Genomic DNA, 275,145 nt, shown 5'->3' on the forward strand with positions numbered 1-275,145 from the left:
TCCGGGGCACGCGGCGCCAGGGACACGTCGGCAAAGGGGGGCCCCGCGCTCCCACGTGGCCTCCGCCGCGCCGGGGGCGGGGCTTCTGCGGCGCACGCCCCCTCGTCGTGACGTCACCGTCGCGCCCCGGCTGCGCGCCGGCGGGACGGGACCGGGACGGGGGGAGACGGGGGGGGGCGGGGGGAGGGGTCCGGGACCCCCGGGGGGGCTCGGGACCGGCGGGGGGGTCCCCGTGGTGCCCCCCCCGCTCCCCACCCCCACCCCGGGGGTCCCGGTGCGGGGGGTGCCGCCGGTGCCAGACCCCCCGGGACCTCCTGGACCCCCCCCGAGCCCCCCCCAGCCCCTCCGGGACCCCCCGGAGCCCCCCCGAGCCCCCCCCAGCCCCCCCGGGACCCCTCGGACCCCCCCCGGGACCCCCTCAACCCCCCGCCCCCATCCGCCGCCTCCCGGTTTTGGGGGGGGGTCGGGGAACGGGACCCCCGCACCCCCGCTGTAGCCCCCTCCCCACCGGCGGGGGGCACCGGGGCCGTGCAGGGGGGGTTCTGCCCGGTGGCCTCGTCCCCCCCCTGCCCGGTCCTGAGCCCCGGGGGGGCTGCGGTGCTCCGGGCGCTGCCCCTAGCCCCAGCCGGTGCCGTTCGGGGGTGGCTGGAAATCGGTGTCCTCGTGCTCGTGGTGGGCGCACCGAGCCCCCGGGGCACCTGGAGGTGCGCTGTGTGCATCGCTCCCAGGGCACGCACGGGTCCTGGGCACACAGAGACCCCAGGGCATGCAGTGATCCCAGGGCATGCACAGACCCCAGGACACACACGGGTCCCAGGACATGCAGAGATCCCAAATCATGCAGAGACCCCAGGTCATGCACAAACCCCGGCTCACACACAGACCCCAGGCACACAGACATCCCAGGGTGTGCACAGACCCCAGGGGCATGCACAGACCCCAGGGCACGCAGCGATCCCAGGGCACACAGACCCCAGGCACAAAGAGACCCCAAACACACACAGACCGCAATCATGCACTGACCCCAATCACACAGAGACCCCAGGGCACACACAGGTCCCAGGGCACGCTGACCCCAGGGCATGCACAGATCCCAGGCACGCAGTGATCCCAGGGCACGCAGAGATCCCAGATCATGCAGCGATCCCAGGTCATGCACAGATCCCAGATCACACACAGATCCCAGGGCACATGCAGGTCCTAGGGCATGCAGAGATCCCAGGGCACACAGCAATCCCCAAGCATGCAGCGATCCCAGGGCACACACAGACCCCAAATCACAAACCCGAGGGCACGCACAGACCCCAGATTCCACACAGACCCCAGGGCACGCAGCAATCCCAGATCACAGACCCCAGTCACATACAGACCCCAGAATACACAGCAATCCCAGGGCACACACAGACCCCAGGCACACACAGACCCCAACCACACACAGACCCCAATCACGCACAGACCCCAATCACACACAGACCCCAATCACAGACCCCAATCACACACAGACCCCAACCACACACAGACCCCAATCACACACAGACCCCAATCACGCACAGACCCCAATCACGCACAGACCCCAATCACAGACCCCAATCACACACAGACCCCAATCACACACAGACCCCAATCATGCACAGACCCCAAGCACACACAAACCCCAATCACACACAGCCCCCAAGCTCTCACAGCCCCGTGCAGCCCCCAGCACCGACCCATCCCAACCCGCCCCACACCCCAGCCGCTCCCCAAACCCCAAGAGCGGGCACAGCACGGCAAGGTCCCCATGGGGCACCACGCACCCTGCGCCCTCGGGACAGACCAGCCCCTGGCGGTGTCCTCCAGCCGCCCCGGGTGGCGTTTGGCAGCCTGGCTGCTCCCAGCGGGGGGGCTCATCCCCTTCCCAGTGGGTGCCGGTGGTCCCGGTGCCCGGTGCTGTGCCCTGCCCGAAATTTCAGGTCCCTGGGGCAGGCTGGTGCCCCGCCGCAGGGTGCCCGCCCGTCCCTGCCCTCGGCGGGGTTTAATTTCCTCGCTCCCGTCCCGTTTGGCGGTGATGGATGGGTGTGTTTGTTTTCTCCCCCTTTTTCCTTTTTAATATTTCGTGCCGTGATTCACGAGCGCCAGGATGAGCGATGGTGTGTGAAGGGCAGGAAATCATCCCCCTGCCAGCCAGCCCGGCACGGCCGCTCCCGTACTGGGATTTATGGTGTGCCTGCACCCAGCCTCCCCGTGCTGCCTTCCCAGAGCCCCGTCCCACAGTCCCAAGCTCCATCCCACAGCCCCAAACCCCTTCCCACAGCCTCGAGCCCCTTCCCACAGCCCCAAACCCCTTCCCACAGCTCCAAGCCCTGTCCTGCAACCCCAAGCCCCATCCCAATCCCAAACCCCATCCCAGTCCCAAGCCTGATCCCACTGCCCCAAGCCTGGTCCCACAGCCCCAAGCCCTGTCCCGAGCCCAGTCCCACAGCCTTGAGCCCCTTCCCACAGCCCCAAGCCTGGTCCCATAGCCCCAAGCCCCTTCCCACAGCCCCAAGCCTGGTCCCACAGCCCCGAGCCCCTTCCCACAGCCCCTAAGCCCCATCTTAGTCCCAAGCCCCATCCCACAGCCTTGAGCCCCGTCCCACAGCTCCAAGCCCTGTCCCACAGCCCCAATCCCTGTCCCACAACCTGGAACTCCATCCCATAGCCCTAAGTCCCATCCCACAGCTCCAAGCCCAGTCCCACAGCCCTGAGCCCCTTCCCACAGCCCCAAGCCTGGTCCCACAGCCCCAAGCCCCTTCCCACAGCCCCAAGCCTGGTCCCACAGCCCCGAGCCCCTTCCCACTGCCCCGAGCCCCATCCCAGTCCCAAGCTCCATCCCACAGCCCCAAGCCTGGTCCCACAGCCCGGAGCCCCGTCCCACAGCCCCAAGCCCTGTCCCACAACCCCAAGCCCTGTCCCAGTCCTGAACCCCATCCCACAGCCCCAGTCCCTGTCCCACAGCCCCGACCTCCATCCCATAGCCCCAAGCCTTGTCCCACAGCCCTGAGCCCCATCCCACAGCCCCAAGCCCTGTCCCAAGCCCAGACCCACAGCCCTGAGCCCCATCCCACAGCCCCGAGCCCTGTCCCAGTCCCAAACCCCATCCCACAGCCCCAAGCCCCATCCCACAGCCCCATCCCACAGCCTGGAGCCCCATCCCACAGCCCCGATCCCAGTCCCACAGCCAAGTCCCCTGGCACAACCCCACACCAGCCCCCACTGCAGCTCCCCCCAGCCCCAGGGCTGCCAGTTTCAGCCCGAATCTTTAATAATCACTTTTTTTTGACTGAAGAAAGAAAGTCGGGGTGTAGGTGGGAGCCCTTTGATGAAATAGGTTCCCTCGGCTGCTGACTCACACGGGCTTTTAACTCCGAAGCGCGCTCCCCGTAGGAGAAAACCACCCCCCCGTGAGGAGTGGGAGCCACCCCCTTGGGAGAGCCCCAAAAAGCCCCAAGCAGCCCCCGCAGGCAGAGGAGCCCCAAGGAGGAAGGGACTGGCTTGTAGGGGCACGGAGCTGACCCCCCTCCGCCGTGCGCACCCCAGCTGAGCCCCCCGTGCCCAAAAGGATGGGGACGGTGCGACTGTATAGGGCTGGGGGCACGGGGCAGGAGCTCCCCACGAAGCCCCCGGGGGTTGCAGCCACCTCGGTGAGGTGTGAGGGGGTGTGAAACGCACCCATGGGACGAGGCACGGCCCCATGGAGGAAGAGGAGGAGGAGGCGAAGGCTGCCCTGCTCTCGGCTCCACGGGGGTGTCCGTGCCCCCGGCGGTGCCGCAGGACCCCGCGCTGCACCAGGACCACCCTGAATCCTGAACCCTGAGCTCGGTCCTGTTGAAATGCTGCCAAAAAAAAGGGCCAAGGCGTGGTGTCGAGGCTGGGGAGCCAGAGCCAGGGGACAGGGAAAGCCACCGCTGGATGCCCAAACTCCTGAACACCCTGCTCTCCTTTCGGCAGGGCAGGTAAGGAAATCCCAGAAGTGCTCCAAGAGCCAGCCCCCGTCTCACCACCCCAAATAGCTCCAGGACCTCCCCGCACCCATGGGTGCAGGCAGGTGGGGACAGCACCTGAACCCCTCTGAGCAGAGGGAGGCAGAAACGCTCTGCCCCCTGCCCCCTGCCCCTGCTCCCTGCTCGGGGGGACTGGGAGATGGAGCCTGAAAAAGCTCCGGGCACCAGCTGGGACCGTCAGGGAGCTTCTGGCTGCAAAAAGCCTCCGGCCAGGATCATTTCTGACCCAGCTCCTGGTGCCGCGGAGCTGCTGATGGCATCACCTGGATAAATGAACGTGAGCCGTGCCTCTTCTCGGGAGGCAGGGGGAAGAGGGGCAGCTGCCCCCAGCCCCCCAGTTTGGCATCGCTGGTGCCCAGGGAGCCAACACCAGTGCGCACCTGGCACGAGGGGGCCGGGATCCGGGGCTGCTCCCCGCTCCAGCTCGTTAGTGCTGGCAATCATCACGCCCTGGTGGGGAAGCTACACATCACCGTGGGCAGAGGCTGGATCCCAGAGGAGGAAAAACCCTTCTGGGCATCTCCAGGGGGATGGAGGAGAGGTATCTGGGAGGGGAAGAGGCCCCCAGCACCCACCAGCACGGCACGAGCTGCTCCGCTCAGCGCAGGCTCTCGAAGCCCGTGGGGACAATGGGGACAGCTCCACAGCGCCCAGCCACCCGCTGAAGCCTGGGGCTGATCACAGCGAGGGGTTAATTAAGGCTCAGCAGAGCTCACTCACATCTGCCCTCAGAGCTCAGGGCTGGGGGTGACCCCCGGGGGCTCCCCCCTTCCCCAACCGCCCCCCGGCCCGTGGTGGTCCCCGGCCACCCCGCTCCCAGGTCCCACTGTCCTGTCCTGTCCCTGTGCCACGGGGACACCGCTGGCACTGGGAGATGCCACCAGCCCAAGGCGTTGCTCGGGAATTCCGTGGGGCTCTCAACCTGCCTGTCGGGGGCTCTGCTCGTTTTGCTTAACGAGCGGTTTTTAATTAAACTGTCCTGCTGCACTAAGTCAAACGCCCTGCAGACATCCAATCACCCTACATCAACGCAGGTGCCGTTAGCAGCCAGACCCACGAGGCACCTAAACAAGGAGCTGAGGACAAGGACGGATCCCTCATGCACCAACAGCACCCCGCTGCTGAGCGGGTCCCAAACAGCATCCCAGCTCCTTCCCTGGGCTTTGCCCTCTCCTTAGGACTTCTACACCAACATCCACAGCCCCCCGCACCCTGGAAGTCCCCCGTTGGTGCCAGGGGTGGCGGGGGGCACCTGGCTGCTGGTGGGTGCCCTCGGGGGGTAGCAGAGCCAGGCACTGACTTGCTCCAGCCCTGGGTAGCCAAGGCTGGGAACCAAACCTCCCCGCAGCTCCCTGCCCTGCCGGAGGGGCATGGCTGTGAGGAAGCTGAGATTACGCCTCCTCCTCTTCCTCCCCCTGATATCCTTGCTGGAGCTGCCCCCGGTGGCATCCGAGCCAGGGCTGTGTGGGCTCCCTGCCCTCCAGTCCCTGCCAGGGGGAGGGAGAAGGGAGCAGATCCGGAGAGCCCCATGTGGGGGGCATGCCCCAGGGCCCCCAGCCCCAAGGGATGGGCGCTGCCCCAGTGGCAGAAGGCTGACATCCACATTCAGCTCCGTGCCAGGGGTTAGGATGTCCCAAAAGGGACAAAGGGATGGGTGCGCCCGGCTCCTCCTGCCCTGCTCGCAGCCCCGTGCCCCATCCACCTCTGGGCATCATCACGAACCCACAGCCGTGCTGCACAAAACTCTGCTCTGGGACCTCAAAACCTCAAAAGCTGCAGCTGGAACTGGCCAGTTATCAGGAGAGCATCTCCCCATGGCAAAGCAGAGTTTTCCTGGGGTCAGGAACCTAACTTGCTGATTTTTTTTATGTGTGTTCAGATCCATTCCTTCCTGCTGGGCCCCCTCGGGCTGCCCAGCCACCCAGCACGATGCCAGGAAAGGCATTTTCAGGGCCAGCTGCGGGGATGCCACAAAGGCTCCACATGGGATTTTGGAGGCTGCAGCTGCACTTCTTACAGCTGATTTCCTTCTGTCCATCCACCCTTCCTTCCAGCACATCCCCCCTTTGTCTTGCCTTGCCTTGCTTTGCCTTTCCTTCCCAATCCCTCCCTCTTCTGCACGAAGGGGAATGGCTCACCCTAAATACCTGCCACGTGTTTATGAGGGGCAGGGAGCTCCCCGGGTGTGCAGGGAGCCTCACCATGCTCATGCCATGCTCTCACTGAGCTCACACCACGCTCACACCAAGCTCACCTGTGGTGAGAAGCAGCAGCGAATCCCCCCCAGTTCCCCTCTCTCCCCCCCAGCCCCTCAGCACCTCTCAGCCCTGCACACAGACCCTGGGCAGCCCCCGCACACCCAGGGAGGGACCCAGGGAGGGACCTGGGGAGGGGGACACTCGGTGCCCACCAGCCACCATGCGCAGGGACTGGGGGCAGGCGATCAGCCAGCAGCATCCCAGGTCACTGGGCTGCCAGCTGCTGGAATCCCAGGCAGCACGGCATCCCTGTCCCTCCAGCAGGAAGGACAGCATCCTCATCCTTTCCCTGGGATGCACAGCACCCCCACCAGGCAGCTCCCTGGCTTCCAGTGCTCAGAACCCCGGCTCCTCCACAGCCAGAGCACCGCCTGCACCAGGACTGGAGCGTCTCCCCCATGGTGCTGGTCTCCCAGGGAAGGACGTGGAACACAAGAGAATCGTGGCTGTGTTGGGGCAGGGGAGGGAGGAGCTGCAGACACCACCTCTGAGCCCCCTCCGGCAGCACCATTAAACCCTCTCCGTCCCCAGGAGCTCCCTGCCCACCCCTTAGGGGTAAATTTGTGAAAGTGGATCTGAAGCGGAGATCCTGGGATTGATGTTCATGGCCAGGCTGAAGCGAGCTGTGTTCTGCTTTGAAATGAAGTACCGGGTTGGAGAAACAGTAATTATGCCATGATGATAAACAGCAGCGCCTGTGACACGGCCAAGTTCACCAGAAATAGCAATCTGTCATCCCAGCACACAGTGGAAGTTGTTAAGGTGCAAAAACCCTCCCTGGTTTTCTGGGCTGTGTTCTGAGGCACGCTGCAGTGCTGGGTATTTGCAAGGCACGGTCTGAGCTCCAGGCACAGCAGGAGAAGCAGAGACCTGTGTGGTCCTGGAGCACAGGGTGTGGAGACCCCAACCCAGGACCACACACTCCTCAGGTGACAGTGGCACAGGAGGTGCAGGCTCAGGGCCAGGGGAACACCAGAGAGGACAGGGAGCGAGGTGCCAGCACCCAGCGCTGCTTCTGGGGGGACTGCAGGCTGCCCCGCTGCGTGCCCCCCACTCTGTGACTGCCAGGATTGCCCTCCTGTCAGCACCTGCCTGGCACCATCCCACTGTGCCCTGTCCCTGCCCCAAAACTCTCCCAGTGTGCTGCACACCAGAGCTGCCGTGCTTCTGGCCATGAAGGAAATGCAGCAAAGAGCTCTTCCCTGAGACACAGAGGCAGATGGACAGGAGACAAACAAGCACAAACTGCAGGCAGCACGGCAGGGCCTCGAGGATGTCTCCACTCCTCCAACTCCCTCTCTCCCTATCTCTCCGTCTCTCCTTCTCTCCATCTGCCTACCTGTCCACCTCTCCATCTCTTCACTTCTCCATCTCTCATGTTTGTCTCCATCTCTCCCTGTATCCACATCTCCACATCTCCATGTCTCCACATCTCTGACTATTTCACCATCTGTCCATGTCTCCATCCCATCATCTTTCCATCTCTCCACCTCTCTCTCTCTCCACCTCTCCACCTCTCCACCTCTCCACCTCTCCATCTCTCCACCTTTCCATCTCTCCACCTCACCACCTCTCCATTTCTTCACCTCACCACCTCTCCATTTCTTCACCTCTCCACCTCTCCATTTCTCCACCTCACCACCTCTCCATCTCTGCACCTCTCCACCTCTCTTTCCCTCGCCTCCCCTCGCCTCTCCGGACGTCTCCTCCCCTCCGTGCCCTCCCTCGCCCCGTCCCCGCCGCTGTTCACGCTCCCGCCGCTGCGCCCAGGACGCACGGCCCGGCGCCCCGCGCTCCCGCTTTCCCCAGCCCTGCCCCGGCCTGGAGGGCTCCGAGGGCCGCCCCGAGCTGGGGGGGGACCCTCCGGGCTCCATCGGCCGCCGGGGGAGCGGCGGGCACCGCTCGCCTCCGCCGCGCCGGCCCGTGCCCCGCGCCGCACCCCCGGCAGCCGCCTGCGCGCTCGGCCCCCGGTGCGCACAGCCCGGGGACGCGCCCCGCCGCTCCCGGCCCGGCTCGACCTCGCGTGGCCGGGGCCCCCGCGGCTCCCCGCCGCCTCCCGCCCGCAGCCGCCGCCCGGTTCGGCACGGCCCGGCGCGGGGCGCAGCGGCGAGGCCCGGGGCGGCGGCGGCGGCCGCTTGGAGAGGCCGCGCCGTGCGCCCTGGCCGGTGCGCGGCGGCGGCGGCCGCGGCACGGCGGGGGGCCGGGCTGGCGGGGTGCCGCCGGGGACCGGAGGCGGCCGGCGCCGGGGGGGAGCGGCGGGGCCATCCCGGAGCCGCCGGGGCCCCCGCGCCCCGCCGCGCCCCGCGCCGCGCTCCCCGGCGGCGCGTTACGCACGGGGCTCCCCCGGTTCCGCGGCTCCGCCGGGGCTCCCCGGTGCCCGGAGCGGAGCGGGAGGCCCGGCCCCGGGTGCCAGCGCTCCCCGAGCCGCTCGGCCCCGGCTCCGGCTCCCGCGGGCGGCCAGGGGGAGAGGGGGACCGGGGCGCCCCGGGGCCGTCGGGGGGGCTGCGCCGCGGCTCCCCGGGGGCTGGGTCCGGGCCCGGGCCCGTGCCCCGGAGGGCTGTGGTTAATGTGTAATTCGGAGCATATGGCATTTTCAAAGGCGGCCTCTCGTGCGGGGAGAGTGGGGGCCGGGAGCGGGGTGCTAATAATGGCCAATTACTCCCGGGGCTGGGCGAAGAGGGCCGCGTCGCAGGGCTCCTCGCTTGCTAATATTTGCTCTTCAAATATTTTACTTGAAAGGTTTACAACGTGTTTTTATCTGCGGGCCGGGCGAGGGGGGCCATCTGTGCCGGGCCTCGGGCTGCACACCGGGGCAGTCCCCGCAGTGCCCATCCACCCCGGGCCGCCTTCTATTTGTTCAACGCAGGAAAAAAAAACTATATCTACGTAATAAAACAGAATCTGGCCTCGATTTATGATTGAATCCGAAGCACTCTACCATATGGCAGGTGTGTCTGCAACACAGCCTGTCCCTGTTTGCTTTGCGGGGGACGCGGGAGCGCAGCCCCCGGGGCTCGCGGGGCACCGGCCGGGCTCCGGGGAGGCTCCGCCGGGGGCTGCGGGGATGCTCGGGGCGGGATGCGGCGGGGCACCTGCTGTCCGCCGCCCGCTGGTGCTGAAATACCGGCGGCACCACCGGCACCGGCCCCGCTGCCCGGCTCGGGGGGCTCCGCCGGGGCTCGGGGCCGGCCGCGTGGGCTGGGCGCGGCTGCTCGGTCCCCATCGGGGCCGCCCCTTCCTCCCCTTCCTCCTCTTCCTCCTGCCCCGTGACATCACGGCCCCGCTCCCTCTCGAGCAGCCCCGCACGGCAGCAGCACGGCAGCACCGGCTGGCTCCGAGGACGGCCCGGTTCGGCTCCACAGGTACCGACCCCCCCGGGAGCCCCCATGCGCGGGGACGCGCTCGCATGGGCACGCGTGCGTGTACGAGAGGCCGTGGACACACGGGCACAGGCACAGGTGCATGCACGAGCACTTGCACACGTGTAGGTGTGCACGGGCACATGTGCACAGCCTTGCACCGAGGAAGGGACGTGTGCGTGCATAAATGTGCGTCCAGGCACAAAAGTGCACTCGGGTGCACAGATCTGCACCAAGGAAGGAACGTGTGGCTGTGTAAATGTGCACCCACGCCCAAAAGTGCACTCCGATGTGTGTGTGCGTGCACTCATGTACAGGTGTGCACACCTCCACGCACGGCTGCACACACAGAATTTAGGGCAGGACGCGGGAGGGCTGCGTGGGAAGTGTGGGGTTGTGATTTCTGGTCAGGGCAGGTTCACCTGTGCAGCCACAGCGAGCGATTCCTGGTGGCAGTGGGGTGGTGAGGATGCTTTAACACTGGGAAGGTTTGGAGCTTCCTCTGGGAACGGGCTGCTCTGCTCTTTTCTAGTCTATTCCTGTCCCATTTAACTCCTTTCCTTTCCTCTCCTCGCCTCTGCACAAAGCCCACGCTCACCACGCCTCTGGCTACAGCTGAGGTCCCCCAACAGCCCCCAAGGAGCTCACACCTCTGAGCCGTTTTTGGCTTTCTCAATGCACCCATGGGGAAAGAAGTCCCTGGGTGTCCCGCTGGAGCACTGGCCAAGCCCTCGGGTGGCACAAAGCTGGGGAATGCCAGCGGGGCTACGCTGACCCCCATGGGGAAACACTCCTGGTGGGAAAGGTTTGTTCTCTGCCACCATGCACAGCCTCGGGAGCTTTGCACAGGGGCAATCCGTCCCCTTCCTAGCGGAGAGGGAGACTGGGTGCACTGCTTGTTGGCATTTCAGGGAGATCTCTGAGTTCCCCCTCTTGTTGAGTTACTTGGATTTATTTTGCTTTTGTTGAACTTCATAATCACAGTCAGTGTCTCCAAACAACATCCCCAGGCTGTGCGGGGAGGCATTGGAAAGATGCTGTGGGATTAGGAGACTCCAGCAGAGAGACCCTTGTGCTGGGGACAGGCAGGAGTTTTCTGGGGTATTTTGGGTTAAACTCCAGGTTTAGCAGGCGTGCAGGAGGCTGCCTGTGACTTCATGAAGGCAGCAGTTGCAGCAGCAGCCACAGGTCTGTGTGGCACCTCCGTGGCTCAGCACGCTGCTCAGGAACTGCCACGACTGCTACTGCCTGAGCAGGGAGGGGACTGGGATTTTCCTTGTGAGAGGGGCTGGCACCAGTGCCCTCACTGGAACCATCCCCAATCCCCTCTGCACTGTGAGATGTGGGGCTGCGCTGTGGGGCTGCCCCCCTGGCCCCAGTGAAAGCTGTTTTGTGGAGCACGTGGGGCAGTGCTTGCTCCAGAGGGGTTTGGTGCCATGGGGCTGTCCCCACAGGGGTTTGCCTCGGTTTGCTGTGCCGGAGGAAGGAGGCTGTGGCTTTGGTGTCTCAGTCCATGGGAATGCCTGAGGTCGGGATCTGGGGTGAGGGAAGGTGCAGCAGGCAAACAGAAGCACTCAGGGACTTGGGAAAGTTCTCAGGGACTCTGGAAGTGTGCGTGTGCATGGGGAAACCCAGCCACGGTCTGCTGAGCTGCCAGAGGTGATGGCAGAGCGCTGGCGCGGCTCCGGCTGGAGGAGGAGAGGCTCCTTGTCAGCGGGTTGTCCCTCGCAAATATCCCTTGGCTGGGCGACACAGGGCTGTAAATCCAGCCCCACGCCATTGTCTGCAGCTGAGCAACCCTGGATTTATGGCAGGGCAATCAGAGCACGGAGCCAGACCACGGCCCTGGGATAAATGCGCTGCGAGACGGTGACGCTGCCTGCGCGGAAGCAGGGGAAGCGGTGAGCTCACGCACTTGTGCCCGGAGCTGCTGGGCAGGCAGCAGAGAGGGGTTCAAGTGGGTGATAAACGGCTTGCGAATCAGCACGGAGCTGTTGTGCATGAAAACAGAGCTCCCAATCCTGCTTTTTCTCGGGCTGGTGTAAAGCAGCAGCGGCTCTGCAGAGCCCGCGGCACCGCGCTCCTGCGGCTGCCAGGTCCCTGCTCCCACGGCATGGACCTGGAGGGATTTCGGGGAGGCTGGTGCGCTTCTGATTCACGTGGGAAAGAGCAGCTGGGTTCAAAATAAATCGAGGGGAGGCTGGAGGAGGCTCAGAGGAGGGCAGTGCCACCGGAGGCCGTGCAGTGAGGGCAGCGTTCACCCCTGGGGGCAGCCACCCTGCGGGCACACAGCGCTGCACCGGGAGGTTGGGGACACTCAGTGCTGACAGCAGCCCCTTGCAGGGGTAGTGGCCCAGGCATAGGGGACCCGTGGCACCCCTGCTTCCCATCCCTGCTCTGTGCTTTGTGCTGCAAACCTCCTCTTCCCTCACTTGGCTGCAGCTGTGTTTCCCCCATGCCCAAGCCCCAGCCCCAGGAAAGCACCACGCGTGTGGCAGCTTCTCACAGCAGAAGAGGTGATGAGAGAGAGGCAGAAGTCTGTGACGTCCTGGTAGGATGCGGGGGAAGAAGAGGGAAGCATTGCTCCCTGTCCCTGAAGTGATAGGACTGGGGGAATGGAAGGGAAGCAGCAGCAGGGCTGTCAGGAGGTAGCGCTCCCGGCTGCATGGAGATGGGCTGGCACGGGATAAAAGGGAGCCTGATGCTGTGTGCCTTCAAAAAAAGAACAGGGCTAATTTGGAGATGCAGAACCCCCACGGGGTTACGAACAGGAGGACCCCCCCTGGCAGGGGAAGCTCCTGAGCTGTGGCTTGCTGCAGCCAGGGAGGTTTGGAGATGTCACCCGGTGCTGGCCTGGAGGTCACCAGCTCCCCAAAGTGTGCGCATCCCCTGGCTGCTGGCAGAGCCAGGCTGTGGGCTGCAGACACACTCAGACCATGTCCCTGTGAGTCTCCCATCAGCTCCTCTGCCCCCAGAACCTCCTGTCCTGAGCCCGGCTCTGGGGTGGGCACAGGGATCCCCCCACCAGTCTCAGCTCATCCCCAGGAGCGCACGCAGGCACCAGGACGTGGCTCTGCCAAGCCAGCTGTGCTGCACGCCCTGGGCACAGGCAGTGCTGGAGCAGTGCAGGCAGTGCAGGCAGCGTCCCCTGCACCTCCCCAGGCACCTCTGAGCCCGAGGGCCTCTTCCAGCTCTGTGAGCACTTTAAAGCCCGAGCTCCGTTGGAGCTCCCCTGGAGTGCAATGATTTTCCAAACGGTGTGATGCCCTCGAACATTTCCATCCTCCTCTGGGTACTTCTGCTCTTGCTCCCTTTTCTTCTTGCAGGGGACGTGGCCGAGCCCTGGACACTGGCACTGATTTATCCCCCCTCCCAAAAACCACCTGAAAGTTCCCCGGCACGGGAAGCCCCGTGAGGCCTCGCCATGCAGCATCAAGGTGAGCACCGGGGGGGCTGCGGGGAGCAGAGTCCCTGTCCCTACATCCGTGGTACTGGGGACATCGGGGAGGTGCTGCTGGCCCCAGCTCTGTGACAAGGAGGCTGCCGTTCCCTGCCACTGTGTGTTTAGTGCTGATGGCTGACGTGTGGCTCTGCGGGGTCCTCCTGGTCCCCAGCTGATGTTCGGTGCCCCCCCGCCTGCCCCTGCTGCTGGGACCCCCATTTGTGCAGCCCCAGCTCTCCGCTGCTGCCACCAGGATCACCCTCCTCCCTGTGCCCCTTCATGGGGTGTTTTTTTTCTGCTGGTACCACCTGGGTTCGTGCCCCTGTCCCTGCCCGGTGCCCCTGCACCCTGCGCACACCCACACACGGGATCACCCCAGCACCCCCCACCCCAACAAGCGAGCAGCACCGAGCTCAATCCCACTGCCTGACCCCACCAAAGCTCCCCCCAGCACACAGGGGATGGACCCCCCCCCAAACCCCATTCCTTCACCCTGCAAAGCCCTCCCTGTCCCCTGTCCTCTCCCCAGGCCCCAGCGCTGTGAACCAGCTGGGGGGGCTCTTTGTGAACGGCCGCCCCCTCCCCTCCTGCAAGAGGAAGCGGATCATCGAGCTGGCCTCCTGCGGCGTGCGCACCTCCGACATCTCCCGCAGCCTCAAGGTGCGCCGGGGCCGGGGGTTGGGGTCCCGGTTCTCCCCCCCCCAAACCTTTCCACCGAGCACCCCCCAGCCTCTCCGTGCCGCAGGTGTCCAACGGCTGCGTCAGCAAGATCCTGGGACGTTTCTACCGGACAGGGGCCGTGGAGCCCAAAGCCATCGGGGGCAGCAAGCCCCGCACGGCCACCCCCGAGGTGGTGGCACGGATCGCGCAGCTAAAACGGGAGCAGCCGGCACTCTTCGCCTGGGAGATCCGGCAGCAGCTGCACGCTGAGGGCGTCTGTGCCAGCGACAGGACCCCCAGCGTGAGTACCAGCCTGGGGGGACGTGGGGGTGCCGGGGTCAGGCACCACGCAGGGTCCGAACCCATGGCTGGGGGCTGGTGGGTGGGGGTCCCGTATTGGGGAGGTGGGATGGGGCAGGCAGGGATGCTCGGAGGGACAGCAAGAGCCAAGCAGGGGTGAAGTCTGGATTGTGGGGATGAGCAGGGGAGCCAGGACCACCGCCTGCAGTAGGAAACACAGCACGGCCACCCTGCGGGGACAGCGCCTGCCTGTCCCGGGGACCCGTCCCCATCCGCACCCAGCCGCCGAGCCCCGTGCCACCCCAAGAGGGATACGCAGCAGAAGCCAAATCCTGAGGAGGGCAGGGTGCTGCCCAGGGCTGGGGGTTGCCCCTGGGGCTTCCTGGCGAGAGGAGAAAAGCCTTGGGCAGGGAGGGGAGGGGAGGAAAAGAGCTGCCTCTGAGCTAAATCAGCGCGCACAAGCCTGGTGTCGGCTCTGGTGTTTGGCTGCTGTAGCGATGGGTCTGCCACAAGTGTCCCGGCAGGGAGAGGGGACAGAGTGCAGCCCGCACAGCTGAGAGCCGTGTGCTGTAACCACAGACCCCCCACGATAACCCCACGGACCCCAGCTCCTCTGCAGATTGCCCCGTTAGGAGCAGACGGGCACGTCCCCAGCACGGACAACCCTTGGCACGTGCTCAGGTGCTTGGTGACCCTGGCACGGCCACAGGAAAGCCCTTCAGGGACAAACATTGGGGAATCAGCTTCGATTCCTCCCTGCCTCGGTGCTGGCTCAGGCTGCCCCCACCACCCCAAAGCTTCTCCTGGACCCCGCTCCCACCTTCGCAGCACCCCGTGGCCGTGGTGCCGTGCGCCCTGCTGGCGGCACAGCCAAATTTCTCCCCCCCCCCAGGTCTCCTCCATCAACCGGGTGCTGAGGAGCCTGCAGAGGGACCCGTGCCCTGCAGCCGGCCGGGCTTCGGCGAGGGACCCACTGCCACAGGGTGAGGCTGGCTGGGGGTGAGGCCCCAGGGAGAGGGGCTGGGGGGGCTGCACCCCACGGCAGGGACTGGTTTGGGGAGCACGGAGAGCTCCTGCCACTGCCCTCCAAGCTTCACAGCCACGTGCAAATGGATGCACACACACATGTGCACACACACATGCATGCACATTGCTCCTCCGCACACTCCTGCACTGCCCCCGAGCCCCCAAATCAAAGGGGCTTTTGTCCCTCATTGCCCTCTCCCTGCCCCTCCCGGGCATCCCCACGGGCACAGTCCCAGGCTCCTTCTCCATTTCTGTCCCCGCAGCCCCCCCGCTCACCCCCACCTCCATCCCGCACCCCCTGGGCTGCTGCTCGCCCCCCGAAGCCGGCACAGCCGCTGCTCCGGGGACCCAGCGCCCTCCCCGGGGCTCCACGTCCAGCCGGCAGCTCCCCCCAGGCACCCAGCAGCGCAGCAGGACGGTCTTCTCCAGCCAGCAGTCGGAGGCTCTGGAGGAAGGTGCGGGCTCCCCCGGGGCAGCAGCTGAGCAATCAGCCCCTCAGGGCACTGGGGGGGTCACCCCAAGGCAGGGGCTGATTGCACCTTGTCCCCCTTGCAGAATTTCAGAGGGGGCAGTACCCGGACACCGCCACCCGGGAGAGACTGGCTGCGGCCACCCAGCTGCCAGACACAACCATCAGGGTAGGAGCAGAGCCTGGTGGCCGGGGGGGGTCCCCAGCCTGGGCCCCCTCCTGGTCTGATGTCCCCCAACATGCGGGGACGTCTCCAAACAGGCTGAGGCAGGGCAGCGCGCGTGTGCCAGAATGGAGAGGGGGGGACCCCCACGAGCAGGTTTTGTCTCCAGGAGAGGGGCAGGGCTGCTCCATCGGTACCTGCCTGCTTCTCCTGCCCTCTCCTGTCTGACGGGGGTGAGGATGGGGTGCTGGGGGGGGGGACCCCCAGGCTGCTCCGTGGCAGCAGCCCCCGTGCCCTGGAGGGGCTCCCACCACCCGGCCGGCCCCGGGCAGAGCCCCAGGTCCCCAGCCCAGCGTGACTGAGGGAGGGGGCTCTGCCCAGAACCCACCCTGAGGGGGGGGCACAGCCTCACCCCCTCCCTCCTCTCCCAGGTCTGGTTCTCAAACAGAAGGGCCAAGTGGCGGCGGGAGGCCAAGCAGAGGCTGGAGGCTGGCGGTGCAGGTGACAGCCCCCGGGTGGAGGGGACGGGGATGGGACCCACTCCCAAAACCCCAGGCAGGGGCTGGGGGCTGCCCTGGGGGGGAGCACGGCTGCATCCAGGGCTGGGGAGGGGGCACGGCTGCTCGCTGTGCCCCCCAGGAACGGGAGACCCCAGCCCCAAAGCAGGGTCTCCACGCTGCCCTCCCGCTCTCCCCACGCAGGCTCCTGGTGCGACTGGATCCTGCCCCCCCCCGCCGTGACAGCCCCCATCTCTGCGCAGGTAGGAGGGGGTCCGGGCCTCTTCCTGCACCCCAGGGGGGCTGGGACGTGTGGGAGATGGGGGTCTCCAATGTGCCCCCCCCCCCAGGGTGGATGCTCCAGGAGCTGCCCCCGAGGGCGCGAGCCCCCCGCAGCGTGCCGTGCCCCCGCTGCAACCCAGAGCATCTCGGTGATGCCCCCCTCCCTGCTCCCCTCGCAGCACCTCCTGCCCGGCCCCCCCAGCTCGCTGGAGACCCTCCACGGCCACAGCCACCGCCTCAGCACCCCCCCGGCCCCCCCGGCCCCGCTGCACCTCTGCGCCTCCAGCCCCTGGGACGACGCTCGCTGCGGTAAAAGGGCCACGGGGCAGGGGGTGCCGGGGGCTGGGACCCCCGGGCACGGCCAGGGAGGGAGCCCCCGGTGCCCTGCGGGGTCCCAGGGGCTGCAGGAGGGTGGGGGGAGCTGCTCCCCCTCCCTGCCTGGCCCCGGCCCCGTGGGGGGGTTGCAGTGGGGTGGGTGCCCCTGGCCCCACTGCCGGAGCCCCGTGTGCCGTCCCGCAGGCCTGGCCCCCCGTGGAAGCCCCCCTCCGGCTCCCTGGCAGCCCCTGGAGGGCCCCCCCTTCGCCCTGCTGCCCCCCCGAGCCCCCCTGCACCCCGCTGCTGCCTGCTGCGTGCCCGAGCCCCTCGCCCACCTCCACGCACCGCGGTGCCCCTGGCTCTGAGGGCGCACAGCGAGGTGAGGGGGGGGTCCGGCACGTGGCCCCCCCAGGCAGGGTCACCGCTGTGTCCCCAGCTACATCCCTCGCTCCGTTTCAAGCCTCTTGTCCCCTCCTGTCTGCAACATCCCCAAATTATGGTCAGAAAACCTGATTGCCCACACGTGGGGAGGGGGCGCCAGGTGCCCAAGCGCCCATCCCACCACCGGGGAGACCCCAGCCCTGCCTGGGGGGCACCGGCCCCAACACCCCCCTGCCCCCCTCACAGGACACCACAGAGCCGGGGACGTCATCCCCACAGCAGGGCCTTGACCACAAAAAAAAAAAAAAAAAAAAAAAAAAAAAGGACCAAAATGTGCTAATTTGCATTGATTTGAAGAAGAGCTTGCACCAAAAATCCGTCCCAGAAAGCCCCGCGCTTCTGTCCCTTGTTCTAAATAAAAAGTTTGGGGGTTGTTTGTTTAAAAATTGAATTTAAAACAGCAGAGCCGGGATGATCCCCAGCACAGGGCATCGTTTTATTTGAAGGAAGCAGCTCAGGGGTGGCCGCACAGGGACACTGCCCCGCTGTCACTGTCCCCAAGCCCCCCACAGCCCCTGGCCTGGGCAGGGTAAGGGCCCCTCTCTCCTGGGACACGTCTCAGCTCCAGCTTAGTGCTTGATGAACAGGAAAAAATGATTTTTGTAAGCAAAAATAAATGTTCAGCTGGGGGAGAGGTGGGGACAGGGATGGGGGAGACGTGGGGACGGGGATGGGAGTGACGTTGGGACAGGGATGTGAACTGCATTTTCACACCCAGGCCTCCAAAAACATTAAAAACCAAAACTGACTGAAATATGCATGACGTGAAAACAAACATTTAGCAGTTGCAGGTGGGGATTTTATGGTCCAGGCCTCAGGGTTGGCACTGCAGCTGCAGAACCCACCCGCAACGAGCCCCACAGGGGGCTGTGCGTGGTGCAGGACGCTGCCACCACTGGGATCCATCTGCCTGGGGTCAGAGCATGTTTGTAGGGGCTGGGTGCCCTCTGGGGCACCCAAAATGCTGCGGGGTGCTGGGAGCCAGCTGGGGGGAGCACCCTGCTTGCTCTCCTTCCCCCGGGGTCCTGGAGCTGATGGGGACCTCGGTGTGGCCACGGGGACGCATCCTGTCCCCTCCGGCCACCACGTCCCAGCACCTCCAGCCGCGCTGCTGGAGGAGAGGGGGCTCCGGAGGAGCCAGACACCCTCCTGCAAGGGGGGACGTGGGGACAGCAGCACCCAAAGGGACCGAGGCAGGGCGATGGAAAGGGCACGGAGGCTCCCAGGCTAGGAGGTGGCAGCGGCTGGGTGCCAAAGTGACACCCGCAGCCACCCCACTGCCACGGGAAGGCACCGCTCAGCTCAGCCTGAGGCTGCTGGCCAGGCCAGGCGGGAGGAGCTGCTGGTAAATGGGGCATTAAATTCATTAAATCACTCACAGGGTTGTTTTTTTTTTTTGTTTGTTTTTTTATTTCCCAGCTCTCTGAGAGCAGGCTGGCTGCGCCACGCCACTGGGAGAGGGGTAGCACAGGTTGAAGCCCCTCTCCCCTGTGCCACTGCTCCAGGGCGATGGGGACAGCGCTGTCCCCAGTGCCAGCGGGACCGTGCACGAGGCTGGGGGAAGCCCAGCACCAGGAGCTGATGGGCAGGGCTGAGCCAGCTGGGTCCTGGCTTCTCCTGACCCCTTCTTAGCCCCGTGGGGCAGGGTGGGTGCGAGCCGTGAGACCCTGCCAAGCTGCTGGAGATGCTGTGAGATGTGTTGTGCATGGCTGGATGCCTGCAGTGAAAGCTGGAATCGGGCTGCACGTGCAGGGCAGGACCAAGGCGTGGGGAACAGGCTGAGGAAAGGACCCCACCGTCTCGGGACAGCAGCACCGAGCCCTGGGAACCTGAGCGATGGGGACCCAGTGCAGAACAAACCTGAATAAATGGTGGCACACAGCTGTAAGCCAGCCTGCAACGGGAGCCCACGCTGCAAAAACCAAACACAAGGGGTAAAAACCTGGGGAATCTGGAGAGCCTGGGACTGCTGTGGGAGCCGGTGGTGCCGTGGGAACCCGCAGCCCCCAGCCCCAAGTGTGCTGCCCTATTGTCACCCCGCAGGGACAGCGTGTCCCCAAAGGGACCGGCAGCACATGGCTCGGCTCGGCACGGGGAGCACCTTTCTGCAAGGCACACGGATAGGACACACATCCATCCCCCTGGCAGGGGGACACGCACACCCCTACAGACGTGTGGCAGTGCTGCTGGCAGTCCCCAGGGTGCTCTGTGCCCGTCGTCCTTCCCCTGGCAGCGGGGACGCAGCAGCTGAGCGCACGCGGCTCCGCTTCTGCCATCAGGCTTTGTGCAGCCCCACTAATTGCAACCCAATTAGCAGCCCTGCAGCACATGCCCCGAGGTGACCCCGCGTGCCAGCAGGAGGGTTTCCCTCCCAGCACAGCCCCAGCAGCAGGGCTGGCCACGAGCAAACCACCAAACCTCTCCTGGTTTGGAGCACCCAGGCACCGGGGCGGCTATAGGATGGCTCAGGGGACAGCGGGACAGACCTGCAGAGCCTGGGCCCACCTCCTCTGTGTCCCAACACGGTGCAGGTGAGGTTGAATTGAAGCCCAAATCCCCTTGCCCCAAGATGCTCATTGAAGACACGCGTGGAGAGCGGGGCTCCAAGGTGTCCCCGGAGGCAGCAGGGACGCGCCGGGCACAGGGTACGAAGTGGTGGTGTTTAATTACTCCACGTACAACAGCACGTTACGCAGCCATACGCCCCCTCCCCGAGAGAACTATGCGGTTTGTGGAAGGACAAAAAGCAGGATCCCTCCTTTCCTGCAGCATCCATGCAGCCCGAGCCCCTCGCCCGGCCCCGCAGGCTCCCGGGGAGCCGCTCGCAGGCAGGGCACGGCCGGCACAGAGGCAGAGCTGCCTGAAGAGTCCTTGAGGCTCAAGTCCTGAACAGATAAACACACAGAGACGAGGCCACGCTGGGGGCAAAGGAAAAACACCCCCCAAAAAAAAGAAAATAAGTAAAGGAACCCAAAGAGAACAGCAGCTGGGAGACGTCCCCGGCCCGTCCGCGCCCCACGCTGCGGCTAGCGCTTGGAGAGCTCGTGCGACAGCCAGTCCAGCCCGTCGTAGAGGCCCGTGCCCTGGGTGGCACACGTCGCCTGCACGTACCACTGCAAAACAGAGGGAGAAGGAGAGGTGGCAGGCGGCCAGGCGGGGAAGGGGCTCCTGGCCGCACGCCCCGGGGTGGCCCCGAGGTCCCCCCGAGGTCCCCGCGCACTCACGGTCCTGCTGCGCAGCGCCTGCAGGCCCAGCTTGTCGGTCAGCTCGCTCACAGCCATGGCGTTGGGCATGTCCTGCTTGTTGGCAAACACCAGCAGCACGGCGTCCCGCAGCTCGTCCTCCTGCAGCTGCAGGGAGGTGGGGGCGGCTGAGCCAGGCACGGGGCCAGGAGGGCTCTGGATCCTCTGTCCCCCCCCCTCCCCGCGTGCCCCCATCGCTGCCCGTTGGGCTCGGGGACCGCCGAGCTTCCAGCCCTGCGTCCCTGCACCCTGTGGCCTCCACGGGATCCCTGCAGCGTGGAAAACCCCAGGGTTTCTGCAGCCTGGGGGCATCGGTGTCCCCGCAGGGGGGGCTCCCAAGCCCTGCGCCCACGTCGTGCCCGCACAGGACGGCCCCGCGGCACGGCCCCAGGTGACAGAGGGCACTGCTCTGCTCCCAAACGAGCAGCACTGCTGCAAACACGCTAGGTTTTCCCAACAAAAGCAGAGCAAAGATCTGCCTCAAACAGAACGGGGCTCTGCAGACGAGGGGGAGCAGCCGGGGGGCACCGGGCTGTCCTCACACCCCGCTCCCAGGCTGCTGCGTGCTCACTCTGCGCCCTCTTCCCACCCCAAGGATGCTCTGTGCCCAGAGAGACAAGGAGTGTGCGATCCCTGCCACCCTGACCAGCTTTTGGATGTCATCCCTGACAGCTGCCTGCCCTCCCCGTGCGCACCAGGCTTCACCGTGCCCCGCTCAGCGAGCCGGTGCTGGTGCTGCCGTGGCACGAGGGGTGCTGGACACGGGCTCCTGCACCACTGGTCCCAGTGCCTCAGCCAGCAGAGCCCTGGTTAATTATAATTATAACACAACCCAGCATCTCCTTGGCCATCTTCCCCTCTCCAAGTGGGAAAATGGTCCCTGTGCTTTGTCACCGCCATCGGACCCATCCCCAGGGAGCACGCCCTGAGCCGGCAGCAGCCCCGATTTGGGGAGAGCTCTCTTGGGGAGCAGCACCCCCCCAATGCCACTCACCATCTTCTGCAGCTCATCCGCAGACTCCTGCACCCTCTCCCGGTCGTTGCTGTCCACCACGAAGATGAGGCCCTGCAGGGGAGGCCGGGGGGCAGCGGGCAGCGGAGAGGACAGGGCCCCCCCACCCCCTGGCCACGCGGAGCACCGTGGGGGTCAGCACTGCCACATTTCCCCCATACCTGCTCCCCCCAGGGGTTTCTCCACCTCAGACCCTCCCTTCCCATGGGGAATGCCCCCGTGGGCCCATCCCGATGACCGGGACCGTGGGGTCCCCGTGCCGTGCCCACGGCCACGCCGCGTACCTGCGTGTTCTGGAAGTAGTGCCGCCACAGGGGCCGGATCTTATCCTGCCCGCCCACGTCCCAGACCGTGAAGCAGATGTTCTTGTACTCCACCGTCTCCACGTTGAACCCTGCAGAGGTTGGGTCGGGGGCATGGTGGGGAGGAGAGCAAGGGGGCACGGCCACGCGCCCCCCAGGGAGCATCTCCACCCACAGCCAGTGCTGGTGCTGCGGGCTGGCTGGCTCCAAGAGGCACCCACAAAGCCCTCAGCCGAGCACCCCCGTCCCCTAAAGCACCCCCCAGCATGCTCACCTGGGCCCTGCTGGCTGCCCAGCACCAGCAACACGCGATTGTCCCAGCCGTTTCCCAAAAGCATCCCCTGGAGAACCCGTGTGGCACGGCGCAGCGCGGCGCAGCGGGTGCTCACCCCCCCAAACCACGGCCAGCGGGGGCTGGGGGCACCCCAGGAGCCCGAGCCGTCAGCCCAGCACCACGTCCAGGTGGGTTTTGAAGACCCCCACGGGGGAGACCCCACGGGGGAGACCCCACAACCTCCCTGCGGCAGGGCTCCGTCCCCCACCCGGCACAGGAGTGGTCAGCGGGAGCCTCCCGGCCCCAGTTTGTGCCCAGTGCTCCTGGTCCTGGCGCTGGGCTCCCCCCAAAAAAGGGATCCCTACACACCGATGAGATGCCCCCGAGCCACCCCAGCTCTCCTCCCGTGGGAGATGTCCCAGCCCCTCAGCGCCGTGACCCCTCCCTGGGCTCATTCCCCTTTCCCCTTGTCCTGGGGGGCCCAGCAGCAGAGCCAGCACCCAGAGGTGTCTCAGCGGGGCCGGGCAGAGGGCAGGGGCACCTCTCCAGACCCGCTGCCCAGGGGTGCTGCTCTTCCCCCGTGTGCCTCCCCCTTGCCCCCCACACCCCCAGGGTCTCCGTGGAGCTGCTCTCCAGCAGGACCTGGTGCCTGGGGTCGCTCCTCCCCAGGGGCAGGACTTGGCACTGTCCTCGTTGAGCTTCTGGGGTTTCCCCTGCCCTATTCTCCCTGCCCAGCTCCCCCAAAGGGCAGCGTGACCCTCTGGTGAGTTCTCCCAGCTCCACACCACCAGCAGGATCACCATGGGTGCTCCCTGCCCCATTACCCCGACCACCACCATAGGACACCCCATCGGGGCACCCCACGGCACCAGCCCCAGCCTCCCGGCCCCAATGGCTCAGACAGGTCCCGATGCTCTCCACCAGCCTGGACGGGCAGGGACGGGCCACTGGGATCCCCGTACTGGTGGCCACTGGTGGTATATTGGGGTGAGAGCCAAGATCCCACCCGCACAGCCTGTGGGGGATACTGGGAGGGCAGTGGTGGAGCACTGGGGTGGCCGGGGGCACGTCCTGCTCCTCGCCACCCTGGGGACACGGGGTGACGGTGCCTGGGGACACGGGGTGATGGTGCCTGGGGACACGGGGTGACGGTGCCGGGTGCTCACCGATGGTGGGGATGGTGGTGACGATCTCGCCCAGTTTCAGCTTGTAGAGGATGGTGGTCTTACCGGCAGCGTCCAGCCCCACTGCAACGGAGAGGAGGCATCACCGGCACCGGCACCACTCCGTGCCCCATCCACATCCCCATCCCATCCCCATCCCATCCCCATCCCACCCCATTCCCATCCTGTCCCTATCCCATTGCCAACCCCATCCCATCCTGCCCCATCCCAATCCCAATCCCATCCCATCCCCATCCTTGTCCCCATCCCATCCCCATCCCACCCTGTCCCCCTCCCAATCCCAATACCACCCCATTCCCATCCCATCCCTACCCTGTTGCCATTCCCATCCCACCCTGTCCCCATCCCAATCCCAATCCCACCCCATCCCCATCCTTGTCCCCATCCCATCCCCATCCTGTCCCTATCCCGTTGCCATCCCCATCCCATCCCTGTCTCCATCCCAATCCCACCTCATCTCATCCCTGTCCCATTGCCCTCCCAATCCAAATCCCAATCCCAATCCCACCCCATCCCCATCCCATCCCTGTCTCCATCCCAATCCCAATCCCATCCCCATCCTTGTCCCCATCCCATCCCTGTCTCCATCCCAATCCCAATCCCATCCCCATCCTTGTCCCCATCCCATCCCTGTCTCCATCCCAATCCCAATCCCATCCCCATCCTTGTCCCCATCCCATCCCTGTCTCCATCCCAATCCCAATCCCATCCCCATCCTTGTCCCCATCCCATCCCTGTCTCCATCCCATCCCTGTCTCCATCCCAATCCCACCTCATCTCATCCCTGTCCCATTGCCCTCCCAATCCAAATCCCAATCCCAATCCCACCCCATCCCCATCCCATCCCTGTCTCCATCCCAATCCCAATCCCATCCCCATCCTTGTCCCCATCCCATCCCTGTCTCCATCCCAATCCCAATCCCATCCCCATCCTTGTCCCCATCCCATCCCTGTCTCCATCCCAATCCCAATCCCATCCCCATCCTTGTCCCCATCCCATCCCTGTCTCCATCCTACCCTGTCCCCATCCCAATCCCAACCCCAGTCCCACCCCATCCCCACCCTTGTCCCCATCCCATCCCCATCCCATCCCTGTCTCCATCCCAATCCCAATCCCACCTCATCTCATCCCTATCCCATTGCCATCCCAATCCAAATCCCAATCCCAATCCCACCCCATCCCCATCCCCATCCTATCCCTGCCTCCATCCCAATCCCACCCCATCCTCATCCTTGTCCCCATCCCATCCCCATCCCTATCCCCATCCCCATCCCATCCCTGTCCCCACCCCAACCCCAATCCCACCCCATCCCCATCCCCATCCCAATCCCACCCCCTCCCCGCCCCCGCGGCCGCTCCGGGCGCTGACCCATGAGGATGCGCATCTGCTTCTTGCCGAAGATGCGGGAGAAGATGGCGGACACCGTCAGCCCCATGGCGGCGGCGGGGCCGGGCCGGGCCGGGCCGGGTGGGGGCGGCCGCGCTGCGACCCCGCTGCCGGAGCTGCGCCGCGCCCCAGGCCCCGCCCCCGCGCTCCAAGCCCCGCCCCCCTCCTCGCAGACCACACCCACTCACACCAGGCCCCGCCCACTCCCTACCCCTCCGCCTACTGCGCCCGTAGCGTTGCGCCCCGCCCCCTTAACCCAGACCGCGCCCCTTTCGCGATTAGCCCCGCCCATATTATTTTAGCCCCGCCTCCCCGTGCCGGCCGCTGCCGACTCCGTCCCGCACGGCTCCAGCAGCGCATGCGCAGCGTGCAGCCCGGCCCGGCCGTCCAGCCGTGCGCATGCGCGGTGAGCGCCGGTGGTGGGAGGGGGGGAGTCCTGCGCATGCGCTGTGGGCGGCGGCCCCGCGGCCCGGTGTGAGGTGAGGCCGGGGGGGCGCTGAGGGGCTGGGGGGGACCGGGGGGTCCGGGGGGGCCTCACGGGGGGCCGGGCGCTGAGCTCTGCCCCCGGGGGGCAGCGGAGGGGCCCGAGGGGGCGGCGTGGAGCTGGACCGGGAGGGTTCCGGGGGGTGTGAGGGGGTTGGGGAGGGGGCACCGGGCCTGTCAAGGGGGGCCCTGAGGGAAGGGCCTGGGCTTGGGGGGGGTTTGGGGGGGTCTCTGGGGCCCTAGGGGCTGGGGGCAGGGAGCCCCGAGGGCCCCTTCCAGACTGGGACGTTCCGGGAGCCCGGCTCAGGAGCCTGAGGAGCCGGGGCTGTGGCAGGGCTGCACTGAGCTCCCTCCCCCCGGCAGGGCTCCGGCACCCGCAGCCCCTTCGGGCCCTTTGCAGGGGGTTTAAAAATGCCCTGCAGGCGCTCGCTGTGCTGCTCTGGGGGGTGTGGGCACCGTGGTCCCAATCGGCCGCGTGCTGCTGGCCACAAAAGTGCTGTTTGTTCAGTCTTTGTGCTGTGTTTTTCCTTCCAGGTCGCGTGAAGAGTCATGGAGAAGTTTGGCATGAATTTCGGGGGCGGCCCGAGTAAGAAGGATCTTCTGGAGACCATCGAGTCGCAGAAGAAGCAGCTCCTTAATTACCAGGCGCGGCTGAAGGATGTCGTGATCGCCTACAAGAGCCTGATCAATGAGAAGGAAGCCTTGGAAGCCAGCTTGAAGGTGTTGTCCGCGTCTCACGAGGCAGATGTCGGCTTGAGCAGCGCTCAGCCCGCGTCCGTGGCTAGCTCCAGCTCTTCCTTTGCCGATTCTGCCGATGACAAGAGCTCGGTTCACAGCGAGGACAGCGTGGGGACAGCTACCAGCGCAGACACAGCCACCAGTTTGGCCAGTACCAAGGGCGAGCAAGGGGCTGAGGATGAGAAGCCCGCAGCGGCAGCCTCCTCCCTTAAATCAGAGGAGACAAACGGTTCGGAGAGCGGCGTCAGCACGAGCAGCGGGGATGTTCCCTCTGCTGCTGCCGAGGCTGACAAAAGAGTGCTCCAGCTGAAGACCCAGCTGGCCACCCTGACCAGCGCGCTGTCAACGGTCACGCAGGAGAAGTCCCGCATGGAAGCCTCGTACCAAGCGGACAAGAAGAAGATGAAGCAGGACCTGGATGACGCCATGAAGAAGGCGGAGGACGAGACCGACAAGCTGGAGACGGAGCTGAGGTCCGTCCAGGAGCAGCTGGCCGAGACCAAAGCCCGTCTGATCACGCAGCAGCACGACCGGGCCCAGGAGCAGAGCGACCACGCCGTCATGCTGCGGGAGCTGCAGAAGCTGCTGCAGAGCGAGCGGGCGCTGCGCCAGGACGCGGAGCTGAAGCTGGAGGAGACGAGGGAGGCGCTGGCCGGGAGGGTGAGCATGGCCGACCGAGCGGAGGGCTACGAGCTGCAGATCAGGCAGCTGAGCCAGGAGGTGGAAGACCTGAAGAGAGAGCTGCAGGCCGTGCAGGAGGAGAGGAAGAAGCCGGACCCGCGGGTGCAGGATCTGCAGGAGGAGATGGCCAGCCTGAAGAACCACTTCCAGTCCCAGCTGCTGCAGGAGATGCGGAAGGTAATTCCTGCTGCCCCTGTGGGCAGCACCGGGAGCAGGCTCTGAGGCTGGAAAAGCTCACATTCTCCTCCCCTGCCTTGTCCTGCAAAGTCCAGGAGGTTGGCAGCAGGGGAATGTCGCTGCTGTGTTTGCAGGATGAGGTTCCGTGAGGAAAATGAAAGGTGTTGGTGACTCGGTGCGTGAGTCAGGTGGTGGCTGCTGGGTCTGGTTACACAGTGACTGTCCTCAGCAGCCTCGTTCAGCTCTGGTGTGGCCAAGCTGGGAGGAGAGAGACCTTTGCTCTGGCCTGCCGTGACAATGAGCACGGTCTTGTCTCTGTAAAGTACTTCAGTGCAGTGCAAGGCACCCTTAAAATAGCTCACAGAGGGAAATAACTGCTCAGTAACCCTCCCTAAATCAGGAGGATTAGGGAGAGAGCCAAGGGAATCGGCTTTCCCCTCGTTTATGGTGCTGATGAGGGATTTCGGTGGGCTTCACAGCTTCTCTGACAAAGCCTGTCGGACCGCAGGGGTGCGGACGGGGCCGTGTGGAAGGAGCTGTGCAGCTGGTGGATCTGCACGGGTGGGACCAGCACGGAGAGGTTTGGCCCAGGGGCTCCCCAGACCTGCACTGCTGAAGGCCCAGGGCTTTGGTGGAGTTTGGAGAGCTGAAGGGAAAGGAAAAAAGGCAAAGACAGGGAGCGCTGTGTTTGGAACCGAGCAGTGAGGTGCATTAAAGCTTTAGGGCACGGGCACATTTCAAAAAACCCTGCAGCAGCTTGCGGCACGAGCCTGCTGCTTCCCACCCCCCGCACACCTACAGCAGCGCAGCTAATGCTGCTAACAGCCGTTCTGCAGAGCAGGGAACAGAACCAAGTGTATTTTATCATTTTATTTTGTCCTTCAATCTCCGTTTTAAAGGCGGGCACGGCAGGGTGGGGGGTCACATAGGGAGTTAGGGCACGGGATGGCCCCACGCCTGCTTGGAGGTCAGCAGGGCAGAACCGAGGCCGTGTATGGCTGCAGCCCTCGTCCTAGAGCTCCGAGATAACTTCCCCTGCCCTGTCTCTTTGCTCCCAGACAGCACAGGCCGAGGAGCAGCTCCGGCAGCACGCCCAGATGGAGGAGCAGCGAGTGGCCGACCTGGAGGGGCAGGTGTCCGAGGTGTCGGGACTGCTCGGCACCTACGAGAAGGCCAAGCAGAAGGACCAGCTGGTCATTCAGAAGCTGAAGGACCGCATCGTGCAGCTGGACCAGGAGAACAAAACCCTGGCCATCGCGGCTTCCAGCCGCTCCCCGGTGGACGTCAGCGTAGAGGAAGCCAACCTGGATGTGAACGTCCTCAAGGACAAGATGGAGAAGCTGAAGAAGCTCCTGCAGGCGGCGGCGAAGAGGAGCCAGCCCGCCCTGGACATCGAGAAGCTGTGCGAGCTGGAGCCGCCGAAGGGCACCGAGGCTGCGGACGGCGAGAAGGCCACCGCCCTGTACTACCAGCAGGAGCTGAAGCAGCTGAAGGAGGAGTTTGAAAGGTACAAGATGAGGGCGCAGGTGGTTCTCAAGAACAAGTCCGTCAAAGACGTCAATCTGGCTAAAGAACTGGAGGAAGCTCAAGAGCAGCTGGCGGACCTGAAGGAGAAGTACGTCGTGCTTCAGCTGTCCGCGGAGGAGACGGAGAAGCAGCACCAGCTGGACGTGGAGGCCAGGAGGCAGGAGTTGTCCCACCTGCAGCAGCTTCACAGGCAGGAACTGGAGCGCTGCCAGCTGGACTACAGGGAACGGGCGCTGAAGCTGGAGGAGGAGATGCACAAGCAGCGGGACCGGGCGCTGGCGGTGCTGGCGGAAAAGGACCAAGAGCTGGAGCAGCTGAGAGCCATCGTGCTGCCTTACGCCGGGCTTCAGGGCTCCAAATCCTACGGGGCGCCGGGCGCTGACGTTGCCGGTGCTGATTCACCAGCTGAGGATTCCTCTGAGGTCCTCCCCCAGGCTCTGCACCTCTCTGCCACCAGCGAGCCCACCTTCTTCTTGTACGCGGAGCAGCTGGCTCGCAAGGAGGTGGAAATCGCAGCGCTGAGGAAGCAGAAGCACAAGCTGGAGATGGAAGTGCACCAGCTGCAGGAGAAAGTCCTGGCTGAGGAGGAGAAGCACCGGGAAGAGGTGTCGGCGCTTCAGAACGAGATCCAGAAGAACTTCAGAGACAAGAGCAGGGAGGGGGCCAACCTGGAGTACCTCAAGAACATCGTCTACAGGTTTCTGACGCTGCCGGACTCCCTCGGGCGCCAGCAGACTCTAACTGCCATACTGACCATTCTGCATTTCAGCCCAGAAGAGAAGCAAACGATCAGGAAACAGTCGGCGTACAGCAGCTGGTGGCCCTCTGGGAAGAGATGAGGTGGTCGGTGCTACCCCCACCAGCTCTTGCCCAGTAACACGCTTCTGATTCCCAGTTAGGACTGGGGGCAGCCTCTCCCCAGCTGTGCGAAGGAGCAGGGAGCTTCCAGCAAAGACCTGTGCTTAGCTGGTGCTGTTAGCACTGGTTTACACGAATTGTGCCAACTGCTCTGGTGGGATCACAGTGCTCTCTGCTGTGAGGATTTGCTCTGAGTTAGAATTTGACTAAAAAAAAAAAAAAAGATACGGATGCTTTTATTTTTTTAACAAAAAAAATCTCTACTTGTCAGGCGTAGGGTGAGGAGCTCTGTTAGGGTGGAACTCGCTTGGGTCTTGAAATGCTGTGCAGGCTCGTGACTCAAATTTAAAAAGGGAAAAAAAAAAAAAAGCACTTAACGTGGTGTTAAAAATCAAGGAAGCCAAGCTGAAAGCCTGCAGGAAGGATGAGTCTTAATTACCAGCAGCATCCAAACGCAGCAAATCTTGAGCAATTTCTCAAAACGTCTCACGACCTAGCACCAAATCTGTACCAGTGGCTGCAGCAGCCCCTCGTAGCGCTGGGGACCACCAGAGGACACTGCATTAAGCTGTTCTCTCGTTTCTGACCAGGAATCCTCTCTGTGCTGGTAGCTGTGTTTCCCAGCAGGATTTTCTAAGGACGCCTCATGACTGTGGGGGGCACACGGTGCCAGCAGAAGGTGCTGTGCCGGGGCTGTTGGAGCTGAGAGCTCAGCCTGCTGACCCTGCCGGGGATGGGAACCAAGCAAGAGGCCAAAACAGGCAACGAGAAACCTTCAGCAGCCTCCTTTGAACCCGTGGGAGTTTCACTGAGCTGCTGGGGCTCCGCGGTTCTGTTTGGGGGCGAGGCGTCGCTCCTGCTGCGATGGGAGAAGCCCGAGGAAGCGAGGGGCAGAAGGTGGCAGCTCTGGGAGCGGTGAGGCTGTGCTTTGCTGCCTGGCCCTGGAGGTTCTTGCTTAACTTCCCCGTGAACTGCTGAGCTTGCCAGGAAGGAAGCCGAAGCGTTTTGAAACACCTCAGGTCCTGGTATGCCGCTGTAAGGCCGGGGCTGGTGTTCCTGCTCTTTGCAGCTCTGCTCGGGAGCTGCTGGCTCCTGGCTGCTCAGACCCAAGCTGCGAGCCCTGGGTCGGTGGGGGGGTGTCTGCTGTGTGCCTTTTACAGCTGGCTGCAAAGGCCCTTTGGAGGGGGGGGTCACATCAGCCCCTCTGCCCTCCCTGCTGGGCTGGTTGGGAGCAGAGGGAGCAGCCGCCCTCCTCCAGGGGCAGGCTCTGTTCCCGGGGCTCTGCCCACCCCGTGGGGGGCTCGATGGATCCCTTGGGTGCTGCATCCACTAGAGGGCACCCCCCGGTCACCCAGGGCCCTGGGATGGGGATGGGGCCCCAAAAAGCCAGACAAAAACCAAGTCCGGGTGACATTTCGGCTGGAGCTGTGTCCCAGGGGGCCACAACCTCTGCCTGCAGCTCGCGTGGGGCTTTGTGGAGGGGATCGCTGTGCAAAGCACCGCTGCTGCAGCGAGCTGCTCCTGGGGCACAGCGCCTGGGCTTCGTGTCAGGGAGGTGAAGCAGGGCCAGGAGGGCAAAACGAGGGTGCCAGGTACCGTGCTGGCAGTGCCGCCTGCTGGCACCAAGTCACCACCTCCAAGAGGTTGGAGGAGCTGTGCTGGGTGGGAGGAGCCCCTCGGGAAGTGTTTGTGCTGGAGTTTAATCGGTCAGAGCTGGGCAGGGACGTTCTGCTTTCAGAAAGAGACGTGGGGGGCCTGGGAGCAGGGCTCTGGATGGGCTCTCGCTGCAGCTCCTGGAGCTGCCTCTCCTGCGGGGGCAAAATCACGCTGGAGGCTTGTTGGGGTGCACTTGCTTTGTTTTAATGAAAGCCTGGGTGCTGAAGCACAACTTCCCTGTCTTGGAGCATAGGGGATGTTTGTAATCACGGGCACCAAGCCTTGTTTAACAGTCCCCAGCCCGCTGGGAGCTGTAGCAGCTCGCCAGGGCAGAGCCCTTTTTCCTTTCAGAGCCGTGCCAGCAGTCCTCATCTCAGTAGCCAAATTCCTGGAGCCCTCTCCACAGCTCCTGCCTCGCTGCTGGCGAGGAGCAGAGCTCCGCGGGCACCTCTCTGCCAACAACCCCCGGTGCTAATTTCTCCTCTAAAATTCCTCAGGGAAAACTGCCCCAGGCAGAATCCGCAGCTGACCAAGGAGGTCTTGGAAGGGGGCACCCAAGCCAAGCAGGGAACAGCTCCTGCTGCAGGAAGGTGCCTCCGTGCCGGGGCCGGGCTGAGGCTGCATCCACGTGCTGCTCCGGTGGAGACGGTGGGGTCGAAATCGGAGAGCTTGCTCCAGGGGTCTCAGGCTTTGAAGCAGTCGTTGGCCCTGCTGAGAGATGTCCCTTCTCCGGTCCCCGTTTGGTGAGCTGGAAGCAGGAGGTGCCTGTGGGGCTCTGTTCCCCCGTAGCCCCTCTCCTTCCCTCACACCTTCCCGCACATCCTTCCCTCTTTCCTCTCCGTTCAGCCAATGCCCTCCCAAATAAACCTGAAATCTCTATATTTGAAGCAGGACTTGGCGTGCTGTTTGGTGAGCTGGGTGGGGGCGCACACCTCGCGGCACCGCAGCCTCCCTGTCAGCACCGGGCACCGCGGGGCTCGGCCGGGGCTGCTGAGGTGGCACCAAGGTGCTGGGTGCACCCACAGGGTCTTGCACACGCTTCTTTCCTGCTTCTTTCCTGCGCCTCCAGTCCCATCTCAGGCTGTGCATGGACACGGAGGAGTTCGCTCTGTGCACCCCGTACCTGAACATCCCTTGTCACAGGGGGAAGTGGCTGCAATCACCACTCCCGATGCGGTGGCCGCCCGCAGGGAGCCTGTCGCGTTTTGCTCGTCCCTCCCCACCTCCAGCAGCCTTTTTGCTGCGCTCAGCAGCGCCCGTCCTGCTCGTGGGGGCTTCCCCTGCCAGAGCTTCCTGCTTTGAGCTGCAGCATCCTGCAGCAAGTGGCTGCGCTGAGCCTGCCCGGCTCCCTGTCCCCACTCACCCCCGGTGCTTGCGGAGCAAAGGGGCTCACTTCCAGGGCCCGCTGGCACCATCGGGCCGGGCAGCCAGGCTGTGGGCTCACCTTGCACAGGGATGCCGTGCCTCAGTTTCCCCTTCTCCAGAAGCCATCCTGTGCCTGTAGCAGCAGCTGCGGGGATGCCCACACGGCCTTGTTCGCAGCAGGCCGAGCTGCGGGGATGTGCAGGGACAGAACGGGGCCGCGCTCACGCCTGCGCCCGCGGGAGCTGCTTCTCCTGCTCTGTTCATGCCCCAGGTGCGCGAGGGGAGGCGCGAAGGCTCTGCCGCACGCCCGCCCGGGCTCCACGAGGGGCCGGTCCCCTCCCTGCTCGCAGGGCTTGCACGCAGCAGCCTGCACGGCGCCGGGGAAGTGCCCGGCTGGGCAGGTTCCTCCGGCCGCGCCGCGCAGCCAGAGCCGCGGCCAGGTCCCACAGCCGGGCGCAGGAGCGAGCCCAGGCGGCTGCGGGAGAGGCTCTGCTGCCAGCGCCACCCCCCCGGCTCCCAGCCTGTCCCCAGGCTGTGCCCGGTGGCAGAGAGGAGACTGGAGGACCTGGCTCGGAGCTGCCCGGCCATGGCCAACGAAGAGGAGCATCCGTCAGCGCTCTCAGACAAGCAGGTAAAGGCGTGCGGAAAGCTGCTGCCAAGCGCTGCAGCCCCTGCTCAGGCCTCGACACCTCCCTGCCTGGTGCTTTTCCTCACACCAAAGATCTTGGGGGGGTTGGAGATGCATTGTGGGGCGCTGCAAAGGGTGATGGCAGCTCGGGCTCCCCTGCAGCAAGGGGGCCAAGCCCGTGCAGCCGAGGCCGGGCAGGTTGGCGCTCGCTGGAGCCAGCGTTTCCCGGAGCTGCCGCTCGGCTCCTTGCCGTGACTCAGCCGTCGTCCTGCCGGTTCCTCCGCGGCAGCCCCACACCACGCAGCCTGGGAGCTGCTCTCAGCAGCACAGCCCCGAGCGGGACGCGGCTCCGCGGCGCTCCCCAGCCCTGGGCAAGGGAAAGCGGGCGCCGCCGCGTCGCGCTCCGCCGGCTGCGGGGTTTGTCCCTTGTGGGGCTGGCGGGGCACCAGCCACGGGCCGGCAATGACCGAGGGGCTCCAGCCCCGGGCATGGCCATGAACCATGGTGTGGGGAAGGTGCTGGTTTTGCCTCGCTCCTGGCTGCTCCCCAGTGGTGATGGTACCAGGTGGGGATGCCCGTGGGAGCGGGTCCGGCTGTGCCTGGGGCTCTGCGTCCTGCGCCTGGCCCTGTGTTCCTCTCTCTCTGTCCTCTCGCAGGTCTTTGTGCTGACGTGCATCTACCTGCCGGCCCTGCTGCTCAGGTGGGTGCTGACCCCCCCAGCCCCTGTGGACATCACTGGGGGGGGCAGCATGCAGTGGCCCTGGCCTCACACAACCTGCACATGGTCCCTTAGGGTGGGTTTGGGGGATGGCACCATGCTCAGGCACCTGCAGCTGCCTCGACCCCTGCACAAAAAGCTTCTGGCAATGGGGGGGGTGGGCAGGGGGTGCAGCCTGAGCTCCTCCTGTCCTGGGTGTCACGGCTGGGACTCGCGGAGCTCTCCCACACGTGGCTGCTCCGTGGGGACGTTCACCACCAGCCCCGTCTCTTCCAGCCTCGTGGGCAGTGCCTCAGTCCTCGCTGTCACCTCCCGGCGCAGGCGGTGCTGCCACATCCAGGTGTGTGCTGCGGGCCCGGGGATGCGTTTTGGCCCCCTCTAAGCCAAAGCAGAGCTGGGACAGCACCGCTGCTGCTGGGCTTCAGGCACAGCAGGGCTGGAAGGGGCAGGGATGCAGGACACCAGCAGCAGGCAGGAGCTGCTCCCAGCTCTGCTCAACACAGCCCCGGGAGGGACGTGGCTGCAGCCGCTCTTCACAGCCCAGGGAGAGGCTGTGGCTGGCCAGGGCGGCGCTGCCAGCCAGATCTAACGCCGTGTCCTGGCTCCCAGCTTCGCCCCCTGTTCCTGCTGGCCCTGGCAGATTTCCTGGCTGCCGCCGTGCTGCTGAGCACAGCCACCATCCAGCTGCTGCCAGCCCCGCTCTTCATCCCGGCGTACGCTGCCTGCCCCTACGGACTGATGCTGGCCACGGTGAGTGGGGCACCTCGCACCATGACCGGGGCTAACGGGACCTGTGCACCTCCTCCTGTACTGCTGGGAACAGAACAAGATTCCTCTGTGGGCTGGAGCATCCCTGGGGAAGTCCCGTGCGGGGAGGCATTGCTCCTACCAAGAGCTGTCTCCTCTTCCCCTTTGTCAGTCCTGAGCCACCACGACAGCTTCCTTGGGGAAGCACGGCCGGCAGCCCCGGGGAGATCAGCGCTGCAGCCCCTCCACTTCCCTCTCATCGTCCCCATGCCCTTCCTCCAGCCTGGGGTGGCAAACCCGGCACAGCCGTGCCTCGTGGGTACACACGGGGACAGGACCAGGAGGGGCTCAGCACCCTGGGGGCAGCTCTGCTCCTCGTGTGGGGACGGGGCATCGCCACGCAGAGCAAGAGGAGGGATGGGGGCCGGTGCTTTCGGGGCTCTGGGCTCAGCAGGAGCCTGTTTTCCTCTCTCAGACCTTCTATGCAGTCTCATTCCTGATGGTTGTGGTCTATGCGTACGAAGCCTACCGCGCCATCCACGGCTGGAGAGCGTGGCACGTGGCAGCTCTGCAGGTCAGTGTCCCCCAGATGTGGCACAGCCGGGCTGCGCCCTCCCTGTACACGGCTTCTCTGGCCCCACGATGTCCTGGGAAGCAGCCACGGGCAGCCCCATTCCCTGGGGCATCGCTGGCATCCCCCGCACCCTGCGGTCCTGCCCGGTCCCAGCAGAGCAGCGCTGGAGCCTCGAGCTGCTGTGGGTCCAGCAGGGCCGGGTCACGGCAGTTTCCTCCTTGCAGGAGAGGAGTGGGTGCCTGGAGAGCGCGTGGCGGGGTCTGCCCTACATCCTGGCCTGGTAGGTGCCAGCCACCGGCCCCATCCCTGTGGCACTGATCCTGCTCTGGGTGCCCAGCACGCCTTCACCTCCGCCTCTCCCTGCCAAGGCTGCTGCCGGCGCTGACGCTGCTGGGACAGCTGATTGCCCGCGGCACCTCCCTGACTGACATCGCTCCCAAACCCATCCAGCCCGGCGTGCCGTCCAACCGCTCCAACGAGACCTACAGCCTGTACTGCTCCAGGTGCAGCACCAGCCTCGCCGCCCGGCCCCGAGAAGGGGCCAGGAGCAGGCACCACGCAGGCACCACGTGCTTTCCCAGCCGGGTTGGGTGGGAAGGCTCCCCACAGGGCAAACCTCAGGGTGGTGAAGGGTTTGGGGGTGGGAGACGGAATCAGAAAGTGCCACGGGGACGGGGCTGTGGCATCGGGGGCCCACCACCCGCACCCTCTGCCGTTTCAGCTGCCTGCTCCTCATTCGCCGTTCCCAGGATATCTGCTACCAGGTGAGCGCTGCTGGTCCCATCCCTTCCCCACCTGCAAGGGGGGCTGGAAGGGTGGCTGGGAAGGCAGCGGGTTCATGGTACATGGGAAAATGCTGGAGGAGGGTTGGGGACAGAGCTGTCCCCACCAGAGCAGAGGCACAGCTCCCAGCTCCAGCACTGCCCCTGTGCCGAGGGCTTGCAGCACGTGGGGCTGCCCCACGGCCCCACTGTTTTCCCGTTGCCTCTCAGTACGTAGGTAGGAAGGACGTGGGCCTGGAGGGGAAAATCATCTTCTTCCTGTACCTGCTGCTGGTGCTCAGCTGCTGCACGGTGAGCCGCGGGGCGAGCACGGGGCCCCTGCATCCAGCACACCCCGGCTGACGCCACTGCCCCGCGCCCAGCTCCTGTACCGCAGGGTGAAGCTCTGGAGCCGCAGGAACGCCGCCGCTCCCCTGCTGGCCCTGGAGAAGGACGGCTTCGCAGGCAGGAGCATCCGCAGCGTCAGCAGAGTCTCGCACTACTTCCAGCTGGTTTTCCTGCTCTGCTGGGCGCCAGGCAAGTCAAGGGGGGGTCAGGCAGCCCCCCAGAACTGGCAGGCAAAAGCCACCGCAGCGCCTGCTCCAGCCCTGCTGGTCCCGGGCTGAGGCAGCGCCCAGGGCCAAGAGAAGAGGCTGGGACTGAATGCGAGCACACAGCTCGAGGGTGTCCACAAGGGTCCGTGGCTGGATAAACCCCACAAACCCCACAAGAGGACCCCCCACACAGCATTAAGGCAGCCAGGAGGCTGACGTAGCCCCCCCCGGCCTTTCAGGCAGTGTTTCTGAGCTGGAGGCTGGATGGCGTTTCTTGGTCCTGTTTTTATAAATGCCTCATCCCTTTCTGGGCCTGTTTCTCCTTCCAGTCTTACAGAACCCTGAGGCAATGGGGCTGGGGTAGCGTGCTGGGAAGGACTTTGTTTTACACGTAGGAGCTTGTCCTGCACAGAGCCCTGTGCCATGGGCAACAGGCGGTGCTAAAGGACGAGCATTGCCACTTGGCACGGGAAGCTCATGATGAGGAGGGGACCAAAAACCATCTTTTTTTTTCCCACCTGCAGCCTTCCTCCTCACCATCCTCTCCTTCACCAGCGTCAAACCTGCCTCGGTCTTTGTCCTCTATGTTGCTACAGTAAGTAGAGCCCTTCCCTGGGCTGTGCACTGGGACTTTTGGCCCTGTTGGTGGTGTAAGCGGAGGGGATGCGGGGTCCCAGTGGGGTGGCACAGCCACAAGCTGCCGCAGGGAGCTGGGAGAGGGGCTGCAGTGATGCGCCCCCAGGGCAGGGCGAGCTCCATGGGTGCTGCCACCCCCCTGGTGCCACCAGGATGGACACAAGGCAAAAGCCCCAGCTCACTGGTGGCTGCCCAAGGCCCAGCTCAGCTTTTTGGGCACCTCAGCCACACAAGGAAGCGCCGTGGCCATGGGGCTGCCTCTGGTCTCCCCATGTTTTGCTGGGCGATGTCTGGGTCCTCAGCTCCTGCCGGGTGCTTTGGTTCATGTGGCCTCACCATGAGGAAGGCCACCTCCTCCCACCACATCGCCCTGCGTGCTGCTGAGCCCCGTTCCCCTCTGTCCTCTCCTCCCTCGCAGGCCCTGACCACGTCCCTGCAGGGCTTCCTGCACAGCCTGGCCTACGGGTGGCTGAGACGAAATTTCCGCCGGGAGGCAGTGGGCCCGCGGCCCTCCCTGCAGCACCCCCGGGGCCTCCAGGGCTTCTACGACGAGTCCCTGGGGGCTCTCCCCTAGGCTGCCACCCCCGGTCCCGCTGCGCCGAAGCCTCAGCCCGATTTGCACATCCCCAGCAGCTCCCCGCAGCGGGGCAGGATCTCGTGGACCCCTCCGTGCCTGGAGATGTTTGTGCAGCGAGCCACTGGCACGGGACAGGGTCCCCTGGGCAGGTTTCCGACCACGGTGGTGGCAGTGACGCTGCTGTGGTGGGACATCTGCCCAGAGACCCTGCCGGAGGCGGCTGCAGCGTGCAGACATCGAACCCAGGCGCTGCACGAGAGCACGACCGCGGCTTCCTTCCTTCAGACACAAACCCCCAGGCACGGCACTGCGCCGGGGCCGCGGCTCCGCAGCCATTTCCTCCGCCTGCGCTGCTGCTGCCCCCGTCCCAAGGCAGCACCGAGCTGCTCCTGGCACTCACAGCCCACTGCAGAGCCAAATGCTCCGAGCAGCAAGGGCTCAGCCCCACGGCTCAGCCCCACGGCACAGCACAGAAGCTCCAGCAGTTTGCTATGGGGGGCTCGTGGGGAGAGGAAGCACCCCGGTGCTGGGGGAAGGCTGGCAGCGTGCGGGTGATTTGGCAGCCCCCAGCCCTGCCACCAACAGCGACTAAACCGAGGAAGGTGGCGGGGCTTTCTTCTGTCTGTTCTCTTTGGGCTTGTCTCGGTGTTGCTCTTCCTGCCAGCAAGAAATCCCAAGTCCTCTGCAGGGCTCGAGAGAGGGTGCTTGTAAATAAACGTGTTACAGCTGAGGTGCTGCTGGGCTCTGCTGCTGCTAGATAAGCAACTAAAGCAGGCAGAGCCGGGCAGCTCGCGCCTCCTTCCTGCCCCCATGGAAGGCTCTTGGCCAAGGTCACGTCCACAGAGATGGAGGAGCCACAGCTGGGGCAGGTTCTGACTCCAAAGCCCAAAAAACGCCTGCCAGGGCCAGGTCCCTCTGCTCCACAATCAGGTTGGCAGCTCGCCCTCTGCTAATTCTGGGGCTGACACTGCTCAGCCACACTCACCCCCATGGCTACAGGGCTCAGCTAGCACAAAGACCAGCCTGGGGGCATCAGGCCCAGGGAAAATTGCTAAGGAAAGAAGAAGGGGATGGGGGCTGCCAAAACCTGCTGAGGCTGGGAATGGAGATGGTGCTCAGTGGGGTGTGAGTGCCACGAGCAGAGGGGTGCAGCAACCCGCAGGGCCATGGTGTGGGGATGAGGATGGGGGAAGCTGCTGCAAGGGGGAGGTGGGAGAAGAGATGGGGCAGCAGCTCCTGGAAGCATCCTGTCTGCTGCTCAGTGACCACTGGGACCCCTCCAGCAGGAACGAAAGCAAGGATTTCGGGTCATTAAAAATTGATTCCAGCATCACAACACAGATGGTGCTGGGGGAGGACGGGGGATGAGGTTGCAGGCTCATACAGGAGGTGCACGAGCCAGAGCAGAGCAGAAAGACCTGTTAGATGTAGCCCTGGTAGGACAGAGAATGTGGTACTAATGTGTGTTTGTTGCAGGATATCTGACCTCCCTGGGAGGAGCACAAAGCTAAACACACACAGGTGAGGGGAATAACGCCTGTGAAGCTGCAGGGGGATGTTTGGGCTGTTGAGGACCGGGTACAAGCTGACTGACGATGAGCCAGCAGCTGCTGAGCACGGCACAATGTGAGCACATCGATACGGAGCAGGGTGCAGGAAGGAAGGCAAATGGCTTGTGTGGTGGCAGGGCAGGATGGGACGGTGCACACATTTAGGATGTGTTGACCCATAGCCACAACACATGGAGCGGGTCACAAGTGAACAGCAGCTAGCCAGGATGACAAAAAAAAAAAAAAAAAAAATCAATAAACAAATAATCAATAAGAGGCGAAAAGCAGCGTCCAGGAGTGCTGCTCTCTCTGGAAAGGAAAGCACGGCAGGGGCACCTCTGTGGAGAAACTGGATTCCGACACAAAAACATCTGAGACCCCAAAACAGGAGACAGCTTGGCGCAGGGTTTGGTTTTGTTTTTTTACTATTATTTATTATTTCCTACTATACATTAGTGCTTCGGTCCACCACAGTCACTGCAGAGCTATCGCACAGACACACGCACAACCTATGTACAGAATGTACACTGTACAGGCAGGGCTGCCACCAGAACTCTACAGAGCCCGGTACCGGGGGGCAGCACGGCCGAGGCTCCTCACTTGGCTGCTCCAGGCAGGAAAAGGAGCAGCTGCCACTGATCCTGCACTGCCCAGGCCGTGCTCCGCAGTGGGGAAATGCAGGAAGGATTCAGCCACCTCCAGGACCTACTAACAGCTCCCCAACCCTGAATTTGGGCTAGGAGGCAGTGCAGCAATGGGCAGGGATTGCTCGTGGAACAAAAACCCAGCTTCCTCCCCAGAAGCACTCGGCACTGCCTACGGGGTCCTGTGGCAGCTTGGGGCAGGTCTCGGCTGAAGTGCTGGATGCCCCTATGGTGTGGAAAGGTGTGCTCCAGAGCCTCCTACACAACACGAGTGCTTCAGGCTGCCAGCCCCATCCTAAAACCCATTCCTTAGGCAAACATTCAGGCACTGGCCAAACTGGCAGATGGTGAAACGCAATTGCAGCAGCAGCAGTTATGGGACCGCCCTGGGGTTACGGTAAATCCATTTCCAAGGTAGCTGGCAGAAAGGCTGCTCTTGCAGGCAGGGGGCAACTACCTCCAAAACTCGCAGAGGAGCCTCAAAGCTTTCCTATATTCAGCCCAGAAGCACGTACCTGTGTCTCTCTTCCCCAGGAGGTGAAAGCGAACAGAATGACCGAGTTGGAAGCTGGGCTGAAGCAAGAACAGACACAGCCAAGGAGGATGCTCCTCACCGCCCTAAGCACAGGGCAGGCACACGCTTCTCACAGCCAGCCCTGCACGCTCACACGAGCACCACTCCACGAGCTTCCACTTGGCAAGGGTGCCACAGGCTGTAAAGATCAGATTCTCCACCAGGTTTTATCAGCAAGTGGGCTGACCGCATCAGATAAAGCTCAGTGTTGAAGGCAGAGCTCCAGCACTTGTACCTTACCACAGCACACAAACGTGACGCTTCCAAGCAGAATAAATTACGTTTGGAGGCCAGCTCCCCTCCGTGGAGCTGCAGCAGCTATCCCATTCACACAGCACACATCCGCCACCTCCAGAGAGCTCTGTTCCTTGCAGATGCACCAGACCTTCATCTCTGCCTTGGGGGAAAAGCAGCAGCGTTCCACGTCCAGCAGTTCAGCCTCCCACTCCTATCACAGCCGAAGCTCTTGCTGGCTTGAGTCAGGCTGCTGAATGGGCAGCAAGGTTTTTTTTTCCATGTCATTTACACGTGGGGGACTAGCATCTCTCATTATCCACAGGAGCTGTCCTGAAAACAACTCCCCCACACAGGGCTGGTCCTGCTTCTCCCAGGCTGGATGACGGCACTGAAATTTTGAGAGCCCAAGCCCTAGACAAAGCTGGATGTGTATATATGGGCAAAACATGTTCTGCACAGCCTATCACATGCTGCTGAAAGCCTGACTGTCACTTTCTGACCTACTACCAGCCACACAGGGAACAGTTTTTCATCTACAGGCCCCTACATCCAGCTCCAGGAGGCAGGATTAGACAGAATGGTGCACACAGTTCCCCAGTGCTGCTACAGCTCTGATCCACATGCTCGAAATCATACAGGTTTGCGAGCAAGGTCCAGATCTGGTGATGTTGGCTGGATCAGGGAGGAATTTTCCTTTCCAAGTGCAACTGCAGCTGCCCGCAGCATGGGAGGGCCCTTCCTTCTCCAACAGTCCCTTCGCCGTGCTCAGTGGTGGTGCAGCACTGCCTGGAGGTCCTCTGGCAAGGAGTCAATGACGGTGTCAATATAAAGGCCCACCCGCTGCAGAGTCTCCTCCTTCACAGGAAGGTGCTGGCACCTGGCTCTTACCTGCAGGAAGAGAGGGGAGAGAAACTGAGGATTTCTAAAACAGCTTCAGGTCCTCCTTCTGCCTTGCCACTGGCCAAGCAAACCTCCCACTATCTCTTTAGCTGGGGTAAGAGAAAACAGACAGGAAACTGTCACCTGAATCTTAGGCTGATGAAAAGAAAAAGCTTTGAATCCTCTACTGCGTAACCACTAAGGTTTCATAACTGTCCCGTTTGCCAGTTCTCCAAATCAGGGAGCAAAGCAACAACCATGATCTATGTCCCTGGTCACTCCCTGACACAGAGACACAGAAAGGAACGAGCACAGGAGGAAAACCTACCAGCTTCTCCCGAAGTTTTAGCACCAGGTCTACAATCTCCACCTCGGACTTGTCCTTCATCCAGGCCACGATGTTCTAAAGAAAGAGAAGAACAGTTTCTTCAGGGACTTATCTTCTTTACAGGTTTTTTTCAAAGAGATACCCCTAAGCAAAACCTGAAATAAAAGCGAGGAGGAGGTTTCTCATCCTCTCTCACAACTCTGCTCGCAGCACTTAAGCCTAAGTGAGCAAGACAGAGCTCTCCCCACTTTTCTGCCCACGACAGCATCAAGCTCTTGCCTGCAAGAGAAGAACCAAGGAAAGATGCAGCAATACGTAGACGGTGCTGGTTCCCCTCCTCCAGTCAGCACCACGAATCTTGTGCTGTGCTCAGAATTTACATCTATTTGCAAGAGTCAGGCCTGTTAAAAAAGGAGACAGCTTTGGCATCGCCACACCGTGCTTGAGGACCTGCACTGCTGAACAGTGAAGCGAGCTGCTGCAGCTGGAGATGCACCTGGGTGGGATGCCAGAGCTCCTGGGGCCATCCCAGCAGCTGCTCAGTTTAAGAGATTGCACCAGCAGTCACTGCTAAAATTCCTACCTATCTTCAACAGGCATTAAGGAAGCCAGCAACAGATGACGTTTCCAGTCTGGGACTCTGTTGGCTTGGGAAGGGCCTGATGAATGAAAAAATACTTGACAGAAGCAGCCAGGGCAGGATTTGCACTGGCTAACGAAGCAAGGGAGCTGGGCTGCTCATATCCTTGTCCCCCACAAGTGCTGTTATTCCTCTGCTCTGAGGAACACGAGGCAGAACTGTGTTTCCCTCGGGCACAAAGCACTTGTCCCCACTCTGTCAGTGCAGAAGCATCAATAAACACCCAAGGAGTGCTCTCATCTCCCAGGTTTCAGGCCTGAGCAGTCTGGCACTGGTTTTAATACCTGCAGCTGGGACATACCGCTTCACAGATTGCCTCCAAATGAAGGGCTTCCAGCTTCTGGGTCATTTCCTTATGCCTCTGACGGTACCAGCCATCAAAGTTGGGAGACTTGAAGAAACGCCTGCAGAAAGGGAGGTGACATTGAGAAGAGGGACAAGGAGGGATCCAGAGAAGTATGCTGGGCGCAGATTCCCCTTCTTGCTGCAGCAGACACAGATGTGAGAGGAAAAGACATTTTGATACACAGCGTCTTTAAGGATGTCAACCAATTATGAGCTGTTTCACCCTTTTCCTATCTCTTCCTTTCTTCTGTCACACATTAACATGATACAACTGAGCACCTTTAGCAGATTGTCACCAACAAGGGACAATCCTGCCAGTCTCAAACTCTCCTTTGCATCAGCTCAAGCCTGAGTGATCCGAGAAGTGGCGCTCTCTTCTGTAGACTCAGCTAGGACCACTTTTCCTGGGGAATTATGCTAACTAGGATGGTTCAACCACGGGAAGGAATTCACATTCCTCTGCAGTGCCTTGCTGAATTCCTCTCCTTTCCTGATATTTAAAAGGTGTCAAACGCTCGCTGGCACAGACCTGAGTCCCATATAATTAGCAATTAATGTCTCTCCCACATAAATAAGGTATCATCGAGGCTGTGTCAATGGATGTGTAATTTCTACCCCTCCAGTGCAGACCAGTAATAAACCTCTGTTTTTACTGATCTACACGGGAAAGCGAACAGGGGGCAGCATAATACCTGTTTTCATCTCGGAGTGTTATAGATTTTTAGATCAAATTCAAAGTGGGATTGAAAAGCTGCTAACAAAAACCCAAGGGTTGCGGCAGCAGAGAAAGAAAGTTTGAGATGCCAGAAGTGAGCTGGGCAACCAGCACTTTGTCAGCACATTCTTTGTAATTCTTTCAAAAACAGTGGGGATATCTTAGGTGTGGTATTTTAGCATTTCCCCCTATTAAGACTGGCACGTGTAGGATCTTCCTTCATGCTACTTCCTCAGGCTACCTCCAGAGAGCACTTTGTCAGCAGAACTCAGGTGTTGTTTGTTTCTTTTTGCAACTACAGGGACTCCTTTGCTCGTTGCACTCTCTCTCCCCAGCACAATGGAGTCCTAAACCGAGCCAAGATCTCAAGATGCTGCTGTGGTACTGACAGATGTTTCTGTAATTAAGGGTTTGACTTAGGAACACAACAAATGCTGCACGCACAAAATCTCACACAGTTAGGAGCCCAGGAATAAATAAGCTTCTGCATGTACATCAGTTCCCAGCAAATCTCAACCAATTTACTGAAGCAGCTTGTTGTTTGTTACTATTTTTCAAAATATTAGATATCCAAGATTAAATTTTACTGTCTGCCACTCCCACGCCGTAAGGAGTGGAAATGTTTGTTTCCTGCTGAATACATTAAAGCACAAAACGACAAAGACAAAACACATTAATCCATGGTTCTCGTCCTCTGCTCACTTTCTGGGCTTTTTTCCCATCTTCCAAACCCTTCTTGAACTCCAGCAGGCTCGATGCTGTGCCCACTGCCCTGGGGAGCCTGTACCAGTGCTCGACCACCTCCTGGTAAGGAGCCTTTTCCTAACCCCCAGCCTGACCCTCCTCTGTCACAGCTCCACGCCATTCCCTCGGGTCCTGTTGCTGTCACCTACTGTGGACACCCTGGTAGTTTTATGCCCTTCTTATACTGTGGTGCCCAAAACTGCACGCATGTACTCAAGATGAGACCACAGCAGGCAGAGCAGAGCAGGACAGTCCCTTCCCTCGACCAGCTAGCTGTGCTGGGTCTGATGCACCTCAGGATTTGGTTGGCCCTCCTGGCTGCCAGGGCACACTGATGGCTCGTGTTCAACTTGTTATCAACCAGAACCCCCAGATACAAGATTTCTGAATTTTTCGTACTCAAATTGTAACCAACTATCCTTTATGAAAACAAAGGGTATAATCTACTGCATGCTCTTCTAAATTATACCCTGAAAAAAAGTATTTTAATGTTCTAACAGCATTGCCAGCTCGCAGTAAGAATGAAGTGGCCACTGTACTGAATGCTGTACAAAAGCTTACGACAACTGCTGGGTGAGGACCTACAAGTCTTCCTACCCCATCTGCCAAGGACCAGACACTTCAAAAAGATGTATTCCCTGGAGGGCAGTAAGTGACGTAGCTGCTATCAGAGACGAGTCCCCTTCTTCCCCTTCAGTGAGGACCTCAGCGTTCTTAGGTTCTTGAAGGTGAAGAGTATTAGCTTCTAAACCTGCATCTACTCATTTAATAGATGATTTGAAACACAGAACTGATTCTGTCTTGCCTTTGCTCTTCCTGACCACTATTAATCAATTCTTTATGTGCATGAGTTTCTTAGGTGACCAGTTTCTGTCCTGAAATTTCCTTTTTGCTCCCAGTTCTAATTCAGGATTTGATGTTCATTATCATCTACACCAGCTGTTAAGGAGATAAGATAAGGACCTCCTAAACTCTTACCTGTAGAGGCCTAACCAGTCACCCTTAAGTACACAGGTAAGTTGGGGACCAGCATGTTCAAGGGTCTTCATGAAATCATCTTGTCGGAAAGGGCGAATTTGTGGAGGATTCTGCACAATGGAAAGACAATAATACATGCACCCAAAAGAAAACGGGAAAATAAGGTCTATATTCGCAATAGAAGAGACTGCACAAGGCAGATTCAAAACTATGAGAACTAAAGACGCGTGAACATCTTAACCAGCCTCGCTAGCAAAATTTAAATTAGACTCACAATAGCTGAGCTTACTGCAAAACAGGAAGCATCTGTCCCAATGTTTGTTTCACTTTTTTTTTTTTTTTTTAAAGGAGTAATAACCCTCTTCCTTCAATGAGGGAAGTTCACACAGTATATCAGACTATGTGATCAGCATATGGCATAATTCTTCCCAATCCCTGCAGTCAAAAGAAAGCAGAAGAGACTGGAAAATTGAACTTACTTTCCATGGAGTAATGGCTCTCTGCAGGGGCATCAGACTTGCAATGTAGTGCTCCTAAGAAATACCAAAAAAACCAACCCGATGTCACAACATTGCCTCTTGCATTGTCACTGGCCATTATGGTCTTCTGCAGTGCATCATAGGCACAATCACCAGCCTCTTACTCCATTTTTGCTTTAGATCAGGTCGGATGGGGCCCTGGGCAATGATCTGGTGGGTGGCATCTCTGCTCCTGGCAGGGGGGTCAATGATGATCTTTAAGGTCCCTTCCAACCCAAACCATTCTATAATTCTGTGACTTATGCTTGCATTTTACATGAGCCTACGTATTCCAGCTTGTTTCCCAACAAGGGTCGGGTCACAAAACTACATGCTGCCAGAATCCTAAACATGATGTGAGGAAAGGTCAGGTGGGAAGAAGCTGGCAGGAAGGACTGGAATCCTAGAAGATATTCTGTCATCTCATTTACTGCCTCCTAGGGTGATGTAGAAAAGAAAGTGAAGGAGCCAGACGTGCACCTGAATGGTCACCAAAAAAATATTAATGGCTTTCTAATGAGAAAAGACAGGGAAAGCTCTGAAATAAAACATCTGTTAAAATCTGCCTTAGGACAGCAATGGCCTCCTAAGCCGTGTAGCAGAGCTTTGTGGAAGGGAGATTTTCACACAGGCACTAGGTTTGACTCCAGTATTATAGGGCAAGAGCAATGTTTTGGGCTCCTGCCTCTTCACTACGTGTCTGCTTTGACTACCAAATCACGGGGAAGGACTATGCCTGTATGGCAGGAAAAAACATCCTGTCTTCACACATAATGTGCAGCACATCCAACCTGCAGACTTGTACACTAATTACTGAAATTTGCAATCGAGAGAAACTTAATTTCTTACTACGAAGTGACACATCTCTAGAGTGCCACATCCTGAATCTATTACAGGTGCTCAAATATAGGTGAATAAAAAAGGGCAAGTGCAAACTTGTCACTTAAGCAAGCATCTCCTGTTCACCCCCCCACACCTTTACACCACTCTGACAAGTCTCTGCTCAACTCACCAGGGGAATAATGAAGCTCTGGGTGAGCTCCAGGAGGTGACGCCTCAGAAGAGCACTTTGGACTTCAGACGGGCGTTTTCGCTGAATCCCCTGCAAGCACAAGCAGGGCGTTCACAAGGATGCTATTCTCTATTATGCAGATAGATGCAGAATTTGCAAACTCTGCAGCTATGAGCAACCAGTCCAGAGCAGCCTGGAAAGCGTAGTGCCCAAAATACATACTCCACTCCCTGGTTAAAGGTACCACTTGTGTTTCACTAGATGAATCTGTTTCTCCAGACTCTTTGCCAATAAGGATTGTCCTCTCTTAGGTTATCATTTGTGCCAGCATTTATTCCATGATATCAAGTGAAAAAAATTAAAACTGGCCTGAGAAATCTGTTCAAGTATACTTGACTAAATCGTTACAAACTTAAATCAAACTGAAAAAAAGCAGTCTGTTCCTTGCAGGATTTTGTCTGTTTAAACTGAGCTATTAGCACAGTTTTCCCACAATGCCATAAAGAATTTGGAACTGGTTGAATTGCTTACCTTTAGTAATCTTTTTATCAGAGTTTTATCTTTGTGGAGAAATGTTTTATAAGAAGTGTAGATTCCTAGATTGAAAGAAACAAAAACCACCATGTATGTAGAGAAGGCACCATTATACAGTGCAGGGATAACAGAACTGAATGTCCTAGCACAAACCATGGCAGCTGTGTCAGGGGGCTAATTACAAATATCATAAAAAATTAATTACAAAAATTTTAAATTTGCTAATGCAGCTAGCACTTGCAGCAGGATTAAAGGACACTACACTACCTCAAGGACCTTCTTACGCTAAACTTATGGTGAGATAACTCACTGGAGCCAGCTTATGGCTAGGCCTGACCTGAACAGCTAGTAAACTGACAGATCTGCATTTAAGTAAGCAAGTTCCTTTGACTTCCACTGCATCTAAAAGGCAAATCTGATATATAAAATAAAACCAAGAAAATTCAAACCTGTTCTCTAAAACTAAACTAATTTGTTCAATTATTTTATATTGGCTTTTTCAATCTCAAAGGTGCACGGTTTTTCTCTATTAGGTGGGGGATGCCATTGCAGAGGGCTGTGTGGCAGATCAAGTGTAAGAACATCAAAGTGTCCATTTATTGCAATACAAAGAATAATGTGTGCATTGTTCACATGCCTGCAAAGCCACTGAAATCCCTCATGTGGAAGCGTAAACAGAATTAAACCATGCCTGACAAGAGGACCTACCTGGTTTTGTGTCTAGAGTTTTTAGTTTAGTTAGCTTCTTCACCTTAACTTGCTTGGGCAGGTCTCCTGTGGAAGGACATTAAATAATTAGTTCAGGTTCTGAATCTCCCCTCACAGCACAGCACGCATGAGACTTCACACTTGAGAACATTCGGTGCTACACTTAGGCATCTGAAGTCACAACCTCCCTTAACTCCATCCTCAGACAAGCCTTCCTGTTTGCTAACTTTGGTGCTAAAAGTTTGGACCAGGAACATGTTAAGGACACACAGCAAAAAAATAAAAAATAAGTGGAAACCAACAAAAAAAAAATAACCTCCCCATCTCCCTCCCCCCCAAAAACAAAACAAAACAGCTTCTCAGCCTAGAGTGAAGCAGTTTTCTTGGCTTCGTAGACTCTACTTGTCTATGCAATTTTACTTCTCCTGACTAGAAAGACTCATTTTGTTAGTGCTTCAGAAAAAAAGGAAAAAAAAGCAAGTTATCATCTCAACAATTTGTCTTCACCATTGTTCATGCTCATCTTGCATGTCAACTGACTCAGAGTTCAGCCTGGCCTTTGGTTTCTCAGCTCTCACAGCAATGAGGACGTGTAAAATGTCTCACACTACAGCTGCCAGCTCCCTGCTAGCCCCTCACGAGGTACAGCAGCACAACGAGACCTGGGTTCCACCCCTACCTGACATTCTGAGCTCCCCGACCCGAAGGATGTGTGGCCAGTGCTGGAGTGTTTTGATGAAGAAAGGGTTTGTGACTCCCACGACGATGTTTGGCCTAGAAAGAAAGAAAAAAGTGCAGAACAATGCTACCCTCGGGTATCTTCCACCTCCACCCAGACAGCGGTGAGTGGGCAGCAAGCACCTCCTGGCTACTTACGGAGCTTGAGTCCTGGTGGTGTACTCTTTAAATTCACTGTCGTGGATGGTAAAATAGGGACGGTAGTCACAACAGTACCTCAGAGGGGCAAGACAGCTGTAACAACAGACAGAATAGTTGCCATATAAGCTTCACAGAGAAGGAATGTGTGTTTATATCAGGTTAATATCTTACAGCAGTGTTTTGTCCTGCTAGAGGTAACACTGTGGAGGAGTTCCAGGCCTTTTTTTTTTTCTTTCTTCTAAAGAAGAGCTCAAAGCCGGGTAGAGAAAGCTACTCAGGGCTATAAACCATCAAGTCTCTCAACACAGTAGACTCACTTTTAGTCTTTGCCATTAGTGGAATGTGAGTGAGGCTGTCTTACCGTGCTACTTCTTGCCTTACTACGCTACTTCTTGTCATACAAACTTTCACAGACAAACTAAACTTACTGACTTGCCAGAAGAGCATATGTGAAAGAGAAAAACTGTCAGAACCTATTATTATAGTTATCTGTATCTCAGAACGAGCGCATTACCTGGTAAGAGCCATAACCATCTCTGAAGAAACTGTAGGGGATGGTGCCATTACAACAATTGGCTCTCCCAGTAACACCAGTTCCCATAACATCTGGATGTGAATTAGCACTGGCTGGAAACACCTGTTAGTGAAAGGAAGAATGACAAACTCAGGTTAGAAAAGCAGTTCAGAAAAGACCAGGTGCTATTATTGCATGTAAGTGTAACCAGATGTGTCTCTGGGGCATGTGAAATCTAGGACTGATTTCTAGTGTCCCACAACAGAATGTTTTGTGTCTTCACACCTGCTACAGCTCAACCATCTTACTCATGTTTAGGGAAACACTTTAAGCAATGTAAAGCAACTTGCAGCAGTATGTCCTTTGATCTAAGCAAAATAAAATGCATGCTGATTACAGCAGATGTCTGTCTATTAGAGCAGTACCTACAGTGCTGAAAGGTTTGTTTCAGATGCACAATGTGTATGCTTCAGGGCTTAAGCTGATCAGCATTTGAGGTCAAGAAAAGAAACCCTGCTCTAACCAGGACGCTGGGTGATGTGTTAAAGGCCATGCATACTGGCTTAGACACCGCACAGGTTCTGCAAGTCCAGCATTCTAAATGACACTCTGCAAAGCAATAATTTTTGATTCTTCATTCGATATCTTCATTATCCATATGACTTATAGGATACTCTGAGCAGGGAGTATGTAAAGCAGATGAAGAGAAGAGGGTTGTAGAGATAGTGACTCTCACCTGAAGAGATCCAGTTCATGAATGCTTGGCAGAACCATTGGGGCTGGCAAGAGATTCTAAATGAGAAAGGAAAAAATCCAAAATTGTTAGTAAGTGGAAGCACTCTGACTGAAATGCCATCTAATTTGACACATCAATCAAAGTAGCTCCTTCTACAATAAGCATAAGAAGAAGGGAAGAAGATTAATGCTTGGAGATATGAGTCAGGAATAGATCTGGATTAGGCAGTCAAGCTCCAAGTGAATTTCCTTTCTTAGAAGAGAGCCAAGAATCCCTTCTTTGCAAGACGTTAAAGACTTCCCATGGCTGTGCCTTTGTTTTCTGGAGCTTCCTCTGGCTGAAGACAGAGCTCAAGATACAGATATGGGCAACAAGGGTTGGAAATATAAGTACCAAAAGTTCAGAAGTGTGTAAAAGACAATAACATTATTAAATGGATAAAAGAAAGGAAAAGCTGAGATAAACAGGAAACAAAACCAAAGCTGAATCAAAGCAGTAAAGATGTTCTGAACGCAAAGACTACGAAATAACAAGGAAGACTAAGGCAGAGTCTCATGAAAGCATGAGACCCATGCATTAATTCCAAGTGGGACTAGGTCCAAGGAGCCCCATCTTTCTACATCCTCATTTTGTACTAGTCTAGATTCTGCCCATCAGTGGCTTGTGTCATGCCACTCTTTGTCTTACCTCTTGATTGAACTGCTTCACTGGACTTGTTCCTGGCTTATCCACCCTGGATGGGATCCTCACCTAGATTACAGTTAGGAACAGACAGGTGAACCAGGAGATGGAATCAGTTAGCCGTGTTGCTTTCTTCCCTAACAACCACTCATGAAAAGCTTTCTCAATTTTCAATTGCACTGAGGTTAGGCATAAAGGGAAAGAATCTAGAGTCAGCAGCAACTTTAACACCCAGAAGAAAAAGGAGTGTGCGCTCCCCTTCCTAGTTTGTCTCATTCTGCTGCTGAGTATCATCAGCAACACATACCTGAATGACAACTCCCATCACTGGAAGGTTCAGAGTCTGTCCTGGCACAGGGGGCGGCCACTGATCAATCTCATTGCACACTGCAGGGACACAGACAAAGGAAACAGTTGGAACTGAACGTCAGTACAGCTAATTCAGCTGGTCCTACGAGTTCTGCCAATTTACTTATCGCTCACTCCTAGTTCACGTGTCCCCTTGGCTACTTGCAGACAAACACTACATCAAATAATCGTGCAAGTTTAGGTCAGACACCAGACTTACGTCTGCACCACTGCTTCCAGTGCAGACCCAGCAGCACTACAGTGTTGACAAATCATGATTAAGTTGCACAGTGCAATAAAGGCCCAGACAGAGATGTAGCGTTAGCAGTTTTTTCCCTCCTCGGGAATACATTGTACACAAAACTGACAGCATCATCCATTAGGTTTGTCAGACATTTCCCATTAATGCATCCTTTACAGCTGTTTATAATTTTGACAAGCCAGCCATTTGGATGAAAGTTTTTCCCTGCTGGAATTTGTTTCAGAACAAGCTAATTGGGAACATTTCAGCTGTCTTTCAGGAACCTCCTGATAAAACCTCTGAAAGATTTCAATATGCAAACCATCCCTCCTAGATCTGACTGCTCACCTGCCTCCAGGCATGGCTCCAGCTTGTCAAAGTATTCTGGAGCAATCAACTGCAGCAATGACTGGAACAAGTTCACATACGGAAGGCGTGACACCAGCACCAGAGACTGAAAAAGCAGTACATTTAGGAGTCAGAGACCCCCTGTTGAGATAATTTCTAGCACTGCATATACCTATACTGCTTACTAGAGGACTACACTTAAAAAACAACATCAACGACATGAAAGAACTCAAAAGCAGCACTTTTACTGGTAAAATTTTTGCTTGCTGAGCCAGCAGGCTTAGGGAGATGATAGATATCAAGGAGTTTCTTAACAAGTGATCACAGCTGGCAGCTTCTAGAATGGAGCCGTTGCAACTAAGATGGATGAGTTTGTGATCTAGCAAAAGATCAACTGTAGGAAAAATAGATTCAAAGAGATTTTAATAGATTAATTAAAATTAAAAATAAAAATAAATTGGCAATAGGTTCAAAGCTATGAAAACAACCATAGCAGACAGAGGAGTATCAAGGAGCAGGCAGCTGAAACTTAAATTATATATACAAATGAAACAAAGGGATGCTGGGGAAGAAGAAACAAAGTAATTCAAAATAATGCTAATTTGTCTCAAGCAATGACATTTGGGTTGTTACTTTGGCTTCTATTACTTTTTATAAAATATATATTTTGTTAAAAAAAACACTTTTCAATTCAGTCTCGTTGGGGGAATTAATTACTCCACTGATAATTCTCCTCCTCTAATCATTAATGAATAACATTATTTAGGATCCAGTGAATATATTTGCAACACTCAGCCAAACCCCTCCTTTCCAAGCCAAAACTTTCCCATTTGAAATTAAAAAAGCCATCCAAGCATGGCAGTATACTTCACTGAAGAATTCTGTGTGCCCCTTACTTTTGCAGCTCTACAAAAGAGCACATTTGCTCAAGTTATCAAATTTTCCCCATCCACCAATGTTTTGAGCAATCAGTCACAGAACGGCTTGGGTTGGAAGGGACCTTAGAGATCATCTAGCTCCAACCCCTCCCATAGAAAGGGATGCCACCCACTAGATCAGGTTGCCCAAGGCCTTGAACACCTCCAGGGATGGGGCAGCCACAGCTTCTCTGGGCAGCCTGTGCCAGTGCCTCACTACCTTTACAGTGAAGAATTTCTTCCTAATGTCTAAACTAAACCTATCCTCTTTTAAAGACCATTCCCCCTTGTCCTATCATTACCTACCCAAGCAAAGAGTCCTTCTCCATCTTTTTTATAAGACCCCTTTAAGCAATGAAAGGATTGAGATCTCCCCAGAGCCTTCTCTTCTCCAGGCTGAACATCCCCAGCCCTCTCAGCCTTTCTTCATGGTAGAGGTGCTCCAGCCCTCTGAGCATCCTCGTGGCCTTCCTCTGGACCTGCTCTGACAAGTGCACATCTTTCTTGTGCTGGGGGCCTGGATTCAGACCTCCAGGTGGGGCCTCACAAGAGCAGATCAAATGGGGACAATCACCTCCCTCTACCTGCTGGCTCACGTTGAGCTTTTTGTCCACCAGAACCCCCAAGTCCTTCCTACAGGGCTGCTCTCAGTGAGTTCTTCTCCCAGTCTGTGCTCACGTCTGGGATTGCAGCACCTTGCACTTGGACTTGTTGAACCTCATTTGGTTCACGTGGGCCCACTTCTCCAGCCTGCTTCAGGAGACATGAAGAAACTCACTTTTGTATTAATAAGTCTGTTTGAAAGAAACTCCTTGCCACTGCCTACATGTGGATGAAAGAAAGCACAGCAGGCCAAAGTCACCACTGGAGCAGGATGGAGCCCCATTTTCCAACAAGGTACCAGACAGATCTACTATGAAGCACTGCTCTTTGAAAAGCAAGTCTTCAAAGTTTATCTGTTCAAGAGGATGCCCTTTTATTTTGTGAGGCAGAAAATCACTACCAAAAGAGTATGTATCTATGGAGAAAAATGAATCTTAAGATCAAAGTAAAGTATTTTCCTTCTCTGGAAGGAGTCTGAAATTCCACCCTGTCTCAGGTAGTTACCATACCTATCTGCCTGAGTAATACTAAGCACTTTGCTTGTTTACACTGAAATAAGCATGCTGGTTCTTATTAGTTTTTCCAGTGTCTGTGTTAAAGGAAATTGTGATATGAGGCAAGGTTCGTGAGGTAATAGCAGTGTCATTGCTGCTAGTTAGAAGCAATCCACCCAGCAGGCAATTCATTCCCAGATGGCTTCTAGGAAGATTAACGAAATAAGAGCAATAATAAGAGCAGGACTGAGGCATAACTGGCACAGACTGCAACAGCGAAGTGCATCCCCTCACTGTCCGTAACACTAGAGCACATACTGAAGGAAACGCTCGAGGACTTCGGGATCTCATGATTCAGGCAGCAGGTCACCACTCATGTGACTAACACACCATGGCAACCCCATCCAGGTTTGTTTGGAATTACACTTTCCACATATTCCTGCCCCCCGCGACCTTTGCTGCTTCCTGCAGAAACCCAGTGGGTGTCACGTAGGAAGTGGTGCTATTTTACAGCTACGGATGGGTGCTGCTTTACAGCGACGTACCAGCTGAGAGTAGCGAGCTATCTGGTTTCAGCACTCACCTTCTGAAAATAACCTCTCTTCATCGAGCTGTCCTTGACTTGCCTGAAGTATACGTAACCAAAGTAATGAGCCGACTCCCGCTGCAAGAGACCAACAGTGCTGTTATGTTCCTGCTAACAGCAGGAGGGGAGCCAGCCCCCCCGGAGCTCATCCTGGCACACCCCAAGCTACCTCAGCTCTGCTCCCACTGTTTCCTTCGGCAGGCAGAGGACAGCGTATTGCTGGACACGACACACCGTCTCCTGTGAGGAAATGTTCCCTACCAGACCCACTGCGCTCCTCTCTAGCCAGGCATTTAAGAACAAACTTTGCTTCAGATGGAGGCTGCAGCTCAAAGCCAGATGATGCCCCATTGCATCCATGAAAACTATCAGATTGAACACAAATCCCAACGTTTCAAGCACTTTCTGTCTTCTGGGTTCCCAAAGACATCAAGAAGGAAGAATAATTATCAGTGCAAACACAAAGATCTTCCTTAATACAATTTTCCGACACACCACAGACATCATGGTTTAAGGCACCTTTCTCTTTCCAAATGTTATTTTTCCACATCAGAATCCAGGGCTTTGGAAGTTTTGCTTTCCGTCTTAAAAGGCAGGTGAATTTGTAAGTGTCTGACAATCAACTGCTACAAAGCAGGAAAGATGTACACAAGCTGAACAATCTCTAAACCAGAGTTTCTGAAAAGAAACCCTCCTACTCCCCTCTCAGAGCAGCAATCCATTTCTTATCACGTATCACAAAAGGATCGTGTTAAAAGGCACATGCACAGGAAGAATCATCTCACTTGACAGAAAGTAGAAAGCAGAAGAGGACAATTTGATCTGATGGCCATCTGCTCTACAAAAAGAAGCAGCAGTGCTGAGCACATCCCTCCTCCTGCATGAAGGGGGCAGATAACTCACTGCTGGAAAAACCACAGCTAACAGACACCCCTGCTATTGATGCTTGGGTATGGTTAAACCAGCAAGCACACAAAGCCAAAGCACACATATGTGCCATGACAGCTACACTGGCTGTTTTTACATCCATCCATCCTGCAATAAATGCAAAGAAGTGTCCTCCCTCAACAAAACAGGTAAACATCTCTTACCACGGACAAGGACATTCTTGTCTTGCCTCATGATAACATGCAGAGGTAGCTGTGAACTGGTGGATGTCACCTGGGTCCCTCTAGCTCGACAGGGCCACTGCTCTAATCTGGGCTCCTCCCGGCTCAGCTCCATCGCTCAGAGCAGCTGCAATTCTCAGCACGGCCCTCTACACTTATTAATGTGAAAAGAAATCCCTGTGCTGAAAGCTTTCTTCTTTTCTGACTATTCCCATGGCTCGGGAAAACAACCAGAGACGGGGAGTAATTTAGGCACAGAAAACAAATCAAAAGCGTATTTGGATTTTAAACCCCAAAGCACAGCTGTTTGCTTTGTGTAAGTAGAGCACATGAAATGCAACTGACCTGCAGGGTGAGGGGTGCTTCTCTGTTGTACTCGCCATCATCCTCATAATGAGCAGTCCTCTGTCCCCCCGACTGGCGAAGACGGAAGCTAAACTGAGTGTCCCCCAGGCCACCTGAGACAGGAGATCACAGACGTTCAGGAAGAAGTTTCAGTAAGGGGAAAGCTGGAAATTGCTTAAGTCAGAAGCGCTGACAAAAACAGAGACAAGAAACCCAGACACAGAACAAAGTGGAGAGTAACGGGACTCTCAGGACACCAATCCCACTGCAAGACAGGGAGAACCCGTCACTGGACACAAGAACTGGTACCATTAAGTTACACCTCAGCAGGTCATTGCCGGAAAACTTACAGACATCAGCCAGAATCATCTACCCCGAGTAGCTGCAGCTACCACCTCTTATCTTACGTTGAAAAAAACCTACAAACAGCATTACCCCAAGACCACACAAATGCTGATTTAAGCAACAACCCCCTGCAATGGTTCTAGCAAGTAAGCTGCACAAGCACCACAGGCAGGAACCTCCCAGGTTATACAATATTGCTCTCCCCTGCACCAAGAAAACAGCAGGGAAAAAAAAAGGGCATTAAATCCTCTGGAGGGGACAGGATGGGCAGGAGAATTTGGAGAACTGGGTTGAGTACTTACAAATAGGTGAGTTACGAGGAGAGCTAAATGTGCCAGAGCTCATTGAACAACCAAGGCTAAACACCCTACAACACTACCAAGGGGCAAGGGATGTGTTCCCTTCCCACCACGAAGAGTACAGACTGTCATGCCCGTTATAAAGATGTTACCAACAGTAAGGAATTGACTTTAATAAAAGAAACGTTTAGTCCGGGTGTTCACTAAGCTCTGAGAAACTAGCAAAAGTCCATCCTTAAAAACATTTAAACTAAGCTGGGAAAAACTGTAGAAAACTAAGAGTCAGGAGTCAGTCTTTAAAAAAAGAGGTATTTGTGTGAATTAACATATGTCCTATTGCCACCTTTCTGATCTATAAACACAAGCTTTGGGACTACTTCTGCAGTGAAAGCATCCTCTCCCCATTTATTTGTCTTCAGTGAACGCTTCAGTCAAACACAGAAATGCTGACAGAGTCGACAGCTGCAAACCTCAGGAAGCTTACCCTTCGTGACTGCTTTTTAATCTTTCCTATGCATGGGTGAAGCATGAGCGTGTGGGATTATCACGAAAATATCCTGTCACCCACGAGATCGCAGGTTCTGCACTGGGAGCAATCGGAATGACACTGAGCTCTGTGCTCAGGCTGCAGGGCTGGGCGCTGGGAGATGCAGCCCGTCAGGCTCTGCTCCATTAGCTGATGACTCACTCTCTCCATGAGAACCCATTTCTTTCACAACAGCGACGAGCCGCCCGCAGGCGAGGCCAGCAGATGCCACCTACCTGAGTAGGAGTCCGGGAAGGACAAGTAGCAGATACTGGTCTTCTGCAACAAACAGGAAAACACGGTGAGAAAACCTACCACTGCTGCCCAGCGCCTTTAAAAACAGGAAGGAAGGAGCTGTTACCTCTTTCTCTGTCAGTCGGAAGTCATAGGGGTACACCAGCTGCAAAAGGGATGAGAGGCAGTAAGTCAGGCACGCTGCTCCCCCACGCCAACAAACATTGCTGGTGTACAGCAAGTCACTCGTTCTCCCCAAGGGAACAGACCCTGGAAGCAGCTACCCCTCCACATTCCAACCTGACCGTCCACACCCAGTGCTCTGAGCCTTTCACCGTCCGTATTTATCACAGCGGATTTGGAGACAGACTGCAGAGCTTGGGTTTTATTTCGATTTTAACTTGAGAGTGCACAAACTGGTGAGGGCTCAGTGCTTTTGAGGGATAGCTCAGAGCACAAACAGCCTCACGACCTCGCTGCTAACTCCTCTGCGCTGATTACTGATATGCAAACACCGGCTGTCTCTGGAGCAGGCAGGACAGGACTGCTTCAACACCACTTGAAATTACATTCACGTGCATTCACTCCCCGAGCCTGGGAAGCATTAACCATAGGATCACAGAATAGTCACTATTAATATTCACTTCTGACCTAAACATAAGCTCACAAATTGCCCCAAATCATGTCCTAAACAGAAAGCTTTGAACTTTGTACATTCCTAGTTGTTTGCAGAAAGGTCACTTTTTGTTTTGATCCTTTGAATCCTGCTAGAAAGTCACTTACAATACGCTAGAAATACCAAATATCCTGAAGGAGCGAGGAAAGCTGGCCTGATGAGCTTCTGAGAGGTAAAAAAAAGATTTCACAATAAAGAAATGAGAAGACAGACAGTGGGCACAGAGTAAGAACGGCTTTGAAAGCCAAGTTCTGCATACACGTGGTGAGAGGAGGACAGCAGACCAGCACGGGCACGGCACAGCGAGCTCGCTGTCCTCAAGGGCAGGGGAAGGGACGCGGCGATAATCGAGAGGGAGCCGATGACACCGGACAAAGGTTCTTGCTGCATGGCAAGATTAGGAAGCGACGTACCCTGCATATATTAAGCAACACCAAGCCTGGTGGTAGGCACGGTTTGTATCCCAGCCTCCGGGGTGCAAACATTTATTTATTTATATGAGAGTGGTCAGCTCGAGACGCTGTGCACAGCAACCAAGAACCAGCAAGTGCTCAGCAGAAGCTGGGAGGGATCCAGAGCTCTGCTTTAGCCTCATTGATCTGGGATCTGTTGTTAGAAAGACAAGCCGAGGTTTATTTTGTATGGCAAGAGGTAGGTCTGGCACAGACCTCAGGATTCATGCTTTGTCAGCATACCAGTGACAGCTGATCGGAGTAACACCCAATTTATCACCCAGCACTGCAGATAAAGAGATCTTCAAGAAGTTTAAAGTATCTAGTTCAGGATCCTGGCTTTGCATCTGAGCTGTGTGCATGCTGCTCATGCTGCTTCTGCATTTACTGTAACCCATAAAAGAGAACTCAATGCAAGACTTCTCGGGTCAGGGTCGAGCACGGAGCTGCCCTCCATCCCCAGCGAGATCCACCACCAGGAAGTCTCAGTGAGGAGCAGGAGAGGTGAAAATGACGCAGCCACGGCCGTAGTGAGTTGCACGAGCCACTTGGCAGAGGATGGGAACTGAAGTACGTACTTACAAATCTGCAAAAGTAAACCACGCAGCGCTCACAGCACTTGGGGATGGGAAGTGCCGAAACTGCAGGTGGCTTTAAGTAAGAAAAAAAGAGAAAAAGAGAAAGAAACTAGCGCTGAATGACTTGAAAAACGGAGATCTGCTATCAGGCTTCCGCAGCTCCCAGGCAGTAACTGTTTGAGGTCAGCACCAGTCACCCAGCGCTCAGATCAGCAGCTCTGCCCCGTGCCCGGCCGCTCGCGGGGCTGGAAATACCCAGGGCCCCCCGCCAGAGCACAGCGAGCTCACCAGCTGCCTCACTCAGCTCTCGGTGTTCCCCTCAGATTCTCGGGCAAAGGCAGCTAACCAGCTTCAGAGAGAGCACCAAATTAACGATTAAAAATTGTGCTGATCAGCCTTCGGTTAAAGCTTCATAGGAAGAAGAGAGCTGCAAGGAGGCAGGAGCAAAATGATCACGTACGTGCCAAAGCACAGCGGGTCTGGAGGAAGGGGTGCACTACAGCTACGCCACGGGAGCCGACACCTCTCCGCTGCTGTGTTTTTGCATTCGACCAAATTCTTGTGGTTGTGACTAATTTGATGATCATATGTTTATTTTGTTCATTCCCCTATAGTAACAACCACACGAGACCTGCACGTCTGACCCCAACGCATCAAGGAGCGCAGGATCTTGCAGCATCCTCCTGAACTCCAGCTGAAGAGCCAGGGCAGACTTCTGATTCTCACACTGCCTTTTCTGGGACGCCTTTCTGCAACTCGATCAGACCAGGTGGATGCTGATGGCTCCATGCTGCTTTGTTAGGATATTTTGGGCCCAAGCTTGAGATTTGCTGAGCGCGTGTTTCACTCAGATGTGTGCTCAGCGTTATGGAAAAAACTAACTCAGGTCCAAATGCTGTCTGAGCACAGAGACACTGATGGATCCAAACATTCACATACTGTGTTTCTGAAAACTAGGCTTCATCTTCTGCATTTCTGCTTCCCCTTCAGGTCAACTGTCTGATGTGTGCCCTCTGTTTGGTGTGGGGGAAATCACTCAACAATGACAAGGCTAAAGAAACAATCTAAAATATTAAGTATCGTAGTCACTAGAAGTTTTCAAAAGCAAGAAGACAGCAAACAAAAACACTTTTATTTGTGTTAGTCACTGGATATTACAGAAGTAGCCCAAAAGGGCTAAAATTACATCGTTTTTTGGTGATGTGGCTCCCTCCCATCAATAGTGAGTTAACGAGCGTGGAGGTGCCACACGCTGTTGAACAGAGCCTGAGCACTAAAGCGTTGCTGTTGGTGCCTGCAGCTGTCATAGCAACGAGGAGAATATCCCAGAAAATGACTTCTGGTGACTGAAGCAACACAGCTTCAGAGCAACAAAGTGCCTGTGTCTGGAAAAGCTGGGGAGGGAGGAGTCAGCGCTGCCGTGCTGGGGATGTTTTGGGAGCAGGGGATGTGTTTTTAGCGTGACACAGCCCGTTCTGAGGGATCCCCTCAGAAACACACCCTCTCTCCCACCGCTGCTTTCACTGCCTGGAACTGACTGCTTGAAGAAAGGTAAACTGGTGGATGAGTCAGGACCAGTAATTACACCCCATTTCTGCATTAACCTATGCTTTTTGTGACACCTGTGCTGCCGTGTAAATATAGAGCAGAAGAGTCGGGACCCGCTGGATCTCAGGGTGATGTATCTACACTTGCACGAGTCGGGCGATGTTTGGAAACCTGGGCAGACCCCAAAGGAGCTCCTGGAGCAGGGGCAGCTCTGCTGCTGAAGGACACACAGCACACACACAGCGGGCTCCAGCAGCCTGGCTTCCACTTCGATTTGGGCAGCGAAGGAAGAAGAGATCCTTTATCTGGAAACAATGCTGTACTCAGGGAAAAATAACCTCCCGAAAGATGACAAAACCCAGTTTGTTTGGGTCCCGGTCGGGTTTCTTCCGGTGAGGTTTCCAGCAGATGCGTTTTATGAATTTACAAAGGCTTCTTTGCAGAATAATTAAATATGATTGTACCACAACGAGCAGCTAAGAAATCCCAACGCCTGGAATTAACACACCCAGGGCACCCACAGGGTACTGAAAAGAACAATCCTGGTAACACTTTATACAGAGGGAGAAGCACCAGAGACCCCGGGGGGGGAACAAGGCCTGCACCAATTTCCATTCCAGCAGGCCGAGGAGAAGGAAAGCAAAACCATGCGTTACGAAGTCTCCAGCTCTGCCCAATTTTTGGCAGGAAAGGGGCACTGCCACCTCACTGCACACATCGGAAGGGGGTGCTCCTCAGCTGTGCCCCCCTGGGGCGCAGACAGAATCACAGAATCACAGAATTTCTAGGATGGAAGAGACCTCAAGATCATCGAGTCCAACCTCTGACCTAACACTAACAGTCCCCACTAAACCATATCCCTAAGCTCTACATCTAAACGTCTTTTAAAGACCTCCAGGGATGGTGACTCCACCGCTTCCCTGGGCAGCCTGTTCCAGTGCCTCACAACCCTTTCAGTGAAGAAGTTCTTCCTAACATCCAACCTAAACCTCCCCTGGCTCAACTTAAGCCCATTCCCCCTCGTCCTGTCACCAGGCACGTGGGAGAACAGGCCAACCCCCACCTCGCTACAGCCTCCCTTGAGGTACCTTTAGAGAGCGATAAGGTCACCCCTGAGCCTCCTCTTTTCCAGGCTGAACAAGCCCAGCTCCCTCAGCCGCTCCTCGTAGGACTTGTTCTCCAGGCCCCTCACCAGCTTCGTCGCCCTTCTCTGCACCCGCTCAAGCACCTCGATGTCCTTCTTGTAGCGAGGGGCCTGCAGGTCTCAGCAGACCCTGACCAGGACAGTGTGCTCTCACAGCCGTCCCCTGACCCCAGGACACCCCAGTCCCCTCAGCACCCTTCCACGCGTGCCTCTTCCCACACAGATTTACTGAGGATGCAAGCCTGTGCTGCCACTCCAGAAGGTGAGGCTGCCCTTCCTTCCCACTCACTTTGCCACGAGCACGTTAGGCACTGCGAGTTACCCCAAGTACCCACAGCTGTCACTGCAGGGTGCTCTGTGAGCAGCCCCTGTCTATAAACCACTCCTCGTCGGGCCGTACCTGCACCCCAAACCACACAGCGCTCTGCCACGATCTCATCTCAGCCAGCTGAGCTGAGCTGCTAACACCCATGGCAAGGCTCCCTGCAGCCTCCACCAGGACTGAAGTCCCACGGGGCAGGGTGCCACAAGCCTTGTTCCAACTCTTTTTTTTTTTTTTTAAGCCAAAAACTTGCAGTCAAAAGCCTGACTCGTGACACGGCCTCTTCACAGCTGCAGGGGTCGGCACGCCTGAGGACAGGGCACAGCATCTGGACCTTATCTAAAACAACCAAAGCCACGGAGAGAAATAGGGAACAGGCAGAGGGATGATGACATTGCCTGGTGGCAACTGTCCCCTCCCTGTGATGGGTGAGAAAATGGGGAAGAAAGCACCGTTATGGTAAGTGTCACAGCACACCTATGGAGCAGCAAGCTGCAAATGCTCGTTAATATCCCAAAATTCACATCCTTTGCAGGGTGTATCAGCTCTGGCCCCCCAGGAAAGCGCGTAGGGGTCGTGAATTGGGTCTGCACCTCGTGAATTGGGTCTGCACCAGGTATTTTTGTTTTCACCAGGTATTTTCATTTTTCACCAGGTATTTTTGTTTTTCACCAGGTATTTTCGTTTTTTCACCAGGTATTTTCGTTTTTTCACCAGGTATTTTCGTTTTTTCACCAGGTATTTTTGTTTTTCACCAGGTATTTCTGTTTTCTTTTCTTCCGTGTGGGTATTTTGAAGGAACCTGAGCCCCCCCCGTGCTGCCCGCCGCCGGCCCTGCCCCCCCCTTACATAACGGGACCCGGGGCCTTCACCCACACCGGGGGCCCGGCACCCCCAAGCCCCCGCCTCAGCTCCCCCGGAGCCCTTCCCAGACGCGATCCCCATTCCGGGGCAAATCTCCCCAAAAACCGGCTCCCGGTTCTACCCTCCCCTTTTCCCCGCAGCCTCCCGGAGCCGCCCCCACGGCACCTCCATGGCCTGTCCCAGCTCCAGGTCGAAGGTGACGACGCACACGCACTCGAGCCAGGCGGAGAAGCGGGCCCAGGGCAGCGGCGAGGCGGCGGCGGCGGCGGCGGAGCGGGGCCGGGGCTGGGCCCGGCTCAGCGCGTCCATGGCAGCGCCCGCTCCGCCGCCACGCCCACTACCGGCCAGGCCACGCCCACTACCGGCCAGGCCACGCCCACTACCGACCAGACCACGCCTCCTACCGGGGAGGCCACGCCCATCGGCCCCGCCCCGCCCCGCCGCGCCCCCCGGTGGTGCGGAGGCCTCCCCCCCCCCCCCAGTGTCATGGCGGCCGTTGCCATGGAGCCGGGCGGAGCCGCGCCTCAGCCCCGGGCCCTGCCAGGCCGCGGAGGGCGGCAGGGGGAGACCGGGGGCGGCCCGGAGCCGTAGCGGGGCTCGCTTGGGTCGGGCTGAGGGCACGGAGCTGCTCCCCGCCGCCTCAGGGGTGGCAGGAGGGTGATTTGTAGGAGCTGGTGGAGCAGCGGCAGTGAGGAACGGCTCCCTGGCGGCTGTCCTGAGGGGCGGCGGAGCGCTGCTGGCTCTCTGCTGGTTGTTGGTGCATTGCTAGGCTGCTGCTGCCGCCACCGAGCTGATAAGCGCGAGGGCTGCTCCCGAAGGAGGTGCGGGAGGAGCAGGGCCTTGGGCTGCCTCACTCACACCCAGGGGTTCGGCCGCTGGGCTGCGTGGGGCAGGAGCTGCTGCCCAGGAGCTGGTGGCCTCTTCCCCCAGTGTCACAGAATCACAAAACATCTGGGTTGGAAGAAATCTCCAAGATCACCCAGTCCAACCTCTGACCTAACACTGACCAGTCCGCCACTAACCCACACCACTGAGCTCTACACCTAAATATCTTGTGAAGACCTCCAGGGACGGGGACTCCACCACCTCCCTGGGCAGCCCATCCCAGTGGCTAACAACCTTTTGGGAACAAGTTCTTCCAAATATCCAACCTATAGGTAATATTCTGTGATGAATAACCCAATATCCAACCTATAGGTGTATAGGTTGTATAGGTGTATAGGTTGTATAGATGTATAGGTGTATAGGTGTACTCCTGTGGTGTATAACCTAATATCCAACCGAGGTAGCAGTAACCTCAGTCCTAACATGATCCATGTGTGCTTGACAGTAAAGCCTCTTTATTGGGCTTTTGTTTAATTTTTGGAAAAAAAGATGTGCACATTCCTGGCTGCTTTCTTGACAAAATGCATCATGACCAAAAGGTGCATTGGGGTAATTCTGTAAAAAAACAATCGACTTTTCAGATTTACCTGGTTTCAGAGGAGAACCAGGCCTATTCACCACAGCTTTGAATAAAGTGGGGGTATCCTCTTGCCCATACAGATGAATTTGTGTCCTTTCTTTTGGTTGTGCCCAGTATACACATAAATTCATAACTTGTCTTAGGACTCCAATACCTGCCTGTCTTGCAATACAACTCCTGGAAATTCCAGCTGTGAAGGGATGACTAGAGATCTTGGATTTGTCCTGGCTCGGGGCCTCTCATTGATTCCTGTTTGGATTAAAGGTGTGTCTTTCAATATTAATTTAAGTCTTTCAGCTATTGTTTTCACACTTCTCAGATGTTATAAGTACTTTCATTACCATTTTTATTCACAGTAAATTTCCTTATGCTTGGCAAGCCAGGAGTAATGCGTGTGCAGCTGCAGTGAAGTCAGCTGTATAGGACCTCTTGGTAATAAGATCAAAGGTGATTTTTATTATGGGACAAAGGATAACAAGCCAAAAACATGTCCAGTATTTTTTATAATGGCTATTATTTATTTATTTATTTATTTATTTTGTATTCTCATCATGCCTCCTTTCTGGCAAGAATCAGCTGCAAGGTTGTTTTGTCTCTGCTTTTCTTTGATAATTTATCCTACATATTAAGCAAGGAAGAAAAATGTAATGGGGTTTTCTGAGATTGTAAATAGGACCTGGCTCTTGTGCTGGACTTCTGTGGAGACCTCAGCAACACTTCATATGATTGTGCTGATGAAATTGGCTGATCAGGGAAGCCTTCAACAATAGGAAGACCAAAGAGCTTGTACGCCTTGTGACAGTTAGAGGACTACATGACACTACACTTTAGGGCTACGAAGTTGGTGAAGGTCCTGGAACACAAGTCTTAGAAGTGGCTGAGGGAACTGGAGCTGTTTAGTCTGGAGCAGAGGCAGCTCAGGAGAGAGCTCTCTCCTTAATAGCTCTCTCCTTAATAGCTCTCTCCTTAATTGCTCTCTCCAACTACCTGTAAGGAAGCTGTGGGGAGCTGGGGGTCAGCCTCTTCTCACAGATAACTAGTGACAGGACCAGAGGGAATGGCCTCAAGTTGCGCCAGGGGAGGTTCAGGTTGGAAATGAGGAGACATTTCTGCTCAGAGTAGTCAGGCATTGGGACGGGTTGCCCAGGGAGGTGGTGGAATCACAGTCCCTGGGGGTGTTCAAGGAGAGGTTGGACGTGGTGCTTGGGGACAGGGTTTAGTGGGTGATATTGGTGGTAGAGGGATGGTTGGACCAGATGATCTTGAAGGTCTTTTCCAACCTTAATGATTCCATGATTCTATGATACACATAACATTACTATCAAACAAGTAATGCAGCATATCATAACATACATTCTTTAGGTACAGTATGCTGAAAGCCTATAATAAATAATATTACTAACAGGTAATATGAAAATCCATTTTTTGTATTGGTTTAGCACTTCTGCACCCAAGTAATGGGCCATAGCTACATTTAGCAAGGTGCAATGCAAACTGGACAGAGAGATTATAGGGTTTAAGCGTGAAGAAGCAGCACGTCAAGGTAATCAAAGAAGTGCAAGGGGAAAAAAAAAAAAAACAAACAACAATAGGATGATGCTGGTTAGCACAATATGTGATGGTCCTACCACATCATTAGCCTAACCACAGTATTACTGCATTGCATTATGTTATGGTTTGGAAAACAGTTTATGACCACGTGTAGCTGCTGTGTCATAGCACACACAGGATATCTGAGGGAAGGCCTGGCGTTTGATCTTTACTTTGATATCTCATGACAATTTACACAAACTGAGGACGTGCCCCAGAGTACTTTAGGCTTTATGTTGTCTAAACACGGAGCTTTTACAATTAATTTCCTCGGCTTGACGTGAAACAAAAACACAGAAGACTTAAAACAATGACGTGTATCTGGCTCTGTAGCCCTTTGCAAGGAGTAGGGAGAGTGCTGGTCCTGTGCTCCTCAGGACTCCTGCAGAGAAAGCTACAAAGTGGTATTTTCTCAGCAAAAATTTGATCTATTCAGCCTTTGAGGGCTGGGCCTTTTGAGCTTTCGGTCTCCACAAAACATCTAATCACAGGCCCATAATTTCTAGCCTTTTAAGCACCTATATGCTGCTGGACCATATTTGGGCAATAAAGGTTCTGCAGAACTTGAGAACACTGCAGATCCGATCCTCCCCAAAGCTCTGGCCTCGCTGGAGATACCGTGCTGCGCAGAGCCAGCATGTAGTTTTTGCACGGCTCCTAAGCAACCTGAGTAAATAGAACATTTCGCAACCTAAACCACAGCGGTTGCTACACTTTCATCTATAATTATCTTTTGCATCAGAGCTCTCAGGAGCACCGGCCTACCAGATTTTTGCAGGATATTTTGCATTCTGCTTCAATTTGTCTGCCTTTTCTCTTGCATTGCCAGTCAGGATAATATTCCCCAGACAAAAGAAGAAACATAAATACCCTGCAGACTAGAGGAACGTGCAATATGCTGTAAGCCAAGAAATGTTAGCTCGCCAGTCTCACTTCTGATTGCTGTTTATATTCTGTGCACTTCAGAGCTTTGTTATTTGAACGAGGCCTTATAACTTGCCCCAAAAGGCAGCCAGATATAATTCTCGGTGTTTGGAAAGTCTAACACACAAATTATGTTTAGGAAAAGAACTTATGACTCCAGTAGAACGTAGCTAAGACTTCTCCCCTCCTCCCTTCAGTGTTTTTCAGAATTCGTGTCAGAACTGTAGCTTGGCAATCCTGATCCAATGTCTGTTCTAACCACTACATCACACTTCCTTTCACAGCCAGGAACGGAGCCCAGCATTCCTGATCGTCGACCTCCTGTTGCTGGTTGTGCAGCATCCTAGCAAAATGCGTGCGGAATCGCGCTCCAGGTGTGAACCGTCAGTGAGGCCCCGGCTCATCCTCCAGCTCCAGACTGGGGAACTGTGCTGAGGGTCTGGAGCCCATAATACTCACTACGCTGTGGGTCTGAAGACAAAAGTATCCATAGTCTGCCAAAGTCTCTGTGGCCATGATCTTTGGATTTCTGACAAAAATTCTGTGTCTTTTACACTTTTTTATTAAGCCTCAAATTCCCAAATAAAACTCACTTAGAACAAGGTTCAGCGCTTCAAAGAAAGAACCAAACAAGCCATGCTATCCAGTAGTACAGCGAGTCACACCACAAAACAACGTGTAATATGTCCTGGCGGCTTGATGTGCAAATCAGTTATTTGAGTTAACCAGTGGCAGCTTTTCAAGTTCGGGGGTGAAAGCTAACAACATAGTTTTAGCTGATTTTGTACAGATGTGGAATACATCCTCAATGCGTCGCTAAAAAAGTGAGGCAGTATTCACCAGACTTGTCAATGGACTACAAGTTTGCATACGGGACGAAAGTGCAATTATGCATGCTAATTCTGGGGGTGCGAGCCCAACGAGGGCAGGGCTAACCACCAGGACAGGACATGGTGGCAGAGCCTGCGGCCGTGGCTCCAGGGTGCAGTTCTGCAGCAGTGCAGGCAACGAAGCAGCAGCAACCGACGGTCCTCGTTGGGGCCAGTGGGATGAATTCTTGTACCCGCAGAGTGCTTTCTTGGCCACCTGCTAGAATGAGTTCTGTTTGTTGCGTGCTTACACAATTCGGATTGTTTAGAAATGGTCTGTATCCATTATTGTTAGCGTCAACAGAATGCCGAGTGACATACAAATTGGCACCGGGACAACTTTGCTATCTCAGAGAGCTTGCAGCTGAGCTACTCTTCCGCGAGACTTTTTGACACAGCGCAATGGCAGACAGAATTCAGCTTCTTAATCTTTCTCTAAGACAGGGAGAGCTGAGGTCACCGGCCAGAATAGTGGCTGCATCCCATTGCTTGAGTTACTGTTAATTTAAGCAGAGCTGGCACTGTTGTACCTTGCTCTTTCTTTCTCTTCGTTCTATGTGAGATGAGCAGTGGTGAAACCAGGCGGATATAAAACACTACGTAAACAGCAAAGCTGTTTCTTTCTCTTATCCACAGCCTTAGGATTTAAAAGTAAATTCACACTTTTGTAACCTGGTGAAATTACTGTTCTAGTTTAAAAAGAAATGGTAAAAAATCCTTAGGATTTTTTCCTATAAAACCGTGAAAGAGACACTCCTTTTCTGAATATATTTTTGCTGGATTGGGCACTGACTAATCACAAGATCATTCAAGTGCACGTTGGACTGAATATGGCCAGCATGAATTTCAATAAACAATTGTCTGGAAATGCTAACACCATTGGAGCGAGGACACCAAATCATCAGCTCCTTCCTGTTTAGGAAGGCTGAGACATTGCTGAAAGGAGAGTGACAGGATAATATTTTTAATTATTTATATCCTGGCGTGGATTTTAATGACAGTGAGGGATGTGAAACTTGAAATTGCCAAATTTAAATATGTGCACAAGTGGACAGACATGATTTTTGTATCTGTTTGAACAGGAAAGAGGTCATACCAGTATTCAGCACCTGCGTGTCAGCACGAGTAGCCCCAGAAGAAACCCATGGCTGTTTGCAGCAGAATATAGCTGGCCTTGTAAAACACCCAGGGGCTCGGTCCCGTGGGCCATTCTGCTGGCTCCAGTAGCGCTCCCGGTTCCTGTGCCTGCCTGCGTGCCGGGTTGGGAGAGGTGAGCTGGCAGCCCGAGTCCGTCCTCGCTGCCAAGCCTGTGCAGTTAAGCAGTGTTTTAGTGTATTTTGTAGATCTGGAGGAGAAAAGAAGGAAGCTGTTCCAAGACCTATATTCTAGAAATCAGCTGGGGCAGGCAGGGTCTCCAGCCCTGGCCCTCTGGCTCTGAGTGGGGAGACAGCAAACGAAAACCCTCTGGGCACGGCTGGAAGAATCGAGGATTTCCTTGGATTGCCATTGCTCCATTCCCAGAAGCCACAACATGCCATAAAAAGTGCTTTATAAGCTCATTACCCTCCAACAGACAAAACAGAGAAATGAAACTTAAGGAGTTGTACTAATATTTTCTTTTTTTCCTTGTTAATGGCCAACAAAGTGTTAATTACCATACTGGCTGCTGTTAACAGTCCTGGAGCCTTTGCCTTCAAGCCCTTATGATGACAAAACCAAACGTTGATGAGAATCGTTGCCAATTTGGTATGCTCAGTGACGGTGGAGATTTTTTATGGTATTTCTGCGGGGGAAAAAAACCCACCCCTATGGTGCAAACAGGGCGGTTTTAAGGCAGCTCTCTCACCCGCCGTGCTGGCCCCATCTCCCCTGTGTGCTTCCATCCAGGGGGGCCTGGTTGCCACCGAGACCCTCTCAGCAGGGTTTCCTCCTTAGGTCTGTCCATAGGTGCTGGAGCAAACACCAATACGTGACATTATGAACGTGTGACATTATAAATGTGTGACATTGTAAACGTGTGACATTATAAACGTGCGTTAATAGAGGCAGGCCGAGGGCTGAAGGCCGAGGACTGGCAGAGAAGACGAGACGCGGTGGCAAACCCAATGGCAAGAATTGGCTTTGGAATTCAGAATTAACTCAGTTCCTGCTCGGTTCCTGCATGGTGCTGGCAGGGAGGAAGCAGTTTATGAGCACACCGAGACAAATCTGGGCAAGGCAGCAGCGAAGCCGACTTAATCCAGCACGGCAGCGTGACTCAGAGGAGCCTTGCTGCCCAGCGCCGCTCCGCTCCATCTCTCGGATCGTCCCTTTTCCTTTTCCTTCCCCTCCCGTTCCCCCCAGCCCCATACCCTCCATCCTCAATCCCAGTGTCCCCAGCAGGGCCCAGTCCCCCCGTTCCCAGTGAGCCCAGCAGGGCCCTGCCCGGTGCTCGCAGCTCGGCCTCTGCATCCCCGTGCCGGAGCTGTGCCCCCCAAGGGCTCTTGCTGTCCCCTGGCATTAAATGCCACCCCAAAGGCCGTGAGCTGCCCCACAGCGGCCCCCCCCGGTGCCAACCCAGAGCCCCCAGCCTGCACCCCCGAGGCCCTGGGGCCTGTCCCAGCAGTGATGGGGCTTCCTCCAGACCTGGCCCCTTCCCCTGGGCCCTGGCCCCTTCCCCTGGCTCCGTTCCCCTTCCCCTGGGCCCTGGCCCCTTTCCCCAGTGTCCATAGGGCCGGGACCAAACCACTGTGCCCTGTCCCCTTCTCCTCATGACCCCCCTGGCCCCTCATGTCCCCCCCCCCAATCCCCTCACGTCCCCCTCAGGCACCCCTGATGCTCCCCATCATGCCGTGACCCCCCCATCCCCTCACCCTGTGTCCCCCCATCCCCTGACCCCCCCCCTCACCCCGTGCACCCCCCCATCATGCCGTAACCCCCCCATCCTCCCACCCCCTCACCCTGTGACCCCCTTCATGGCTGTGACCCCCCCCATCCCCTCACTCCCCCTCACCCCGTGCCCCCCCCATCCCCTGACTCCCCCCTAAGGCCGTGCCCCCCCACTGTCACACCCCCTCACCCCCATGTCCCCCCATCATGCCGTGACCCCCCCCATCCCCTCACCCCTCACCCTGTGCCCCCCCTCATGCTGTGCCCCCCCTCACACCCCCTTCATGCTGTGACCCCTCATCATGCCGTGCCCCCCCCCATCCCCTCACCCTGTTCCCTCCCCATCCCCTCTCCCTGTGCCCCCCCCCCCATCAGGCTGTGCCTCCCCCATCCCCTCTCGCCCCCCCCCTCCCATTTCTCCCCCTCCCCTCCCCTCCCCCCCTCCCTCCCCCCCCCCTCCCTCCCCGCCCCTCTCCCGGCCCCGCCCCCTCTCCCTCCCCGCCCCTCCCTCCCTCCCCGCCCCTCCCCTCCCCTCCCCCTTTGGCCCCGCCCCCCGCCCCCCGCCCTCCCGCCCTCTCCCCCCCCCCCTCTCTGGGCGCTGGGCAGCAGCGGGGCCGCCGCCATTTTGGAGGCCGCCGGAGCGCCCGCGCCCGCCGCCCGCTGTCAGCGCAGCCCCGGCCGCCGCCGCGCCCCCGCCTCGGCCGCGGCCCATGCCCGCCTCGCCGCGGGGCCTCGCAGCCAGGCAGCGCCACAGCGGCCCCGCCAGGGGCTGGACGGCAGGGCCGGACCCCAGCAGGTGAGACCCGCGGCCGGGCCCACCGCCGAGCTGTCACCGACACCGGGGCCGGGCCGCGCCCCCCCCCCCTCCGCACCCCCCTCACGTCCCTCCACCTCCGCCGCCTTCACGGAGGCTCCCGTGGAGGGCTCGGGCCCGCTGGGCCCGGTGGGGGCGGTGCGCGGCCTGCCCCTCACCCGCCTACACCGCGACCCCCGCCCGGGCCCCGCGACACCGCCGGGAGCCCCCCCTACACCGTGCCGCGACCCCCGGGGACCCCCCCGGGGCTGCCCCGTTGCAGGCCCAGGCCCGGGCCCTCCCCGCCGGCCCTGCCCGCGGCCGAGCACAGCGGGGTCTGAGGGGGACAAGGGGGGATTTGGGGGGTTGCTGTGGGGTCAGGGGTGTGCTGTGGGGTCGGGGGGAGCGTCCCGGTGCTGCCCCGGTGCCGCCGTCCGGTTGCGGGGTCCCGCAGGGAGGGGGGCCGCTGCCCTCAGGGGGTCCCTTCGGAAAGCCAGGGCCTTGTTTTGCAGCGCTTCAAAAAAAAAAAAAAAAAAAGAAAAAAAGGAAAAAAAACAGCACCACAAAAAAAAAAAAAAAAAACAACAACAACTAGGAAGTGAAAAACAGGCGCAGAGAACTTGGGAGGGCCCGAGGTGCTTTTCGGCTCTTGATCTCCCCGTCAAGAACAGTGATTCGCAAAGCCGAGGCCTTGTTCCCGATGTAATCTATTTTCTCTGCAAAGCGAAAGGAGAAAGTTGCTATTTCGGGCCTGTCCAGGGCCCAGCGTGTAGCTGCCGACCGGCAGGTTTTGCTTTTTAATAACGCACGGCTTTAAGGGTGACGGGAGAACAAACATTTATGATTTTCCTTGTTATCCTGACACTTAGAGGCAAACAGCCTGCCAAAATATTTCGGTGGTTTAAAAAAAAAAACAACCCTAGTGCATGGTAGTATAGCAATTTCCATAGCAACGGCTGGTGATATCATGGTAAGCAAAGTTACATTTTGGGCCGCGCAGGAGGAGCGTAAAACGATCCGCAGGGCCCTGAGCGAGCCCATAAACGCCTGCTCGGGGGATGACCCAGGGCTGGGCAAGAACACAACCCTTGGAAACTGGAGGCCTGCTTTGATTTTCGTCTCTCTGTCGTGCAGACGTTTCTGGGGCCTTTGGCACGTTCTGGGTGTTACGTTGCAAATCTGGGGACAGCGTCCCGGTGAGAAATGGGGTGGAAGTTGTGGTGTGGCAGCTCCTGGGAGGAGCTGAGGTGGTGGCACAGCGGGGTCGGGCAGGGGGGCAGGGGGCAGATTTGAGGTGCTGGGGGGCTCCTGCCCGCTTCAGCCCCCTGGGAGGCAGCTGCTGTGCATGGGGTGTTTGCTCGGGGGTGGTGGGGAGCAGCAAATTGCCCTCGTTCTGAGCATGGTGCTCGATGGAACCATAACACTGCCATAGGGACGGGCTGGAGTTTTAAGTTCATAGTTCAGAAATCGGAGTGTCACATTCAAATGGACGATAAAGTGAGCTATCTGCAGCCCCGTATCTTGTTACCCTAGTAATATTTGAGCACCCTCAGACCGTGGGTTTGAGTTGCCTGTAGGACGTGGCAGGGTACTGTCAGCAGTGTCACAGCCCTTCTGCCCTGCTCCCTTGTGAGGGGATGGTGGAAAGCAGGGGGTGCCTGCGGGGCTGCTGGGGACAGGGGGTGCTTTGGGGTCTCCCCGGCTCAGGGCTTGCTGCTCAGGACTCAGCTGGGATGAGCTGGGGCCTCGCTGTCCCCAGGTTGTGCGGTCCTGAGCTCCAGGAGGAAGCAGCTCGATGGACGGGCTTCTCCTCCTCTTCGCAGGGCTGTGCTGGCTGGAAGGAGCCCTTCCTCCCATGCCTGCTCCTTGCTTTTATCGGCTGCCAGCTGAGGTGCCAAAGAGAAACCAAAAGCGCTGCTCTGTCCTGAGCACCACAGAGCTTGGGCGACCGAAGGTGCTGTGTTTGGGGAGAGGGAGGACGGGCTTTCATGTTCCCTGCTGCTGCTAACGAGGTCTGTAGAGGTGTAAGGGTAAAAGCTGCAGATTATACGTTGGAGAGAGTGACTCCACATGCATAATCAAGCAGTGTGTTTTCTTAACACAGTGGCTTGGAGTCTGAAGTGTCAGTGCCTGAAGGGCAGCAGCTAGAGCAGCCTTATAAGCTCGGCTGTAAAAACGGGTGAACTGGAATGCCGAGAAAGAGGAGAGAGCCTCGTTAGAGTAAATGCTGCTGAAACAATAGTAGAATGACGAGAATAACAGGGAAACTTGGGTGTAAGTGACACGGGAAGAACAGTTGAGGTCAGGGAGTGGGGAGCGAAGCAGGAGCCGAGTGTTGGCAGCCCGGGAGCTTTGCAGGGAGGAGCACCTGGGGGAGGTCTTGTTGCTGGTGGTGGGAGCTTGGTGGAGCACTAATTGCGGGGAGCAGAGGTAAGAGGCCGCGCTCCGGAGCGATGTCGGCTCCCATCTAGGCAGTCAAATATGGAGCTGCAGTGCAGAGGAGCAGTCGTGTGCTCCCGGCCCTATTTATAGGGTAAGGCAGTTCTGTTCTTAATTATCTTTTATGGGCCGGGGGATCGCTTTGGCTGTTTGTTACCTCCTTCTCACGGGAGATCTACAGACGTGAGCGGGTTTACGTGAGGATCAGGGAAGAATGTGGCCTCTCCGTGACCAGTAGTAGCAACAAAGGAGCTGAGGTGTCCTCTCTGATTCAATATTATGAGAAGCAGAAGCGTGTTGGCTTTTCTGGCCGCGGCTGTGTTCCTGGGCCGCTTGTTCCTTTCATTGCGCTTTGCTCCTTCCCTCCCCGTGCCCTCCCCTCCCCCTGGGCCTTGTTTTGGTCCTAAGGCAGGCAGCAGAGCAATAACCAATATTGACTTTATCCTGACGTGCCTGGGCTATTTTTACCTGCGTGTTAACTCGGGCAGGGGGGAAATCCAGGCAGAGAAATGTTGAAGTTATCTCAGGGAAGGAAGCTTTTACAGCCAGCGACTCTGCAGTGCCCTGTGTGTGCCTGGGGCTCGAGCCCACTCTGCGAGCTGCAGGTCGACAGCTCTGGCTGGATCTGGACAGCACCATTTTGGCTTTTTGTTTTTTAATGCCACTTGGTCCGAGGGAAACCCGAGGGGCTGCCGGTGGCCGCGGCTGCGCAGCCGTCCCCGGCGTGCAGCCGACAGCGTGCTTTGGCAGGGGTCGGGAAGGGGCTGTCAGCAGGAGCGGGATGAGCTCGCTCAGAAGAACGTCGTGGCAGGAGGAGGAAGTCGAAAGCATCGGCCTGAGCCTGGAAGCTCTGCAGCTGTTGTGCTGGGGCTGCTGCCTGCTGCCAGGTTTTTTTCTGTTTCTCTTTCTTGGTGCCTGCCGGACTTCTCGTCCTGCGTGGGGCGGCCGCTGGCCCTGTTGGGAGCGAGGTGCCAGCTGCCCTGCTCCCCTGGGCCCTGTCCCCGGCGTGGCAAACACCGAATTTCTCACCGCTGCGTCCTGACACGGCTCTGACACAATCTTATCTGTACAGAAGGGAAGCCGGAAGGCACGAGAAAATAACATTATGGGTAAATGGCAAAGTTCAGGGAGCTCCTGAAGGCAGCCAGGCCGCGCTGGGGCCATTTCATTACCTCGGCAAAATAAAACTTCCACCAAGCTCGGCTTTGGTGGGGGTGGTTGGCCATCTACAGGATTTGCAAAAACTTTCCCAAGGTACTGATTCCTGATTCCTTGAATTCAAGGTTTTTGTTGGGTTGGCAAACGACTCTGCTGCTCTTCCTCTCGTGCCTGTTGTAGGCTTTTTTCCTCTTTTCAGTTCTGCAGTTTGCTGCTGTTCAGAACGCCGTGGCTCGCAGTGACACTGGTAAACATTTTGTCACTTTGATTTTGATTTTCTTTGGCAGAATTGGGAGCAGCAGCAGCAGAGCAGGCATCAGCACTGCTCGCTGAGGGGAAAGCACAAAAAGGGTACAAAGACTGCGGCGGTGGAGGTGGCCGTTCCTGCTGCAGCCTGTGGCAGGAAGAAGGCAACACAACACGTTTCAGTTTCAATTTTGTCTTTAATTTTTCCCTGGTAGACTTATGCTAACAGACAGCGCATGTGATGGGTATGCCCTCACGTTTCCTGATGATGCCGTGCATTCCCTGCCATGTTCTCCCTTCCTTTCTCCCCCTTGCTCTTCGTTCCCGATGGTCTGGTGGAACCTGGGGCTGTTCTAGCTTCCCAGCTCCATGTGCACAGGGCGGGGTGGCACGAGGCAGGCCGTGTTTCTGCAGCCATTTACCGTTTCATTTTGTTCCTTTGGAGGATCCTCTGGCATCCCATTTACTGTGATCCTTCTCTTTTAAGACCGATTCCCACTTTTTAGAAGGATAACAGAGACTGCAAGCGGTCAGGTTGACAACTCTCTGCCTCCCCAAGCCAAAGGACAAGGGTGCAGCTCTGAGGCCCTGCGAGCTGGCCCCGGCCCAGGCTGCCATGTGTTGGCATTAACACTTGTGCTGCCACTGAACGCCAGCGCTGCTCCAAGTGAGGAACTTTCAGCTGGATCAGCTCCTGTGACCAGCTCGATGTGCAGTTGCACAAGCAGTGCTGACACACGGGAGGATGCGGGAAGCCGACCCGGGAGGGAGAGGAGGGCAGAGCAGGTCTCTGTCTGCATTTGAATAAGGTGTGGTTCCCATTTAACTGATCTGAGTTTGCAGCGTGGCTGCTCCTGCTTTGTCCCGTGCTTCCAGGGAGCCGCGCTGTCAGGACTGCTCCTCCTGCTCAATTTCTGCTCCCTTATTGTACTCCGGGTACTCAGCACCATAGGGACTGAGCGCTGCTGCCCTGCTGGCAGACTGCTAAATGGGAAGGGGCTGTGGCGGTGTGAGGGGAGGCTGGGATTAAATCAGACTGAGCATAGCAGGTGCTATATTGGGTCATCCGCACAGAGTCCTGAGACTTCAGCTCCTGAGCTATAGAGCATCCAGGTGCTGGCCAACAGATGCCCAGCCAGCTCTCTGTTTATCAAATGAGAAGATCCTAAATACCAGATTTCAGCTTGGTTCTATTGCACGTTACCCTTTTCTAGTTCTTTTAGCGTGGGTGATTGCTTTCCGTAGGGCTCAGTTGGTTTTTGTTACTTAGGCCTCCTCGCAGTCCTTTATTATATCACTTTTTAATGTTGCATTGTCCATGGTGTGTGCTACATCCTGTTGGTGGCTTTTGTTTTCTCCCGTGGCTTTCTAAGCTGCTTTTCTATAACGTTGTGTTTCAGACTCTGCCTTCGTTTTCAGGGGATTGGAGACTTGTCCCTGAAGCTCAGATCTCTCTGATGTAAATGCCTACATCTGAGGTAACCGTTTAGGGTTCCTTTTTTTAGTCAATGGAGAGAAACAGATGCTTATTTTCTTCTGATGCAAAAGTCTGAAATAGTTTTGCTGTAGAAGCGCTCGTTTCTCTCCTACAGCAGCGGGAGTTTGGGTGACTAATTCAGATTAGTCATCGATAGCATAAATATCTACAAGCTAGGTGAGGCAGATCCAATTCCAGAAGAGCAGACTCGCTGGGCAGAGGTCCTGACGGGGCTCTCCTCGTCTCACCGAGGTTGCCTCCTTGCCCGTGATGGATTGTAAGGTTAATGTGGCCTTGGGTATGTTTTGCAACGTGCTGTGCCCTTAGCTCTGCTTGGTGAGTCTTCTTCCTCTTTCACAGCTGGCTGATGAGTTTGAGGTGGAAAGCCGAGTCTTTAAATGATTCGGAGCACCTGGTCACCTGCTTGAGACCAGTGCAAGCTGAAGTTTTTGTCATCTGCACGACCAGCACAGTTGGATTTCAAGGTTCTGGCTGAGACCTACAGGTGCTAACCAGCACAGTAGCTATATCCTGTGGTTGTCTGCTGGGTTGGGGTCATAAACAAACAGTGAGCTCCGTGCTGCAGAAGGCAGCACTTCTCCACGCCTCTGCATTGGTAGCGGGGAGAGGACCCTGAGACGTACAGAAGTTTGGCGTTGCTGTTCCAGTAAACATAAACAGGAATCTTGCTCCTTTTCTAAAGACCATTTAAGTGTGACCAGTCATGGGACTGTTACACGCATCTGGGTTTTGTACAGACTTGGGGCTGAGGTGGCAGAGTTGTTTACAAAAATAAGTCATCTGAGGATGCCGAATTTTGCAGAGAAGTGCTTAATGTTTTAGGGATGCAGCGCCAGGAATAAATGCGTGTTTGCTTTCCATCCATGTTACGCTGTACCCACTGTTTCCTCTTACAAAACAGGCAGCTAATTTCATTACTTCTGCTTTTCCTGATGCTTCTGTCATCTTTGTTTTTAGTTAATCGTAGTCACTGTAAAGTCACCCTTTCAAATAATCAGTGCTAATATCTGCAGTTCTTTCAGCGTGGCGGCTTTTATCCAGTACCAAGTGTGTGCGTGACCCCCAGGTCTGCCTTTCCCCTCTGCTGCAGAGAGCAGTGCTGCTGAGGAATGTTTTGTCTTTTCCGTCTTGCAGAAAAGACCTCACCACTTTGACTTCTGTTTTCTTGAGTAAAGTTTTAACTCTGTTGAAGTGAGCTTACCAGTGCTGGTTTTTAAAATACCTGGAAGAAAACGCTGGGATGAATTGGTACAGTTCCCAAGGACAAAACTATTTAATTTTAGTCTGAGAAGAGCAAATACAAATATTTAGTGTATACCTGGGTTTTTACCAAGGATCTGTGAAATGAAACCAAATCACTTGGCAGTCACGGCAGAAATTTGTCATGCGAGGAAAAAATGGTTGTGTAGCCAAAGTTGGTAGGCTCTGCCATAGTCATGAGGGTACTATTTTGGAAAAGCAGGAATTTTACCAAGCTGCTAACAAACTGATGGCAGACCGAGTGTTTGGAGAAACAGGAGAGTCTCAAAAGCCCGTGATAAAAAAAAATTGTCTTCCATCGGCCCGTGTGTTGAAGTTTTGGGACATGAAAGGCACTTCTTGCTGTTAGGAAATGACTGCAATTGGTGCACGTGGGCCTGTCGAAACTCCGGCTGCCTGATGGGAAGAGATGGGAGAAGAGCAGGCAGCGCTGTTGGAAGGTCTCTGGAAATTCAGCTCCGTGTGTGAACAACAAGCCAAATAAGAGTGTAGTTGTTGGAATGGGTGCTGTGCCTGGAGATGGTGAAACGTTGTGTGTGGTAGCAGTACAGACAATATTGAAGTGTCTTTAAAGAAAACAGCACGGCAGAGAAGACTGAAAAATAAGACCAGGTTATCTGCTATATATAAAAAAAAAATGGCAAGGGGAGCTGATAGGGTGTGTGGAAGCCCAGATGTATTTCTGGTGTGCAGACAGCTTGTGAAGCTTGGTGTTGGTTATTAATTAGGCCAAGAGTTTGTAGGCTTGACTTCATGTGTGGGTGTTCCACCTGTGTAAGGAAGAGGAGGAAACGTTTGTGTGTGACGTTCGATGACACCTTCGTGTACTGGGAGCAGCACAGATAAACATGCAAGTTACTGGTGGGATTGAGAGGTGCCCCCAGCACCTTGTTCTGCCCTGGTCCCCTCGTGGCTTCCCTTTACCTAATCCCGAGCCAGCTGACTGTGCCTGCTTTTGGGGCCGACTGCCCCAGGCTGTCTCTGTGATGCCGATTCCCATTCGAAACCAAGGATGTTCCCCTGGCCCGCACCAAAGCAGCAGGAACGTTACCTAATGTGGCACCATAAGGTAAGGCTTCGGTCCAACCACTTGTAGAACACAAAATGTGCTCTCGAAGGCATCTCCAGCCGTGTGCCTCCCGCTGGTACAGCCCCGTGGTGCCGGGTGCCTGTGTGGCTGCAGCTCCTGGTGCTCAGGGCTCTCGGCATGGGGGGAATGCAGCAGGGCAGTGGTTTTGCTGCCTGTAGCCTGCTTTGCTGGACGTGGAGTTGGTATTCCAACAAGCTTGGTGTCATGTAAATGAATCTCAAAGATGACTTCTAACTGTGTAGTCAGGTGCAGCACCGAGCAGTCTTGAATGCGAGGCTTTACTGCAGCTGGGATGGTCACTGAGCTGCTGCCCTGTTCCTGCAGCTACCCCAGTCTGTGTTCTCTGAGGGATTTTACAGACTGAGCGTGTTTACTGCTGATCTTCTGCGCAAGGCCGATGTATAAACTGTGGGAAAAGAAAACAAACCCTAGAATTTATTAAACTTGGAAAAATAGATATCGCTCTTTAAAGCCACTTGAAGTTATCACCCTTCCTGTTGCAGAACCTGTGCTTTTCGTTAGTGTTTTTGGTTATGTTTAAGGCTGTTGAGTTGCAACGTGAACTGCTTGAAACTGGAGCTTAAAGCCACAGTTTGACGTGCATTGAAGCTGGCAGCAGCGCTGGAAGGCTGTCCCTTTCTTGCTGCTCATCCCCATTCTTCGCTTCTCTGCCCTCACGCCTTGCTGGCGCAAGCATTTGTGCAGCCGTGCTGTGAGCCAGTCGGAGAACGATCCAGCTGAGTTATCTTTCTGCTAGTAGTGCATGGAAAAGGAAAATGACTTTTTTCATCAGTGCAGCCTTGAATACATGGCAAACTGCAGCAGAATTGCCAGCGCATGATTCCGGTTTGCCATTTGACGAGCAAGCTGAGCTCCAAAGCTTGTTTGTCCGAGTAAACGCCAGAAGGGTGGGTCTGAAACTTCCAAACGATCGTTTTCCTTTCAAGATGTCTCATGACATAAAGCTCGTAAATACACTGAAGTGGTGCTGTGCAATGGGAAAACAGATTGGTGGTCTGTTATCGTATGGAAGATTTTTAAGTGTTGTAATATTTATTGTAACTGCAGAGATGCTTGGATTGAGTTCCTTGTGCGGACGGTGCCCATGTGATACCCCGAGCGATTAAGGAAATGAAGATGCACGTTTAATGACTTGTTTTAGGGCACTGAGTAGTTACAGTTCTGAAAAGCAGTGTGGTGCCTTGTTTGTGTGGTTTGGTAGAACAGCCGGACATGGGAATATTCTGGGAAAGCTGCAGCAGAGGCACGAGTGTGGCTGTGCCGCTTTGGACTTGTGTGGGGGACCAGCAGAGTAACGCGGGCAGTGGTTTGTCTCGCTTGGTTGAGGACATCGTGGTCCTGATGAAATAGGTGCGTCTGAAACCTACAGCTCTTGATCTTCTTGAAAAGCACAACAGGAAATCTTTTATTTGCAAATGCTGCTGTTTCACTGTCAGCAGTCTGAACGGCGTGCTGTGCTGCTGGCTTGTTCTGGGGGTGCAGCGAGGAGAAAATGCCCAGGGTCCGGATCTGTGCGGGATGTGGCTCTGAACAGCAGATTGTCTGTAAAATGCTCCTGGCTGGAGAACACCAGCATCTCCTTTTTGAGATAATCTAGCCAACGACTTCTGAAGGTGATCAGGAAGAACTCTGTTGCTTAGAAGTCTGAGTGGCATCCAAGTCTCGTTCACTCAGGTAAGCAGGCAAGGGAGCGCGGGGTGGAGTGGCTGCAGAGTCCTGCAAGAGATGCAAAGTGGCATTTAAAACCCCCGTGGTTTTGTTGTGCTTGTTTAACAGCGATTGAGTGCTGGCTTTGTAATATTCAAATTGAATTGCAAATCTTACACGTAAAGGGTAATCTTTAAAGTGAAGCACTGAAATCCCTGCAGGAGGGTGACTTGGAAAGGCTGCCCCTGCTCGCTGACTTCACGGGGGGCCAGGCTCCAGGATGACTCGGTCCTGTAAGAGTGTGAAATGGTCAGGGATGGAGAGCAGTGGGGGCTGGCAGCTCCGAGCTGGCCGTGCCCTTACAGATGGAGGGACGCTGTTAGGCTGGGGAGCCCCATACTTGGTGTGCTCAGTTCCACAGGCTTTCGACTGACCTAGAAAAAAAAGCCTTTTTTTCTGTGCAATTATGTTCACACTGACTTTGGTGTATTTTTGTGGCTAGTTTTTCTGCATTTTTTGGAAGCATAGCAGTTTCTTCAGTGTCTGGGTGTGTTGAATTTCATTAAAAATGCAACATTTAAAAAAGCTGTGCAAACTTTGTCCTTAGCATGGGGTAGGGCAACGATTTGGCTAGATGCTGGGCTGTTTAGCTAGATGCTAGGTGGGGATAAAGCTGATCTTCAAAACAAAGTACTTCTTGATAGCATCTTTTTATTAGGAACTTCAGAAGCGTAAAATAATTAGAAGTAACTCTTAATTTCGGGTGCATATTTGTTCAACAGACAGCCTTCATCATGTTTTGCCTGCAGCAGTTTTTTATTTAAAGGAATAGAAATGCCTCGCTGTGCTGGTACACCAGGCTGCTGCAGCTTGGCATTTACTGCTTGTGTCCGAGGAGTGTAGGCACGGCCTCTTTCATCCCCCAGTTAGGTGCTACGAAAAAAAGAAGGAATTCCTATCGCTAACTCAGAGGAAAGCAGAGGCAGGCTCCTGGCTTGCTGCTGAGCTGCTGCTCTGCTTGGGAGTGTTTTTTATCTGATAGCTCCACGCGTGTCTTCGTGTTTGCACATCAGCAGCTGGGGCTGGGCGGTCCCGCGGGAAGGCAGCCGCCTCCTGGGTCAGGGCGAAGTCGTGGCCTCGTGGGGCTGAAGGAGGCAGCACCTCGGGGCCCTGGGCTGGGGATGGGTCCCGGGTGGAGGATGTCTGAAAAATGCTCTGCTGGGAGACGTGGCTGTGGTGCCCAGGAGGTGCTGGGTGCGCTCAGCAGGACGCTGACCTGTCCTGTCCCTCCCGGAGCAGCTGAACCCTGCGGATAGAAGCAGAGGGGTGTGCTCACTGCAGGAATGTGATCCCACTCCCCAGGACCCCGGCCGGCCTTCCAGCAAAGCTTCGCTGCCTTTCTGCTGGGGAAGGGGCCCACAGCCACAGTCCGTGGGGTGTTTAACCAGAGACGCATCCTTCACCTGAACGGAACAGAAACTGCTGACTGTTCACCTTTGGAGATCATCTGACTTGGAGGGAGTGGAAGGAAGATGAAGCAATAAATCAGTGATAAACTAATAAACTAAGTGCTTCTTAAACAACAACAACAACTGCCTGGTGAGCACATGGCATGAGATGCAAGGTTTTAAGTGCTAATTATCCCAGCACTGAGTCAATGGCTAACTGCAGAGCTAACCCGGTACAACAGAGTCGATCAATAATGCTGTGTGCTCAGTTGTAGGAGGTGACAAAGGTTACAATGCCTGAGTGCTTTCTGGTGGTGAGACTTCGCTGGGTACAGGCTCAGCCAGAGCTTGGCAGAATTACAGTGGCTGGTGCCTTCGTCAGCTCCGAGGGCTCTCGTTCCTCCTGCTTTGCCTCCTGATCGCTGCCTGTCAGCGGGGTTGGGAAAATGGGTGAGAGTAGGGGACAAGGAGAAGAGTGCTGGGTGAGAAATGTGCTTATGGAGATTTCTGATGTTAAAAGAGAGGTTTTATTCGCGTTCTGCAGCCACAAGGAGCCCTGGAGGTGCAGTCATGACTCTTGCAGGGTTTCACAGAGAACCTTCATGGATAACGTCCCTTATCACCGCTGTCACTAAAACTGCAGCTGGCTGTTCTAGCAGGGATGGGCTGATGGCACGGTGCTAACATGGGAGCAGAGAAGGCTGCTTTGGACTCATCCAGACTCCCCTATTAGGGACAGCTGCTCATTTCATCTTAATTCCTTAATTTATTGCAGCTGTTGCTTACAAAAGCTGTGTTCTTGCACCTGAGGCCTACCTCAGGTTGCTGAGTGAGCTGCGTGTGTCTCACAGGCTGTAACCAACCCTCGCTTTCTGTTTTTCTCAGGGCTTTGTGCTCAGTCTTCCACTGTAGTAGGAAGCTTCAGTTTCAGTGTAGCACTAGGGTAAGTACAGATTTGCCTAAATGTTTTTGATCTTGGGAGATTAAGGCTCTGCATACCTGTAGAAGACAGATTTCTATCTTGCTCTTATGCCTAGTGCCTTACTGCTTGCAACATGCCGTACGTAAAATAATGCCTGCCCGTGTTAGCATCAGGCGTGAGAGCACATGGAGTACGTCAGGTAACCTGCCATAACGGCTGTACTGGGTTGGTGTGACACAGGAGATCTGCTGCTTGTGGGGGGGCCAAAATGAAGCCTGCCAAGGCTCGGTTTTCAGAGGGCATCTGCAACGGTGTCCCGAAAGAGAACAAACACCATGTATCGGGTAGGAAAGGCTCCTCCATCAGAAGGGTGGATTTCCTCTCCCTGCTGAAGATAGCGAGATTACGAAGGGCAGGCATGCCACCGGTTTGAATTTGGAGCATATTTATGAAGACTGAGGTTTTCCAAGTTACAGACTAGATGGGAAGGAGGAGGCTGGTGAGGAGGCCTTAGGTATTTCTTGCCTTTAATTTTCTCTCTTTCACGTTGCCTTCTTGTGGCTCCGTGGACAGCTGCAGCACAGAAGTGCAGCTGGTGGCAAGGCGGGAGGTGGCTGCCTGAGAGGAATTTGCTTGGTTTCCACGTAGCGGTGGGCTTCAGCAGCTCCAGTACTTGCTGGGTACGGCAGGAAACCATCAGTGCCAGCTCAGTTTATCACAGACCTCTCAGGGATAAAATCACACTAATCCGAAAAACTCCCTTCAGGTGCTGTAACGTTTGTTTACTTAGCAAACTTTTCATTTTCTGTTTTTTTTCACTTTTCTTCATGCCTGGTATGAATGCAGTCGGGGCAAGCAGTGCAGATCACGGATGTAATCTTCACTATATTATAACGTGAATAAGGAAACGTTTCTATCAGCGCTGTTTCATCCTGGAGATGAGCACTGAGAGAGCAGGGAAGGACCAGTCAGACCCAGCTAAAATCCTTCCATACAGCTGGTGGTTGGGAGTAGCTGCTCGCTGGGTCTGGGCTCTGTTCCTTAGGTGGTTTTGAAAAATTGCACTAACAACTGGTTCCTTGTCCTGCTCTTAAGCAAGTAACTCCCTTCTGGTCACCTCCCGCGCAGCGCTGCATTGTGCAGTCCCAGGAAGACCGCAAGCATCTTCTCAAGCTGGATTCTTTAGAAAAGCAAACGTCCAGCTGCTCAGAGAGTTGGTGGATGAGATCCCGTGGGACACGGTCCTTAGGGGGGACACAGGATCTGGTCAGAGCTGTCAGCTCTTTAAGGACATTTTTCTTAGGGCACAGGAGCTCTCTGTTCCCATATGTGGTAAATCAGGCAGGGAGGGTAGGAAGCAGGCATGGCTGAACGAGGATCTACTGCTCAAATTTAGGCAGAAGGAACTGCACAGGTGGTGGAAGCAGGGCTGTGTGCCCTGGGAAGAGGGCAGAAGTGCTGTCCGGATGGGCAGGGATGGGGTCAGGAAGGCCAAGGCACAGAGGGAACTAAATGTGAGGGAGGCAAAGAATAACAAGAAGGGTTCTGCAGGTCACAAAAGAAAGACCAAGGAGAGCGTATTGCCTCTGACAAACGAAGACAGGACTGGTAACAGACATGGAGAAGGCAGCAGGACTTAACAACAGCTTCACTGGTGGCCAGGCTTCCCACGTCTCTTGAGACCCCAAACCTCTTGGCAGGGCTGGAGGGAGCAGAGCCCCTCGTGCTGTAAGCAAGGAGCAGGTCCGGGACCTCCTGACACAACTGAACAGCTACAAGTCCATGGGACCCGATGCTGTGCCTCCCAGGGGCCTGAGGGAACTGGCTGATGTAGTCCCCAAGCCTCTCTCCATCGTGTTTGAAAAATCCTGGCAGCCAGTTGAAGTCCCCAGTGACTGGAAAAAGGGAAACATCGCTCCCATTTCTAAAAAGGGTGGGAAGAGAACCCAAGGAACTACAGGCTGGTGAGCCTCACCTCTGCGCCTGGCAAGATCCTCCTGGGGGCAATGTCAAGGCACGTGCAGGACAAGGAGGTGATCTGAGACAGCCAGCAGGGCTTCCCCAGGGGCAAATCATTCCTGATCCATCTGGTGGCCTTCTGTGATGGAGCGATTTCGCTGTGAGGGTGGTGAGAACCCGTGGCTGCCCCATCCCAGAGAAGCTGTGGCTGCCCCATCCCTGGAGGTGCTCAAGGCCAGGCTGGACGGGGCTTTGGGCAGCCTGATCTAGTGGGTGGCATCCCTGCCCGTGGCAGGGGGTTGGAGCTAGATGAGCTCTAAGGTCCCTTCCAACCCAAGCCATTCTGTGATTCTTCCCTTTTTCCACGATGCGCTCACCCACCCCTTGGCCAGTAACACAGCGTATCTGTGGAAAGGATGAGCAGAAGCGTGTTTGGGACAGCTGGGGGATGCTGTTAGCAGACCCGCTGGTTGTGCAGCAGGACCTCAGCAGGTGGGAGGAAGCTGAGCCATGGGACGTGTCCCGAGGACAACAGAGTCGTGTTCATGGCTGGGAGAGTCCAGCAGAGAGCCACGGAGATGCTGAAATGGAACATGTGCGATGTGAGTGTTACTGGGACTGATCCCGGAGAAGAGGTGCCCTGGGGGCTTCTCAGCAGTGCAACAAATCCCGCGTGGGGGGCAGTAAAATGGGCCCAGGGGAACTCAGCGACAGGATGAGAGGTCCCCAGGAGTGGATGCACATGTGTGAGCCCTGGCACCCGCTGCCAGTCGCCTGTGACCCTGTTGGTGTGCCTGTCACAGGCATGGTGCAGCCCCCGAAGCGATGTGCCTGGTGCGGTGGCAGCGCGGTGAGGGCTGGCCATGCTGCTTGCTGATGGCCTCAGTCATTCCTGGTGTGCATCCCTGGTGCTGTGTGCCCCTTCCAGAGATCAGCATCAGCTCTGGGGACTGAGCTTGGTGGTTTTTTTTTGTTTTGTTTTGTATCTCCTGGCTGCTGGAGCCAGCTCTAGCTGTGCTGGAGCTCGCCAGTTAACTGTGCATCAGTCTGGAGCTTTGGAAGGTATTGAATCAGCTGCTTCTATGGCAGCCCGTGTGCTTGCTGGCTTTATTTAAAGTTTGTCTGAATAGGAAATGCTCTTCCCAGAAAAGGGGGGAGTTGTGATTTCTGCCTGAATGGACCCTGACCTGACTGCCAAAGGGAAACTGAGGAAAACGGGTGTTGGAACAGGGAGCAGGCAGGGACCGATCCTTCCACCAGGCACAGTGGCTTCTTGTTGGTGTGCCGCTGCTGTGGGGTGCTGAGGGACGCTTTTGCATCCGTGGGTGGCACTGGTGGTGTTTGGCCTTTGTGCCAGCCCCGTTGTGCAGTGCCGGAGGCTGCTGTGTGGTGCTGGCCAAGGTCTGGGCTCAGCACCTCAGTGACTGTGCGGGTCGCTGCCCTCCTGAGGCTCACTGCTGTGCCTGGTGCCACAGGCTGGCGGAGATGTTCCAAAATTGTTCTAGAGACGTTAGAAAAATTTCTAAATAGGACTTGTTTCCAGCAGGAGGATGCGGTTTAAAATACTGCTGGAAGCAGGCGGCACGGGGAGCTGAGGGTGGCTGCGAGTGCTCGAGGAGAAACGCCAAACTTCTGCGCTGACCTGGGGAGTGCTGGAGACCCTGGGGCGGGCTGCAGTGAAACTCTGCATTGTGCTTGTTGGCAGCTCTGGCCCAGCTTCAGCTGCAAGCAAAATGCCAGGTCCCCCTTCCCCTGTCCCCCCTAGGCTGGCGTGCCCCTTGGGGCAGCTCCGAGGCAGCCTGGCTTCGGGGGGCTCTCTGGGCACCAGGCAGCCGCTCTTCAGGGCTGTTACTCGGTGTGGGGGCGATGTTTTCCAGATTGGAAAGGGCTTCTCTCTTAGTGACAGCAGAAGAATGGGGCAGAGCAAAAGTGAGAGCAGGCATCTCTTTACTAACCAAACTTATTTATTGCTGAGTCTTTCTGGCGAGTTAGGCTGACGTGGAAGACTGCCCAGGAGCTCTGCAGCCTTTTTGTTGGTGCAAAACATGTTACTGTAGGAGCTCGCCAGACGCATTTCTTCTGGCTGGTTAGCCAGTAAGTCTGTTAATAGGTACCAAACAGCTTAGCAGTGCTATTTTTTTCCTCCTCCAAGCTTCCAATGGACCCGAAGACTTGGAGCGTGCTACTTGTCAGCAGCGGGCTGCCAAAGCTGCCTTGGAGGGTTTGGAACTAGACACTTTTTCCATTTACTCTGCAAAGTTGTTTCTCTGGTAGTACAAAAAGAAATGTTCTTGGAGCTCTTGTTATGCAAGCTGGATTTCAGAGAAGGTGGCACGCAAATAATGGGCTGTGTACCTGGGAATCTCCTCCTGAGCGCCCGGCGAGGTGATGGGAAACGAGCACACCGGGAGCAGCAACTGCAGGTTCAGTAATTCCAGGAGTGATGCTTTTGCCACACGTGCAGCTGATGTATGTCAAAAGTAAGACTTCAGAAAGAGGTGTCCTGCTTGTCTGCACCATGCTTTGGGTGTGTTCTCCGTGGGCTTTCTGTAATTGCCGCGCTGTGCCTGTACTGTCGTGCTCTGATGGCACGGGATCATCGGTTCCAACGGCATCTTAAAATGCCTGTGTAGAAGCAAGTAAGACGTTCTTACATCTTTCTGTTTAATTCTTAGATGCAACGCCAAGCCCAAGATGAGGAGTGCTATTCTGGAGGTGTAAGCTATGCAGGGTATTTTTACTGGGGACATTTTCACTTTCTTTTGTTTGGCGGAGGGGTGTGCGGCAGTTGGTGTGGCGGCGTGAAGCACCTCTCGAGGCGCTCAGCGCTCTGCAGTGTGAGGCTCACTTCCTTTCAGCTGCAGATCTGATGAGTAAGTTGGTGCTCTACCTGTAAAAGCACTTGTGGGGAGAAGCGAAGAGCCTTGAAAATGAAAAATACGCCCTGGGTTCCCAGATGTAAACGCAGCAGTAGCACGCTGAGCTGCCGGGAAGTCCGGCTTAGGAACCGTGTGCTCTTGTAAGTCCTGCCGTGAGTCTTCTAAGACTGGAGCAGTTCAGTCGAGCAGTCCTCACGGCTGTTCAGTTGCTGTGTGTGAAAAGGATGCTGAATTACAACGTTCAGGTTTTGTTCCCTTTGGATGAGGACAGACAAACGCCGTGACTGTAGCTTGGAACCCATGCGCGGTTGGAATCGGTGCGGGTGCAGAGCAGTTTGCACCTTTCTGGCACAGGCTTTTGTGTGACCGCTTGCTGAGGTCCTGGACACTAAATTGGTCGAAATGGCCCCGGCCCTGCTGCTTGCTCCCTCACCACACGTTTCCTGCCTGCTCAGCACCCAGCCTGGGACCAGCACCGCTCGTGCAGGGCAGGAGGCGCGGCAGCGCGGGCTGGGAGGCTGGTGCTGAGCTCAGCGTGGTCAGGGCAAATAACTCATACAAGATCAAATTATTTCTTAGGTGTTTTTCTCTCTTGCTCTGGCCAACGTAAGTTGTTACTTGTGTTGTTGAACACATAAATAGAAACTGTTGACAACCCTGTTTTTTTTCCAAAGACAGGGAAGAGGAAAATTGAGGAGAAGAGGCTCTGACCTCTCCTAGCAGCAAGGCCTGAGTGTGGGAGATGCATGATAACATGGTGAAAATAAAATGGTGAAAAAGCACAGGAGTCGCAGTGCTTCCAGGTTCTATCAGAATTGCTTCTGGGCTGCCTGCTGTGTGGTTCTCTTATAGCTCTTTCATTAAAGTTGCTTCTTTTGTGCCTTGAGTCAGGAGCAGGCTAAGTAGTGAGGGTCTTCGTTTGGGGGTCTTCCAGAAATAGCTGTTGTCAGCTCTGGGCTCAGAGGGATTTTCTTTCTAGTGAGGGATTTTCTAGTTGCTCTGCTGACATTTTTCATTCTGTCCATGTGCCCTGTTCCCACGGGCCTGTGCGTCGGTGCTGTGGTACCTACAGCATTTAGCAAGCCTGCTTTTTGGCATGGCAGCACCAGGGGTTTTGTGCACTTAAGCTAAAAACTTGAATTCTGTTTGAGCAGAGCAAGTTTAGCCTGCCTGCTTTGTGTCAGCAGGTTCAGTGCTGTGCATCTCCCTGATGGAGTGCCCGTGGCTGTGCTGAGCCCCTGCAGAGGCTTCTTCCACTGGAGGCTGCTGGGGCTGTTGCTGAAGAGCGCTGGTCGCTTGCTCCATTGCTTTATCTCCTGGTTGAGCTTTAGTCCACGTCTGTTCTGCACAGAACAGTTTGGGTTGGAGACCTAGGGTTTTCTGGAGGGAGAGCTCCGGTAGGCAGGGGTGACCCGAGAGCATCTCGTGCCTTTTCGCAGCGACGCGGCTCCAGGGTGGCGGTGGCTTTGCCTGCCTTCTGCAGCAGTCACGGCACAAAGACTTCGGATCTGTCTGAGGGCTTCATCGGAGATGACCTGGGACTTCACAGCACACTGGGTTTTGGAGACTCACCTCTGTGGGGAAGCTGTGACTCTTCTAGGCAACTTAAGCGGCGCAGTCAAAAACTTGGGATAACCCAAATTATCAAGTATCTGGGGAAAATCTTGGAGATAAAAATACCGAGAAATAAATTCCTGTGAGGTAACAGTGGTGTTATGTATGAAACTGGCAACTCTCTGCAGCTTGTTGAGTTACTGAGTGGCTTGACAGCTTCTTAAAATGGATTAGAGCTGACTTAAAGCATCAGCTGGGGAGTGTGAATGAGCAGGGCGTTACGTTGGCAGGAGGAGAAGAATTGGTTGCAGTGACTGTCCCCTGCCTTGTAATCGTTGGGCTTCCTTGTGACACTTCTGGTGTTACTGATGCGAGGTAAGAAAGACCAGAACAGTATTTGAGGCCTTCCAGATGACTGCAAGGCATTTTTTTGGTAGGTTTTAGCTTCTTTTTAGCCAGTGCTTTTGACAGTAAAACGCTGTCCTTGATTTTCTTCCGTGCCACAGTTCAGTGCTGTTGGGCAGTTTACTGCCATGAATAACTGCCCTGCAGAGTCCCCGGCTGGCCTTCGTTGTCTGGCCGTGCCTGACCTTGTGGACGGGACTTCTGAAGTCTTTAACTCAGAAAAAAGTGATGACTTCACATTCGGCCTGTGTTGTACTTAACAGTTTAGAAAATATTTCCTGCGAGCTCTGCTGCCATAACGTGCTGGTTTTGTTAGGGGTCAGCTTCTGAGAGATTGCACGGTGCCTGGCCAGAAGGCTAAAATAGCAAGCGGGCTCGGTTACGTCTATAATTACCAGTCTCACTTCATGTATCTCATGATTTGCATATCGTTTTGCAAACGTCCAGATGGAGAGGAAAATAAGCTCTGAGCCTGAATTTACAAGGGATGTGCTCTGAGCTCCTGGGGGCTGTTAAGGCTGTGCTGGAGGTGGGCCGGGGGGAGCAGGGGGCTCCCTGGCCTGGGAGGCAGAACCAGAATGGAAACGGGAGGGCCTGTGCTGCTCAGAGGAACGCTGTTATCACAAAAGTGCAAGAATATTACAAAGTTAATCAAAGATTAAACCGAGTGCTGGCCGCAGGACTGCGGTGACGTAGCTGTCCCTGGACCCTGGGCAGTCCCATTGCTGCAGAAATGCTGCCGATGCTGCCAGTTACCCTCTGGGCTGAAAGAGATGTGAAATGTCCAGTTTGCTGTCCGGGGGAGGTGTTGAAACCAAGCGGGCCGTGGGTTAAGGCAGCGGGCAGCCTTCGGTCTCGTTTGGGAGCAGCGCAAAGGCCATGCCGAGAGGGCTGACGTGCAGCTGGCCGCGGGGTCTTGTCCGTGGCTCCTTGGGCTCAGTCGTCGCTGAGACAGCAATCTTCTGCTCCTGAACATGTGCTGTTAACGGGGGGGGGCAGGCAGTTCGCTTTGGTTTTTGAGTTCTGCAACTTCTGTCAAGCTTCAGGCACTCTGAAAATCTGCGGGGAGTGAAATCTGCTTCTGAAAGTGGCACGAGGAGGCAGTGGGAGTTTGAGGAGGGGGCACCCTTTGATTTTAACACAGCTCCTGAAAACGCAGCACCACTGACGTTAAGCACGTGCTGGTAACTACCTGAAGTATCCCTTAATTGTGCGGTGGTTTGTTGGTGTAAGCTGCTCTCTTTGTTTTCTGCTAGGACCAGCGACAATGAGAGTATTGAACTTCTTGAGTTGGGGTTGAGTCTCAAGGATCGTTGGGTATTTTTTTTTTTTTTATTCTCAGTGACAATTTTATACTCATCACACCCTTTTATCCCTGAATTCCTGCTGTTACTGTCTTTGCAGAGGTACAATTAGGGAAGAGTTGATTTTGAAAAACAAAACGTCAGGGATTTGCTGCAAATGCATAGCAGTATAAAAATGCCCTGAATGGGGACTGGTGTTAAAGAGTGCTTGTACTGCTCACTTGGTGCATCCCACGGGAAAGATGGGAAGGCTGACTGCTATGTACTGTCCTTCCCTCTTTTTTTTCCCCTTTGATCACCAGAAAAAAAAATCATAATCCCATCTTAAAGCAGGTGGGAAGGAGCTGAATGAATTCCAAAATGCATGCAAGTGGTGGTGAAGCGGATCAGAGCCTCAGGTTGCTGGTGGCTGTTGCTGCTTTTGTTAAGCTACCCGACTGCCTGTCCCCCTGTTTACCTCTTTATGGACATACCCTGCAGAAATGCCGTTTTTCTTAGTTTGGGTAGCTAAAATCTGAACTTTAATAACAAAGTCATGAGGAACGTGGCAGGTTATACAAAAGGCTGAATTTAGTGAATCTTGTTTGGTATTCCTGATCAACTACATGACTGTTACCAACACAGAACAGTGGTAAGACTTTAATTTCTTTGAAAATAACTGTTTTTGTACAGCATTAGCACGATGTGCCTGTCCTTCCATGGGCTCACACCTTGCTGCTGCCAGGTGCCACCAGAACACGCGGGGCAGGCAGGAGTCTCCTCTTGCTCTTCCTCTGCCAAAGCCATGAGAATGGCTGGTGGGGATGCTCCTTTGCCTTCATGTTATCTTTTAAGAGTTAATTTTATTATTTTTACCTAGGGATTCAAATTCTCCTCAGTGTTTTCCTCTTCCAATGCCTCTTGCAGATAAAGTGCCCTCCAGTGCTGGTAGTTACTTAGGAGGAGCCGCGGTGCGGATTCGCTGCGGGGAGGGCGCGCTGCAGGTGCCTGGGTGAGGTCTGATCACTTTTTCCAGCTTCCACAGTAGCAGGGGAGCCCGGGGAGAGTTCTCTGCTTAATTACGGCTCCCTCGCCCTGCCTGCTCTGAGCAGAGGAGCCCTGCGAGAAGCGTCAGAGCTGCAAGAGGAGCTCTGGCCTTCTGCTTCTCCGCTGGGTTTCAGTGATGCCAAGAGGAGAGTGATGAAAAAAAAATAAAAACTCCCATTCTGGGTGGACGTTGGTGGCTGGAGAGAGCAGAGAGTGTAACCTCTGCAGCCTCAGAGGCTCTCTCAGTGCTGAGCAGCAGGCCTGCTTCCGCTTTAGTTGCATTCAGTCACGGGGCTGGGACTGAGCTGTGCTTCCCCGCAGTTTTTGGGATGTCCGCTGGCCTGTGCCAGGCTCCCCCAGAGGCACTGAGCCATGCGTGGGCAGCGCTGGGCCTCGTGCTGTGGCACCTGTGCCTCTGGTCCTGCACCATCCCACAAAACAAGGGTGGGCGCAGCACGTCCTGCAGGCCCCTCGGCGAGTTGTCCCCATGCAGGAACTCATGGGGAGGGCTTAGGGTGGCAGTCCAGGAGCTGGGCTGCTCGTGGCTTCTTTCTCCCCTTGCTGAAGCAGAAATGCTCTTTCAGGTGCCCGTACGGCTCTGCTTGCTGAGGTGCTTTTGGGGCTGTCTGCGTGGATCCCAGCAGGAGCTGGGGGATCTGTCAGGAGCCTGCTGCTGCCTTAGAGACCGCAGGGAGCAGCGCTGGGGAGGCGGCCGTGCTCGTGGGATATTCGGGGAGAATTGCACAGAGCTGCACCGCTGTGAGCTTGTGCTGGCTTAGAACAAAGCTTTGCACAAACGGGACTTTCGCTCTTGACTGATTATTTTAATTTGCGTCTTTCATGTAGGGATGCGTGCCTCCAAATGCATTAACTTAAAGATATTTTTAGCAGTTCCGTATATTTGGAAACACACTGGCTAATGAAAAGCTGTAAATCTGCAGTCTCTTGAATTCCTTTAGATTTTGCTCACACCAAACTTTGGGCAAGTTCCTCGGGCGTTTTGCCAGCGCTCTTTCATAAAGTGAAAGTGTTTCAATTTTTTCTGCCTTGTTCTTTCTAATGACTATTTGAAAGGTTTGGCTCGTGTGTGACTACTTTGAAGCTGGAAATCATTAAGTAATGACGAGCGGTACATTTATCAGCCTCTCATTCTTTCTATAACAACTTCATTATTCGCTTGCATAACCCAGAGTATTCCTTTTTCCAGGGGCTCCAAGACAGGCAGCGATGACGAGGTGCTGGTGCCGCGTGGTGGCACGGAGTGCTCAGGGCGGTGGGGGCCCTGTGCCAGTGCTGGTTCCTGCTGCTCGCTCCCCGCAGGACTTCGGGAGCTGAGCAGTGGCATTCCTGGGGTGGAATTTGAAAGCAGCTTCTGTGCCGTGTTTGCAGATGAGGATGAGAGGAGCATAGGGGTTACGAGGATTGCTCTGACCAGGGCTCATCCACGTCCCTGTGAACCCACAGGGAGCTGCATGAGGCCAGGGCCGGGCTCTGCGTGGCGCTGCCCAGGACAGGAGTGGAGGCCCCGGGTGCAGCCTGCAGCCAGGAGGCTCCCCCTGGCCCCCAGCAGCACTTCACCCCTCTGGGGGTCTCCAAACCCACCTGGGAGTGAGGCCGGGGGGTCTGTGAGGATGCTGGGTGCCCCCAGCCTCAGCCAGGCTGCGGTTCTGTGCTGAGCTGCTTACATCCCTTACATCCCATCCCTGGTAGCGACGTGAAGCCCCTGACAACTTTTGGTTGTGGAATTCAAGAGCTAATGTAAGAGGACACTGCAGCCCCTCCCAACCCCACAGCCCCTCATGAACCCCTCTTCTTAATGCCAGCCTCTGGGCAGCTGCCTTGTTCTGTACCTCTGAGGATTTTAATTTTTTTCCCCAAAATGTTTGTCTGCATCCTTGAGCTGTCCAAACCTTCATTATCCATTCAAACCCGAGATCTGTAGAATTTTACAAAAACTCTTGGCTTCAGTGGCCGGGCAGAGAATTGTGTTGATTAGCTCGGCCTTCAGAGTAATCAGTTCCCTATTGATCGTCCTCAGGCACGCTGCCTTGCCGGCGAGGACTTCCACTGTGAGCCTTGGGATGTGCACGCTGGAGGTTTTTAGGCTTGGAGCAGGTTTGGCACAGCAGCACCTACAGACACTTGATTTCCAAACCCCAAAATGCACTGTTGGAATGACGAAGGCAGGGCAGCTCACATGGAAAAATTGGGAGAGTGTAAAAAGATGACAGCCATGAGCGTGAGGCTGATGTCAGGCAAGCGGTGTTGGAGATCAAAATTAAGGTTAAATTTGGAGGTTAAATACTCCTTTTCAGGCTAGGACAGCGCCATGTGGGCTCGCTTCCTTCACACCAGGATGTGGGAAGGCTGTCCCAGTAGGACGGGGCTCTAAAATATGAATAGGTCCCCGAGGCCCTAAAACATGAAGATCCTTGAAATGCTTTTCCAGGGAGAGCGGGATGGGTCCTGGTCCCCCCTCTGTGCACTCGGTGGTACAGGAGGCTTGTGGGGCCTGCTGGGGCTGTCCCTGAAGCCTCAGCTCCCTGTGGGCTGTGTGGAGGTGTGAATGTCTGCGTGGCTCTGGGGCTCAGGAAGATCCACGGGGCGCTGCGTGTGCCAGGACTCAAATACAGGTGTGAGAACCGGGGCTGGAATCCCACGGGTTGTGCAGAAATATGGTTTATCTGGACAGGCACAGCAAGCAAATGCCCAAATGGTAGAGATGTTTTGGATTTCCATAACAAAGCAGCTTTTAAGTACTAATTATGCTCTGTTAAACTTGTGCTGAAGTTGTTACTCAGAGCTTTTCTTCTCACCCTTTTAAGTAGAAATACAGCAAATATCAAACTACAGATGAATTTCCAAAGCAGTTTGATTTGGAAGGGCTGTGTAGGAGCAGCAGGCTGAGCTTTCTCTGCAGTTCTGTGTCAGGAGGCTCATGTGGTCCTGAGCATCCAGCTAAGGAGCTGCTCCGATGTGATGAGGGCGCAGTGCCCTGCGAGCACCCTGCTGTGCTGGGGGGGCCTCCCCTGGCAGCAGTGTGCAGGGCTGGGGGCGCGGGGAACGCCTGCCCTGGTGTTCCCTGGGCTAACCCCGCTGTGTGTGGGTCGGGGCTGTCCTTGGGATGGGCACTGACAGACACTTTCTGCACGGTGACGTGCCCGGGGTGAGGGGGGTCCTGGCCTCCAGCAAGGCAGGGGATGGGGTAGGTGAAGCCGAGCTGGTCCCACCATGGATCCTCAGCTGCAGCCGCTGGGGGCTGGCTCCTGGCCCCTGCGCCCTCCTGAAGGCCGGAGGGCCCCTGGCTGAAGGTGAAGCGTGGGGATTGTTGCTGCCTGCAGTCTTGGAAGGAGTGAAAATGACCTTTGGGTTTCCCTGACAACCTCAAACTTTCTTTCGAAGTGATGTCAGGAGGAGCAGTGTGCTCTTGGAGGAGCTACAGCTCTCGCAGCAGAAGCGAAGGGGCGGTTCAGCCCTGTGCTCACGGCCTGATGGAAAGGTTCGTGCTCCTCCTGTGCTACAGGAGGGGAGGGGTGATTAAAAGGGGTAATTAAAAGGACTCATCTGACATGCTGCTGGCTTTGCACACCTACAGTACTATCATGGATTTTGAGTAAAGGGCCGTGGGGAAGTTTGTTCAGGCAGAAGTCTTTGACTGTCAGTTACCCTTGGTTAACAACCACTTTCTAAAATTTTTTTCCAGGATAGGAAGCTCGAGAGAGAATTCACACTGGATGAAAATAATTTCTTGAAGCTGGATATATTCCAGGAACCATAACCCAAATGTTTCTCTGTCCGTGGAGAAGATTTCACATTTGAAATAACTTCTACTGAAGGTACGCACGTCTACCTTTTCTTTTGAAGCTCAGTAATGTCAGCACGTTTCGTACTTCTGTAGTGTGTGTGCTGGTGGTCGCTGCTGAGGTTGGTGTTGATATTTCATACCTGGAGGCGTTTCAGAAGGAACTGTAACGTCGCTCGGAGGGTCCTGCTGGTGATTTGGGGCTGGTTGTGTCCAGCTGGGGAGCTCTGCTGCTGTTGGATCTGCAGACTGGGCCTGGTGTGCTGGGCGGGATACTCCCTAAAAGCAGGCTGAACTGCCAACTGCTTCCCAAAACATGAATGTGAGTTTAATGCCCATAGTTAATGGGAAGAAGACAGATTTTTTTTATTTTTTTTTTTTTAACTTTCCGGTGGCTATCTATAATTCTGGAAGCTGCTTGTGGCTCTTCTAAGAAGTGGCAATATGGAAATGACACACAGAAAAGAAGCTTGGTCACTGGGGTAGTGAAAGTGAATAGGCGTGACGTGAGAGTGAAAGGTTTTCATCGGGTGAAACTGGAAGCGTGCACCAAAGTGATCAAGCAGGCAGTTTAAAGCAAGTGGAAGTGCCCTTCCATGCAGCCTGTAATTACCCAGGGGACTCGGTACCCCAGGGTTATTTGGAGATGTCCTGGCTCTGTGAGGCAGGATGCTGGGCTGGCTGCTCGTGGGAGCAGGCAGTCCTTGCTGGATCCATGCACGTGGTGGAGCCGATGGACTTGGTCATGTTCCTGTGCATATTGCAGTTAGGAAAAGCTTTCTTAATGCTACAAAGGTAAGAGACTGTGTGTGAAGAAAGGTTTCTCTGGGGGAGTAGGCTGTGAAGGAGCCACCTTTCCTCTAGAGAAGTACTAGAAAAGTCTGCTGAACCCTTGGATGGAGTGAAGGCGTTCTCAAAGCTCCTGAGAGAATTCAGGAGATCCCAAGGGTTGTTACAGGTGAGCTGCAGAAAGAGGTGCTGCTGCTGCTGGAGCTGGTTATGGTTATGTAGCCTGTTGGACCCGATGGTTTGGAACTGGTGAAAATGGTTCTAGAAGCCGTTTGAGCTGCAGCACGTGGATGGTAACAAGGCGGTTGTCTGTGCCGGCAAAATAGATAGAAATAGAAAATAGTTGGAAATAAGCGTAGCCCACTGACAAATTGCAGTCATTCTCGAGACCCAGCTGGCTCAGGACGCTGATAGCTGCTCCTGTGAAGGATGTGCTGGGGGAGCTGAGAGCAGGGTTTGGGGAGGGCGGGCACTGCAGCTTGCTGACAGCCTCCAGGTTAGTGGTTTATTCTGAACTTGCACAGCTGTGAAACGTTTGAGGATCCTTCATAAACCTGGTTGCTGTCAGCTGGGCTAATGAACTCGGTGTGAAGAGAATTGAGCTTTTGGACACCGTGACCTTCTATGCCAGTGAACTCCCCAGGGTTTCTTCTTGCTGTGTGGAACATAATTAGTACTTCATTCTGCCTGCTCTTAAATTGGCTGCTTGATAGCTTTGAGGTGTCGCCATTCTGAGGTTTGTAGGAAGCTGTAAATGACTGACTGCCTATCCTCCTCCTCAGCGCCATTCACGGCTCTTTGTATCTGCTGGGTTCCTGAGCTGCAGCCATACATCAAGTCGAGTTTCATGCGGCTTGGGAAGCCGCGCTTGCTCTAGTTCTGCTCAGTCCCGTAGGGGAGCTGATCAGACCAGCTGTGCTTGTTCTAGCTCTGCTCTCTTCGCAGAGAAGCTAACCAGACCAGTGCTTGAGATGCAAACACACGATAGTCAAAACGAAGTCACGCCTTCTGTTTACTTGCTTATTCCTACTCGTAATAAATCCTGGTGCTGCTTTTACGCCCTTGGCTGCTGCTCCGTATGGAGATCCTTGAGCAGGGGCTCCCTGATCTTCTCCTAGTGGCTGTAACGAGCAGCAGCTGTTTAATTTGTGTTAAGGTGCCACATTGCTTCCGAGGAGGGCTGCCTGTTTGCTCCATGCTGGCTGCAGTACTCGGGCCCAGTGGAAGCCAGGGAGGTGGCTCCATCCTGAGACAGCTCCGCGAGCCCGCGGGAGGAAGGAAGGAGGTCCTGAGCATGGGGTGGGCAGGCAGAGGAGTGCGAGCGTGTGGAAGTTCAGAGGAAAGAAACAGGACAGCGTGGGGTACACCTCGGATCAGCGTGGTGCTGGCACTCCCATCTGGGCACCGGGCGGCTGCAGGGCCCTGCTCAGAGGGGCACTGACGGCTCGCAGCTGGGTGCTGGGTTTCCTGCCATGGGCTGAGCACGGAGTTCGAGCTGCCCTTTTCTTGTCCAGTTGCTTATTACCATGCAATCGTTCTGCAGCTGCTTGTCAGCTTTGAGGTTTAAGCTAAATGTTTTCTGTGGCTAATAAATGCTGCTACCTTGCTGCTCGTCTTTCTTCTGATAATTACTTACAAATACGTCGAGGAGTTCTGGTTCTTTTGGGGCCTTACCTGCTGCATTTTTCTCTTTATGTTTATACCAGCTGCTGATTGACAAGAAGCTGAACTTTTCCTTAGGATTATTTGGAGCAGTCTATGCAAAATGCTTCTTTGGGGCTTCAGGTGAACCACTGATCTTACTGTTCCTGGCCATCTGTTTGTTTTTGTTGTGTTTTTAACAAATTGCATAACAATTTGCTTCAAGCAGACTTTTTGAAAGTAAGTTTCAGACCTCAAGTTCACCAGGTTAAATAATGTGATACTTTATTTCCTGCACTGGTTGTTCAGCAACAGTGTTTTAAAGCTGTCAAGTGTTTGGGTGAGTACCACTAGTCCTGGTGATCCGCTGTCATCTCACAGCTGTGTTCTGAAGCCGTCTCTGTTCGTGCTGCAGTTGGAGATAATTCTCCACGTGGTTTTCTTTTTCCCCGTGTAGAAAAGTTTGGTCACTTATGCTTATAGGGGAAATAAAGGAAATTTCATATTAAAATTGAGCAAAAAAAATCATAGAATTCATTTCAGGAATCCACGTCTGGTAAGACTAAGGAGACACGTCGCAGTGAGTAAGACCTAGCGAGACTCTTCACCCCTGACTTAGCTGCTGAAGCGGTTGGCCTTTCATGTTTTCACTACAGACAGGATGTTACAGGAGAGTCAGAGGGATTCAAAAACGCTTTCATTTTGGAAACAAGAAGGCTAATACACTACTCAGCATTTCCATGTGTTTCCACTTAGTTACTAAGTGGAAAATGTTCAATGTTTTATCAGGAATGGGCTTAAATAGGCTTAAATAAAAAGTCCGTAAATCTTGGTAATTTCCTCCCAGTTTCCAGGAGGAGTTGCCTGTGGTGATTTCTGGCCCTCCAATGTTCGTTTTTACTGGTCTTGGAGTACTGAATGCTCCGAGAGCATTCTAGAAGGTAGGAAAATGGTGTGGGATTTTGGTGCGTGCACGCCCATATTCGGTAAAGCTCAGGGTAGCCTTTGGTAACTATGGAAATAGCTACGGGAATGATCCTGGACAAAATGCAAATGCAGTAATTAAGACATAAATTCATCCGAAGTTTTAGGGAAAGTAGGAAATGTGTGCATTTATGGCAGCCAGAGAACTGCAAGGTGCTGTAGGTGTTACGGTAACACAAGGATCGGGCTGCCTGTCGATGAATTTTAACCACGTGTTATTTCTGCAGGCTTTTTTCTGGTGAATGTGGAGGCCTCTGTCAAACCTAATGACACTTGGTGAAGGCTTTAAAAAAGGCCCTCCCTCCACCCCAGCACAACTGTTAACTGAAATAAAGGCCTGACCACAGAGCGGAAATCGCTGCTAGGCGGAAGGCTGAGACAAAGTGAGGCAGGAGGGGCAAAGCAGTCGCTGAAGGCCCTCCAAAAGAGAAAGTAGGCTTTTGATGCTACTTGGGTAAGCAATGAGACAAAAACGTGGTGCTGACTGAACCACGCGGTGAGAGAACTCCTTTATGTTGTGTAGCTCTCTGCCCCAGCATCTGTGCTCAGTCACGAATGGCTCTGCGTGTTCTGCTGGTTCCTGATTGAAGCCTGTGCATACCTTGTAAATATTAAAACATTCCTGGAGTGTAGTGTTGGCAAATAGCAAGTGTTTGAATGACAGCTTAATTCTACGTCTATGAAATTCAGAAACGTTCTCCACAAAGCAGTTAATCTCCAAAAATGGCGTTATGCAGTCACAGGAAGCTTGTTTCCTGAAGTCGTCGTGGTTCTCCCTTCAGTGCTCCAGCTGAAATGCACAACCAGCAGCTTTAAAGGGCTTCGGTTGTCTGACTGAAAAAGCAAAAGCTGTTGCTAGTTTGCAGCTGACGCAGATGATCCAGACTGAGTCCTGATACCCGAGGTGTGGCAGGTGCCAGGAAAAAGGTGTGTTTTTGGGGACGTGTTAGGGCCTCATCTGATTTGGTGCCCGAGCATAGCAGGGCTTAGTGCAGCTGTGCAAGTGTCTGACATGCACAGTTCATTCATTTCATTAACAAACTGGAAGGGTGGTGATACCTGACTTGTTCAGAAGCATGTAGGAAATGTTTGTCTTTCTGTTCCGGTACTGAATTACAAGACTAACAAGCCCTGCCTCCTCAGAGCTCTGCATCTGGTATTTCTTGCCCACAAAACGTGGGGAGGAGGTGGGGTTGTGTTACTGACAGGCAGGCACTGAGGAGCAAAACCTTGCTGCAACAAACCCGTGTCCTTCCCTGCTCACACAGGTGAGCACAGCTATGGACCACGTTTAAAGATGAGTTTACAGAAAACTGCGACAGCTAAGCCACTTAGCATTTAAAAATACAAGAAACACCTTTTGGGCACCTTAGTTTTATTTTTTTTCCTGTCCTCCATCTCCTCAGTAACCTACGTTTTTTATCTGCCTCCTCCCTGTGTCTGGAAAGCACCTGCCTGCCTTCAAGGCTGTGAATTGTCATACAGGCATCAAGGCAGTCATCTATACAAAATGTTCTGAACCTGACCTGGTTCTTGCTGTCAGTTGCAATATGAAATATTTCCTGTTACCTCTTCTAATGGTGTGATTTGTCAGAGCTTCCTGCTGGTGGCAGCCTTCAGCGATGCGCTGGTTGTTCCTCCACCTGGCTTACAAGGAGCCTACTTTGTCAACTCCACACAAGAACAGAAGAAAACTAACAGATCAGAGGACTAAACTGACTTTATTTTGACACCAAAGACGATTGTCATAGGACAGCAAAGCACATTACAAGTTGCATTTAAGACCGTTTCTTTCTACTTGGTTTGCAGTTTGTATTGCCTCAGCCAATACAGGGTTGCCAGAGCCTCCTCTCTTAGTAGCTCTCTAGCAATAAAGGTTTTCTATTACCCTGTGATATTAAAGATGCAGAGGATGGGGAAAGTGCACTTACTCATAGGGATTACAAATATACCTACGTTATTTTAGGTATAAATGAAAATAAGGTCTTAAGGAAACTCCTCAGTAAACTTTTTGCCCAGGTAAAATCCCTTGCAACTGGGTGTCAAGTGCACCGATGTGGTTGAAATAACTCCCTGAAAATAAGTTACCCAGGTCCGTTTACGTCTCTGTAAAAAGCTGGACTCCAAAGCTGTGTGAACAGCCCTGGTTCGTTGGGATGTACTTTGGCGACACTCAGAAGGTGTTACAGGTCGGTACCAATAATTGCTCCAGATCTGATTAAAGCAGTTGGGGAAAATTAAGTCCTCAAGTCCCTTACAAATTGTTGAGAACAGCATGTCTTGGCCGAATCGGAGGCAGAATTGCTTGGTAGCCTTCTGTCACCTTCCACGTTGCTCTGACCTGGGCTGCCGTGCAGACACCACCAGCACAGCCCGAGCAGTCCCTGCAAACCCTGCTGGGCCTCCAGGCTCCCAGTGGAACGGGGAGAGCTCCGGCTTCTGCCTCTGCTGCCTGGAAGCAGTGTGGTGCTCCTCGTTGCCTTTAACACTGCTGAAGGCAACCTGCAGGTCGGACAGGTGTCATTCTGACAGCTGTAGTGAGTCCCTTGCAATTTTTTTCTCAAACAAGAGGGCTGGAAAGAGCTTTAAAAGAAAAAATTATCAAGAGTTATCTTGAGTAGCAAGAATGTGAACCTTGACCCAAACATGTTTATCTTCGTGTTCTCATGTTCTGATTTAACTTTCTTTTTTTTTTCTTGTTGTCTGAGGAAGGAAAGTGAAACTCGAGGAGCGGTGTAGCAGGGATTGTTTTGAATACCTCCATGTCTGTAAGCAGCCTGTTGGTATCTCAAACGAACTTTGCCTCTACTACAAATAAAGACAGGCTGGTGGTGGAGGATAACAGCTTGGTGAAGAAATACCCGGTTAAGGAAAGCTTATTTTAAGCTGTTCACAGCTGCGAATCTCTACAACATCCCTGCACTGCTGAGGATGTGCCAGTTCTATAAAATTGGAAACTTGAACATGGGGACAATAAGTGAACCGTGGTACAGAGGGGTTTTTGGTGCGTCGGGTAGGTATAGGCACATAGGGGGTTTTGTCGTATGAGGCAGGTGGAAGAATGACAATTAATAGTTGGAAAGGAACGCTGTTAGTAAAATTTAGAGAAGTCGAGTTCATTTTGAGCAGTAACTATTTAGGCTTAATGGTTAATGCTGCTTAGTTCTGTGTTTGGGTAACTGAACCCACAAGATGGTGTCACATCAATAATCTTAAGGCCAAGAGACAAAACTGAGTAAAAGCTTGTATTTGGGGGTAGAGCTGCATTTTTTGGCCTTTCTCCAGGTGTATGTATTAAAGTGCACCTGGCTAAACTGATCTGTTGGAGCTCTGAGCACCACAACTCGCTGACAGGTCCTGGGAGGCACGGGGGGAGCTGGGTGCTGTGCTGAGGTTAAAGCACCCATGGGGGCTCCCCTCTGGTGTGGGTCCCTTTCCTCGGGGATGCCAGGAAGCCTCTGAGGGCCTCCGGTCTGAGGACTGGGACCTCCTCAAGGGGAACGGCTGTGTGGGAAGCGGTGCAGCTCACTTCAAAGGCACAGGGACCACGCCGAGCTCCATCAGAAGATTCAGCAGTTCTGCAAGAGGAAACAGGGCAGACCACAGAATTACTCGGTGTAGGTGGGATGTTCCTTGTCCTGCTCTGAGCAGAAAATAGTGTCCGTGCCTCTGAGGAAGAGGCACAGCCCCCGAGGGGGCCACTTCTGCTTCTGTCCTCATTCAGACACAAGCTTCAGCTTCGATAGTGACCGCGTAGCTTGCAGTGAGCAGAGTGTGCTTCGTTTCCTAACCTCTTGACTTCCCTACGTGGCTCTGGGTAGTGCTGCTGTTCCCAAACCCAGCTTTTGCAGCAGAGTGAAACCTGCCTTTCAGCTACCGAGAGCTGGGTGGAAAGGCCCCAGAGTGCCCTGCGTTGTGCGATGGCTCAGATTGCATCAGCACCCCAGCAAAACCTGCAGCTCGAGCACAGAACTCGCAATGCTTAATAGTTGGGAGCACTTTAAAACTGGCAGGCAGCATCCACTCCTTTGTGGTCATCCGTCCTGGAAATCTGCAACCTTTTAGTTTTGTTTTTTTTTTGTTTGTTTGTTTTTTGTTTTTTCCCCATTAGGTGTGTAAGATGCCCCTGGCTTGATTTAATTTCCTAGCTTTTCTTTTCTTGAGCTGTGCAATGCCACGTGCTGCTAGAGGAAGGATGCTCTGTAGCATTCCTGTTTCTTAGCAGCTCCTCGTCTTCATCCATCTCTCATGATGTGCTGTTTTGTATTCCTTAACTTTATAAGTGGCTTCTAGTGCTCGTAGTGTAGTGTTTAGAAGTTCCTTACCTTTAGCTTTCTGTTATGTCATCCTTCAGACACTGCAGTGACTCCTTGTAAGCCGTGCATCACAATAAGAAATTGTGAATGCAATTTATTGCTCTTGTAGTACTCAGACTCTCTAGCTGTTTTCAGTTCCTCTGATATTCAGTGGGCTTTTTTTTTTTTTTTTTTTTTTCTTATCAACTGTTTGGCAGGAGGAGAAGATGCACTTTTTTGGTTTATAGAAAAAATGTGGATGCATTTCTTAGTACCAAAACCAGACTTTCTCATTCTACCTCCTGTCTCTGAGACTCTGTGGTGGGTCCTGTTGATGGGCTGGAGTGTGCTAATTAATGCTGAGGTTTCTCACTGTAGCTCAGGTACCTTATGGGGACATCCCATTTCTTAAGGTCCTTCTGTTCTGACTCCTCAGTTTGTGGAGAATGAGTGCCCCATTAGTGGTAACTTAGCCGCAGTGAAACACATGAAAGAAATTCATTACCTAATCACTGCAGAATGGGGCAGTTACTTTAGAAGATTACATTTTTTAGGTAATAATGAATGTATTGGATTGCTGTAGGAGTAATTGTTTCCTGACGACTCAAAATGAAGCATTCACAGACAAACACCTTTCTCATCAAACAGATCTTTTCTCCCCACCCTTGGTCCTGTTTTCAGGGTGTTTTCATGTGCATCAGCAGCTCAGTAGCGTACTGCAGAAGGCTGCACGAAAGCACACTGAACTCGTGTTGTACACACTCACCTGTACAGATGTGTGCTCCGGCTGTGTGGATGCTGGGTGGGAAGCTCCTCGGACCATGCAGGGCTGCTGGTGTCGAGGAACACCCTGGCGCCTGAGCTGCTCGTTCAGCCTCAGCCACGTGTCTGCGTCCAGAGGCTGCGGGGCTCAGGCCACTGCTCATCAGCCTCTCCTTCGCACAGACAGCTGCTGTAGAACCACGACAAGGTGTGGGGAGAAACCTGCAGCTGCTGGCTTCCTGACGGGTTGGTCTCCAAAGGTAAGTTCTGTGTGTCGGCCACGCACGCCTATGGGATATGTATGTATTTAGGTTAGCTGTGCACCCAAACATTCTTAATTTAAGGCCTTTTATGTCAGCTTTTCCCTCGGTGAATTTATAGCTAAGCGTAGTTCGTTAAAAATATCTGAAGAACAGTTTGTGATGAACACGCTATGCGGGCAAACAGCGTTACTGCCACAGAAATGTCACGTAGGTTGAAAATTCAGATGTCTGTTCCCAGCTCAGAAATTCGTGGAAGCGCATTGCCATAGCTGCACGGACAGATGCAGAAGCTCTTGCTTCTTGCTGCAACGCTGAAATTGAACTTTTTTATTTCAAGAACATTGGGAGCTCAGATTAGAAACCACTTCTTTCTGCCACATGTTTTGCTATTTGTGGTGGGGGAGCTGCTCCCAGAAGATTGGGATCGGCCTAAACTGGTCAGTTTGGGGACATTACTAGGGAGCGGCGGTGTCGGGCCCCGTGGGACGTTCAGACCCGTTGTACCCCTCCCCAGCCCCACGCCTGGGCCTGTCCTGAGCAAAGCCTGGGTGCTGGTAGGTAGCTGCAGAAGCTGCATGGTGCTGAGGGTTTGGCTAAAACCATCGATACTGGGCGTTTAAGAGGAACTGGATGTGAAGTGCTTTTTTAGCTGTGAGGCCTGATCGGGATCTCGGTCCTGTGTCCCCTGGGATCTAGGCTGTACACATCCCCATAAGGTTATGGGATCTCTGCCCGAAGCCGAGGGCCAGCTGGTAAGCGTGCTGTGGGGAGGATGGAGGGAAGGTGGAGGTGGTTACGAGGATGCTGAGCTCTGTGGGTTCGTATTGGAGCTGTTCCCTTTGTGATCTGCTCTTGTGCCACCGCTGAGTTCACTTTGTCACCTCAGCGCTGCGAAGGACAGGTTTGCAATCGCTGTCTCAATTTCCAAGTCTCTGAGATGAAGAAGGAGATTAAAATAAGAGAGAGTGATGATGTGGGAAAAAGCTCTCCAAACCAAACTCCCTGTGATGAAGGCTGAAGCACTGAGGGGAGCTCCAGAGAGCCGTTATCAAATATCATGGGTAACGGAGCTATTCCAAGAAAAAGAGATGCCTTAATTTCATAAGGTAACGATCCTTCTGTTAGGGATCCTTTGACGCACACGCACACAGAGAAGAATTCTTAAACTGTAAAATAATAAAAGAAATCGACGTTTCTTTTAATGTGCTTCATGTAATGGTTACTGTAAGGCCTTCAGTTGCAGGTTTAGTGTTAATGTTACACTGAAAGGGACCCAGGTATTTAAACAAAGGTAATTAGAAAATTAGCCTCAGCAGTATCAGAGGCCCCCTTCTTCAGTAAACCTCCCTGCAGGAAAAACAGGGTTGGTTTCTGCTCCTTTTTTTAAAAAGGATCATTTCAAGAATCTGTGATAGAGGCAGTTATGCAAGCGATGGAGCTAGCAAAGGATGGGGTGTGGGAACGTGCTGGGTGCTGGAGAACGCAAAACTGAATGATTGGAGCAAGTGTTCTGCTGCTCCAGAAATAGTAATGTGGGTTAGGTTAAAAAAGGCATTGCAATGCTGCTGTACGATCTCGTACATCTCCAGACAATCTGCAGTGTAGTGCTTTGACATCTTGCATCCGATTTGCTTCATTTTTTAAACGTGTTGTGGCTTAATAGCGTTATTACGCAGAACATTTATCTTGTTTGAGCTACATTTATCACCTTTGTCAATGGGGAATGACAGTTACTCTCATTTCTGTAGTATTAATGATCGTTTATTTCTTGCAAGTCTCTGCTCCCCACAGCCTACACCACGACACTCACCCACTCCCCTGTGTGGCATTGCCCCTCGCTGTGCTCCGTGTCCTTCAGGAGCTGGCTCTTCCTTGCGTTAGGCTTCTGCGCCGTGGGCTCTGAGCGAGGATGGGGCAGTGCCTGGGGAAGGATTTGATCTGAAACACAAAGTGGGAGCCAGGAACGAGAGGCTGTACGTGAATCCTCAGGTAGTTACCTGACCGAGCTGCTTTTTGAAGTGCAGATGCCTACAGGTGAGGGCTTGAAATTACCTTGTACTTACTGAAGGTGCTGGAAGTGTCACTGGGGAAGAGGGAAGAGGTGGGTTACTGCCTTCTGCTCCTTGTAGGGAATGGTAACAGACCCAACGATGAGAAATGAAGTGAAGCTCAGTAATGTAGGTTGTGCCAAACTGCTCTGAGCTCTTTCTTTGGCAGCTGATATTCTAAACAAAAGAAATTCAGTAAGTTGTCTTTCTTTGTGGAGGTCATTAAAATATTTTGTACAATAGAATGAGATTGGGAAAGGTTGTGGTTGGTTTAAGAGTCAAAGTGAGTTAGCCAGGTCCTGAGTGAGATGTCCAAGGGCAGAACTGTTAGAGAAAATATTAAGCTGGAGGAGGAGCACTGGACGTTTCTTAAGGATTGGGCTGGGCATTGTCTTGTTTGGTATAAATAACGACTCTTCTGAAGATGTATTGGGGAAACGAATGAATTAGTAGAGCTCATGTAGAGAAAAGTCAGGATAACTGGAAAGGAAGTGTTAGAGGTAGGAATGGGATGAAAATTAATAACATAATGTGCAGTGCTCTGTATTTATATTTGTTTGGAGGGGAATTTCTTACTGATCTACATGGCAATAGTGTAATATCTGCAGAAATGCAGCGTTCAGTTCACGTCACTCACTGCAGGGTGCTGCAGAGTGCAGTGGGTGCAGGGGGGGACGCAAGAGGTGATCCCAAAAGCTGCGAGAGGGCTCGAGGGAGCCCTGGGCAGGGCGGTTCTGTGACCATGGCTGGGTGGGCTCGGAGGGGGCAGGACGTGCTGCTGGGGCTGGCTTTGTTCAGCACCAGACACTGTGCCATGGTTGTGTGGGACCAGACTGAGGCCGGGGTGCTTTTCGGAAACTTGCCTTTTTTTTTTATTTTTTGTTACATGCAGCCTCACTTTTACCACTTTTGCAAAGGACTGTATCAAAATCTGTTGAATTTTGTTGGGATTGATGAAAAACGTCTATGCAGAGCTTCCTGTGAAGGAGGGTGATGGTGAGGAGGGTTTTCTTTCACCAAATGCCTACAAAGGCTTCAGACCCAGAGCGTGCACAAAAGGAGAGCCTTGCTCGAGTTCCAGTTTCAGGCTTTGATTTGTAGTTTCCTTTCGCCACTCTTGTTGCTGGTGATCACCTTTAAGCCCCAACCTGAGCTCGCAGCACAACGTGTGAGCCCAGCCTGGCTGCCAGGTGGCTGCGTGCAGACTGTTAGTGTCGGCTTTGGGATGGGCAGGAGCAAACTTTGGCTGCCCAGTCTCACGTCCTTTAGGTAACAGGAACCACCAGTCTCCAAGCTGTGCTTTTCCCCCAGGAGGAGGAGGGTTCAGGACTGCTGCAGGGGCACGGTGCCACAGGCTGCCTCGTGCACCACTGTCATCTGTGGGCACCCAGGTGGGCTCTGTGTGTACCAGCAAAGCGTGCTCGCCTGCCCTGCCAGGGACCACTTGGCTGTGATGTCTGTGAGCTTAGCGGCTTGTAGTCTAGTGTTCATCTTTCTTTACTTCTCTCTTGCCTCTGTTGATACACTGAAGGCCTTTCTTCCTCTTATGTAAATAATTAATTGCTGAAGTTTTGGCCAGTGAGCACAGTTCTGGAAACTGTAGTAGGAGTACAAAGAGGCAAACTGGGGGCAGTGTGGTTTCCTTATCTGTGAATGGCCTCTGTGTGCTGGATCATCACCCTTCCCATCGCAGCATCTGCTCTCCTAGCAGGCCCTGCACAGGCTGCTCCTAGAAGAAGATCCAGTGCCATCATCTGATGCTTTGCTTTTACAGATCTTCCCATTTGTGTGTACAAACAAATAGTTTGTGGTTTTAGTTCATTACTTGCACTTAAAGCCAGACCATGCATATATCACCTCCGCTGTTGGTATCATACAGCTATAACCCGACTTCTCACACCAGGAATCAAACAGGACTTAATAATTTTGTGTAAAGAACTTATCCAATTCTTAAAAGCTGGCTAGAAGCTATATTGAGCTATTCTGTTTGGAAAATATAAAGGAGGAATAAATAGTGAAGACTGAAGGGTAACCCCTGTTCTTCTGTGTTACAGCTAGGTGTGTCCCATCATCATGTTCTGGAAGTTTGATTTGAACACAACATCGCATGTGGATAAGCTGCTGGATAAAGAAGATGTGACACTTCACGAGCTGATGGATGAAGATGACATCTTACAGGAGTGCAAGGCTCAGAACCGCAAGCTGCTGGACTTCCTTTGCCAGCAGCACTGCATGGAGGAGCTGGTCAACCTCATCACACATGAGCCCCCTGTGGATATGGATGAGAAGGTCCGCTTCAAGTAGGTATTTGTTTTCTGTCCTATATGAGGAAAACTGAATGGGAGATCTCGATGTTAGAAATGCTCTGGTGCACAATGATGCAATATTTTTGGTCGTGCAAAAATCCTTCAAATACTGAAAAATATTTCACAGCATTCTCATATTTGTGGTGAATTTTCAGAAGCTTGTTTCTTTATTATTGATGTTTTTTATTGAGATTGTCTAAAAAAAAACCCATGTCTTGCTGTTTCTTCAAAAACTTTGCAAGCAGAATGATCGGTATCCCAGTAGTTTCTTTAGTACATTTTTATCAAAATTAATCATAAAATATCTGAGTTGGAAGGGACCCACAAGGAACATGGAGTCCAACTCAAATTGCAAGCAAATAATGAGCGTTATGCTCAGAGTTATAAATTTCCTAACTTGATTGGTTTTCAGTAGTCAACCCACAAAAGAAATTGATCTGTACAGTGAATAAAACATGTAATGTTTTCCATGTGCTGCATATACAAAATCTGTAGGTTTTATTGCACATGCAGTGAGGGAGAGCACCTGTGTAAACAACCTCTTCTTATGATGGTGAACTCCTTAGATGTGCCTGATTCTCTCATCAAGTTGTATTTATGCATCTTATTTAAGTGTATACTTGAAAATATTTGCATTTCGAATTTGGGAAGTTTGTTTTTCTTTGCGAAGTTTATGTAAAAATAAAAGGCTGCTCCATGTATAAATAAATTAATAAAAGCGTACGAGTTTGTCGCTGTGGGAACGGGTCAGTGTTGGTTATTGCTGTTGTTGCTAGAAATCCACAGAAGGATGGGATTGTTTAGGTTTAGTATTCCGTGAGCCAGTCAGCCTGTTTAGGTGACTTTCCAGATAAGGAAATGCCAGGAAATGCACAATGTAGTAACTTGGCATACTGTATGGCTGATCTGCAAGGCTTCTGCTATCAAGGCTGAATTACCAGAAGGAGCCAGGAGTATTATTTTTATCCTCTTGTCCTACAAGTGCGAATTTCATACAGGTACTCCTCAGCCAAGAGCACAGCACACAGCCCTTGCCCAGAGGCTGGGGGGTCTCCTCCTCGGGGGTCTCCAAACCCACCTGGATGTGGGGCTGGCCAGGGGGGAAGCAGGTGGCCCCAGAGGTCCCTTCCCAGTTCCACCAGTCTGGGATTCTGGGATTCTTTGGCCTTGCTGCCTTTCCTGCAGTGTGTCAGGGTAACTGGCTTTCCCAGGGGTAGCTGGCCTGGAGCTTCACGCAGCTCTTTACCCATGTTGTTTTCACATCTCACCTGAAACAAGCTCAAACCCCAAATCTCTTATTGAAGATGCTGGGTAATACCATTCCTTAATGAAGGAAAACTGATTAAAAGTTAATGAGCTAAGAAAATGCTGAACAATGTGAGACTTGTGCACACCTTCTGGTAAAGGGCCACGATGAGGTACCAGGTACCAAGGGCCGTGCCAGCACTAATTCATACACTTCCCATTGCACTGCAGAATGCTCTAGTACTTCATAAGCCAGGCCATATTTTTATTTCCTGTATTTTAAGGTTGTGATACAGTTCATATCTCTGCTCCTGTGTGCTACAGGGTGAGGTAGAACAGCCTCTCCTAGCCAAACAGATAATGCAGTAGGAGAGGGGAGCTGAACAGATTGCTCAAGAAGCAAAATCCAGAAAGGAAGCTCTTCCATGAAGAGGGAAGCTCAGTTTGAGAGCGCTTACTTCCAGGTGCCCTTGTCTTTCACAGGCAGGATGACGTGCCTCTGCAGGGTTTGAGGATACGCATGTGGTTTAGGGAGCCCCAGGTCACAGGGGCAGCCATGGGCTGGAAGCAGCCTGCCTCCAGATGCCTCCAGAACTGTGGTGCCTGTGCTGGAGAGCTGGAGGAGCATCTGCTGTTGGGGAGGCCCTAAGTGCACAATTTAACTTACACCACCATCTGACACACACCTGTATATTCCTCTACGAGCAGTGTGTGCAGTGCCTGCTGGACAAGCGGGTGCAGTGATGGGCAGGGTGACCTCCAGCGTGGAGCAGGGAGTGCTCAGCTCCTGAGAGCTGCGTGGTGCCCTGCTTGCTGGGACACAGCTGCTCTCATGAAGCATTTCTCTGGAAGTGTGTCCAGCACTACACACAGGTGGGGCAGAGGAGCATTTCCAAAGCAGGGTGAGGCACTGGAGAGAGGATTGGGAGTCTAAGAGTATTAAAAACCAGGGATCCTTTTGGAATAGATAAAACCTACGTGAGAAGAATAGGCTAAGTCCAAGCAGAACCCAATTTTTGGCTCTTAAGAAAAGGTGTTCAAAGTTTTTAGACAGGAACAGGGAAGAGAGAAACTTGTGGAAGGCTGCGCAGCTCAGAAGGATGTGTGCTGTAGAACCGGGATCGGCAGGGTGCTGTGTTCATGAGGTGTCAGTAGGATGGAAACGTGTGGAGTTCAGAAAGGAAACTGCATGGGACAGCTCAGCCATAAATCCCCTTCTAACCACAGCATGCGAAACCAAACAACCCAATGAAGGCCTGTAGCAATCAAAGTAGTGTTAAACGATTTGAGTTGTGATGTCCACTTATAATGAACCTGACCTACTAAGGGGTCTCAGAACTGGTGAGATCGTGCAGCTTCAGGACAGGTCGTAACTGCTCAACGAGCTGCGTGTCGAGTGAGATGAAGTGAGCAGCAGCGTGGAGACCTTACAGGTTGGGATGCAGCGCCTGAATGGAAGGGGTGAAGAAAAGGCTGCAAGAGTTGGATGCTCTGTAATCTATAATAGCGAGAGATTTCATTTATTCACCTGGTGCCAGGACACGTGTCACAGGGAGGCACGTTGCGTGAGTTCTTAGGAATCAGGAATGCCTTTTGCATGGAGAAATGAGTCAGAAAATTGAAAAAAAAAAAACTCTTCATATAACCTTGAGAGTTGTAAGAAACATAACTTGTAAAATCATTTTGTAACAGTAACCATAACGTACTCAAATTTGCCTTCCTTGTAGGAGCAAAAAAGATGAACAGCGTTGTTGTGGGCTTGGGCTTTGCTTTTCGTAACGTTAAGGCACAGAACTGCACACGTGAGGAGACTGGTCAGGAGCTGAACGGTGCTGTAAATGGATAAAAAGCTCATGGTGCGTGCAGAGGTTGTATTGAAAACATTTAAATAGCAGGAGCCTGGCTTTGTTAAAGACATACAATGCAGCACAGGTAGAGCTACATCCTAAAAAAGGACGGCTGTGTCCAGATGTGGAGAAAGGTTACAGTGGCTGGGCTGTGCGACTGGACAGGGGCATTCTGAGAAAGCTTGCTGAAGGCAAAGCCCCTGATGCTCCAAAGCCATCAAACCAAGACAACCCATCAAACGTAGGGTGGAGAGATGATCGGAGTGTGAAGCAGACAGGAGCATTGCAGAAAACCTAATTAAATGGTGTGTGGTGGTGCTCACTTCAGAGACTTCTCAGGGGATTCCCAAATGGTTTCTGCCTGTGAGGAACTGTCTCAAACTGCAGCACCTGAGGAAGTACCTCTGGAAGAGAATCACTGGAATAACTGCCAGCATTCGCTGCTATTTCCCTGAGTGATTTGAGGAGTTTGAATACGGAGCAGGTCACCAGCAGAGCAGAAGTGGGAGATGAGACCCAAGTTCTTCAGGGCACTCCAGGGTGATGCAGGTCTGTGAGCCAGAAGAGCTGGCTTGTGCAAATGGAAGGAGAGAAATGGTTATAAAGTTGTGCTTCTGAGACACCTTTCCACATGCTGTCTCCTTGCCGTTGCCCAGTCCAGCTCCTCTAGAGGGAAGTCAGGCTTCACAGGTCTCCAGGAGCTGAGTGATGGGGACGGTGAGGGCCGTGGGCCTCGTGTGGCGTGAGCGCTTCCCTCAGAAGTCTCCTTCAGATACTAAGGAAAGCCTGGAGAAAACAAGCTGTCAGGGGAGAGCAAAGAAGGGCTCTGTTATCAGCTATTAACTGTTTAAAGAGAGGAAATGCATGCGAAGGAGAAACGGGCAGTTCCAGCTTCCTGGATTTGCACTAATCCGAGCCCCAACCTGTTTGGTGTATTCCTGCCTGAAACAAGCAGGAGGGTGAATTGTAAATGTGGGGTGGTGACCTGTAAAATCAGTCAGGTTGGTTAAATGAAATGGTAGAAAGGTTTCATGGTATTTTATGGCCAAGTAGAAGTAAAGTAAGTGTAGTCACTGCTGGTTGTGTACCGGCTGATGACCCAAGCTACGTGTGCACGTTGGTGGGCGTCAGAGGGGCTTTTACATCCTGGAAATCCTCAGTCTGGGTGTCCTGGAAGTCCTGCACAGACAGTGAACACCAGCTGTGCTCGGGGCTGAAGGCAGTCTTGGCTCTTCACCTGCTGCCAGGACACGAAGAGTTTTCCTTGCTGAGAAGCGAATGGGACTGGGATGGATAAAGCCAAGCCTACACCGAGAAGGCTGAGGTGTGGGATCTTCCAGGGTAAAAATCTATTGAGTGAGTGTAAGAAAAGCAAACCAGGGGCTGTTCAGAGGGTAAAGGTGGGTGTGAGGTTGGTGTGCTGGAATCGTGGAAGCCCCAGCACAAACTGAGGGTGGGCAGGAGCTGTGTGTGCACGGTGCCTGGGCAGAGCTGCAGGCAAGCAGGCAGCCACCTGGAGAAGGAGAAGGAGCCACAGATGCCAAGAGCTGCGTCAGACCCAGACCTGCCTCTCCTGGTGTCCTGCCCCTGGCCATGGTCCTGGCAGCTCCGTTTTAGGGTGGTGTGATTGTTCAGTGCTTGAGAAGTGAGCGTGCCATCTCCTCGCCCAGCGACAGCGATCCTCCTGCCTGCCCCAAAATTTCTGAGTGCCTGCAGTAATTGCACGGTTCCCTTTCTGCCAGGGGTTGGCAGGTTAGGAAGCACCACGGGGCTGGGCTTGGGGAGGTGGGACATCGGGGCTGGGAGCAGGGCACCCGGTTTCAGGTTCAGGCAGTGCCGTTAGGGTTTCCTTGTGGCTTTCTGTTGCAGGTGCTGAGGGCAGGAGCCTGACTCCAGCTAAGAGAAAGGCACAGCAGATAAGTGCTGCAACCCGGGCTCTGTAGGGCAGTCACAGGTCTTACTGCAAGGGAATTGGCAGACACGAGCATTTCCCGGTTCTTTACACAGCTCTTTTTTGCATTTTTCTTTAATTTGAAATTAAGGTTAAAAGAAATCTGTTTATTGAGGTTGCGTCAGTTCGCTTGTTCTGCAGAAGTCAAGGTATTCTCTGTGTTGTAGTGACGGCCATGGTATTGCAGAAGGGTTTCGTATTGATTTTGGAGTCAGCTCGTTTCTAAAGTTACAAAAAGCACACCTTACAGGATTGCTAAAATGGGAAAAATGTGTTGGACTTGTGTCTCATGGAATGGCACAGTTGTTATTTGGAAAGTGACTAACAAAGGAATGAATGCGCACTTGCAACAAGACTATTCGGTAGGATTTTTTAATGTTATTAATTTAATTGGCTGATTTTTAAATATGTAGCATATTTGCCTTTTGTTTTTGAAAAAAACAAACAACCACCAACAGATTACCAGCTCTGCCTGCAGAGAGGAAATGACTCAGGCTGAAACAGATAGGTTCAGGTTTTGTATTTCTCTGTACCACTTGGTAACAATCAGAACTGCTTTAGGAATCAAGGGCCAGAACTCCACTCAGTTTGGGAAGTTCGGGCTTCAGAAACGCTTCTTCGTGCTTAGAACCTGAAGCACTCGAGCAGACTGGGTCTTTATCTGCTGTCAGTAATATGGATCTTCATTTTTAATTCACCTCCAGTAGTGGAAAGAACAACTTTTCAGAAACATCACAGAAACCTGCTAAATATTCATTCTTCAAATCAGCCCTCAAATTTTAGGTTAATTTTACTTGTGCAAATGGATTTATGTTAAAAGACTTCAAGAGATTTTAAGCGTACTGAAACTGATTAAACCCCACTTTTAATGATCAGAACTAACTGTAATTTGCAGGGAGCTGAAATGTGCAATTCTGTGGTAAAAACCCCCAGGTGATGTGCAAAGGAAGCAGTTTTTCCTTAAATGTGCCATTAATGGAGATGACCCTCGTTTCTCCTGTTATTTTCTGCTCCCCCCATCTCCAAGAGGGGTGATCCCCCTGCTCTTTACTTTGTAACTTTCAGAAGTGAAGATTTTCTTGAGAGTTTTCATTTCACCTTTAGTTGCTCTTGTTCCATCCTAGATACCCAAACACGGCCTGTGAACTGCTGACCTCGGACGTGCCCCAGATCAACGACAAGCTAGGAGGGGATGAAACTCTACTGAATATCCTCTATGACTTCTTGGATCATGAGCCTCCACTGAACCCGTTGCTTGCCAGTTTCTTCAGTAAGACGATTGGGAATCTCATTGCAAGAAAAACGGAACAGGTAGAGATGAGATTTGTCCTGATACGTATGCACAAATTAATTCACTATCACGGTTGGTGTTGCACAGCAGGGTCCTTTCTGTCCTCATGCTCTCACTATATTCTTAGAGCTGAAAAACAGCTTTACTCTTGAAGGGTGGAATTGCAATGTAGGCTTTGAAACGTTCTTCAAACTTTCTTGGTTGGGGGAATTGCTGACTCGTTTGGACACCTTTATGTAATTTTTGTTTTGGAATTACAATAATAGGGATATTCCTGTGCTAAAGCTTTATTTTTGTACTAAAAGATATTGATACAGCCTTTTATCATTGCCCAGAACCTTCTTGTTATAAAAATCATGCCTAAGTCTCCTATAAAAGAGGTGCTGGAAACATGTGCTGTATAGTGTTTTAGAGAAAGACGTGTTTCAGCTCAGAGGTATTATTTTAAATGGAGATTGTTGGAAAGCCATAGTGCAATGAAAAATTTTCCAGCTTCACTAATTCCTTGATACTCTTACTTCAGTGGGGCATAGAGGAAAAAAAAGATAGCAAAAAAGATCTGATTTACTACTGCCTTGAAATGAGAATGTTATTCTGTCTGCTGTCTGGAGAGTTTCTCAACCTTGTAGCTGTTCTGCATCAAGGCTGGGTGGTTGAGACAAGAACACGAAGTATAGGAAGTCTGTTTGTTGTGCTGGCAGCTGATGGTGATGTTTTTATTTTTAGGTGATTGCATTCTTGAGGAAAAAAGACAAATTTATTAGCCTGGTGCTAAAGCATATAGATACATCAGCAATGATGGACCTCCTGCTTCGTCTCATCAGCTGCGTGGAGCCCGCGACTCTACGGCAGGAAGTGCTGAATGTGAGAATTTGCTTCTTTTTTCTTTACAAGATGAGAACAAGGCTTTGTGTTTGTTTGTTAAGGAATATAATTCTGTTTGTCATTTGTGTTGAGAGTGGATCCGCTCTTCTGAGAGCCGCTTTTGTTAGTGCTGGAGTCTGCACATCGGTCCCGTTGGGTACGTCAGCCTGTTTGCTTGCGCAGAGCGCGCCTGGGTCAGTCGCTGGCAGTAAAGGATTTTCGACTCGTTTTTCCATGTAGCAACCAGTGTTTACTCTAGCTGTTTTTGCTCTGACAAAGGAAATTCGTAATCTTTCCCAGTGTTCAGAATTTCATACTAATCATTTGGGACACTAATTTGTTTAATTCCTCACCGTTTTCAAGGATGTATGAGATTTTTGGAGATGATATCCTGTGTCTCCTCTTCCCCCTTCCTCTTTAATATGCACCCTTATAAAATACCTCACCGAGACACTTGGTTTGCTGTACAGGTAGGGCGAGTTTTTCTCCCCTCATAGCCCAGTCTGGGTGAGGCTGCCTCGTCCCCCCGTCTGTGAGCAGTCATGTAGGACTGCAGGAAGAAAGCCTACCTTGGCTCCTGCTCACTAACCCACAAGAACAGTGTGCCATATGGAAAACTGTACTCATGTCACTGAAACCCCAACCAGTATTTACACGTTTGGCAGGCTTTGCTGTCCAAGTCTTCTGTGTCCAGAGCACTGAGCACACCAGTGGTTCGCAGAGCAAGCGGACGCTCTTTGCAGAGCCTTGCGATAGATCATGACATCGCTCAGTTCCCCCTCCCGGCCTTGCAGGGCGTAGTGCAGTACTCCTGCTGCTTCAGGGAAGGAGAAAGTCCAGGTGTAAATCAATCCTCAGACTGGTATGGGCATTCACCCATGAAAGGAAGTCATTTTTTTTTTTTTAACAGGAAAGTCAGCAATTCAAACTGGTTAGAAATCACATAGTAATGCCAAGAAAAGAACTGGGAGGAAAAAGTCTTCAAGAGATGGACTGATGTGGGAAAGTGATGATGGAGGATGCCAGATGCAGGCAGGGATGCAGGCAGGGATGGCCCGAGGGCTGAGGGCTGGGGTTGCTCGCCACTGCTGGCACCCAAGATACTGGGGCCAAGCAGAGGGCTCACTAATGCAGGACAGGCATTGCAATAGTGCAGCAAAGTAATTACCAGCATAAATGCAGTTATTTTTCCTTCTGATGTTAAATGACATTTTAACTGAGTAGCTTTTTCCCTGGTGGATGGCTTCCATCCAGGAAACTTCCAAATATCCAGGCTTCCAAAAAGCAACCAGCCATAAACTGTCAAATCTGGATGGGATATATTTTAACCCCATCCTGTTACCTGAATTCCACCTGTTAAAGATTTCACACAGTCCAAAAAAGAAACAAAAAACAAATTGAAGATACCATGTGGCACTGGAGGTGTGCATGACTTTTTTTTCCAAGTAGTCTTAATGTAAATATTATCCTGGAGAAGTTTAAAATCTGGTGGCATGGGGACTCTCTTCAGAAGGACAGAAAGTAGCAGCAATATTGAAATGTGGGTTTGAATGGGTAGAGCGGCCTTATATCTGTAATTATGGTGATATATTCAGAAAATCAGAAAAGTTAATTTGCAATCTTGATTTTTGGCAGCAATTGGAAATTAAATGCCATGGTCAGGTGTTGTTCCCCATCTGCACATATTCCTCTCTGCAGTAGATGGTGTTCGGCATGGACATCCTGTGCCTTAGCTCTTTACCCATTATTTTTGTAACACTGACAGCAATTACACTTGATGTTTTAAGGTCTGCATGGTACCGATGTACATTTCTACTGGATGATATTTTAGGAGGTCTAATGTATCAGGGTTATGCTCCAGCTACTTCCCAAGTAGAGCATGAGTGCCATCTGAGCAGCAAAACGCCTTCTATTGTGCATTTGTGTGACTTAGCAAAAGCTAAAACTTTGTCCCAGAAGAGTTTGAGAAGTGCTGTTGTTCACTAGAAGGTGCTGCTGTCGAGGGAGCCCCAGCAGGGCTGGGAAAAGCCCACGTTTCCATCTGACACAGCTGTGCTGGCAAAATCCTGCTGCAAACTTTTGTTGGTTTGTTACGTTCCTTGCTGCCTGGAAAGGTGCTGCTCTACCATGTCAGATTTATGAAGAGGATACCTTAACCTTTAAGTTAAGTAAAATTATACTCTGCATACCAAGTCTCACAGCATCTCTCGTTCGGGTTTGATGTCCACATTGTCCCTTTGACTTGGTAAGTCAGAGACTCCCTGATAACTGCACAAGAGCCTGTAGTTCTCCGTTTTATAGATTCCGAGACTGCTAGGTGGTACTGGTGGCTCTGTTCTTTGTTCTGTTTCCTGCTGAATGGACCTTTTTTCAGCGTGTTTGAAGTTTCCTTGGCTGCTCCTTGCTGGGATGACGTTAGCCTCGATGGAGGTGCTCACTGTGTTAGTGCAGTGTCTGACATCCAGAGCCGAGTGAAGCAGGGCCAACAATTCCATGAGCACTTGAAGCTGGCATTGCCACAGAAAGCAGCAGTCTTGCTTCCACTGTCTCTTGCTGCCTGTTCTGCCCATCCAGCTCCTCTTGAATCTTTGCCAGCTGGAGTGTTCGTGTGGCTGTAGAGAGACATGGATTGGGGAATCGATACAACTGTGAAAACACCTCTCTTATTTGTGTTCATTGCCAGGATTGTTTTCAGCTGGATCAATTCCTTGTTTATTTTTTAATTATTATTATTTATTTATTTTTCTTATTATTTTTTTGCATGGCCTTGTACAATGTTAAGGGAGTTGAAAAGGAGGAGAAGATAAGTGGGAGCAGAGAGAAGGTTGGCAGTGCCATTTTGTGTTCTTAAAGTGTCTGCAGAGTTACAGTCTGTGGTGGTTTTTCCCTTTCTCTTCCCTAATCTGCAATTGAGGGCATACAGTTTACATGACAGTATGATAATTCTTTATTCATTTCCTTCTTTTAATGCATGATAGAGGAATGCTTTGTTTGTGTAGTTCAGATTTTGTTGCTTTGAAGAGCAGTGCCATCACAAATAAAACCTTGCTGGCACATGCTGTTCCTACATACTTCTGTCCTGGGTTTGATAGAAGCACCACTGCATGAGGAAGCCTCCAGGTTGAGCAGCCCATGGGTAGGTGCACTGTAGGTGAAATAATTTGTTGTCTACATTGCATCTTTACAGAGCTATCTCCTTCCTGCTTTGGACTTTCACAGTTGGAAATATTGGAAAGGTCTTTGGGAGAAGCCTCTAAGGAGGTCCTTCCAGGTAGCTTGTCTTTCAGGCCCTTACCTTTTAATATCCTTGGACAAAACCTACATTGTATAGGTGGATGACAGCATATTTTCTTTGATCACTTTCATTTGATCCTGAAATGTCTCTGTAAATTTGTAAAAGAAATGATATTGACTTTAAATAATTTACTTCTTGTGCAGCAGGAAGGCTCAAATGTAGGTTACTTCTTGAAGCATTTTAATATCAGAACAGATAAATGGCATCAAAGAAGTCTGTCCTCTGTCTGCATGTTATCACTGTACAGTCTTACCCAGAAAAACAGAGAGACACAGTCACTATGAGAGGGCTCCACGTCTGATTTTGGTGGCATATACTTGGAATTCACGTGAGGCAGATCCAGTTATTCTGGATGTCTCTTGTGCACTTCACGTTCTCCTGCTTGCAGGAGTGTAGAAAGTCCAGCTCCTGCTTTATAATCTTCACTGAGAAGAATTAGTCTGTCTTCCCCGACTCGGGTCTGAAGGAGAAACCTGGCGTGACTCAGCGGGAGCAGTGAGTCACTGGGCTCTCGCTGCAAAACTCCACCTGTGGGTTGCAGATTTGGTTACACCAGTCCACACAGCTGATAAGGTTTCCTTAGTAACTGGGAGGATGTGATCGGTGGTATTCTGATGAGAAATCTGCTTGTCCTGGATGGATCAGTTTCTTCTCCCTGGTGCTGGTGAAGAGCGACGAGGCCCTGCAGCTTCCCAGGCTGTCTGACTGCACAGAAACCCCTTGCTAGTTCTGCACCGCTTTGGTCGATCTGATGTTCCAGTTCCCACCTCTGGCACCTGGAGTATCGTGGAGCCTTTTCATCAGAGCCTAATGTGGGTGATGATCAGAGCACAAAAACTGCACGTTGACCTGCTTTTCTCTATTGCTTTTGCAGGTTACAAAACACAAGAAAAAAAAGGCGTACTTTTTATTCTATTTGTACCCTAAAGAAACAGAGCTTCTAGGGCTGGATTAGACTAATGAAGATACCTTTCTGTGCTAACAAAGGTTGTTTCCCTGTGAGATCAGTCCTCAGCTGAGGGAAGTTTGACGTGAGTACTTTGGTTGAGTGTCTGTTGATGTTTTGATTCTCAAAAGAATCAGACAGCTTAGGCTGTTGATTGCTGCAGTCCCTTGTTTGACGGCCGCCTTCAATAATGAAGCCTGAACTTTTTTTCTGGGGCTGATGCGGAATATCCAAGCCAAAGTCGCACTGCTATTAGGTATATTTTCAGCAAGTTTTAGAAGAAGGAGTTTTGTTGATGTCCTAATAACGGACTCTTTCAAGCATTGACCTGCAACACCTGCAAAATCCATTTGTGGCACAGTGCAGGTTGGAAGACCCCTATGGAGGTTCAGTTGCCACCTCAGAGCAGGTCCCACCTCTGCAGATTGCTCAGGGCCTTATCCAGCCTGGTTTCCGTATCTCCAAGTGGGGAGACCTGTCTGAGCCCTCATCCGGTGTTTGACCACCCTCACGTAGAGGTTTGGTTTCCCAAAAACTTCTTGGAATTTCCCTTGGGCAGCTTGGGCCTCTTGTCCCATCGTGGCACTCCCAGAGGAGCCCAGCTCTGTCGCCTCTCCCCACCCTGTTAGGCACTCACAGATGGCAGTAAGGTTTCCTTTTCTCTCTGATCTAAGAAAATCCCACTCTCAGCCTCTCCTCCTACCTCCTGCACCTCATGATGGTTGGGTTCCTCTGAATGACACTGCTCCCTCCTGCATATCCACTGCTGCCCCCCGAATTGCTATTGCCCATGAACTTGCTAAGGGTGCATTTTTTCCCATTTTCAAGTCTTTAATGAAAACATTTAGTAGTGTTGGACCCTAGTGTGGATTCTTCTTTCTACTGGTAACGTCTCCTGCGAGGCCTGCCCAGCTGCTGAGCCTAGTAGCAGGTTCTGTGGGAGGGCAGTCATCGCAGAGGAGGGCAAGAGTTAGAGCACAGCAGCAGAATGGGACGACCCCATGGGCAGAACGTGAGGCAGGCGCGGGAGGTGAGCAGGGAACTGTGGCCTGGGCTCACAGAAAGAGCTCCCAAGGTGGAGCAGGGCTGAGGTGGCCAGCAGCAGCTGCCAGAGGCTTCCCGAACCAGCAGGAAAGGTGATGAAAGTGCTTTTCTCATGGTGCCAGCTTCCAGCCATTCATGGTTTGGGAGCCTCCATCCTCTTAATTTCTGCATAGTCTCCAGCTGTCCCTTCTTCCATGCACAAAGAGGGCCCAGGAAACCCCGAACATTTCCACACTGCAAAGAAGCTGTTCAAATTCCGTACATCCATGCTGCTCTTACGTTGTCTTCTCAACTCCCCGCCTCATAACTCGGTCACTTGGCAGCACAGTGCCTCAGTGAGAGCATGTGAGCACCATTATTTCCACCAGGGGGAAGCTCCGGGCCCTTAGGGGCTCTGGTGGCTCGAGGCCTCCCCTGCGCCAGATGTGGCTGCCCCAGCCGACGGTTGCGGCCATCTTGTGTGCCTCACTGTGGTTGCACTGATCTTGGAGTCCCTGTGGTCTCAGGCCCCTTCTGTGGCAGCCCCTTGCTACCTGCGGTACCTGCCACACATAAACACGAGTTTCTGTCCATCCATTCCCTGCAGCTGCATCATTTATCGGTGAGAATAAACGCTGCTGGGCTGCACGGAGTCAGAAAGTTTGTGTCAGGCGTGAGTCTCGTCCCAGGGGAGGTGCTGAGGGTGGTGGTGCTGTGCTGCAGCCCGCAGAGCAGAGTCCTGCCAGCACCACAGCTTCTGCGTGAGGAGTGAACAGAGGAGTATTCCTCCTCCTGTCGTGTCAGAGCCCATCTCTTCGACCACAGCCTCGAGACAGAGAAGTCGGTCTCTTCCAGATATGCTGGGGGCCTGTTAATTCACCAAAATTTGGTATTGCTCTTCTGATCTTAACGGATTATTGCAGTTTATTTTGCTTTTGGATTTCATTTTCTGTGTCTCTCAGGAGCAGTGACTCCTCTGTGTGGATGAATGATCGTGGTTCCCTCTCCTCAGTACCCCTCTCTGGCCGTCTGCCTTCCCCAGAGCCCATGATCATGACAGTCCAGGCAAAAAGAGCAAACCCACTTGTCCTTGCTTAACACTAATTCTTTGTTTAATGAGGGCCGGAGGTGCAGCCGGTCTGGGGCCTGGGGAGGGTGTTGATGAAGCTGAAACTACAGAATACAAAATAAAGTCAAACTGCAGTGAGGGGCTGGGATTTCACTTACTGTGCTCTGCAAGGGGAAGAAAAAATAATGTGGGAGTGCCAATAAGTAGCTTTCTGCTGGGCTGCAGAAGTCGTAAGGAGAGGGGGAGCTTTGGCAGGTAGCAGTTCCTCTGCCGATGGGGGCTGGCAGGTCGGTTCTGCATGGGGTAAGAAACGGGCAGAAACACCCACTGTGCTGTGTCTGGAGTTTGTTGTGTGAACAGAGGAAACTTGCAGGTATCAATGAATATAAGGCTTTGCTATCGGAGTTGGGCAATTTGTTTATGCTGTGGGGATACCCAGAGATCGCAGTCAAAATCGGGGCTCGTGGTCGTGCTGTGTAAACGTGTGGCGTGTAACTGATGATGAAGAATGAAGCATGTAAACATCCCACAGCGACAGGTAATGTTATTGTTACAGATAATTTACCAGGGATGGGTAATTTTATTGTTACAGAGGCTGCCAGTAGGCATAACGGATAGATTCCTGCGGGGGGTGGGGAGGGTTGTCTGCTTGGTTTTGAAGATATAAATTAGGAGATTTTCATTCATCTTGATGAAGCTGTTTCAGTAAATTACCAGAAGGCCGGGGTTTAGGATTTGAAAGAAGGATTTCAGCTATCATATCCGAGATGCTTATCCAAGAGAAAAGATGCGTGTTGGCCAGGTGAGCACATGAGGACAGACAGGTGTTGTTAGTGGAACGGAGATGGCAAGGCAAGCAGCAAGACATGCAAGGGGTCAGCTCTGCTGCGGTGGGCTTGAGAAGGGTCAGGGGTTTAATTCTGGTGCTGGGAAACTAGAAACCAGTGGAAGCATCTGAAAAGAGAGGTTTTTAGGAAGAGTGGTGAGGAGAATTGTCTTAGGAACCCATTTTTTTGAACTTTGGGGTAAACTGGGTGTCAGGAAGAAGAAATTCCAGAAACCAGATCTGAAAATACAGCCTTGAATGAAATACTTGGATTCATATCTGTGTGCTAGAAGGATTTTGGGGACTCCAGAAAGGAGGCAAAGTGAGATGTTTCAGGCTTAGTGGGAAAAAAGCAGTATTATTAATGGGAAAAGACACTGAAAATAGTGATCTTGGATTTTTGTTCTAAATCAGATATACATCACACTCAACATGGCATTGGAGAGGGCAGGATGGGGTCTGTAGGAAGGCTGCTAGAACAAAACTGGTAAAGAATCAAGATAAGGATTTGCCATAGTTGAAGTCATGTGAATAGATACCAAAAATTAGCGTTTGAGGGGAGAAGAGATGCACAGAGCTTTCTTACAAAGCAGTGGAAGGCAGGAGACTTCATTTTCTCCATGACTCATCTGAGGGGTGATGGAAGATTATATCATTGCAGAAACCTCCAGAGTAATTTTCCTTTTAATTAGGGTTTGGTCAGTCATTTCAGAAGCGACCGAGAATGCACTAGTTTGGCTGATTTGGCTGATTAGTTTGGTCGATGTTACAGATCTAGCCATTTGCCTGGAATGAAGACCACAGGAAGGTGGGTGAAGGTGGTTGGGTTGGAGGGTGAAGTTGAGCTTATAGGTGAAGCTGGAAAGAGGGAAACTGGAATGCGTTATTTGCAGATGGTGTACTTAGCTTACATGTGGTCAGGGAAGGGAGATAAAGCTTGCCCTAAGAAAAGGAAGTGGTCTGAAGTGTGGAACAGGGCAATGAGGTGAGGTCCAGGGGTGGCACTGCCGGGTCATGGCAAAGTCTGAGCAATGGTTTAGGGTAAGCAGTAGTCTGACCGTAAGGATGGGAAGTGGCAGGAGAAAAATGTGGTGGTAGTTACGCCACTGCTGCTTCAGGTGAGACAGCATTTATGGCTGACCTGCTGCATGTTTTCCAAAGTATTTAGGTTTTTAGTTCCCTGGGCAGGGTATACATACTGATGCAAATTAAAATATGTCTGTATCTGTGCCTTGGGAGATCATGTATTGCCTGTATCTTTGATTCTAAAATAAAAGAAAAGGGCTCTCCCTTATCAAAAAGCCAATACAATTTAAAGCTTCCCAAAGATCCTCTTGTTTTGAATGCTGTGATACCAAACAAGGATTTTCTTTTTTTTTTCTTCCTTTCCCTCTAGTGGCTTAATGAAGCAAAAATTATTCAGAGACTTGTGGAACTGATCCATTCAAGCCAGGATGAGGATGTGAGTATGACAAGACTTAAGTTTTGTGTTTATGGATAGTGGGTCCCGTAAGGTTCAGAAGAACCTCTCTGTATTTCCTTGAATGGTGCCCAAGTGCCTTATAGAAGGAGATAATGAGGGATGATCTTCATGGATGGACACCCCGTCCCTTCATTGCAGAGTGCAATACTGAAATGATTTCCTCTATTTTTGATCTGGTTTTGACTTTAATTTTACTACATTTCTCAGTTCATCCTAGTGTTACATCAGTTTGTCTCAGTATTTACAGTCACCAGCAACTTACCTGATTTTAAGTAGGAACAAGCTATTTGAAATAGACAGTTGAAAACTTTCAAATTAACTGCTTCACTGTAGCCTTCAGGTCTTTTTAAACCATAAGTAAGTAAACATCCAGTTAAAATATACAAGATGCAGTTCTCTGAGCTCATGAGAACGACATGGTGAGTATTAAATCACATTAGTGCTTTTTTTTTTCTTTCTATAATTTTCACAAAACATCCAGGCCAGCTGTTCTTGTTCTGGATTTTGGTTTGCTACGCTATCAGCTGGGTGCTGACTGCCACCCCCGATGCTGAGCAGAAGGAACAGGAGCACATTGGTCTCTGGCTGCAGCTTTGTGTTAGGCGGGGATGGGGCAGTTGTTAACAGATGCCTGCGAGTGCCAGCAGTCAGCACTGACAGTGTGATTCCCTCCACATACTGCAGCAAAAATTGTCCCCTCTGAGAGAACGAATAGGAAGTAACATGCTGATTTGTACGTCTTCAGCAGCACTGTCTTATGGATGAATGCTAAATTACAGCATAAGATGTTACACATACAGCAGCTAGAGACAGTCTTTGATTGATAGCCAGAATGAGACTATTAATTTACCAAAATACTACTTTAAAGCCTTTTAATACATAGTGATTAAATTGTAAAGGGTTTTATCAAATCATTTATTTTTCCTCACGCAAAAGAAGCCTCCTGAGTAGTGAGAAGTAAGAATGAAAGACTCGTATTTGAAATTTGCAAGTTAACACACTTGGTCAGAAAGTTTAAAAACAATTCTCACTTTCTGGAATCTTTAAGTTCGGGAAAACCTTCTCTTTGATTTTAAAATCTGTTAATGCTTCTAATAATTCACATAAACATTATATTTAACAGATAAACAATCTAGAGCATAGTAGCACTGGTACTGAAAAGTTCTGATTTATTTAGCTTCTTGCATTCCCAGCTATGTTAAAGTTTCTCTGACAGCCAGAAAGAGCCAAGCTGACGAATTAGCACTGAAGTGTGCTCTTTGTTGTTGTTTACAGAGGCAATCAAATGCTTCCCAGACCCTGTGTGATATCATAAGACTGAGCAGAGACCAGAGCAATCAACTCCAGGATATACCTGAGCCTGATCCACTTCTCACAGCACTGGAATCGTAAGTACTTGTCAGGGGATTGTTGCTAAACTAGTTGTTAAAAATATTGTCACTTCCTGATAGCTCTGTGGAGACACAAACCATGCAGGAAATAGTCTTACACCTGGGCTTAACTCTTGACAATTATCCCAAGCATTTAATATTGCTTCTAAGTTGTAGCCTCCCTTAACCACCTCTGTTGAGATTTCTGTTTTTTGTAGCTCTCCATGAGTGTGGGAGGTTGGGGTTAATGATTCTCAAAGCTCACAGTCTAGTTCAAGGCAAGGCAACGCTGGGGAGTGTGTTCAAATCTCACGGTGAATTTGGAGAAAGGTGAACTGTGATGGCAGTAGTTGAGGGAAAACCCACAAAGACAAATCCTAACATTCCTGTATTCACTATATTCTTCAGTGCCGAGTGTGACTTGATGTGAAAGGCTTCAGTCCTATTTGTCCAGTCAGTGATTTTTCCTCCCCATCAGTAAATGTATTGCACCGTACAGACAGGTTTCAGGTCGTCAAATTATTGTCCTTCCAAATGGGGAAGAAAATGCTGTGACAACAGAAAGAGTTCTCTCACCACAGTAGCTTGCACGTCACTGTGCACTTGGTTTTGTACTGGGCATTTTCAGCTTGCCTTCCAAATATTTCTGAAGCCTGCTTACACGCTCTGAATGTCCTCTGGCATGCTATTTTTGGCTTCTGAGCCAAGTATTAGTTGAAGATTTCTTAACTTATGTAGACCTTGGGTTGTATGCACTTCTGCATAGATAAGGTGCTGCCAAGATGCTTCTTGATTCTTCTCACCAAAGGTTGTCTGCTTAGCTTTTACTTAGACTGAATCATTAATCTGTTTTTATTCTCCAAATTTTGTTGAACCCTGAAGGAAGGAACCCTGCACAATTTAATCGCCTCCCTAGGCCTCCCATTCCATTTATTTGTGATGTTAGGGCTAGGCTGAAAGTTCAAATCTCTGTATGCCATCCCAGTGGGTACCTCAGTACATTAGAGGTGCTGCCAGGTAGTCCTTTTTCCTCAGAGCCCTGATGCCTTTGACCCTCATGAGCTGTCACTGGGTCTCAGAAACATGGTGCACTGCTTTCATTAGAGGTGGCATGTCACAGTGCAGATACAGAATTGGTTTTTATCATTTTCTGACTTCTGGTTTGCAGACAAGATGTGTAAATAGAGATGTCATCTCTTATTAGGCCTGGTAGTTTGGCTGGAAAGAGCAGTAAAGCTGCTTTGGTTTGCAAGCTGTTTTGTCATGTTTCTACATCATCTTGTATAAATTAAGCAAAGGTATCACTTGTAATCGTGGGGAGTGGAATCTAGTGAATTCCACCATTTGGGAACTGTTGGTGAGTGCAGGTTGTTTTAAAGACTTAATCTAGTAGTACAGTGGTACTCTAGTATTATTTTTTTTCCATCTGAAGTGGTTTAAGCTAACTTCTGTAATATTACTGAGGGAATACAGTGCTGATGAACTTTCGAAGAGTATTTTTGTTAGGAGTTATTTCCCAAATAATGTTAATTGAACAGCAAGGGCAGCTCTTAGGAAAGGATCTGGAGCATACAGGTGAAAACAGGATGGGAGTTGTGCTGCACACAAACTCGGAAGAGCCACGTTCTCTGGAGGTACGTGCTGGGTCTTCCACGGGCTTGAAGGATAAGCCTGCCCCTCTGAGGAAATGCTCTTTCTTAAATCATCTCCTTGATTGCACCTGCAGAAATACGGCAGATCTGGCCTTGTGTCCAATGGCCTGCTGTGTTTTTTTTAATCAAGTAAGCACAATGTTGGATTTTCAGCATAGATTGCATCCCTGATCCAGCATCTCATCAAAACTGAATCAATTTTGAGCCCTTCTACTGTTTGATGAGCCTCCTGCTTGGCTGCTTCACCTGGAAAGCCTGGCACCTGTAACAGGTGTCAGCGCTCATAGCAGCATCAGGGATGGGCAGCCTGGAGAACTCGGCTTTTCAACTTTCAACTTTCTCACTAGTTCAGCAGAGGGATGCGGAGCCCTGCTGTGCTCAGGGCAGAAGATTGCTGCCCCATGGTCTTTGGTGAGAGCCTCTGTGGTAGAATTCAAGCAAACTTCCCAGGTTGCCCAAAGAATTGTACAAAGCTGCAGTTTGAGGTTTGGCTCATACATCATGGGATGGTCTTCAGCTGCTGCTTCGTCTTCTTTCCCTCTCCCTCCCAGCTGCCTTCTCTTGTGTGGTTTTCTTTGTCTGTGCCATGCTTTGCATGTTTTCAAGCACTACCTGCAACTTCCATGAGATAAATAAACATGCTTTTGCACTTTCAAAGAGCGTTTCTAAAATCGTTATACCACTTCACTATTTAGAAGAAAAAATACTTTCAACAAAAGTGACTTTTTGCACCGCTGACGTTTCTGCTGGTGGCACACAGCTGTCACACATCTTGTTCCTGTCACATATCTCATTTCATTTCTTTTCTCTGGTAATTTTTCCAGGCATTTCTGGTCACCTTTTTTGATCTTTGGATAACATTTTTTAATCTAGGAATCAGGAATTAATGACCAAGTATTGCTGCAAGAAGGAGCCATGATTAGGGTTACAGAATAAAAATCAAATCTAGATTGTCAATAACTATTTTCTAAACTGTCTGCAGCAGTTTGTTTCGTAGATTACCTGGATGCAACAAAAGTGAATTCGGGTAATCACAGTACACGGTTACTTTTTCCTTACTCTGCCACTTGAGCTTGTGCTGATAAAGTGTATTTAGATGCTATTTATTAAAATAGTTTTATCTCATACATTATTCATGTATTTTTACACTTTTATCTCATCATATGTGTACAAATGTAAATGAGATTTTTTCAAATGTTAGGAAATAGTAAAAATTAGACTGTGAACTTGAGTAGTACTGATTTTAGCTGGATATGTGATTTAGTAACTCAAGAAGGGCACTTGCTGAGTACTGGATTTTGGAGAAATTTCATTAACATCTGCAGAATTAGCATGGGGAGAGAATCTCAGCCCAGAGGTAGAAGCAGGCACTGCTCTAGTCACTAGCTACAGATGGGTAACAGTGCCAGCCAAAACCTCGTGTTCCTCATATCTTTTATTCATTTAACATAGTAGATAGCAGAGAGAAAAACATGTTGTTACCTTTGTGATGATTGTTTTTCAATTCTGAGGTTGTTTTTGAGTTTCAAAATCATTTTAAAGACTATAAAGGAATGTCACGATTCATTTTGACTCCAGGAGTCTTCAAGACTTCACTTGGTGATCCTTCCACCTGGCCCCAAATCTGTCAGGATTTGGAAGGTATCTTGATTTAAGGGCTCAAAGAGATAGTGAATGGATGAAAATATTTCAAGTATATAATAGCTAAGACTATTACAAATGTGCATATTATTTACAATTTTGTTGGCCTCTCTTTCCTGGATCTTACTATGCCAGTGGCAAATGATAAGGGTCAGCTTCCAATGTTTGTTTTCTTTCTTCTGGGATTCTGATGGATAGTTTTAGACTATGAGCTCATAGCTTCATATTGTCTTTAATGAATTGACCAAGTTAACACTTTGATTGTTTTCCAGTGTATAATTAAGAGGTGTATCTTGTTGATACAGGAGAACCAGCTTTATTTGGGAGTCTGGGTGTTGGTAACTAGGTCTTACCTAGTGATGCGTAAGCAACTTTGGAACCTAATGCAGAAGCATTCTTGTCTTTGCGTGGAATGTCTCTATTTTTTCTCAAAAACAAACAAACAAACAACTTTTTCTTTTGGAAAAAACAGAAGTGGGTTTTTCTGGTGACTAAAGCAGCTGCCAAACATTTCTGATTCTAATACTGCTGATGTGTGTGTGTTGATCAACAGGCAGGAATGTGTGGAGCAACTCCTGAAGAATATGTTCGATGGAGAACAGACTGAAAATTGCATAGTGAATGGAACACAAGTTCTTCTAACATTGCTGGAAACAAGGCGCTCTGGGTAAGTCAGCACACTTCCTTCCCTAGCAAGAACAGTTTTAAGAATTCTGGTCTAGTTTTAATTAAGAAAAAAATTGAGGGTTGGGAGGGGGAATTTTTTTTTGACCTAACTTGAAATACTGCGTAGAAATGGGTACAAGAAAAGCTGGTGTTTTTCTGTTTGTTTGATGCAGTGCCTGTACTTCATGACAGCCAAAAAAGGGCACCTTGGCTTTTTTAGGGGCTCTTCCAGTTCTCTTGCACGTGTGTAGCAGAGTTGTGTCTGTTATATCAGAGATCTCACAGCAGAATATACACAGAATGGGGGACAATGGTATAGCAGGCCTAATCTGTGTGATAGTGTGTATATGGCTATGTAGTTTTAATGTTGTTTCTCAAAACTATATCATGTTTTTATTTCTTTTTATGGAGATAGAGGAGAGGTGGCAAAAGAGGGTTCTGGGGAAGAGAGACACTGGAGGTCTCACTTTTTAAAAAAGAAGAAAATAATGAACAGTGGCAAATATAATGGGAGATTAGGAAGAGTTAGTGAAGAGAGAAGCAGACAGATGATGGCACTGGGCAAACAACTTGTTACTCAGAGAGTCATGTACCGTTAAAACTGAGAAGTTGAGATACTGACTCTGCTGCGTCTTGTGCTTGGGATCTCTGAAGATTTATGAGTTAGAGACTTAAGTGTTCCAATCTAGAACATGCCTGCCTTGCTGAAATGAAAGCATTTATTTTATTCCAATATGAGACTTTGCTGTTGGAAGGGGCTATTAATAGTTGTTACGATTTACTGCTTACCAGCGAAGAGGTCTGACTATGAGCATAGCTACGTGTCTGCTCTAGCATTTCACTAGATAGGATACTTAGGTACATCTTTTGGAACACTTGCAGAAATTTTTTTCTAGTTTTTAACAAATGTTTATAGATACAAACATCTGCTGATGCATTTTACTCCTCAAATATTTGTGAAGTTTTAAAACCAGGAAGCACTTCAGTAATTTGTCTTTGTCAGCTCCACAGACAGCTTGTTCTCTGTCTTCCCACTCATCTCATTCACAGCTTTGATTATGTGAATATCATCTTGCAAATAATATAATAACATAGTTACGTAAATACCTTCAGTAGCTGTCTGTTATTATTCTTCATGTTCATAGTTGCTTTTCAAGAGAAAATAACCAACATGGACAGCATGCCTAGAGGCCATTTTAAGATTTTGTCAAATCTTGACTGTTGTGCTTTTTGTTTTTTACAGGGTGGAAGGACTGATGGATTCATACACTCAGGGATTTGAAAGGTCTTACACTGTCAATAGCAGCATCTTACATGGTATTGAACCAAGGCTAAAAGATTTCCACCAGCTGCTGCTCAGCCCTCCCAAGGTAAGGCATCTCATCTTTCTCAGGAGCAAATTGCTGCTGACTTGGATTTCGGGGTTTCCTCTTACTTATTCATGGGATTCCTGGGTATTTCTGAAAGTTGAGACAGGCAAACTCTACCTTGTATCTTTTGAAGAAAAATTCACACTTAATGTTCATAATTCACGTTCTTAGGAAATAGGCAGTAGGAATTGAAAGCCGGTGCGTTGTACTGGAGGAAAACTAAGAAGCACAGAGATGTGACCGATGGTTTATGTAAGGGTGGCTAGGGAGAGAAAGAGACTTCTAGTTAGTGGATATTTTGATCTCACTCTTCAGTGCTGGAAGTACAAATCTAATAGTAGTTACAGGACACTGTTCCTGTGTGGGAAGGTAATTTAGGTTTACCTGCAGAGAATATTTATGTAAGAAAAAGAAGTAGTTATATTTAGGCAAATCGATGTGCATATATACTAAAGGGAATGTTGATCTCTGTTGAGGTTCTCAATATCTGTTTCTCTGATAGAAAACAGCAATCCTAACTACAATTGGTGTCTTGGAAGAGCCACTGGGGAATGCTCGTCTTCACGGATCTCGTCTAATAGCTGCTCTGCTTCACACAAACACTCCCAGTATTAATCAGGAACTATGCAGACTCAGTACCATGAATTTATTACTTGTGAGTAATACAGTATGACACCGCAAACGGGGGGGGGGGGGGGGAAACGGCTTCAAACTGAGAGCGTTTTTACTTTCCCTTTCATCTGTTTAGTGCAAGGTAGTTTGTTTCATGTGTGCCAGTCACATTATTTCCCTAATCTGCCGAAAGAAGGAGCTTTTGTAATACAATTACGGTTGCTTAATATGTTGAACCAAACATCTTGCTTCAAGTTTATTGTTACAAGAGTTCAGTAGTGCGTACGCCAAATAGTCTGGTTATTGAGAAAGCTCGGGGACGTTGTGGAGACAGGCCTCATAATGCTGAGAGCTGACTGCCATTATAAGCAGGACAGTCCTTCAGAAAATTATTTTTATACTTATAAATTTTGTTAATATTTTTCACTCACAGAATAGCTAACATTATTTTCAGTGTTCCTGTGTTATGAGAGCCCTAGCTGTCGATGAGGTCGTTTCCGTTGTGCTCCGTTCGTAGCTAATTGTGCATCAGAGCAGAGAGCACTGAGCACACTCAGATATAAGTGGATCCTAAATTCTTTTTAGTGTAATTGCTGAGTAAACAATTACTTGAGCAGTGTTCTAATATCAGTTGATTGTTAAAAATGGGAAAGTGTATTTAGAATGATTTTTAGTTTGTTTGTTTCTCGTTTTATTCCAGGACTTATTTTTTAAATACACATGGAATAACTTTTTGCATTTCCAAGTGGAATTGTCCATAGCAGCTATTCTCTCACACTCTGTGCAAGAGGGAAAAACAACTACTAATGACCTAGAAAGCAAAGAAGAGGTGCTGAATGGAAACGTGGCCACAGAGAACTTAGAGGCTCCAGAAAACAATACCGAGAATATCATGGTTACTCATGTAAGTCTGGTCATGTCACCTGAGAATTTTAGACTGATTGATTCAGTCTGAATATGCATTAGCAGGGGAATGATGTGATGAACTGTCCGAGAGCACGGAGTTTATTTAAAAGTGTTTGGATGTAACTTGGTTCTGCCGGTTCTGGTTGGAACTGTATTTGCTTTTGTAAATTTGTTTTTAGCATTCGGTTACTAGGAAACATACCACCCATCACATTTAATGGGCTTGTGAATTCCTTCTAATTTTTTTATAAAGATGCATATAAACTTTGGACAAAAAAAAGAACCGTTATAGTAACTACAACTAACTAACCACATTTTAGCTTCTCTATTTTGGCCCTAATGATGGAAACATTTTGTTGTATTTGTAAAGTGACAACAATTATTCCTACTTCGGGGCTTACAAAGCTCAAAACCAGACTGAAGATGTTTATATGTTTTGCTGTTTTCCATGGATCCTCTGAGAAAAAAAAAAATGAGAAAGAAGAAACTTGAGCTTTTAAGAAAGATAAGTGGTGAACTTTAAGTTCTTGTTCAGTAGGAGTGAAGGAATGAGTGAAAGTAACTCTAGTTCAGTACAGGCTTCCTAAGGCATGAGTATTTCTTTGGCAAACTTTTGAAATGTTCTTCCTCTCTCTCTTTTTTTTTTTTTTTTTTTTCTCTAGTTGTTCCAGAAATGCTGCCTAGTGCAAAGGATATTGGATGCCTGGGAAGCCAATGACAAAATACAGTAAGGGATTTGGGGTTCAGAAGGCCTTGTTCCAGGGCTGCAGATGTTGAATATTAACTTGAAATATACTTTCAATTATTTGGATTATTTACAATTTAATGGTGTATGGATTTTGATTATGATTTGGGATTTCAACTATTTGCATGTTAAAAACCAAATTCACCAGATAGGTGTATAATGTGAAAGCATGAATGTTTTTATTGTTTACGACATTTCAACCCAAATACACAATGTGCTTCTTTCCTGCTTTGTCAGGAAATGTTACATAGCATTTTAACTTTTTCTTCCTTTTTTTTTTCTTTTCATAAGTGCATAATTATATTTCTCTAGAGTGAGCAGCTGTGTAGAAACTGAGATGGGCAAGCTTATTTGCCCTAGATTGCACATTTAATATTCTAAGTGTATAAAATGCTTAGATTCAGACACCTCCCACCAGACCCTAAACATTTCCAGAGATGGGGCACCCCCAGCTCCTCTGGGCAGCCAGCACCAGGGTCTCACTGCCCTCATAGTAAAGAATTCCTTCCTATATCCAACCTAAATCTCCTCTCTGTTAGTTTAAAGCCATCCCCCTGCCCTTCCCCTCACACACAGTCCCTCCCCAGCCCTCCTGCAGCCCCTTCAGCCCCTGGCAGCCCACTGGGAGCTCTCCCTGGAGCCTGCTCCTCTCCAGGCTGAGCACCCCCAGCTCCCTCAGCCCCCCAGCAGAGGGGCTCCAGCCCCTGCAGCACCCTCCTGGCCTCCTCTGGCCTCACTCTGCCACGTCCCTGTCCTGCTGCTGGGGCCCGGAGCTGAACGCAGGCTCCAGGTGGGGTCTCAGGAGGGCAGAGCAGAGGGGACAATCCCCTCCCTGCCCTGCTGCCCACGCGGTGCTGGTGCAGCCCAGGGTACGGGTGTTTTGGGGGCTGTAGGCACACATTGCTGGCTCTTGCTGAGCTTCTTGTCAACCACCACCCCCAGGCCCTTCTCCTCTAATGCTGATTTCATGCTGATTGGTGTAACAACTAAATAATTAAAAACAAGCAAACAAAATACCACCACACAGATTGAAGTGAAAGTATTACCTATACTCCGGTTTCTTAGCCCATCTGAATGTTTTGGTCCCTCCTCCTTGTTTTTCTCTCTTTATAGCTTCAAAGTTCACTGTAGTCCCACTCTATTTTAGGCTCGCTATCAGGCCTGCAACCCCTTGGGCAGTTGATAACAAATTTTGCTGATGGTTTTATTGCACAGCTGTCATAGTACACAGCTTTGGAGGCAGCAGAAATATCTGTGGTTCCTGCTTAAGAGTTTTCCTCATTAAATTAGATGGGGACTAGGACTCATCCATATTTCATGGCAAACAGTTCCAGTCACCACGCTGCAAAGAATCTTAGTGGTGAAAATAAATACTGGGCTAACAGAGAGGTGTCTCAGATGGTGTCCCTTCAGAAGTTTGAGTTCATACAAAGATAATTTTATGTGCTTGATCAGGGGATGGGATGAAGCCCTAGGACCCCCAGGGGCAGAGGTTCCAAGCTGAGAGCTTGGGAGCTAATTCTTAAAAATCAGCAGAGGGAATGGTGGTAATGTGTTCTCCTGTTGGAACATGGCATTTCTCTTGGGGTTCTCCTGGTTTTAGGTGTTCCCTGCATTTTTGACTTTGTAACTGCTAGAACTTAACTTCTACATGCGGCACGTAATTATTTTACTGCAGTACATTTGCCTCAGTAGTTAGAATTTAAAATAGGTAAATTCTGGTCATCAATACGAATTTATAGGAAACAGCAGCTTACTGCAGCACTTTTCTTTTTTCCTTCTTATTCCTGTAAGCGTAGAAACCACCAAGCGTGGTGTGGTTGATAGCAGTTTATGACGGTGTTGAAATAAAAGTTAATTTTACGTGCTTGCTGTGTGCATTCCAGCAGTGAGTTAAGGACTGCTCAACTCAGAAAGAAAAAAGCTCGGTTGGTCCTCCCAGAGCACAGCACCTGAGACAGACACAGCATTGCTGCAGGCTGCTTCTGTCACCACTTACTTTAAATTTTTGAGAAAGCCAAGCTTGCAAGCTGGCTGAAAAAAAACCATGCATTTTTACAGAGAGAAACAGGAGAGTGCTGCTGTTCCTGGAAGGGCTGCATGCCTTCGCCCCGTCTGCCAGCAGGCTTTGTCCTCCAGAGCTCTCATGGGGGTGTTTGGCACAGCCTTTAGGAGGTGCAGGGGGGTTTGCAGCTAGGTGTGCCCGCGTGCCCCTCCGCGTGTTGCACCCACCACCTGCAGCTGCCCTGGTGCAAGGGGGCTCGGGGCTGAGGGATCGGCGCTGGGGCTGGGGCTGCCTCCTGCTGGGCTGGGTGCAGAAGAAATGGCCTTTTGCGTCCAAAAGTCTGTAGCTTAGCACTGAAAACTCATTTGCAGGTGTTAACTTTTATTTGAATAGTTCTAAACCCTGAATTCGGGGTGCAGGTTAGAGGGCTGTCCTTGGTGCAGGAACCTACACACCATGACAGTTGGTACTGGGGGTACTGGGTTTGGGGACTGGTGTTTGGTGTGGGTACATGCAGACAGGTGTTTGTTTGTTTTCTTCCCAAAAGATCTAATCTCCTCACCTGCTATGTTCAGCTCTAGCACTAGGGGAAAGACCGAGATGATTTCAGTAGAAACTTTTCAGATGTTGAGGAGGTGATGACTGCACTTTCCAAGAGGGGCAGGGGTCATAAAGAAAACCAAAAGTTTGAAAATGTTGCTGTAACTGCATGTTGTCACAAGGAGCTGATGCTGGCTGATGGCTTTGCTCTGTTCTGTCAGCTTTGGTGCTACACACAAATCCCCAGAGCAAGGACAGAGAAGAACTGACATGAGCACAGGATACCAGCTCAGAATTAATTCCCATGTATTTAGTGCCTTCCCTCTCCCAAGGAAAAATGGAATTCCTTGTTATGTGCTGGCTCTATTAACATCTAGGAAAGAAAGCTTAGTTGTACAGCTGGAGACCTAGTTAACATTAGCTGGAAACTTCCTGTCATGCTATTCGTGAGGGTTTTATTTTATTTACTTTATTTCCGACCCACCAATTTTATTCGTGGTTGCTTGAGTCAACCTTGCATACAGCTGTGCTACGTAGAGAAATGATCATTTCTGAACTTAGCTTCAGTATCTGGCATACTTTAATGTATGTAATGCTGCAGCCGAGTAGCAGCGTTGTGTCTAAGAGCTTTGTCTGAGCTTATTTTCAGCACCTGCCAGTTTAAAACCAGAAATGCTGCTCTAAACACGGTGCTGTGAAATTCCTTGCCAGTGGTCTACCACTGGTGTTTCCATGTTTCTTCCCAAATAGTTTGCATACTGTGGAAAGTGGAATTATTGCAGGCCCTTCGTGCTCAGATTTTTGGATTCCTTCTTTGCTATCCAGTGAAGGAGAAGCAGTGCTAACTCAGAGTGGCTTAAAGACTGCCTGGGCTTAGTGTTGGCTTCTTAGGGCTTTGGTAAGGGAGAAACGCGTGGCTGCAGATAAGTCTCTTCTGTTCTCTTGAATTCATCTGCTAAATACTTCAATTGCAAGTAAAGCTCTAAAGCTTTTTTAGTAGGAGGGATGTAAATTCTTACTGCTGCGTTTCCATTATTGAAAATTATAACCAGAATATTGAACTCTGCATTCATCTCTAAAGGTACTGCGTTACCTTAAAGTTTAAGCCACTTACAAAGAGTGTGCAGTGCATTCAGAAATGGACGAATCATCTCTTCCCTCTCAATACATGCAAAAATGCAGAAGGGTTCATTTGTTCTGAGTAAACTCATGCTGTGCCCTGCCTGCATGAATGCAGGGTGCTCCTGCTGCTTCGGAGCTGCAGCGTCTTTTATGTTAACGCTGCTTGTAGTAACGCTTGCATATGTCAAACTACTGCAGCAGTGGGAGCTCGCAGCATTTCTGGGTTATGAAATGGGTTATGACTGTGACCATCTGACTCTCGGTGTCTGGTTATGTTGCTACTGGCTGTTCTCTCCTTGCAGGGCAGAAGGTGGAATGAGGCGAGGCAATATGGGCCACCTCACCCGGATAGCCAATGCTGTGGTACAGAACATGGAGAAGGGCCCCATGCAGACTCAGATTAGCGAGTTCATTAAAGGTATAATCTCCTTTCTCCATTCCATTGTTTTTTCCTTAATTAAATAATCTTTGCAGGCCTTTTGGGAAAGTTTTACTGTATTGTATTACATGAGGGTCCCTTTTGTAATGAAAAGGATTGCTAATTAAATATCACAAATCCCCATAATTTAAAAAAAAAAAAAAGACCAAATTCAGTTGCTCCTTGTTTTTATACACTCATGTCAAAGCTGTTGGAACTTTGGTTTTGTAACCAGAGGCTGGAGGTAATCTTTTTGTGCTAAAGAATGCTTCTTTTCATGTGAATTTTTACATACTTCCTATGAGTGCTGGTTTACAGCATTCTAGGGTGATGTTTATAGCTGGAGTTTATATACTTAATTATTGTTAGACCTGTCTGAGAGGAGGAGAGAGACAAGAGTAAGTGATCACACAGGCCCTACCCCTCTGCTGTGTCAGAGATACTCATCTTTCCATCATATCTTCACTGGACTTTTTTTTTGAGAACTAATTTTATCTGAGAGCTTTTGTGTGAGAGAAAATAAGATTTTCCATCTGCATCTATTAACAGAAACAGTGACTACAAACATGACTTGAATTTCCATTTTTGACTTCTCATGAGCATATCAAACAGTGTAGTGACTTGGTTTGTTGTCATATCTACATTAAAATTGATAACTTCAAAATATTTCAGTAAAGGCTGAAAGTTTCACAAGTCATTGTTATTTCTTTCCACTGTTTTGCTGTGCTGAGTCTGGCTGGGATGAAGTTGACTGTCTTCATAGCCCATACAATGCTGTGTTTTGGGTTTGCACTTACACAGTGCATCACTTAGCTCACCTGCAGATTTATGTGTCACTGGCTTTGAGCCTTTCTCTTTGAGTTGTGGTAATCTTTTTGGTGACCTTTGTTTTACAGAGCTGCCTGAAGACTGCAGAGGGAGATGGGAGAGTTTTGTAGAAGAGACGCTGATGGAAACAAACAGGAGGAATACAGTGGATTTGGTGAGAACAGTGATGTTGTGCATACTTCAGATAGGCCTGCTCTCTTCTGGAGTTTTTTTAATAAAAAAGAAGTGATAGTGCTGGTTTTTTTCTTCTTGATTAAATGCAGTATGCTTTCAAGGACAGAGTGTCTGTAAACATATATGTACATTTATACGTATACATGTATATATATACTCCATAATAGTTCAACTAGCAGCAGCTCTCATTTGTGTTGGTAAACTCCAGTCCATGCTTCTGTGTCATTCACTGGGACAGTTTCTGCCCTCTGGGGAGTTTTGTCTTTATGTGTTTTCTGATAAAAGTATTTGAGCTTTCTTAGCTTTTCCTTGTCTTTATTTTTTCTTCTTTCAGGTGAGCACTCACCATCTGCACTCTTCCAGTGAGGATGAAGATATTGAGAGTGCTTTTCCCAATGAACTTTCTCTCCAACAGGTGAGTTCACAACGTGTTTTCACTGTTGCCAGGGAGTTTCCTTCTCTGATTCTTCTTAAATCCTTCCTGCTATAGAGCAGCTTTGTAAATTTTACTCTCCGTGTGTTCAGCTCTTAAGTGTTTTTCCAGTATTGTTACTTAAGTGGCCGGCTTCAATCTAGACTCCAGTTGGGAATAAATTTGGCTCAGACTGCATCCAAGTCCCAGAAACATGATGTCTCTTAAATTCCTGTGAGACATTGTATATTTCTTTCTCTTTCCTGGTTCTCTGCACAGTAGTGGGTTGAGTCATCCTGGTGTAGGAGGCAAACTGTGGCATAGTGGTGTAGTTCCCAGCCAACAAGGTAGTTTGCATCACCCACCTGCATTAGAATTGGAGCTGGTAGGGGGGTTCTGCTTCCTCTTGAGCTATACTGACTTCAGTTAAAGATTGGAAGAGCCATACTAAAATGTTAGCAAGTAAAGATCATTAAACAGTAGCAGTAAGAGCAGTAAAAAGTCTCAACTTAAGGAGAAATGGAGGAAATCAAAGCTATTTAGCAAAGACGTCAGTTAGGATCCTCAAAATTTGGTGAAGGGTCATCAAATATTTGCAAGCTGCTTTTCAGGATGAAGAATTTAGGCAATCTCCTCCCCACCATTTTTGATGCTAAAAACATGAAGAGCAGTAACAGAAAATAGAAGTTTCAACATGTTCAATCTGAAATCTAGTTAAGGGTTAAAAAGAGCTGAAAAAGTTCTGTCCGAATACTCCAACTGATTACACTGACATTACAAATACTTTTCTTTTCCTGTGCTGATATTTATAATGCTCATTAAAAAAAGGAAATTGCATCGTTTTTATGAAAAAATTGTCTTTTATTGTGAGAAGTATTAATAAAAGTATTGACAGGAGCTGGCAGAACTCCTCAGACAGGAATGTGGGTACTTCACATCACCTGCGGTGGAGTCATGGCAAAGTCCTGCTGTGTTTGAATTTCTTAGCTGTAGCTGGAGTGGGCCAACTACAGAATTCAGAATTATCCTCCAAATAGGAGGAGTGATCTGACAAATATACAATGCATATGAGCAAGCATAAGATTCTGTTTAGAGGCAGAATCAATCCTTTTCATACGTAGAGAATGAGACATGGATGAGTAGGCAAGAATGTGACCAGAAGAATATCTGGGCAATTATCCTGCATGCAGGCTGAAGAGCAGAGGACCCAAGCTGCAGTGGGAAACCAGAAATACCTTCTCGATGTCCATTATGGGTTTAAGTTGCTGCAAGGTAAATTTCATGTTCATCAGGGGAAAACAAACAAATGAATAAAAACCAGTACAATGTTCTATGTGCAACACAGAGAATAATGAAGCCAACAAATGATTTCCTAGAAAAAAAGTCATAACTCTCTTTGGAAGAAGTTAAGAGTAGATCAGAGAAGCATCTCTCCAGGCCTTGTAGACGTTTGTTTGGTCTTGCTTTGACAAAGGGGATTGGAGTAAGTGATTCCTCAAAGTTCATCAGTTTGCTGTTATTTTAGTGCTTTCTTAGAAAATGTGTTTTCAGCCAGCTTAACTGAATATCTCTGGACACCTATCTGATAGCTCTTTTTGGGTTCCATTGCTCAGGCCTTCTCTGAGTACCAGATCCAGCAGATGACAGCCAACTTCGTGGATCAGTTTGGCTTTAACGATGAGGAGTTTGCAGACCAGGATGATAATATAAAGTAAGTTTATAAAACTTCAAGAGGCTTATGTTGAGCATTTAAGCCTCTTTGCGTCTAAGCTTTCTTCGTGTGGTTCAGGTTTTAAAATGAAGCTCACTGTACACCTTCTTTGGTTTGAAACAAACAGAAGACTGGTCAATGGCCTGGAAACATCTGACAATTTACTCACAGTTGTTCTTTTTTATATATCTTAATAGATATTTATTGATTTATTTTTTTCTGATCTACAACATCAGTTGTAGATTCAAGGAAAAATACTTATTCATTTTCGTGAGTATCACTTTAATAAAACATGCAATTATTACCCAGACATATCGTAGAATAAATTTAGCTGCACAAAAAGCAAAGCATTAGAGTTAACTCTAGGGAATTATACAGATATTTGCCAGTGGCATTAAGTCTTTATTGAAAGTAGGAGTAAAAGAATGGTGTTCTGATAAAGTCCACAGAACAATTAGCCACTTTTCACTTATGAATATGGAAATGTTTCTAAGGCAGGAAAAAATAATTGTTAAAAGAAGGAAGATTTGTGGATTTAGTGTTACATGACTTGCTGAATTCAGTGTTTAAAAGTCATGCTACTTTTATAGAAGAACTGCTGTAACACAATTAAAAATGCAACTTGTCTTCTCACCTCAAAAATCCAAGCTAAGGAAGTTACTGGGACTGCAGTTATCCTGATTGTCCATACTGGAGAGCTGTAACCATTTAGTATTACATTTATTGTCAGAACGGTGCTCCAGGAGGATACCCAGCATGGCATTCAGCTTCTCAGCTTTGCCCATTCACTTTCATCTCGTGCAGTGTTTGTTTCAATCACAGGAAGTATTTGTCCAAGGTGTCAGGGAGGGATTATGTGGTAGTACCTGCTGTACGTAATGTCCTGAGGGTTGATACTCATAGGCCAGCAAATGTTGGGGTCTGCTGTGCAAAACCTGCAGGATCCTGGTGTGCTGGAATTCTGACTGAAGCAGGAAGCTTTTAGCACAGAACGCTCTGGGCACACCTTATTGCTCTGTGGCTGCTCCAGATTTGTTTTATTGAGGATTCTTTTGCTGGTCCTGCAAGACCATATATTTAGCAATTACTGGGCTCTGTGAAATACCTTAAATGAAATGACAATGTAGAAATAGTTTAGCTGCTACCGAGTTGCTTTCAAGCATGAATCAAAGTAGCTTGTCCTGATGGCCTTCCATTTTTGTTAGCTCTGAGAGTCTGAGGGCATTGCAGTCTCAGGAACTCCATCATTGTGTTTGCCAGACAGTTGGAAGCTGTAATTCTAATCTGGAGGAAGGTTTTAGAGCCCATCTTTCCTTTCTGAGAACTGTAGATGTCAAGATGTTCAATAAGTCTAATAAGTTCCAGACTAGAATGAGAGATTTCTTTGAATATGGATTACTTGGTTCTGTACATTAAAAATAAAAAGTCTTAACAGACAACATCAAATATTGAACTTGTGTGTAAGTGGAAAGGAAGGGTTAAATTACATGAATAGCTGCTGAAGGAAACTAATGTACTTACAGAACGTGAAACTGAACAAAGTCTGTAACAGATGTGCGAGACTTCTCTGTATTTGCAATTGGAAAGGAGAATATACTACAAAACTGCTCTGGTGCTGAGCCTTCCGTGAATGGTGCTCTGCGTCATTTGTTTTTCCAGCTGTTGAAAACTTTGATAGTTAACTTTAATATTTTGAGAAGTATTAATCATGCTTCCATGTCCTGGTGATTTGCAGAACAATGGTTTTTACTAATCAGTCTTCTTTAAAGGAAAATAACACTGTCCGAACGTAGAGATAACTAGATGCAGTGGAAAAACATTGCATGGGCCCAAATTGTGGTGGTAGGTTGGAGTTTTTTGACCTGTAGCACCCTCTGCTGTTCTTATAATACACACACAGGTCCAGATCGGAAATTGGGTTATTTAATGATTTTTTGCTTGATTTTTTTTGACTTTGCTTGTCTTAGTAATGCATCAGAGGTGTTGAGCCACTGTGTACTCTAAGATTCCCTGAGGTTCTTGTAATTATGTTAAAAACAGTCAGGTGTAGTCCTTTGAGGATATTTCTGGATATATGCCCACCGTGCAGCATTCAGTCCCATCTTTGGGTCTTGCCTCATGCTGAGGAACCTAATGAAATTCTTGGTGAATGTAGTACAGGCATCCGGAGCAGTTGGATGCAGCTCTTTCTGTTTTTAATTAATTATTACTTTAGTTGTTTTGTTTTGTTTCTTTTTGTATAAGCTTTGATTCAGCTGGAGCGATTCAGTGAAAAATCTGAAGATGGCCTTTACACTGCATAAGTAATATAAGAGCTGCAAAATAACAGCCAGACATTGCTGTGGTAGCCATGAAAACTCAAAATACCTTATCAGCAAGATAATGTCAAAGGTTCCACTCAGGTATTGGATCAGACCTAGGAATGAATATCATACATTTTAAAAAAATATATTCAAAAATATGAAATGTTATTTTATCTCAAGGAAAGGAAACTATTGCATTTAATACAGCAGAGAATATTGAGGGAACAAGCACAGAAGGCAGTGAGTGTTATATGAAGTGTCTCTGTGGTTAGATGTCTCCTGGACTTGTGCTGGGGCTGGAAAAATGCTGTTTGTTATTCTGTGCTGTCACTGAAGCTTCTTTCCCTTCTTTTTGCAGTGCTCCTTTTGACAGGATTGCAGAGATAAACTTCAATATAGATGCAGATGATGACAGTGTAAGTGGGTATTTGGGGATATTTATTTAACAGGATGAATTCTGGCAAGTTAATTCATGCTTGAATCAGCTGTTGTTATTTTGAAATTGAAATAATCGTTAGGTTGTTTTGGTAAAAGGTGCCCTGGTAGCTGAGTCCAGTTAAGGAACTCGGGGCATTAAATGCACCCTTGTAGAATTTCCCTATGTTTTATTGCTTTGATGAGGATCCCCAGAAGTAGCATCCTTTACATTGGAGGGATCTTACCCTATCTGCGGTGTGATTCTGTTGTCCCTATTTTCACTTTGATAATCTTTCCATACACCAATCAAGAAAAGATATAAATAGAGAACTGGGTTTCTTACGGGTCTAAATATTGCCATGCTGTATCTTGCCTTTTGTGTTTTATTGACCAAAATCAGTACTTACTGAAGAATCTGAGTAGTGGCTTAAAAGAGGTGATTCGAGGCTCATCTGTCCTGACTGAAGCTTATTTTAGTCAATACTGAGACTTAGGTTTCCTTGGTTTTAACATACTTTCTTTTTCACTCAAATGGTAGTATGAAGAGTTTTTCTTCCCCCTTCTGGCTGCGATAGGCAGTGCTCTATAGATAGAGAAAGTTTGAGTTCTTCATGAAACTGCCAGCTAAGTCTGCAGCCACCAGTTGTTATTGATAGGCTTATCTTAGCTTGGGTGAGGGTTTTTTTGTTTTGTTTTGGTTTTGGTTTTCCCCTAGTAGACTGTGTGTGTGATGGAATTCTAATACAGCTGTTGATGTGCACTGTGCACCATCTGGAAGACAGCGTTATCCCTTAACTCAGAGATCCCAGAAAGCTCAAATGGGCAGATCATTTGTGTATTTAGAGGGAAACCTCACTTTACCAGTGTCTGAAAAACTGCCATTTCCAGACTGGAGGGTTATGTGCTTTGAAGGGTGTGTGTGTGTGCATGAGTTCATTATCATCATACTTAGAACTTCCCTGTAATTCTGTCAAGAAGAATGCACTCACTGAAACAAATTGTGTTTCAGTGAGTTCAGTGAGAAACAAATCGTTTCAGTGGATTTTTAGCCCAAGTGGGACAGATTGCATCGCTTTAATCTCTCAGTTCCAAGGTGGTCAGTTTGTGAATCTATTCTTAAGGAAATTCTTTCCAGCCCCCATACTACCACGACTTTATATCCCTACCACAGTGAGGGATGCAAAGAGATTCATATAATAGAACAGCTGTGAAGCAATGTGCAGGAGTTCCTCCTACTTTGGAAGTATTGTAGGTGAGACTGTTCTGTTCCTTTCTTGACGTATCATGGGCTTGCTGCTTCTGAGTGTACCGTGCTATTATTACTCTTGCACATCAGAGCATTGCTTACACAGCTTGGGATGTAAAATCAAATAAGCACCAACACCTTCATGGTACTAGTTGTGTACAAATGCTGGTTTATGGACTTGCTTATAATCTAAGTTCTTGTTTCTGTCTCCAAAGAGTGAGTGGAATTTGATTTCTTTATAATACTGTTTCAGCCCAATGCTTCCCTCTTTGAAGCCTGCTGCAATGAACGAATCCAGCAATTTGATGACAATGAGGAGGAAGAAGATATCTGGGAAGAGAAGGAGATAACCTATGCAACACAAGTTAAATCAAGAACACGGTAAGGTGAAAATGAAAGATAAATTTTTTTTCCAAATGCTATGAAACTGTACATTTCAGTTAAGTATATGCTTAATTGTTTGTTATTTATGTGCTGTGAAACCTTTTTCTGGAATAAAACAGTGCTTTACATGCTACACTTCTGAAAAAAGAGCTGATGATTTGAATGTGAAAAGATAAAATTTGAGGGAATGCGATGACAGAAGCACCTAATTAGTGATTCCACTATCAAAGGTTTAAAAAAATAAAAACTCAGTTTGAAATACTTAGAACCCACTCCTTCCTCATGTTGGGACAATGCTGAAAGCATTGTAAGACTGAGGATAATAGACAGAATATTCTTTTTCAAAATGCCAAATAAAGAAAAATAATGTTTTGCGTAATGAGTGACGTCCCATGGTGCATCTCTGTCACTGCAAATCATTTACAAATGTTAATCCTTTGATATAGTCGGTTACTAAATAAAGTCACGTCTCTAATTGCAAGTCTGAAAATATAATCAAATGAGACAGAAAAAGTGGTCAAGACCTTGATGTCTGTTTGCCTAGCATTAAAAAATGGGCTGTCTTGCTAATACACACAGTTGATACCAAACCAGTATTCCTCTCATTTGCTACTGTTTTGTCTGTTCATATCAGTCTCCAGCCCAAATATGTTGCTGCAGTTTATTTCTGATTACAGCTCTGCAGATGCATTTTGACAAGCAAAGCCCTTAGGGTCTTCAGTGGAAATATCTAAGAAGTGCCCACTATGAGTTGACAGTTTTTGCTTTCTGCCTGGGGCAGGGAGGAAGCAGCTGAAAGATGAACTGGATGATGTCAGGGTTTTTCTAATTCTGAGTTCTGTGATACAGGTTTGGAGCATCTCAGACCTCAGAGAGCTCATCAAAAAGTGATCTTGAGAATGGAGATCATGATGGTAGTGTGGACTCAGAAGAAGAAGAGGAAACAGAACAGCAGGTGCCTCCTTCCTCAGCAAACAGCAACAAGAATAATGTTTCTGAGCAGAAAGATTCAGACTCTTCTGAAGGTAAAGAGTTCAAAACAGCATCATCCCATTTGAAAAATTCCATTTAAAAACCGGGATGAGATCTGTATCACCTCATATGAGATCTGTAATCATCTCTGTGGAATAGCACTTTGCAGACTGCCTAGTTTCAGTGGCTGTTCTGTATTTCCACCTGCATAGGTGAGAAGTGTGAATTTCAGTCTTCATTTTTTGCCTTTAAAACATCAGTGAGATTGAGCCCTGTCCAGCTTCTCCAGAGTAGCAGTGTGCTGCTTCAGTTACGCTAGGACAACCACAAAGGTACAAAAGCAATAATAATACTAGGTGCTTTAGTGTGAAAACTAATGAATAAAGTATTAGTAGAGGAGCATGTCCTCCTTACAATATATTAGGAGAGTTTTGTACAAAGCCTTGCTGAGTATCTCCACAACCCATGTATCTTCCTTTTCTGCCACATTGCTCTTCTAGTTTCAGTTTGCGTGTTGTAAAACCGTTCTTAGTGCCTCATGGAAGACTGTAGGTAGACAGATTTTTCTCATGCCACGATACAAGTGATGCTGTGTAACTTCATGAGGCACACAGTGTTGTCAGCAGAACAAATTCAGCCAACAGAAGTAAAGGGACACAAATGTTTTCCCAGAAGTTCCTTGTTCTCTGCCTGTGGTGCAGTACCTGCTGTTGGTGCAAATCTTTTCTGTTTAAAAAATGTTTATTTTTCTAGATGATATCTTTGTATTAGTAGCTATAACCCATTTTTATTCCTGTAATCAGTTTTATACAGCCATTTAGTAGTATCAGATATTTTCCATTTGTATTAGAAAGAAACAGTATAAACGACACAAATGGCAACCCTGTGCCTGATGTACATCAGAGTAGCTACCCATTTAGAGACTTTGGTTCAAATTTTGTTTCTAATTTTGAGTGAGTGTAGGTTAGAATAATCTCTCCCTCTCTGAGTTTTGTTACATGCAGATCAGTTTGTATGACAGTCTTCTGCAATCTGTTCTTTTTCTTAAGAATAGATAATGAGAAATGCTTATTCAAAAATTATTATCTGTAGGAATAAAAGATATTCTAATGAATAGTGAGCGGACTAGGATCTTAGAAACAATATTATACTCTTAGTTTTACTCCAGATCACTTTTATGATATTAAATGTTTTAATCCATGTATCACTTCCTTACCTGTAATTCCAGAATTAAACAGTTAGTGATTGAAATGGGTGAAAATCTTGCCACTTAGGTTTTGACAAGAAATGAAGGTACTTGCACAGAGTTTGTTTGAAAAGCACCAGTTCAAATAGTGAAGAAATTCATAAAGTCATTTTTCTTAATTAATGCTTCTCTCTTGTGGATAACATTAAGATTTATCAGAAAAGGAATTTGGGAGCTAATTGTCTGTAACCTGTGAGACAGACAGCTTCCTGAAGGTATTGAAGGAGTGCCATTGGGTGGACTCTTTTTTTATTTGTCTCTGGGATCTCGTTGGAGTGATCCAAATCACTTTGGAATGCTTTTAGGATGGCTGAAGATTCTGAAAATTCAGCTGAGTCCCAGTGGGTTGTTTTGTGTGTGCAGGGTCTGGATGGACAGCTGTGTTTGAGCCCGTGAACTCAAAGCCCCCCACCCCCTGTGTTGCCATGGATGTTGGATCAAGTGTATGGGATTCAGCAGCCCCGGAGAACACCACGCCGGAGGAGAAAGGATGGGCAAAGTTTACAGACTTCCAGCCTTTCTGTTGGTAAAAGAGGCATAAATTCTTTGCATTTCTTTCTAACTTCTGAATAAAAAAATACTGTAAATATGTTTTGATGAAATACAATGATTGTGATCTTTTTTTTTTTTTCTTTCTCCTCCTTCCTTTCCCTTTGCTGCCCCTTTTGTTTTTTCATATTGTGTGAGTATTCTGGCTCAGGGCGTCATCTTTCCCTTTGCCTTCGAGTGCTTCTAACTGGTGTTAGCATGCATTATGATGCAGCAGTACTGCGTGTGCTGTAACTGCTGCTACACTGGGACTATGAAAACAGTAAATGAAGTTTGTAAAAAGTTCTGAGTATTTATGTAAGAAAAGAGCAGTGCTCTAATTCTAAGCCCTTCTTTCAGGGATACTTAGCAGCACAACCAGGATATCTGTACTTCATTCTCAACATTTCTTTTCCCTTACTTTAGCTCAGAATCAGGTCCACGATGCAGTTCTCCTGTGGACACAGAAAGCAACGATTCAGAGGGAAACCCGAAGCAGAGTCAGGACAAGAACTGTAAGTGAGAATGTTACAAGGCAAAACAAATGTATTGTTTAAGCTGTTTGAAATACTGCATGGCATACTGAGTCTACTGGGAAGAGCTTCCCTCCCCTGCTGTCTGCCTTATCTTACTTGACTTGACTCTTTTGTACAGAGATCAGCCTATGAAAATAGTAACTCAGAACCCTGAATATTTTGGGGGATAATACTATTGAACAAGCAGAAGATGAAGTTTAAGTTAGGAAGAGTTGATGTCACAGAGACAATTCATTTGTAAACTGTTGAAAAACCCTGTTTTTAACTGAATACTTGATTATAAAGTTACCAAAAAATAAAAGGTTACTGTAAGTTATCTTACAGGTAATTGTGCCAGGTCTGTTGGTTAACTTCAGCCTGATTTCTTTCCTCATCCCTTCTGAGGAAGGAGAAATAAAATTCCTTGTATAACTAAACCAAGGTTTTGTCTGTGGTTAAAACGGAGAGGTGGATAATGCTGGAATGGACAGCACAGTGCACTTCTCTGCTGCGTGCGTTTTCTGGTGTACTCTTCCAGCTGAATTCAAGATTGATTCAGTTCAGCAGAGCTCAGATAGCAGGTGATGACTGCTTTGTGTATGCACATTTTTAAATCTGCCCAGATAGTGCTCATCAGTCAGACACGGTGTGAAATCAAGCTAAGTGAACATCTGATACCAACTTGGGGAAGAAAAACACCTTCTGAGACTGCAGCACTTCTCTTCCTCTTTCCTGAGAGGAAAGTCCTTGCCAGGGTGCTTGTGGAATTCAAACCAATGAACACTTCAAAAAGAATAGATATCTAAATGTTCCAGTAAGGACTTCTCAGAGCTAAGCTGCAGTTGGCTGGGGTCCCAAGGACTGTCCTAATCCTCCTCTCAGTCATCACTTTTTGCATGCTTTGCAAAGAGTGAAGAAAACAGTCTGCTCTGCAGCGTGTACTAAAATCGGACGTGAGGTGGCAGGACTTTCTCGATGGAGAACACTGATTCGTGTTTTCTTCTTTCCTTACAAAAACAATGTTGTGTGCTGTCAGTGCGGGATCTGCACAGAAACCCTTGTCTCAAAACTGGCAGTAGCTGTGAACGCTGTTTGCATCCCGGTAGTTGGCGGGGTCGTGTGCGGAGTGGTTCCTGAGGTGGTGTTGGTTGTGCAACGCGAGCTGTTTGCTTCTCTCAGTCAGCGCTGCCTCGCCCTGTGTTTGGAACGTCTGCGTTACGAGGAAGGCGCCGCTCGTGGCCTCGGACAGCAGCTCCTCCGGCGGCTCGGACAGCGATGAGGAGGACGACAAAGCCGATGTGGTCACGGAAACCATCAGCACAGGCTCAGGCCAGGAGACCATCAAGCTGACCGTGGATGCTAAGAATGAGAAGGCAGTTTTCACCAGGTGCGAAAGGAATCACCTTGGGGTGGGGTAGATCTCTGCTTTTTCCTGTGTTCCCAAAGTCCTGCGTGATGATGGCTTACAGCTTTCTTCTCCCAGGCATTCTGTTCTAATAAAATGCTTAAAACAGGCTCATTTTAAGAAACGTGTGGCTCATTTTAGCCACCGAGCCATGTCACAGAAGCATCTCCCATCTGTCAGTCTCGCTGCCCAAGAAGTTTAGGCCTGGCCTGGTCGCAGGGATGCCAGGTCAGATTGCACAGAGGAATCATGCAAAGCCTCAGATGATGGGGAGTACAAGGTCTGACATGGAACCAGTGTGCTGTTTTGCAGGGAGATCTGAATGCCTCAAGCTGCCATTTTTCTCTCATTCTCAAAGTAGTACACGATAAACAATAAAAGATAAATAGTACAAGATGTCCCCAAAAGATATGTCAGTTCCTGAGGTCAGTTTTTTGGGCAGCAATTTGGTTGGAACTGCATGTGCTCAACTCCAGCCTGCTCTAATGATTTGAGAGTAGAAGTTGCTTTTGCAAAGAGTAGGCACCTATTTCACCTTGGCACGTCAAGAAATATTACCCAGTTTTAATATACGTGTTTGTTTTTTCTTCATATTCCTTACAGATACATAACCTGTGTAACATGCTCTAGGTGACCCTGCCTGGGCAGGGGGGTTGGACTGGATGGTGTCAGGAGGTCCTTTCCAACCTCAGCCACTCTGTGCTCCTGTGATAGGTTGGGGTTTGATTTAGCTAGCTGCAGTTCCTGTATTTTATGCATATAGCTCAGGAACAGATACGTAGTTTTTATGATGCTGTGGTTATGTGACTTTTTTAGATAGTTAACTCAAGCTGCCTGGTGTGTGTACAGACTCCAGCAAATAGCTGCTGGGAGCTAAAAAGCAGTGGCTCAGCAAGCAAGTGAAATTACAGAACTAAGTAAAATTATGTGAGGAAGTAAACCAAAGGTTTAAGCAACCCTGAATTTAACTTTAATAACTAGACTGTTTTTTAATTTTTGATATCCGCTTCAAATGGCCTTTGACTCTTCATTCTTGAAGTGAGTGAGATTCCAGAGATTGCTTTGCTTACAGTGGTTGCATCTGAAGAGCTATTTGGATAAATGGAGCTAGTTTGTATGCATAGGGATGGCATGGCCAAGCAGACTGGCTTCACGAAAAATGAAAAATGAGAAAAATAAGAATACTGCTTGCTGTGCTAGAAGCAGCCTCTCCTTTTCCAGTTTTCAGTTTTTATTGTATGTAATTAAATCCATTGGCATTTGCGTCTAAAACAAATTCTGTGCTCCAGATGTTTTTCGTCTCTGAATACATGGTGTGTTTGAGTTGTTTTACACATGTAACTATCTGTCTTGATTCTCAGTAGCAGTGTAAATCTTATTTGGCACAGTCTTTCATTTATTGCTTAGCAGGGATAGGGATTTTTTTTTTTTTAATTTGGCTAGCTAGCTGTTGTAGGCTGTATCTGCTGTTCCAAGCAGTGCAATTACAAATGTTTTTCTCTCTAAATAAGCGTATGTATCTTGAGTACTGTCAGTAAGTACAAGGCTTCCAGAACCTGCTTGGTTTTGCATGATTGCAGTTCTACAAAAGTAATTCCATTTTGGCAAAGAAAGTAAATACTCGAATAACCACAGACTCCACTTTAAAGGTGTCTGTAGCTTTCCACAACTACAACCACAGCCAAAAACAAAAATAGAAGCTGTGGGAAGACAGAAACCTGTTGCATAGATTGTGATTTCAGCTGCTCCAGATCTGTTTCTTACAGTGTAGGAATTGCTGTATTGACCAGTGACAATAGTGGAAACTTCTGATATCCACAGCTCCCCCAAACCAATCTGTCTTCTGCTGGAGCAGGTGCAGGTAAACTCAAATGGCCAGTAGAGAATATACTTATTTCTTACCATGTTCCCTAATGATTACAAGTAAATTAACTGTACTAAACATTTAAGAATATTCTAGGTTGAATACGTGGTTCTTGATGGCTTTCTAGAAGCAAAATTGCAGATAAGGATCAGTTGTGTTACAGCCTTGTGCTGCCCCACCTCCAGTATTGGATGCGGAGAGTTCTAGGTCCGGATACCTGCTTTGGCTTTGGCAAGTCCTTTTGGTATAAAGTTTCAAATTTGAGTGACTCAATCTGTTTTTAAGCATGTGCTTAAAACATAGTTATTTTTCTTTTCCCCAGAAGTACTCAGCTTGTAACAAAGCACATTCCTGTTCCTGTAGAAACAAGTCTAGAAACAAGTCGTTCTTTTTTTTTTTTTTTTTGCCCCCCCTCTAGTCTTTTCCCAGTACTGAGATCAGTACAGTGAAGATCTTTAATATTCCTTGGAGCTCCCTAAGGTCTCTGTAGTTTCTATGGTCACCAAGGTCATGAAAGCTCCAGATGTTCCAGCACCTGCCTCTAAATGCTCTCTATGTTCATGGTGTTATTATTACTTGCTGATGCTTCTCTGCCTGCCCACACCACCCCGAACATCAAACTCCAGATAGTTAATGATTTCTCCTCACATGGCCTGGTAAAAACGTCCCTCATGGCAGGTTCTGCTTAAGGCAGCCAGTAAAATGAGTGGTAGCTTAAAAATCACATATAAAGAAGGTGTTTCAGATGTAGTTAGCTAACTTCCCAGATCTGATTTACATGGTAGTTTCTTGTGAAAAGTAAGTAGTTTGGTAAAAGTTCTCTCACTAAGGAGCTTCCAGTCCTGCTAAATCTCACAATTTGATAGCTTATGGATTTGTGTGTTGGGCTTGAGAAATACGCTTTTTATGGTGTATTGAATCTTCTACTTTTTATATGTTGATCTGAATTTTATGTGGGAAACGTGGTGTTCAGTGACTGTTCCCTTTGAATGAGCCTTCTGAATGTCCCTGCGTATTCACCTGGAAGGAACCCCAGTCGGAGATAAGGTTGCAAAGTTAACTCATTTGTCTGTTTTTTCATCAATCTTTACTGTTTTCTTCCTTTCTTTGCTCTCTTTTGTTTCTGCCTCTCTTGCCGCCTTTCTCTCTTGCTGTGGGTATTGCTCAGAGTATTTAGACCTGCAGTCAGAGGGTATGTATGACGGCGACGTGCTCAGGGTTCCAAACATCCACCTGACAAGTAGTCGCTCCCGTTAGTTACTTACACTGGGCTGGAAAAAAGAGCTGTTGGACCATTGGGAAAGAAAGCTTATCTTTTCACAATCAGATCAAGCAGATCCTAGAAATAATATGCTGAAATAACTAACCGAATCGGAGGTTGTGTGTAGTCCCTTGTGAAAGCATGCACACAGTCAGCGTATCCGTTAATGAAATGTGCAAATGCAAATGTGGTGTTCACTCGTTCCATGCATCGTGTGTCCTTGAGCTTCTGCCGTTCCACCTGTTGTGAGCTCTTTCTGCAAATAGGAATTTTTTATTATGGTTTTAAAGGAAAGTTCACGCTCGGTTCAGGATGACCATAATGAAGCTTTGCTGACTGCTCTTTGCTAACGCACCCACTGCTGGAATCGCTGCCTGCGTTAACTGGGGGCAGGGATAAAGTCTCTTGGGACTTTCTCACACCACCACTAACAAATATTTTTGTTTTACTTGGATGCTGTAATATGCCATGAAATAACACTAGGTATGTTTTCCAATTTTATTTATTTTATTTTATTTTTTAACAGAGTACTTATTTTTTCTGATGTTTGCTTTCTGTTCTAAATTGTGGGTTCTTAATAATTATTTTCAAAAAATCATTCATTTAAATGATGTTTCCCAGCCACTGTTCAGACTAGCAAGACTTTGCTGTAATTTCTGGATGAGATCAGAGACAAAAAGAGAAAGTCACTGTGTTATAAGCACATCTCCTAACTGTTTCATTTGAAAAGTATGTCACGGAAAGTATGTAAACCTTCATGTCTAGAAAGGACAGATACCTGATGACAGAAATATCATTCTGACCTCTGAGCAGGAGGTTCAAGAAACACAGCTCAGCATGTACCTCCAATCTCCAGAGACTCCAGGTTTTTCAAGTTATGAGCTGTGAGGTATTTCTAAAATACTTGTTTTATTACAACATGTCCTTATTTTACTTACAATTTTAATCATTTCCAAAGCTTCTGAAAGCTTTCTGCCTCTTGTGCAAGAGGTTGTGTACACGCTGCATCTCAGCAGCAGTGGCTGCTAGCAGTGCTTTGTGCCAGAAGGACCTGGCAGCGCTCACGCCGTGACCGAGGGGTCGGCGAGGAGCAGCCGGCGCCAGGTCTCTGAGCTGCCCTTGCTGTGGGGGCTTCCCCAGGCTGTGGGACCAAGGGGTAGATGAGGCTGGGAAGCTCTGCCTGGTGCTGGCCTGGGCAGCCTTGCACCTCTCCTGGTCCTCGAGCAGCGAGACCTGCGCTGAGTGCAGCAGCAAGTAATGGATGCAAAGCGTATGCAACGTGAGCGGTGCTTTTCTGGGGGAAATGGCTCGCATTTCCCTGTCTGTCTGCTTAACTTTTAGCTGTATGATATTAATGCAAGCTTTTGCACTTCTTTATGTTTTCAAAAGCTGTCTGAAGTATTTCACTGCTGAGCTGTTCAAATAAGGTTTCTGAGCAGAGCCTTAGATGAGCTGCACATCAGAAAAAAATTAAAAAGCACACAGCTTTTGCTGTGTATGGTGATAGTGGGCTTGGGATGTTTGTAACTTTTAATTTCTTTTTCAGTTTATTAACCTTACCTAACTACTCATGCTATTTTTTCTTAAACCTTTTTTGCTTTTTTTTTTTTTTTTTTAATTGTCCAATATGTTCATTCACTGCCCCCTTCTCCCCACTGCCTCCTCTGCTGGATGGTTTGATAAGCAACCGAAACAAGCAAATTTAGAGGGGAGGCTGGAGCTCCTTCTGAAAAGTGCTGCTTGCTATCTGCTAAAAACAGATGCATTTCTTTTGTGCCAGTATAATATCGACTCTGATTTTGTACATTCCTGAGCTTTGGAGGCAGCCGCTGGCAGTGCCACAGTGGTTTCCTTAGAACCGAGGTGAAAATGAGACAAAACCAGCAATTTCTGCAAAATCACGGTAGAAGTCTCCTCTTGTTTCTGATCACATGCAGTTCTGGGATGAAAGCACTAAACATGGGTTCTGGCAGCAGTGAAAGCCTTACACCCTCCTGCTGGCACAGCTCAGACGCAGCGGCCGGCGCGGGGCTGACGTGCAGCAGAGACAAGCGCCCTCCATTTCCCCAGGCCGAGCAGAGTTACGTTGTCACAGTGGATGTTTTGAGCTCTCCCATTTTGGGATGCGTTTTTCTGTCCTGTGCCTGCTGACTGCCCACCCTGCATGCCGTGCCGATCTGCCCTTGCCACGACGAGCATGATAAAGCGGCGCGAGAAGTGGGTGCCTTGCTTCTGTCTCACGTCTCTGCCTAGCTGGGAAGAGCTGCTGGAATGCTTTGAAAAGATGATTAGGAGAAATGAGCATGCTGGGGAAGATTGGGCATGGAGCATGCCTCCAGCTTTTCTGTAACATTTGGCTGCATATCGGTGTATTTTTATTCTGAGAGTGGAAGTGATGCGACTAATCCAGGGTCCCACTGCACCACGTTTTCAATCAGAGGTGAACGTTTAGTGCCAGAATTGGCATAGGTGGGATCTTGATGCCGACATGTACTGGCCTTTCTAATGTAAGCTTGCATGTACGTTTGGCATTCGGACCTCCTGTGCTGGGTGACCCCATGTAATCCTCACCCAGCACCCACCTGGCAGCCCGCGGGGCAGCGCGCGTGGCCTGGGGCTGCTGCACCTCTTACGTTGTCTTCTGGTCGGTTGTTGCAGAGTCTGGCTTTTAAGGACTTGCTTGTGGGCTCCGCATGAGACTTGTGTTTAGGTACGCTTTTTATCCAAGTCTTGCTTCTTCGTTCATGGTGCCACTGTTTTTCCTAGCGTGTCTTTACAGTGTTTTGTTGTCCGTGATACTTATTGACTGTTTACCAAAGAGACTAGAATATACCCAAAGTGTATCCCAGGAGCCACAGTAGTGGGCTTCAGAGGTGGGTAGAACTGAACCCCAGCTGAGGCTGATCCATTCAGTTTCAAATCTTTCCTGAATTACTTAAAGCTCATTTGTGACTACAGCCTGAGTTCTTCACAGGTCCTTTGGTAGCGAGATGTAGATCAGTGGGACTTGGCCTCAGGAGAAACTGCATTAGGTGCCATAGCATGGTAGTACAATTCAGAGCCAGTTTGGCATATCTGAACCCCCAGCAAAGCCAGTACAGCTTAATTTATCTTGCTAGATGCAAGAGGTTCTCAATAAACAGTAGAAAACAGATGGAGAAGTGTGGTTTGCGGTAGTATTGTGGAAATGTTACAAGAAGTGAAACTGGGCAGAAAGAAGAGAGGTGTTCAAAAAATTGCAGTGCTAAAATTTACTCCATAAAGCTAATGGAAATCTACGGGTAGAACTGATTTGATATCAGAAGATATCAAGCTCCTGATGTTTTCATCTTCACAAACAGAACAGCATGTTCCTGTGTTTTAATTGGGAGTTAGTTTTGATACAGGATGGTTTTGTGACAACCTCAGTAATTACAAAATGTGAATGTCCTTGTTTAATCCTGTTTTTCTAGGAAGAAATTGCACTGCAAGGAAAACAGTAACGTTGTTAGGCTGAGGAAGCTTTGCATTTGCTGGATTTGGGCACTAGAGCAAAAAATAAACAACCATTCTGTAGCACCTGAGGTCTGCAGCGAGGATATAAAATATTTCTTGTAGTACGTGTAATATATTATGTGGTGTAAATGCTGAGAACTCCATGCAATCTATTTGCAATTTTTCTCTAAAAAACAAGTTCATGTAGTTGAATCTCATTAGCTGAGACAGCTCTGAGTTTTCAGTAGCATGTGAGAAGCAAATCTCTTCAGAGAATTCACACGGGTGCAGGATGAGCAAGTCATAGACCTTGTGCAGGATCGTCCTCATGGTGCTTCTAGCGGAAGGTGAGAAATTCCCCAGGGGCAGCTGGAAGTCAGGGTTCATCTTCTCAAGCCTCCTGTCTGAAGTAATGTGTGTGCATTTGGGAAGTGGCACTGAAAGCCTTCTTGAAGCCATATATAGTACTGCAGCTTCCCGTGAACTGCCTTGCCTTCTGGTTTGTTGGCTTAAGCACTGAAGCTGTTCACTTCTCCCAGCGGTGAGGCACTACGTGTGTACGTGTGTGTGTGCACAGGTCTTGCACGGACACTAGGGACTTCGGCCAGAAGGGTTTCAGTTGCCTTTCTTGTTTTATATATGTGTGTATCAGTTAACACAAAATAACAGCTTGTCAAGAAGTTGTGTTATAAATACTCCTTTCCTTAAAATCAGCATTGTGATTTATCACATAGTTATTCTAACAAACCAAGGTGCTTGGCAGCACCCATCACCCTGGATTGTGCCTTACGATAGGAACCTGCTGCCTAAGGACAAACCATAGATGATGTGTAAGGTATGAAACACATCAGGTAACCATGAAGAGTGAACAGGAATGATTTAATTTCTCTTCCAACCTAGAAATTCTGTGATTCTGTGTGATTCTGTAATTTCTTCCCTTTCACTCTCCTTAAAATCCCCTGCCGTGCTCCCAGCAGTCTGTGACGTGTCACTCAAGGCTGTCCCCCCCCAAGTGGCTGCAGCTCCCCAGCTTCCAGGTGCTGAAGTGGCTCCAGCAGGAGGTGCTCCTTGCCATACATAGCACATAGTTACCTGCCCGTCCCCGAGATCCCCAGCTCGTTGGTTTGCTGGCTTTCTTCACTTCCCTAGACACCAGGCAACAGTCTACTGCTGCCACACACCTTCTGTCTCTAGACCTCAACGTTTTCTTCTTCAGGCTCTCCTGTGAAGCCCTGCTGCGTAAAGGCCAAGTGGGGACTGTCCCGTTGAGCGTGGTGTGAGTTCACCCGTGCCCCACTGAGCGAGGCAGGCACAATAACTGTGCTGAGCACTGTGCTCTCTGGGCAGCCAGGCAGGGGCACACCAGCAGCCTCTGCAGGGCAGCCCAGAGGCAGTAGGAGGAGACGGCTCCATCTTACCTTATGCAGGCTGTGTCCTAACCCAGGGGTGAGGACGCCCAGACCTAGTAATGCAGGCCGTACCTTCCAGTCTTATTTACTGTAAGGCTGGAGAGTCTGGGCAGTCAGCTTGTGCTCCGGGGGGGAAGCATCTCAGAAAGCATGGCAGTGTTTGCAGAAAGAGAGAGGCCTCTGTTCTAAGTGACCTCCAGACAGCAGTATTTACAAACTCGGTGGTTCATTTGCAGTTTGGCCACAACACGGAGCTTAGCGAGCACAAAGAGAAGTGTCCGAGTGTGCTGGAAAGCCCCGTGGGCACGGCCGTAGGTGGCATTCACAAGTAGCTAGTGCTGAGTGCTTGGCTGCTGTGAAAAACGGCGCAGTTGTGGGCAGACTTCAGCTGCTGCTGGGAGACTTGCAGGAGAGGCTTGGAGCTGGACAGGACCTCGTTCTTCCTAGAGCAGGGAGAGGTGGAGACCTGGCTGCGGAGCTAACTCAGCAGAGGCTGCGGTAGGTCTGGGCGTTGCTGCTCGTACCTTGTCGTGCTCAGCCTGCCTTGGCCGAGCTCACGGCACAGCAGTTGTGTTTGTTCGCAGGCAGCGTGCTGCCTCTGCCCGTCCCTGCTCCGAGCAGCACGTAGCAGGGGCAGCACGTGGCAGGAGGTTTGCCTCTGGTCACCTGGAAGTGGCCCGCGTGGATGGTGGCGCTGGCAGCAGGGTTATACCCATCTGCTAAAAATAAGCTGGGCAGAGGAATAGAAATGCGAAGTATTTATAGGTACCGGAGTTTATTCTAGGCTAGAATTAGGTATTGTCATTAGCCTCCTGCGTGTTCCACACAACCCCTTGTTTTTCACCCCATTACTTGGGCCTCTGAGTGTCCTGCTGCGTAGCCTCGCGTGTCCAGCCTTGCTCTTCGTGAGGCTGTTGAGGAAAGATAAATTTCCATCGCCCTGCAGTGGTCAGGTAACCTCGGGACTTCATAAAACTGGAATCCTTGTATCATGGAAATTGTAGTGATTGAATTTAAGAAGTTTATCTTTGAGCAATTTAAATGTCATGAGCTCAAGTTTCTTGTGTGGGAAGTCATTTTCTAATGACATTTCTGGCAACTCGGTTTAATTCTCTGCTGTCTCAACTATCCCCTGCAGTTTCTCTGAAGTGTATTTTTGTACTTGTGGTATTTCCTTTTAAGAGCACATCAGCTCTTTAGGAAGATAAATGTTTTGATCTCATTATTCCGCATTTTTTATGTATTTTTTTTCACGAGCACACAGAAAAGTAGCTACAGAAATAGAGCCTAGGTCTCTGAATCTGGCCTGCCTTACTTCCCAAGCTGAACACGTCCGTACTTTATGTATGCATTCTGTGTTTTGCTGGGAGCTGTGACAGGATTCCAGCCCAGTCATCTGCTGAGGTTTCCTTCCATTTTTGTAGGCATGCCCTCCGAAAGGAGGAGAAATTTTTCTTGACTGGGTTGAAATGGTGTGGAAGATGATTCACAGGCAAAACTTTCCTCTGCCTTAGAAGGCAAAAAATAACAATGTGCACAGAAATCACTTCTCCCGTCAGAAACATCGGTCTTTTTAATACAAACCTAGATGTTTGAGAGGTTTTGTACTAGCAGGTTTTTATTTTTTCAGGATTTGAGCTTCTGTTTTTGTTGTAGTGAGACGTCATTGGAAATGTTATCCCTCCAGCGTGGGGATCTGTCATGGTACATGTTACTGAAAGCAAGTCGGTTTGGCTGTGGTTGGCTTCCGAGGGTACCACCCGTGAGCACCCAGTGAGCTTTTTGTCTCCCTCAGCTGTAGGTGCTGTACTTCAGTTTAAGCCCTTTCTAAGTGCACACAGAAATGCCAGTTCCCACTCCATAAAAGCACACAGATTACAGCAGGACAGGTGCCTGTGCTAGGTCAGGAACGTGCTTTGCCAGAACCAGGAGCTCAAAGAGCTGGGGCCTGCAGGATTACCTGGAGGTGGTGGGTAGCAGAGGGCAGCTCCAGGAAGGGTGAACATCAGTGATGTTCTCAGAGCCACGGCCAGGTAAGCGGCGTGATGTTGGTTTATTTATCTCAGGAGTGACCATGATTTTCTGGACCTTCTAAACTTGCAAAGTTGTGGCTGAAAGTGCTTCATGTGTGCATCCTTCCTACTGCTTGTTTTCTGTGTCACTCACAGGAGAGAGCACCAGAGGTAGCTGCAGCGAGTGACAAAGCGTCTTGTTTGCAGGCAGGGGGGATATGTTGGAAACTCTTAGGACCAATTTGGCTGCAGGAGACGAGAATGTCTTTCTTGAGGAGCTACTGTTCCTCCTCCAGTGTACATACAATGCTTTTAATTCCAGTTTATTTTCAGTTCTTACTTTATGAGAGTTGTGTGGCCTGTGCTAGGAGAGGAGGAGGAATATACATTTTTTTTCTGTAGGAATTTAAGCCCCATTGACTGGCATTTTAACATGAACTTGACTTCTCCCCACACAGTGATGCAGACTGCATGGTTATTGATAAGCTGGCCATCACGGACATGGGAACGACAAAAGCTTCCAAACCACTGAACAACGTGGCCCAGCACCCGGAGGAACACCAGAACACAGCGGCTGTTGTTACAGCTGTCACGGAAACAGCCACAAAAGACAGGTGAGCTGGCCAAAATTCTCCTTTGCTTGCCTGTGCCAGAGAGTTGATTTTTACTTTGTCACTGATTGAGGTTATTCTACCACTAGTGTGTGGTCAGTGTTGCACACTGAGTGCATCTGGAGTGTCCTGGGGTGCATTATACTGCTGGGAGTGCAGGGCTGTTCCTGTGCTGTACTGCATGCAACTTTCAGTCTCCTACAGGCTCTGCCAAATCATCCATTATGTTAGAATAACAGACTTCTCATTTCTTCCTCACATAGCAATTATTCAGGTTGGTTTGTTCAGGTGAATGTATAGACACTTAAAATTAAAATGGTGTGGGGAAATTTGGGAGTGTGTTTTGTTAACTGAAACTGGAAGGAATCTAGAGGAGAAATTATTTCATAATTGTTGTGATTTTTACTGTTTAGGCTTCTTTTTAAAATATGGAAACCAACCATTCAGAGCACCTAGTGCTGTCACCCTCGTAGCTTTGCTGTGGCTCCTGTTTTTGGCCAGCGAGCTGTGTAACAATGAGGTGCTCCTGCTCATCTTGAACTAAAACATCATCTCTGGCATGGCTCATCCCTCCTGGGACAAGCTTGGGGATAGGTTCCGTCTCAGGTGATGGTGCTTAGCTGGAGCCAGACATCTGGGCTGTCCTGCAACGATTATCTTCTGCTAGATGCTTGTGGTGAGAGGAGGAGGTTCTGACAACTGCTTTGAGCTTTGTGCAGCAATCCACTGAGCTCCATTAGCATGGATATCAGCAGTATTGGTTATTACACCTCCCCTGTACAGCTTCTGTGTGGCTTTCGAGTCCACAATTTGCAACCAGAACCACAAATTCTAGTGGTAGTTTAACACATGCCGGTGATCCCATCGGGTGGTTGTTCACCACCCCTCTCAGGTGCTGCCAGGGCTCTGAGCGCACCAGCAGGCAGGGGGACATCCACACGGGGCTGAGGGTGACAGTGAAGCCGGGACAGACTCCCCACAGCAAGGTGCCTGGTCCCACAGGACCCCATCCAGCAATGGCCATGCACATCCTAGTCCTGAGATGTGCCAGGGAGCCAAGGCAGCAGCTCTGTGCCAGCAGGGCGCGAGGCCTGGCGCTGCGTGCCACGGGCAGGGCTGAGCGCCAAGGTGCTCTCGGGACACGGTCGCGTGTGTTCCAAACTTCGTTCAGCACATTAATTGGTGTTGTGCAATCAGCAAAGTGGACTTCCCAGTTTCTGTTTTGATTTCTAAATGTGTTTTGTAAAAGATTCGGAAGAGGTTCTGACTAGGAAAGCTAATAAAGTTTTAGGAGGTCAAAGAAACAAAAATAGAGGAGGGATGGCTCAGATACTGCTGCAGAGGGAAGTACACAACCAGGATGAAAGTAAGCTTTAGGGGCGAGTCTGATCCAGTAGCTGTATTTCTCTAATATTACTCTTTGTCTTTGTCTTTAGGAAAGAAGAAGTCTTGCCCTGTGCTGAAGCCACATTAAATGGCCCTGCTTGATGAAACAGATGCAATGGGACGTGTGTGATCCAGGCCAGGCTGCTACCTGGTGATGCAATTTGTCAATTTTTTTTTTTTTCATTTTAATTTTATTTTTTAATAAATGCTGCATTGATGAGAGAGCTGGCATTCAGGACCAGACATGCAGTTTCAACACCAACAATCTGTTCTGAAAGACACTTGCATTGTCTAAATGTAGCATTGATCAGTTAGTCATCACAGGAATGATGGGGTTCTTCCCAAGCAAGCCTTCTGCCTAATTTTAGTTCCTTGTCCCCTTCCCTCTCTCCCTTGTTTTTGTTTTGTATTTGGGGTTCAGTCCTATTTTCTTAGTGTTATTGCACACAGTATTCAGCTTCTCTTCAGAAAGGTAGCAGGTCTAACGCTGGGACTTGGACAGTGCACAGGAGTCCCGCAGTCGTGTGACCAAAGTTCCTGATGGAGCTGTCTTTGGGCAGCATTTGCACCGCTTTTGTATAGCAATAAAGCCTTATCAGAAACATTTCATAGGAGGAAAAGATGCAAACACTTTAAATGGGATGAGGCAGGGAGGGCTTTTATTTTACATTTTTGTGGGGTGGGAGGGAAATCATTGACATCATCCCAAGCCAGAGGCCAGGTAGCTAACTTACCGTAATGCTGAACCGTCTTGAGAAGCGGGAAGTCTCTGCATTCCAGTGAATTGCTCAGTGCTCTCTCTCGGGAGATGGGACAGTTCACTGCAGGATCTTGGGTCGTTTAGCAATTGGCCTCTTCTGTCCGAGCCATCAAAACTCAACTTCCCGGATGTCGTCCTCAGTTGGCTGCAGAGTATGCAAAGAAGGTAGCATGTTGTTTGCCAGCTGAGAGGATAATGATCCACTGGACTGCTGCCGTGCAGGAACAAGAGCAGATATGGCACAAACAGGTTATCAGGTGTTTGCTGGCTTTTTGGAGACTAATGTATTTTCAAATTATTATGGAAATCCTTTTCTGTTTGTTTTGTTCTGTTTTTAAAGTTTTTAATGGATGCAGGAACAGCAACACTTTTGCACTTTGTACCTAGTGACAACATTGGAGAGTGAAACGGCCCCAGCACAGGACTCCTGCTGTTCCTTACCCCCAGGCAGTCGGGCATGGAGAGGTTGGGGGGGACATGCTGCTGCCTTGGGATGGTAGAGTAAAGCAGTATGGAGAAATGGACTGCGCTTCAAACTGCCTGGGAGCAAGGTCAGTGAAAGATGTGTACTTGACCCTGGAACACAGGATCTTCTGCACAGGCTGAAGGACCTACTCCTGTAAAGACTGTACCAGTTTCAGACACAGGTCTGCACTGGTTTGTGCTGGTCTCTGCATTGAGCTTGTTCCCAGACTGGACTTGTGCACATAGATGATACGGGTGTAGATGTTGGGCCACTTGCAGAACCAGGCTCGGGCTGGTAGCAGCAGATCGCCGTCACCAGTGCTCGTTCTCTACCCCTAGACTAGATACAGAGCTGGGCCTGCTTTTGTGTGTAAGCTGTATGCTGAAATCCACCTGTCAAATGTTAAATGCCGCTTATTTTATTAGTCCAAGATCTAAGCTGGAAAATCATTCACTTTGGAATAAAAGCATGAAGCTTGACACATAGGTAGCCAAATAGCTTATTTTCTGATATACTCTCACTTGTGCATAACGAGGGACTTTACCCTGTGAGTATGAAAAAGTACCTCACACAGATCTGTTGTTATGAGCAAAGGCATCCTAGCCAAACTTCAGTCTTTTAAAAAAATACTTTATTTTTAACTGTGATATGTATGTAGTGCATATGAAAATTTCTTAACTGTGTTGAGAGGTGGTGTGTGGGGGGGAGTGAGATGAACAAAATGTTTTCGCTGTTAGAGTCAGTCTGTTCTGCTGGATCAGTATCCGACGGTGACGTACCCACAGCACGAGGCTATCATATGCCCAAGGATTACATATTTCCATTTTTGCTCTTAGGGAAGGTTGAGGATTTGATTTGTTAGAATGCCAGCTATGGAGATTAGAGCGCAGAAAGCAGGATGAGATTACGCTGTGCATCGTTGAAGTTGCGTGCTGGGGTTGTGGGCCCCTTGTGTGCTGCTGACATAGCTGTGATTTCTCTCAGCTGCAATTACTTGGTAAGCAGGTGCTTTCATGGCACAGTACTGTTGTTCTGGAAGTCTTCTCACTCCCTCCTTGTAATTTAAAATAAATAATTTAAAGATACATTGTGCTAGAAGGAGAAATCTCACTTTCTGCTTCGGTTACCCCGCTTGCTATTTAGAGATCAGTCCCACTCTTAGCCCGGATTTTCAGAAGTGATTAGTAGTTTTGAGTTTCTAATTGGAGACACATTAAAGTCTTAATTTTCAGAGGATTGGTGCTAGAGATTTTCTGAAAATCAGGTTCTGTTTAGGGCGTTCTTTAAACACCCGAAAGTGAGACTATGAAAAATCATTCATCAAATACAGGCAGCATCAGTGTAACTGATTCCAGCAGCTGATTGAAGGCCGTGGTTGGGCTTCAGTCCCAGTAAATACCGGGTGATGACAGCAGTTCCTTTCCAGCCTCTTCTCGTGCACTGTTCCTGACTGTAGTGCTTGCGGGCTCCGCCGTGTTACAGCTATGACCAGGTCTGTTCAGGACTGCCAATAGCAGGCACAATTTCATCTTTCTCATGGCTTGATACATATCCAGCTACCTTGTTAGACTTACAAATGATCTTTGCATTAGGTTCTCATAGACTGGGGTTACCTTAAATCATCATGCTGGCTGATGTTGCAAGGACACTGGTTCGTTGTCCCTACGTGACCTGTTCGTGATGCCTTGGTTTGGGGAGCAGTAACCTCCACCTGTAAAGTGGTACTGAGCAGCTGGCAGCAATAACATCCTGAAGTGTTTCAGAAGGATATGCAAGGACGTGTCTGTCTGTGCCTTTTGTTGCATATTCTCAACTTGTTGTTCATTATCTGTTGGCTTCGAGTCTATACATTTAAATGAAAGCTTTAATGATGTATTTACAACCTTCCCAGTAAGCAGATCTAAAAGTATAGTGTAGTTACTGAGGGGATCGTTACCTAAGTTCATTAACTTGATTGCTTGTGTCCAGTTACTTATGTGAAAAGACAATTTACCCATAGTTAAAAAGACTGTAGAAATGCGTAAGGTCTCTTGCTTTTGTGACGGGGGGTGTGATTCCTCCCCATTTGGGATTTAAGCTCTGAACTATACCTCATTGGTACCATAGGATTGTTCTTCACACCAGCCAACCAACTGATCTAGGAGGAGGTTCTGACCCCTGCTATCTTGGAGTCTGAAGCTCAGACCAGGTCCAGAGTCAGGTGATGGCTTCCTCACCTGGCTCAGGTGGTTTTTATAGGTAATCTGGGCATACAATTCTTTCTCTTTGTGAATTGGAGCTTCTCATGGATCTCGAGTCGCAATGTTTGTGTGCAGGCTGAGGGTTCCCACTGCCTCTCTCGGTCCTTGTTGCTGTCTGAGCTTTCTTGCTTGCTGTTCCAGACTCGTGCCAAAGCTGCGTGGCAGCTGGGCGGTCTGACTGCTCTTCTGTTTTCAGGTGACCTTAAGGCACGACATTCAGGGACGTGGCAGCAGCTGGGTGAACCCTTCCTCAGCGCAGTCCAGCGCTGTGTCCGTGGTGGTTGTTCCCAGGAGAGGCGTGTTACCTTCTCACTGAGTAGGCAGTAAGGGAAGGGCTGTCGCTCAGGGTTGGAGCAGGACATGCTGTCTTCCAAAATGGATCTATGTAACCCAGCTGTATCCTTTAAAAAACCATCAACCTATGCTAAGATACTTGGTCAGAAGGCAATGAAGATTAAACAGAAGTTGTATTTAGCACTGTCCTTCCTCATTTATGTGCAGTATTTTGAATCTGTCCATATCTATATGGTATATATAATTTTAGTTTTGAATATGTATACTGATGAGTGTGTATATAGATATATATTTGCAATATGTATTATTCCATGTATATTTATACACACACAGTTGGATATTGTAAGAAACCTGGTGAAGCAGAGACTTGGAGCACAGTGAGCCTGACTTTTGTATGTATGTAAAGGTACACGGTCAATAGCAAGTCACAGACAACCACTCATTGTACAAGCCCAGAAGCAGCAGGGCATGCCTTGGTCCCGTGTTGCTGCTCAGACATTCAGTGCTTCTGCCCAGCTGGGGTTTCGTGATTTTATGCCCAACCAGGTGTTGATGGAGAGCGGCCACGTGTGCTGTGATCCCTGGTGTCGCTCCTGGTGCTCCTGCTGCTGCAGAGCATTGCCCACACGCCTTCACACCGCGAGAGGAGGAGGTGTTTTCTGCAGTTAAAAAGTGGTCAGGTCAGCCAACACTAAGCAATTCTTGAATTGTGACACGTTTCTCTCTAGTTGGTTGGGTTGTGGGAAAAAACACGTTTCTTTGGGTGATCTGCCCATTCAGGAGTACTGTCAGGGTCACGCCAGCCGACTGCTTTCAGGCATCCAGATTTCTGTGTTCAGTACCTGGGTATGAAACATGGGGGCAGGGGAGCAGGGGGCACGGCTGTAGGGACTTGCAATCAGAAAAAACCCTCTGCTGCAGGAAGGTCAAGCATAACAAGTTTGAAACCATAAGACATGATCTGATAGATAAAAACTTGGATGATTTGATTTATTTTTTTTCTTTCGAATCAGAACTATTCAAATTCTTTTACGCTGCTCACTACAGGCTTTTAGTGCTAGGTGAGGGGAAAACAGAGAGCTACGAAGCAGGCTGGTGCTAGGTGTACCCTCTTCAGACCGAGGAGGGGATTTGGTGTTGGGTTTGTGGGTTTTGAATTCCCTTGCTGTCCCAAAGAGATGAGGTCCTCTCTAAAACTGTATCCACACAGGAGCACATGCACCGGCTCAAAATGAAAGTTTGGGTGAGAGAGTCTGCAGGAAAGGGATCAAATGAAGGAACAGGAGTGCAGTTTTTTCAACACTTTCACCAGTCTTCTAACAAAATGTTCTTACACAAATACATAATTTATTGATTCTTCTCTTAAGTTGTAAGAGTAAAGGCAGACAAGATCCCAGCTGTTCATCTGGATGACATGTCCTCAGCAAAGACTGAATAAATTTCTTGAGTGTCCCAAGGTTTTGTTGCTCTCGTTGCCTTTTACAGATCTGCAGCTGGCAAGCCGAATGGAAAACCAGTGGGCGCACAAACTAAAAAGCAAAACCCAACAACAGTGGAACCTCAGCTACCTATTGCTGGTGGAAGGGCGCTGGGTGTGCCGCACCGTGCGGGGGGGTGAGCACTGAGGGTTATTCATCAATACATATCTAAGGGAGGAACTTTAAGGTGGCTTTCTTGTTCTTCACTGGCATCTCAAAATCATTTCTCCAAAAAGGAGCCAGTGAGCTGTAACTGAAGTCAAGATTTATCAGTGGCACGACCTACCACAGCAGGAGACCTCACTGCCAGCCGCTGGGGGTGGGCTCTGGGGACCCAGCTCCATCACCCCTCAGCCTCGGCTCACCCCATCCCACCATGAAGCAGCCCCGTGATGGGGCTTCTTGCCTTTTCCCCTTTGTTTGCACTTCTTTTCTGGCACTCTATCTTCAGTAGTAGTTTAGTGGTAAGGTATTTCAGACTTGCTAAGCCCTGTCTTGGTGTAGTGGTAATCAGAAGGAAGCTGAAGGAGCCTCCTTTTCGTCAGTCGTTCATTTTGTCTCACGGGGGAAACAGCTGCTGTGTGGCAGAGTTCCCATATTTCTGTAGATATTGGTAAAGACCAACGTGCTGTGCCAGTCGTGGTGGAGGAGGTGCCACAATCCCTGCAAGTCCTCGGGGAGTGACCGCGCAGTTTGATGTCCCCTGGGACTGTGCGAGAGCAGTCCTGCGTCCTGCCTGCCAGGTTAATTATTCGTGATGAATAAGATCATCTGATATTTTGGCAATGTAATTTTTGACTTTTTTGATACTATTTAGTAACTCACACTGCAATTTTCAGTCATTTAAAGAGTCAGTTATTTTTTTCCACGTGCTTTTCCCAAAGCAGTGATCTCAGCCTGAACCATGTTCAAAACATACAAATTTGTAAACAGTTAAACTTATAAACAGTTTATAAACAGTGATTTTGTTCCTGTAAGCAGTTGATTTTGTTGTTATAAGAGGTTTTGGTGCAATTGCAAAAAAGAGATAAAACTAGACCCGCTGTTTACAACAGCGTGTTAATTTTTATTACTATTTTTTTTTTTATTATTTTTTTACCATAATTCAGTTCTCTCTGAAGTCCTATTCTGCCACGAACTTTGCTGTTGGAAAAGTACCTGTATCTCCGGTTGCAAGCTCTCACAAGGCAAGCATAACGCACTTACACGCTCTTTTGCCAGTCCCAGCTGTAAAACAAGATTTTTGGATGGTTGTCCCAGAAGTGAAAATCTTCATCTCATCTCAGTCCCTTGGTGTTAGGGAAGAGCACTCACTAGGGCAGAGCACTGAAGGGGCCGAGTGGTATTGGGCAGGTTCATGATTTAGGGGGATGGCTGTTGGCCTGTGATGCAGTAGAGTTTTTCTCTGGTCTGGACATTACAGCTCATTGAAAACAAACAACCAACAATTCTCCCTTGTTCTGAGAAAGTCTTACAGCTTTCTGCTCAGATTGTGTGGGCTGGGGGCTTTAGTTTAAAATAAATAAATACAAAATAAGTGTGTTGCCTAAGAAAAGAACCGAAGGAAAACGGGGAGCGCTGCTTGTGTCCCTCTTGAGAATGCCATGCCAGGCAAGGGCTTAAACCAGGTCTCGCTATGTTCAGTGCTGGGCACAGAAAAGTCCCAGGGGCTGTGCAGCTGTGAATTGATGGTGCCAAATGCTTCAGAGTGGCCTGAGAAAAGCTGTCCCTGTCACTGCAGAACACATTCCTCATTGCTGTTAGCTTCTGGCTTCCTGACAAACGTGGTGTTACTGCTTCTTTCTTCTCTAGCCTTGTCCTAACTTGCATGGTTTCCTTAATCAGCGTGCAAAAGGATTTGTTTCTGCCTTGTTACTCAAACCTGTGTGTACTCCATAGCGTGGCTGTGTGGAATACAGTGAAAGCTCGCCTTGGAAGCATTTAGTCTTTCTTTTCAATAGAACATGGGCAGTGAAGAGCTGAAGGCTCTCTGGAAGCTCATTAAAGAAAACCCTTGCCTTGGAGGCCATCGAGTGTATCGACAGTGCAGCAATGTGTATTTTCAGAAGGCTGGGGCTTGCCTGTCTGTTTGTAGCTGATCTGTGTTTGATTCAGTTGCTTATCTAATCAGGTTGCAGCAGGATTTTTTCTTTTGTTGCACTGAGATTTGAGTTCATAGCCCCTTGCACTTGTGCTGTGTATCTTTTCTTTTTCAGTCAGCCCCCGTCAGAGCACGTTCAGAAGCTGGAGCTGAGAGCAGCTGGTGTGCTGAGCTGATCAGAACGCCCTGCTGCTGGCACGTGGCACTGGGAGGGGGGGGCTGTCTGTTCTGTTACAACCTGGGGGGGTGGCCTGGATTGGCTGAACGCATCTGTATTTCCCCCTTTTCTTAAGAAATGTGTCTTCTTGTCAAAGTGCTTTTTTTTGTTTTGTTTTGTTTTTTGTTAGTTAAAAAATGCCTACATTGTTCAAAGTAAAAATTGTTTTCTGAACAGTAAAACTACCTAGACCCTCCTGTAGCTAATTGAATCTTAGAAGGAGACATTTCATATTAAATATGATTTCTTGAATCTTAAATACTGTCTTCTAAGGTTGCACTGGTACAACCAGTTCAGTGAATCAGAACAGAGTGCCATATCTCAGAGCTGGGCGTTGTGAGCTGTAAGTACATCATTTCCACTGGTACTGAATTTTAAAGTCACTTGGGATGAAGTTTGAAGTAGTCATTTTACCTCTGCATGAAAACTTGCAAAAAAAGAAATCCTTCTGGTCAGGGCAACCGTGTGGTGTGAGTTTAATTATGGACAGTGCCTTAGCTGATTTCCAGAATTATGCATCATTTTTATAGGTCTTAGCAGAAATGGACACCTCTGGAAGTAGATAAAATGTATTAGACCATTTTTACAATTTACTTTGGTGAAAAATTAAGAATCCTTTGGGTTTGATGCCATTCATGTTGATTTCATAATGGCTAAAGTTTCCGAATTTATGGAGAATGCAGGTTTTGTCTGAGGTGAGAAAGTGACTTTTGCGTAGTGGTTTCTCTCTCTGGTAGCTACTGACAGAATTCCAGCTGATGTGACGTTTCTTGTAAACCTAAGCAGGCATTTTCTATGGACAGTTACACATAAACTTTGACAAATTGAAATGCAGAAAATAAACAATTTGGCTCCTATATGTTAGCTTATCTCATCTGAAACTCACTTACCTCATTACTAGAAGGGCATTGTGGTGACCAGTCCAACCTCCCTATTAATTTTTGTACAAAAATTAACTGTATTTCCTAGTGACTGTTACCGGTCACCTTTCACAACTTAAGTATAAAAATGTTAGTGAAATATGCCTATGTGTAAAATGTATTTTTATATTTGATGCTGATCAGGAGAGAAAAATCCTTTTTCTCTCCGCGGAGCTGTGGGGCTTTTGTAAAGGACAGATTCTTCCCCATCTATTTTTTATTTTCTCAAGCGGTTTGGACAGATATAAGCTATTGAAAATCTTTTATCGCGTAATTTTGATGCTCATAGCTAGTTTTGCAAAACTTTCTAGATAGACACGCTGTAGAGAGTTTCCTGTTGTGGGTGGGTGTTGCGTGACCCCATCTTCTGCAGTGCAGCACGGCGCTGCCGGGTCCTGCAGAAGCATCTCCTCGGCTCGGGCGTTCACGGAGCTAAGCTGGGAACAGAACTAGCTACAGGCACAGCAAATGTTGATCGAAACCTTCTCGTGTATGGCTTGAAACTGTTCCTCGTTCCCTAGTAAGCCTGCTGAAGTGCTGTGCCGGGAAGCTGGGCATTGTGCCCCAGCCTGCAGGCACCCCGTGGTGTGACCGCGCCGCCTGTGGCCCTCGCGGAGAGCTCGTGCGCACGTCCTCGTCCTCGTAGACAGGGCTCTGGGCACCCTGCAGCTGCACGTGCTTTCATGTGCAAAACGTGTGTTGAGAACTGGTCTGTGGTACGTGGTGGCATTGAGGTTACCTGAAAGGGAAGTTGTGCTCTCTGCTGCTGGAAGCCCGGAGCTGGCACCCGCGGCGGTCGGTAGCAGTGATTTTGCACTGCAACTCTCTCTCTTTTACTGCTCATCTCATGTTCATACGTAAACACCAAGCTATGACTGACTTCCCAAGGCAATCCGAAGGAAGGACTTTGTGTTGAAAATCGCCTCTTTTCTTTCCTGGGTCGGGTGACACCAGCCTGTACGCAGCCGCGCGTTTTGTCCTGGCGTCCCAGAGCCGCCCGCTCAAACCGCCCCGCAGGCAAAACGGGCTGGTTTGCAGTGGCACCTTACAGAGCAGGGCCGAGTCCTTTGTAGGGGATTTGTCAGATACCTGAAACTTGCCAGTATCAGTTAGAATACAAAGGGCACTAAACTTGCCTTAAAGTGCATTGATCACGTGTAATTTAAAATTCTGTGTTCTTATTCTTTCAGAAACAAAAAACGTAAAGAAAACCATTAATTACCTCATGCTATAAATTTATGTAAATTGTTGACTGTAACATAAGGATCACTTGAATATATGCATGTTACATGAAAATGTTAGAAGTTAAAGAAAAAGAGTATTTAGTAAATAACATAGTGAATTGTAATAGTTAAGTCAGTGTTGAGTTCCTTTACATGATTTGAAACAGAAAGAGTATCTTTGTAAAAAAATCATCTTTGCAATCATTTTCAAAGCAGTGTTTTCTTTTTGCCTGAGACTTTGAACAGACTTTTCTTTCCTTCTTTCTTAAAGTAAACTGGGCAAAGCGCAGGGTGCGGGAGTTCAGAGCACTGGGGACTTCATTTCCTTTCAGAAACTTCTCTGGATGTGATGTGTATACTGTTAATGTGTAATTGAGTTCCAGTTATTCTGTCCCATCATTCCTAGTATTTCCCTTGTAAAACTGCTGAATAACTCATCTTCCTCAAAAGAAAAAAAAAAATTTATATCTGTCAGTGTACCCGCTGAAACTTTACTAAGAAAAGGAATTTGTGCTCACTTACAGACACTCATCAAGACCTAGCTGGCATAGAGACCTCTATCCCTTCCCTTCCCTTCCCTTCCCTTCCCTTCCCTTCCCTTCCCTTCCCTTCCCTTCCCTTCCCTTCCCTTCCCTTCCCTTCCCTTCCCTTCCCTTCCCTTCCCTTCCCTTCCCTTCCCTTCCCTTCCCTTCCCTTCCCTTCCCTTCCCTTCCCTTCCCTTCCCTTCCCTTCCCTTCCCTTCCCTTCCCCATCCCATTTCTAACACTTCCAAACTTTTCCTTTTGTGCCACAACTGCACAAACCCCTCCTCCCCTTCCCCTGAGCCGCCTGTCCCGGAGACGAGGGGTAGCATCACATCGCCTTGTGAGCAGGAACTTTGTCTTTCTGGCACCTGGGCGTGCACCCAGCGTTGACAGTCACTGTTCTGACTAAAATCTCACACAGGGTTTTTGGATATCTGGATGGCCCGTTCTGCAGGGACCGGGTTTGTCTCCCTCCCGTTCCCATCCCTGTCATGTCGGTCCTCACTCCAGGGGAGAGCTCGTCCTGCTCGTGTTCCAGCTGATGACTGAGTGCCCTCACGGGAGCAAACTGTCTGGTTATCTCTAGGGCAAAACGATGATCAGCAATAAAAATTCCAGATATAAAAACGCCAGTGCCTTTGTTTTAGTTCAGGAGTGATTTCTTCTCGTTCCAGCTTTGGAATAATTTTTGGAGTCAGTTTTCATCTCCAGATACCCCGAAATAAAGGGAAAGAGAAGGTGATGAGCAGAAGGATCCCATGCAGTAACAGTAGTGTTAAAATACCCCGTTGTGGTTCCGAGTGCCTTAAAGCCACCCAGATTCCAACAAAAGGTGTTTCTGTTCATTGTGCTCTCCCTCCCCTGCCTCCCAGCCCTCGGAGCCGCTTACACCATTACCGCACCCCTGGCACGTGCCGACCCCACGAGGTGGCCCTGAGGTCCTGGTCGAGGGCCCTCTGCCCCCCTTTGTGGTGCAGGAACCGCAGCCGGAGCACCATGAGCACCTCTAGCACCTGGGGTCTGTGCAGCGTGGTGGCATTGGTGCCATCGTCGTTCCTGCGCGCTCCTTGGGTGCTGCAAGTCACCAAGTGACCCCTGCCAGCAGCCCGTGGGCTCCCTGCGGGTCGGGGCTGTGCAGGGAGAGCAGGTCCCTTACCCAAAGGAGAACAGAAACGGTGTGACGGAGGCTAGTGCAGCAGAGCATTTAACGTGGAGCAGGAAGGGTGAATTCATGCACGTCCTCGTGTCTATTGAGAATGTTTTATTGATACCCAAATAGAAAGTGTGCATTGAACTTGTCCTCCAAGTGTTAGAGAAACTAGGCTTAAAAGCTCCTAAGAAATTGGTTATACATAATTTTGTGTTTAAATATAATATTTAATATTAAATATTTATTATTTAACATGTAATTTAAATAAAAAACACATTTGTCCATATGGCGTGTAAATATTTTCCCCTTATCAAATATAGATATTCCTCATCTGAATTGTGTTTTTTTAAATGAAAAGAAACTTTTCTGTAAAACAGTGAGAAATACTTGAAAAGCTGCCGACAAGCTTTCCCATTTCACAATTGTTCACACCTGTCATGGCAGCAAAATATCAGTATAACTGAACGTCATGGAAATACTAAAACATTCTGCGTTAAGTTGCGATAGGCTGAAATTAGCTCTGGCTGCTGACCTTACCACGGAGCCAGCGGTGCCGTCAGGATCTGTGTTTGGTTGGGATCTGGGAACTCCACGGAGATGGAGCCCGGCCCCATGCTGGGTGCCAGGGGCCGGGGCTGCTGCGGGCGCACGGTGCAGGAGGGAGCGGGGTGGCTCTGGGGGGCTGCCCGAGGCTCCGGGCACTGTGCTGGCTGTGCCAGACCCCCACTGGGACGGGTGTGCCAATGGGACAGGGGCAGAAATTCCCAGCTCAACGGTGTGTGGCTGGGCCCAGGGTCACCTTGTGAGGCTTCGGGGGCGCGGTGCTGTGTGTGGTGATGGAGGTGATGGAGATGGGGGCTCTGGTGGGGTGTTCGCCCTCGGCGTCTGCCTCTGCTGCAGAGCTTTAATGTTGGGGCCACCGGGTGACCCCGCGGCCATTTGGTGCCCGGGGAAGGGCTGCAGGGGGGCAAGGGAGAAAATTGTTCTGCCCGCGTTGGCGGTGATCCCCAGAGCAGGTCGAGGCACGAGGAGCACCCTTCGTTTGTTGCTGTGCCTGAGAGGTTTTTCACCTATTTTTGATAAATTCTCCTGGAAGCGTCAGCGCCTTCTCTGCGTGCACGAGGCTGCGCGTGGCCGAGGGCAGTGCAGAGCTGGCAGAGGGGGTCAGGGGGCTGTGGGGGCTATGGGGGCTGCAGGGACTGTGGGGACTGCGGGGACTGCGGGCTGGGGCAGGACGGGGGCACAGGGACTGGGGCGGGGGCGCTGGGCTCACACGGGGCTGGCTTCCATTCCTTCTCTCGCCCTCTTGTTTGTCGTGTACATAGGGTCTATTTATATATGTATAAATATGTGTATATTTCTAAATTTCTTCACCTTAGACCTATTTTTCTCAGAGCTTTTGGGTTTGCATTTAATTTCTTGATGGGTAAGTGTGCACCTTCTAAAACACCGTAATCGTTGGTACAAATAATAATAATAATAAAAAAGGTACTGGGCGCGTGGAGGAAGGGTTCTGGGAGGGCAGGATTCACTCGTGACTCGCTTCCACTGGGCTTAAATTTGAGACTTAAACGACTCGTTAGGGTTTCTCAGTTGACAATAACCTACTGTTTCGCTACAGTTATAAATACCTTGCTGCCATTTTCTCTAGGTAGGTGAAGTTAAGTTAAAGGAACATTTTCAGACTGAAAAAAAAAAAAAAAAAGTGCTCAATGGTTTCTCATTTTGGTGTTTTCTCAACGAGGCTCATGGAAAATAAGGTTGTTGATTTTTAATTTTTGTTCCTTGTCTGTTTCTCTGTTTGCCTTTTGTATCCAAACTGGGTTTTGACAGTGTTTAAAATCTAGATGAGCAGCTTCAGTTGAAATGTAAAGTTTTATAGAAACCTTTTTCTTGACCTGATATTTTGTAAACTTTTTCTTTAACACAACCCAAATATTGGCACTATAGATCAGCTTGGCAGTGCTTAAGGTGGTCATCATATATCTGTGTGTGTGTGTGTGTGTGTATACTTATATGCATACATACATGTACGTACTTAGAGTGGGTAATACGTATTATTGCACATGAAAATATCCATGGTTCTAATGATATTTTTTATTATAGGGTGTATCTGCTCAGACAAACAGAAACTTCCTTTTCAAACTCGAAAAGACGCCATGGTTTAACCAGTTAATTTGCACTTGGCATATTTAAAGCAATCAGAATATTAAATATTCTTTGCCACTTTATTTTGATCCACGGTCTCTTGCCTGTAACTCCTGGAGTTGCTTTTCTGGGGGTTTTCCATAACCTCTGTCGGTTTCTGTTCGGTTTGGCGTTAGGCTGCGGTGTAGACGTGAGACAATTGGAGGTGTTTGGCTTTTTGACTGTTAGCACAAACCACTTATTCAAGGCCCGTCCACCCTAGGAAGCTCACCAGTTGCCACCCAGTGCCAGAGGACCTGGAATGCTTGTTTAAACTAAAAGTAACCCAAAACATGTTTTTAAAAAAGAATTACTTAACTCGGAGAAAACTGGAAGGCTCCAGGAGCCTCTGGCTGGGCAGCTCCATCCAAGCGTCCCTGCGGAGCCGCGGCCGGGCGCGGTGCCTCATTTTGGGAGAGGAAATCGTGCAGCGGGCACCGCGCAGTCCCGGTGTCACCGCCGCTCAGCGCCGAGTCCCAGGGCTGGCGGGATGCAGGGCGAAGCCCTCCTGGCTCCTGGGACCCCTCGCAGCCCGGTGCAAGGTGGGCGAATTGCACCGCAGGGTGTGGATGGGGCTGTGGTGGGCTCGGGAGCCGGGCTCTGCAGTGCTCCGTGCCCAGACAGGGGCCCAGGTTTTCAGCAAAGCTCTGCACCCACTTTCTTCTGCTCTTCTAAAATTCCAGGTGTTTTGTTTTGGTGTCTGGAGAGCCAAGTTTCCTTGAAAAATCTGCCTGTTGAGCACTGTTGGAAAGCCCAGCTGTAGTGCTTCCCCGAGGAAAGGCTCGCTGCACATTGGGTTTGCAGGCGCCCCGGTGGCCTGGCTGGAAAAACAAGTGTTAGGGGCTGAATCTATGCTTCTTTTTCTTTTCCTTTCTTTCTTTTTCTTTTTTCTTTTTTATTTTTTTGCCTTTTAAACAAACCATAAAATGGTGGCTGACGATAGGTAAGATGCACTCTGTATAGCAATAAGAAATACTTGCCTGCATAGACGGTGTCCTGAGGCTGTGGTAGCGGACGTGCCAGGCAGCGGCTGCCCGGAGGCTGGGGCTGGCGCGGGGGGGTCCTCGCCGAGCCCCCGGGGGACGCGGAAGCTCGGTCCTAGCTTCAAGTGGCCTTTCCTCTGAATCGGGAGGGGTTGGCGAGGGGGGTGCCCCACTGGGTGAATTAATTTAGTGCAATGACATAGGGGAGCCTTTTTTTCTCATGATGCCTACTGCCCTTAAATGTTGAAACCGGGTCTTTGTAAGCAATGTCTGTGTATCTATGTGTATATATGAGGGACAAATTTTAAATTACTGCCTTTTTTCCCTGTTTATTTTTCTGAGTAATTCCAGATGTACTTTAGTCTCTCTACTGTCAAAACTTTTATATTGTAAAACTGATGCTGGTGGCTTTTGGTTATTTTGGTTTTTGTTTTTGTAAAAAAGAAGAAAAAAAAAGAAAAAAAGAAAAAAGAAAAAGAAAAAAAAAAAGTCTGCATCTCTCTATGTTGTCAGTTTTAGGCTGTAAATTCCAACTATCAATAAAAGCTCAAAATTCACGTGCCAGTGGTGGATTCCTGCAGGACGCTGAGCCCCGCCGTGCCGCTCCCGGGAGCCAGGCGCCGTCGCGGCCTCAGCCCGGCCGCTGTGCGTGGGCAGTGCCGGGGCTGTGGGACCCCCCCGTGGGGGTGCAGGAGCCGTGGCCAGGGCTTGGGGCACCTCCCGTGGACCTTGTGGAAGCAGAGGCCAGGGCAGTGGGGCTTGAAGGCTTTTGTTGCTCTCAAAGGGGAGGAGAGAAGGTAAAAGCGCGCCGGCACCTGCACCTGCGCTGTCTGAGGAGGTGAAAAAGCAGCAGCAGCGTTGTAAGAGGAGCGAGGCTTTGCTTTTAATCTGCACCACTGAAGCGAGAGTGACCTGGCACCCATCAGGAGCTGGTACAGGGCAGGATTTGGGGCTCTGGATGAAACCTCCAGAGTGTCTGGGGGCTGTGACCAGGGACGTGGCTGATGGTGAGGCCAATGCACATCCAACTGCAGCCACGCTCCTGCTCACCCGGGTTTAGTCCTTGCCACAGCCCGGCCTGCAGGCAGGCAAACCACCCACAGCACCCCGGGTGCCTGGGCTGTTAGCAGCTTTGACAAATGCTCCGTGTGCAGCCCGGCCCTTTTTGTTGACTCACTGCTGTGTTGCAAGAAAAAGCTCCATCCCCAGGAGCCTTGTGACAAGTTTTCAAGTCTTCACTAGCAAGAAAGCCGTGCTAGTTGCAGGTAAAGGCTGTGCCAGCCACCGGCACAAACGTGGAGCAGGGCCGGGACTCACCCCTGGAGCTTGTTCCCCATTGACCCCGTTTCAGGGCTGTGGGATGAAGTCATCACATAAAGCCTTCTCTTGTTCCCTCTGTTTTTTCCAAGGGGTCCCCATCGTGGTGGCTGCAGCCAGGAGCAGGTTTAAGTGAGACAGTTGCGTGAAGTCACAGTTCCCATCCATAGTAATGAAGCTTTTTGGTTGCCCAAGGTGAGCAGCCCCAAGCGTGGTGCACCACCAAGGCATGATAGTGAGGTTGCAAACTGGCATCATTAGGTCTAGGTTTCTTTTTGCTTCAGCTTCACTGGTTTCCATCAGCTGCTGTAGATTTAAGGCAGTTTTCAGCGTGCCTCAGCAGTGCTGTGATTCATCCATGCACAGTGTGAGCTGCTTGGAGACAGCTCCTTGCATCGCCACATGAAAAATGGGAACTGGTTCAACCTCGGAACGCGCTCCTGGGGCTGGAGGGGACCCCAAGGGCGGTCAGTAGGATGGGGACAGGGCCTGAACCAGCTGTATGCACAGCCTGAGACAAATGGGGTTGTGTTCCTGCAAGGTGAAGAAGGAAGACAGAAACAAACAAAACCCTTTCATATGGACAGCAAATGGGGAAAAAAAAAAAAAAAAGTCGTTTAACAAATTGAAAGTCACAGCTGCAAGTTGTGTAGGGGGCAGGGGGGAGGATTGGAAACTGAGAGAAAACCAAGCATAAAATCTGAGCTGCTGGAGACTTACACAGCTGTACAGGGGCTGCTGGTTTTGTTCATTAGCTTTTAGTCTTAAAAGTAGCTGCTCCGGATGTCCCCACCACGATGTAGCAGGGACCAGCAGAGATGGCCTCACAGCAGAGCAGAGCTTTAACACCCCAGGCAGCAAACACCTGATGAACCACGCTCTGTGGGCACCGCGATGGGCAGCACTGAACCCTGCTCAGCACAGTCCTGGCGGGGCTCCTGCCCTCCTCCTCCTCGCTGTGCTGGCTGCTCTCCTATGGGCCCTGGCCCCGGCCACATGTGGCAGCCCCCATCCTGCAGCTCCTGCGGTGCTGGGGGGCTGCGGGGTACCCGCTGTTGGTGCAGTGAAGCACAAGGGGCACGTGTCATATTAATTTTTTTATTAAATTCAGTTAGTCTTCTCTTTTATATAATAACCTTTTTCCTCTAGGCACAATACAATACAAGGACTCTGTATGTTTGACACAATGTACAGAAACTTCAATAATCTACAACTGCTCAGGTAAGTTACAAAACCTCCATGTTACACCAGCTACCTGCCACAGCCATTATTGTACAATAAAACAAAGAGGGGAACCTGGGGATTAAGACTGTACAAAGACCTCTGCACTGAAATAAAACAAGGAACTCCTTTAAAAACAAGACAGGTAGGAGAGCTGGCTGAGCTTGCAGGAGAGGCGTGGAGGGTCGGGCCCTGGTCACGGTTGCTTCGCGGAGCTGGGAGGGCTGCGGGGGCCGGGTCCCGTCCTGCGGACGGATGGACAGCCCCGAGCGACCTCCACCTGCCCAGGAAGCGACCTCGGGGTGAGCGGGGCCAAACCCCCCCGCGGTAACACCAGTGCAGGGGATGAGGTGCTGCAGGCTCTGATTCTGTACCGAGATTCCCCCTTTGCACTGACACTGTGACAGCAAGAAGCAGGGAGGTGGCAGCGGGGGGGACGCGCAGCCCCCAGCAGTGCTGTGGGGCCAAATCTGCCCTCCTGCGGGGCCGGGACCCCTCCACCAGTGGGCTCGGCCTGGCAGCGCCGGCAGGGGCCCAGCCTGAGCACAAGCAGGGGGGGCTTGGGGAGGGGACGAGCCCCGGAGGTGGGGAGAAGCGGGCAGCACAGCGCAGTGCCCGGCATGGTGCCCGCTGAGGTGCTGCCCGCTCCCTGCCGCAGGACGCACGGGGCTGCCAGAGTGGAGACCAGAGCAGAGGCCGTGTGGCACCCGACAGCGCCCATCACATCCTGGCCCTGGCGTCATCACCTGGCTTCACAGCCCGTGGGCACCCTGGGCTGCAGCCGAGCAGGACCCCTTGCCCCTGGGGCTGGGTGGTCCCCACCTGGGAAGGGACCTGCAGGGACAGAGGGGCACCCCCCAGCCTGGGCCAGACCTCGAGGCTGCAGCATTTGGCACCTCCCGTGGGGAACGCACCCCCGCCAGCAAGCCTGAGCAAGGAGGTAGAGGCTGCAGCCTGCCAGGGCAGGGAGCCCGCTGGTCACAGCCTGAGCAGGCACCAGCCACGTCCATGCCCCCCCCCATACATGTGCCTGGCACCTACAGCTACAACACCGCGAGCAGCCCCGGGCAGGCAGCAGCTGTGCTCGTTTGTTCCTGTGCAAGTCTGTGAGAGCTCAAGGGCTGGGGAGCGCTGCCCGAGGGCCAGGGCAGGATGGTCCCAGAGCTCAGGCGAGCGCCCTCTGCACCCACGGGCACCCTGAGCTGCAGATCCCCGGCTCCAGCAGGGCAGGGGCTAAGCCTGGGCCACGCTCGGGCCAGCGACTGCACCAGGGGCAGCGGCACCGGGTGAGGAGGGAGCAGGCCCTGCCCCGTGGGTGCTCGGGCAGACATGCAAGCCGTGGGGAGGACGAGGGAGCCAGGCAGCTCCTGCTTTCTCTAGCAGCACGGGGCAGTGGCGGGGGGCACCCTCTCCAGCCAGCCGGCACCATCCCTGCTGCAGCAGAGCTGGAGCGAGGCCGCCTGGCCCGGAGGTGCAGAGCGGACACAGGGTAATTACAGGGCTCAGACAGGACGGGGGAGCAGAGCAGGACAGGCTCCCGCCCGCACCCCAGCCTGCTTCAATGCGACGAATTCCTCCACTACGCAGTCCTACCATAGTGTAACACGCTGATCCTGCCCCCACCACCACCTGCGGGAGCACGGGCGGCTGCGGGCACTCCGGTGCAGCACACTCGCGGCCGACGGGAAGGGTCCAGCTCCTCGCCAGTCAGTCACAGCCCCGGCTCAGCGCCGAGCCTGGGCACTGCCTCTGCTCCACGTGCTGGGGCGCGGGAGACTCTGTGCCTGGAATAGAGGCTCCTCTGAGCCAGGCTCACGCGTCCGACAAGCAGCTCTGGATGCGGTCGATCCACTGCTGGGCTAGCTGCACGTCCTGGGCGCAGAAATTGTAAACTCGTTTCGTCGTCTTCAGCTGCAGGGGAGGAGAGAGAAGGTCAGCGGGGCCGGGCGGCTGCTCTGGGCGAGACAGCGACACCGCGGCCCGCAGGAGCCCAGCGAGGGGCAGGGGCTGTGAGCTGCCCAGCTCCCCTCCCTGCAGCAGGGGCTCGGTGCCCCACTCACATCGAAGAAAGCTTTCTCGTCCACCGTCTTGGGGGCCCCCATGGTGGGGGTGCCAGGCGTGATGGACTCCACGTCGGCCAGGTCAATGACACCTTTGCACTCCGTGTCCATCCGGCTGTCGTAGTACCGCAGCTGGGGGGAGAGGTCCCGCACACAGCTCAGCACACGGGGAGGGAGGGGAGGACCCCGGACACGTCCCTCGCCCTGCCCAGCCCCTGAGTACCTGATGCTTGGTTTTATCCAGCACAAACCAGCGAGGCTTCCAGGGTTTCATGAAGGCTCCTTTCTTGTACAGGGTCCCCTCATAGGACCTGCGGGGGGCAGGCAGTGCGTCAGTGCCCCATTGCACCCCGTGGGCAAAAGCAGAGAGGGGCCCGCGTGTGGGTCAGCTGGTGGCAGCCGGACATCAACGGGGACCACAGAGGTCCCTGCGCTGCAGAACCCAGGTGCCAGCTCTCTGGGAAGGGCCCCCCACCCCTGTCCCCCACCCCTGTCCCCCCCTGCCTGCCTGTTCTCGCTCTCCGACATCTGGAACTGGCTGTAGAGCGTGCTGGTGCTCTTCCGGCCGCCCTGCTTCCCGCTGGACGGGGTGGAGGTGCTGCTGGTGTCGCTGTCCAGGCTGAGGTTGAGCGTGGAGCCCACGCCGCTCTCCTGCAGGTACACGCCCAGCGAGCGGCGGTGGTGGGAGAGGCCGGAGGACATCAGCAGGGAGCTGGGGGTCTGCGGGGGGCAGAGGGCACCGTGTGAGGGGGGACGGCTCCCCGGGCACGCCAAGCACCAGCCCCGGGCTGCAGGAGCCGACAGCAGCCTCGCTGGGCACCCTCGGCAGAACCGAGTCCTCCCTTCAGCCCCGTCGCAGCCCTACCCGGCTGCCCTCCTGCCGGGCCTCGGTGCGCTGGGAAGCTTTGATCTTGTCCCACGTGTCCTTCCAGCGCTCCGGGACCTGCCCCAGCTCCATCTCCAGGTTGTGCAGCTCCTGCAGGGAGGACTCAGGCATCAGCCCGAGCTGTCTGTGTCCTGGGGGGCTGCATAGTGCTGTGCATGGGGCACTGAACCACCTCTGGGGCACCGTCCGAGCCCAAACTCACCTCCAGCAGCTTGGAGATGGCGTCGGGCTCCACGCGGCTGCGGTTGTCGTAGCAGGGCCAGATGATTTTGCGCTTTGTCTGCGGGGCGCTGGTGTCCTGCCGGTCTGCCTCCTCCACGTGCTCCGGCTGCCCCTGCACCAGCTCCCAGTCGTAGGAGGGGCCCTCGGACAGCGTCTCCTCCGTGTAGTAGTCCCACACCTTCAGGTTGGAAATGTTGCTGTACGGCCTTAGCACCTAGGGAAGAGCCAGGGTTACGCTCAGAACAGCCGGCGGCATCCAGGCAGACCTGGCCCTGCGGCAGGGTCGCAGATGAGCCTGCGTTGTACTGGTTTTCTCTGTCCAGACTGGAAACCAGTCCCTTCACAAAGAGCTTTCCCCATGATGATGCTTTCTGGCTGCAGGCTGGTCAGCAGAGGGCAATGCTGGCCCGGAGACACCAGAGCTGCTGCCAGGACAGGGCCCAGCCCAAATGCAGGCTCTGAGCAGCCCAGCCCCAGACTGGGCTCGCCATCCAGCTCGTGGTGGTGATGAGCCCATAAGGAGCCCTGACAGCGCCAGCTCAGGATCTCTCCTGTGCTCGAGGGTCCCTGCAGTACCCCCTGAAATCCCTGAGCCCCTGCAGAGTGCGGCGTCCTGGGGGGCTGGAGCAGGTGGATCCAGAGCAGCGGCAGAGCTCTCACCTCCCCATCCTCGGGGGCATACATGTAGTTGAAGAAGACGGGAGCTTTCTTGTTCAGCCGGTCGATGTAATCCCAAATGGACTTGTAGACCTGCTGGCTTTTCCGCTCGCCCTTCTCCTCGTAAATGAGGCCTGCGGAGAGGAGGGCAGGAGGGCGTTATTTGGGGCCAGGCACTGAGCTGCCCCCCCCCTGCACACCCCGCACGCTGCCCTCACCCAGCTCGATGCGCTCGTAGTCCGAGTCCAGCAGGAAGGTCCGGAAGCGGTTGGAAATGTAGTGGTAGCTGAGGAACTTCAGGTAGTACTGGCTGAACTCAAACTCCATGGGGAACTGCAGGTGGATCTGCGAGGAGGAGCGAGGTGAGGGCTCCCAGCACACACCCATGCTGGCAGTTGCTGCCCAAATCGTGGGCTGGCACCAGTGCTTGGGCAGCCCTGGCCGCACAGGGCCCTCACCTGATGCACGCAGTCCAGGAACTGCAGGAAGATGGGCGCAAAGCCGCTGCTCTGGCTGGCCAGGGTCTGTGCCCCGCGGTGGCTGAAGCGGTGCCCGAAGGACAGCCACTCCTTCTCCACCAGCAGGCGGAAGCCCTCCATCGTCCGGTAGTAGGGGTCCGAGAGCAGCTGCACCAAGGAGACCACCTGCAGGGACAGGGGGGGGCTCGAGATGCTCCTGGGGACACGCGGTGGCAGCCGTCACACCGGGCAGCTGAGGGCTCCTACCTGCGTGGTGATGTCCCAGCCGTCCTCCAGGCTGACCAGCACAGAGGAGCCCGTGTCCAGCAGCTCCACCACCAGCACTGAGATCTGCAGGATCTTGTGGATCTGCCAAGGCAAGGATTGACACTTAATAGGGAGCAGGAAGCTCATTTGCTGCTGTGGGGCAAAGCAAGCCCTTCTTCTGGAGCACTCTTCAAATGGAGCAGAGCACAAGGGCTCTGCAGGGCCAGGACACAACTCCAGTGCACCCCGGGTCTGTGCCCACGGCAGCTCTGCAGACAAACCCCGTCCTGCAGAGAAGCAGAACCTGGGTCCCCCCGGCTCCTGGGTCCCTGCCCTGCTTCTCCAGCCAGCAGCTGCCCCAGATGCTCGCAGTGCTCATATCCACAGCCACCAGCAGCACGTTGTCTGGGCTCTTTCAGCCTTGTTCCTCCCATCCCAGCTTGGTGTTCACTTGGTGTCCCCACTCTGTGCCCAGTGGCACTCGGGACAGAGCCCCCAGACCCCCCTCAGCCTCTGCTTCACCAGGAGGGACAAACACGTCCCTGACACGAGCCGACAGCGAAGACTCCGGCCATGGGGACAGATTGGGGGTCCTGCAGCCTCCGGGGCACCACTGACCTGGGAGAGCCACTCGGACTCCTCCAGGGACCGCAGGTAGGTGACGGGGGGGTCGCCGGCAGGGCAGCCGGGCACGCAGGCCTTCATCAGCTTCTTGAAGCTGGCCTTCACCTGCCGAACGTCGAACACTTCGATGGGCACCACCTCCCAGTGCTGCAGCGGGTCCGGCTTCACCCCCTGCGGGAGGAGAGCGTCAGCACCGTGCGACCCGCCGCCCAGCCCCGCCGCCACCGCGTCCCCTTCGGCCACCTTCAGCTGCGACTTGTCCCCAATGATGTAGAGCGAGGCGCGGTGCTGCCGCAGGAAGCTGGCCTCAGCGGGGCTGCCGTTGTGCTGGGCGCTCAGCAGGTCCTTCCCCGCCAGGCGCGACCCGATCTCCACGTTCAGGGCGTAGCTGCTCATGCGCCCGCTGGCGCGGATGCTGCCCCACTTGCCTGCAAGACAGATGCAGTCACCAAGGGGCCCCGAGGCCGGGACGGCCCCTGCGCTCGCCCCAACCCCGAGGGGCTGGCGCAGGGTGAGCAGCTCTCCGTAGGAACTGAGCTGCAGGGCAGAGCCCTCGGAGCACATGCTGGGAAGGTGCTGGGCACCAGGTTTGCTTTTGCTCCGTCTCCTCGCTTGGTGCTGTAGGGCTTCCTACCCGCTGTGTGCTGGGAACAGCCCCAGCCCCGAGCAAGGCGGGCTGCCCCCGTGCCCCCTTCCCTGCAAGCCAGACCCTCTCCTCCGCCGCCACCAGCGAGCACCAGCAGAAGTGCGAGGAGCCTAAAGCAAACCTGGGGGAGGGCGCGGGGTGGGCGCGGGCAGGCCCAGTACTTACCGCAGGCACCGCGGCCGGGCTGCACCGGGGCCGTGCTCAGCTGAGCGCAGGCGTGAGCGGGCGGGCGGTGGTGTTACTGGGGCATTAGTCGTGTGAGGGGGGCGTGGGGTGTGTGGGCTGTGGGTGTGGGGTCAGTCGTCAGGTTAGCACCCGGGTGGTGGTTATGCGCACGGCGGTACCGTACCTCGCGGTGCCTCGCGGCCCTTCGCCGACGCGCACTTGGGGGTGGAGAGGGTGATGACCCTGGCTCTGTGACCGAGCCCTGAGAGCACAGGACGAAAGCAACCTCAGCGAAGGCGCCGGGCAGAGCTGGACCAACGCTCTCGCTGGGCGGACACGGATGGAAGGGACGGGGGCCGGGATGGAGCGACTGGAGCCACGCATGGGATGGAGATGGCGCGGAGCTGCCTCCGGGTCCTGCGGCCGGTCCCTCCCTCCCCTCCCTGCGGCTGCCCCATGCCAGAGCTCTGGGGAAGCAAGAGGGAAGCAGCTACTCTACCCCAGCTGCCCCGGCCCGGGGGCCTTCGCGAGGCCCCCACGAGGCAGCGTTCACTCGCACGTCCTCACCTCCACGGCTAATAGTACCGGGCCCATCGTCCTTCCCTCCCATCACCTGCTTCATGAGCGATCCCAGCTTAGGCTGCCTCTTGTCGGAGAAATCTGTAGCACCAACAAAACGTCAGCTCTGAGCCTCGCTGCGCTGCTCCCGCAGGGCCCTCCCGCCCTGCCTCCCCACGGCTGCTCCAGAGGGAGGGAAGGGGCCCGAGAAGGAACCAGCGGCAAGCAGGAGAGCCCGGGGCCGGGACCAGGGGCCAGCATGCAGGAGACACCTTCCAGCTGCAGCCTGGCACCTGCGGCAGCAGCGTGAGCAGGGGCTGCACCCCACAGCACCAGCGAGTGCCACCGCCCTGCCCCAGCCCTGCTCTGGGTGTTTTACACTGGGGACATCCCCCAGCACCGTGCCTGCTCCCTCGCCGCCCCCCAGCCCCTCTGACCATGCTGCTCCTGCAGCAGCTTTGGGCAGGTCCTGCACCAGGGAACGAGCCCTGGGGGAGCTGGGCTCTCCTACACCCCTTTGGCCCCCGGTCACCTCCGCAGCAATGACGGGGTGGGATGGCAGGGACAGACGATGAATGGCAATGGAATGGCAGCAATGGAGAGCTCTGCTCGGGCAGCACGAGGCAGACTTACCGCAGCGTCCCGTGACAGACCCCGCGCTGCCCCCGCTGCGCTTGGTGCCGAGGTCTCAGCTGATGGGGTCCGTCCCCTCCCACCCACCCCTGGCTCTCAGCAAGCTCCTGGATCCAGTTGGGAGCTCCCAGTGCTTGGAGGTGCGGGGGCACTGCCTTGCCCAAACCCGTCCCCACCACCACCAGTCCTGGAGACCCGGTGGGAACTGGGAGCTCTGGGAAGTGCGCCGGGAAGGCTCTGCTGCCTTCGTGGACGTGGCAGACCAGGGAGAGCTGCTCACCTGGCTGTCCAGGCTCTGGGACACGCAGCAGGACCCACGAGCAGGGCCCCGTGCACCAGGTAAGGTGCGAGCCTCCTGCCTCCCCTGCGCCCTGCGCAGCGCCACGACCCAGCTGCTCTCACCTGCGCTGCTCATGTGTGCCGAGGTGAAGCCACTGAGCGTGTTGCGCCCACTGGCGTCAGCATAGTGAGGCATGGAGTTGATCACGGCCTGCAGATACTTTTCCTGCTCCAAACTGGTGGAGTCTGTCTGCGAGGGGCCTGGGAGAGAGCCGAGAGCATCAGCACTGCCCCGGGGCACGGGATGGGGCCGCAGCCCGCTCCAGCACGGCGCTGCCCAGGGGTGAGGGGGACAGGCACCTGTGGTGGGGGCGTTTTGGGACTTGAAGAGGCCCACGACGCCCTTGCCGTGCAGCCCTCCCGAGCGCAGCAGCACGGCCTTGGTGCGGGAGTTGCGCCAGCACACCACGGGGAAGCGGTTCTGGCGGTAGCAGCGGGAGATGCGCTGGATGGTGTTGTCCTGGATGCTCTGCGGCACGATGAGCAGCCCGGGGTAGCTGCGGGGGAGAGCGGAGGCTCTGCAGGGCGCGGCGAGGGGCAGCACCAGCCCACCCGCAGCTCCCACGGGTGACCGGAGACCCTCGCTGCGCCCCCACGGCCTCTCCCCAGGGGCTGCCCCCGTGCTGCTCGGGCTCACCTCCGACAAATGGCGTACATGCGGTTCACCGTGGAGATGCGGAAGGGCTCGTTCTTGGAGCGCGTGAGGCTGCTGCTGAGCGTGCCCAGCCCCAGCCGCTGGTAGTCGCGGCAGCAGGCTCGCTCCACCAGGTGGTTGATGGTCTTCTCCGAAGGTTTGATGGTGGTGGTGGGGGTCAAAGTGCTTCTGTCCATCTCCTCGGACACTGCGGAGACAAAGGGGGGCCCGGCTCAGCCTGCGGCACGCAGGAGGTGTCCCGCCTGCAGCTGGGGGCATCGTCCAGCCTAGCAGAGACAGCACAGGATGGGAGCTGCACGCCACTGCCCTCCCCTGCAATGGAAGAGCTCTGACCCTTCCCAAGGGCTCTGAAGCAAGAGCCTTTGCTCGTTAGGTTAACAGAATTCAAAGCATCCTCGTGAACAGAAGGGAAGCTCTGCAGTCAGCCACTACTGCTCCCCCTGAACCCCAGCTCCCACAGCCATGCCTCCTCCAACAGCCCTCCTGGGGGAAGGCTGGGATCCTCAGTACTGAGAACTCCTCCTGGTCCTTTGCTCCTCAGCCCAAACGAGTTCATCTCACATCTAATCCAAGCTTTCTTGCTGCACATTTTCTCCTGACAGGCTGAGGCCACAGCCCAAGTAACTCCCTCGCCCCCCCACGGCTCACTGGGTGTTTTCAGTTCCTAAGGCAGCAATATCTCAGCTTGCTGCCCCCTACAAGGGAATGAGAGCTGGCAGGCTGCTGGGGACAGCCAGAGGTGACCAGGGGCAGGGCTGTGCGCAGGGAAGCTCCTGTGCCTGCTCCCTGCACGGTGACAGCCGGGAGCTGACCGAGGGGCTCCTGCTGCAGCCTCCCCCTGCTCCCACCACCTCCCTCCCCACGCAGGGTGCCCCCAACCTGAGATCTCGTCCTCGTTGTCCTCTGCGAAGTGCTGGCTGCTCCGCTGCTCCCAGGCGGGCGGCGTGTATTTCTTCCGTGTCACGTACTGGCGGCCGATTGTTTTCTTGGCGTTTTTCACCAGGTTTTTGGAGAGCGTCCTGGAACAAGAGAAGAGGCCGGGGCCAGCTGACACCCACTCCAGCACGAGCACGGCCACCAGGGCAGGCCCCGAAGGCTGGAGCAGCACCCACATCACCCCCAGAGCGAAGCAGAGATGGAGCACCCTGAACACCAGAGCACCCTGAACACCAAAGCACCTCGACCACCCCAACCACCAGAGCACCCCGACCACTGGCACACCCCGACCACTGGAGCACCCCGATCACCCCAACCACCACCGACAGGCACGGTCACAGTCACGGCCACCAGAGGATGGATGCCACCTGCAGCACCCAGCACGGGGCGAGCGCTCGGCACCGAGCCCTGAGCCCAGGCTGCAGAGGCTGGGGGCAGCCAGGCTGAGCAGCCCCCAGCGCCCCATCCTCCCGGGAGCACCACCAGCATGGAGACAGACATGTCCCGGGCTCTGAAGCCACCACCTCCACATCTGAGCCCTCAAACCCGTTGATCTGTCGTGTCCCTAGACGATCGTGGATCCCAGAATGGTTTGGGTTGGAAGGGACCCCAGAGCCCATCTCGTTCCAAGCCCTGCTCCAGCCCTGGCTGCCCCCAGCCCCATCCAGCACTGCTAGGGATGGGCACCCCCAGCTCCTCGGGGCAGCCTGTGCCCACTGCCCCCACCATGAAAAAATCCTCATTCCTCCAAGGTGGGCTCCTTCTGACCCCCAGGGCAAGGTGATGGCTGCTGGAGGCTGCGTGGGGACGCTGCCAGCCCAGCCCAGCCCAGCCACGGGGCAGAGGGGAGCTGCTGAAGGCGAGCCCAGCGCTGTGTAAGGGACAGGGACAGCAGCTGGGCTCAGCCCCACACCCGCCCGTGGGGGGACTTCTCTGCCTGCCCAGGGCAGAATAGGAAGATGCAGGAGGGAAATCTTCAAAAACCTGCAGGTGGTTAGGCTGCGTGGTCACAGCAGGCTCCTTAGGACACAGCTCCAGAAAAAGCCTATGCTTGAAGGCACGAATGGTCTGCATGTGTGCAGGACCTCACACATCATCATCATCATCATCATCATCATCTCAGGGAGCCCACGGGCTCAAAGAGGATCAAGTAAGGAAGCTGCAGGAATCAGGCAGGGATCGGCCACGTCCAGCCCAGAACAGCCAAGCTGGCGCACGGATCTCTGGTAATTCACCGGGTCAGGACTGGGGCCCAAGTGAGAGCAGGGGGCTCGTTTTGCTTTGCAAAGCAGACCAAGAGGGAATCCAACCGCTCCCTACAGTTATTAGAAGAAAAGCCTCAGGACTGGGCAACAGCACTGGGAACCAGTGGTCAGGTACAGAGGCTAGAAGCAGGAGTGCTTCCTAACCAAAGGAACACTGCAGGCAGTGTGGGGCACAGCCGGCAGCAGACGTGGGGTGGTGATGAAGCAGACCTCGCAAGATCTGGGACCGTGCCCAGCAGAGCTGTGCCCAGCAGCTCTGGTGGTCCCCAGAGGTTAGTAGGAAGATGCAGAGCTCCCTCAGCACGTCCTGGGGATCCCCCAGTGCCATGGAGCACTAGGACGGCCGCCCGTGAACTGAGGCTGCGGTAGGAGCGCACCCCAAACCTTCAGCCTGGAAAAGGGCGTCCCCGAAGTGCCAAGCCCCCAGCCCAGGCAGCATGCAGAGGAGGTGAGAAGAAGCCCTGGGAGCAGTGAAGGCTGCAGCCTGAGCCGAGGCCACCTCGCAAGCTCCCGCACAGGGTGAAGGCATCTTACGTGGTTGAATGGCCAAGGTGCCCGAGGGACATGACCCCCACTGTCAGGCCCTGGAACATACCGGTCACCTGCTGGGAGCTGAGTCACAAACACGGGAGAGCAGCTTAGACTCCAGGGCACACCAAGCACGACCAGCAGCAACCAGACCCACAGCTACAGCGGCCACCGAGCGCAGGAGCAGGGTCTGGCCTCGGGCCAGCACCAAGCACAGAGCTCTTCCACGGCCCCGCAGCGCTGCCCGTCCCCCGGGAAGGCAGAGACCACGCTCTCGTGCCCAGTGGAGCTTCTCCCACGAGATGCTTCCTCGGGATTTGTGCTGCTTCAGCCTGGGCGGCCGTGCAGGGAACAGCACTGAAGCCGTCAGCGCGCTTCCCGGGCTTGGCTGGTCCTCTGCTTGGAAAAGGACCCCAAAAAAAAGGGACCATTCCCCTCCTTGCAAAAACCCAAAGGGAACAGGGATCCTGTGCCAGGGAGCTCTGAGCAAGGCATGCCCAGGGACCCTGAGATCCAGCTCTGGACCCTGTGCCTGCTTTTCCCCTGCCTGGCAGCTCTGCTGATGGGCTGGAGGAGGGAGAGAAGAGCCCCAGCACCGCCTGCGAGGGCCTGGAGCATCCCACGACCGCTCCCCCTGCTCCGGGGCCGCTGCAGGTACCTGAGCGAGGGGTTCTTCTCCTTGGCCTTGGGCTGCATGGCTTGCTTGGGCGACTGGCCCACGGTGAAGGCGAAGGTGCCGTGGACGTGCTGGGGGTAGCGCAGTTTGTGCAGGTGCTTCCTGAAGACCTCGGCACTCTCCAAAGCCACCTCATCATCGAAGGCAATCTTCAGCAACTGCGAGGACAAGCAGAAGGCAGGCTCAGGGGGGTCACCGTGTGCTTGGCACCGTGGGGCGAGGGAGAGCAGCAGAGCTCCTCCGGCCCTTCCCCCAGCCCAGGTCCTGCTCAGCAGTGACCATCAAGGGCACGGGCCAGGCAGGGGGCTCCCCGTCTGCCCCCTGTGCCAGTTATTTGGTGCCATACACGGCCCTTTTGGGGCTGCTCTGCACGTGAGCACTGTCCCCGGGATGTCCCCAGAGAGCAGGGACAGGCAGCAAGGGGCAGGCAGCGCTCTGCATGGTGCTCTCCTCCCCGAGCTGCTCTGCCTCCATGAGTCTCTCGGAGACACACAATGCTCAGTGGTGACTCTCCTCCTAACATCTCTCCCTGCTGGATTTCTCCTCTTCTAGGACCCACTACAAGGTTTGCAGGATCACCTCTGAGGGCATGAGCACGGCACGTGCCTTCCCAGGGCTCCAGCAGCTACTGAAGCAGTTGGAGAGGAGCCTCCAGCCACAAACAGCGACCAGCCCCGCATCGGGACCACAGCCCCGTCCCTCCTCTGCAAGGGGCCCTCAGGCTCTGTCCCCAGGTGCACTCACCCCCTTCAGAGGCCGTCTTTGGCCCCTGCAGGCAAAACTACCAAAAACCAGGTGAGAACGGGCAGCGAGTGCCTCGTCCCAGGGGATGAAGCCAGCACTGGCCAGGTCCCTGCTGGGTCCCACCGCCAAGGCTCCCCTCAGCTGCACCGATGCAGCTCCAAGGAGCAGCCCCCCGCAGCCTCACCTGGAATGTGCAGGAGCGTAGCTGCAGGCCCTCCGTGAGGAACTGATCCTGCTGGCTGTGGATGTTGATCTTCTTCTCTTTGGTCAGCGAGGCGATGGGGAAGGAACGGATCACCACCTGCTCCCCCACTGGGCACAACAGGGATCATGTCAGCCACCGCCCGGCCAGCTCCCACCAGTCCCACAGCATCAGGAGGCCAGCAACAGGGCAGAGGTGCTACAGCAGGGCCACGGGGCTTTGGAGGTGGGCACGAGCAGTGTAACCTCTCCAGAGGGCGCACAGCAAGAGCAGGCACCCTCCTGTGCTCTGGGAGCACCCACCGAACCGCTGCAGCCCCTGCTTGGGATCGCCCCTGGCCGCCTGCCCCCAGCACCAACACCCCCAGCCGGGGGACGGGGCGCACGGGCGGCCTTACCCAGCGGGTCCGTGGGGGTGCCTTTGAAGATGATGCGGTAGGTGGTGAGGAAGATGGCTCCCTCGGCAGGCAGCAGGGGTGGGCCACCGACGCTGCCCCCCGCGGCCTCTTCCCGCTCGTCGGGCATGAGGCAGACACGGAAGCCCTCCATCACGCACTCCTCGCCCACCAGCAGGTTGGGGCGCAGCAGCTTTGGCTACGGGGGTGTAAAAGAGGAGGTTTAGGGCCACGCGGACGTGGAAGGGGACTCGATAGCCCCGCGCAGCACCAGAACCTTCCCCACACCCTGCAGGGGGCCAGGCCGATACCTTCTGGATGGGAGGAAGCCTCTTGCTCTCCCTGTGCACGGCATCCAGCGTCTCGATGTGCATCTGCACAATGTCTGCGGACAAGCACGAAGTTAGGGACCACGAGCAACTCGTTAGCTCACACACTCCCCAGTGACCTGCCCCTAGCACTGAGTGCTCCTCTTTCGCCCTTCTTGCTGCTTCTTTCAGAATCCCCTGCTGAGCAGACCCCAGCTGCTCAGGAAGGGTCCTGCAGTGGGATCACGCGGCCGCCCGCCCCCCGGCAGAGCTCATTACCAGGGATCATGACGTGCAGCCCCTTGAGGTGCTCGTTGGTGACGCCGCTCTCCGTGCAGACTTTGTCCACGAAGCGGTTGATGAATCGCACCACGTAGTTGGCCACATCGGAGCTCTCGGCGTCCTCGAAGCCACTCTCTGTGTCATAGCTCTCAGCCACGCTGCCAGCGATGCTGCCGTACACAAGCAGAGAAGATTTAGCTTGGAGCACGTCTCCCCACTGCCACAACCACAGCAGGAGGCCCCTGCCCACGCCAGGCAGAGTCCTAAGGAGTCTTCATCCCTCTTCATATGAACCCAGGGGTTCCACCCTTGACATGAAACAGCCCTGGGCAGTGCAACCTGCACCAATCCTGCCTCGCAGCCCAGGTATGGTGCCAAGGTGTGCTCTTGGCACCGTGCCCCGTGTACCTGTTGGTGACCAGGCTGTTGCTGACACTCTCCACGTCCCCCAGCCCGGAGCTGCGCAGCAGGCGGTTCTTGCTGGTGTCAAGAGGCAGCAGCAGGTAGCTCATGCGGTTGGCGTAGTGGATGGCCTGGCTGAACACGGTGCTCTCCTCCTTCTGGATCAGCTCCTGCTGTTTCTCTCGGCTCATGGTGGGCCAGAGTCTCAGCTGCTCTGACGCTATCTCGAGGGCAGACTTGGCTTCCTGCGGCTCCTCCGTGCTCTCCTGAAGGAGGAGAAGGACGTGTCAGAGGTCTGCATGGACAGGAGACCTGCCAGCCTTCACCACGCTGCCCCCAGAGCAGCCTCCAGCAGCAGGCTGCAGTCCCTCGTCCATCCCTATCAGCCTGTGGACCTAGGGGGGCTGCTTCCGTGCAGCTGCTCTGCAGGAAGCCTGACACCACCACCTCACCTCCTCCGTGTGGTTCTCCTCGTTGCTGTCCAGGTACAGGGCTCGGATGTGGTTCTGCACATCGCAGTAGAACATCGCCTCCCAGAACTGGATGTTGGTCCACACCACGTGCTCCTGCACACAGCTGTAGGCAAACTGCGTGATGCCCGGGCCCAGTTTCTGAGGAAGCAGAAGACAGAAGCTGCATGCAGACACGGCCTTCGTGCCAGCCTCTCCTCCCCAGCTAACCCCTTCTCTCGCCTGTGCCCTTGAGCAGGCAGGAGGGCCGCTTGGATCAGAGCTCCTCCAAGCATTCCTTCAAACTCTTCTCAGATTTGCTCAGCACTGACCCAGGGCCCAACAGAGATGGGTTTTGGAAGGCAGAATCGATCAGGTGTTGGGACAGGCTGCCCAGGGAAGTCTCCAACCCCAGAGGTATTTAAGAGATTTGTGGACGTGGCACTAAGGGACACGGTATAGCGATGGCACTCAGTGTGCCACATCGATGGTTGGACTCGATGATCCTGAAGGTTTTTTCCAGCCTAGATGGTTCTGTGACCTCAGCCCAGCCTGACTACAGCAGGCATCAGGGCACTGCGGGTACTCACTCGGCAGAAAGCAGTGACCAGCGGCAAGAGAGCAGCTGCGATCCCGTGCTCGTCCATGGCCGTGCAGTCCTGGGGGAGGGAACAGAGCTCAGGGGAGGATTCAGAGACACCCTGAGGTACCCGAGCCCTGCACGACGCTGCCTCCCCCAGCAGGACACGCTCTCCTTCCTGAGGGCTGTGCTCCCCCAGCCCCTCTCCTACCTGCAGGCAGCAGTTCATCATGCGGACTACGAAGTCGAACTGCTGGTGGTCCAGCACGGCCCGGTTCTGCTGCACGTGCAGGTTCAGCTCCTGGGTCAGGCAGTGCCGGGCTGCTCGGCCCTTCATGGCTCGCAGCACGGCAGGGAAGAGCTGCGGGAGGAGAGCAGAAAGATGGGGCCCGGCTCAGCTCTGGGGGACGGTGAGGTCAAGGGCAGCCCCCAAGGAGAGGTGCAGGAGGGGCTTCAGGTTCTGGCTGTGCGGGCGGACACCACGTTGTCTGCATGCAGCTGATGTGATGTGGGTGCAAAGCACAGCTCGGGGGGCTCCCTGCTCAGCAAGGCTGGGGGTAGGACCCCAGCCCGGCCACCTCCGTGGGACAGACCCTGAGGGGCACTGGGAGACCCTGGTGCGTTGGAGGGATCAGCCAACGGCCCAGGGACAGAGCAGGGAGGAACAGGGCTGCGAGAACAAGTGCCCACAGGGCAACTGAGCTGCCTGGCAGAGCTCTGGACAGAGGCACGGAGCGGCCTCCCCAGCCCACCACGGAGGAAAAGCAGCAACCTCAGTGCCCTCCCCTCAACCAGCAGCTCCTGGCGAGCCCCCCTCACCTTTTTGGCTTCTAACATCTTGTTCTCAAAGACGTAGGAGATGCAGTTCCTGACCACCTCCAGGCGCCGGGCGCTGTTGGCCAGGGCGTTGCCGTTTCGCTCCAGGATGGCAGCTGGGGAGAGAGCGGGCTGTCAGCTCGGGCAGGGCAGGGCAGGGCCGTCACCCCAGGGTGGGGGGCGAGGGGTGTCCCCAGGGCTCTGCTGGAGGAATCCTGCAGGGTCTGCAGCTGCTCCCTCATGCTGGCTCCAGCCCAGGGACCTCCAAGCTGGGGTCAGCTAACGGGGACAGCGCTGCCGCTCAGCCAGGAGGCAGAACTGCCCACATTTTGCTCGCACGGGACCCTTGGACACATCACAGTGCAGAAGTGAGGTGGCACCCCGAGAGTGGCACTGCCAGGGGGAGCTCCTCCCGAGCAGGGCTGCTCACTGCAGGGACAGGAGCTGTGCGCACACCTACCGATGGGGGGGCCCGACGGCACCATGCACTTCTTCTCCGCCTTCACAGCAGGAGGGGCTGTCTGCAGCTTGGCCGTGGCCTGGTCGATGATCCACTGCACCGTGCCCTCATCCAGGCGGGGAAAAGGCTTCTGGTGGAGGCGCAGGTGGCAGCCTTCTGTGGGCTTCTGCACCTTGTGCATGGTCACTGCGGGGTACGGGTTCTCCTGGCACAGCAAAGGCAGGTTCTTTTCAGGCATGGGGAAGTCGTGTCCCCTCCCGGAGCAGGAGGCTCAGAAAGGCATTTCTGCAACCCCTGCTCCTCTCCTCCTCTCCCAGAAGGTGCTGTACAGCCCCCCGGACCTGCAGTCCTGAGTCCTTAGTTACAGTGCCATCGTGCTCTGCTCTCAGGAGCTGCAAGGACAGCACTCTGGCCCTGAACTCAGCAGCGAGCAGAAAGCCATTCAGGAGGGCTGAAACGCCCAAGGGGCTCTCAGGGCTCTGCTCTGCTCTCGGAAGATCTCAGCAGGTCTGTCCTGTGCCATACAACACCTGCATCAGCTGGCCAGCTGCTCCAGAGCAAAGGAAGTGCCTGATGGCCAGGCCACCCCAAAAGAAGGGCTCCTGCTCCCAGGACAGACACCTTCGGGTGTCCTGCCACATGTAACAGTGCAGGGCAGGATGGAACAGCACTGCCAGCACCAGCTCACAGTAACACACGTGGAGGGGGGGCAGGCTGACCGGGGCTATGACCCAGGTTCCCATCAGTTCCCCTCCAGTGCTCAGGACTCACATTTTTGTAAAGTTTCTCTGCCAGCTCCTTGATGTGCCGCAGGATTTTCTGCTTGTTCCCCTCTTCTGCACGCATGCGCTTCACTTCATAAGCAACGAGCTGGAAGGAGGAGAGGCGGGTGAGAGGAGCAGCAGCCCGCTGGGCAGGATCCCACCGCCCTCCCTGTGCCCCAGCTCCGTCCCCAGAAGCTGCCAGGCCGGGCTCAGCACCACAGCCAAGCGTCGAGGCAGATCCCCAGCCCGTGCCGTGGGATGGAGCACGTCCCCCCCGTTCCCACCCGTTCCCAGTGCGGGCGGCACGGTGCGGGGTGCCAGCAGGGACCCGGGGAGCTGCTCACCTCATCAAACAGGTCGATGGCACGGTACGGGGCGCCCCTCTCGGTCACGAAGCCCGCGAACGCCATGCCCTCCAGCACCTTGGTGAGGAAGTCGTCCTCCGTCAGCCCGCGCTGCCCCAGGAAGGCTGCCTGCAACAGGGAAACGTGGAGCCGTCAGCAGCACGTGGGGCTCCCTGCTCCCCCAGCACCCTCACCCACCCGGTGAGCTGCTGGGAGCAGGGCTGCAGGGTGCTACAAGCAGTCAGCGTGGCTATTTGGGCAAGAATGGGATGTTTCTGAGATGCTGCTGTGGCCAGAGCAGCCGAATGAGCAGGGTTCAGGCTATTTTGTACCGCACGCAGCTGCTGCACGTGATAATTTTATGAAGTGAATGTTCATTATGCTTCCTAAGCCCTATGGCTGTTTTACCAAGGTAAAGGTAAAAAGTAAAGTTTTTCTTGGGTTTACTGCGTGCTTATAGTTTTATGGAACACATGAATCTTTGTCAGCAATAAACATTTACTGAGCATTAAAAAAATCATTCAAAACCTGTAAGAACATGCTGGCCACGCTGAGCCGCAGCGCCCGAGTCCCTCTGCTCTCTGTCTGTTGTCTTCCCCTGGGCTTGGTCTCCCCACAGACCCCCAAACACCTCGAATATTTTCCTTTTCTCCCTGCCCTGCGCTTGCCAACAGCCCCAGGGCACCTGGACCAGCCGGCCCTGCCTGCCTCCTCTCCCCAGGCTCTGCTTCCTTTGCCCAGACTTTAAGATTTTCCCTGAACTTCCTGGGTTTCAGAAAACCCACAGCTCCAGGCTGTGACGTGAGGGATGCCCTCTGTAAGCCTCTGCACGACACCAGGCACAGGAACGTCAGCTGTGGTGCACCTGACATCGTGTGGGCACCAACAGGGAAATGGTATCAGACCCGTGGGACCTCGGGACTCCCAAGGACAAACACGGGATGCAGGTGGAGCTGGCAGGGGTGCAGGGCAGGCACCTGCTGGCAACGCAGCTCTTTATTGCTAGATGCAGCTGCATTTGTGCAAACCTTCCCACAGATTCACTCCCCAGCCTTAATTCAACCCATTTGGTGAGGAGTTTATCCACAGACCTACAACGCAGCCTGAAAAAATAACTCTGCTGTGCGGGCACAAGGCCCTGGGGCAGGAGGAGCAGAGTGCCTGCAGCACCACGTCCCCTGCCCGTCCCCTGCCCGTCCCCTGCCCGTCCCCTGCCCACCCCTGCTGGCTGAGCCCCCAGGTTTCCTGCCCTCCCACCACCCCGCGTGCTCCTGCCCTGGCCGTACCTTGTGGAAGCGGATGACGGGCTCGGGATGGATGCGGATGATGTGCAGGCACCAGCGATAGCCCTGCAGCAGCTGTGCAAACAAGCGAAGGAAGACGGCCCGGATCTCCTTGTCCTGCGAACAGGGACGCAGCGCGGTCAGAGGGGCGAGGAGCAGCCAGCAAGCGGGGCAGAAGTTTCCACCCAAGACCCGAGCCACGTGTCAGGCTCGGCCTCTGCTGAGCGGGGCAGGAAACCCAAAGGTTCAAGGGAAAAGGGAGAGGCAGACGGATCCCCTGTGCTCTGCCCTTCACAGTGTCCCTGACACCGCACACGGAGGAAGGAGCTCGCAGCCCCGGGACCCCAGGTGCCACTCCCGGCAGGGCAGTGCTGCACAGCAAGTGCTGAGCCCCCTTGGGCAGTGCTGCTGGCTCCAGGTTGAAGCATGTCCCGGGGCTGGGGGCAGCGTGCTGAGCCCCCACCCGCAGAGGCAGTGGTGCTGAGCACGGGGCAGCCTGCTCTGTGCCAGCCTGCTCTGTGCCCACACAGCACGGTGCCTGCAGGGGCTCTCTGCTCCTGCACCTCCCCTCTTCCCACTGCACTCACCTGCATTTTGAGAGAAGAGGCAGACACGGTGGAAGGGGGGAAGGCGAGATCTGCCACCTCCAGCTCCGGGTCCAAGACCTGCAGAGACAGGGCACAAAGCATGCTTGAGCCCGTGGGGATTGGATCCATCCTCCCAGCCGGGCACGGAGCAGCAGCGCTCCCTGGGAGCCCGGCAGGACCCACGGACGAGGTGTGAGGGGCTCGAAACCTGCAGCCACCAGCCATCAGACCCCCCCCCCGCTGTGCCACGGGCTCCCCGTGGCTGGATGGATGCAGCAGCCCAGGGACAGCTCGGCGGCCGCCTCTCCAGCCCCACGTCCTTGTCACAGCCAGGGAAACGCGTGCCACGGGGGGGCTCACGCATGTAGCAGAGCTCGGCCCCTCTCCCCCCGGCCCCAGGCCAAGGCTCCCAGCCTTTGTTTGCCTGCGCTGTCCTGGGCACGCACTCGCACGGCCGGCAGGCTCTGGGAACGCGCTAGCAGCCAGAAAAGCAGCTTCAGGGCTGCAGCTGCTTCCTGCCCCAGGGCTGGGAGCCAGCCACCTGATTCCCAGAAACCTTTGGCAGAGGAGCCCCCTGCAGCCCTGCCACGCAGCAGAGGCCATCGGGAGCAGGAGAGGTCCCGTGCGGCGTGGCCAGGGGCGCCCCGAGGCAGGAGCCCTGCCCTCAGCTCCGCTCTGCCCGCTGCCCCCGCGCTCCCCCAGGCCTGGAGGTGCTGAGACGCCGTGGCACTTACCATGGAGAGGGCTTCCCGGGTCTGCTGGAGCAGCGGCTCGGGGAGCAGGGAGATGTGCACGCACTCGGGGACGTTCACTGTTCCACCATCCAGGTCTGCGATAACAACGTCCAGCTGCAAGGGGGGGGACAGGCATGAGAGGGGGCCATGGGGAGCTAACGGGGAAGGAGCCCGGCCGAGGGGAGGCCCTCGGGAACCCCAGCTCGTCTCCTCTCCGTCTTCTGCAAGCCCAGAGCACTCTGGCCTTCAGCAGCAATGTTCCCCTACCCACTGTCACTGCACCCAGATATTTGCACTACAATGGCTGGAACAATCCCAGCACTGCCCGCACCCCGCTGCACAGAGCCCACGGCAACGGCACCCAGGAAACAGGGGGCAGGCTGGGTCTGAGGGAGCAGGGGAGGAAAGCTGGCAGAAGAGGGATGAAGAGGGACGCAGCCCTGCTCGGGAGGCTGGGTCACCGATCCTGGCTTTGTGGGATCAGACTCCTCAGCTGGCTGAGAGGTCTCATGGAGAACACAGACACCGACGCCAGCCCCAGCGCGTCCACCGCCCCGCTTAGCCCAAACGGCACTTCCCAGCTCGTTCGGGAGGCTGCACAAAAGCTTGTTTCAGTTTGGATCGGGCTCATTATGCTTTGATTTAATTCAGTTTCTGCACTGAAGGCTGTCAGGCTGAAGTGCCAACACAGCCTCTTGGACCAGAGCTGCCAGCTGAGTTCCAAACTCCAGCCCTCAGTTAACCCAGGCACTGCTGGCTGGCTGGAGACATAAGCCCTGTCCAGGAAGCCCCAGGTAGCCCCAAACAGCCCCAGGCAGCCCCAGGTAGCCCCAGGCAGCCCCAGGTAGCCCCAAACAGCCCCAGGTAGCCCCAGGTAGCCCCAAACAGCCCCAGGTAGCCCCAAGCAGCCCCCCTGGCTCGTGCCCGAGCTGCCTGGCCAGGACAGCACGCCGGGTGCAAGCTGGGTGCTCAGCCTGCTGAGCCAGGCGCCTTTTGGGGACGTTTTCTCTCTCTGGGACCCCTGGCACACAGCCCCACTGCTTCCCCTGGACCAGTCCCTGCTCCCAGCCCCCCCAGGACAGGGCATGGGGGTCCTCACCAGCTCCTGGGTCTCCGACTGGAAGATGGAGTGGACTCCGATGATGAAAGGTGTCGGCGTGCTCAGCACCTCCAGGAGCTGCGCGGGCAGGATGGGCACGTACGTGAAACTGCAAGCAGAAAAAGCAGGAAAGCTGTGAAATCGCTGCAGGTGGTGCAGCCCCGCTCGGTGCCCAGCCCGACCCCCCCACGCAGCCCCCCCGGCAGAGCAGAGCCCACCAGCCTGGCTCTGCTGCCAGGAGCACACCAGCATGTCCCCGAGCAGGGTTTGTGAGCTAGGACATGAGGAGGCAGCACAGCGACCTGCCCCCATCCTCTCTCTGTTCCCCGGCAGCCGATGGTCCCCCCCCTGCAGGACGGAGCTGTGGGGTGCCGTGTTCCCAGCAAAGCAGATTTTTGTCTGCCACTGTCAGCCCCCGAGGCAACACACGTCTCACAGCTCTGCGAGGTTCCTGAGTGCTTGTGGACACAGACCAGGATCGTTCCCTGGCCCTGGAGTCACAGCCCAAGTCTGACTGGGGGAAAGGTTCCCAGCACCACGACTGCAATCCAGCAGAAAGCTTTCCTTGGACTGCAGACAGCCCCTCTGCAGCCTGGGAACACGGCAGGCCAGGGTGGAAACAGCTCGACAGGAGCTGGCAGCCACAAGAGCTGGGATGTGGGGATGTGCAGCTAGCGGGCGGGCTGGGGGCTGCGTCCCCACAGCCCCAGGAGGGCGAGCAGGGTGCCGGCTGTCCCACAGGACACTGGAAACAGCTCTGTGTGCGTGTGCCCCGTCCTGGGGGCTGGATCTGCCCCGAGGGTCTTAGGAAGCCTCCCAGCACCCAGCCCTGCCCAGTGGGACGCTGGGGCTGGGACTGGGGCCGGGCTGCCCATAGAAGTGGTGCCCAGAGGCTCAGGGCTCCGCACAGGGGGAGCTACGAGACAGGGGAAGGGAGGAAGGGACGGCCTCTGGGGCACTGCACCCTGCCAGCCCCTCCGAGCACACCCCGGGCTCGCTGCCTGCCCCCAGGGCTAGCAGCCCGATTCCCCTGCCCCAGGACAGGCAGGAGGCAGGGCTGGGAAGCTCACAGCCCTTCGCTGCTGGGGGCACCCGGGGAGTTTCACTGCTGCACACACCAGAGGCTCCAGGAGGGGAGCTGTGAGCACAGCCAAGAACAAATCCCTCCCGTTGCCCACGCTGCGTTCACCTGCCCCACGCTGGCAGTGCCCCAGAGGCAGTGATCCACCAGCCAGGGCACGGAGCGAGGGGGTGGCAAATGCCTGGCTGGTTGTGGTGCCCCGGCTGCCCCCAGCTCTGCGGAGGGCTTGGGGAGCAGGGCGCTTCCCTCACCTGTACTTGAGGGGGAACATGAGGGCCAGGAGAGCCCGGCAGGCGTCGGTGAGCCTCTGGTAGCTGCTGGAGAGAAACAGGATCTTGTGTTCAGTAAGCGCCGCGCAGAAGAGATAGAGCACGTTGGTGATCCCTGGGGAGGAAAGGGAGAGAAGAGCACTCAGGAACGAGGGCTGTGCCCCTGCACGGCCCCTTACAGCCCACCCGGCCCGATCCCACTCCCAGCTCCCAGCTCCATGCCGTGCACAGCGGAGGGGCTGACGTCCTGCAGGGAGCCACTGCGGGGTCACCCCCCTTGGGGATGGTGCTCGGGGGCTCTGCCGAGGCTGCCACGACCCCTCTGTTGGTGGCACAAGGACAGGGCAGCACGGCTCTGCGCCCTTGGCATGCCCGTGGTGAGGCCTGGCCACAGCCCTGCTCCCAGCTGGGGAAGAGCCACGGCCCTTCCCCACCGAGGGGAAGGCAGAGCTGGGCTTGCTCGGATGGGGCTGCAGCTGGAGCACAGCCCCGAGCCCCCACCCCGGGCTGTGGATCTGGTGGGAGCTGCAGCCCAGCGCTCTGCTGGCCTTGGCACTGGAGCCGGTGGGAAGGAGGCGTGGGGAGAAGTCTCACCGAGCTGACGGAAGAGCAGGGCCACGCTGCAGCTGCTGACGGGAAGCGAGTCATTGATGGGCGTCTGGATCACCTGCCGGTCCCCCGCGCCCAGCGAGATCGTCCTCTGCAAGACAAAGCAGATGTGTCCGGGGCTTGCACCGAGCGAGGGGACAGCGCCGGCAGCAGCCCGAAGCCCTGCACCAGGACCGAGCCCTCGGCAGCACTTGCAGGAGCGGGGCAGAGCCGTGCTGCAGCTCACGAGGGCTCTCCGGGAGCTCCGTGCCCGAGGAGCAGCTCGCCTGCGCCGTGCCCCCCGGTGCCACCAGGCAGGGGCTGCAGCACCAGCTCTGCACCAGCTCTGCGCAGCCCCAGGCGAGGCCACATCCAGGCAGAGCTGGCCCCGTTTGGTCCTGGGGCAGGGGCTGGGGTGGGCACGCTGGGTGCAGCCCCACGTCTTCTCCCCTGGGGCAATTTTTCCCTGGGCACTGGGAGGCCCCCCAGGTCCTCAGCCTCTCCCCAGAGAGCCGAGGGCAGCCCCGGGTCGCTTTGCTCCTCTCCTTACTCCCCTCCAGGGACACGCTGCTCTGCAGCAGGAGGTTTCGCCACGCGACCCACCTCCCCGCTCAGCTCACGCCACCGCAGCAGCCCAGCAGCCTGCCCCGAACGCCGGGCTGGCCACAAAAAGCACCCCTGACCTGCTCTGCCAGCACAGCAGGCCAGGTTTTCACAACCCCCGGGGGAGGCAGAGCACAGCAGCCCTGCTGCCCGGAGCACAGCCCCACGCACGGCCAGGGCTCCGTGCCCGCGCTGGGGACGGACCCGGCGCTGCAGGGTGCACGGCCCCCGAGCCCTCGCAGGGCAGGGAGAGGTGGCTGAGGAGCAGACAGACCCGATGAAGGAAGAGGTGTGCGTACCGCTGCTTCGTCGTCCGCGTCAGGCTGAGATAGGGACAGACAGAGATAGCACAGTCAGTTAGAAACACACGGACACAGCCAGGAGAGGGGAGGCACGCACACAGCCACGGAGCAGGGACCCTCAGAGGAGGAGAGGTGCACACAGACAAAGCGAAAGCAGTGAGACTACACGGAGAGCTCTGGGACACAGCTGGGAACGGGTGAAGCACAGGAAGGGAAGCGCCACCAACAAACTGTCCTCCCTGCAGCACGCTGCTCGTCCCCACGGCACAGATCCATCCTGCAAGGAGCGGGAGGTGACCAACAACTGTGCCAGAACGCACGGCTCACTGAGCCACAGCATCTCCAGAAACCTCCCGGGTGCGAGGCCTCTCCTCGCCCTGCCTGCTGCTGACAGGCTCCACCTGGGAGGAACCAGAAGGAGTCAGCCAGCCCTGGGCAGCTCCTGCAGGAGAGCTGCTGCCCGTTCCCATAGCCGGACGCAGCCCGGGATGCTTGGCACAGCCCCAGCCCCGCAGGTTTTGGCAGCAGATTGCTTCCTGCTCCATAGGAGCGGGGTGTGCCCGGCACGCAGCCCTGCAGAGCTCCCCCCCCCCCAGGACCTGCAGCCTCTGGGCTGTTGGGGCAGCACCAAACTGAGGCTGGGCCAAAAAGTCAGCCCAAGGGGCAGCGCTGCCCGGCAGAAAGCACCCACACCAGGAACCTGCACGGGAGCAAGAGCGGCCGTCCCCTAGGGTCCTAGGGTCACGGGTGGTGGCAGAACCTCAGCCTGCAGGCAGCGGGGACCTGCAGCACAGCCAGGGCCTTGCAAAAGCTCCTTCCCCTGGGCGCAGAATTGGACGCTGCCTTTTGCTGAGCAGCTGGAAGCGAAGGCACAGCAGGAACAAGTGCCACAGCCGTGGCGATCGTCCAAGGGTTAGCATGGCAAAACAGCTCCGGGGGGTTGCGCTGCTGTCTCCAAGTGCTTCCAGCCACAGGCTCCAGCTGGGCGCTCTCCACTTTTTCCCATCTCCTCGTCAATTAGCCCTTACACCCAGCTGCTGCTGGCGTGGGCCTGCAGCCCAGCTGGCCTTCCTGGAGCAGCAGGAGCAGCACAAGGGGAACGCACGGCTCAGGGGGGAAGGGGAGGCACTTTCTGATGGCCCGCTCTGGGCACAAGCAAGGCTGTTGCTCCTCCAGCCCTGTCCAACAATCACAGACACCGGCCACGCACGGGCACAAGCCAGTGGTTTGAGAAGAGAGCTCCGAGCCGTTCATCTAGCAACCAGGAGCCCTGCTTGGCCTGTCTCCCTCGAGCTGGCTCGTCCCCGCTCTCACAGCCGGCCTGTGACCAGCTCTGGAGCAGCTCTCCGTGCAATCAGACAGGCCTGAGTGGAGGAGCAAGACCTCCCTGGTGCAGGGGCAGCCGCAGACCGTGGCAGCTGTTTGCACAGACGGCTCTGCGACCACGCAGCTGGGGTGAGCCCATCCCGCTCTCCCTCCTGCAGGGAGCCACCACAAAGCTGCTTACTCACGGCAAGCGGAGCAGCGAGATGGCCTCAGCTGGTGCAGGAGCTGAGCTGCTCCAAATCACGGAGCTTTGCTGTTTGTACTCAGGAGCACTTGGGAAGGCACCGCGGGCACTACTCAACGCCGTGCCAGCAGCAGTGCCAGCTCGGCAGCAGCCAGCAGGCAGAGCCAGCTGCTGCCTGCAGGCCCAGCAGCCCTGCTCAGCTCAGCTCAGCTCAGCCCAGCTCAGCCCAGTGCCCAGGACGCAGCCGAGGGGCTGATCCCTGCCCTGTGCCTCCGCTCTGCGGGAGCCGCACGAGGCAGAAGCACGGGGAGGTGGGAGGGGGCGCGGGCAGGCAACCCACCTGAGCTCCCCCGGTGATGGGGATGGTACACGTCAGCAGGTTCCCGATGACATTCTCCAGGGACACGCTCAGTCCGTCCACGTAGATGGTGTAGATCAGGCCCAGGCTGTTCTGCAGAGGGAAGCAGAGCGCGGCTCAGCACCGGCGCAGGGCGCAGCGCGAGGGCCTCCAGCCCGGGCACCGCTCCCTGAGCCTCCCAGTGCTTGTCCCACACAGGAGCACATCCCAGGACAGCCAAGCCCTGGGTGCAGGGCTCGAGGTCTCCCCTCAAGCTTCCTGAAGTGAGTCCTCGTTGGCAGGGTCGGGACATTCAGCCCGTGCCCAGCCTGCTTCCAGAGGGAGCTGGGGCTCAGGAGCTCCACAGGCAGAGGGGGAGCTCTCCAGCACTCCTGGTCCCTGTGGAGTTTAACCAAGTCTCATAAAGACCCCAAACAGGGGACAGGGAGGAGTCCCCTTGGTCACCGAGGGCTTGTTGGGGCCAGGCTCTGCTCTTCTCGCTGCACACACCAAGGAGGCAGCGTTGGCTCCTGCACAGGGGCGCAGGCACAGGGCCGTGTTCAACACGTCCTCTGCTGGGACACGAAGAGCCACAGTAATACAAGATATAAAACCAGGAATTCGAGGAATTTGTCTTCAAGGCACTCTGTTTTTTCTCCTCAAACCATCTCTCCGTGTTGGTAGGAAGAGAGGACACCGGCACTGGGCCTTTAGGAGAGAGGTCAGCAAGGGGCAGAGTGAGAAGCGAGTTCCTGTTCCTGCCTGCCCATGGACACACGGACACGGACACACAGACACACGGACACATGGACACACGGACACACGGACACATGGATACATGGACACACGGACACACGGACACACGGACACATGGACACACGGACACACGGACACATGGACACACGGACACATGGACACACGGACACACGGACACATGGACACATGGACACACGGACACACGGACACATGGACACACGGACACATGGACACATGGACACACGGACACACGGACACATGGACACATGGACACATGGACACACGGACACACGGACACATGGACACACGGACACACAGACACACGAACACAGGCAGCCCTGCTGGCCACACAGCAGAGGGAGCAGGGACCACGACCCCAGCCCAGCATCACGCTGACCGAGGGGGAACAGGACGAGGTCTGGGGCTGTGCAGAGACCCCTTCAGAGACCAGAAGGGGCCGGGACAATGAGCCGTGTGCTGGGGAAGCACCAGGCTGCACTTCAGAGTCATGAAATTCATCCGCTCAACCGAGGGGCAAACCGTGAGGTTTTACCTGTCCCCCTCCTGCTGGGAGGAGCAGGGAGCAGCAAGGATTGCAGCGAACGCCGCTGAAAACAAAACTGCAACAGCGACCCAGCTCCACGGCTCCTCACAGATCCCAGTGACATTTCTGATCTTCTTGTTGTAGCTTCAGGGGGACACCCCAGGGCCCCAAAGCACAGGAGCTCAGTGCTGCCATGGCTCTCTGCTGCCCCGTGGTCACTGGGGTGGGTAACGCACACGCACGCAGCGCTGACACCAAGCAGCTGGGAGAGCAATGCCAACACTGCTCAGCCTCCCTGCGAGGGCAGCGGGGCAGAGCGGGCAGGTAGGCAGACATCGAGCTGGGAGCGGTGCCAGCCAGGCTCCAGGCGCTGCTGCAGGAAACGTCTGTGTTGGGCAATAAGCGAGCTGACCCACTTTCCTCCAAAAACATCCCCAGCACAACCTGCTCCTGCCCCGTGCGGCAGGCGCGGCGGCCCGGCTGACCTCGCTCTGCCCTCCCAGACCCCAGCCACGAGCAGCTCCTGCGTTTTGGGGAGTCTCAGCTCCACGGGGGGCTGGACAAGGCACAGCTCATCCCCGACGTGAAGACGAACACAGGACACAACTGGTGAGGGGAATGGGTTTTGTGTCCCAGCTCCCGTCTGCTCTCACGCTCCCTCCTGTCCCGGTGTCACCGCTCTCACCAAAGGGTCTCTGTCTTTTCCTGCCACCCCTCAGCCAGCACAGCCTCACGTACACTCAGACACCTTCCCAGCACCATACACAGGTACAAGGTGCATGGTTTGCCTTGCTATGAGGGTGCCAGAGCGTGGCCAGGCTGCCCCGACACGCTGCAGTCACTGCACTGCTCAAACCCAGCCGGACACGGTCCTGGGTGACCGGCTCCAGCTGACCCCACTCCAGCAGGGGTTGGAGCAGAGGTCCCAGCAGGACGTCCCTGCCAGCCCCAGCTGCCCTGGGGTCCTGTGAAGCCCGAGGTCTGTTTGAAGCAGCTCCAGGCTGAAGAATGGAGTGATATTTTTCCCTGTCAGCTATTACCACCAGGAGGGCGCAGCAGCTGAGCACCCCGAAGGAACAGCCCGTGCCCATGGGGCAGGCCGAGAACAAGAGACGCAGGCACAGGGCAGCTACCCCGAAGTGATATCCTCACAGCAGGAGGGAAAAAAGGAAGAATAGAGCCCAGCCTGGTGGAAAATGCCACCCTCCACAAGCCCAGCACCTGGGCTAGCAGCAGACGCTGCCCACACGTGCAGGGCAGAGCTTTAGGAAGGTGCCAGGTCGCAGCCCGTGCCCTCCCAAACCATTTCCAGCCACATAATGCAACGAGTTTGAGGAAAACACAGATGGTCAAGATAAAGGCTGTGCAGGAACAGGCTGTGCTTCATGGTTTTTGCATTAACAGAAGTGGGTCAAGGCCACCAGCTGCCCAGCGTGGCCGGGTCCCTGGTTTGCTGCTCTGTGGCCAGGCGTTCGGGTTCAGCGCGCCGAGCGCGGCGGTGCCGTGCAGCACATGGCACTGGGGGGCTGCGTGGCCTCCTGCAGCTCCCGCAACCTCGAGGTCTTCTCTGAGGTTGCTCCTCCTCGTCTCCCCTCTCCCAGATCATTTCAGACTTACCCTGAAGACCTCGGCGTGGTCCAGCCGCGACACCAGCACCAGGCTTTTGGGAGCAAAGAGCTGCGCCGGTTGAACAGGAGATGAGGACGACTCTTCCTCCTCCTCGCCATTCCTGGGGTGGCTCTGAGGCTGCGGAGACACGCGGATCAGCCACGTCAGACACCTCTCCCTCTCCCAAATCCCAGGTTCTTCCAACAGGGGAAAACCAGGCACCCGCAGCACCAGGCACCCTCCCCGGCAGCCCGCGGTACCTGCGCGCTCTCCACGGCCTCCCAGAAGGTGAAGCAGGCGCAGTAGTGCCGCTCCGAGTTGATGTCGGTCAGCACGGCGACGAAGAAGGTGGGGGGGTTCCTCTCCGTGAAGAGCTGCCAGCCGCTGGGCTGGCAGAACTGCAAGAGAGAGCAGGGGAAGGGGGTGAGCACCGGGACCCGCTGCCACCCCGTGCCTGTCCCGGAGCTGGCACGGGGCTGGGGCTGAGCTGCGCATCGGGAGCGGTGCCTGCAGGATCCGTGCTGGGAGCTCCTCCAGATGGGGTGAGGCTGGGTGTGGGGTGAGGTCAGGGTATGGGGTGAGGCTGGGGCTGTGGGGTTCTGTTGGGGCTGTGGGGTGAGGCTGGGGTGCGGGCACAGCGCTCCGGGAGGGGGCACTGCTCCTGCGGGGCCGGGAGCGCCGACCCGGGGCTGCTCCGCGCTGCAGCGCGCGGCTTGGCTGGTTCCTGGGGACTTCCCAAACACCCTCCCGGCCCAGCGGGTAATTCCAGCCCCCAAACTCCCCGCGGGGTTTCAAAATCTCAAGGGATTTTTCTGCATTTCCTCTTCTCAGCATCCGCGTTTGGCTGGTGCTGGCGCTGGAAAATTCCCGGTAGTTTTGGGACCCCACAGAAAGTGCTTGGAGAGCAGGAAAACGCGGCAGCTTCCGCGGGCACAGTCTGGCAGCCCCGAGGACGAGGCGATTTCAGCAAAACGGGGGCTGAGAGCAGGGAGGCCACAAGGCTGGACGGGCACAAACGCCAGCTCCAGCCCTCGCTGCTGAAAGCCTGGGTGCCAGGGGTTGAGCGTGCCATTTCTCAGGCCGTGGGATGAGCAATCTGCATCCCCTGGACTGCTCCCCGTGGAAAACTGCACGAGGACACCACCACCACTGCCACCACCACAGGGCACGGGCCCTGCTCCGCTGACCCCATAAAGCTGCCCCCTGTGCTGAGGCAGCTCGGACCCGTTCCTGTGGGAGCTACGGCACCGCTAAATGGGCGCAGGGCAACGACGGTGCCACACGGACAGGGGCGTGCCGGAGGGTCTTCAGGTGGGCTTACAGATCTGCCCCAGCTCAGCACCGGAGCCCAGACCTTGATCCTGCCGTGGGAGGCTCTGAACTGAGCCGTCCCGGGGCAGAGGAACGAGAAGAGCTTCAAAACATCACAGGCTGCTTGGAAGCACAGCACCAGGGCCCAGCTCCTGCTGCTGGGTACCAGCCGTGCACGGCGTTGCTGCAGCCCGATGCACACGATGCTCCTCAGCCATTTATCGTGCACAAATCCCCGCAAAGCAGAGGTCTGATGGGCCTTGTGTCAAGCTCAGTCCTTATGAAGGGACAAACTGATTCAGCTTCTCCATGGCACATGGGGAAGGATTCAGCTTCTCCATGGGTGTAGATCAGCTGGGGGTAAGAACAGCAGCGCCCCGGGGCTGGTGCCCAAATGGCAGCACCGTGGTGGAGCTGGGCCACACGGAGCTCACAAGCACAGGAGGACAAAGCCACGGGCCCCCAGGCAGAATTAATGATCCCTGCAGGAGGTGAGCCCGGGGCCTTGCCTCGCCCAAACCCGCAGCGGGAGGACGCTGACCCCGTGCCCGTTTCCCCTACGGCTCTGCAGGGCCAGCACCCGAGGCGGGCTGCTCCTCAGCCTTCACGTCTGCAGGAAGGTCTCACAGCAAGACAGAGCCGTGTCCTGGGCTGTGCAGACTCTGCCTAGCGCAGCCAGAAGCATCTTCAGCAACAGAGCCATCCTCTCGTGCCCCTGTGCTTGCCGAGCCTTGTTCTCCACAGCTCCGCTTTACTCCTTCACCTCTTCTCCTTCGCCGGTGGTGCTGCAGGTCCTCCCCAGGTCTGCAAGGATCTATCTGGGGGCATCTTGTCTATGGCGATCCAGGACAACCCCTGGATCCTTCACATCCACCCCGTGAGTCCAGGGGAGGGCAGAGCGCCCACCGCCCAGCAGGAGGGGAGGACACGGGAAGCCCCCAGCCCCAGCAGCCGGCTCGCTCCTCGCTGAGCCCAGCGCAGCCACCGGTGGCTCTGCTCGCTCCCAGCACTGCCAACCCGCAGTCCGTGGGTCCAGACCGAAGTGGCAGAGGAGCTCGGCTCAGCTCTCATCACAGCACAGGAGCAAAGTGCCCAAGGACATCTCTGTGCAGCCCGCAGGGGGCCGAGACCCCCAGAACGCAGCCCCACCGAGCCCCCTGCCCGGGCCAGGACCGGCGGCGGCGCGTGGCTGCACAGCCCCGTGCTCTGTTACCCGAACGAGGAGGCTGCAGCTGCCAACACGCAGGCAATTACCTTGTGGTCGGAAAACAAAAGGCCCTCGCTGCTTCACCCCGGGGAGCAGCAGCAGCCCTGATGCTCTCCAGCACGCGGGTGCCAAGAGGAAACGCAGGAAGCGTCTCATCTCTGCCAGCACGCACCAGCTCCCGAGCTGGTGTCTGCCAGCGTTTCCCCTTGGCCACAACGCGCACCTCAACGCCCAGGTGGCCAAAAGGCCAACGGCATCCTGGCTTGTATCAGGAACAGTGTGGCCAGCAGGGCTAGGGAGGTGATCGTCCCCCTGTACTCAGCTCTGGTGAGGCCGCACCTCGAGTACTGTGTTCAGTTTTGGGCCCCTCGCTACAAGAAGGACATGGAGGTGCTTGAGCGGGTGCAGAGAAGGGCGACGAAGCTGGTGAGGGGCCTGGAGAACAAGTCCTACGAGGAGCAGCTGAGGGAGCTGGGCTTGTTCAGCCTGGAGAAGAGGAGGCTCAGGGGCGACCTCAAGGGAGGTACCTCAAGGGAGGCTGTAGCGAGGTGGGGGTTGGTCTGTTCTCCCACGTGCCTGGTGACAGGACAAGGGGGAATGGGCTTAAGTTGAGCCAGGGGAGTTTTAGGTTGGATGTTAGGAATAAATTCTTTACTGAAAGGCTGTCCTGCTTGGCCTGTGCTTGGAGAGGAGCAGTGCTGCCACGGGGAAGCACTCACATCCTGTGCCTCTGGAGCAGCTTCCACCAGGAAAAAAAAAAAAAAAACAAAAACGATTTTTGTTTGGAAATGCTGTCAGTGAGCTGGGGCAGAAGCTGCCAATTCCTCAATTCCTGCTCCCTAAGACACCGAAAATGTGCTCCTCGGAGCAGTCGGGCACAGAAGGGACGGCACCGGGGGGCACAAGGCTACCAGCGGGGGCTGCCCGGTGTCCCCAAGCTGCCTGCCAGCCCCGCGTGCTGCTCGGCCACGAGCCTCCCGGCGACTGCTGGAAAGCCTCGGAGCCACCCCATGGCTCCCAACAGGACGAGGCTTCAATTGTTTAAATTCCGCAGATTTTTTGGCTGGACAGTTTGGCCCTTGGGAAAAAAGCGCAGCTTTCCTCTTTCTTGGCACAGGTCCCAAGTCCCCTGCAGACAACAAGGAAACGCGAACCAGAAAAATAATACAGATTTTTGCCTCAGACAAAGTAAATAGCGACGTCCAGGAGTGCACTGGGATTACGGGGAGCACGCGGTAAATAGGAAGAAGGTTTCCCACCGGCGGTCCCGAGGACTGGTGGGCACGCAGCACCACGTGGCAGCTAGAGGAGCTCCACGAGCAGAGCACCCGAGATGAGAACAGGGACCAGGAGACGTGTCCAGCCCCGAGCTGCTCGCTCCTGGCAGACACCCGGAGCACGTCGGCAGCCCCCTTGGGCAGGGGGTTCACGTGGCAAGGGTTGGGTAGTGGGGGCCAAAGGGGTGGCTGCTGTGAGAAGAGGCCAGAAGCTGACCCGTGTTAGATAAGGGGCCTGCTGCTGGCCAGAGCAGATGGAAGAAAGGGGAAAAAAAAACACTGGGGAACAGCAGCTGGGAGAGAAAGGAGTGAGAAAGCTCCCTGCAGCCCCCAGGTGAGTGCAGCAGGAGGCAGGAGGTGCTCCAGGCACGCAGCACAAGTTCCCCTGGGGGCTGTGGAGAGGCCCCTGGTGGAGCAGGCTGTCCCCCTGCACCCATGGGTCCCACACGGAGCAGATCTCCACGCTGCAGCCCGTGGAGAGGAGCCCACATGGAGCAGGGGGCTGGGGGGAGCTGCCACCCGTGGGGGCCCCGTGCTGGAGCAGTTTGGGACTGGGGGATGGACCCCGTGGGATGGAGCCGTGTGGGAGCAGTTCCTGAAGAGCTGCAGCCTTTGGTCAGTAGGATCATGTGGGATCAGCTGGGGAAGGACGGCATCCCATGGCAGGGACCCCACGGGGAGCAGGGGCACAGAGGGACCGAGGAGGAGCGGAGGAGGAAGAGCGCTGCAGGCTGACTGCGGGCCCCAGGCCCCTGCGCTGCTCGGGGGGAGGAGGTGGAAGAGAGCGGGTGGGGAAAGGTGTTTTGGGGTTGTTTTTGTTTCCCACTGCTCTAGCTTGTGAGCAACAGGCAATAAACTTCATTATCTCCTTACTCAGAGTCTGTTTTGCCCGTGACGGCAATCGCTGAGTGACCTCCCTGTCCTTATCTCAACCCTCTCCACATTTTCTTCCCCTTTCCCTTTGAGGAGGGGGAGCTCGGCTGCCCACCCCAGTCAAACCCCCGCACCCTGCAGGCGCCAGCAGAGGTTTGTGCACCCAAAGTGCTGCCCGTGGGAGAGACAGGCAAGGCAGAGCCCAGCACACGCCACCTCAGCCCCACGTCTGCTCGGAGGGGACAAAACCCTGGGGACAGCGTGACCCCGATGGGGTCCCCTTCTACATCAGGAACCCGCAGCTCCCCTGGCCAACACGAGGGCTGCTCAGGGATCCTAATGCTCGTAGGGCAGCAAATAAACTTCTAAAACTTCATCGTCGTCACAGTTTGTGCTCCGCTGCACTCAGCCAGGACCAGGGAAGAGCTGCAGGAGGAAGAACGCAGCCGAGAGGGGGCCTCGGCCTCGCGGTGAGGGGGTCCCGCGGAGCCCACGCTGCTTTCCAGCAGAGCGGCAGCCCCGACGCAGCAGGGAAGGGTTTTAAAAGAACTCCTGCTCAAATTTAGAAACCGAGGAGAACAATCCTATTATCCTTGATTAGCTAAAAGCTGGTTTGTGAAGAACCCACGCAGCGCCAAATTAGACTGGGTGTGTCGCTCTGGGTACGACCCAGCAGCGATCGCAACCTCAAAGGGCTGCACGGCAGCGGCCGGAGGGCTGGGGGAGGGATCCAGGGCCCCCACCCCTGGCCCGGCGGATGCAAGCGGAGCACACCCAGCCCTGCAGCAGGGCGAGCCCCCGCCGGCCCGGGCTGGGCAGCGCTGGGAGAGCTCTGCCGATGGATGAGCCCCGCTGCCGGGGACAGGGACAGCAACGCGGAGCTTCATCCGTGCAGCTCCTGAGAGAAGCGTGGCCAGGAGCAGTGGGGGCACGCCGAAACCCACCGCTGCCAGGGCTGTGTTGGGGTGGGTGGGCGCTGCTCTCTGCTGGGGCAGTGCGGGGCCGTAGTGGGACAGCCAGCCCGGGCCCCGGCCCCGAAGGGCAGCACACTCACCAGCTCGATGCCTTGAGGAAAGGGGTTGTCCTCCCAGTCCTTCTCGGGGAAGCGCTGCAGGATCTGTCCCTGTCCATCCCCGCTGCCTGCAGGAAGGAGAGGAGGGTTAGAGGGCAGGCAGCCTCCTGGTGATGCCAGGCAGAGCTCCAGCAGCACGACACCCCCACGGACACGGCAGCGCAGCAGCGACCCCAGCCCCTCCACAGGCACGGCCACGTGTGCCCTGGCACAGGAGCAAACAGCCCCGAGCAGCTCTGGGGATGCACAACCTGGCACAGCAGAAGTGCAGCAGATCTCCGGCCAAGTTTACCCTTGGTTTCCTTCCTCCTTGCCACTGCTCGTTATCTGCAACTTGGCACTCGACGTTTTCCCCGAACAATGGAACCGAGCTGCTCCGTTTCATTTTCAGGTTCCCCTGGGGCCCGCAGCTGCCCCGTGGCTTTACATCACCTGAAGCCCACCCCGCTGCTGAAGGCCACCCACACCTTCCCCCGGCTGAACCCAGCAAAACGAGCGTCCCCCGCTCACCCCCTGCCCGAGCTGGCCATGTAAGCACAGAGCCAGGCACAGCAGGGACGAGGCCAGCGCTCCAGGAGGCACCCAGAGGGCCTGAAGCAGCAGCAAAACCCCACTGAGGCTCCTGTAACTCCTGCTGCGCTCCTGGAGCTGTCTGCGAGGCCAGCGATGTGGCCTGGCACTGCCCACGTCCCCTCAGCTATGAGCTTACACACCGTAAATCCCTGCACCAGGGCATGGAGCTGCAGGGAGGCACCCAGGGCACTGGCGGAGGGGTGGCCCCAGCCCACGGACCCGCCGGGGGTCCCGGCGGACGCCTCCTCTCCTCCTGGCAGGGACGTCCCAAGCCTGTGGGGCCACGTCACGGGAGGAGCCGCGCCGGGAGGTGCGCGCCGCCAGCGGGATATTTTGGGCACCCAGACCTGTCTCCACCACCCCGCTCACCACCGGCCAGCCACAGCTGAATTTAGCAGAAGACGGCATCAGAAGAGATGCCACTTATAGCCCGAGGACCGAAATGGAAAGGTCAGTGCCAAGTTGTGAAGAAAACAGTGCCAGGCGGCACGTTGGCCGAATCCCCCTCGCCCGCCCCTCGGGCAGGGCTGGCGCAGCGGTGGCACCAAGCACCACGAGGGCTGCCTGCTCCAGCACTGCGGGGCTGCACGGGCAGCACGAATGGAGAGGTCGCTCCAGCAGATGTTGGAGCAAGAGGGCACTCAGCCCCCGGGCTTCTCAGTCATGTTATTTAGCAGTGTGCACCCCACATGCACCCCAGCTCCTTCTGCCAGCACCACCAACCGGCCTGGCCCACAAACTCCGAGCAGCCGTCGGTGCCGAGCCATCCGGCGCTCCCCTCGGTCCCTCCTCGGGCAGCCCGACCCTGCCTCCTGCTCCCTGCCCCGGCACACATCTGCCTATCGGGCTGTTCCATCAGCGCAGCCCTTCCTGCGGCACGGAGCCGGCCCGGCTCGCCGATTCTTCTGCTCCCCGTCCCGGGAAGGCACGTGTGCGTGTGAACGGGCGCTGGCGCAGCTGCCGCGCTCCTCTCCTTCCTTCCTGCCGGCTCCTCCGCGCAGGAACGGCCGCGGGACCGAAGGTGACACCTGGCCGCTGCTCCTGGGGCAGCCTGCGACGCCCGGGATCCGTGTCAGGCTATATTTGGAAGTTTATGAGATCTTATCACAATACAGGAAACTCTAAATAAGCAAAAAGTTAAACACTCAGCTGACGCACCACAACCCAGTGACCTCAAGGCCCGGGCAGGCACGCTGGCACGCTGGGGACACTGGGGACGCTGGGGACACTCTCCCGGGGCAGGCAGCTCCCAGCCCGGCCAGGGCTGTGGCCGAGCGAGAAGCTCCCCACCGCTCCCCTTGCTCCTGACACCGCTGAGTGCTGGGACGAGAGCAGCTCAGCCCCAGTGCCCAGCGGAACAGCCGGACCGGGGCTGCGCTCAGGGGCCCTGTGCCCTGCTCCCGGAGCGTCCCCTGGGCCCTGCAGCCCCGTCCCCCCGGCCTGGAGGCTGCCCCCAGCCCCTGTGCACCTCTCCAGGCTGGCACTGCCGGCAGGAAGCTCGCAGCAGTGTTTCCATCCACTTGGACCTGCCCCTCGCTGCGACGGCAGCATGAGGGAACTTGAAGAAACACTTCCATCCATGGGATCGTGGCTGGCTCAGCTCCTCCCAGGGCCGTGCCTGCAGCCCGGGGCCCTGCCTGCGTCCCCCAGCACTGCACAGCCCATGCTCAGCCTCCAGAGCACTCAGACATCGCTCCCAAGGTCATTAGGAGCTTCAAATTGCTCCCCGGCATCTCACAGCTGAAATTGGTTCAAGCTCAGCTGTTTTAAAGCACCACGAGGTACCCCGTGCCACAGGAGCACCGAGCGCAGCTCCTGCGGTGGTTTCCCGCAGCGTGGTGCTCAGCCACGAGGCACAAACCTGGTGACAACCTGCAGGGGCCCTGGGGCTGCTGCCACGAGTGCTCAGAGCTGTGCTCAGCCCCCACCGGGCCCAAACGTGCCCGCGCCGTGCCATGGAGGCGGGCACGGGGCTGCCCGCAGGCTGCTCGTGGTGCTCCCGGAGGAAGCAGCGACCGAGATAACCCTTGCCAGGCCACGAGGAGGGTGAAACAGCGTTGGGCAATCACCCCGCAAGAAGCAGGAGCTATTGCATCAACTGCTGCCCCGCTGTGACTAACGTGCCAGCACCTCTCTGCCGCGCTCAGCTCCACCTGCAGGGCCAGATCCCGGCACCGCTGCCACGCGGTGGCTGGAGAGAAACGGCACGGCAAGGGCCTGGGGAAAGCAGGCACCACGGGGAGTGCCCAAGCAAATGTGTGGACCAAACGAGCACCTGAGTGTCCAGGATGGCTGGCACTGAAGCAAGCAGAACGCCGCGTTCAGCTGCTGCGAGGAGGCTGGGGAAGGAAGCGAGCAGCAGGCGAGGCGCAGCAGCGAGCGGCACGGCCCCGGCTGAGCACGGGCCAAGAGCACCGGGCTGCAGGAGCCCGCAGCGAGAAAGCGGCAGCAGGAAGCTCCCCGATTCCTGTTTGCTGGCCAAGCACAAAAGATCTGGAGCACGGGACAGCAGCCCAAGGCTGCGACCCGCACGAGGTTGGCCAGGCACCAGCAGCTCCCCGCGGCACACTCGGCTGCGGGCTGCAGGCTCGCCCTCGGCTGGAGCACCGCAGGCACCGTGCCCTCTGCCAACACCCAAGCCCGCAGCGCGGCACCGAGCTGCCCAGAAAAGCCACTCCAGCTCTTGGAGGCACTACAACGAGTGTCCCCCTTCTCTCTGCCCAGCAGGAGGGCAGGGGACAAGCCGCAGCCACGACAGCCATGGGGGACATCGCTGCAGGGCCCTGCGCGGGCTGGAGTGGGCACAGCGGGGAGGGATGTGTCTCCTGCAGAGCCCGGGGAGCTGTGCAGGTCCCCTCCCCAGCTCCCCCAGCAGGAAGCAGCCTCCTTTTTCACCCCAGCACCACTCCTGCTGTTTCACTTTCAGACACAATCCTTACCAGCCGTCATCTCTGGCTCTCATTTCCCCTGCGTTGCCCGTCAGGCCTCACCCCAGAAGAGAAGCTTTGGAGACAGGTTCCAGCCAAATCCCTTCTCATTTCTTCCTTTCAGCCTCAGGAGGAAGCTCCTTTGAGGTCCTCCCCCATACAAATTTCACGCTGAGGCTCCTGTGTTCACCCCCTTGGCCCCAGTTTCCTCCAAGACGAGGGGATTCATCACGCTGAGCGGAGGAGACGAAGCACCGCAGCCAACGGGGGTCAGCACAAAGGCACACACAAGAGGCAGGGACACCACAGGGACACCACGGACATCATCTCCTCCTCCGGGAGAAGCTTTGGGGGTTCACCAAACTGTGCAAGGAATCAGGGGGAAGTCAGGGGTTCGGAACTTGGTCCTGAAAGCCACAGCCCTGCTTCTCCCTCAGTGCCCTGCAACTTCACAGCTGGTGCCTGGACACCAAGGTGAGCCCCGAGAGGCAGCCAAGGGACCAAGGTGGCAGCGAGACCGTGGACAGCACGAGGTGGATTTCAGGCCTGGTGCATGGGACCTGAGAGCAGCCACGGCTCCACCACCCCGGTACCTGGAGGCAGGGTGTCCCTGCACCCCTGGGATCCAGCGGGATGTCAGGGTGTCCCTGCACCCCTGGGATCCAGCAGGATGGCACGGTGTCCCTGTGCTCCTGGGATCCAGCAGGACAGCAGGCAGCTCTGTGCTGGGAGCAGGGTGCAGGACCCCGAGAGACCTGCGGTGATGTGCAGCACCACGGTCCCAACGGCACGAGACTTCGTGCAACCTGCAGGAGCACCGGGCGCACCCCTGCGGAACGGAGAGCAGGGTGCTGCTCCCCCTTGGGTCGGGGCTGCCCTAAGGGACAGGAGGGGTCTGAAGGCTGCCGTGAGCCAAAAGCCACCTGTACAACCCCAGGGCGAGACAACAAGTACAGTGCCTGCAGAGAAAGGTGCCGAGCCATGAGCAGGGCAGCGCTTCCTAAACCCAACCAGGTCCCGGCTGCCTTGCGGTGCTGTGCCGCTGCGGTGGCCCCAGGGAGCAGCAGGAGCATCGCCCCCCCTGGTCCACATCACCCCCCCTGGTCCCTGGGGGCTGCCCCAGCACGTTGGACAGCCCCAGCCCCAGCCCCACCACCGGTGGCCGCGGCTGCCCCGGGACCAGGGTGGGGAGCGGAGGTCCCAGCCCGGCCAAACCCCGCGCACCGGAGGGCACGGCAGCCCCGAACAACACGGCGAGTGTCTGCCCGGGACACAATAACTGCAGTGTTCCCCCGTTACATATTTATGACACCAGCACGAAGAATGGCTTTGCTATGGGGGAGCACAAAAGGGCTGTGTGCGGTGCTGAGGATGGAGCTGCCCCGCTCCTCCCTGCCCCTGCGCGGTCCCAGCTCCCCCGGGGAGAAGCCCACCCATGTCCCAAAGCCACCGCGGCCCCACGGGAGCACGATGCCACCGCCGAGGGCACGGCTCGCCGGGCAGCCAGCCGTGGTGGTGGCATTCGCTGGGCTCGTGCTGTCCCCTCCTGCTCCTCCCAGATCCCCGACCCGCTGCCCCATTTGTCTGCAGAGGGGCCGGCGAGCCAGACCAATAAATAACCCACACTTTTTTCTTCGCTTCATGTTTTAGTGCCACTTCACAGGGCGAAAACTTGGGAAAAGACAGAGTTCGGCCCTTTCCCAGGCGGCGAGAGAACCAGATGCCTGCGTGCCAGCTGAGTCAAGCAGCCCTGGAAGCAGCCGCAAAGTCGAGGCAGATTTGAATCGACACCAACAGGAGCAGCGGCCCCACAGCAAACCTGCAGGACAAGAGCAGGGCGACGCGGAGGCTGCGGGCTCTAATTCCACTTCTGGTGGGTTTTAGGGCGAAACACTCCGTAAAGAACCAACGTGGCGCTCAGCATGCCAGCTTCTGTGCCGGGTATATCAGAAATAAAAGGACGAAAACAAACGAGGTCTCTGTTTAAAGATCGCCTGGGTGATGTTTGAAGACACGCTCGGCTCTCCGTAAACACGAGGTGATAAGGATCAGAGGGACAAACAGTGCAGGATGGGACCGAACCGCTGGACGGGGAAACGAGCTGCCTACGTGCGGGCCCAACGAGGAGGGGAGCGCCCTGTTGCTGGGAAAGTTTCCTGCAGTTGCGGAACTTCTCCCAGCTGCAGGCGAAGCACTCGACTCTTGGGTCACTTCGCTCCCAGAAAAACGTCCCCGGCACCGCGTCCGCGGGATGACACGGCCCCCGGCCAGACCCGACAGCGTTCCTCCGGGGCACGGCGCTGCCGGGAGCCCTGGGAGCCCTGGCCGAGCTGGGGAGCTGCTCGGTAAGGAGACTTTTATAGAAGAGCTAAAATTAAAGCCTCCAAAGAACTGGACGGCGTTGTTCCCCCTCGCAGACCTCTCCGTAATTCTATTTTCACACCATTCCTTGCCCGGGCCCCAGCTCTCGTCCCCAGGCTGTCATTACCGTTCTCAAACCCGTTCCTACCCACTCTCCAATTAGGGCCCAGAAGTGTCACCGAGACATCCCCTCTCCTTCCGGACACCATCCCGTGTGCGGCCACCGCCGGGGCCACCGGAGCCAGCGCTTGGGGTCTGGGTGCTGCGGGGGCAATCCTGTGAGACCGTGGGATGAGTCCCCTCCACGCCCACGGGACGGGTCCCCTGCCCACCCATGGGTGACCCCGGCTGCCCTCCCACCCCCTCCGGCAGTGCCCGCTCAGATCTCCGACCAAGGCGTCTCCCGAGGTCTCCGAAGCCGCTGCTCGTGCCCACGCAGGATGTTTCCACGATGACCGCCCTGACCCGCAGCCCAGGAGGAACTGAGCGGGTCCGGAGAGATCCCTCCTCGCTCAGGACCCGTCACGGAGGGTGGCTCAGGACCCCCGGGACAGCGGCACATCCATCGTGCTGGGCAGGGGGGGGAGAAAACGCTTTACTGCCGCCTCCGGCACAGGTTGAGAGCCGAGGCACGGCACATGCTGATACGAAGCTTTCCTCTTTTGTAAAGCTTTCCTGTTCCTTGAGCACACGCCAAGAGGAGAGTCGTATTTATCTTTAGAAACATTAAGGCATAAGAGGAAGCAATTAAAAAAAAAATATCCGCCTGTTTCCAAGAGCTTGTCCCAGAGAAGTGCTGCTCGGGGCCCGCAGGGTTCCTGGCAGCCGGCGAGATAAGCGTTTTACAGCTGCCTACCGCTGGCTCGCCCTTGGCCATTTCTGGAAATGCTCCTGCGGGGACGTAAGAGGAAGTCCCGCACAGAAACCTCGGGCTGTGGAAACAGCCCCCGGCCCACACAAGCCCCCACTGTGCACCCAAGGCACCTCGATGCCCTCGGCACGCTGAGGGGCCAGCCCCGGGTGCCCCCAGTGCCCCTGGAGACCCCCAGAGCCCTTCAAGGAGCCCCCCACAAAGGCCGTGCCGAGCCTCCACGACCCGAGGGCGCACGCAGGCACCGCAGTGCCAGGGGCTGCAGCTCGTGTCGGGGGGATGCTGCTCCTGGTGATGTGGTGTGGGCTGCTCCAGCCTCGTGGCTTGCACGCTCCTAACCCTGGTGAGAGCTCCTCACGGGGAACCCGAGCTCCCTGAACACCGGTTTGCCCGGCCGGCACTTTGCCAGACGGTCAGGATGCCAACTCAGCTCCCAGGTTTCCACAAACCACAACCTGAAAGCCACTGCTGCAGTGAAAAGCTGCTGGGGGGCCCTGCTTGTACCCAGCCCTGCCCGTGCCTGTGCCCAGGGCTCCCCAGCCCCAGTGTCAGAGCCCAGCCGAGGGGCGAGGTGTGCGAGGACCCCCGGCAGGCAGGGACACACTGCCCAGCCCCGACACTCTCCAATTATCAGGGCTTTATGGAGGTGCAGAGAGCCCAACCGGTGCCATGTGGCATTTTACATCATCAGATCCATCAGTCCAGACAAACAGAGGAAGGAGGAGGGTTGGCAGTGTCCCACAGCCGTCCCCAGGCATTAAAACATGGCCTCGAGGAGCATCCCCAGCACAGGACGGGGGGAGGCGAGCAGCACAACACCCCCGGCACGGCACTGCAGCCCAGGGCAGCAGGTGCCAGACACCACTGATGGGCTGGGGGATGGCAGAAGGCAGCAGGACAGTTACAGAGGGCATCACTGCCTCGGCACCGAGCCTCCCCACGCCTTCCCCGTGCCAGGCAAGCTGTGCCATATCGATTCCTACAAACCTGTGCCCCGTGAGGTTACACACACAGCACGGCTTCAGGCAGCAGGGGCGAGCACAGCGTGGCAACGAGTGCTGAGAGGGAGCTCCAGCTTCGGCCAGGGGCAGGCACTCCAACGGGGAGAAGTTTCTCTCCTGCAGCTGCTGACCGTAACAGGCATTTTCAGCGCAGGACAGCTGGTGTTTGGGGATACAAACCCCGTGATTCACCCACACCCCGAGCCCAACGCCCCGCGGTGCGCTCCAGGGCAGCACCCAGGAGCCACAGGACCCGACCCACAGCGCTCGTGGCTCCGCTGGGCGGTGGAAGCAGGGCAGGGGCTGAGCTCTCGACGCCCGCCGGTGCCTTGGGCTCTCTGCTCGCCCAGCGTGCAGCCAGGAGGAGGAAGCGACGCAGCGTGCCAGCGTTACCTTCACCGCCTCTTTTCACCACATTTCCTCCTGGCTGCCGGAGGCTGCTGCGTGACGGCGGTGTGATGAGCTCAGTGGGGCTGCACCGGCTGCGGGCACTGCATCTGCTGCATCTGCTACACCTGCCCCTGAGCACCGTGTCCGCAGGAGCTGCTGCCGTTTAGCTGCAACGCAGGAACAGCTGAGTGAAAGCAGGCAGCGAGGGAGCGTGAGGCAGTGCTGGGGCTGGGAGGTGACACGGGCGGACAGCCCACGGTTACTCGGGCGAAACGGGCTGTGTGTGTGAGCATCTCCTTCCCCACAAGAGGCTTTTTGGGTTGACACGGTGCACTCAGGCGTGGTTCCCGAGCACGCGGGTGTTTATGGGCGCGCTGCCTCACACCAGGAGTCTGTGCAGCCCCGTTCAGGACTTCCACATTCGCAGCAGGGCACATTTTATACAACCCCAGGTGCTCGCACAGCTAGCTGAGGTTCTCCCCGAGAAATGGACGCGGTGTCTGGATGCCTCCCGGGGGGTTTGTGTCCCGTGGGGGCAGCCCCACGGCACCGCACCAGGCAGGAGAGGCCGCAGGGCTGCTGCAAGTGCACTGGAGGAGAGGACGTGGAGCAGGGATGCTGCTCGGGAAGCCTGAGCTGGGTTTCCTCCACCAGCAGCAGCCTCGTGATGGAGGAGGAGCAGCTCAGGGCAGCGGGCACCGAGCAAACAGCACGGCCCACGCACGGCTCCGCTCGGGGAGGGTGTGGGGGGGGGCCAGGGGACAGCGACTAAAAGCATTTTGGGGAGGAACCTGCTCTATTTTTACCCAACGCCAAATTCCAGTTGCTTCCCGGGGGAGCCACGAGCCAGCTCCGAGGGCTCCTGTCCCGATAATTACAGGGCCGCAGCGCCAGCCTAAAAACAGCACGTGCTGCACGGCCCCCCCGCGGCACCGGGCACCTGCTGGCTGCTGCCCCCGGGGTATTTTTGGTGTCCCCCCAGAGCTGCCGGCTGCCTGCCAGCACTCCCACGGCCCTGCTGAGGCCGGGGGGCAAATCAGAGAGGTAAATTTGCCTCAAAAGTGTCACGGGCACCGCGCACATCCCGTAGCACACAGCGGCACGGAATGCCCCGAGCCTGCGAGGATCGGCGGGTCCAACTCCGCTAAGGACCAACCAAAAACCAACCCACATCCACAGAACCACAGAGCCACGATCAACACCGGCACTGCGAGCACTCAGCCTGGGCTCACAGCCCCCAGGGCACCGAGGGCAGCACGGTGGGGGCAGCCCAATGTGGCACGTGGCAGCAGGGGCACGGCACTGCTTCATTTGCTCCAGGCAAGCAAACCTTTCAGCTGGGCACCCAACAGGAGGGAGCTGCCGTAAGTGCCCCAAATGGGGCCAGGGCACCCGCAGGGACAGCGGCTACGGGGGAGACACGAGCAGGAGCTCCCTGCTCGCTCACCGACAGCACTGCCAACAGCTCCAGGCACCACACGTGGGCAGAGCCAGCCCTGCCCCTGTGCCACGAGCACTGGCTCTGCTCCACCACCTCTCCTCCCGGAGCCCCACTTCCAGCACCCCTCTCGGCAGCTGAATTTGGGCTCTGAGCCTCCCAAAAGCCTGTCGGGGGCAAGCCAACCGCCCAGCTCTGAGTCAGCACCCCTGGAGCTCTTCAGGAAACATGTAGCTGTAGAACTGAGGTGTGTTTTAGTGGTGGACCTGTCACTGCCAGGGTAAGGGCTGGGCTGGATGGTCACTGAGGTTTTTCCCAGCCTGACCCCATTCCATGATTCAGCCTCACCCAGCCTTTGGCTGCACCACTGCTGCTCCCTACGCCTCCCCCAGCTGCAGCGGGGCACAGCGCTGTGCCCGGGCATGGGGTTAGCACTCAGCACATCCCTGCCCACAACCCATTTCACTGCAGGCCCTCGTAATGCCCAGCCCTCAAACAGCCCCCAAAGAGCCCTCAAAGAGCCCTCAAAGAGCCCCCGTCTCCTCCTGGCATTGCGCACCGTCGCGCACGCCACCATCCCGGGTGACGCAGCCGAGTGCCGGATGAATGGCGCTGCCAGGAAGGGGCTGGGAGGAAAATCCCTCGCAGGTGACGGGCAGCACCGCCAGCAGTGCAAACACCGAGCGCAGCGTGAGCACGGGGCACGCCACGGCCCTCACGTGGCGCCGCACGGGGCGGGAGAGGCGCTCCCGGCACGGGGCAGCCGGAGCTGCAGGACGCGGCGTGCCACGGCACGGCTTGGTGCTGCCGAAACTCAGCCGGTGCCAGGCGTCCGGGCAGGACGTGAGCCACATCTCGTGGGCACCGGGCTTCATTTCTTGGAGCTCCGACCCAAGCACGGGGTTCTCCCACCGCACGACGTTACTGGTGCTGTAAGACCGATCTGCCTTCCTGCTTCGTTCCATTCCGCCGGCAATTCCCAAACGTTTCCCTGAGCTGCGCCAGGCAGAAAGGCAAGGTGCTGGTGCCAAGGCAGGGCACGGCCCCGAGCCCCTTCCTGCAGCCCCGCCGGGCAGCGAGGGCTTTCCCCTAACCCCAGGCACTGCCCCCCAGCCGGACCCGCAGCGAGGCACCACCGGAGGCTTGGGACTCCCGGTGGCTGCTGGCCACGTCTGTGCCGTGTCACCGCCGCCGGCCAGAGCCGTTCACTGCCCGCTGCCCAGCCGGGGCATTTCAGCCCCTGTCCCTATGGGATCAGGGCACCTTCAGCCAGGTCTGCCTTCCTTTTAGGCTCATCTCCACGTGGGAATGGGAGCGCACTTCTGGCACCACGCGGAGTCTGTTACAAACGGTGGAGGACTGGTAACTTGTAAAATTGTATTAAAAACACAAAAGGCACCGGGAATTTCACCCTGAAGGGAACGACCTCTCCTAACCCTGACAGCCCGGTGAGGGACTGACACCAGATGTGAGGGCACGGAGAGGAGCTGGGGGGGCCCCATCCCTGGGGGGGCCAAGGCCAGGCTGGAGGAGGGGTCGTGCCCACAGCAGGGGCTGGAACCAGGTGGGCTCTGAGGTCCCTTCCAACCCAAACTCCTTCATTCTCTGAACAGAGCAAGGAAACTCCAGCACCTCTCCCATCTGAGCACACGTGAGGAAAACACTGCTCCTTTTGCTTGGCAGTAAACTGTAAGGCAGACAAAGAGAGGGGGAAAGAAGAGAAGCCGAGCAGAGCGCTGCTCACCGGCTCACGCGAATCCCCCCGAGCCCTCCCTCTTCCAGCACAGCGGGGATGAAGGAATGACCCGAGCACTTGCCTGGATTGCCCCGACCCCACCAGGAGATCGCTCACATCTACAGTGTTTGCCAGGACCAACATCTCCTGCAGCTGCAGGAGGAGGGTTTGTTCCCAGGTGCCGGAGGCAGCACCGAGGCTGCACCGAGGAGGGATCGGAGCCAGCGCAGGGAACGCCACGCTCGGAGAGAACAAGGGCTGCGAGGGGCAACAGCAGCAACTGCCAGGACGTGACACGGGGAGCAGGCAGGGCTCCAGGTGCCACAGCCAGCGCCAGCACTGCTGGTTCTGCCCCGGTGTGTGTCAGGTGAAGGGAGAGGAATCGTTCAGAGGGGTGCCACTGACCCCACTGCACAGCACGGCCGTGTGCGCACCGACTTCTGGTGTGCTGGGGCCCTGGGCAGCCTGGTTGAGCAGGAGGCGTCCCTGTCCACGGCAGGGGTTGGAGCTGGATGATCTTTGAGGTCCCCAACAACCCGAGCCGTTCTGTGACACACGGATGAGGACACCAGCTGTGCTGCAGAGCTGCACAAGCAGCCATCGGAAGGCTCCTCAGTGCTCCTCCAGAGTCCATCCTGCCCCAGCCACCCCGAGCAGCCTGGCACGTGGCACTGCACGGGGATTTTGGCTCCCTGCATGAGAGCACAGCCGGGTGGTGCATGAGAAGCCACCGAGCACCACGACCCGCTGCACAGCCCAGCCTCACACCCAGCAGCACACGTGGTGGGGACGTCCCGCGGCAGTCACGGCCGCAGCTGCTGGCACGGGCACAAGCAGAGTCCCAGAGCCCTGCTGCAGCGTGGGCAGGGCGGCCCCGAGGTCCGGCTGCTTGCAGGGCTGTGTTTGAACTCGCAGGGCTTCGAGGTGGAGAGCAGGAACGCTGCACAACCAGCGCTCGGGGCCAGTGCTGATGGGGGGACCGGGTCGTGGAGAGGGAGGGAAGCGCTGCCCGCGGCCGCGAGGAGGTGCAGGGGGACACGTGCCAGGCAGCCCAGGGCAGGCAGGCAGGGATGCTGCCTTCCCGACACTGGAATTCGCCTCAGACTGACCCAGTGCTTCCCCCAACCCCTGCTGGGAAGTGAGGACCGTGCCCCACTGCAGCCCTTTGCTGAGAACTGCGCCAGCGGGGAAATGCGGGGATACTGCGAAAACTGACGGGCACGACAGCAGGCACGATGAGTCCTGGCCTGTCCATGGGGCCAGGGAACAACAAAACCACCTCGGAGGAGGAGGAGGAGGAGGAGGAGGAGAGGCCAGGCAGAGGGGGGCTGCAGCAGGAACCGAAGCCGAACGGTTCCTGCAGGAACCTCTCCGAGCGCGCCAGGGCAGCCAAGCCCAGAGGGGGCCGGGGCTGCTGCTAACGGGAACTGAGAGCAGCGCTAACCTCAGCCCCGCTAGGAGGGAGAACCAACACATTCCCCTTTGGCTTCCAGGCGTGCAGCTCCCTGGCGAGCTGGGACTCGCTGCTGGCAGCAGGCAGAGCTCTGCAGGCACCCTCAGCATCTGCAGGGGGCCGCTGGCACCGGAGACCCCGAGGCACCGTGCCATGGGGTCAGCTTCAGGAGGCTGCAACAGCGTCGGGGCTGGGTCCCTGCTCCGTGCAGAGCAGCCACCACCCTGCAGGGCCCAGGGCCCCCAAACTCCTCCGTCCTTACCGCCACCACCTCGTCCTCCGCACGAGAGCTTAGCTGGAAAGCCTTTAAGAGGCTGGGGAGTGCCCTGAGGTCACTGGAGCTCGGAGGGAAGGACGGGCAGCACCATGCCGGGCGGCGGGGATGCGTGCGTCCTCCAGGCAGCTCTGCTGCCATCACCCAGCTCTGGCTGCTCCAGGAACAGGTCCAGCACCTCTTGGAGAGCAGCAGCGAGTGCAGCACCTCTCAGCTCCAGCCTGGCCACGGCAGCCGCTCTGTGCAGGGGGGAATCGCTGCCTTGGGACACCAAAGGCACGGCCTGCACCCCACCAGCGCACCCAGCTCGCAGCACGGCTCCTGCAGGAGCAGCGCCCTCCCTGCAGACAGACAGACAGACAGACAGACTGACAGCAGCCCCAGGGGAGAACCCTGCAGACGATGCAGCACAACGGCCACCTCGGTGCAGGAGAAGCACTGTGTGACTAGGCAAGGGGACGCTGTGCAGCCTAACTCAGGAGCTGGAAACAAAATCCTCCTCCTCTCCGAAATCAGCAGGCCCGAGGCACCGGGCAGGCAGGAGACATCAGCGCCTGCCCCTGCCCACCCTGGGGTCCTCCCTTGGGTTTATCAGCCCCCAAAGTGGGAACCAGATCCTGGAAAGCAGAGGAAGAGGCTGGAAGGGGCTGGACATAGCCTGAAAACGCCTCCCTTCCCCACACCTACAGCCTCCCAGAGAGCCAGGGGAGCCGTGAGACAATGTAAAGCTGATTTTGAGGGTGAGGGAAGCCCGTGGGGCTCCGTGCTGGTGCTTCACCCCTCTCAGGGTCTGACAACCTGCTCCTAGATGAGGGAAGAGCACTGCTGGTGCACTGAGATGTCCTGAAGGCCGTCAGGGTTCCTGCAGCTGGAGAAGGCAGCGTCCAACCGATGCCACGGCCGAGGCACCTCACCGAGGCTCCGCTCGCTGCTCGCTCCCGTCCCACCTCGCCAACACCACTGCAGCTCCAGCCCTCGCCTCCTCCATTGCCCTGCTTCAGACAGATCTCAGCAGGGCTTCATCCTCTTCTCTTCACTATGCCCGTTTCACCCCCCGAGACAGAGATTTCCAGGAGGACAACCAGCTGCAAAGCAAAGCGAAAGCTGCCCAACTCCCTGGTGTCAGGGGACACGAAGCCTCCAGCCTGCCTCACTGGGCATCGGGAACACCAACCAGCCTCCGTCCCATCTACAGGGGACGACCTGAGCTCTAGTTCTTCCACACTGAAATTACTTTTAAAAAAGAAAAGGGCGATCACAGCCTCTTAGCAATGAGATGCCTGAGTTCACAGAAACGGTTAATCTTACAATCTAAGTTAGGGCAGTTTTGCCACTACCTCATAGACCAGTCCGAACCTCTTGGCAGCACCTCTCCAACAGCTCTGCCACGCACTCACCCGAGCCATCGGTGGCTTTAGGTCACTGCCAGCAGCTCTGCCCCTGAGGTGGGTGAAGGAGCTGCGTGTGCCGAGCCCTGCGCTGCTCCCCCCGTGGGCAGTAACGCCCCGGGGGCACAGGGGCTGCCCAAGTGTGCCTAAGATCCACGGGGGCAGCGGCCAAGGAGTCCAAAGGATGCAACCAGCCCCAGCCCTCGCCACCAGCACAGGCCCCGTGCCCCATTTCGGCTCCCCCACCACAGGTTGCTGCTGCTGCGTTTTACTGTCCTCGTCCCCCAGAGAGAAATCACAGAGCTGCAGCCCACAGGGGAGAAAAGGGGGAGAAAAGGGGGAGAAAAACGGGAGAAAAAGGGGAGAAAAAGGGGAGAAAAAGGGGAGAAAAAGCTCCACGCTGAGCTCCAGCACGGCGCAGGAGGCAGTGAGCAGCCAGGCAAGCCTCCAGCGACAGAGGGCTCGGCGTGACTCAACCCATGCGAGGTGCCCACGGGGCTGGGAGACGCAGGGTGCTCCGCAACGCGCGGCACCGCTCAGCGTTTGTGAACGGCTCCTTGCCACATTTGCTCCCCTAAATCAGATTTCACAACTTATCCCAAGAGACTCGAGGAAAAAAACTGCCCCCCACACGATTGCAGGGAGCCACAGGGAGCGTTGGCTCCCGACAGATCCCAAACCCTCATTTTCCAAGATTTTGGCCATTTGTAAAGAGACTCACACCCTGCAGGGGCCGAGCCTCCCACCACAGAGAAGATATTAATAACCTACTGAGCTACCACGTGGGGAAAGAGAAAACATGACCAAAATCAAAACCAAACCTAAAACAGGAGCTGAAGTGGAGGAACTGCACGGGGGGAACAACTCCGGGGGCAGCTCCTCCAACCGGGCACCGCTCCCCGCACCAGTGGGGCTCCGTCCCGACCCCAGCACAGCACAGGAACCCCTCCAACCAGGGAACACATCAAGTTTTAGGCAGGTTTCAAGCCTTTTCTCCAACGTGCCTGAAGGTTTCTGTGCGAATTAACGCAGATTTCCACACAGCCAAGCCCACAGGTGCTGGCTGCAGGGCGCGTGCTGCCACGAGGAAGAAGCCCCCGCAGGATGGGGACGGCGCCCACCTCGCCTGGAGCCACTGGACTGTGACCGAAACGCCCAAAAAGCCCCTTCCCCACCTCCACACCGCCTGCTGCTCCAGAAGGCAGGCTGCAAGCACTGCACAGGCTGCTGGGGGCACTGCCTGCCGCCCCGCTTCGCTTTTAGCTCATCAATCTCAGCGCCGAGTCTCTCGCTGTCGGCAGCACTAACGGGGGTGCAGAGGAAACAAAGTCCAACGCGGGCGGGCCGACTGCTGGGGACTGCACAAAAAGAGGAGCGTCAAGTGGAAAAACAACTGTTGTTCTTGATAGAGCAGGGGAAAAGAAACCAAGAGCGAAACTTTCACGCTGCGGGAAAACAAAGCAACGACACAAGCAGCCGACACACAAAACCAACACAGCGCACAAACCGCCCCCTAGTCCCAAAGTAATCCTGCCCGGAGCCAGAGCTGCCAACTGACGTGGTGCCAGGCTGCCAGCACGGATGCCCCTCGAGCATCAGAAGAGGGCCACGGTTTGGTGTGCTCATGGTGAGCAGCACCACGTGCCCTGTGCATGGGGCCGGACCCCGGGGTGCAGGAGCAGCGGGCGCAGTGCGGGACCCCCTGCCCGCAGCCATCAGGCTGGAGAAGCGAGGTCCCCAGCCTTTAAGAACCACAGGATGCTAAAAAGTGAATTCTGCAAGAGCTCTCAGGCTGAAGGGACTGACTTGGAATAGATGCAGGGGCTGGGACTGCTTTGCCCCAGAGCAAACCACAGCACGGAGCCACAGCAGGAGGTGAAAGGGGCACCAGGCCGGGCGAGCGCGTGCACCCAGACAGCGCAGCCCTTCCTCTCCTCCTGCCGAGCTCCCAGCTTCTCCCGGGCGAGGGGCTCTGCTGTGCACACCCGGGGGCCTCAGAGCCAGCAGACTGTGGTTGAGAAGCCCACAAACAGCCCGAGAGCAGCAGCAGTCAGCGTGGCAGCAGCCAGCATCAGGCCGGGCCAGGCGGCACACGGTGCACAGCTCGGGAGGCAGGGGCAGGCAGTGAGCACGGATGCTCGCAGGGCACCAAGATGCAGGCCCCACGCAGCAAGCAGCTGTACAGGGCCACACACACGAGGCTGGCAGGCAGCAGCTCCTCCCGGCACTGCTCTCACATCCCCTTGGGCAGGCAGAGAGCGAAAGGGCCGTGGCCGCAGCCACCTCGCGACCATCGGGTACGCGGCGACTGCGTCTATATAAGGGAAGAGGAGCGAGGGCCCGCAGGCTGCACAGCACACCCCGGCTTCCTGCTTGGTCCCCTTCAGCCCACAAAAGTTTTTGTGCTTTTTTTTTTTTTTTTTCCTCAGAGTGACAACAGCAAACAATAGCAGGAACACGATTTTGGTTAGCAGAGCGAGGAGAGCGGGCGGCCCTGGGGAGAGGCGCGCGCAGGCGTGGTGTGCCCACGAGCTCAGGGACACTGCAGCACAACGCGCGCTGCTGCCGGCTCCCCAGGTACGAAGTGTCATCGCCCCCAGCTCAGTTTTATTGTCTGAAGTGCATCAATTCAGCTCGCTGATTACCTCTCCTCAGGAGAGATGCTAACTGGTCCTGTTTGGGAAGGATCCTGCCCGCTAGGACAGCTCCGTGCGGGCGCAGGGGGAGCTGCTGGAGGACGCGCCAACAACCAGCAGGAAGCCGCTGGTTCCGAATCCTCGGACTGAAACCTGCTCGGATCCTGCAGAAATGGAGAAGCCACAAACACGGTGGCAGCACAGGCATGAGGGGTCCCTCCTGGTTTCTGTGTAGGGACACAAACTGACCGCAGAGCCCCTCTGCAAATCCCAAAGCCGCCGTGCCCCAGCGAGTGTCCACGCGGTGCCGTCGGTACAGCCCGGAGCAGTCAGCACATGGGCTATGTCCCTCTGGGCTCAGCCCGAGCTGGAGAAGCTCCATGGTGAAGGGTGCTCGGCGAGGTGTGGGGCAGAGCCATGCGGGGAGAGGCCCCCCAGTACCCCCAGTCACCCCCTGGGCTCTGCTCCCCACACCAGCGAGCTGCTGGATGCGGGACCCGATTCGCCTCCTCTGTGGCTTCCACACCAACAGCCCCAAAGGCCTTTGGAGAGGAGGGAAAGGAGCAGCCAGGTCTTACAAAGCCTGCCCACCTCACCAGCCCGTTCCCCCGTGCAGCCCGGACACACAGCTCCTGCCCGTGGCCCTTCCCTGCCCGCCCAGGTCCGCGTGCCCCCAGGATCCCATCACTCACCGACCGCCCCCAGCCGCGCCAGCCCGGCTGGGGAAAGGAGCTTGGTTGGCTCAGAGCTGCTGAGCAGCAGGAGCCGGGGCTGGGAAGGACCTTCCTGGAGATCCTCAAGGAGGCTGCGACCACGGGAGGGGCTGAAACAGGGCCCCACCGCCCCCCAGAGCCCAGTTACTGCAGGGCTGCTGGCACGGCACGTGGTGCAGCGACGCTCCCCCAGCTCTCCGTGGGCACAGAGTGCAGCAGCCTCACCCGGCAAGAAGGCCACCAAACAACGCGCTGCTTGGTGCTGGAAACACCAGTAAATCCCAGGATTTCCATTAACTCCCAGCAGTGTCGCCATCTGGAAGCTCTGCAAATCCCCAGCCCTGCCCTGCAGCCCTGACCCCCGGAGCTCACCCTACAGGGCCGCCCCGTGCAGGTCTCGCTGCGTCCCCGACCAACAGCGGGGAGCTCACCGGGCACCAGCACCCCGATACAACCACACATCCTTCATCCCGACACCCCGCAGCGCTCCCTGGCAGCTCGGCAGCACTGCACAGCTCCTCCACCTGCCTCCAGCATCACTGCACCTCACTCGGTTCCACCTTCGTGGAGAGGCCACAAAGGGCACGACAGCGGCCACCCAAAGCCCCCTGCCCCTGCCTCAGCCATGGACTGAAGCGTGCGTGGGCTCAGGTGGAAAATGTGGTGTCAGACAGAGTGCAACCAGGAGAAAATGGACCTCTGAAACACAAACACGACGTCACCTGGCACGGGTGTGCTTTCCAAGGGCAACGAGCTACTCGAGAACCTCGGCGGTGCCGTTCCATGGGTACGGGTGCAGGAACAGAGCACAGACAGCTCCGTGGGGCGGACTGCCTGCTGCCAGGACAAACCTTTAATCCCCAGCACAGCCGTGTAACAGGCTTCAAGCTGGCTGAAGCGAGTAGTGACCGGGCTGCTGGACGGCCCCTTCCTCCCAGGGCCGTACCTCAGGGCCGGGTCACCCCCACCTCTCCTCGTGCAGACACCTAACACCGCACCTAGAGCAGCTCCAGGCGTTGGAGGTACCCGAGACAGCTCCCTGCTCCCACCCTGCCCCTCCCCAGTGCCACCAGTCCCATTTTCTCCTTATAACCTCTCTCACCTCCTGCAGCACAGGGCCAGCTCCCCGTGCGCCTCCCGGACCCCGGGGACCTCCAGCCCCTGCCTCAAAGCTCTGAGGACACCCCTGTTTGAAGGGAGTGCGTCAGGCCCCGCACCCCCCCTGCAGCAGGACGGCCCTGGGTTCTGCAATCACCCCTCGGAGCCCAGGATGCGGCTCCTTCCCGTGGCAGAAGTAGGGCAAAAGCTGTGGCAATTGCACGGAGAGGCGGGGTTGGTTTGCTTGTTTTTTTTGTTTGTTTTTTAAAAAACTGCACAGGGGCGTTGTCCTCGAGCAGCTCCCAGTGCTGCTGTTGGAGCACGGCCGCAGGCAGCCCCTCAGCCCCCAAACCGAGCTCCCCTCCGCAGGCAGGGCACCAGGACACCATCCTGCTGGGACGAGAGCAGCGTGCTGGTAGAGCTTTGTGCCCAGGATTTTCACTTCTCACCCTCTGCCGTGTGCGGATCCACAAGGAGCCACCACCACGAGCCACGGACGAGGGCGGCAGCTCCCAGGGTCACAGCACAGAGGCTGCAGGAGCACCGCTGGTCCCGCTCCCACCGCAGCCTGCCGTGCCGTGGCTGCTCCTCTCCTGCTGCCTCCCGGGCCGTGGCCACAGATTTCCTTCTCCAGCAGCTGACTCGGAGGCACCGCAGCCCCTGCGCTGCGCTGGGCTCGTGGCTGCCCTGTGGCTGCGTTCCCATCCCCATCGGAGCAGCACTCGTGGTGCTGTCGTCCAGCCCAACGTCCCACGACAGCACCCGACGACAGCGCGCTCCTTCCCCTTGGCCTGACGCCACCGAGACGCTTCGCATCCAGGAGACGGGGCCAAGATGTGCCCACGGATGCTTTTCAAGAGCCTTTAAGAACATGCAGCTACTTTTTCACGGGCAAAACCTTCTGCGAAAAGGCCGAGTCCATGAAGAAGGAGAGGTTCTGACCTCGTTTTGGGGAGGTGTGCTCAGCTTTCCCGCTGAATGACCTTACCGTCGTGCCCCTCACCGCACCTGCGAGTAAGGCGATAGCTGCACGCCTCTGGGGTTTCACAACACTCCGTCCACCCCTGCCAAAAATTCGGTTCTCTGGGGTTTATTTCATTTGTTCTCCCAGCGGCCTGGCGCAGCCTCAGGTCCCGGAGGCATCGTGGCCCCGGCCAGCCCTTCCCTGTGCCAGCAAACCCAGCAGCACCAACACCAGTGGCACCGACACCCAGCGCCACAACCAACATCTCCAAGACACCGCCTGACACAGCCCGGCCACCCCACGGCCTCAAACCCAGCTCCTTCCCCCCTCAGAGGCTCAAACTGAGTGAGTCCCTGGATCGACGAGGTGGGACAGGGGGCAGGAGAGGGGCTGGCACCGTCCTTGCCAACGCCACCACCACGGGGACACGGGGCTGGCCCTGGCCACAAGGCGCGGAGGTGATGGGAGGCAGCGGGCACGGCCACGGAGCACGGCACCACGACCAACCTGCCCGTGGCTGCAGCCCCACGCAGAGGGGCTCTCGGAGCTCACACCTTGCCCTTCTCCTGCTCCAGGCTGCCCCCAGCCATCACATCAAACGGGGAGGCTGCCGGTGGTGACGGTGCCAGGACCAGCCACAGGCGAACCCTCCGAAGGGAATGCCCCAAGCAGGAATCCCGGCCGTCCCCTGGGACAGCTCATTCTGGAGAGACACGAGTCTAAAAGTGGGACAAACCTTGAGAAGGTGCATCAGTTTTTAAAAACATCCAACGTGATCACCCCGACATCCTCCACGCTGAGGAATTTCCCTGAGAAGCAGCGTTTCTGAGGCAGTTCTACAAAGTGAGAGTTGCTGAGAAAACTTGAGGTCAGTAGGGAAGAGCCAACATCCCCATCCTCTGCTTCCTTAACTGCCCAAGCGGCCTCCACTGCCAGCACTCAGAGGGAAAACAGAACGGAGCTGGGAAGGTTACAGCAGGAAGGAGACAGATAACTGCGCGAAGCAAGCGAGGAAGCCTCCAAACAGCCCAAAACCAGTCCAAACGGAGGAAAATAAAGAGCAAAACCAGAGCACGGTCAAGGCAGCTGAGGGAAACTCGGAGAGCCTGAAGCCAAGGCAGAACAAGCAGCGCGATTCAGCAGCAGGAATTCCCCCGCCAGCAGCTGCAGGAGCTGCAGCTCACGGCCCCGCGCACGCTGCTGGCAGCGCCGCTGCTCGCTGCCCTGCTCCACAGCCCGGGCACGCCGGCTGCTCCTGCCCAGCTCCACTTCACACAGAGCCTTCGAGGAAACGGCCAGGCAGGAGCGGATCCTCTTCCAGTCAGGGACAGCTCCCCACGCCGAGCTGCCAGGGAAAAGGGCGCTACAAGGGCCTGGAAAATGAGAAACGCAGGCGGTAACCAACACCCGACGGGAGCTACCCTAGAGCTGGGGAACGAAAAATCTCCCCTAAGGCCTCCGAGGTTTTTTGTTCCCCACTCACTTTAAATGCACTGCTGGGAACGGAGCCGCTCCTCTGATCCACAGCCACTGTGCAATTACCCTAACGAGCTGCCCGGACCAGCAGCGTCCGCACAGCGAGGGCACCAGCTCCCCGCTGCGACCTGGGGAGGCTGCAGGGCACCACCACCACCCGGCCCCTCACCTCAGTGACTCCCTGCGCCCCCACCTCCTCACCACATCTCCCAGTTCCCAGGTGTCCCACGCCCAGCAAGGGCCAAGGGCCCCCGGGGAGGCCCTGGGGTGACGGGGGGGAAGTTGGTGCTCAGCGCAGGGGCACGAGGCGCAGAGCGGCTCCATGAATCTCTTCTGGCAACTCCCTCGTCCCAACTGGCGGGGAATGCTAACGACAGGCCTGCCCCAGCTCATTAGGGAGGCCATAATTAACGTTACTCCAGGACCTGCTGCAGTTGTCCTGACCGCCCAGCTCCCCCCGTGTGGTTCCGTGTAACCAGCTGCCCGCAGCCCTTCAGCCCCCGGCTCCTGCTGCCCGCGCCACGGGGACCCCTGGCCCTCGGCTCAGAGACGGCTGCTGCTGGTACACATCAGCTGGGGCTGCTCCTGCCCCTCTGACGGAGCCGTGTGGGATCACTCCTCGCCTTCTAGGGGAAAAAAAAAAGCACTGCCATGCCCCCGGGCAGCAGCAGACGCCACCAACTCCCGGTTATCGCAGCCCGTGCCGTGCGCTCATCTGGGCTTTAAGCACACCGCCGGCCGCGCTGCAGCGAGGCTGAGATTTGCTTATCCACTCTAACATCTCAAACAGAGCCAAAAAACAGGAGCCATCGCGCTAGGGCTGGGTGCCCAGGTTTGATCTCTGACAGGGGTACGTGCACACACGGGATCTGTTTTAGCTGGCGCTGCCCGCACGGGAGCTTCCCGAGCTGCCTCTGCCGACGGGCGCTGACCCACGCGGTGAAGCTGCACCCGCACCTGAAGTGACACTGTCCTCACATCCAAGCCACTGCTGGCCCATCGGAGTCACCCCTGCAGATAATTGGCAATAAACTGACAATAAATCAGCACTTTTTTTTTTGCCAGGGGGCTCATTCTGCTCGTTAGGAAGCGAACTGGAGCAGCCTATCTCTGGGACGCCGCACGGCACCGCGCACGCTGCCTGCCCTCCTTCCTAAATAGGTCTGCTCAGTGCACATTCATCTCACCCAGGAGCTTATCTCTCCCCGTTTCTAATCACCTGGCTTTTCGCGGTGAGCCCTGCCACGCCAGCTGACGAAGCCCAGCGGCACGGAGGAGCCCTCTCACTCGCAGCCACCCGCGCATGCCGAGCGCCGCACGAAGCCGGGAGCGCCGCGCTGCTCTCACTGCTAAATAAAAGCGGTGACGCAGCCCCTCGCCGATACCCCTGCTGCCACCACAGCCGCTCCTCCAGAAGGAGCTGAAGCGAGCAATTGTCCTCCGGCCGCGTCCTATTCAGCGCCGAACAGAGATGCTGTGTCCCAGGCCAGCGCCCGGCCGCGTCCCGCTGCCCGCAGCTGCGCCCGCCCCGGCTCCAGCTCCTGGTGGGGGGGGAGTCGTGGGGGTGGGGGGCTGCAGGGGGCAGCCCCCGCAGTGGGGAAGGGCTGGATGGGGGGAGGACCACACCGGGACCCACTGTGGTCCTGCTGCACGCTGCCATGCGGGCACCTGGCCCTGGCACAGGGCCTCTGCGCACCCAGCGCGCCCAAACCCCCCGGCTGGGGCTTGAACGGGATTTAGCACAGACCTCCCAGGTGTCGATCCACAGGCACAGCTCTGCTCGCACATCACTGGTGCCTGGCTGCAAAGTCCCTAAATGCTGGGCAAGGTCCCTAAAACGGCATCGGAGGCCGTCGCCTGCTCCAGAAGAGCGAGGGACGGGCGCACCGAGCACCAGGGCGGCTGCGTCGCAGGGCTCCCTCGGGACGCCCCATGCCAGGAGAACCCAGAGGCTGCCCAAATCAACCCCAGAGGCTGCCCAAGTCGTGCCGGGCGTGGGGGCAGCAGCGCAGCATCGCCTCCCTCGGCGCTGCAGGGGCCGTGACTCAGCCGGAGCGAAGGCGCGCTTATCTGGGCCATCAGCGCGGTTCGGGGAGGAAGGTGACGTAGCGCCGAGGCAGTCAGCCTGCCTCGTTTCTGCTCCACTTCCTACGGCTACCCACAACACAAATGCGTCTAGCAGAGAGCTTCAATTCTTCCTCCCCCCAAAAAAACACCCTGCCGCACCACTTCGATCAAAAAGCAGTCAGAAAAAAAAAACAACAACAAGACTCCCAGGCACGGCTATCCAAATCGCAGCTGCCAAACGCACGGGCTGCTCCTGCTCACTGACACGTGGCTGCTTCTGAGCCACGCCATAAACAAAGAGGGGACTGGAATCGGCACAAGGGAAGGGCCCCTGCTCCTCGGGGTGGCTGGCGCTCACAGGGAGCGCCCCGGCACCCCGGGCACCTCGGCTCCTCCTGCTGCCAAGCCGGCAGGGATGTGCGTGCTCATGGACACGCTCCTGGAGCAGGACGATCCCTGCCCCGTGGCACTCCCGGTACCTGCCACGATGGCACGGGGGCATCCAGCACATCACAGCCTCGGGGTGAAGCAGCCCGGCCCGTGAGGCTTCGTGCTGCGATCACAGTGGATGAGGATGGAAGGGGACCCGGCCGTGCCCGCAGGACCACAGCACCGGGGGCTCCTCCGTGCTGTCTCCGTCCCAGTGAGGCACCGGTGGAGCCGCTGGGCAAAGGGCAGGGCACGGCCCTGCTGCGGCCGAGCCTTCCCCGTGTTTGTTTGCTTTCAGCATCCACAGGACCGCAGCTGCTCCTCGGATCTGGCACTGCAGCGCCAGGAACCGGGAAATAAAACCGGCTGGGAACAAAGCCCTCGGGTTCCTGCCTGAGCTGAGGAAAACGCAGGCTGAAGCGAGAGAAATTTTCAAGAATTTGCAAAATTCTCACTGGCAGCGAGCAAAATATTACTAACGGTGGAAGAATTCGGTTACAGCATACGTTTCCAAAGGGTGCTTCCTCCTCACGGTCACCCCCTCTGCCCGAACCGTGACACACGGGGCGCAGCCCGGCCCCAAGGGAGGCTCCTGGTGAGCAGGGCTGGGCAGGACCCAGGGCTGGGGCTGTCACAGGAGGCTCTGCACGGGGCTGGGGCTGTCACACTCACGGCTGTCGGGCACAGGAGTCCCTGCAGGGCCCGACCTGCCCCCCCCGGGGTGACACACGGTGCCCACGGGGGAGGAGGGCCGCCCACAGCGGGGCTGAGTTTTCCATCCCGCCCCCAGTGACGCCGTGGGGTTCCCAGCTGCAGAGGTGAGCGGGTGGAAAGTTTTACCCCAGATGCTTCTTGCGCTGTAGGAGGCGGTTTCGGAGCATCACCCCCCCGGCAGCACCCCGGGGCTGTGCCTGGAGCCCCCCCAGGCTGCAGCACGCAGCCCCCCCAGGCTGCCCGACCGCAGGACTTCTCCCCTCTGACCCACGGGAGCAGATTCACAGGACGCAGCCCAGGATGGGCCAGGTTGGTGGGGACCTCAAGGCCCCCCTGGTTCTGACCCCTCACCATGGGCACGACCCCTCCTCCAGCCCCTGCTGCCCCCGGCCCGGCCTTGAGACCCCCGGGGATGGGGCAGCCCCAGCTCACCGTGTCCCATCACCGCAGGCCCTGATAAAGACCCCTCCCCAGCTGTACCTGACAGTGCAGGGGGCGTCCCGAGGGCAGGCAGAGGGCCCCGTGTCCCCCCCTCGCCCCACTGCCACCGGCACCTCCGGGAAGGGGCAGAGAGGCTGGTGCCAGAGAGCTGCTGCTGGCCGAGGGCTGCCTTGAACCCACAGTGGGCAGGGGGCACAGGGGCTGCCAGGTGCCCCCGCGCTGACCCACAGCACCTGGGGGTCTCCTCCAGGACGAGGCCACCCAAAAAAAACCACGATGAGCCCCACACGCAGGATGGAGGTGTCGCGGTTCCCGGTACGGCTGGATGTCCCTGCACAGGGCAGGGTCACCATGGGAGATGCCCCCGCTCCCGGCAGCGGCAGCACAGCCCCGCAGGCAGTGTGTGCACAGATCACGTCCTCTCCTCCTGTGTTCCTGCCCCCAAATGTCTGTGTGGGGAGCAGAGCTCGCTGCCAGCACCCACGGGCTGGGCTCCCCGGTGCCCGCCCGGCACAGCGGGACGCGGTGGGACACCTTCAGCCTGCACCAGCTGCGTGTCCTCCTCCGGAGCGCCTTGTGAAGGAGAACGCCAGGGAACATTTTGGGAGCAGGCAGGAGTCACGGCGAGCCCAGAGCCCTCGGAGCAGGCTGCAGAACCAGAGAGAAAACCATTGGGACGGCCGGGAGGAGCGCGTGTCCTCCAGCAGCTCCGCGCGCAGCCGGGCCTCCACACCGAGAGTTTTTTCCGCTCTGCTGCCAAGTCCTAGAGCAGGATCCTGCCTTCCTGCTGCAACAGCTGAAGGGCTCGGCACAAACAAAGCACAGAGCAGCCCGGAGAGAAGCGCTGCACACGGAGGGCACGAGGGCAGGAGGCTCGGAAGGGCAGCTGCAAATTTGGACACGGGCAGAGCCAGCAGCGCGCTCACCAGGGCTCGTTCTGAGCGGCGTTTCCTAAAATCCCCGATTTTATTGTTGTTTTCCAGCTCCCCACAGGGAAGGGGCCGTGGTTTGCTCAGCGCTCCGTACAGAAATCCCAAAGAAACCCCAAAGAGAGCCCTCGGCACGCCCTGAGGCCGCGCTGCTCTGCACAGATCCGGCCCCGCGCAGCCCACAGGGGACGGAGCGAAACCTCCCGGCCCCGGGGGCAGCAGGCGGGCAGGAGGCCCGGCCCCACAGCGGCCCCACAGCGCGGCCGTTCCTCCCCGTCCGTGGGGCTGCGAGGGCCCGGGGGGCTGAGAACAGCCCGAGAGAAAGGCGAGCTGTGGTGGCAGCACGGGAACAGCCCCTGGATGAGCGGGGCCCTTCCCTCTGCTGGCTCCATGCACAGCCCCCGCAGGATGCGGCCCCTCGGCCGAGCACACGAAGCCAGCAGGAGCTGGGGGGCGATCCCAGGGCTCGGTGGGATCCCACAGCCCGGGGTGATCCCACAGCCTGGTGTGATCCCACAGCCCGGGGTGATCCCACAGCTCGGTGTCACAGCCTGGAGGGGAAGGGGGAAGGCAGCCGGACCCTCACCCAGTGCGCACCCGGAGGCTCCCACACGGCCCTTCCCCATCAGCCGGCGCATTTCTCATCTCAGTTACCAACCCTTGTCTCCTGTCAGAGTTAACGACCCTTTTTCTCTATCCCCAGCAGGACAGCCCCAGCCCCAGGCAGGCCACCACGACCCCGCACGGTGCGTGCCGGGGGGGCCAGGCCCTTGGCAGCCCCGAGATGCCAACCGTGACCCGGGGGCTGCAGCGGGCTCCCCCGCCAGCCCCGCTTCCTGCCTCTCCCCGGCCCTCGCGGCGCCTCCGCTCGCTTTCGGTTTTGCTCCCAGGAAGGCACAACGAGAGAACGAGCTGTGCCTGGGGACAGCACGGAGCCACCGGGGTCCCCTTCACTGCCACCGACCTGCCCCATCTGCCCACGAACCCCATCGGTGCTCGGGGGTCTCGCAGGCAGAGCCGAGCCCCTTCCCCAGCTGCTTGAGGGTCTCCCCGCACCGCAGCAGGACCCCCGAGCCCCCCCGGAGGTGCTGGCAGCAGGCAGCTGGGGCAGCAGGGAGGGGACTGCACAGCCCTGCCGGGTCCGCCCCGACCTGCAGGGCAATTAGTCACTGGGGGGGGCTCCCTCCTGGGAGGTGGCGCAGGAAATCGGCACGGGAACACCAAATATTGCTGCCACGGCCCCCAGGATCAGATCGGGGGCACAAAGGTACCGGCCAGATACCTGCCAGGCTGCGCTTCCGTGGCACTCACAGCCCCGGGCTCCTCACTAGGGGCTCCTCAGGTCACTCCAAGGCACCCCCTGCTCCAAAGCACCCCGATGCTGTGAGGGAGGGCAGCTGGGCCTGCAGCCGGGATGGAGAGCTGCCTGCCCTGCTGTCACTGCTGGTGCTGGCGTTTGCAAGGTGCCACCGGTGCCGTCCCCATCTCCTGGCCAAGGTGGCCTCCAGCACAGCCCCAGGGGCACAGCGCCCGGGCTGTGTGCTGGGAGCCCCTCGTTGTGCCCTGTGCTCTCCCCTCCTCACCACACAGCTCTGTAAGCAGCTGTCCATCTGTCCATCCGTCCGTCCGTCCGTCCTGACAGCCAATTCTCTGGCTTAGGGCTGCACCAGGAGGGAAAACGCAGCCCGGCCTCGTGTAGCACAGCACAGCCCGGCCACCAAGCCACCCGCAGGGACAGTGCCCAAAGACCCCAGGCCCCGTGGGGACGCGGAGCCCTGAGCACCTCCAGCCCCGCTGCAGCAGCGGCCCCACTGAGCGGTGAGGTGAGGAGAATCGTTAGGAGGCTCGTTAATTGAGGCTCGTTAATTGCTGACAGGTAACGGGGCTGCCCACTGAGCACAGCGCCTGGCTGCACGTCCCCGGGCAGGTCCCGGACGGCACCACAAGGACCAGAGCTGATTTCTGCCTTCTGGAGCCCCGGTCCCTGAGGGCTGGCAGCGGGTGGCCGTGACACCGGCCCCTGCCACGGCACCGCCACCACCGACAGCTCCGGTACCGGCACCGGGCTGTGCAGGACGGAGCAGGAGGGGGAACTGGGGGGATCGAGGGAGGCACAGCACGGCCACACGGCGCTGCCACGGCACCACCAGCACCCGGGGCCGCGGACACGGGTCCAGCATCGCCCCCGTCCCTGCACCACGCACAGGGACAGGGACAGGGCCCGGTGCTCCCGGTACCGGGGGAGGAAGGCGGCCGAGCTCTGAGCCGGCCCCGCACCGGGAGCCCCGGGGCTGCTGCTCGGTGCCGGTGCCCGGAGCCAGGGTGGGGATGGGCCCCCCGGGCCCCCAGCCCCCCGCTGGGGCAGGACGGGCCCGGCCCGGTCCCCGCAGCCCCCGGGGGTGCGAGCGGGGCCTGGCAGAGCCCGGTGCCGGTACCGGGATGGGCGGGGGGCTGCGGGCGGGGGGGCTGCGGGCAGAGCCACGGCCCCGGCCCCGGCCCCGGCCCTGCCCCGGGGGTCTCCCGGTGCCCGCCCCCCCCCGGCCCCGCCCCGGGGAGCTCCGGGAGCCGCCCCCGGGCCCGGCCCCGGTACCGGCCGCGGGCCCGCCCCGCCGCCCCGCCACGTCGCCACCCCCCCCCGCTGCTCCCCCCGGTCCCCCTCATCCCCCCTCATCCCCCCCCGTTCCCCCTCATCCCCCCCGGTCCCTCCCGGTGCCCCCCGGTCCCGGCGCCGCCCGCGCCCCTCCCCCGCGGCGTTGGCTGCCAGCGGCGGCCCCGGCTCACCGCGCTTGTCCGCGTCGTAGCCCACGAGCACGAAGTAGTCGGCCAGGCGGGCCATGGCGGCGGGCAGGGCCGGGCCGGGCCGGGCCGGGCCGGGCCGGGGGAGGCGCCGCGCTCACAGCCCCGCTCCCGCCGCCGCCGCCGCCGCCCCGACCGCCGCCATCTTGGCGCCGCGCGCCGCCCGGCCCGGCCCCCGCACTGCGCCTGCGCCGCCGCTCCACGGGAGGGGGCGTGGCACCGGCACGCCGCGGGGAGAGGGGCGGGGCTTGGAGGGAAGGGGAGGGGCTTAGGGGGAGGGGGCGGGGCCCGGCGGGGCGCGAGGCGGGAGGGGGCGCGCACACAGCGGGGGGGGGGGGACCGGGAGGGGTTGGGGGGGGTCGGGGGGTGCCGGGGGTCCCCTGGGGTCGGGGTGTCCCCAGCCCCGGCATCGTGATCCCACAGCCCCACATCCCCTGTCCCCGTGTCCCCATGACCCCGTGACCCCATGTCCCTGTGACCCCATATCCCCCATGTCCCCATGTCCCCACATCCCTGTGTCTCCATATCCCTGTGACCCCATATCCCCGTGACCCCATGTCCCTGTGACCCCATATCCCCCATGTCCCCATAACCCCACATCCCCGTGTCTCCATATCCCTGTGACCCCTTAACCCTGTGTCCCCATGTCCCCATGTCCCCATATCCCCATGACCCCATATCCCATTAAACCCATATCCCTGTATCTCCCTGTCCCCACATCCCCATGTCCCCATATCCCCATATCCCATTATCCCTGTGTCCCTGTACCCCCATGTCCCCATATCCCCATATCCCTCTGTCCCCATATCCCCCTGTCTCCGTGTCCCCATAATGTACCCATATCCCCCTGTCCCCACATCCCCATATCCCCATATCCCCCTGTCCCCATGTCCCCGTGTCCCCATATCCCATTATCCCTGTGTCCCCACATCCCCATATCCCGCTGTCCCCATATCCCCATGTCCCCATAACCCCATATCCCTCTGTCCCCCTGTCCCCATATCCCCCTGTCCCCACATCCCCATATCCCCATATCCCCCTGTCCCCATGTCCCTGTGTCCCCATATCCCATTATCCCTGTGTCCCCACATCCCCATATCCCAACATCCCCATATCCCCCTGTCCCCATATCCCATTATCCCCCTGTCCCCATATCCCCCTGTCCTCCTGTCCCCATATCCCCATATCCCATTATCCCCGTGTCCCCATAACCCCATATCCCCATGTCCCCCTGTCCCCTGTCCCCACACCCACCCAGCAGCCGGCCATGCCGAGCTCCCTGCAGCACCCAAGGCTGAGCCGTGCGTGGGTGCAAGCGGCTCCCAGGGCACAGCGAGGGCTGGGGACACAGGGAGGGAGCGCGGCCGGGGGGTCGGGGCCGGGGGATTTGGGGCCGCTGGAGCGGGTCGCGGTCCTGCCCATGGGGCTGCAGTGACAGCAGTGGGGTCGATGTGGGGTGACAGCGATTCTCCCAAGTCCCCGTGCCCAGGGGGGCTGGGTCCTGCTGGGGGCTGGGGGCTGGGGGCTGGGTGACCGAGCACATCCATGGGGCAGCGCCGTCCGGGCTGGGTGACATCCTGCGGGTGTTCGTCACCGCTCCTCCTCTCCCAAGGGGGGGTGGGTGACACCCCCCGGCTGGGTGACATTCCCCTGGTGGGTGACAGCCCCCAGCCCCCAGCCCATGGGGGCACCCCAGCCACAGCGCCCCATCCCCGCAGCGCCCCGTGCTCCAGCACGGCACCGGGCATGGTGCCACATGGGGGGCTCGGCCATGGGCTGGGGGACTCAGCCGTGGTGTGGGGGTCCCAGCAGCAGCATGGGGGCACAGCACAGCCCCCCCCAGGCCCTGTGAGCGCACTGATCCAGGCCGGGTGCTGCCCGCACCATCGCAGCGCCGCGTTCCCCTTCCTGCACCCGCGGCGCTGCTGGACGGGGTGGGGGCTCCGTGGCTGCAGCCCCCAGCCCCGTGCCCAGCCCCAGGCAGCCCCCACAGCCCCGCGCTGTGCTCTGATGTCCCCAGGTGATGGCTCGGTCCCCGGAGTGCCGGCACCTGCTGAGGGGTCCGGGCGCCGTGGTGCAGGCACCGGGGACGCAGGGGCACAGCAGGGCTCGGGCAGGGGACACCAGAGCCTCCAGGAAGCCCCCCAGGGCTGGGGGCTGCAGGGACTGGTGTCACTGTGCCACTTTCCCTCCCAGTCCCTGTCCCCGTCCCTGTCCCCAGTGGGTCCTCAGCCGTGCGGGTGCAGCCCCCCCGCTGCCCCCCAGCCCCCAGAGCTCGCTCTGCCCCCAGCAGGATTCGGGCTCGGGGCTCCGGGCTGCGCTCAGCTCCCTGCCCTCCCCTGCCAGGCGCTGGCCGGGAGGTAATTAAGCTAATTGAAACTTAGCCATCGATTCTCGTGGCTGGACGCCCGGTGTCTCCTCCAGGGGGGAAGCGCTGCCCGTGCCCAGCCACCAGCCGGGGGGGGGTCTGGGCTCAGCCCTGCCTTGTCTGCGTGCCCCGGGGCAGGGCACAGCCTGGAGCGAGGGCTGCTGGAGAGACCTGATCCTGATCCTGCTCCTGGCCCTGCTCCTGGCCCTGCTCCTGCTGCTCCTGCTCCTGCTGCTCCTGCTGCTCCTGCTCCTGCTCCTGGCCCTGGCCCTGCTCCTGCTCCATGGCAGCACCTGGAGCCTCTGGTTCAAGGCGCGAGGGGGCACCCAGCCGAGCCCCAGCCTCCTGCTCCCCCCTGTGTGGGGAGGAGTTGGACAAACACCCCCCCGGCCACAAACACGAGCCACCCACAGCCCGGTTCTCCCATCCAGGCTCATGCAGGCACTGCAGCCCCCGGCCCCCTGACCCTGCCCGTGTGGGGGCACAGGAGGTGCCGTGGGTGTCCCCCCAGCACGGCGCAGCTCAGGGCTTGGTTTGGGGTAACGGGGCCAGACTGGTGGTGGCCGGGCTGCTCCCAGCCCTGGGGACAGCAGGGGACATCCAGGGGACAGCCAGGGGACACCCCTTGCAGGGCACTGGGGCTGGGCGGGGGCCAGGCAGGGTGCTCGTGCCCCCGGCCCCTGGCTGCAGCCCTGCGGCGCGGTTTCGCTGCTGTTTTTCCGTCTCTGCAGTAATCCAGCAACAAACAAGCGGAAGAATCCGGCGTGCCACAGAAATCCCCCGGGGAGACGCCAGCAGAGCCTGGGGCTGTGGCACCGGCTGCTCGCCCAGGGCTGGGGGCTGCTCTGCTCTGCTGGGGGGGCTGCAGACGCGGCTCTGCCCCGTGGGGGCTGCCTGCGTGCCCGACACCCTCCGGGCCGCACCGTGTGCCCTGTCCCCAGCCCCATCCCAGCCCCGTCCCGTCCCGGTCCCGTCCCCGTCCCCGTCCCCGCCGACACATGATCAGGTGCTGCTGCAAATCCTCCTGTGCTGGCCGCGGGTGTTTGAAGCCTTTGTGTCCTGATGATGCAGAAGAATCCGAGCGATTCGGAGCATGCGGGGCCCCGGCCCCTCGGCACCAGGAGGCCTCAAGGGGGGAGCGGGGCACGGAGGGGGCACCGGTCCCCCACCTTGGGGTGAGACCCTGGCCAGGGCAGCCCCGGGGTGCTCGGGCTCCTCGCCCTGCCCCAGCTCGGCAGCGGGGCCACTGCAGACGCCCAGACCCGCTGAGCCCCCACCCTGGGGTCCCTGCGCCCCAGCTCCCCCTCCTCGTGGCCTGGCATCGCCTGGCGCACGGCCGGACACGGTGTGGTTCTGAGCCAGCCTCGTCCCCAAAGCTGCCCCGCTCCCTCCCCTGCTCCTGGGGGCTGCAGCGAGCCCCCCGTCCCCAAACCCCTCCTGCAAGCCGAGGGCACAGCGAGGGGCTGGGAGCACCCCCAGGGCTGAGCATCGCCCACCCTGTGAGCACCCCGAGTCCGGGGACCCCCGCGGCCCCCAGCTGAGGGCAGCGAGGCAGAGCAGCGGGGGATAGCGGGGAGCTGGGGGGGGCACCTGGGCTCGCTGCTCCCCAAATTGTGATAAAAGGCCCCAAGAGAAGCTTCAGCCCGGGTCAGCCCTGGGGGAAGCCCTGGCCAAGCTGGGGGCAGCTCCGTGGTGGCACGGGGCCCGTGGGCCCGTGGGGTCCGTGGGGCTGGGGGTGCCGGCCACACTGCACCGAGCAGCCCCGTGCAGCCCGGCAGAGGGGCAGGATGCGGCCCCCGCCCCGCTGCTGGGTTTGCCCAGGGCTGTCCCGGGGACTGGGGCTGGGCACGGCTCCGGGGCTGGGCACGGCTGAGCGCACCCCGGCGGGGCTCCAGCAGCGCTGCCACGGCCCGGCCGGCCCCGGGCAGGGGGCGCAGGTGCGGGAGGAGCCCCCCCAAACCCTCCAAACCCTCCCAAACCCCCCCAAACTCCCCCAACCCTCCCCAAACCTCCCCAACTCCCCCCAGCCCCAGCCCCGCTCCCGGCCCGGGGGGGTCCCGGCGGGCGGCGCCCGGGGCCGGTCCTTGGGCACCGCGGGGAGCGGGGCCGGGGGGGGCGGTGCGGGGCCGGGCCGGGCCGGGGGGGGCTGCCCCGCGCCCCGTGGCTCCTCCCGCGGCCGCTCGGCTCCTCCTCGCCGCGCCGAGCCCAGCGATATTTAACCTGGGCCGGGCAGCGCCAGCTCGGGCAGCACGGCCGGCGGCGGCACCCCGAGCACCCGCACCCCGAGCACCCGCACCCCGCGGCTGAGCCCGGCCCGACCCCACCGGACAGCACCGAGACCCCCCCCCCCGAGCCCCCGGCCCGGCCCGGCCGCAGCCAGGTACGGGCGGGGCCGTGCGGGAGCCCCGGCACCGGGGGCACCGGGGGGGGCACCGGGGGTGGGACCGGCAAGGGGGCACCGTGGGGTATCGGGGGACACCGGGGGGTATCGGAGGGTACTGGGGGGTACCGGAGGGTACTGGGGGGTACCGGGGGCAGCTCGACGGGGGGGATCCGGGGGCGCCGGGCAGGGGGCGCCGGGCTGGGCGGAGCGGCTCGGGTCGGGTCGGGTCGGGTCGGGCAGAGCTGGGCAGAGCCGGGCTGCGGCGCTGGGGTCCCGGAGCCGCTCGCTGCCGCCGAGCCGTGCTGAGCCGAGCTAAGCTGAGCCGTGCCGAGCCGAGCCGTGCCCTGCCGAGCCCTGAGCTTTTTTCTCTTCTCCTTGCAGCCCCGGATCCGCTGCCCCGGCCCAGCCCCGCCATGAGAGCCCCGGCGCCGCTTGCGCTGGGTTGCATCAGCTTGGTGCTGTGTCTGCTGCAGCTGCCCGGCTGCCGGCCCCTGCCCGCGGGGCGCTCGCCCAAGCACAGGTGAGCCAGCACCCAGCACCCCGCACCCCCACCCGGTCCCTCGGGGGGGACGCGAGCCCGACCCCCTGCTCAGGACCCAGCCCAGGACTGAGCCCCGCTGCCCTAAGCCCCCGCCCGGGACCTGTCTGGCACCGGACCTGGCCCCGTGCGCCTGCCCCGCGCCGCTGGGCTCTGCTCCTGGCTGCTGCTTGGTCTGGTGCCAGCAGAGGCCACGTCCCCACAGCCGTCTGTCCCGCCAGGCACCGTGTGTCCACCTGTCCGGCCACCCAGCCCTTCCCCATGGGGCTGCTCCAGCCCCGGACGCTCTCCCTGGGTTCCCCTGGGGTCCAGCACGGGGGGCACCGCTGTGCCTCCTGCCACCAGCACGTCCCCGCTGCAGGACGTGGCCCCAGACAGGGAGGGGACACCCAGCCCCATGCCAAAGCGCCCTTGTGCTGGCAGCAGGTTGGGTGCAGGGTCCTCTGGGTGCAGGGACGGCTCCTGGGGGTGTGTGGAGGGCGCAGGCTGGGGGCTGCCCCGGGTCCACGCGCTCCCTTGGTGATGTTCCTGAAGTGCTGCGGGAGCCCAGCAGCCTGCCCTGGTGTGAAGGGGGTGAACGGGGCTGGGACGGGGCCGGGGTTAATGCATGGGGCACATCGATGCGCATGGGGACAGGGGGTGGTGGGGCGCAGGGGTACCGGGGTCCGTGTGTGTGCATCTGTGTGTGTGTGTGTGCATCTGTGTGTGTGTGTGTGCATCTGTGTGTGTGTGTGCATGCCCAAAGCCCGGGCAGAGCGTGAGCGTGTGCAAGGGCTGGGCAGAGTCCCTGTGCCCAAGTGTGAGCAGGGGCAGGACGAGGTGTCTGTGCGTGCCGTGCCGGGTGGTGCCTGTGCCAGGGGCCAGGGTGCGCGTGGACGGGGCCCACGGGGGCGAGGACGGGCAGGGGCTGCGTGGCGCCAGGATCCCTTGTCAGAACTTTCTGCCGGAGGAGGAAGCTGGGAAGGGGATTAAAGCTCCTGCCGGCGCCGTGCGTGCGTGCACGCGCGGGCTGCGCGCCTGCATGTTGCTGCTTGAGGAGCTGGTTGGGGCTGTGCCCTGTGCTGTGGGAAGCCTGCGCCGGGCTCCGTGCGGCTCCGGGGCCGTGGCCGTGGGGTGGCACAGCACGGCTGCTGCTGGGGCTGCCGTCCCTGGGGCCGGGGGTGCTGCGGGTGGGTGCCTGGGGCTGCCCCTGCGTGGGTGCTGGCTCGGCGCTGGTGCTATGGGAGCTGGGGTGGGCAGCAGTGAGAGGCAGAAGGAGGGAGGGGGGCTCACCTCGGGGCTGGAAGCTGCATGGAAAGGGCCCAGGGGAGCTGCGGGGAGGCTGCAGCCCGGCAGGGCAGGGGCTGTGGGGGGGCAGTGGGAGCCCGTGAGCCTCGCAGAGCCCCAGGGACCAGGCAGGGAGCAGAGCTGCGGCGATCCCACGCGCTGCCGGATGCGCCGGGGCAAAGCCAGGGCCGGGCGGGGAACTCCCCAGCCGTCCTGCGGGAACCCGGCACGGAGCTTTTTGGGCTGGGGGCTCGGCGGGGCTGCCTGGTGAGTGCTGCCAGGGAAAGCCCCGCCGCCGGTTTCCGGGCAGCAGCTGCCTCCTGTAAACACGTCCGAGGAAGGGGCAGGCGAGCGCGAGGCCTTGCCCCGCCGGTGCTTCCTGTCCCTGCCGGGCTGCAGGAATTTGGCCTCCGTCCCTGCTCCCCGGGGCTCGTGGCCAAGTAGCGTCCAGCCTCGACCCCGACGAGCTGTGCTGGGACGAGCCCCCGGCCCCACGGTGCAGGGCCAGCAGCGCCGTGCGGCCACATCCAGCCCCGGCGGGGGGCTTGGTGGGCTCAGGGCGGTGCAGGGCTGCGTGTGCCTGCTGGGAGCAGCGTGCCTGTGTGTGCAGGGGGGGTACAGTGGGGGTGTGGGGGTGCGCCAGGTCGGGGTACAGTGGGTGTGGGGGTCTGTGTGCCAGCAGGGGAGGGGGCACTGCGTGTGCACGGGGTCACCGCCCGTCCGTGCGCACTGCGGGACGTGGGTGCGGGTGTTGGAGCGCACGGACGCGTGTGCGTGCCGGGACATGCGTGCACTGCTGCGTGCTGGGCTTGGGGCGTGCGTGCGTGTCGGCATGCACACCGGCACGGGGGTGGACCTGTGTGTGTGCAGGGGTCACGGCACGCGTGTGCGTGTTCACAGGGGTGAGGGGGGGCCGCGTCTGCGGGGACAGCTGCGCGTGCGTGGGGTTGCACCATGCGGGTTGCCCCATGGCTGTGTGTGTCTGCGCGTGGGGTTGCACCATGGCTGTGCCCTCGTGTGCGTGGCACCGTGCCGGTGGTGCAGGAAGGTGCAGGGGGCTCAGGCTGGGCTGCAGGGCTGTGCTGGTGCTGCCGTGTGCCAGCAGTGCCGGTGTGTGCGTGGGGGGCTCCCCGACACAGTTCTTGGGTGCCCCCAGCCACACAGTGTGTGACCCCACACCCTGCCACATGTTCCTGCGGGGCAGGGGGCTGGTGTGGGGCAGGGCCTGGTGCCAATGGGGTTGGGGCAGCAGATGTGTGAGCACCGGGGGCTGGGGGGCAAGGGCTCAGCTGCCACACGCAGCCCCTCAGTGCCCTGTGGCTGTGCCGTGCCCGGAGCCAGGCCCCGGGCCGGGGCTGCTGTGCCACGGCCACAAGGAGCAGGCAGAGAGGGGCCGGGGTGTCCGGGGTACCTGGGGCAGGCAGCGCCCCTGGGGTGTGGGGGTTGCAGGGGAGGTGGGCAGCAGGCTCAGCAGCCCCCCCAGCACAGGGACCTGGCACAGCCGTGGGGCAGAGCACGGCCCCAGAGGTGTCAGCGCTTGTGGGGCTGGGTGGGGGCTCCTGGACACGCTCACATAACGCAGTGACATTGGCACAGGGCAGCCGTGGTGGGACGTGGGTTCCCGTGTCCCCAGGGAGCCCTGTGGGATGGGACGAGGGGGGCCGGGAGGGACCGGGCACACATCCCAGTGCCGCTGGTTTGGAGGCTGGGAGCCTGCGGGCGCAGCCGTGCCGCTGGCAGCAGCTCCCCGCCGGCCCTCGTGGCACAGCGTGGGTACGGGTGGGTACGGGTGGGTACGGGTGGGGCTGCAGGGGGCTGCTCCCAGCCCCACGCAGCTCCCTGGGGCTTGGTGTGGGCATGGGGCTGGGGTCGGGGTCCGGCTGCACCGTGGGTGGGGGGCACCGGGCGGCTGGGCTGGGGGCTACCGGCACCGCGGAGCTTTGGACCTGCCCCATCCCGGGGGCACAGGGCGGGGGGTGGGGGAGAGCCCGGGGCTGGGGTCCCCCTGGGGAGGGGGCTTGGTGTGGGGGGGCAGCTGCTGCCTGCAGAGCCGGCTCCCCGTGGCGAGCACCCCCTCCCCGGGGGCGAGCTCGCCCAGCGCTGGCCCCGGACGCCCTCTGCAGGACGCGGCCACCCAGGGCACGCTGCGGGGCTGGGGGTGCCCCAAAGGGGCCGCATCTCCCGGGGGTCCGCGCCCCTCTGCGGCCCCCCCCAGCCCGGGGCTGTGCCGCCCACCCTCCTGCTCACCCCACGCTGCTCTCTTGCAGGGAGCCCCCGGACCGGAGACCCTCCCCGGCCTCGCTGCAGGCGCCCCGGCAGCGTCCGGCCCTGATCCCACTCCGCGGGGACCCCCCAGGACTGCAGCCCCCAGCCCCACCGCAGCTTGCAGGTGGCCCCCGGCGCAGACCACTCGCCCCCCGGCACGGCCCGAGGCTCACCCCGCGGCACGGACCCCGGCCAGCCCCCCGGCACGGCCCGAAGCTCGCCCCCCGGCACGGCCACCGCCGCGGTGCGCCCCTGGCCCCCCGGCACCCCGTTGCGCACCGGGGCCGTCGGCACGCCGGGGGCCGCCTGCACCACGCGCAGCTGCTGCGGGTGGGCTGCGTGCTGGGCACCTGCCAGGTGCAGAACCTCAGCCACCGCCTGTGGCAGCTGATGGGACAGTCGGGCCGCCAGGACTCGTCCCCCATGAACCCCAACAGCCCCCACAGCTACGGCTGAGGGCGGCCGCCCCCCGCCAGACTGCCTGGAGCCCCCCTAGGGGCTCCCACTAAAGCACTTCCAGAGGCTGCCGGGCTCGTCTGCGCCTTTCTGCGGGGTGCCCGGGGTCCCCGCGCGGGGCTGAGCCCAGCGCCAGCCCGGGATGGGGCCGCAGGGCGGCGGTGGCCCCGTGGGGACGGGGTTTTGTCCCCACGGAGGGTCCCGGCGGGACGAGCACCGTGTCACCGCGGAGCTGCTGGCCCGTGGCCCGGCCACCGGGGCTGTTGACCGCAGGTCCAAGGGGCACCGGCGCTGGCCCTTGTGCAACAGCTCGGGGCTGAGCCCCCGGCCCCGCTGCCGCCTGACTCAGCAGCTCAGCGGCCCCATGGCACCGCCTGCGCCCCCCCCGGGATGCGCGACGATGCGGGGTCCCCCCCGGCGCATCCTGGCCCACGCCTGCCCTCTGCTGTGCCCAAACCTGGGGCTTTGTGGGCGCTGCCGGGGGGGGCACGGGCAGGGGGTCCCTGCTGTCCCCAGGGCAGGGAGGGGCTGGGGACGGGGACATGCAGGGGCCACAGGAGCAGAGTGGGGGGGTCCCTTCCCAGCCCGGCTGCCCCCAGCGCCCTTCTCCTGGCGGGGGTCCCAGGTTGGGCTCAGTGCCCTGGGTCCCTTCCCAAGGCTGAGGACAGGGTGTCTGTGGGGTCCTGTCCTCCCCGGGGAGGAGGCTGCCCCCTTCCCCTGAGGCCCTGTCCTCCTTGTCCCCCCCTGAGACCCCCGAAATGAGGCTGGGACCAGCTGCTGGTGGGCTCCAGGGCATGGTGAGAAGTTCTCCTGTCCCTGTCCTGACCCCATTCCTGCCCCATCCTGACCCAATTCCTGCCCTGCCCTGTCCCCATTCCCCTCCCAGCTCCTGCCCGCCCCCGGTCCTGGTGCCACCCCAGGGTGGTGCTGAGGCGCTGGGGACAGGCCCCGTGCCCCCGGAGCACGGCTGGGAAGGGCCCCGCGGTGTCTGGGGACCAGGATTTGGGGTGGGGGGAGGCACAGACACGAGGGGACCCCAAGTTTTCCAGGCACCCCACGCTGTGATGGGGATGTGCAGCCCTGCCTGGGGCCATGCCTGTCCGCCCCCCGGCTCTTGTCCTCCCCGTGAGCAAGGTGCTGGGGGCCCAGGGCCACCCCTGGCCAAATCCCGGGAGCAGAGGGACCCCAACCTGCTGGCAATGGGGCCCAGCTGGGGGGGGGGGGACACACATGGGATGGATCCAGCCCTCCGTGGAGAGGGTGGGGGGCACGGCGTGACTGCACCCCTTCCTCCTGCCAGCCCCGTCCCCACCACCACGGGCACCCTCACCCAACGCCACCCCCATTGGCCCCATCCCTCTCACGAGCCCCCCCCGTCCCCCTGGGTGCAGCCCCCCCCCTGGTGCCAGCAGTGCCCTCGTCTGTGCCCACAGCCCCCTCCGTCCCCAGGAGCACCCAGTGCCACCCCCGAGCACCAGGGGGTGGGGGGCACCCACGGGTGCTGCTCCCGGCCCCTTGCTGCCCCAAACCACGGGGCTGGGTGGGAGCGAGACCTCAGACCCCGGCTGGGAGCTTAGCCCGGAAAATCTGGGGTCAGACTCCACGATTTTGGCCAAGCTGCGCGTGCCAGCGCTGGGCCCGTGGCCAGCTGAGCCAAGAGGCTGCAGCCGCTGCGTCGCTGCCCCTGGGACCCGCGGGGACCGGGACGACCCCTGCCTGGCCCCAGTGCCCCCCAGTGCCCCCCAGTGCCCCCCAGTGCCTCCCGGTGCCCCCCAGCCCTGCTGCAGACAGGAGGCGTCACGGCCCCGGCACTTGGGGGCACGCCGGGCACTCGCCCCCCCTGCGTATTCCAAAACCCAAAAATTCCAAAAATGGGGTTTGGGCAGAATAAAGCGTGAGACTTCCCCACGGGGGGGAGCGAGCGAACGCTGTCGTGTCATGATGTGTCGCGACGTGTCACGACAGGTTGGGTCGGGTCGTGACGGAGCCCTGCACGAGTGGCTGCTTGGGCGCAGTGCCCCGGGCAGCACCAGGCTCCCACCCCCCCATCCCAGCCGTCTGTCCGCCTGCCCCCCCCCTCCCCATCCGTCTGTCCCACCGCCCCCCTCCTGCCCCCCCAGCCCCCCTCACCTGCCCCCTTCCTGCCCCCCCAGCCCCATGGGATGTGGGGTCCGTCCCCACGCCCCCCCCCCCAGACGCTGCCCCACGGCCCCATCCCACTCCCAGGGGATGCGCTGGGTGCCCCAGCCCCTGTGGGACCCCCCCCATTTCCTCCTCCCCTCCCCCAGAGCCCCCTTCTCCCATCCCCACTGGGGGGGGGGGCAGCAGTAGGGCCGGGGCTGTCCCACGGAGACCCTTCCCCAGCATTAGGGTCTCTGCAGCCGGTGTCACCGGGACTCCCCCATGTTTGCCACGGCTGCAGCCCCCACCCCAGTGCCCCCCCAGCCGTGTGCCCCCCATGGCACCCCCGTGCCCCATGCCCGGAGCAGCGCAGCCACAACCCCACTGCCCATGGGGCTGCCGGCAGCTGGGGGTCCCCGGCGGGTCTGGGGGCTCCCCCACTCGGGGGGGTGCAGCCTGGGTCACCCCAGCCCGGGGGCTGGGCCAGGACCCCCCCAGCACCCCCCTGCCCTGGGGAGCGGCGGTGGCGGCGTGGGCTCAAACATTAACCGGGGGCCGGTTAACTGGTGACCGATTGCCCCCGCGCCCGGGGATAAAGCCGGGGGTCCCGGCGGCCGCCCCGTGCGCCCTCTGCCCCTCGCCACGGTCAGCATGAGGCCCCCCCGGGTGGTGAGTACCCCCCCTCGGGGCCAGCCCCGCTCCCCCTCTGCCGTGCGTCGGGGGCAGGAGCACCCCTGCAGCCCCCTCCCCACGACCCCCCTGTGCCGTGGGGCACAGCCCCGTGGATGTTGCCCCCCCCCCATGGGGTCTGGCGCTCAGGGAACCCCCCCACAGCTCGGCGTGATGTGGGACGCAGCAGAGCTTGGCAGTGGGGTGGCTGAGGGGGGGCAGAGGGGGGGCAGGAGACCCCCCAGGACCCTCCAATGTCCCCCCAGCCCCACGTGGATCTGATCCTCACAGATACCCATTCCCCGGGGGGGGGGTCCCATCCTCGTGGGGGTCCCACCTCCACAGGAGTCCCAGCCCCCGAGTGGACCCAAACCCCTGTGGATCCCACCCTCAGGAGGATCCCAGCCCCAGGGGGGTCCCAGCCCCGGGGGGGGCTGATCCCACACGGTCCCACCCCATGGCACACTGACCACACACACTGCTCTATGGGGACTCGGGGCAGTGCTTCTGGGCTCCCCCCCCCCCCAGAACAGGGCCGGTGCCCCCCCATGCCCTGCTTTGCTCCCTGGGGATGCAGGAGACACGGCCCCGTGCACCGGGCTGGCCGGGTGGCACGGACTTTGTGCCCAGTGGGGACATGGCCTGGGACCCCCCTCCTGGGGGCTGCAACCCCCTGTGTGGGGCGGCCGTGGGATGGGGATGGGGCAAAGGAGCAGTGGGGCCGTGCTGTGTGGTGCTGTGCAGTGCCTGGCAGTGCTGTGCAGTGTGGTGCAATGCTGTGTAGTGCTGTGCCTTGCAGTGCTGTGCAGGGTAATGCTGCACAGTGCAGTGCTGTGCAGTGCAGAGCAATGCTGTGCAATGCTGCGCTGTGCTGTGCAGTGCAACACTGTGCAGTGCCTTGCAGTGCTGTGCAGTGTAACGCTGCACAGTGCTGTGCTATGCAGTGCCTTGCAGTGCCTTGCAGTGCGGTGCAGTGCAGTGCTGTGCAGCAGTGTTGTGCAGTGCTGTGCAGTGCAGTGCCATGCAGCACAGTGCAGTGCCATGGAGCACAGCACAGATCAGTGCCACACAGCACAGCACCACGCAGTGCACTGCAGTGCCATGCAGCACCGAGCAGCACAGCACTGCAGCACGCAGCACAGCACCATGCAGCACACTGCAGTGCCATGCAGCACAGCACAGAGCAGTGCCATGCAGCACAGCACCACGCAGCGCACTGCAGTGCCATGCAGCACAGCACAGAGCAGTGCCATGCAGCACAGCACCATGCAGCACAGCACCACACTGTGCATCCTCATGCAGTGCAGTGCAGTGCCCCCCACACTGCACTTCTCTGTGCAGTGCTGCCACTGCCCCCAGGGCTTCCCTTCGGAGCTCTCGTGGTCCCCGCACCCTGCAGGGAACCTTTTGTCCCTGAGCCTTTTGTCTCTGTCCCCACGGCCGTGGGCTGTGTGTGGGATCAGCCCCGCTGACCCTGCCCCCGTGTCCCCAGGACGCCGACCCCTCCGAGGAGCCGCAGCCCGGCAAGGCCAAGTCCGAGTACCGCAACTACACGGTGAGCCGCCGGCACCGCGGGGCTGGCCCTGCCGCCCTCGGGGGGCAGCGGGACGGGGCAGCCCCCCCCCCAGCCCACCCCACTGGGCCGAGCCCCCCGAGCCTGACGCTGCGCTGCAGGAGGGGAAGCTGCTGGACCGCGTCTACAGCACCTACCTGCTGATGCACACCCACCAGACCGTCGACTTCGTCCGCAGGAAGGTGCGTGCTTCTCCTCCGGGTGCCCAGCCCCGCTGGCACCGTGGTCCTGGGGGTCCCGGGGAGGGGTCCCGGGGGTCCCCAGGCCGGTGCTCACCGCCCCGGTGCGCCCCCAGAGCGCCGAGTACGGGGGCTGCTCCCTGCGCAGGATGAGCGTGATGGAGGCGCTGGAGCTGCTGGACCAGCTGGTGGACGAGTCCGACCCCGACGTCGACTTCCCCAACTCCTTCCACGCCTACCAGACGGCCGAGGGCATCCGTCGCGCCCACCCCGACAAAGGTAGGGCCGGGATGGGGGGGCCCGAGCCCCGGGGGTGCCACCGGAGGGGGGTGACCGATGGTCCCGCTCGCCCCCAGACTGGTTCCACCTCGTGGGGCTGCTGCACGACCTGGGCAAGGTCCTGGCGCTGTTCGGGGAGCCCCAGGTGAGCGGGGTTTTGGGGAGGGGGGGGGGGCAGCGCCTGGCACCGCCACGGGCCCCCCCGGGACACTTGTGGCCGCCCCGCAGTGGGCCGTGGTGGGGGACACCTTCCCCGTGGGCTGCAAGGTGCAGAGCTCGGTGGTCTTCAGCGACTCCACCTTCCACCAGAACCCCGACAGCAGGGACCCCCGCTACAGGTGAGCGCGGCCCCTGCCCCTCTGTGTGTGTGGGGGGGGCTCGAGGGGGGGCCCAGCCCCACGGCGCAGCCCCAAGCCCAGGTCCCTGTCCCCCCAGCACGGAGTGCGGGATGTACCAGCCCCACTGCGGCCTGGAGAACGTGCTCATGTCCTGGGGACACGACGGTGAGCTGCAGCAGGGGGACCCCTTTTGGGGTGGGGGGGTGCAGGGGCTCTGCCCCCATTGCCCCCAGTGTCTGGGCAGTGGCTGCCCGCCCCCCCCAGCCACCCGCTCTCTCCGCAGAGTACATGTACAGAGTGATGAAGTTCAACAACTTCGCCCTGCCCAAGGAGGTGAGGGCTGGGGGCGCAGGGCGGGGGGCCGGGCACCCACAGCCCCCCCCTATGCCACGGCCCTGTCCCCCCTCCCCCTTAATCCCCCCCCCCAGGCCTTCTACATGGTGCGCTTCCACTCCTTCTACCCCTGGCACGCGCACGGGGACTACGGGCACCTCTGCAGCGAGGAGGACCTGCGCATGCTGCCCTGGGTCAAGGAGCTCAAGTGCGTGGTCGAGGAGCTGGGGGGGGGGGCTGGGACGTTGTGCCCCCCCCTCCCCATCCGGCTCTGACCCCCTGCTCGCTCCCACAGCAAGTTCGACCTCTACACCAAGCAGGAGGAGCTGCCCGCGGTGCAGGAGCTGCGGGGGTACTACCAGTCCCTCATCGACAAGTACTGCCCGGGGCAGCTCTGCTGGTGAGCTGGGACCCCCCCCCCGGCGCAGCCCCGGCCCCCCCCGGCACACAGCACTGCTCTCGCCCCCCCTGCTTGCCCCACGCCCTGCCCCAGGGCCCCAGGCCACCAATAAACCTGCTTGGCACGCAGCGCGGAGCTGGACGCAGCCAGGGCACGGGGCTGGGAGAGCCCCCTGGATGGGGTGGGGGGGGGGCAGCGGGACCGAGCGGGGCCAGCACAGCCCCCATTTCCCCCCCCCACCTTTCTGGGGTGAAGGAGAGGCCTAGGGCTGGAATGTCAAAGGCTTTATTTAGAAAATCATAGCAAACCCCTGTGCGAGGGGAAGCGCGGTGCGGTCAGACCCCCCCCCGGCACGGGGCAGCGGGGGCACACGAGGCATGGGGCCCCTTGTGGGCACACGAGGCTGCGATGCAGCTGCCCCCCCAGCACCGCCCCTGCCCCACGGGACGGCCGGGGGTGGGGGGCAGAGGGGCAGCCCCCGCTGGGGGGCACGGGGAGGCCGCCCCCACCCGCACCGCTCCGTGAAGGCACTGGCAGGGAGAGCGGCGCGCTCACCCCGGGGCGGGGGCCGTGACGGCGGGGGGGGGGCTGTGCTCCACCAGGACCCCCCCACGGGGACAGAGGCAGCGTCGGGCGGCCGGGGGGCGCAGAGGGGGGGGCCCGGAGCCAGCGGCATCATCCGGTGCCTGGAAGACGGGTCCTGGTGGCGCCTGGCGCTGCTGCTACTTCTTCTTCTTGGTGCCGCGGGGACCCTCGCCGTCGGCCGCCCCCCGGGCTCGGCCCTCGCCCTTCTCCTCCCTCTCCTCCTTCCTCCTCACCTGCCCGTTCTTCTCGCCGCCCCCTCGGTCCACCGGGTCCCCCCGCTTGGGCCCTTTGTGGCGGGCAGGGGGTGCCCCCCCCCGGTGCCGGCGGCCGAGGGCGCGCAGCAGGGCGGCGCTGGCGGCGCCGAGGTACAGGGACCACAGCACGGCCGGGGCCGACAACGGGAGGCTGAGGTGCCGGATGGACTCCAGCAGCCAGGGCAGGAAGGTGGTCGCCAGGCGCTTGGGGGGCGCCTTGTCCTGGGGGGGGCACGGGGAGGGTGAGTGGCACCCCACGGCCACGCAGGGGGGGCACAAACGGGGCTCAGCGGGGTGCGGGGTGAGGGTCTGACCTTCAGCCCGTGCTGCGCGAGGAGGTTCTCCAGCGTGGGGTCGCCCAGAGACACGGTGGGGAAGAACTCCTGGACGTGCTGCCGCCGCCACCACCGCGTGGCCCCCTCCCTGTGGGGCAGGGGATGAGTACCCGGGGGGGACGGGACCCCCCCCGCAGCCCCATGGCCCCCTGGAGCCGCGCTCGGGGTCCCGGTGAGCCCCCCACCCCCAGGGCTTGCCCCCGCGGCTGCCCAAGGGCACGGCGCCCGCACGTCGGTGTGGGGTCACCCCCATGGTGGGGGGCAGGGGGGGCAGTGGGGGGTGCCCCCACCCAGCTCACCCGGTCTCGGCGCTGCCGGTGAACCAGTACTTGTAGAGCTGGGCGCGGATGTAGGTGGGCGGCTGCGCGCTGAACGGGTACTTGGCCTCATCCAGCTGCACCAGGCGGATCACTGCGGGGGCGCAGCGTTACGGGGGCTGCCCCAACCCCAGCCCCAGCCCCCCCTGACCCCCCCAGCCCCGCTCACCGTCCTTCTTGCCCTGCAGCAGGCGGTACACGAAGCTGGCGAACCAGGGGCTGCTGCTGTGGTGCCCCAGGGCCGCGAACCACATCTGCCAGTCCAGACGGGGCTGGTGCGGGGCCACCAGCGGCGGGGCCACGCTGACGTTGCCCGGCTTGTACATGAACTCGATCTCCTGCGGGCAGGGCGAGGGGCTCAAGTCCAGCCCACAGCTCCCCTACGCTCCCCCCGGTCACCTCCAGGGGCTGTGGGATGAACGAAGCCCCCCCAGCCCACAGGGACAGGCGGGTGCCCCAGCAGCACCAAGGCAGCGGGGTGGGGATGCCTGGGACTGGCTCCTCAGCCCCGTCCCAGCCCTGGGGGCTCACCGTCCAGGTCTGCTTGTCGTAGCTGCCCTCCAGCACCACCTCGGGCCGCCCCCCGACGCCCGTCATCCTGCGGAAGAGCCCGTAGGAGTTCACCACCTGGAAGCGCTCCACGGCGTTGAACATGTGGTGGATGCCGGGCCACAGCTTGCTGTTGGACTCGTAGTCGATGTAGGTGAAGGGCACCTGGGCAGCGCGATGGGGAGGGGCTGCAGGAGGCATGGGCAGAGCCCCCCTGCCCCGCTGCTGCCCACCCGCAGCCCCCAGCCCCAGCTGAAGGAGCGGGGACCACCCCGGTGCTCCCCGAGCTCACCAAGCTGACGGCGAACACCCCCACGGCGGCCGTGGCGAAGACAGCCCACTGCAGCAGAGCCCACAGCTTCCAGAAGCAGCCACGGACACTGATGCACCTGTAGGGGGTGGGATGGGGGGCTCAGACCTGCACGGCCCCCCCAGGCTGCGTGTGCATGGCGTGGGGACGGGGACCCGGGTGAGCCCCTCCGCAGCCCAGCTGGGAATTGCACCCCAGGGCGCAGGGCCCGCGGGACGTGGCGCAGCAGGAGCCCCGCGGCACTCACCGGTACAGGGCAGAGAGGATCTCCCAGGACAGCGAGAGGAAGCCCACCCCGACCAGCGGCAGCGTCACCGTCCGCAGCCACTGGGTGAACTCGTGGTAGGTGAAGGCTGGGGCAGGGGGACAGCGCGGGGTCAGGGCCGGCGGCGGCACCCGTGGGAGCAGCCAGGCCATGAGGATGGGGACAGGGACGGCCACCCGGTGGGGCCGGGACGTACCCACTTTGGATTCCAGCACCTTCTTCTCCCAGTCGATCTCCAGGCCGAAGTGCTGGACGCTCCAGTAGAGCAGCAGGGCGTAGGCAGCCAGCTCCAGCAGCGTGGAGAGGAAGGCGAGGAGGCTGGGGGGCCAGGCTGAGGGCGGGGGGCAGCTCAGCGCCGGGCCCTGACCCACGGCACGCAGCAAACCACGAGCCCAGCCCCAGGAGCCCACGTACAGGGGGGCAGGGGCAGCGCCCAGAGCACGGCCCCGCACCCCAGGGGAACCTGAGCGCCCCGGGGGCGGCTGCTCGCTCAGCACCAACCCGGGACAGCCACAACGACACCCCCCGGGGCCACTCAGAGCTGTCCCCCCCCCGTCCCACCCCCACCCCCGACTCACAGCTGGCGTGCTTCTTCTTGCTGCGCCCCAGCCAGTACGCCACGTGCTCCTCATCCAGCAGGGAGAAGGCCAGCACGATGGTGAGCGCGTTGAAGAAGTTGTAGTTGCCCGTGAGGATGATGAGGACCTGCAGCAGGACCTGGGGGGGGGCAGAGGCAGGGCTGGGGGCGTCACGGCACCGAGCAGCCTGCGGGCAGCCCCCCGCCGCCGCCGTCCCAACGCCCCCCACACCTGGCAGTAGAAGGCGAAGAGCCGGAGGCGGCGGATAGGGGCGAAGAAGAGCAGCGGGACGGCGATCTCGATGACGTAGGTGGCCACCACGCTGAGCTTCTGGAACCACACGGGCAGCTGGTGGGCGAACCAGGCGGCCGGCGTGGGGATGCACTGCGTCTCGTAGTGGTAGGTGAGAGCTGGGGGGGGGGCAGCAGGGGGTCAGCGGCGTGCCCGGGGGCAGGGGAGCAGCTCGGGGCAGGCAGCGCCGTGCCGGGGGCGCTGAGCGCGGTGCGTTTGCACGGAGCTGCCCAGAGCCCCACGGCTGCCTGAGGGGCATAACACAGGGCTGGGGGCTGTGCCCCCCCCTCACCTGTGAGCCCCCACCAGGTGGGGCAGCGGCTGGTCAGCTTCACCACGCCGGAGGCGAACATGAGGCGGAAGAGCAGCCAGCGCACCAGCCAGAAGGTGACCCCGTCGTGGGCGCGCCACGCTGCCGAGCGCCACCTGAAGAGGCGCAGGGGGGCCACCAGCACCCCCAGGAAGCCCGCTTCCAGCAGGAGGCTGTCCCTAAGGGCACAGCCACAGTCCCACACTGACACCCCGGGGCCGCGTCCCCCAGGTGCCGAGCGGGGACGGAGGGGACGGGAGGCGCGGAGCCCCCCGGGAGGGCCCTGCGGGGTCCGCAGGGTGGGCGTGCAGGTGGCTGACTTACCACTGGAAGTAGAGGAAGACCTGTCCTACCTGCGGGGAGAGCGAGCGGTGAGCGGGGCGGGGGGCTCTGCGCTGCGGGGTGTTGCCCCCCGGGGCCCTGCCCCGCTCCCTGCCCGCGTGGAGCCCCCCTGAGCCCTGCCAGACCCGAGGCGCGTGGCATTGCCTCGGCACGCCGCGGTGCTGCCATGCCACGGAGGCAGCCCCGGGGTGTGAGGTGGAGGAGGGAGGACGGAGGAGGACAGGACACGGTGCCAGGAACCGCAGCCCAGGAGCGGCTCCAGGCACAGCCACGTGGCCAGCGGGAGAAACGGGGCAGCCTCAGCGGGACGGGGACGGGGACGGGGACGGGGATGGGGACGGCACGGGGCTGAGCCCTGCTGCATGGGGCTGCCCCTCCTGGCACAGCCCCTGGCTGAGCCCCGCTTGCAGGCAGAGCAGAGGGGAGGAGGAGGAAGAGGAGGAGGAGGAGGAGGGCGAGGATTTTTCTGCAGATCACCTTAAAAGGGAAGGACGAGGGCCTGGCATGCAGGGCTGGGTGGAGGCTGCTCCGGCAGCCTGCACGGCTCCTGCTGCTGCCTCTCCTGGGGCAGGAACCAAAACAGGCTCCTGTCCTGCCCCCCTGGGACACGGCACGGACAGGGGCACCCGGGGACAGGGGCACCCCAGGACAGGGGCACCCAGGGGACAGGGGCACCCCAGGACAGGGGCAGCCACATGTTTTGGGGTTGGAGCAGTGCCACGTGGCCTCCCCAGCTCCGGCAGCAGGCGCCCTGCTGGGGGGGCTCCTGGTGAGCTGCTCCCTGCTGGGTTTCCCTGAATTGGGAGGGAAGAGGAACCGAGAGTCCTGCCGCAGCTGAGCTGACACACACACAGACAGGGGCACGCACAGCTGGCACACACCCAGCTCACACGCACACACAAACACGTGCACACAGCTCACACACACACAAACACGTGCACACACCCAGCTCACACACACACACATGCACAGCTCACACCCAGCTCACACACAAGCACACGCTCACAATCACAGCCATGCACCCAGCTGACACACACACACACACACAATCACAGCCAGCTCACAGGCACCGCTCACACTCACACACAGCACACAGGCACCCAGCTCACAGCCCCCCAGCTCAGCCATGCACACCCAGCTCTCTCACACACAATTACACACTGACCCAGCTCACACACAGACAATCACACTCTCCTCCCCCCCCAGCCCCCCCAAAAAAAACCCTGAGCCGCAGCCGCGCAGTGCCCAGCTTTGGGATTCTGGGACAGGTCCCAGTGCCAGTCCTGGTGCCAGTCCTGTTCCCATCCCCATCCCCATCTCCATCCCATCCCATCCCAATCCCAATCCCAATCCCAATTCCAATCCCATCCCCATCCCCATCCCAATTCCAATTTCAATCCCAATCCCGCCCCATCCCCATCCCAATCCCATCCCCATCCCAATCCCAACCCTACCCCACCCCATCCCCATCCCAATCCCCATCCCAATCCCCATCCTAATCCCCATCCCCATCCCCATCCCCATCCCCATCCCACCCCACCCCCACCCCCAACCCCAACCCCACTCCCCCCCGTTACCTGGTACAGTGACAGGTATGCCACGTGCATGGTCCCCATCCCCATCCCACCCCCATCCCATCCCAATCCCAATCCCAATCCCAATCCCACCCCACCCCAATCCCAATCCCACCCCACCCCAACCCCCCCCCCCCCCGTTACCTGGTACAGTGACAGATATGCCACGTGCATGGTCCCCATCCCCATCCCACCCCCATCCCACCCCCATCCCATCCCAATCCCAATCCCAATCCCAACCCCAACCCCAACCCCACTCCCCCCCCGTTACCTGGTACAGTGACAGGTATGCCACGTGCATGGTCCCCATCCCCATCCCCATCCCCATCCCACCCCCATCCCATCCCAGTCCCAATCCCAACCCCACCCCACTCCCCCCCCGTTACCTGGTACAGTGACAGGTATGCCACGTGCATGGTTCCCATCCCCATCCCATCCCATCCCACCCCAACCCCAACCCCACTCCCCCCCGTTACCTGGTACAGTGACAGGTATGCCACGTGCATGGTCCCCATCCCCATCCCACCCCCATCCCATCCCAATCCCAATCCCAATCCCAATCCCACCCCACCCCAATCCCAATCCCACCCCACCCCAACCCCCCCCCCCCCCCCGTTACCTGGTACAGTGACAGATATGCCACGTGCATGGTCCCCATCCCCATCCCACCCCCATCCCACCCCCATCCCATCCCAATCCCAATCCCAATCCCAACCCCAACCCCAACCCCACTCCCCCCCCGTTACCTGGTACAGTGACAGGTATGCCACGTGCATGGTCCCCATCCCCATCCCCATCCCCATCCCACCCCCATCCCATCCCAGTCCCAATCCCAACCCCACCCCACTCCCCCCCCGTTACCTGGTACAGTGACAGGTATGCCACGTGCATGGTTCCCATCCCCATCCCATCCCATCCCACCCCAACCCCAACGCCCCCCCCCCCCGTTACCTGGTACAGTGACAGGTATGCCGCGTGCATGGCGGCGAGCAGGACGCAGTCCCTGAGCGCGGCGCTGAGCAGGGCTCCGAGGGCGGCGGCGGCGCCCAGCAGGCAGAGCAGCTCCGCGCCGCGCTCCGCCGCCAGCCCCGCGCGGGGGCTCAGCCACAGCAGCGTGGGCTCGGCCCCCAGCAGCGCCCGCAGCCCCCGCCCGCCCGGCCGCAGCGCCCGCCGCACCGGCAGGATCCCGTCGTGGCCGTACAGCCCTGGGGGGACACAACGGGGACGGGGTCAGAGAGGCGCGGGATTAACGGGAGGGGATGGGGATGGGGAGGGGGCGCCGTACCGGGCAGCTGCAGGTAGAGCGAGACGAAGGCGGCGAGGTAGGCGGCGGCCAGCCCGGCCAGGAACAGCTCCCGGGGGCGGCGAGGCGGCTCCGCCATGGCGGGGACGGGACCGGGAGGCAGCGGGGATGGCGGCGGGGCGGGGATGGCGGCGGGGCCGTGACGGCAGCGCCCCGCGACCGGGGCCGGCGGAGGGCGGGAAGCGCCAAATGGCGGCGGGGAGAGAGCGGCGCTGAGAGGGGAGGGGGCGGCTCCGGGCGGCTCCGGGACGGGACCGGGATCGGAACCAGGACCGAGACCGGGACCGGGACCGGGACCAGGACCGGGACGGAGCGGAGCGGTGCGTGGCTGCGGGGTGCGGGCCTGCCGAGCGGAGCCGGGCCCCGGTTCCTGATCCCGGTCACAGGTTGCAGACCCTGTCCCCGGTTCCCGATCCCAATCCCGATCCCAGCTCCGGTCCCCGATCCTGTCCTCGGTTCCCGATCCCAGCCCCGGTTCCCGGTCCCAGTCCCCGGTCCCGGTCCCCGGTCCCAGTCCCCGGTCCCGGTCCCCGGTTCCCAGTTCCCGGTCCCGGTCCCCAGCCCCGGTTCCCAATCCCGGTTCCTGATCCCTATCCCGGACCCCATCCCGGGCCCCAATCCGAGCCCCAGTTCCTGATCCCAGTCCCAGTTCCTAGACCCCATCCCTGGGCCCCTGCCCCTGTCCCCGTCCCCAGGCCCCAGTCCCCTGCCCCTGCCCTAATTCCTGGGCCCCCGTTCCCAGTCCCCTGCCCCGGGTCCCGATTCTGGTTCCTGGTGCCTGGCCCCCATCCCTGGTCCCACCCCCGGTTCCTGATCCCTGCTCCAGTTCCCAGTCCCCTACCCTGGTCCCCCTGTGCCCCGGTTCCCCGTTCCCAGTCTCCTGCCCTGGTTCCCAGTCCCGGTCCCTACTCCAGTCCCGGCCCCACTCCCCAATTTGGGTCCCAGTCCCAGTCCCCAGTCCCAGCTGGTGCCCCCCGGCCGTGCCCCGGTGACACCCGCACCCTGTGCAGGCCACGCTGTGCCCCGGTGCCCATCCCAGTGCCCATCCCAGTGCCCATCCCAGTGCTTGGCCCCGGTGCTCAGCCCAGTTCTGGGCCCAGAGCCCATCCCAGTGCTCAGCCCCCATCCCAGTGCCCATCCCAGTGCCCGTCCCAGTGCCCATCCCACCCGCCGGGGATCCCGAGGTAACACGCAGCCTTCCTTTCTTCCTCCGTTGGGCTCTGCCCCGTGCCCGCCGGGCTCCTCACCCCCAGCTCTCACCTGCCGGAGCCCCGGGGCCGCCGCTGGCTTCGTGTGACCGCAGCCACCCGCTGCCACCGGACCCCGGGGGAGGCCACCGGCCCCCGGCGGCCTGAGCCCCGCCACCAAGGAGCCGCCATGGAGGACGTGGAGTCGCGCTTCCTGCACCTCCTGCAGCCCATCCGCGACCTCACCAAGAACTGGGAGGTGGACGTGGCCGCGCAGCTCGGGGAGTACCTGGAGGAGGTGAGGGGGGCGCGGGGGGCTCCTGCCCCTGCCCCAGAGCAGGGCGGTGCCGTGGTCGCTGGGCTGTGCGGGTGGATGTGCAGGGGTGTGAGGTCCAGCGTTGTCTCACGGCTGTCCCTTCTGCGTGTCCCCTGTTCTCAGGGGTGCGTTCCCTACAGTGCAGCCACAGAGGAGCTCCTCGTGCTGCAGGGAAAAGGGGAGCGGGTTCCCTCTCTCCTCGTTACATCCCCAGGGTGTCACGTCAGGCAAACTGCTGCAGTTCTGACTTTTTCCTTTTGCAGCGCTACCCTTAAATCAGTCCGCAAACCAGCCCTTCACTTTCCTTCTCTTGTACGTTTTGCAGCTGGACCAAATCTCCATTTCCTTCGATGGCGGCAAAACCACCATGAACTTCATAGAGGCAGCTCTGGTAATCCAGGGCTCTGCCTGCATCTACAGCAGGAAGGTGAGCGCGCCGGGGGGCACGGCCACGGCCTCGTCCTGCTCCTGGTCCTGCTCCCCCATCTGGGGCTCCTGGGGCCGAGGCTCCCACGGGGGCTGCTTTGGGGAGCTGCCCTAGAGTTTGGGAGACTGGAATGTAATAACGGCTAAGGGATTCAGAAGGTTATTGATCTCCCAAACTCCATCCCTTTCTGTGTGTTGGGGTTGGCAGCCTGGAGAAAAAAGCAACAACCAATCTTTTCCCAAACCTGAATTCAAAATGGCTTGAATAGGAAAAAAAATAATGAGATTGTCAAGAAACTGAACTCTGGCTGTCTGGGGATAAGGGAAGGGCCGTGGTCATCCTGGCATCAGCCAGAGGGTTTTTTCTGGGAGCTGCTTTCTCTGTCTCTGAGCCTGGCCCCTGTGTTGCAGGTGGAGTATCTCTACTCTCTGGTGTACCAGGCACTCGACTTCATTTCCAATAAGAAGTAAGTAACGAGCCCCATCCGCTGGGAGGTGACCTTTGTAGGGGCTGGGGTCTTGCTGCAGATCCCATGGCTTTAGCACAACACACGGACGTGTCCCCTCGCTGCACAGCCCCTGTGTTGTGGCACGGCCCCGCTGAGCAGCAGAGCTCCTGCCGCAGCCACGTGCGAGCCCTGCTGGCACTGGGACGAGGCCGTGACCTGTCCCACCTACAGGGAGAGCCCCCGGGGCTCTGCCCCCGCTCAGCGCCACGCTGTGCTTTTCCTGAGCACCCCACCAGCTACTAGGAAGAAAATTAATTCTGTGCTAACTGAAACCAGGACACCCTCCCTCACGGCAATCCTTTCTTTTAAAAACAAGGCAGCCGATTGCAGCCCCAGGAGACGTTCTCTGGGGGCGAGGATTTCTGCAGGGACTCGGATCTGTCTCGGGGGCGTGGGGCCGAGCTCTTCCCCCGGAGCATTTCCAGCAGCACCACGCTGGGGTTTTGTCACCCGGCTGTTGGGCAAGGAGAGGGCCGTGCCCTGCGCCCCTCAGCACGCCCCTCAGCACACAACATGACCCGTGTGGCAGAGAGCCTCGTGATTTGTTTCCCCACCGTGGCAGGGAGCGGGGCGCTGCTCTTGCAGGCGCAGTTCCCAAGTTGTCTTGCACAAGTCGGCTCCTGCCAACCCGGCTTGAGTTCAGAACCTGGCTCCCACTAAGGAGGGGTCAGCTTGCGACACCGCTCTGTGTTTCTGTGCGCCCTCGGGTGGATTTTGTAAAACCCGGGGTTTTTGTGAGGCGCCTGGCACCAGAGGGTGATGGGCTCGGGCAGCCCCTGCAGGAGCCGTCCGTCATCTGGCTCAGCCAGCCCCAAACCTCATCGGGAGCCTGGGGCAGGGTGCCTGAGGGAGGCTCTGTTGGGGCTGCAGCACCGCGAAGCTGCTGCAGAGGTTCCTGAACATCCCCCAAATTATCTCCACGCTGCGTTGCTGCCTTGCAGTGAAACGTTCTCCTCTTTCAAATTGAGCTCCTGAGCTGGGTGGGACCTTTTTGTTCAAGATAGGATTTGCTGGATGGACTGAGTCCTCTCTTCCCTCAAGTCCTGATTCCTTTGCAGCCCCCCGGCACCGCCAGGACCGTGGGTGTCAGCTTGTCAGGGAACGAGCTGATGCCGTGGCTGTCCGTGCCTGTGTGCGCCACATCTGGGCTGGGGGAAGCCTGCTGCTGCTCTGCCCGAGCCTTTACCCGGTGCTGCCCAGTACCTGACCGCGTTTCTGCTCCCTGACAGGCGGGAGAAGCAGCCCTGCTCCGTGGGGGAGGACGGCAGGGACGCCGACGCAACCTTCGGGACGGAGGAGGAGGAGGTGAGGGGACGCTGCGCTGTGCTCCCTGCTGCCTTCAGCCCCACGTCTGCCCCCTCCCGCCCCCAAGCAGGGGCTCCTTGGGAGGTTTTTTGGTCACGAAACTCCTGCGTGGCCTCCCAGGGAAGGGATTTGCTGCCTCGCAGCCCTGCTGGGAGAGCTTGTCCCCTGCGCAGCACCTGGGGACCTGTCCTGTGCCTGAGCCTTCTGCTGGCACGGCTTGGGTCAGAAGGGACCCCAAAGGCCACCTGTTAAAGGGACCTTGAAAACCATGTGTTAAAGGGACCATAAAGGCCAGCTCCTGTCCTGGCAGAGGCCCCAAAGCCAGAGCTTTTCCCTCTGTTTGGTCCTGGCTGTGCAGCAGCAGCTCTCGGGCCCCACGGGGTGCCGTGGTGCGGCACGCCAGGCCCCGCTGCCAGCCGGTCACCACCACGGGCCTCTCTCTGCAGTTCCTCTCCCTGGACGACATCAAGGACACCAGCCAGGCCAGCGTGGACATGAGGAAGGACCAGCAGCCCAGCGTAAGGGAGCCTGCTGGTGGCCTTCTCATCCCCTGGGGCTGCGAGGGGCAGCGCTGCGCACCCCATGCCCGCGCCTCCCGTCCGGCCCCCAGCAGTGGCAGCCACGCTCCTGTTCTCGTCCCCGCAGGCTGTGAACATTGTTCCCCTGACCCCGATGTCTTTGGTGCCCCCGGAGGAGGCTGAGAAGAGGAACAACCCCCTGTTCAGGTGAGAGCCTGCCTCACTGCCTCCAGCGTCCAGCTGCGCCCCCAGCTCGTGCTGCAGTACGGCCGGGCTGTCCCTGTGCCATCGCGGAGGGAAGGGCCCTGTCCCCATTAAATCCAGGAGGCAGGGAGGAGGAGGAGGAGGAGGAGGAGGAGGAATAATCCTGAGGGCTCCAGGAGCCTGCACAGGGGCTGCTCCTGGTGCAAGGGGTGCAACGAGGTCGGGGCTGCGCTGGGGAACCCAGGCAGAGCCCTGTGGGGCCGGAGGAGCGTGAGGACAGTGGGTGGGGGCAGATCCCTCCTGGGGGCTGTTGGCTTGGGGGCATCTCAGCCCCGCTCGCCCCATCTGGGGGTCACCAGGGGGGCCCTGTCCCCCTGACAGACCCGTTGTCCCCAGCCATAAAGGCGAGGTGCTGGCCAGCCGCAAGGATTTCCGCATGAACACCTGCACCCCTCACGCCACCGGCGCCTTCATGCTGGAGCTGGCGGGGCTCCTGCCCACGGGCCTGCAGGACTGGCACCACGAAGGGAGCATCGGTGGAGCCGCAGGTACGGGGCCGGGGTGAGGAGCCCTGCGGGGCAGGAGGCAGCACGGAGCGGGGCTGCCCTGCTGGGATCCTTCGCTTGCCCTCTGCCTCGAGAGGCTGCGAGCTCTCGTCCCTGCTCCTGGGGGTGGAGGAGATGCGGCTCTGCCTCTCCTCTGCTGCCCTGCCTCTGTCAAAAACACCCAGACTGCCAGCACAGGGGCTGGTTAGGGTGGTTACTGCCAGCACAGGGGCTGGTTACTGCTGAAAATGGGGCATGGGGGAGACCTGGGGCTGGGCAAAGGCAGGGCCCAGCCTGGGGAGCTGCCCCGGTCCTGCCACCACGGCCGCTCTGCGCGTGGGGCCGCGGTGACCCCCGCCTCTGTCACCTCTCAGGAGCCCGGTCCTCGGTCCTCGGTGGCGGCAGGGAGCCCCTGCACCTCGGCGCTGGTGCGACGCCCGTGCAGGCACTGAACTTCTCTGAGGACGGAGGTGAGGTGCTGTCCGTGGGGTCTGTCCGTCCGTTCTGCCCTGCGTGCGGGCAGCTGCTGCCCAGAGGTGCTCCCGTCCTCTGCGCACCCCCAGCCAGCCCGGGTGTTGTGATTTAAGAAGTAAAACTCCCCAGGGAAGCTCCCCCTCAGGCAGGGTGGAGAAGGGAGACCCCAGGAGAGGCCGTCCCAGCTCCTGAATGCATCCTGCTGTCCCCGTAGGTGCTGCGGGGCCGGACGACAGCGGGGACGACTTGCCCATGGTCCCCGAGGACAACGTGGAAATGGCTCCGGCTGCCGATGAGCACATCGAGGCGCAGAGGGTAGGGCAGGCAGGGTGTGGGGGGGCCCGCAGCTCCTGGCTCCTGCCCCGGAGCCCGGCTGCCCGCGGCTCGCTGCTGCCTGACGCTTTGTGTCTGCCAGGGCGCGCCCCAGGCCAAGGGCTACGCGCTGCGGGAGCGAGCCCCTGCCCAGGACCCGCAGGAACACATCAAGGTGAGGGCCTGGAGATGAGCCTGGAGGGCAGCAGCACTGCCTGGGAGCTGCGGGAAGCCCCAGGGTGTCCCTGCCCTCCCCACCCCGCTCTGTGCTGTGCTGGTGCCGGGGGAGCCGCGTGGCTCCGGCGCCCCCGTCCCGGCTGAGAGCTCGCTTCCTCCCCCAGGAGATGCTGGATCCGTGGCAGAGCCTGGACCCCTTCGGGGACTCCGAAGACAAACCCTTCAAGAAAGGTGGCTGAGGAGGGGCCGGGACGCCTGCCTGCCCCCTGCCTCGCCGCTGCTCGCGTGTGGCTCATCCCCCTCTGCCTGCAGGGAGACCCTTCCTGGTGCCGCAGGGCCTGGACGACGTGGTCGGGAGCAAGCGGAAAAGGAAGGGGCCGAGGAAGCTGCAGGACTTCTTGAAGTGGTTCTCTGCCTCCTGTGAGTGTCACGGCTCTGCCACCTCCCACCCCGCCGCGGGGTCAGGGCAGGAGCTCTGACGGGAGGCCTCGGGGCTCCCTGGTGCTCCCCGTGTGCGCCCCAATTTGCCAGGTGGGGTGCGGGGAACAGCGGCTGCACCTCAGCCCTCGTAGGGCTTCGAGGAGGGAGGAGCAGGTGGCTTTTTTATTTCATTTACTTTATTTTTATTGTATGAGTTGGAAGTGTCCCACAAGGATGGAGTCCAACTCCTGGCAGCACACAAATTTTGGGTCTAACCCAGAATTTTAGCCCGAGCAGGGCAGAGCTCTGCGCCCCACCGGGTGGTGCTGCCCTGGTGGGGCCACCAGGCACCTGCTAAGGGGACACTGACAGGGACACGGGGACTCCCCTCCTGCTTCCCGCAGACAGCGACGCTGCAGATGGCAGGAAAACGAAGAGGAAGGGGCCGACGTTCGCGGGTGAGTAGGGGGGTGTCAGGAGGGGGGGCTGCAGGGGACCCCCCCCCATCGCTGCGGGGCCGTGGGGCGCTGAGGCCGTGCCCGTGCGGTGCCTGCAGACCTGGAGGTGCTGTACTGGAAGCAGCTGAAGGAGCGGCTGGCGGCACAGAGGAAGCTGCAGAGCAGGGCGGTGAGCGGGGACGGGGCCGGGGGGCTCGGGGGGTGTGTTTGGGGGGGTTTGGGGGGGCGCTGGGCTCAGCGCTGCCCCCCCAGAGGCCGCCCTGGGTGCTGCCGCTGGAGCGCGAGGAGGAGCCGGAGGCGCTGGAAGAGGAGCACGAGGATGACTTCGGGGGGGACGCCGAGGAAGGCCCAGGTACGGGTGGAGCCCCGGGGGGGGGGGGCTGAGCAGGGCCTGGCAGTTGGGGTGCTGAGCAGCCCCCCCCTGCCCGCAGAGGATTTTCTGGAGCAGGAGGACATCCAGCTGCACGCCCCGGAGGTGGCAGTCGAGGGAGCTGCGGGTGAGTGCTTGCGGGGGGCTGTGGGAGGGCTCCCCCCGCTCAGCAGCAGCCCGGGGGGGCCTCCCCTTCCCCGCTCAGCACCGGGGGGCTGGCAGCACGCTGCACCCCCCCCCCCCAGCACCACCCGGCCCTTTCACAGGTCCCTGCGACTTGGACGCGCTGAGCTACGAGGAGCTGGTGAGGAGGAACGTGGTAGGTGTCGTGCACAGACAGCACCCATGGGCTCAGGGCACCCTGCACGCCCTGCAACCCCCTGTCCCTGTGCTCCCCCCATCCCTGTGCTCCCCCCATCGCCGTCTCTGCCCCCCCAGGAGCTGTTCATCGCCAACTCGCAGCGGTATGTGCAGGAGACGGAGCTGTCGCAGCACATCCGCCAGTGGGAGGAGAAGATGGGGCCGCTGCTGCAGGAGCAGGCACGTTGGGGGGGGGGCTGGAGGGGGGCTGGGGGAGGCGTGGGGCTGCCCTGACCCCCCCCCCGTCCTCGTCCCGCAGGAGGAACGGGCGGCCTTCGACATCCACAGCTACGGGGACCAGCTGGCCGCACGCTTCGGGCGCCTGGGCGAGTGGCAGCCCTTCCGCAGCCTGGTGGCGGGGCTGCCGGCCTTCGAGGTGTGCCGCTACATGCTGGCCTCGCTGCAGCTGGTGAGTGGGGGTCTCAGGGTCGGGGGGGGGGCGCAGGGAGGCTCAACGCAGCCCTCCCGACCCCCGCCCCTCTCCGCAGGCCAACGACTACACGGTGGAGGTGGCGCAGGACCCGGGCCTGGAGGAGGCGGTGGACACCATGCGGCTGCGGCTCCTGCGGCAGGAGCAGGCCCGCGAGCGCTTCCGCACCTACCGCGCCTCCGTGCTCTGCGACTGAGCCCCCCTGGGTCCTGTACAGCCCCCCCGGGTCCTGTACAGCCCCCCCCAGTCCTGTACAGCCCCCCGGGTCCTGTACAGCCCCCCCTTGTGTACAGCCTCCCCCCGCAGTGCCCCGTTGCTCAGCAATAAACGCACAGTTTCCGTACCGCCTGCCTTATTGCCTTGTTGTGCCACCCCCAGCCCGTCCCCAGCAGCACCCAGCTCCAGCACAGCCCCGTGGGGTTGGGGAGGGTCCAGTCCTGGTGCCACAGCCCCCATCCCTGCGGGGTCCACGCCGGGGGGCCGCTCGTTGCCCCCTCCCCATCAGCACTCAGTCGGGGAGCGGCTCGTAGGTCTGCATGTGGCGCCGCACGCTGTCGGCGATCTGGGCGGGGGTCTTGGCGCGGCCGTAGTAGTCGAGGAAGAGCCCGTCGGGGCCCAGCAGGTAGATGACGACCGTGTGGTCCACGATGTAGTCGCCGTCCTGGTCCTTGGGGCCGGCGCGGGCGTAGACGCGGTAGGCGCCGCCCGCCGCCCGCACCTGCTCGGGGCTGCCGGTCAGCCCCAGCAGCCGGGGGTGGAAGTCGCGCACGTAGCGCGCCACGGCCGCCACGTCGTCGCGCTCGGGGTCCACGGTGACGAAGAGCGGCTGCAGGGGGGGCAGCGCCGCGTCGCCCTCCAGCAGCTCCACCGCCCGGCTCAGCTTCTCCAGCTCGTCGGGGCAGACGTCGGGGCAGTGCGTGAAGCCGAAGTAGAGCAGCACCCACTGCCCCAGGAAATCCGCCTTGCGCCGCGGCCGCCCGGTGTGGTCCACCAGCTCGAAGTCGCCCTGGCCCAGCGCCAGCGCCCGCAGCTCCCGCGCCCGCCGCCGCCGCCGCTCCTGCTCCCGGCGCGCCCGCAGGTGCAGCCAGGCCCCCGCCGCCGCGCCCCCCAGCACCGCCACCGCCGCCAGGCGCTGCCACAGCGGCAGCGGGGCCCGGCCCCCTCCTCCTCCTGGCGGTGCCGATGATGATGATGACGATGAAGACCCCCGGGACCTCCACGGCCCGCAGGAGGGGTTGGGGGGCGCGGGGGGGGCCCGGAGCAGGGCCCGGCAGCAGCGCAGGCAGCGTGCGGGGAGCAGGGACTGGGCCATGGCGGGGCTGGGGGGCAAAACAGGGGGGGCACGGTGAGCACTGAGACCCCGGCGCCCCCTGACCCCCCCCCCGGTGCCCCCTGACCCCTGGTGCCTCCTGACCCCGTCAGAGCCCTTTGACCCCCGGTGCCCCCTGACCCCCCCAATGCCCCCTGACCCCCTCAGTACCCTCTGACCCCCCCCAAATGCCTCCTGACCCCCCGGTGTCCTCTGGTCTCCGGTGCCCCCTGACCCTCCCCAGTGCCCTTTGACCCCAGTGCCCCCTGACCCCCCCGGTGCCCTCTGATCCCTGGTGCCCCCTGACCCCCAAATGCCCCCTGACCGCCCCGGTGTCCTTTGACCCCCGCTGCCCCCTGCCCCCCCGGCGCCCCCTGACCCCCCAGTGCCCTCTGACCCCCCGGTGCCCTCTGATCCCTGGTGCCCTTTGACCCCCCAATGCCCCCTGCCCTCCTCAGAGCCCTTTGACCCCCAGTGCCCTTTGACCCCTGTTCCCCGTGTCCCCCCGCTGCCCCCTGACCCCTCCGGTGCCCCTCCCCCCCGCAGCACTGACCCCTGGTGCCCTCTGACCCCCCGCTGCCCCCTGACCTCCCCAGAGCCCTTTGACCCCTGGTGCCCCCTACCCCTCCCGGTGCCCCCTGCCCCCCCCCGGTACCCTCTGGCCCCCCGCTGACCCCCCGGTGACCCCCGGCCCCCCCCCCCGTTGCCCTTTGCCCCCCCCCAGCCCCCTCCGCCCCCCACCTGGTCCCGTTGCCGCTCACCGGAAGTTCCCCGCGGGAGGGGCGGGGCGGCCGCGCGCGCACGCGCAGTGCCCGCGGGGGGGCAGCGGTAACGCCAGGGGGCGCCGCTGAGCGCGGCTGGTGGGGGGGGGCACCCACGTGACTCTGCAGCTCCACACGTGACCCTGCAGTGCCCCACGTGACCGCGGCGCTGTCCGCGGGGGGGCCCGGGGCGCCGTTGCACACCCGGGGTCACAGCCGGGGTCACAGCCGGGGTCACACCGCCATGGCACACCCGGTGTCACACCCATCACACCCGGTGTCACACCCGGTGTCACACTGTCCTGTCACACCCGGTGTCACACCCATCACACCGTTGCACACCCGGTGTCACACCGGTGTCACGCCTGGTGTCACACCTGGCACACCAACCACTCCCATCACACCCAATTTCACACCCGGTGTCACACCCAGTGTCACACTGCCCTGTCACACCCAGTGTCACACCTGGTGTCACGTGCCATGTCACACCCGGTATCACACCCGGTGTCACACCCAGTGTCACACTGCCCTGTCACACCCAGTGTCACACTCATCACACCTGGTTTCACACCCGGTGTCACACCCGGTGTCACACTGCCCTGGCACACCATTGCACACCCAAAGTCACACCTGGTGTCACACCTGTCACATCCATCACAGCTGGTGGCACACCCAGTGTCACACCTGGTGTCATGTGCCATGTCACACCCGGTATCACACCCGGTGTCACACCTGGTGTCACACTGCCTGTCTGTCCCAAAAACCAGCTGGGACAGACCCGGTGGGTGGGACAGGAGCCGAGGAGCAGCTGAGCCTGAGCACAGGCAGGGGGCAGCTGGCGGTGATGAAGAGGAGGCATCGGCCTTCATCCCCATGGCCCCCAGCGACCACCACCGGGAGGGGCTGATGGAAACGAGTTCTGGGATTAATTTAATGTGAAGCGGGGACAGGTTGTG

General features: G+C 56.4%; 11 protein-coding genes across 16 annotated transcripts in view; 6 read left to right on the forward strand and 5 right to left on the reverse strand.

Annotated features, from left to right (window-relative positions):
* Window positions 1-13,063: 13,063 nt before the first annotated feature.
* On the forward strand, window positions 13,064-17,464 carry PAX4 (paired box 4; the record flags this gene model as incomplete). Its single annotated transcript, XM_084306467.1, has 10 exons — window positions 13,064-13,076; window positions 13,611-13,741; window positions 13,827-14,042; window positions 14,934-15,024; window positions 15,331-15,522; window positions 15,623-15,705; window positions 16,131-16,200; window positions 16,401-16,459; window positions 16,658-16,787; window positions 17,421-17,464. 10 exons carry the CDS (start codon window positions 13,064-13,066, stop codon window positions 17,462-17,464), a joined length of 1,029 nt encoding a protein of 342 aa, XP_084162593.1.
* A 2,768-nt stretch (window positions 17,465-20,232) lies between these two features.
* Window positions 20,233-24,685, reverse strand: ARF5 (ARF GTPase 5; the record flags this gene model as incomplete). Its single annotated transcript, XM_084285786.1, has 6 exons — window positions 20,233-20,347; window positions 20,459-20,584; window positions 21,471-21,542; window positions 21,773-21,882; window positions 23,231-23,311; window positions 24,619-24,685. 6 exons carry the CDS (start codon window positions 24,683-24,685, stop codon window positions 20,261-20,263), a joined length of 543 nt encoding a protein of 180 aa, XP_084141912.1. The 3' UTR covers window positions 20,233-20,260.
* A 394-nt stretch (window positions 24,686-25,079) lies between these two features.
* GCC1 (GRIP and coiled-coil domain containing 1) lies at window positions 25,080-31,597 on the forward strand. Its single transcript, XM_084288379.1, has 3 exons — window positions 25,080-25,115; window positions 25,654-26,715; window positions 27,774-31,597. The coding sequence occupies exons 2-3, from the start codon at window positions 25,669-25,671 to the stop codon at window positions 29,079-29,081; spliced, it is 2,355 nt and encodes a 784-aa protein (XP_084144505.1). The 5' UTR covers window positions 25,080-25,115; window positions 25,654-25,668; the 3' UTR covers window positions 29,082-31,597.
* A 7,717-nt stretch (window positions 31,598-39,314) lies between these two features.
* Window positions 39,315-62,820, reverse strand: DENND6B (DENN domain containing 6B; the record flags this gene model as incomplete). Its single annotated transcript, XM_084284293.1, has 20 exons — window positions 39,315-41,209; window positions 41,529-41,603; window positions 42,470-42,572; window positions 44,951-45,060; window positions 45,430-45,483; window positions 46,481-46,570; window positions 47,012-47,076; window positions 47,723-47,788; window positions 48,402-48,496; window positions 48,599-48,694; window positions 49,116-49,238; window positions 49,852-49,907; window positions 50,539-50,601; window positions 50,840-50,919; window positions 51,470-51,575; window positions 54,067-54,147; window positions 55,524-55,636; window positions 56,930-56,972; window positions 57,055-57,093; window positions 62,677-62,820. 20 exons carry the CDS (start codon window positions 62,818-62,820, stop codon window positions 41,087-41,089), a joined length of 1,725 nt encoding a protein of 574 aa, XP_084140419.1. The 3' UTR covers window positions 39,315-41,086.
* Window positions 62,821-70,833: 8,013 nt separating this feature from the next.
* On the forward strand, window positions 70,834-162,054 carry PPP6R2 (protein phosphatase 6 regulatory subunit 2). Of its 2 annotated transcripts, XM_084297697.1 has the most exons (25): window positions 70,834-71,023; window positions 95,580-95,712; window positions 108,515-108,760; window positions 114,934-115,120; window positions 115,827-115,964; window positions 124,520-124,585; window positions 125,882-125,994; window positions 129,823-129,936; window positions 131,179-131,305; window positions 131,808-131,960; window positions 132,618-132,821; window positions 133,486-133,550; window positions 137,538-137,653; window positions 138,550-138,635; window positions 138,990-139,070; window positions 140,681-140,778; window positions 143,440-143,497; window positions 144,998-145,125; window positions 145,978-146,153; window positions 147,710-147,872; window positions 148,301-148,389; window positions 149,569-149,776; window positions 152,827-152,850; window positions 160,273-160,428; window positions 161,862-162,054. In XM_084297697.1, the coding sequence occupies exons 3-25, from the start codon at window positions 108,534-108,536 to the stop codon at window positions 161,911-161,913; spliced, it is 2,829 nt and encodes a 942-aa protein (XP_084153823.1). In that variant the 5' UTR covers window positions 70,834-71,023; window positions 95,580-95,712; window positions 108,515-108,533; the 3' UTR covers window positions 161,914-162,054. The 2 variants fall into 2 exon arrangements, with proteins under 2 accessions (XP_084153823.1, XP_084153824.1); XM_084297698.1 differs by lacking the exon at window positions 152,827-152,850.
* A 16,701-nt stretch (window positions 162,055-178,755) lies between these two features.
* SBF1 (SET binding factor 1) lies at window positions 178,756-242,083 on the reverse strand. Of its 4 annotated transcripts, XM_084301081.1 has the most exons (42): window positions 241,913-242,083; window positions 213,236-213,321; window positions 207,774-207,911; window positions 207,523-207,651; window positions 204,609-204,719; window positions 201,860-201,965; window positions 201,248-201,380; window positions 199,916-200,024; window positions 198,817-198,930; window positions 198,083-198,160; window positions 197,499-197,612; window positions 196,213-196,341; window positions 195,876-195,974; window positions 195,105-195,309; window positions 194,648-194,760; window positions 194,040-194,189; window positions 193,839-193,907; window positions 193,252-193,410; window positions 192,806-193,065; window positions 192,395-192,567; window positions 192,119-192,192; window positions 191,811-192,006; window positions 191,396-191,523; window positions 190,450-190,625; window positions 187,942-188,081; window positions 187,045-187,249; window positions 186,708-186,904; window positions 186,471-186,608; window positions 185,445-185,537; window positions 185,062-185,139; window positions 184,310-184,494; window positions 184,061-184,237; window positions 183,443-183,544; window positions 183,176-183,361; window positions 182,936-183,062; window positions 182,721-182,851; window positions 182,041-182,274; window positions 181,818-181,928; window positions 181,461-181,672; window positions 181,176-181,263; window positions 180,953-181,084; window positions 178,756-180,803 (listed from the first exon to the last, which is right to left on the reverse strand). In XM_084301081.1, exons 1-42 carry the CDS (start codon window positions 241,965-241,967, stop codon window positions 180,705-180,707), a joined length of 5,739 nt encoding a protein of 1,912 aa, XP_084157207.1. In that variant the 5' UTR covers window positions 241,968-242,083; the 3' UTR covers window positions 178,756-180,704. The 4 variants fall into 4 exon arrangements, with proteins under 4 accessions (XP_084157207.1, XP_084157209.1, XP_084157208.1 ...); XM_084301083.1 differs by lacking the exon at window positions 185,445-185,537; XM_084301082.1 differs by lacking the exon at window positions 185,062-185,139.
* Window positions 242,084-246,559: 4,476 nt separating this feature from the next.
* Window positions 246,560-251,205, forward strand: ADM2 (adrenomedullin 2). The gene is made up of 3 exons (XM_084288344.1): window positions 246,560-246,675; window positions 247,060-247,198; window positions 250,750-251,205. Exons 2-3 carry the CDS (start codon window positions 247,092-247,094, stop codon window positions 251,201-251,203), a joined length of 561 nt encoding a protein of 186 aa, XP_084144470.1. The 5' UTR covers window positions 246,560-246,675; window positions 247,060-247,091; the 3' UTR covers window positions 251,204-251,205.
* A 140-nt stretch (window positions 251,206-251,345) lies between these two features.
* On the forward strand, window positions 251,346-257,099 carry MIOX (myo-inositol oxygenase; the record flags this gene model as incomplete). Its single annotated transcript, XM_084306486.1, has 11 exons — window positions 251,346-251,670; window positions 253,923-253,993; window positions 255,486-255,548; window positions 255,668-255,748; window positions 255,862-256,024; window positions 256,102-256,169; window positions 256,253-256,362; window positions 256,460-256,527; window positions 256,646-256,695; window positions 256,791-256,903; window positions 256,991-257,099. The coding sequence occupies 11 exons, from the start codon at window positions 251,346-251,348 to the stop codon at window positions 257,097-257,099; spliced, it is 1,221 nt and encodes a 406-aa protein (XP_084162612.1).
* A 271-nt stretch (window positions 257,100-257,370) lies between these two features.
* LMF2 (lipase maturation factor 2) lies at window positions 257,371-264,225 on the reverse strand. The gene is made up of 14 exons (XM_084305598.1): window positions 264,091-264,225; window positions 263,757-264,010; window positions 261,214-261,242; window positions 260,872-261,068; window positions 260,520-260,698; window positions 260,289-260,427; window positions 259,907-260,041; window positions 259,693-259,798; window positions 259,428-259,524; window positions 259,118-259,300; window positions 258,756-258,924; window positions 258,569-258,680; window positions 258,249-258,357; window positions 257,371-258,156 (listed from the first exon to the last, which is right to left on the reverse strand). Exons 1-14 carry the CDS (start codon window positions 264,185-264,187, stop codon window positions 257,818-257,820), a joined length of 2,145 nt encoding a protein of 714 aa, XP_084161724.1. The 5' UTR covers window positions 264,188-264,225; the 3' UTR covers window positions 257,371-257,817.
* A 67-nt stretch (window positions 264,226-264,292) lies between these two features.
* On the forward strand, window positions 264,293-272,454 carry NCAPH2 (non-SMC condensin II complex subunit H2). 2 transcript variants are annotated; one of them, XM_084306549.1, is made up of 21 exons: window positions 264,293-264,494; window positions 265,362-265,593; window positions 265,937-266,038; window positions 266,449-266,504; window positions 267,776-267,851; window positions 268,298-268,369; window positions 268,497-268,576; window positions 268,970-269,121; window positions 269,493-269,588; window positions 269,807-269,907; window positions 270,008-270,079; window positions 270,246-270,312; window positions 270,394-270,501; window positions 270,906-270,959; window positions 271,058-271,128; window positions 271,212-271,311; window positions 271,391-271,456; window positions 271,596-271,648; window positions 271,768-271,869; window positions 271,949-272,098; window positions 272,178-272,454. In XM_084306549.1, the coding sequence occupies exons 2-21, from the start codon at window positions 265,486-265,488 to the stop codon at window positions 272,313-272,315; spliced, it is 1,824 nt and encodes a 607-aa protein (XP_084162675.1). In that variant the 5' UTR covers window positions 264,293-264,494; window positions 265,362-265,485; the 3' UTR covers window positions 272,316-272,454. The 2 variants fall into 2 exon arrangements, with proteins under 2 accessions (XP_084162675.1, XP_084162674.1); XM_084306548.1 differs by having other exon boundaries at window positions 264,293-264,428.
* Window positions 272,455-272,461: 7 nt separating this feature from the next.
* Window positions 272,462-275,145, reverse strand: part of SCO2 (synthesis of cytochrome C oxidase 2) — a gene marked incomplete at its 5' end in the record, with an annotated part of 2,941 nt that continues 257 nt past the window's right edge. The window contains 2 exons of the mRNA XM_084306497.1: window positions 272,462-273,438; window positions 274,170-274,285. Of these exons, the coding sequence (XP_084162623.1) occupies window positions 272,628-273,438; window positions 274,170-274,285 (927 nt within the window). The 3' untranslated portion in view covers window positions 272,462-272,627. The remainder of the gene's footprint in view (window positions 273,439-274,169; window positions 274,286-275,145) is intronic.

The sequence above is a fragment of the Netta rufina genome (genome assembly GCF_964035555.1).
Source record: "Netta rufina genome assembly, chromosome: 1".
Lineage (NCBI taxonomy): Eukaryota > Metazoa > Chordata > Aves > Anseriformes > Anatidae > Netta > Netta rufina.

Bases quoted from the DNA above. Each gene is read 5' to 3' on its own strand.
- GCC1 (XM_084288379.1), top strand. From the start codon at position 25,669: ATGGAGAAGTTTGGCATGAATTTCGGGGGCGGCCCGAGTAAGAAGGAT. The intron at 26,716-27,773 runs GTAATTCCTGCT...CTTTGCTCCCAG, and splicing joins TGCTGCAGGAGATGCGGAAG to ACAGCACAGGCCGAGGAGCA.
- PPP6R2 (XM_084297697.1), top strand. From the start codon at position 108,534: ATGTTCTGGAAGTTTGATTTGAACACAACATCGCATGTGGATAAGCTG. The intron at 140,779-143,439 runs GTAAGTTTATAA...TTCTTTTTGCAG, and splicing joins GACCAGGATGATAATATAAA to TGCTCCTTTTGACAGGATTG. The intron at 146,154-147,709 runs GTAAAGAGTTCA...TTGTGTGTGCAG, and splicing joins AGATTCAGACTCTTCTGAAG to GGTCTGGATGGACAGCTGTG.
- SBF1 (XM_084301081.1), bottom strand. From the start codon at position 241,967: ATGGCCCGCCTGGCCGACTACTTCGTGCTCGTGGGCTACGACGCGGAC. The intron at 193,411-193,838 runs GTGAGTACCCGC...CTGCTTCCTCAG, and splicing joins TGGTCACTGCTTTCTGCCGA to AAACTGGGCCCGGGCATCAC. The intron at 183,545-184,060 runs GTCAGTGGTGCC...TTGCCTTGGCAG, and splicing joins AGTCCGAGTGGCTCTCCCAG to ATCCACAAGATCCTGCAGAT.
- ADM2 (XM_084288344.1), top strand. From the start codon at position 247,092: ATGAGAGCCCCGGCGCCGCTTGCGCTGGGTTGCATCAGCTTGGTGCTG. The intron at 247,199-250,749 runs GTGAGCCAGCAC...GCTCTCTTGCAG, and splicing joins GGGCGCTCGCCCAAGCACAG to GGAGCCCCCGGACCGGAGAC.
- LMF2 (XM_084305598.1), bottom strand. From the start codon at position 264,187: ATGGCGGAGCCGCCTCGCCGCCCCCGGGAGCTGTTCCTGGCCGGGCTG. The intron at 261,243-263,756 runs GTAACGGGGGGG...CTCTCCCCGCAG, and splicing joins CATACCTGTCACTGTACCAG to GTAGGACAGGTCTTCCTCTA. The intron at 258,925-259,117 runs GTGAGCCCCCAG...CCCTGCCCGCAG, and splicing joins ACGACAAGCAGACCTGGACG to GAGATCGAGTTCATGTACAA.
- NCAPH2 (XM_084306549.1), top strand. From the start codon at position 265,486: ATGGAGGACGTGGAGTCGCGCTTCCTGCACCTCCTGCAGCCCATCCGC. The intron at 266,039-266,448 runs GTGAGCGCGCCG...CCTGTGTTGCAG, and splicing joins CCTGCATCTACAGCAGGAAG to GTGGAGTATCTCTACTCTCT. The intron at 270,080-270,245 runs GTGAGGGCCTGG...TTCCTCCCCCAG, and splicing joins ACCCGCAGGAACACATCAAG to GAGATGCTGGATCCGTGGCA.